This window comes from Cupressus sempervirens, chromosome 7 (genome assembly GCF_028749045.1).
Source record: "Cupressus sempervirens isolate cs-2001-9-10 chromosome 7, ASM2874904v1, whole genome shotgun sequence".
Lineage (NCBI taxonomy): Eukaryota > Viridiplantae > Streptophyta > Pinopsida > Cupressales > Cupressaceae > Cupressus > Cupressus sempervirens.
The window spans coordinates 135,687,859-135,968,488 of NC_143124.1; the positions used below are offsets into that span (position 1 = coordinate 135,687,859).

The 280,630-nt window shown below is 35.3% G+C and overlaps 2 protein-coding genes and 2 long non-coding RNA genes across 5 annotated transcripts; 2 read left to right on the forward strand and 2 right to left on the reverse strand.

The window, feature by feature from the left end:
- The first annotated feature begins 17,502 nt into the window (after positions 1–17,502).
- Positions 17,503–19,367, forward strand: LOC149545876 (GDSL esterase/lipase 6-like). Its single transcript, XM_089794502.1, has 5 exons — positions 17,503–17,746; positions 17,838–17,951; positions 18,343–18,563; positions 18,674–18,932; positions 19,021–19,367. Exons 1-5 carry the CDS (start codon positions 17,503–17,505, stop codon positions 19,290–19,292), a joined length of 1,110 nt encoding a protein of 369 aa, XP_089650628.1. The 3' UTR covers positions 19,293–19,367.
- An 87,311-nt stretch (positions 19,368–106,678) lies between these two features.
- LOC149545877 (uncharacterized) lies at positions 106,679–108,790 on the reverse strand. Its single transcript, XR_016353622.1, has 3 exons — positions 107,549–108,790; positions 107,240–107,395; positions 106,679–107,098 (listed from the first exon to the last, which is right to left on the reverse strand). It is a non-coding gene; the product is annotated as an uncharacterized LOC149545877 (long non-coding RNA).
- LOC149545878 (uncharacterized) lies at positions 106,910–232,285 on the forward strand. 2 transcript variants are annotated; one of them, XR_016353623.1, is made up of 3 exons: positions 106,910–107,038; positions 107,215–107,371; positions 232,092–232,285. It is a non-coding gene; the product is annotated as an uncharacterized LOC149545878 (long non-coding RNA). The 2 variants fall into 2 exon arrangements; XR_016353624.1 differs by lacking the exon at positions 232,092–232,285 and adding an exon at positions 203,604–204,052.
- LOC149545879 (putative helicase MAGATAMA 3) lies at positions 110,403–211,719 on the reverse strand. The gene is made up of 7 exons (XM_089790864.1): positions 210,899–211,719; positions 202,337–202,900; positions 201,027–202,199; positions 200,604–200,931; positions 169,676–169,923; positions 169,288–169,504; positions 110,403–110,542 (listed from the first exon to the last, which is right to left on the reverse strand). Exons 1-5 carry the CDS (start codon positions 211,025–211,027, stop codon positions 169,733–169,735), a joined length of 2,385 nt encoding a protein of 794 aa, XP_089646990.1. The 5' UTR covers positions 211,028–211,719; the 3' UTR covers positions 110,403–110,542; positions 169,288–169,504; positions 169,676–169,732.
- Positions 232,286–280,630: the final 48,345 nt, after the last annotated feature.

Consider the following 280,630-nt stretch of genomic DNA (forward strand, 5'->3'; position numbering starts at 1 on the left):
TTTTATCTTTCTTAAGAAAAGAAGTTACAAAGGAAATAATATGATCTTCTAGTTGTGAAAAAAACCTATGCATAGCCTATAATTTTCCTTGAAGGTACAGAGCTATGATAATTTCCATAGGGGAGGCATGGTAGAAATGGTATCATTTTTTTAGTGTCAAATTCAATCCCTTGATTAAAAAGAATCTAACCAAGGAGATTTATACTATCAAGCCTTAAAGAACACTTTTGTTGGTTTAAGTGAATTTTATACTTAGCATCATCTCAAAGATTTTCTTAGTGTAGGAACATGTTTATTTCATTACACAAAATTAGAAAGAATCTTGAATCAACATTATATTCATGAATATTGTGAATATTCATGAATAGCACCCACATTCCTCAAATCAAAATTCATAACTACCCAACAAAAGGCCCCCCCAGGTGTGATGTAAATGGTCTTGTAATGACAAGAAGGAACTAAAATATGATTATATTATGAAAGTCCTATTAGAGTGGGGTTGTCATTGCACCAAAACACTTATATGTTGTTGCATGATACAAACACCCAAGCTATAGTATATAGAAGGTGATTAATCCCTTGTCACAAATCCCAAGGGGATTGCTAACCAATTTTCTAACAATCTCCCCGTCAACATTACCCAAGGGTCTAAGGATATCGAACCTATGACCAAGCTCTGATACCACTTGTTAGAGTGGGGTTGATGTTGCACCAAAAGACCAATCTATTAATGCCCTATACAACCACTTAATTTATAGTACATAAGAGGTTGTTAAGCCCTTGTCATGAATCTCGAGGGGGGTATTGAATTTTTTTCTAACAAGTCCACCCATGAAAGATAACAATGTGTGTCCTACAATAGAGTCTACACTCATATCAATGTTAGGTAGGTAAAATATTCCTTCAAGGATACATTGTTTAAATCATGAAAATGAGTATACATTCTTGTTTTACTCTCACTTGTAGAAATAACTATTATATTAGAGATCTAAAGGGAATGATCAATAGGATGTATTAAATTGACATCCAAAAGATCGATCAATCTAATGGACCATTTTTTTGCTAAGGTGTCCCATAAACTATGTCCATTATGATGATTTTTTCAGGGATGGAGGCTCTCTTTGGCTTAACACAAAAGAAAATGAAGCCACCATTCTAGTCTTGAGTGATTAGTAGTGTGATTCTATTGCAAATCAATGACCAAACCCGTGTGGTGGGTATACTCTAATTGGTCTATTAGAGGAATGGTATCAAATATTGGATCTTAGTTAATTGTCTATTCTTTTCTTCCTTTTGTGTAAAGTGAGTTGATCTTGTTCATGAGGATGATAAGAGATCGCTTCTATTTTTTTAAGGTTTCTTTGTTGACACCTCTCATATAAAAAATTAGTGGAAGTACCATTCTTCTTTGAAATTTGATGTTTATTCAAATGATGGGTCTGTCTTTGCTTTCTAGGATATTGAGGATGAGTTTTAGCCAATTTTTAGGATGTCTATTTGGACTATTTTGGAGCTTTTCTATTCTTGTGTTTTCTGGTAGGATAATTTTTGGCATGTTGCTCCTTTGTTTACCTTTGTGATTCCTTCACAGCTAGAATCTTCTTATACTAAGTTAGAGAGGAGCATTTCTAAGGGGGGTCATTTTTGGTAATAAATTCTCACAATTCACAGTGGTTTGTATTTGATTTTATTTTACAAAGAAATGTGAGATTTGAGAGTTATATAGGTCTTCCCATACTTCATCCTTTAGAAAGAAAAAAAATTATTGTTGGAATTCAAAACTAAAAGGAAGGAGGGTTTTCAAATGTTTTATTAGACATTTGTGGCTTAAAAACTAAAAGGAACGAGGGTTTTCAAATATTTTATTAGAAATGAAAAAATAAAATATTAGGTAATACATTCATATGTTACTAAAGAAAGATAGACACATGAAATTTAATTATACATGGAACAAGTTCATGGATGAAGGGTGGACGACTTTGAAGCAACAAAGTATCAAATTATATATTTAAAAGTTAATGTAAAATGTTCATAATGATCAATTTCAATCAAACATTAAATAAAATAGAATAATCTATCAATGTGTTTAAATCTGTTTAGACAACTATATTGTATTCCACAATAATCTTGTATGGAATACTGAGACCATATTATACATATTAATGTTTTGGGGATAGCATCTATTTCAGTTGTTTTCAAGCTTTCTACCACCTCAAATCCTAGGGTTGAGACCTCGTTCTTGAGTTTCTCACTTGTTGGGAAGTTAACAAAAAGATGTCCAAAGCTGTTACACTTCTGGCAGAAGGGGGCATCATTCCCATAAGCTAGTAGTTGCATCCAGGTACCCCATTTAGATCTTAGACCCACCATGGTCAGAAGGGGTTTATTCATTCCCACATTAACATAGATCTTGGCAAAGCCAAGCTTAATCTTTGAGCAAGTCATCGAGTCTGGGTAAAGGTATAAAGTTGTGTGACCTTTCAGGTTAACTTATCAAAATGACTGAATTTGAGTATTTCTATCTAACATTTTATTTTTTCGTTTCTAATAAAACATTTGAAAACCCTCCCTCCTTTTAGTTTTCAAGCCACAAATGTATAAAGAAAGATAGCCCTTTATCTTAGAATTAATATTGTAATAAATCTTTTGGAAAAGTTTAAGACTTATCTTAGAAATCCTCTTATCTTGTAACATGTTTAACTAAATTAACATTTTTTCTTTACAAGTAAACTTCTATGAAGGTGTTGAGCGATATCTTAGTTTATTGTGATAAAAATGGTAAGGAATGTCCCTTGTATTACATTCACACATAATTTGCCTATGGAATATGATATACTATGACCAAATAACAATGTCTTTTTTTTGCTTCTATAAAACTTAGACATTATCACCTTAATGTAGAGGTTAATGTTTATGGATAGTTTGATCCTTTATGGAATCTCTTTTCAAAAGATAATCTATTAGGATATCTTTCTAATTGATCATGCTCCTAATATAGTTTGATTTGAAATTCATTTCACGAAAATCCATTAAGGTTCAAGTCTTAACTAGTTGTTTAGTAGAGGATTTTTCATCTTATTCCACATCAAATTCCATTGGTTTTCTTGATGATTTTTTCTTACCTATTAAGATTTATAATACTTAGGAATTATACTTTGATGGATGTAGGTGTCAAAATGGGTTGTGTGTGTGTGTGTGCGCGCGCGCGCGCCATTTTCATGCTCCCATTAAAGAAACCTAATCCTTAATTATACAAATTTTATTTTTCTTCAACTAATAATACAACTATGTATGATTCCTTAATTGATAGATTGAAAGAAGCTTCATTAGTGCAAATCAAGAACATCAAGATCTTTGGTGATTCACGATTGATTGTTTGAAAACCAATGGGACTTATGAAGCCATTAGTGAAAAATTGACCTAAGTGTTGTGATCTTAATATAAGCTTTCTAGGGAGGTTTCCTTCTTCTATTCAAACACTTTCTTACAAAGATCATTGTCATGCATGCTCATGTTATGGAAAATGAGGCATCTCTTATTTCAATGGGTGTTAATATGATTAACTTTCAAATTTTACAATTCTCATATTTTACTATTCAAAAATTATATAATCATGGTATCTCTAATGATACTGCATTAGACAATACTTGCATCAACATGAATCGTGACAAATGGTACTCACACATCTTTTACTATCTAAAGGATGGCTCTTTTCATGAATTAGCAACTACGAATTCTAGAAATGGAATCCAAAAGGTTGTGAGTCTTACATCATACTTTCTGACACCCACTACAAGCATTTTTTTGATGACCTTTACTTAGGTACTTGACTAAAATAAGCTCCTTGTAGCTTTATGAGAAGCTCATGTCAAATCCCTATACCGTTCATTGTCTTCTTGAACTATCTTATCTTTGAAAGTTGTGAGCATCGTTTATGTTTCTCCTTCATTTGGAGGCATCATAGTTTACGATCATTGTGAATCCTCGACTTGGTGTGACATTATGTTGTGACTAGTGTATAAAAGCACTTTTGTTTAAATTCTAGGCATTCAAAGTTATTGAATTAGGTAATTCTTATCTATCAATCAACATTGAGTTCATTTCCATCTGATTGAAGTTGTTGAACCTACAATAACTTTCATAATATGATGCCAATATATTTTTACAACATCCAAAGAATTCAATGACTCTACCTAGTTCTTTAGTGTGCCACATTCAATTATTTGCAAACCCATAAAACTTGTTTGGTGATATAAGTTTGCAATGTACTTAGTGCACATATTTCTAATAATCTAGGTGTGTGTTTCTTTAAGGCAACAATTGGTGACATAAATGTTTGTAGATATTCATAGATTTACACTCTAGCTTTGGCTTGCATATTCCTCCTATTGATTTGATGGCACAATAATACCTTCCCCTATCGTTTACTATTGTCAGTTCTTTTTACAACCAATGAGTTTACTCATCTCTTTTCAGAACTAATTATTTAATGCAGTTTAAATCTAATTACTATTTTGGGCCTTCTTCATTTGCACATGTAGGCCTCATTTGGTTGTAGGAATTGGATGGGAATAGAAAATTCCCAATTACTATATTCGCCAATATAACATTTGTTTTCAAAATAAAAAAGTAGAATTAGAATTGGACTCACCTCATTTGACTCAAAATGAGCTGAGCGGAATTCTTTAAAAACCTTGGAATAAGAATAAGCTATGCTTATTCCACTTTCTAATAAACACAATTTTATATCTGGTCGGGTCTGTGATTTTTGTTGCTCCATTGTTTTGTTGCTACAACATTTTGCTGCTCAAATTTTTTGTCACTCAAATGCAATTGGGAGTAGGGGAGAAGACCCAATACTTGAACACGTTCCAATAGTTGTGATAGGAGTTGTTCACTTAATACCTACACTTATTAACTTAATGTCCAATTTTTTTGACAATATTGATCTAATACTTGTGACTTTAAAGTTGTTAGTACAATGCTAACTACCCAAAATTGAATAAAATGTACCCTTAGTTGAAAAAATTAACCAATGATGTGATGCCACATCAACTGTTCGACTATGGGTACCCTTTATGCACGACCATTGGTCTCATTTTTTTTGGGCTGTTTAAAGCAGGCTGACGTGGCATCATAATGGGTGACATGGACTTGAAACCTTTGTTATAAATAGACGACTCAACAAGTAAGTTGCTGTAAAAAACTAAGAGCAATTTGAAATTTTTACGTAGGATTTTGATAAGTGTGAAGTTAGGGTCTTCAAGCACTGGGTCCTCTCCCCTATTTCGTTGGCTATTTCCTCCATCATTCACGGAGTTTTAGTCTAGTGTTTCCGATCAGAATTGAAGCAGCTTGTTTTGGCTGATTTGACATTAGAAGTTTCTTGGCATTTGAAATTTTTTTGGAGGTGTTTTTTTGCAACTGATAGATTTTGAGTTTTGTTTTTATGAGCAGGGTTTCTTGCATCCATCAAATAAGACGCCCTTGTACACCTTCCCAAAAATGCCCCTCCCAATTTCTTTCTTGAACCCTCCAGTCGCAGCGTTGATCTCTTGATAACGAAAAGTCCTCAACCCCACTGGATTAGCATCATAATACTTTTGCGTGGCTCTCAGCTTGGGTTGTAATGTATACAACCAAATAATTAACAATATCCCTGCAAAGACAAAGGAAGTCCGCCAGTCGCTTGGCAAGCTGAAGTTGTAAATAGAAAAGATGATTCCCATTGTTGGTATTTTTCTTGGGCTCGTTCTATACAATGATTCCAATCAATGTATTTGCTTGCCAAGACGCCAAAGCATAAGGGTGCTTGCCTGCTCCATCTGTACAATGATTCCAATCAACTGAAATTTGAGACGAGATGTATATCAATTCAAGGTCGATGAAATCCAAGCAATAAAGTCGTGGACTTAACAAGAGACCCCAAAATATGGAATCTAAGCAATAAAGTCGTCGACTGAACTATCCAGCTCCACTTATTCCAATTCTTATTTTAACTGTTGCAACCAAATACAAAATATGCATCTTCTTGACTTTTCTTCAGAATAATCAAACAGATTCAAATGATATTTTAGAAAAGAACTTATTCCAGCATAGATGAATGCTACATTCAACTATTCTTTCAACCAAACGGAGCCGTAAGGTTATTGTGAGTGCGTGTTCGTTTGAAGCCTGATGCTTTGCGAGATCTCCTCATTGGCTGTGGATATCTTCAATCATAGACGACTTAAGTACCAGTCAACCCCATTCATTAATTTGAGTGAGCATTAAGGCTTATTTGTGCTCTATCATGCCGGTAGATTTATACGATCTAGTGTACAACGTTGATTTTTCTGATTTGTTGTTGCAACAATTTATTGGAAACGTTATTTCTTTGAGCCCGTACATTCATTTTGGTCGACACGTATATTTCTTGGCACTTTTTAGGACTTTGGTTTAAGGTCACATGGAATTCAGTCTATATCCTTATTTAATCGTATTGAACTCTGTAGCCGCGTGCTCTTAGGGCCTGTTTGGTTGCAAGTGTAGGAATTGAGAATTAGAATAGAAATTTTGAATGAGAATGGAGAATGAAGAATAGGAATGGAAAAATGCAATCCAATCTTGTTTATCCCTTGTTTGGTTATGCAAGCTTAAATTGGAATAGGGTTAACTTGCAATCGGCCCCATTTGAAAATATTTCTGAAAATGCAATCGGCACCATTGGAAAATCGCTGAAATATTTGAAAATATTGAAAACAAATTTCCAGCGCTCACCCCAGGTCAAAGCGGATTTGAAAATTTAATCAAATTTGAGAAAGCTAAAATGAATGCAAGAATAGCAATTCCAATTACAGGGATTTTTTGGAATGGACAAAAGCTCATTTTGGGGCTAAAATGAGAATACGTATTTCTATTCCCTATTCCTATTCCACGCACCAAACAAAGAATACAAATCATATTCTAATTTCCTATTCCTATTCCGGTTGTATTCCAACAACCAAATGGGCCCTTATGGATTCTTCCTAACCACAATGTTGACGAAGTTACATACTAGCGCATGGCATACCATTAGAAAGTTCTCCCAAATTTGATTGTGGCGGAGGATCCTTTTTATTATTGTAATTTTTTCATTTCATTTAGTGCTATCTACTATTTTTGATGAATAGTCCTTTTCAATTAATAAAATTTACTAAGATTACAATTCACAAAAAAGGGGCCGGGGGATACAGGATCACCCCGCGAATGAGTTCAAACGGCCGAAGCCGGAATAAACAACATGGCCGCAGCCAAAAACTATAAACTATTCATTAAAAAAATATATTTTTTAAACAACTTCAAGCTGCCAAGGCAGTACTAGTAGAGGGAGGAGGATCATCTTTATCAGGAAATCCCCATGCAGCAGTGGGATTGTGAGGTGGACTGGGAACAGTCCAGCTGTCAACAGCATCTGCAGGATCTGGGGTAGTCGCAGTCTCTGCATCCTTCTTGTCTGGCCGCGGAGGAGAAATTGCCAAGGCCAGCCGAGGAAACTTGCCAAAGTGCACCCGTCCAGGGGGAGGAGTCGAAGACCGGCCAGAAGCCCGCCCAAGGGGGGAGTCAGGGACCAGCCAGAACCACCACGCGGTGGGGAAGTGGAGCGGTGCCTCCAACCATTGTGACCACCGCTGGGAGAGTGGTGGCGGGGACCTTAGGAGTGCGGCATGTGTGAATGGTGGCCAGAGGACTGGCATCGGGAATGGCGACTGCGAGAGGAGGAGGCATCGACCGAGGCATCCGGAGGCACTCTGGCAATGGTGCAAGGAGCATTGCCGCAATGATTTAACAATTCCTATAGGTGGGCAACCTCCAGGAAAACTTTATTAGCTTGCACCTGTATCTGCATAATGACATTGTTACAAATGCATGCCTTAGTGTACATTGCAATGTTAACATCCAAAAAACTGTGAGTGAATAAAATTGCATTCCTATCTTTCCATAGAGAAAACAAAATTTCCATCGTAAAAGTATGCCAAATCTGGGAGAACTTTTGAAGAAATCTAGGGGAATCACCCAGCAAGATCATGTGCCATGAAAAAGGTTCGGGCCTGAAAGGCTTGAAAAAATCATGAATCCAATGCCAATAATTCTGAGCACGCTTGCAAAACTAAAAAATATGCAAAAAGGACTCAGGTTGGCCACAGAAGGGGCATCTAGGATCAAGAACCCCAATGTGCTTGAGCCGAGGCCCGAGGGGAAGACCTTGGAAGGCAAGGTACCAAGCAAAGTGAGCAATCTTAGGTTTTGTAATGACACTCTAAATGGTGTCGAACCATTTTCTCCATTGAGAAAGTGAAGAATGCAAATGCCACCATTGATTAAGCATGTCCACCATCGAAAGGTGGGGCGAAAGCCATCTGTATCCCATATTGGGCTTATAATTAGTAAATGGAGTGGCAGGAAACCACTTCCAATCATACCACCAAGGACGAACAGACTGAATCCCCACTTTATGAAGTAAGTGCACAGGGATGGAAGACAACAGAAGGTCATAAGTCTGGCGATCGGCACGAACAAGGCAGTATTGAACTTGCATATCCTCCCATGACCTAAAATTCATGGTGACTCTTGAAAAAATGTCCTTGGTAGTGTGGATGCCATGTTTAAAGAAATGCAGAGCACTGGCACCTTGAGTCTTGGCAAGAGGAGTACCTTGGAAGGCAAACAGGGGAGACCACCAAATGTTCTGTTGATTTAAGGGCAGCCCATTGTGAAACTCATCACCAGCCCAACGAAGCCAAGGTTTAATAGCTTCCCAGGCTTTCCAAATGCTCTTTATAACAAAAGAGCCCTGTATGACCACTGGTTCACGCATAGTGAGAAGGGTCTGAAAACCAATCCCCTTCCATACCGGTCTATTAGCAAGGAAGCCTGAAGAGATGCAATGCCTAACAAGAATTTTCTAGGCTTCATCTCCAGAAATAGCTCTGATAATCCATTTAGCACAGAGGGCAAGGCCCTGCTTCCGAGTGGAAAGCAGGCCGAGACCCCTAGATTCCCTTGGGAGACAACAGAAATCCCAAGCAACTCTGTGAAAACCATAATGTTCAGAACCAGAGGCCCAAAGAAAATCTCTGAGCAAACATTCTAATTTGAGATAGGAAGCTTTGGAGGGAGCCCAACAAGAAGAATAATACACATGGGTGGCAGCCAAAATCTTAGAACAAATCTGGAATTTACCAGCAAGAGAAAGCGGCTTAGTGATCCAATAATCAAGCTTTTTGTTAATCTTTGTAAGCACAACATTCCAAAGTTTGACAGGGGAAGCCTGGAAAGCAAAGGGAATGCCAAGAAATCAGAAGATTTCTCCATGAGTAACCCATTTCCATTGGAATTAGTTGAGCCAAGGTGGAGCTGGCAAAAAAGACTGTCGGTAGCAGAGCGTTTTATGCCATTGAATGGCAGAGCCAGAGGCTTGACAAAAATTGTCCAGACAATTTAAAGCATTTTTGATGTTTTCTTCATCTTCAAGAAGAGTAAGAAAAGAATCATCAGCAAAATGACCATTGACTAACTGGGAGGAAGAATCAGGCAAGGAAATGCCACGGACCAGTCTTGAAGACACAAAGTGAGCAAGTAAATAACCAAAACCTTCAGCAGCAAGGACATAAAGTGCTAGAGCTAGCGGACAACCTTGTTTGATGGAACGAAAAAGTCCAAAAGCTTCAGATTGTGAATTATTGATGGTGATGCAAGCATTAGCATCACCAAAGAGCATCTCCATGGATTGAAGGAAATTGGGACCAAAACCCAGAGCCTGAAGCATAGCCAAAATGAAAGGCCATCTATCTACTATTTTAAAGTTTGTAAGTTTTTTGAGTTCTCTCTTGAAGAAATTGTTAATTGGGAATTTTAAAATTAATTTATATTTATTTTAGGGGTTCTTGTATATTAGTGTTTAGTGTACCTTTGAGTAATATATTTAATATTAAGATTGAATTTCTCACTTTATATAACTATCATATTTAATAGTTAAAATGTTACAATTATTGCAATCTCAAAGTTTCTGGTATCTCTTGGAAGTTGACCAAGCCAAGTTCACTAGATAATTTGATAATTTTGTACAAAGAAACAAACTCAATGAGCCAAAAGAAATCATCGGTCTTCATGTGTCAAATAATTTTTCATTTCATATTGTTCAATGTAGAACACCTAAATAAGTTTGGGATAAGTTTGTTGGAATTGTTTTCCCTCTACCTTCTATAATACTATGGATGCTATTTGAGAAGTGATAAGAAACCCTTATTTGAGGAATTTTGTGATTAATTAACCAGGCAAAAAGTCATTTCAATTAGAAAGGATGGTCTTCTGAAGAGTAGTGTATTTATTGATTCCTCATCTACCAGTTCTATTTGGATTCTTGACTTGAGGGCTTCTTATTAATATGACTCATATTATGGATCTTATTGATTCTCTTTCTGATAGTAGTACTTCACAAATTACTATTGGGAAATCATCACAAATTCTAGTTGTAGGGATAGACTCACTTTATATGCATGATGGTAGTATTTTTTATGTTCATCTTGTTCCTAATATTCCACAAAATTTCCTTTCGATCTAGCAAAATTGTGATTATGATGATGGACAAACATTTGATTTTTCCCTACCAATCTGACTATTATAGAGATGAGCAATCCTAAAATATTTATTTCTTTAGGCACGGTTGATCAAGCAACTCATTTGTGTAGGTTTGATGGATCTAATTCTTTACTAGGATCGTCCCTTTTCTGTATGTAGATTCTACAAGAAATATTTGGCACAAATGATTTGGGCATCTAAATTATAGATATCTTCAATAGATGAGCATGCAAGATTGGTTATTAGTCTAGCTTAGATCTATTGTTTGGATGGATTTTTTTAAGGGTGTTTTTCTAGTGAGAATCATCAAAAAATTTGTCCTAATGATATGAGAACACAAGAACTGGATCCCCTTGAGTTATTTTCTCTTGACCATATGTTTTTTATATTAAAAGAAGCCAAAATGAGGGTTGACCCAAAGAAAAAAAAGATCATATGAACATCAACTACAATTCATTACCATCACATTAACCTACCCCTTCCTTAATATCAAAAAACCCCAAACTAAAGTATTTCTACATCTAAAGCTACTGCAGTTTATAGTTATTTGAATACCATAAATACATATAAACCTAGACAACTTAATCCATCTGGGCATTAACCAATTCCACAAAGCATTAACATAATGATCCCCATAAGCCATACAATAAATTCTAATCATAAAAAAAAAAAAAACAAAAGGCAAGGAACCAAAAGCTAACTCTTCTTATCTTCATCTGGGATCTCCAACAAGAGTCACAACCAGTCATCCACCAGGAAGCAATTGAGTAGTTTCACTATCTTTAGCATCACTTATCTCCTCCTTCCTAGCCTAAAGAAGATGAAGGGTAGAGTCCACTAAATGCATGACACGAACAGAGAAATTCGTCACCCTATCAAACTTGTTCTTTGAATCCTTGTTCTTTTGATTAAGGAAGTGGTGGCTTCCTCTATCCTGGATCAAACAAGCTTCATCGATTGATGACTGTCAAAGGTTTTCTAATGTGGGGAACTATCCCCCTTTTGGTTATCTCCTCCCACATGTTTCTTGATAGTTGGGTCTCTCAATTATTTGCAGTCACTAGATTCTAAGTATTAATGTTTAGGTTTCTAATAGGGGAGGATCTCTTCACCTTATGTCATTTCTAACTACATTTACAATTATGAAGTATGTGCTTAATTTTATTCATGACTTATTTAACATTATATAGTTGTGTTTATTAAATTACAAGGCTTATATCCTTTATAATTTCATGACCTTTTTTTTCCTTTATGGGGGCTTAGTTAGGATATTTCCTCCAGACAATTTACACAGATAATGGGAGGGATTATGTCAATGAAGAATTTTACAATTTATTTCATACTCGAGGTATTATTCATTGGTATGCAATATCACACAATTCTCAAAAAAATATTGTGGTCGAGTGGAAGAACAAAAATATGCAAAAAAGTCCATTTATGTACTTTATCTAGAATCATGGATCTACCATTTCATTCATGGATTATAAATTGTTTAAACTATTTTTAGTATCATACTCCCTGCAAGGTAGTACTTAACATGAATCCTTGAGAGGATTGGTCCCATGTAAAGCCAAAAGGTGACTTTTTTTAATAATATTTGATAGTGATGTGTGGGTGTTATTCTTGATAATTGATACAATGAAATGGAGAAGAAAATCCAATGCTTCATTTTTTTTTCATATTGTGAGGATGTGAAGGATTATCTAATGTTTTATCTCATCACTCCAAAGTTATATTTTTTTGTAATATTCAATTTTATGTGTCCTTTACTCTAAAGGTTTATCCCTCTCTTAATCTTATTTATTTTTTAGATGATACTTTTTGTTCATAGGATGATGATGATAGTGATCTTGATACTACCATTCCTAAAGGTGGTATTGATCTACTTGTTAACATTTCTCCATCTTATCCTTATCCTCTACCTACACCTTGTAGACAATTATGGTCTCAACAAGTTGTTGAAATGTTAATTCTCTTTCATATGATCAACCCAACCATTTCCAAACATTATGTATCATCAGTTTGAGCCATGTAGTCTCTATGGATCCTCTAATATTTTAAGGTGCTTTAGGTATATAAAAATGGGATAACACTACATGGTTAAGGAATATCCTTATTTGGAGAGACATCATATTTGGGATTTCATTCCCCTTCACAAGAAAGGAAAGTTTGTTCAATGTAAATGATTGTATCATACTAGATGTTAAGTTCATGGTTATATCAATAAGTATAAGGCTTAACTAATGACTAACATGTTTTCTCTTGTTGAATCTAAGTTAACTATTCTAAGATCTTTGAAATAGTTCCTATGATAAATGCTATTTAGCCTATAATTTCTATTATTACATCAAAAGATTAGCCACTGTTCAATTGGATGCGAAGAGTGATTTCCCATGTGGTGATCTTCAAGAGGGGGCCTATATGAAGAAAATACTAGGCTTTGTTCATGATTTTTCACATGTTTGCAAGATTTGACATTTATTATGTGATCCCAAGAAAGCTTATAGAGCTTTGTATGAGGAGATGGATAGTTTTTCTCTCACTCTTATATTCTCTAGATCTCATTCTCATTCTAGATTATACATTCAACAACATGAAAATGATCTTTCCATTCTTTTCCTTAATTTGGATGGTGTGATTTTTACATGACTTTATTGTACCATGATTGAGAAAATTGAAAGAGATATAATGAATCTTTTTTATATGAATGACTTTTGCTTGTTATATTATTTTATTTTTCATACAAGTAATCAATATTTTCTTAGTATTTTGATTATTCTAGAGTATAATTATTCTCTTGATTTTTTTAAAAATATTTGGGATGGATAATTGCAAGATAACCCCTAATCCTTTTTTTTCAAATGTTTTATTTTCTTCTAATTATAATACTCCTTTAGTGGATGCTACCTTGTATAATAATTTTTTCATAGCCTTTCATACTTTATGAATAGCAATCTTGATGTTTCCTTTCAACTTAGTTGTGTCTCTCAATTATATCAATATCCTCAAAAGATTCATATGTGGGAAGCCAAAAACATTCTAATACCTTTAAGACCTTATCCTATTTTATAGTCATTACACATTAGGCTTTACAAATATTACAGAATTCAATGAATAATATTTGCATAGTAATTTTGATGAAAAAAAAATCTACCCCCAACTTTGGTTTTTGCCTTGGTTTTTGTCTAGTTTCTTGGTCTTGTAAAATTTATATTTCTATTGAATTATCACTAGCTAAATCTAAGTATCAATGATTTGTCTTGACTAGTGAGGAGATTATATATCTTTGATATTTGTTAGCTAATTTTTCCTCTTGGTTAATCAAACCTCTACTACTTTGTGTGATAAATAGATTTCTATGCATATTTCAATAGAATATCAATGCATCAAGTATATTGCAATCCACATGCACCTCATTAACTAGCTTATTGGGAATTCATTTCCTTTGGAGTATGTTTCTACATATGAGTAGGTTGTAGATATAGTCACCAGACCTTTAGCATGTCCTTTCTATCTTCATTTGAGGCCAATGTTAAGGGTGAATAAAGTAGTCCTTGGGAGGTCTTGAGGATTCCTCCTTCCTTTTCATTTCTTTTTTTCTTATGTTTTTTTCTCTTTTTTATTTTAGAGTTTTATCCTTATCATATTTCTCATATTTCTCTAATTATATAATAGGATTCTGCATTATACTTGTACATGGGTACCTAACATGGATTTTCTATTAGAGCCCATTTAATGCATATGCAATGTATTATTATATTCTCTAAGTTGCAATTAAGCGGGCATGTTGGATTATATGGCGGTTTAACTAAGGTACACTCGTTAATGAGGTTGATGGATATTTTGGGGTCCTATTTGGACTCTAAAATATCTTACAGGATATTTTTATTTTCTATTAGAACTCTACTTCCTCTAGGTTGAGACACTTGTCTTAACCTTATCCATTCTTGCTATTTTCTCTTTCCTATTTAAGTTAATATTTGTGTTTTTTTGCATCACCTCATTTCAGTGTAAGTCTTGTATTAATAATTGTCTCTTTGACTGGGTGTTTGGAGAGTGATTTTTGGGTATAGGATGACCTGTCCAAAAAGAACCCAAGTATTCTAGGAGAAAAGATAATTTTTTTGTTTCAATTCATTTTTATTATCTATGATCTAGTGAATTTGAGAGATATGGTGTGCCAAATAGGACTTCTTACATTTTAAACCCTTTTTATAGTTGCGTACAATGGTACTCACTTATTTTTTATTATCTACTCAATTTATTTGTTTATTAAAAAGGTACATACACTTTTTTCAAACCTCCAATGAACCCACAACCTATATTCAGCTCATAGCCATTTGTGCCTTGAAAAATAAAAGGAAGGAGGATTTTCAAATGTTCCATTAGATGCAATGTTAAAATAAAATGTTAGGAGAAATTTGGACACATGAAATTTAATCATACATGGAACAAGTTAAATGATGAAGACTAAAGAACTTTCAAGCAAAAACCTATCAAGTTATATATTTTTAAGTTATTGTAAAATGTTTACAATAGCCTATTTCAATCAAAAATTAGATAAAAATAGAATAATCAATCACAATGTGTAAATTATTTTTTTGGTCTATACTATATTCTACAATAATATTGTACAAAATAATTAGATTATGTTATACATATAGGCTAACAATCCTTTTCGATTACATTTTGATAAAATAATAGTAGTACGCTCTTTATAAGTTCCCTCAATGTTTTACATAGAATTCTAAGAGATCACTTCAACTCAATCTCTAGAAATGGTAAAAAATTAGTCTCATTATAATACTTCATTCGCATATGCTAATTTAAATTTCTAGTTAGTTTGGAATCTCATACTATGTACAACACTTATAGTTATGGGATTTAGTATCGAATGTGTACAAATATTCATGGTAAGATATACAGATTTAGATTATTCAATAAAATCTCACAATTCAAATTCCACTCTAGGGTGATTATTTTAAATTTTAATTAGTCAAATTTATTGGTCATATAAGAAGGAACATACACTTCTTTTATATATATATATATATATATATATATATATATATATATAGAGAGAGAGAGAGAGAGAGAGAGAGAGAGAGAGAGAGAGAGAGAGAGAGAGAGAGAGAGAGAGAGAGAGTTTTAAATAACTTGTACACTCCAATCCAAATTGTGTAATCATATTTTTTAATAACTAGACTGAAATACACATATATTAAACAATTTAATTTATCACCATCCACACATACCACATTAAAGGATTATTTCATTATCACATTTATAATCTTAAAACTACTTAGAATTAGAATATTTCATAGACAACATTTAAAAATAATTGACTAAAAATATGTCCCTTCATTTGTAAGCACTTTTTGGTTTTTGACAGCCTCCTCTTGTAATCAATTAATACTCATTCTTTCTTATTTTATTTTCTTTTGTTAAAGAAGGTATACCTTCAACTTTTCTAATATTACTCATCTATAGTAACAAAATCTTTGTGAATTCTAACCTAGAATAGCCTTATTGTTGAGATTCATCTTACATTTTTTTAATTTTATAACAATGATATAACTTAGAATCTAATCACAAAATTTATTACCATAGATTTTTTTCAACTCACTTATTTACATTTATTCAATATGAAATAGGTTATACGAGTAAAGTTTAACAACTTCTTAAAAACAAGATTTTACCTACCAATTAGAACTCACTTCATCCACCTTTGGCTAGCAATTGCACCAACAAGGTACAAGGTCTCTCTCCCCCCTTATTTGTAAGTATTTATTAATTATCATTTTATATATTATCTATAATTTGATTATGTTTATTATAATTTTTTTAAACTATCACACAATTCATGTTTCCTTATAAAAACTTATTATTAATACTTGTCGATAGGTTAAGTACTATTGTGACAATTTTTGCATTTTATGTCTTAACTCGTGATTAAAATTTATTACTTTTTTATTGTTTTTATGAGTTTAAATTTATTATTTTAAAATTTAATTATAAAATGAATAGTTAGATGCAAGTTTTTTAAGTACATATTTTTTATTAAATATTTTTTGATGATTTGATTGGGTGAATCATTTTGAGTCTTCTATGACAGGATTGAAATTAAATATTTTTATTTATGAGTAAGTTAGTTTAGATGTTTATACTTTCAATATTCTATTTTTAAGAATTATTATTTTTCATTCAACTAAAATATTTAAAAAATATTATCTATAATTATATTATATAATATTTTAAGAAACACTATTATATACTATTATTATTAAAATATTTTTATTTTCATATTATAATTTATTTATAATAGTATATATGGTATATATATGAATAGAATTTAAGTACATAAGATTTGTGTTGATTAAAATATTTTATATATTATGATAAATTTATTATTTTAACATTAGATTTATACTAAAAACTATTAAAACTAAGACAAGTACTAAGCCATTATATGACACTTGTCAATCATTGCACTTATGAGCACCACCTTTTCAATATAAAGGACGTTTTCCATGAATAATATGGTTTTTAAAAACGAAAAGCAAATATAAGGTGTAGCTGATAACTTGGGGACTTCGTCTACCTTTCCTATAAACAAAAGACGTACGTAGCTCCTGAGTCCCTGACTGACTTTACCAACTTTTTCCTTTCGTTGAATGCAAGCTACGATTTTCTTTTTGCGTTTGACTGAAAAGAGTTGGTTTTATGCGATTTATGATGGTTTAAGTATTGGAAGCTTCTATCCTCAACTACTATACATCTCTTCCATTAATCTTTATTATTAAAAATTTCACATTCTTTTCATTAAATATTTAGGATCTCGAATAGCGATGAAGTTATATATATATTTTATGTTGTTTGGTGGATAGCCACATCAAAACAAGTATGGAAAGCTCAGTGCTGGGTATTTTAGGTGGGCTGTGGCTCATCGCTACTTGTTTTGCAGCAGCTGAAAAAGAGCCTTTTGTGCCAGCCATATATGTGTTCGGAGATTCCCAAGCAGATGTGGGGAATAACAATTATATACCAGACTGTTCAGCCCGTGCAAACTTCCCACCATATGGCGTCTCGTTTTTCCCCAACCCAACTGGTCGTTTTACTAATGGCCGCACCATTTTTGACTTCGTTGGTAAAATTCCTTGTTATAGATTTCCATGAATCGTTTTAAATCTTGGTAGAAATAAATGAGACACTTTTAATAAAGTTTATTGTGGTCACAGCTACTTATCTGGGGCTTCCTTTCTCCCCTCCTTATCTCCAACCAGAGGCGGACTTTAGTAGTGGGGTGAATTTCGCTTCAGGAGCAAGCGGTCTGCTCGATTCAACAAATGCCGGTCAAGTCTCTACTCTTTCAACCCAGAAATTAATAAAAAAATGTTAAAGCTGAATAAAATTAGAAATATCTGGACTTCAACATTTAAGCTCACAATATTTTCTCGCATGGCTTAGTTTTTGGTTATAAGTCTTCGATTAGAGCTACATTTAGATAATTCTTTACTGACTGATGAAAAAATATGGACCCCGTATCATGTTTCTATGTATATCTTCCAGATTATTTTAATGGGTATTTTTTCCAATCCTTCTTTATACGTGGATAACGTCTTTAGCACTTGTTTAAAAATTGTCTGGGGTAATTAAATAAATAAATGTCATAGTTTTGGGGTTTTCTCTGATTATGTAGGTCTAATATGAACTGATTGGTTGTATTGGATTTTTACAAATCAGGATATAATATTCTAAGTATGAGAAAACAACTACTGTTATTCATGGAGTATACTGACACTCTAACTGGAGCTGCACAAGAGAAGTTAGGCAACTCTTTGTATGGAATAATAACTGGAGGCAACGACATTGATTCCTACATAACGAACAATACTCTCAGAAATACAACTACTCCAGTAGAGTTCATCACTCTGTTGCTTGCCAAATTTGATGAATACATAAAAGTAAGTATGACGATCCGTCAATGCATAGATATTTTGCCCAATGCTAACCTTAAAAAAAATGATAGTTCCATATAGAAGAGTTAAGTCATTATTACTGTTTAACTGGACAGATGCTTTACAATCGCGGAGCAAGGAAATTTCTTGTACTAAACATTGCACCTAGGGGATGTATTCCTTGGGAAAGACTTGTTGCAATTCGGATTTACCATGGCGATTGCTTCGACTACATGAATAAAGTCATTGAGATCTATAACATCGCTTTCAACTCATTTGTGACTCAGCTTAATGAAAACCTTACAGAAGGGACCATTATCAGATTTAATGCTTATGATCTTTTAACGGACATGAGCCAAAATGGTGAAGACTACGGTAGGTTTGTCTCTTTATGGAATCCCTTATTTCTATCAATAGTTTTTTATTTGTCATTGAAAATAATGTATGGAAAATTTGGGTGCAGGATTTTATGACACTAAGTCGGCATGCTGTGGAGCTGGAAAATTTGGCGCAGAAATTAAGCGTGGAAAGACTAATCCACCGAACTTGTTTTGCAATGATACAAGCTCATATTTGTACTGGGATAGGTATCATGGCACTGATAAGGTCTATAGCATTCTTTCGGAGCAGATTTGGAACGGAAACACTTCTCTTATGTATCCATTTAATCTCTCCACATTGGTTCTGGGAAAAATGAGCACTTCGAAACATTGGTTAAAGAGGAACTTGGTCTAGGCTCTCAGGTTTGGTTTTGCATGCTGGACTGGTGGGTAGAGGGAGATTTATGAGTTTGTTTAGTGGCTAATGAGTCTTTATTTGTCATATTCATAAGAATGGTAGGTAGGAAAAATAAATTTGAAGAATGGTCATATTTTTATCGTGCAGATTTGTTTAGTAAACCTTGGCTCGTTGGATTTGATCCATGAGATTTTATCTCAACTTTTGGGTTAAGTTTCTCTTCTTTGACTAACGATAGAATTTTAGAGGACTGGTTTTTTCATTAGATTGCAACTTTTCTTGTAAATCTTTTTGGGCATCAGTGTTGGGCTTCATATCCCAACAATATAACATATCAGTGTATTTCACATTGAGAGCAGAGCAAATAAATTATTCGGTCATTGCAGCTTGCAGCTTACATATCCAAGGTTTTGCCTTATATTTATACACTAGTCTTCAAGAAAAGATAAAGAGACAATTAAGAAGAATGTGAAATGAATAGCCATGACAATTGGACTTCACATCCAACAATCAGGACACTGGCAACAGAGATTAGTACATACCTATCTTTTAATTAGAAATCTATTTTAATGATCTGAATTCGAATAATAGATAATAAAATTCTTCCTTTCTATTATTCTATTTTCATGATAATGAATATTTCCAAAAGAATTGTTCAAAATGAATTTTTGAACCTCTGTCTTTTAAACAAGGTGTTTCCTTTCTAAAGTACTCAATATATAAAATAAGAAGTGGAAGGCCATGTTCAAGTAATACTCCTATCTACTAAATATATATTTTAATTCATTTACATTGATATCATTGTAAAAAAAGGTATTATAAAAGAATAATGCTAAAATTCGTTATTACACAATAGCGCATGTATGATATACTCTTGTACAAACTTAGACTTATTCCCTACATCATTACTTATCCTTTTTGACGCAGTATCCCACACTCAAATCAATCTTGATCTATAGAGAATCAAAATATCTAAAATCTAATTCATCAAATATGTAGTCCGAACTGTCAATGAATCAATATAGCTTGATTTAATGGATTGCCTTAAATTAAGCAGATGGCGACTTTGTTTTATTAAGTAGGGAGAAAGTTTATTTTCTCTCATAAATATAGGATATTTGTACAGCACTAAAACAATCTATCAAACTGAACAAAATTATTGTGAGGTAGTAATCCAAACCACAATACAAAGACTGCAATGAGAACAAACAATATCATTTTCTGCAAAACCGAGCATCATCAAAGCATCCTTGCTACTGAAGTAGCACATAAAACTGTTGAATAATACAATTCAGTCATAAATAATGCCAATTTTGTTTTTGAAGTTCGAATTGATCAAGGACTATTCCGTTGGATTTGATCCATTGAAAGAGATTTTAGAATTTTAGAGGATTGGTTTTTTAACTAGATTGCAACCTTTTTTCGTAAATCCTTTAGGGCATCAGCAATGGACACTGGACAGATATATTAGTACATGTCTTTTATTTAGAAATAGATTTCAATGATCCTGAAATAGAAATAGATGGATAATAAAACTCGTCCTTTCTATTATTCTATTTTTCATGATAATGAGCATTTCCAAAGGAATTGTTCAAAATGAGCTTTTGAAGCTCTGTCTTTTAAGCAAGGCCTTACCTTTCTAAAGTACCAAATATATAAGATGTTTTTTTGAACAAGGCTTTACCTTAAGTACTAAATATATAAGATGAGAAATGAAAGGTCATATTCAAGGAGTTTATTTTCAAGTGGTGTTGTAATAAAGAAACAACCATCCTTATGCATTTAATATATTCTAGAGAGTTTTGAAGATCCAATTCTTCTTAGACAAAAACAAATACCTAATTAATACTTGGGTCTTCTTGATATTTCCTAGTCCTCGCCATAAGAGAACCAAAATTGAATTGACAAAGTTCTTTCAAGAAATGCCACATCAACTAGTCTTCACATGAATGATATGATCCTATTTCAATTGTTAATGAGGTTGATGAATCTATTGATTATATTCTTATTTATATCAACTATTCATGATATTAGTTATAGATGGTGTAAGAAAAGAAAATATTTTCTATTGAGTGTGCAAGAAAATAATATTATAATTGGAAAGAAATAGGAAATCTCAAAAGGAAAAAACTTCAAACATACTATAATTATTAATGGGGTTAAACCCTTTGTCTTTTCTTCTAAATCTAGTCATAGGTCTAGGCATTAAAGCCATCTCTCTCTCCTTCACTGTCAAAACTTAGTCCTCAATAGTGGCTTTGTTCTTCTTCACCACACCATTATCTAGTGCTGGCATTTTTTTAGCCAATTTCATGTCGATACACAAAGAGACAATGTTATTTTTACGTGTAATCTTATTGGTTTCCTCCTTGTTATTTAACTTTTAACTCCCTCATTAGTAATGTCCATGTCAATATTGCTAACAACAATTTAGAACAGTTAATTTCTTGTGAATCGCCTTCATAGGATTCTCAAGATTTTGATTACGCTTCTCGTGATCTTCTTTAAGATCTTTAATGGCATTGGAAAGAGTTGGGTACTAGTCAGGGCTCTGACTAGATATAAGGCTCTAACTATAATGGATATACAAGCTCTTTCTTTTAAATTATTAATTGCTGCAACTTCCCACATGAATAGATTATTCTGAGTTCCTACCATATCCTTAAATTTTTCATTGATAATAGGGTTTTCTTAAAGTGACTTTTTCATCACCAACAGGGGTGTCCTCATGAATCCACATCATCCTTATTCGTAGAAACATCTAAAATAGAGGCTGAAACATTAAGATGGCTCAATTTGGATTTTTTTTAGATTGTCAAGATGTCTTCCAACCCAATTGATACAAACCTAGAGGGATTCTTCTCTTTCCTTTTACCATAAATTGAAAAAATAGATTTATTTTTCCCCTTAACATCTCTATTGGGTTCTAGAGAATCGAGAAACTAGAAAAGGAAAATCCTTATTGAAATGATTTTGGATGGAGTAGTCAATTGAAGAGAAACAAGCTCCTCACCTATTTGTATTCCCTATAACACTAAAATTTGAAATATCCTCTCCCGCTCAAATGGTCCAAATGATTAATCTATTCAATTTCTCATTAGCTATAATTCACCATCCAACAAAATGTTAATTGTTAGAATTGCTATGATAAATGAATATGTTATTTTTAGCATTAATTTTAATGTTATCAATTTATTACACAATGATTTTCAATGTAGATAATTAGTTGCATTAGATTTGAGTTTGTAGAAATTGGTTAAATTTAAATTTTATATAAAATCATATATTTTTAAAACTAAATTCTAATTTAATTTTATCATTTTATGTCTATGTATTTAATGATTAAATATTTATTTTAAAAGCATATTTATGATGTTATAAATTCCAATATATACTATTCAAAATACACATCAAAGTTGCTACAAAATACAATAGAAAATTTACACACCCATGTTACTTAGCATTTATATTTAGATGTACTAAATATTTTTTAAATTAATTTACATTGGTATCACTATAAAAAAAAAAGTATTATAAAAGAGTAATACTAAAATTCGTTATTACACAAGAAAATATATATGATATAGTCTTGCACAAATTTAGATGCATTCCCTATATCATTACTTATCCTTTTTGACTCATTATTCCATACTCAAATCCATCTTGATCTATACAAAATTAAAATATCTAAAATCTAATTCATCAATTATGTAGTCCAAACTATAAATAAATCAATATAGCTTGATTTCATGGATTGCCTTAAATTAATTAGAAGGTAACTTTGTTTTATTAAGAAGGGAGTAAGTTTATTTTCTCTCATAAATATTGGATATTTGTATAGCACTAAAACAATCTATCAAACTAAAAAAAAGTATTGTTAAGAGATAGTAATCCAAACCACAATACAAAGACTACAATGAGAACAAACAATATCCTTTTCTACAAAACTGAGCATCATCAAAGCATCCTTCATGTTGCAATAGTACATAAAACTGTTGAATAAGAGCTATTTAGTCGGAAATAATGTCATTTTTGCTTTTGATGTGTCTAAGAAATATTTTTTACTTATTGTCTATGATGTCTATTCAATCAATTTTTCAAAAGGAACAAGATCTATCGTAGAATCTACAATTTGAATGTCCTTTCCTTGGAACTTAACAATTGTTGAAGTTCTCTCAGCCATGACATTAATGTAGGACCTAGCTATTAAAATTAATGCTATTGCAGTCACTGATTATTAATCTCCTATCTTAAATGATTATTAAATTACTAGAAATAAATTCCCAACTAATATCACTAAATAATACAACTGCAACTTCACAAATAAAAATACGGAAAGAAATCACAACACAATGAACATAATATTTTCAGACAAATTGTCCCTAGAAAAAACCCCTAAGGGAAAACTAGTTCTATAGATGAGGAATTATATTAAACTTTAGCAAATCAAGAGATACAAAATTCCTTGCCTCTCACTGGCAAAACTCTGACAACATCCTAATTTCTTCTACTAATATTCCCCACTACTAACCCCACACTAACACTGTGCCCTTGCTAACACAGCAAGACAATTTTCTATCAATGCAAATGCTGAACTACAAAAACTTGTCTTTCCAAATGACCCAATGACCCCTTTTTATACTACTCTATTGGAAAACCAATGGTCGAGATTAAATCAAACCAATGGCTAAGATTAAGACAACTCAATAGCCAATAATAGAATTGGTTGCAAGTTATCCAAAAGGGAATCACAAAATTAGTAAATAATTATCTTTGCAACAACCATTTAATAATTCTTGGCAAGTGGACAAATAGTTGTCCAAACTACCCATAACTAATGCTGCTATATATAGATAAGGATGAACAGCTATCCAAGCTACTTATAAATACTACTACTATTTTTGGGTCAGAAATAACAGCTATCCAACTAACAATAATTAACACTCCCTCTTAGTAAGGAAGTCATTATGCATGACACCCATCTTATCTCTGAAGAAGATAAATTTGGCCTTTCCCAAAGCTTTCATCAGAATGTCTACTGCCTGCTCATTTGTATGTATGTATTGTAGCTAAACAATACCTCATTGTACACAATCCCTGATGAAGTGATACCTGATATCTATATGTTTAGACCTATCATGAAACACTAGATTCTCAGAAAACTTGATGCAACTCTGATTTTCACAACGTATCATAGTAGTCTCAACCTTTTGACCAAACAAGGCTACTAACAACTTTCAAATCCATATAGCTTCACATGTTGCCATGCTAGCTGCTATGTATTCTATTTCTGCTAAACTCAGAGCCACAGACTTCTACTTCCTACTGAACCAAGATACAACTCCTGATCCCATACTAAAATAACACCCTAAAGTGCTCATTTTGTTTTTTTTACTTCCTTCCCAATCTGCATCAGTACAGCCTATCAACCTTATACCTTCATCTCGGACATATCTAATCCCATACTCAATTGTACCATGTAAGTAACGCAATACATGCTTGGCCTCTATCTAATTCATTCTCTTTGGTTCAACCATGAACTAACCAAGAGAGTTTACTACAAATGCTATATCTGGCTTAGTGTTGACCAAATACATAAGTGAACCAATAAATTGTCTATATAAGGTGGGATCTACATCCTTCTCCTTAGTTGTATCTACCTTCCTCCAATTCATGATCATGGGTGTAGACATGGCTTTGCAACTCTCCATCCTGAATCTCTTCAAGATTTCAATGCAATATTTCCATTGTCAAAGGAAAATCTCTACATCAGTCTACCACACCTCCATGCCTAGAAAGTAGTGCATAAGTCCCAAATCCTTCATCTCAAACTCTTCAACAAGGTCCCTCTTGAAATCCTGTATGAGCCCTAGTGAACCTGTAAGAAACAAGTCATCCACATAAAGAACAAGAATGAGAATCTCACCCCTAACCACCAAGTAGTAGAGGTTAGCATCCACTTCACTCTTCACAAAGCACATTCCCTGAAAGTATGTATCAATGCACTCATACCACACTCTAGGAGCCTACTTGAGTCCATACAAGGCTTTTTTTAATTTGCACATGTGGATCTCTTTGTTGTGTGCTATAAAGCCTTATGGTTGCTCATATACCTCCTCCTTTAACTCACCATGAAGGAATATTGTCTTGACATCCATTTGATGGATCTACCATCCCATCTATGCTACAAATGAGATCATAGCTCTTATAGAATTATACTTGGCCACTAGAGAAAATGTCTCCTCGTAGTCTATTCCCTCCTTCTGAGAGAACCCCTTGGCCACAAACCTCGCCTTGTATTTCTTGATGCTACCATCTGCACCGTGCTTTATCTTATAGATCCAACATGATCCAACAATTGCTCTATTTGTTGGTCTAGGAACTACCTCCCACACATCATTTTGCATTTTTGAGGAATACTCCTCAACCATAGCATCTTGCCATACCTGATACTTTGCAACCTCCTGATAGCTAGAAGGATCACTATCTACCAACTGACTAACTAATGCCACATAGTCATTGAACTTGGCTAGTTGTCTTCGTTGTCTAATACTCTTCCTAGGAGCTCCTACAAACTCCTGAGTATCCCTTGTTGTATTTGGAACCTCATGGTTCTTGCTGCCACTGTAGAAGATGAAATGTCAACTTCTAAATCCTCTAGATGCATTTCCTATTGCACCTGTTGCTCCATACTCTATGAATCTTCACTACCTAAGCCTACACTTGTACTGGTAATTGTACTTGAGCTTTGTTTCCCTTGGCTTGGCCTTGGAGGTTTTGTTGGCTTCTCACTCTGATCATCTATAGGCAAATCTCTGGATCTCCTAAATGATTTGTCCTCCATGAACTTGACATCACATCTGAAAATAATTTTTTCAGCCCTTGGAATGAAATTCCTATATGCCTTTGAGGTCTCACTATACCCAACAAAGTACCCCCTCTCTGTAGTCTAATCTAACTTTGTGCATATATCTCCAGGAATATGACAATATGCCAAACTCTCAAATATCTTAAAGTCACCAACATCTAGCTTCTTCCCTGTGAAAGCCTCCTCTAGTGTCATATTCCCTAGTACCTTATGTGAAACTCTATTCTAAATGTAGACTGCTATACTACACACCTTTTCCCATAAATAATGAGGCATGTCCTAGTCATGTAGCATAGCCCTTGCTACCTCTAATATAGAATGGTTCTTCCTCTCGGCAACTCCATTTTGTTGTGGATTGTAAGGAATAATCCACTCTCTCTTGTTTCCTTCTCTGGTACATAACTCCTAGAAAACATTCCCTTTGTACTTGCCTCTATTATCTAACTGAAGAACCTTTATCTTCCTTCCTATCGAATTCTCCACAAGAGCCTTGAACTCTTGGAATTGATTGAAAACCTTATCCTTGATCTTCAAGAAGTATATCCAAGTCTTCCTGGAGAAATCATCAATAAAAGTAACATAGTACTCATATCCTCTGAGAGATTTTGTTGGCATCGGTCCACAAACATCTAAATGTACTAGATCAAGAACACCCTCAGATCTGATGTCATTCCTTGGAAAAGATGTTTTTGCAAACTTCCCCAACACACATCCCTTACATACATCATCATGCTCTATGCTCACCTTTGGCACATCTATCACCGTCTCATGAAGCAATTTAAGTGCTCCATGATGAATATGGCCCATCCTTCTATGCCATAGCTCTCCAAGATCTCTAGGATTACTGCTGCCCATGAGTGCCTTAGGAGTATCAAACTGTAATCTATAAAGGTGACCACTCCTAACTCCAGTAGTTATGGATGATTTCCAAGCCTTGTGCTTAATCAACACATTTGTCCCTCTAAAGAATACATTATACCCTCTATCCTGAAGAATAGATATAGAAATAAAATTCATACCTAAGCCTAGCACATGGAACACATCATGAAGTGGAATTATCTTTCCATTCTCCCTATAAAACTAAACAGTCCCTTTCACAACTGGGTTGAGTTTGGACAAGTTTCCTATAGATATCTAGATATCAGTGTCCTCCTCCTTGTAACTAGAGAAGTACTCTCTAACTCCTATCATATGAAATGATGCCCCACTATCAATATACAAAACACACTATGAGGTTGAGCTAACCATACAAGCTATGAGTGCAAACTCATCCTCCATTCTACAGGAGAGATCTTTTGCACTTTTTGAAGCTACCACCTACTTCTTAACCTTCTTCCTCTCTAGGAAATCACTGACATAGTGGCCAAACTTGTGACATCCAAAGCAATTGAACGTAGAAAGGTCATTCTTCTTCTCACTTTGTGAATTTGATCCTTTTCTAGATCCCTTCTTTACTTTCCCTTTACCTACTAGGGAAACATTTTCCTATTCCATCTCACTTTTTTGACTCTTGTTGGCCCCATTGACAAGACTTAGTCTAAACTCCTCCTAAGTGAAATTAGTTAATAGTCGATCCCAACTCGATAAAGTATCGTATCCACTGATAACTTGAACAAAGACACTTCATTATTTAGTAAACCCATTTAGAGCTATTCTCACTAGCTCATCGTCACTGGGACTATCTCTAACAACTACTAACTCGTCCTTGAAAAGTCTAAGCCTGGTGAGGTAACTTGTAACATCTTCTCCCTAGTTCATTCAAGTATTCTTTAGCTTCTCTTTGAGAATCATCTTCTTGTTGGTGGTAGTATTCTGGTATAGATTTAGAATGGTGTCCCACATTTTATTCACCATATCTAGCTCTACGATATGTGGAACAATATAATCCTTGACCCCATCAAGGATAATCCTCCTCGCCTTGGCATCATCCTTCTTATATGCTCCAAGATGTGTTGCATCTACTGGTATAGGTACAACACTGGTAGCATGATCCTTGATACCATTCTCTTCCAACAATAAAGAAATTCTAGCCTTCCAGACACCAAAATTCGAGACGCCATCCAATCTATCCTGATCTCTCAAACCAGCTGAAGCCATCTCAAGGTATTAAAGCAATAAATATCTAAAGAGATCAAAATTTCTTTCCTAGGGAAAAACTCTTCTACCCTCAACACTGCTTTGATACCATATGAAAATTAACACTATTGCAATCACAGATTATTAATCTCCTATCGTAAATGATTATTAAACTGATAGAAATAAATTCCCAACTAATATCAAAAAATAATACAACTGCAACTTCATAAATAAAAATATGGAAAGAAATCACAACACAATGAACACAATATTTTCGTACAAATTATCCTTGTAAAAAACCCCTAAGGGAAAACTAGTTCTACAGATGAGGAATTATATTAAACTTTAGCAGATCAAGAGATACAAAATTCCTTGCCTCTCACTAGTAAAACTCAGACAACCTCCTAATTTATCCTGCTGATATTCCCCACTGCTATCCCCATGCTAACATTATGCCCTTGCTAACACTGAAAGACAATTTTCTATCATTGCAAATGCTTCTACAAAAACTTGTCTTTCCAAATGACCTAATGACCCCTTTTTATACTACTCTGTTGGAAAACCAACAGTCAAGATTAAATCAAACCAATGGTTGAGATTAAGACAACTCAATAGCCAATAATAGAATTGATTGCAAGCTGTCCAAAAGAGAATCACTAAATTAGTAAATAAGTATCCTTGCAACAACTATTTACTGATTCTCGGCAAGTGGACAAACAGTTGTCCAAACTACCCATACCTAATGCTACTATATATAGATAAGGATGAACAGTTGTCCAAGATACCCATAAATACTACTTCTATTTCTAGGTCATAAATAATAGTTGTCCAACTAACAATAATTAATACTAGCATATATGTGTCATAAGAAATGGTGGAAATTTTTAAGAGTGGGTCTTTTTAACAAAGCATGTAAAGGACTATGTTTATGTCCTAGTCTTCGCAACTCATTCCAAAAATTTTCAAGTTGTACAGGACTCTTCTAGGATTTACTTAATTATAGGTGTACACTGGATTATGAGAAAGTGGAATTTATTAATTTTGTTTTTTTTTTCAGTATAATCCTTGATTTCCTATAGCAAAAGATTCAGATTGTAGCCGATTAGATAAAATTACATAATAATAGATGAAGCATTTTCTTTAGCTAATTTTATTCATCATAGATAAAGTATATTTCCTTTATGTGTCAATTTTTTATATCTTTTTTTTTAATTTTAAATTTAATATTTTAATAAAATGTAAGCTCTCATAAATCTGCATATATCCTCTAGAATTCATTCAGAATCATTAACCTTTACCAACTAATCAAAGATCCATTGACCACATTGTTCATGTAATAGACTTGTAATGTTTTGAATGCTATTAATTATTATTTTTGTGCAACAATTTCATTCTCACTCTCTTCTTTTTTAAGATAAAACTTGAATTAATTAGATTAAATGGTATATTTTTGTGACTTTGAAGTGATTATAGTCAAAAGAAACATTTTGATGTAAAATCTTTCTTGAATACAATAGAAAGAATGAAAACCTTAAGTTTATACATTTTAGAATTTATATTTGATTTGTGAATTCTTTATTGATTAAGATTGATTAGTTTAGTTAATTTCAAAATTTAGGAATCATTTTCTTTTTAACTAAAAGAGGGGTAAGAATTTAAATTAAGACATAAAGAGATACAAAAAGGAGAGATCAACAAGGAGCTCTATCTTGATCAATAATAAGGTCATCAAAATCATAAGACAAATCCGGGGGTAACTTCCCCCTATCCATAATATTTCAATCTTGTGTAGCCAAGAAATCAACAACTCCATTCCACTCCTGATGAATGTAGATAAAAGTAACAAACTCCAAAGTGCACAAAAGAGGAGAGTTTGATTAACAACTAAGGCTAGGTGCTAACTAACATCTACATGTGCCTGTGAAGTAAGCAAGTTCACAACCACTTGGGATTCGAACTCATAGATAATCCTACACCATCCCCTCAAACAATATTGTTCTACAGAATATAAAATGGCTAAAGGTTCCATAATTGTTTTAGTATGAAAAACCTTATGCACTGAGAAAAGATATTGGACTTTTCTAAAGCTACAATGAACCACTCCCCAAATGCCAATAGGACCAAGATTCTCCTAGGAAGAACCATCAATGTTGACTTTTAGAACTCCAAGTGGAGGAGGATTCCAATGCCCCTCTTGTCTTACATGTCACTTTAGCTGCCTCATAAGTTGTATAGGCAGAATATGAAACCATTTACTTGCAACCTTTGGGACCCCTCACTAAAGATGAAAATTGAGGTGATTTCATATAAAAAGGTCACCAGGAGTCATACCCCCATTTAACACACACTTAGTTTGAATTGTTTCATGAAGAGAGTGGGGAAATCTCCCACCAAAGTTGTTTGGCTCCAATCTAGAAATCTCAAAAGATCTTCTTGCTCCTCTCCAACCATTTATGCCAAAGAATAAATGAAGGACCAATAACCCATGTAGCCTAAAGAGGAGAGGCTTTAATGGGGGAACTTACCAAGTGATCCCACAATTCAAGCAAGAAGGAGGAATGACTATAAGTGCAACCTCAAGCACTCCACTAATGGTGCCATATCTAGGTAGAAAATGAACAATTAAAGGAAAGATGGGAGACAAACTCTACACCATTACCACACAATGCACAAAATGAGGGGCCCTAAAAATCATGTTTATAAATATTATCCCATGTAAGACGTGAATTTTGAGCCACCAACCACATGAAGAAACTACATTTGGACCAGCAAAATTTATTCTATCCTTGTTTCCACCAAGGAACCTCAGCATCCCCTAGCAATCATTTAGTAATTTTTTGATACATAGTGGAGACGAAATATTTACCACATGGGGTACCACCCCAAGCAAAAACATTTGGCTCTCATAATGAACAACACTCCCTAGATGCCACTATCCAAGAAAGCTTATGTATGTCCTCCTATAAGCCCCAAGGTGGTGAATCTTAAGAGGTCTTCCATCTATAGCCAACAACAAGGCCTAAGTGATAATGAGTCTTATAGTGAACCACCTTATCCCATCTAGTAGCTAGAAATAATTCAGAGTGTCTAACGATGGGGATACAAGATAGGAGGGTTTCCATCCCAAGCATCATACAAAAACATAGCCTCAAAACCTCCTTTACATGTCCAAATAGGCCCCTCTTAATTAAATGAGCACTATTCTTGAGAGTATGCCACACCATAGACCCATGACCTTCTAGAGGAAGCAAGGAAATAGAATTAGGATCAACGTCTTTGAAATACTTGTGAGAGATAATATGGGCCCAAAGTTCATTTTGTCTAGAGCGCCATCACCAATAGAGTTTAGCAGCCAAAGCTTTGTTAGGATAAAGGTGTCTCAATCTTTGAGTCCAAACATGTTATTTATTTCTTTATTGCCTATAGCTCATTTTAGAAGTCCCAAAGTCAAAGAGCTAGTGTCATAAGTTACCATGTTTAATCTATGTAATGATTATGGCAGTTACTAGTTTAGTGGAAGAGTCATCAAGAATTAATATTTGGCAGTTTATAATTATGGTGGAGTTCACAATTGATAAGTTGTGTAAGGTAGTTTTTTGCATATGAAATGGTGGTCATTATGGTCATGATATTATAAAAGCTTCTATGTGCAACTTTTTATTGATTTAGCAAGTTAAAACCACATACCTCTTTGGTACTAGAGATGGTTTTAGAAACCATGGTTTCTAGCCACCTATTTTGTGTTAGAATCTGATGAGGTACCCATGTACATAAGATTTCACAAAAGAGAGAGAAAAGAGACCCCCCCCCCACAAAAAAAAGTCAGGACTCCAAGTGAGAGGAAGAGGCCCCCCCAAAAGATGAAGCATCCCGCACCCCTAGCAAAGCTCGCAAATGAAGGAACTTGCTCTCAGTGAAGGGTTTGGTGAAGATATCAGCAACTTGCTCGAAAGTTGGACAATAGCGAAGGTCAATGACATGACCATGGATGAGCTCCCGAATGTAGTGCATGTGGACCTCTATGTGTTTGGTCCATTGATGATGAACTAGATTTCGTGAGATCTGAATGGAACTCTGGTTGTCACAAAATATGATTGATGGCTGTCTGATCTAGATACCAAACTCAGTGAGAAAATCTTGAAGCCAAATGGCCTCAGTGGCGGCATTTACAGCCCCCTGATACTCAGCCTCAGTAGAAGACATAGCAATAGCAGACTACTTTTTGCTCGACCAACAAACAGGACCTGACCCAAGTGAGAAGCTATACCCTAAAGTAGACTTGCAATCCTTAGAATCACCTACCCAATCTGAATCTATGTAGCCCACCAAATCAAGCTCAATACCTGTTGCGTAGTGAATCCCACAACTATGAGAATCCTAAATGTAGTGAAGGATCTTCTTGGCTACTTTCCAGTGTAACTCACGGGGCTCCTGCATGAATCGAGAGACCATGCCTACAGCATAGGAGATGTCAGGTCTCGTATGAGTCAGATAAATGAGATTCCCAACAAGTTGGCGATACAAAGTGCCATCAACAAGTGGAGAAGAACATTGAGCCTCAAGTTTGACTCCAGAAAGGAAGGGAGTCAGAGCAGGCTTACAGTCAGCCATATGAAACCTCAAGAGTAAATCTAGAGTGTACTTGGATTATGTGATGGTGATCCCAGAAGGAGATTGAAGGATCTCAATCCCAAGAAAGTAATGCAACAAGCCCAAGTCAGTCATCAAAAAACTGTCCTAAAGGGCCACTTTGACAGCCTTAATGGTGGGTGAAGAACTTCCTGTGATCAGCAAGTCATCAACATACAAAACCAAAAATAGAAGTGAATCACCCTGTTGTAAAATGTAGACATTAGGATCAGAAAGGCACCGAGTGAACCCAACTAATAGAAGGAAGGAGTCCATCTTGGCATACCAGGCCCAAGGAGCCTGTTTGAGGCCATAGAAAGACTTTCAAAAACGACACACAAGTGAAGAATCCTGAAGGAAGCCCTGTGGCTGCTCCATGTAGATCTCCTCATGAAGGTCACTATGAAGAAAAGCACTCTTCACATCCATCTGATGTACTTCCCAACGATTAGCTACAGCAATGGCAAGAACAATTCGAATGGAACTCATTTGGGCAACTGGCGCAAAAGTCTCAGAGTAGTCAATCCTAGGAACCTGGGAGAATCCTTTGGCAACCAAGCGAGCCTTGTGTTTGTCAACTAACCCATCTGCTGCAAATTTTGTCTGATAGATCCACTTACATCGAACAAGTTTTCTTCCTTTAGGAAGAGGGACAAGATCCCAAGTGTGGTTCCTCATCAAGGAACTATACTCTTCCTACATAGTTGTATCCCACTCAAAAATACCAGAAGCCTCATGAAAGGACTATGGATCTGAGGTAGTAGCAATGAAGACATGTGGAGCATCCTGGAATTGTGAACCAGTTCGCCTGGTGTCTGATGGATCCCCAACCCAATCACCTGCAGACTGCAAGGTCTGTCTAGCCCAAAGTGGACAAGAAGATGGAGAATCTGGAGGGGAATCATTAACCTTTGAATGATGACTAGGAGAGGAAGGAGGTGAGTTCTCTGAATCACTTTCTGCATCAGAAGTAGAGGTAGAAGATTGTTCAGGTGAATCTGACTCATCAGAAGATCTATCATGTATTCCAAGTGACTCTAATGTCAAGGTAGAAGGAGTTGGAGAAGTGATAGAAAGTGAGCTTGAAGATCCCTCCTCAAACTGAACACTTCTCTCAATGAATAACTCATGTGTAGTAGGGTGGAGCAACCGATAACCCTTCACACCATTGGGATAACCTACAAATATGCCAGGTCTGCTTTGCAGATCCAAGGCCTTACGTTTCTCTGTAGGAATGTGGGCCCATGCAGGGGAGCCAAAAACTTGAAAGTGCTTAACTGATGCTTTTTTACTGCTCCAAGCTTCAAAAGGAGTAACTCCCTTCAAAAAATCGGTGAGGAACACGGTTCTGGATATAACAAGCACAGTTAATGGCTTCTGCCCAATACTGTGGTGCAAGAGATCTAGAGTGAATCATACAGTTTGTCATTTCCTTCAAGGATCTATTCTTCCATTCTACAACACCATTTTGTTGAGGATTGTATGGAACTGAATGCTATAAATCAATCCCCTCTGAAATGCAAAATCTTTCAAATTGATGGTTGACATACTCACCACCATTGTCTGTGAGCAAAACCTTGATGGCTTTCCCAGATTGCTTTTCTACAAAATTTTTGAAGTCTTGAAAATGATCAAATACCTCTGACTTCTGTTTGAAAAAGTACACCCATGTATATCGAGAAAGTTCATCAATGAATGTGAGGACATATCGGGCCCTGCTGAAAGAAGGATGTTGAAATGGACCAACCAAATCACTATGAACTAACTTTAGTATCTGTGAAGCTCTCCATGTCTTACTTTTGTCAAACTTTTCCTTAGGATGCTTACCAAGAATGCAACCTTGGCAAACACCTCCTGAGAATTGAACTGAAGGAAACCCTGTGACCATGCTTTGCTGGTTGAGCTGATGCAAATAGCGAAAGTTAAGATGGCCAAACCGCTCATGCCATAATTTACTCACATCATTAGAGTGAGTGAGTAAAACAGATGAAGGAGGATCAGGAACAAAGTGAGAAAATAGATAAAGCCGTGACTGATGATCTGCTTTCCCAACTGCAACTACAGAATCACTATGCAACTCACATATCTCCATTGAATCAGGAGTGAACTCAACCCGCTTGCCTAAACTTGTGTGAGTGATTTGGTATATTGATAGGAGATTAGTTGATAATTAGGGTACACAAAGAACATCATGGAATGTGCCATCCCCCACATCAATAGACCCTCTCCCACACACCTCAATAGGAGTGTCATCACCCATCAAAATAGAAGGCATAGTACATGGCTCCAGGGATGCAAGTTCTTCCTTAGATGAAGCCATGTGGTGTGAAGCACCCGAATTAAGAACCCAAGTGGATGGTGAGAAAGCAACTGCAACAAGAGCCTTGCCCTTTCCTTTCCCCTTGTTGTTTTCTTTTGCCTTGTTAGACTCTTCATTAAAACTTTGTTTGATAGACTCAGGAACACTAATATTATTCTTCTCAAGAATGTATGTCAAGTGATCAATTTGTTTCTTCAAACATTTATTTTCATCATGACCAGGTCTTTTACAATAGGCACATTTAACCTTTTCTTTCTTAGGCTTATCGCCCTTAGAGGATGAGGTATCAATAGTTGCTTTTGAAGCAATTGGTATCTAATCCTTCTTTTCCTCACTATTATTTTGTTTCTCATCCTTACTATTGTTGTTACTACTTTGTCCTTTTTTTTCTTTTGTGCCTTGGTTGGTTGCTAAGGCATGTGACTTAGAGGACTTAAGAGTGCCCATCTGGATTAGCTTGTCCTGTTCTTGAGTGAGATTGACAGCAAAATCATCTAGAGATGGCATGGTGAATTGAGTACCAAGTGCACCCTTAGTAGCATAGAAGGTAGAGACAAACACAGAATATTCTGAACTTAGCTTAGAGAGAATACTGAGAATCAGTTGTTCATCTTTCTTTTCAATTCTACATTGTTTTAACTGCAGCCTTAGCGATTTCAACTTGGTGAAGAAATCTTGGATTGTGTTGAAATTGCCTGGACTCAAACTAATTAATTCATTTTCCAACATATGACCCCTCATTGAATCTTGTGTGCCAAATAGTGTTTCTAGCTTTGTCCATACTTCATTTGGTGTGTCCAAAGACTCAATGTGAAATAGCAAGTCCGGAGAAACAGACAAACACAATGTTCCATATGCCTCATCACATTTGTTAAACCACTTAGGCTTGTCTTCATCTTTAGCAGGTTCAGTTTCAAGTCCCATAGTTATCCTATTTAATCCAGCTTTCCTTAAGTGAATTATCATGCATGATATCCACTCAAAGTAATTGTATGGAGTTAGGATGGGCATATTTGTTTGATCCATGATGAAGAAATGTAAAGAAATGCTAAAAAGAAGAGAACCCAGCCACGACAATGCCCCCCCCTTTTTTACTCAATCAAAGAACACCACCCCCCCCCCCCCCCAACCCAAAAAAATATGATTTGGCACTTTATTTTAGTGCATTTACAACTACCACTAGAAAGAAATACTTAGTGGTCTTGATTTCAATGCATTACAAACCCTCATGAAGAGCATATGCTAAAAGTGAAACTTGGGCACAATAATCAAGGAAACAAATAGCATCATTGCAATCTACTCAAAAAATCATGCACTTTCAAAAAAAGAATCGCCTTGATACGAGGTCGTATGAGAAAGTTATGATCCTCTGAAGTTTCCAAAACGAGAACTGTGCATAGTCACAGATGAGAATCTGCAATTTCTGAAGAATTCATGCATGAAAATCAAAAAACAACTCCACTAGTGGATAGAGCACAAAAAAATACCCAAGTTCATAATGAGAATTATCAAAATCAGAGTCTGTATGAGTAAGAATGAGACATTTGAAAATTGCATTCAAATCTGCGACTGCCAATGGAGAGGGGTATGGCTGTAGCCTTTCATGCTCGATTTTGCAAAATATACATCTTGCATACAAAATCTAAAAGATACCCAAATGGTTTTTTGGGGCTGTGAACAAAACCCAAAAAGCATTTTTCTTGTTGATGTACAAAAGATGCTGCTATAGAGTAAATTAGACACCTTTAACAGTAAAAAACGGCTCCAAAAATCAAAAATCAACCCCAGCAACCAAAATATGACATGCAAATGCTAGATCAGCTTCCTAAGTCCATCAATGGCATGTTGGAACCTGCAATACTGATTGAAAACTCCAAATATGCAAGTTGGTTGTCAGATTTGAGATTGAAACCCCAGAGAAAAATTGTTTTTGTCAAAAAAATTCTGATTCTCAAGATCATCCAAAGATTCAAGAGAAGAGCATACTTCATTTTTTAAAAAACCACAATAAAATTTATTAGCCCCCCCCCCCCCCCCCCGAATCTCTCAAATAAGAAAACTAAAATCTACTCTTGAACATAGAAAAGCTCTGATACCATGTTAAAATTGGATAAGATTAATAACCCAGAAAAATAGTGCAAAGAATAAATATTTAAACTATGAATGCAAATGATACAAAATCAAAATAGCATCATAGAGTTAGTCTCCAAGAGAGTAATACAAATGCTGAAGCAAAATAGCATTAAGAGGATGCAAAAAACAAGAGATGCAAATACAAGCCAGGTAGCATGCTTATATAGGCTAGGAAGAGGGAAGAGGTGGCAACACCAACCAATGAGGAGCAACCATCTATCGGACTAAAGATAGCAAAGTATCTTCCCAAGATAGCTAATGGATGATCACATGTAGGAAGGTGACACCTCACAACCATTCACCTAATAAGACATGCTTTATTAACCTAAGCGAGATTATTAAAAGTGTAGGAAAAACTTAGCAAAATAGGAAAAATAAAAAACTACACTAACATTTTGAACTCTATAAATATGTATCCCTTTAGTGCATTTTGCATGGTTGTCTAGATATCTTTTAAGGAGCATTTATGTTTCAGATATTCTCAAGAATTATTTTTATTTTTAATATCTCTTGATGAGCATTGGCTCAAGGATTGTATTGTAACTATTTTCGTTGCTAATAATTCAATTGAGTCTAGCTTTTGGAGGTTGGGTTTTTTCTCGCAAGGATTTTTCTACATATATCTTGTGTTGTGAGTTGATTTGCTTAAATATGATTTCGCATGTGTTTATCTAGTTTTTCATAGTTTATCATCTCTCCTAATAGATTTAGCATTTGGAAGTGTTTCAACACTTTGGCTTCTTTTCAATTTGTATTAGAGCCTGACCACCTTTATTATTCTTGTTGGGTAGATGGGTTTTTTTGTGTTGATCTAGTTTTAATGAGAGTTTTACAGAGGAGTTTTCAATAATCTTATTGTGGGTTAGATATAGCAAGAACATCTAGTAGAGTAGAGATGGATAAATTTAATGGTAGAAATATTGAGTTGTGGAAACTCAAAATGGAGGACATGCTCATAGATAGAGATCTATGTGATGCAGTTTCTTGAATAAAATTGTAAAATACATCGCATGATGATTAGGATAAGATGGATAAAAAAAACAAGGGTTTCATAAGACTCTATTTGGCTAATTTAGTCCTCCTGGATGTCCATGTAGAGAATACTATAGCTAATATTTGGAAGAATCTTGGTGATATTTATAAGGGTAAATCCTCGTAAATAAGTTGTTCCTAAGGAAAAAGTTGTACTCTCTGAGGATGGAGGAAGGAGGCTTAGTTTTAGATTACTTGAATGTAATTAATATGCTATCTTTCTCGAGTTCTATTGATGATAAAATTAATGATCAAGATAAATTCATGCTTTTGTTATGTTCTTTTTCAGCCTCGTGGGATCATCTAGTTATGGCTATTGGAAGCACAAAAATTTTTGGTGTAAATACACATTTACTATTTATGCTTTACTTAAGTTTACTTAGGATAATGCATATTCATAATAGTTGTCATGTAGACACTTAGGAGTTTGCATATTCATATGAGTTGTCATGTTGACAACATAGTAGTTTGCACTCCAATTGAGCACATGTTATCTACTGTGTATCTTTATGAGATACACCTTTACATTCTTATCCTCTCATTGTTTCACATACATTCATGCACAATGGAGGATAATCCACTCTTGGTGGACATGTGCTTAGTTGTTATGCTTATCTCTTGTATGACTCCTAGTCATCTTGATTGCCTTTATATACAAGGTACTTCTATGATGTATTTATCCAATCATCTGATATCCATTCTCATTTGATCATAGCTTTTCTCTCTTGTGCTTCTAGATCTTTTCATTTCGTTCTTGCTTTAGGAAAATTCTTACATGGTATCAGAGCTATACCAAATTCTTACAAAAATCACTTTCAAATTGGAGGATCAAGGTGGTTCACTGTTATCTAAAGAGATGTGAAGAAAATATTATGAGATGGATAAGGCTGCCCTAGTTTCATCAGAGAACAATGGAGAAAGACAAGAATAAGGACAAGGGAAAATCCAAGTCTCCTGGAAGATCTAAATCTCTTGGTAAAAATTCCAAGGTAAAATGTTGGAATTGCCAAATCTGGTCATCTCCAAAAAGAGTGCAAGGAGGAAAATAAAAATAAAGGTAATAATGAGTTCTCTAATTCTAAGTCTAAAAATTCCTCTCATGATGTTGTAGATTATTTTTTTACGGTCTTGGAAACACATGCATCAAAAGATGTGTGGTTGATAGATTCATGTGCTTCTTTCCACAGTACATCTCATAGATATTGGTTTTTGAAGTATGAAGAGTTGGATTATGGGAAGGTATATCTGGATAATAACATTCACCTGAATATTATTGGTTGTGGTGGAGTCAAGATCATATTTTGTGATGATAGAGTAAAGATGATTGATAGTGTACTACATATCTTGGTTTGGCACAAAACCTACTTTCTTTCAATAAGCTTGGTGATGTGGGTGTACAAGTTGTTTTCTCGAGTGGTGGATGCAATATGAAAAGAAGCTCTATGGTTCTTGCTAAGGGCCTTAGGAATGGTACCCTATATAGGATGGATGCATGCATGATTTAGTGCAATAGAGCTTCTATTAAGTCCAAGAAAAGGGCTTTAGATTCTTCATCCTCACCATCAAATCAAGCAAAGACTTCAAGATTGTTGTTTCTACATCTGATGGTATTTCTTTCTAGGTCCCTAAGGGAGAAAATGCTATGGAGATGAAGCTCCCATTTGAGAAGATAATGTTATGGCACCAAAGGCTTGGTCACATTGGTGAGAAAGGCCTTGTAGCGCTGAAAAATTAGATCCTTTTTGAAGGCCTTGAAGATTGTAATCTAAATTTTGAGTTCTATGGTCATTGATTTTATGGTAAACAACAAAGTGTTCTTTTTATTACATATCTCATATGTCTTTTGGAATTTTTCATTATATTCATTTAGATTTGTTTGGTCCAATTAATAGTCTTTCAATATCTAGATATGTGTACTTTGTCTCATTCATAGATGGTCAAAGTAGGACATTTGTGTATTTCCTCATACGTAAATCTAGAGTTTTTATTTAGTTTAAGGAATTGAAGTCCTTGGTTGAAAATAAGGCTTGTAAAAACATTAAGTGTTTGCAAAGTGACAATGGTGGTGATTTTTGTTTAGTAGAATTTGATAGGTTCTATAAGGATCATGAAATTGAGAGACATAAGACAACTTTTGAATATAATGCAGAAAAAAATGAAGTTATAGAGAGGATGAATAGAACATTGATGGAGAGGGTTAGGAGTATGTTGAGTGGTATTGGGCTTGAAGAAAGGTTCTAGGCTGAAGCTATAGCCATTGCATGTTATTTAATTAAAAAATCTCCCACTTCAACACTTGTTGAGAAGACACCCATGGTGGCATGGTCTAGGAAAAGGCCTCATTGATAAATCTTGTATTCTTTGGTTGTGAGGCATATGCAATGTGCCTAGTGAGAAGAGATCAAAATTGGAGAACAAGGCAGTTAGTTATATCCTCATTGGCTATTGTGTTGGTGTGAAAGGTTATGGGCTTTGGAATCTAGTTACAAAGAAGGTTCTCTATAGTAGAAGTATGATATTTTGTGAGTTGAAACCTTCCACAATTGATTTGTAGCTAGAGAAGGTAGAGAAACATAAAAAGGAAGTACTTCATATTCCTTTTTCTCCTAAGGAGGAAGAACTACGAGCTCCTGATGGACCTAATAATGAGGAGAGTTTAAGTAGATCTAAAATTTCTAAAGAAGAGAAGGAACATGAACCTCAACCTTTGAGGAGGTCTACTTGTGATAGGAAGTGACCCATTAGATATGGTTATTCACCTAAAAGGTTTGGATATATTCGTAATTGGATTTGAGTTGTATATTTTCTTTGATTATAATTTAAATTAACAATACAACTAAATTTTCACGTGCATAAACAAAATATATTGTCAAATAAATCCTTGTGCCTCCTCCTGCAACAAGGTACAAGGTACATTGATCTATTTATTTATCTTCATTCTTTATTTATAATTCTAGTACTAGCCTACCCTATAAGAATGCTTCGAGATATAGATTCAACTTGGTAAATAAAAAAATTATTTGAAAAAAGGTTGCAAGCTTGACAAGTTGTTTATAATTGGCCAAAATTTCATTATTCCACCTATTTTCTAGTCTAGAGAAAATTTAGAAATAGTTTCAAACTATTCTTTCCTATGTCCTTAATTATCATTTTTACTCTTATGTTTTCCATGAAACCTACAAGATGAAGTTCACAATACTATCTCCTCCCACCTCCTTCATCATTGTTTTCTATTTTCCCATCTCGTTAACTACCACCTGGAACATGATAATCTAATCTCCCACCTCCTTTAGCACAATCACTCCTTTCTTTTATTCTTCTAGATCCCTTTGAAATGTGGCTCAAAAAATATTTGACCTGTTCACCTATCGATACATTAAAAATAAAAATAAAAGACAACAAAATGTCCCAATATTAGATTAATCCAAAAAAGGGGCTTCTAAAATAAAGATGATGAAATATCCCATATTAGGTTAAGCCAAAAAAATAGAGGCTTCTAAAAGAAGATAGGGAAAAGTTTAAAGTAGTGAAAAATGAAAAGAGCACTCATAAGAATGAGAGAATGCACTTGAAATATTGAAACATCAAAAGCATAAAGTGTGACATCTGGATTAGTCAATACTTCTCCTCTGATTTTTGAAAGAAACACAATCTCCTCTTCTACACTTTCACTCTATTTCCCTTGCTTTGTATGGAATCTTTCAATCTCCTCTTACATTCTTTCAATTTTTCACAATTACTTCTCACTCTCTACATGCAATGATGAATTACTTTTATCTTGGGCCACAGATAATTTGACCTAGTCGATTTTCCTTCTCTTCTCATAGATATTCACTAATTCCCAATTGTAATTGATTTTAATAGAAGCCAAAACAAGGGGGGTTGGCCCTCATTACATCACCATGGAATTACCATTAACAACGCCATAACAACCCAATCTTACCTATAACCTATTCTGCCATTCACATCAAAAATGAAATAACCTAAATAGTAACCCCAACCTATAAAATAACAACAAAAATAATTGGTAACATAGCTAAGGTCACCAATGAAACACATAAACCACCCATAAATGATATAGAAATTATCTAAATGTATGTTGTGAACCACATCAAAAAGATAGCAACATAACTACCAAAATTCCTACTACACTACTTAAACCTTAAAATTAAGTTATCACTAAGGTCCACTAGCCTAAAATTAAAAGTCAAAGTATAAGCTAGATGAGACCAATAAAATAGTTTCAAGAGCATACAATATAAAAAATACAGACCTAAACATTGGCCTTCCCTTTTCTTGTCTTAGCTAGAAATACCTTAGCCCAATCATCTTCCAAGAAGCCATAGAGCTTGGCAGAGTCCTTTGTTCCCAGGTTGTTCTCTTCATTCTCCTATTGTAGTAGCTACAAGGTGACAATGTCAACATGAGTGACCTTGAGTGAGAACTTGGAGAGGGTAGTGAAACTCTCATCAAGGGAATCAAATCAATCCTTAAGGGTCACTATCTCTTGCTTTTATATATTTCACATTTCCAATTAGCTCTTGGAAATCAACACAGTTTCATTTCTCCTCCTATAAAGCTTTAATCTACATAGACATGAGGTTAATAGAAACCATTTTCTAAATTTTCTTGTCCATACGAAGAGGGGAGGACATTTTTATTGGAGATTCATCTTTCTATTTTCCTAGGGAGTAGGCTCCTCTAGAGGTATAGTCTACTGTGTTCATGATAAACCTAGTCAAGACATGGATAGTTTCTTGATAGATTTTTTTTTCTCTAGCCTTAAGCTCCTTTAAGGCTAAGCTAGTTTCTTCATTCCTTGTATCTTCTAACTCTTCATCTTTCCCCATTTTATTCTTCAAACTTTTTTCTTACTTCTCACTAGTTTTAGACTTTATTTCCTCATTGTTTTCCCAGTTCCTAAAAAATTTGTGATTCATCCTAGCCCTTCTTTTGGAAAGTCTCTCAAGCTTCCTTCTTCCCCCTTCATTTTGTTCCTCAAAACCAACTAAATTAATTTCCTCTCTTTTCAACTTTTAGTTTTTTCTAGGTCTCATTCTTTTTAGGGTTCTCTGAGGGTGTGGATAATAGAGAGGGTTTTGTAGTGGGGCTATAGAGAAACCCCCATCATTTCTAGGTGGAAAAGGTGGGCCCTAGTTATTAAAAACATAATAGGGAGGAGAAAGGGAAAGCTAAAAATTGTATAGATGGAGAATTAGGCTTTGGTGCGAGATGGTGTAACTCTTTCCCTTCATTTTCCTATCCCTAACATCAAAAATAGTGGCCTCAAAATCATAAAAAGCAAAGGAAGGAATACAATTTTTTTGTGATGCCTAAAGTGATTAAGAAAAGGGAACTGATAAAAATAGAAAACTCCAAATCTACCCTCAAGAGTTAGGTATTTCATAAAACAAATCATACCTCATTCCATGGGGGAGGGGGCAAGGCTTTCTCTACTAAATCCACCATGGAATCTCACAGGGTTTTCTTTCTTCAAAAAGAATATTTCATACTCATCTCATCCTAGGTCATATTAGTTCTTCATTCATACTAATTTCCAATTGTTTCTCACCATGGCATGGCTTCTGTGCTGAAGGTTTTAAGGTGCCCTTTTGTATTTTTTTAGAATGAAACCTTGACATCATTAGATCTACTCATATGTGGATACCTTAATTTTTCATTCCACCTCTAGTGTTTGTCTATTGTGGTTAACAATACACTCCACACTAGGATGATTGTTTAAATATCAAGTTGTACAGTCAATACAATTTAGGGTCTATAGAAGGAGGATTAATTCATGTTGAGGTGAAGGCAAGTTTCATTATTTGTGCTCATACAATCAGATTTGAGAATTTAGTAAATTGAATATAAATTATTTTAAAGGTTCCATATTGGCTGAAAAGTGACAATTTTTTCTCGATAAGAGTCCAAAGTCTAAGATGGAGGGAGGATTCTAGCCATGGATTGAATTTTTTTTCCTATGGTGATAGTTATAAGCTTAAAAAGGAGGTATATTTACAACTAGTTGGAGCTAAATACAAATATTTATATGTGGCAAGATTAAGGGTATTATTTATATATATAACATATATGTGTCGATCATTTCTATAAAGATAATATTGTCATATTTGCACATATGTCAAATATTGCTTGTTTTGTTTAGGTTATCTTTGTCTCATAGAACACTGCATTCAAGGAATTACATTAATCATCATACAAATAAAGAGTAAGAGAAAAGATAGGAGGCTGGAGGAAATAGAGGTATTCAGGATTGTTCTCATCTTGATCTAGCTTCTCACTCAGAGATGATTATTACGTGAGATGTGTGTGTGTAAAATGTAACACACACTTCTCTAAGACATTCTATCCAAGGGAGCCAATGAATTAGGAACCTTGAATGGTGACTTAGAGCTTCCTATTTATGATAGTCAAGAATGAAATAGTGTAAATAGTGTCTCTCAAATGAACCCAATAGAGGCCCTTGCAAGGTGCACCATAGAATGAGAGCTTCAAATGAAAATGGAATGCAAGGCTAAACTAATATGAGAGTGCAAGGCTAAGCTATAATCAAAATGTAAGTAAAAGAAGCTAATATAAATGCAAGTAAAGCTAGAACTAAGCTAGTATGTAAGTGTGAGATTAGTGATCAAGTGTTCAAGTGGAAGTGCAGAAGAATAACAAGAACATGAGAGTCTAAGATTGAGAGAGTGAGGAGACAACCTCCTTTTAAAGAAAAAGGGATGGTGAGAGATTAAGAGGAAAATCTATGATGGAGAATAATCCTCACATTGAATGTTTTGTACAACAATCTCAAGAGGCAAAATCAACAGATGTGTTTAAGACAGAAAATATGTGTGGAGGAGAATAAGAGGTGAAAATGGATTCCATTGCCTTGGAAAGTATGCATTCAAAGTGTAGAGAAACATGTCTTTTTATTTTTATTTTCAAATAAGAAATTTATTTTTATGTCCACACATAAGATAAAGGAGATTTTATTCAATTAAAAGGGGCTAGGTTCTTTTAGTTAATAAAATTTTGGATAAGGTGGCCAAACCATGGGTTATAATAGAATAAATAATAAATTGATGATTTGATCAAAGATAAGAGATATATAGTATTGATCAAACAAAATCTAGATTAGAAGAAAAGGGGGCTTAAAGTTTAGATGACCAATTTTGAGTGATTATATTTGTCCCTCTTTGACCAATGTGTGAGTGATCTAGAAACAACTTAAATCAATGAATAATGAAATTAAAAAAGATCTAGCTCAAAATCTGATCAAACAAAGCATTGAGACATAACTAACCCTAAACCTAATTGAGCAAGGACTAGCAGAGATAGAAAAAGAAAAAATCAAAACCCATATTGATAAGATGAGCAACAATATGTCTAGATAATATAAAAAACCGTAATGATAAGACGAGAATTAACATGTCAAGATAGATAGATAGATCAAGATGAATCAGAAACCATAAAAATTAGATGAAAACTGACACATCAAAATAGATAGATAATATCAAGATCAAATAAATAGATTAAGCCAAGAATCTACCCCAAGAAAAATAACAAGATAAATAGATATAGCATAATCAATTTCCAAAAATATTATTCTTGCCTATGTAGGATTGAAATCAAAATGAGGTAGGGGAGATGCATATTTGAGATAGATATGATCAAATTGGGATAGATAAGGTCCATGATGATAGATAAGAGATTCAAATAGCAAAGATCCAAAGTTTGACCACCAAGAACTGGGAATGTGCCCCAATTTGACCAAAATGATGAAAAAATAGAATTAGGTCAAAGAAAGAACAAAGGTGATGAAATGGAAAGAGAAGAGAAGATAAAAAGATAGAAATAATGTTTGCCTCAAAAATCAAGAATATTATCCCTAGAAGAGTCAGTCAACTCAGAAAATGACATAAGAATTTAAAATCTAATTTTGACAATGAAAATGAATCCAAATTTTGATTTTGATCCTAAAAATAGATTGTAATGTCCCCATTTTAGCAGTTGACCAAGTGTGTGTTCATTAGCCTTGTTCTACATGGTCCCAAGGGCTAACGATGGGTTTAATGGGATCTTGGAGTGTTTTGGCCTAGTCATTTCCAGTTTGGGCCAAAACAAAGTTTATTTACTCAGTTTCAGGCATACTTACTATTTTTAGTAAGTCGACAAGACACAGTGCAGGTCAACTTTGGTGATTGGATTTGATACTCCTCAACGAGAGCTTTCCAATGAGCTATCACTCGCATTATTCGAAGTCTGATTGCTAATACATTTTAATGCCTGAAGTTTTACTAAAGTAACGTCTAATTTAATTGTAAAATATTAAAGTGTTACTTTAATATTTATTTTATGGGGATGTGTAACCAAGGGAGACATAAGGGGTATTTTAATATATGCTTTATATACTACACATCTTTTATCCCACATTGCCCATATGAGTTGAGCGAACCCTTGGAAATAGAATAAAAGGAAGCATTTGTGGCTTCATTAGCTAGGTTGAATATGAGAAGAAATTGGTGTGAGTTGCAGCTCTGTTCTTAGCATTTGAGGATGTTTATCCTCTCTTGTAATATTCTAGATGTCATTCCCTTGGGGTTTGGCCTTTGGAATTCTTTGTTATCAGCTTCATTATCAGGCAATTTAGTTGCATGCAGATTTGGTATTTTGCTCATATCTTCTTCACTACTTGTCTGATGCTTATGACGCTTTGAGGGAATGATATTACAAAGGTAGTGGACTGATTGAAGGACAAAGCACTATAGCAGCAAGTTCAAAAGCATGGGGCTGGAGTATTATGTCAATAATGCTGAAGTAATCAGTGAGTTGATAAATCTGTGATGTATTTGGTTTTATGAATTCTGAAAATAACATTTTATTGGCAGCAATTCATTTCCACTTTGCATATTATTGTAGTTTCTTTCTTGTTTATGTTGTATGATACCAATTCCATGCACAAAACACAACAAACAAATAAACATTTGATTTTTGGAGTTATAAGGGGTTTAAAACATTAATCGGAGAAATAAGAGGTTGAATGCAAATTGTTTGACATAATTCCTTTCAGCAATTTGGTTTAGTTTTTTGGGACATTCAGGGGTGCCCATTACAATGGTATCAGAGCTATAAGTCCTGCCATCCTGTGGAGGTCTTATAAGGAATTTGGAATAGCTGGATAGAGGGAAAAGTGTTTGACAAAATGTCAAAACACTAAGATCAGAAATAAATAAATAAACACAGGCTAAGCATTTATGTTTGAGCATGTGACAGGGGTCTTATAATTTCCATGATACCAGAGCAAGACAAAATAGGATTTCAAACTTGCAAAGAAAACAGTCTAGTACATCCATGCAGGGGGACATTGAATCTAGCCATACAAACACAGAGGAGATATTCTTTAGTCAGGACAACAATATGGGTGATCGAGATGATAGGAATACAAGATTAGGCAGAGGCAAGAATGTCGGTCCAGAACAGGGGGAGGTAATGTTCAGATAGTTACTGGATACATTAGAGCAGGGGCAGGGTATGCAGCAAGAGCAAAATAGGTGAATGGACATGATGTTGCAGCTCATGGCTAGACAGATGGGTGTCAATATTAATCCAGGTGATGCCAATAATAGAAACAATAACAATGAGGGAAACAATAACAATGGGGGAAACAATAACCATGGAGTCCAAGGCAACAACAATGGTCTTGAGAATAACATTAATGGTAATAATGGACACAACAACAATGGGAATGAGGCTGATAACTTTAGACACGTTGTACGCCTAGCGCAGACTGTGAGCTCGAGACCTCTTCTACCCACCTTCCCACCTAGAGATTTGGTTCAACCAGTAAATGAACCAAAGATTACTGAGTTACAGGATCAGTTCAGGAGGGATTGGGAGGCTAGTGGACTGGAGTTTCAGAAAGATATTTCCCTCAGAGATTATATGGACTTGAGGATGAGACGCATGCCTAGAGTACGAGGGAGGAATCAAAACTTTGAGCTGAGAAAGAAAGTTGGAAAACTTTCTTTACGTTATTATGATGCTTCAAGGAAGATGACTACACGAGCTTGGGTGCAGAAGGTAGATACATAGTTGCAGCTAAATACTATGCCTGAGGAGGAGGCTATCAAGTATGTGGCTATGCACTTGGATGGCATTGCACATGAATGGTGGCATCATGGCATGGTGACTTTGGGTCATAATCAGATTACATCCTATGAGGAATTCACCAAAACATTGATTGAGATATTTGACACTAGGGATCCTGAGTTACATTTTAAGGAGCTAGCACAGTTAAAACAGTCAAGTTTTGTGGATGCTTACATTGCCAAGTTTCAGTGCTTGTCTATACTTGTTATTGATATCTCTCCTAGGAGATTGGTGGTGTTATTTTGTGATGGTCTTGTTGATCCATTACGAGGTTGGGTGAAGGGACATGATCCACTCACCTTAGCTGAAGCAACTAAAAAGGCACGAGATTTAGCCCCTTCGGTATACAAAGGAAAAAACCATTCAACAGATTCTTCCTACCGCAAGGACAAAGACAAAAAACCGTTTCAGAAAGAGTATAGCAAACCCAAAGAAGGATCAAAAGGACTAGACAATGAAACCTTGAATGAACTTCAAAAGAAGAAGCTATGCTTCCATTGTAGAGAGCCTTGGGACTTATCTCATAAATGTTCTCTCAAGGCTAAGGAAAATCAAATGGAGTATTTTTCAGCAGAAGAGTCAGAGTCAGAGGGGGAGGATCAGCACTCTAATTCAGATGAGGGTAACACTATAGAGGAGAGCAGCATTCCTAAGGATGATAGATCATTGACACGCTTGACAGGGGCCTAAAAGACAATCATATTTAAGGTCAGGGGTACTATCCAGGGGCAGAAAGTGATATCTCTTATTGACACTAGGGCTACACATAACTTCATAGATGCACAGTTGGTAGCCAAGAGAGGGTTACAAACAGAGGAGCATGATGGTTTTAGAGTCATGGTGGCTAACGGTGATAAATTATTATGCACTCGAAAGATATCTAATCTTCGCATCAGGTTTGGAGATGGCTACAAGTTGGAGGATGAGTTCTATGTTGTGGACATGTGAGATTATGATGTCATCCTTGGAATGACATGGATGGCTTCACTAGTTGAGTTCACACTCAACCTAGCAAAATTGTAGATGAGATTCCAGCATGAGGGCAGAACTGTGGTACTTAGAGGACTTTCAGATGGAGGTTGTAGAGTAGTGTCCTTGAGGAGAATGCAGAGACTTTTTTGTCATGATGACATAGAGTGGGCGGTAGAGTGCTACATAATGCCAACTTCACCAGAGCCACAAGAAAAGAGTCATCCACCAGATATCCAAAAGATACTTGATAGACACGCTAAAGTATTTAGCGATATTCCTCATGGGGTTCCTTCTAACAGAGGGATGGAACATGTTATTGAGCTCGAGGAGGGAGCCAAACCAGTTATGATTACTCCCTATCGTCATCCTAAGAAACATAAGGATGAGATAGAGAAGGTGATTAAGGATTTGTTGGAGATGGGGCATATCAAGCCCAGTAAGAGCCCCTTTGCTTCAGCAGTAGTATTGGTAAAGAAGAAGGATGAGACGATGCACATGTACATCGATTACAGGGCACTGAATAAGAAAATAATTAAAAACAGGTATCCCATTCCTAGGATTGATGAGCTGATTGATGAGTTGCATGGGGCATGCTTCTTCACCAAAATTGATTTGCGATCCGAATACCATCAGATCATGATGAGAGCAGAGGACATTGAGAAAATAGCCTTCCGATGTTACTATGGCCCAGATTCATTGTCAACGACCGGGATAGTAAGTTTATGAGTGTTTTTTGGCAAGAGTTGTTTAGGCTGTGTGGTACAGATCTTACACCTAGCACTAATTATCATCCACAAAAAAATGGGCAAACAGAGATTGTGAATAAATGGGTGGAAGGATATTTGAGGAACTATGTAAGTGCACAACAAAAGGCTTGGATCAGATGGTTGCATATGGGAGAGTATTTTTATAACACCACTTATCATATGTCCATCAAGATGACTCCTTTCATGGAACTCTATGGTTATGAAGCACCTAGCTTCATGGATTTAGTTTTGGAGGACAGTAGAGTGCCCAAAGCCAAAAACTTATTGTAGGATAGTCAGGACATCCTAAAATTGCTCAAAGAGAATATACAACAGGCCCAGAATCAACAGAAATTGTATGCTGATCAGCACCAAATAGAGCATAGCTTCGAGGTAGGGGATATGGTTTACTTGAGGCTACAACCATATAGACAATCATCACTCAAGAAGAGCGGAGCTAAAAAGTTGAAACCTAGATTTTATGGTCCCTATAGGGTGATTCGCAAAGTGGGCAAAGTCGCCTATGAGCTTGAGCTTCCAGAGGGCAATCGAGTGCACAATGTGTTTCATGTGTCTAGGATTAAGAAATCCATTGGTCAGAGTGTAGTGCCTTTTGTAGATTTACCCCCTTTGGATGAGGAGGGGAAGCTTGTGTTAGTACCCAAGGCTATTCTGGACACCAGACAGAGGAAGCTTAGAAATAGGATAGTGAAGGAGTATTTGGTCAAATGGAGAGACCTACCGAAGGAAGATTCTACATGGGAGAGTGAGCAGGTTATTCAGCATGCTGGAGTGAGATTGCTTGAGGACAAGCAATTTCAAGGGGGGCGGACTGTAATGTCCCCATTTTAGTAGTTGACCAAGTGTGTGTGCATTAGCCTTGTTCTACATGGTCCTGAGGGCTAACGAAGGGTTTAATGGGATACTAGAGTGTTTTGGCCTAGTCATTTCTAGTTTGGGCCAAAACGAAGTTGATTTACTCAGTTTTAGACATACTTACTATTTTTAGTAAGTCGACAGGACACAATGCAAGTCAATTTTGGTGATTGGATTTGATACTCCTTGGTGAGAGCTTTTCGATGAGCTATCACTCGCATTATTCGGAGTCTGATTGCTAATACATTTTAATGCCTGAAGTTTTACTAAAGTAATGTCTAATTTAATTGTAAAATATTAAAGTGTTACTTTAATATTTATTTTATGGGGATGTGTAACCAAGGGAGACATAAGGGGTATTTTAATATATGTTTTATATACTACACATCTTTTATCCCGCATTTCCCATATGAGTTGAGTGGACCCTTGGAAATAGAATAAAAGGAAGCATTTGTGAGCTTTCCGATGAGCTATCACTCGTATTATTCCGAGTCTGATTGCTAATACATTTTAATGCCTGAAGTTTGACTAAAGTAATGTCTAATTTAATTGTAAAATATTAAAGTGTTACTTTAATATTTATTTTATGGGGATGTGTAACCAAGGGAGACATAAGGGGTATTTTAATATATGTATTATATACTACACATCTTTTATCCCACATTGCCCATATGAGTTGAGCGGACCCTTGGCATATGAGTTGCAGCTTCGTTCTTGGCATTTGAGGACGTTTATCCTCTCTTGTAAGATTTTAGACATCATTCCCTTGGGGTTTGGCCTTTGAAATTATTTGTTATCGGCTTCATTATCAGGTAGTTTAGTTGCATTTCCGGCTACAGGAAGATTTGGTATTTTGCTCATATCTTCTTCACTACTTGTCTGATGCTTATGCCGCTTTGAGGGAATGATATTACGATGGTAGTGGACTGATTGAAGGACAAAGCACTGTAGCAGCAAGTTCGAAAGCATGGGGCTGGAGTATTATGTCAATAATGCTGAAGTAATCAGTGAGTTGATAAATTTGTGATGTATTTGGTTTTATGAATTCTGAATATAACATTTTATTGGCAGCAGTTCATTTCCACTTTGCATATTATTGTAGTTTCTTTTTGTTTATGTTGTGTGATACCAATTCCATGCACAAAACACAACAAACAAATAAACATTTGATTTTCGGAGTTATAAGGGGTTTAAAACATTAAACGGAGAAATAAGAGGTTGAATGCAAATTGTTTGACATAATTCCTTTCAGTAATTTGGTTTAGTTTTTTGGGACATTCAGGGGTGCCCATTACATAGATCCAGGATCTTGAAATTAGGTTAGGGTGCAATTTTCACAAAAAAAAATGAGACTTCGAAAATTTAGGTCAAAAAGGCTAATCCCAAAGAGTCATTTTCAATTCATTTGTGCATTTTTCTTTTATGATTTTAGAGCAAGTAGAGACAATTTTGATGGAAGAGAGGCAAATTCCTATTCATGGAAATTGATTCAAGCCTAGCTGAGTACACAACTGGCCATGGCACTAGCCCATCATAGTAAGTGACTACAATTTTACCTGATTTTAGTGCTTTTTGTTAAATTTTTTCACTTTGTTAGAATTATTTTCCAAAATTTTGTATGATGCTTTAGACTATTGTTTCCCAATTCTATGAATAATTGTATGATCCTTCTTATAGTTTCAAAATGTCACCTAAGTCTTATAAGGTCCATCATATGTAAACTCTCCATGAGTCATATGATAATAGAAAAAATATCATTCAAACTGAAAGTATCACCTCCCTATAATAAGAAGTATCATATGATACAAGTTCAACAATTGAAATGCCATCACAACCAAATAGGTCTTCTAACTACATTTAGGTTTTTCTCAATCATACTTGTAGTTGTTTCTGATGATTCTTTGATGTTATTAATCACTTTCTAATATATCATTGGGTGATTCGATGTGTTTTCATGCTTTTATTTGTAAAGTGGAGATAGTTTCTAGAGATATCCATTAGAGCACCATATCATATTGCATTGAGCCTCATTCCACACGTAGATGCATAGAACATATAGACTTTGACCACTATGGGGTTTGGAGAGATATGTCCCATGTGTGGGTGTACCATGATTTATTGATAACACTGACAGAGAGATTTGAGTCTGAGTATAACAAGTTCCACCTACCAATGGGAGAGATTTCAATTACTCTAGAGGACGTGTATTGGATACTTCATATTCCTTTCCATGGTGATCTAGTGAGTATCATGGTAGTCTTATTCTTTCCATGTGATATTTATCCATATGATATGATACTGATATTTGAAATTTTGTAATGTAGGTATACTTTGATCAATCTCCCCAAAAGGGCATAGTGGTCATGTGCATAGTGTTCGAGGATGATACTCTCCTAGATTGAACCATCTTATGAGAGTGCATGATGGTAGATTATGTAGATGACAATTTAGTTTCATGTATTATGTGTTCAGTGATAGGACAGTGTAAAATGAAAAATGAGTGTTTATCTAAATTTAGAGGAATGAAAGGGATATAAGATCTACTACTAAATCCAAATTCCCAAAGGAGAGATCCAATTGATTAACCAAAAAGGCGAAGGCACAAAAGAATCAATCTATGGAGAATATGAATAGAGAAGAAAACCTTATATTTTATTATGAAAAGTATGTATTGAAATCTTAATTTAATTGAAAACAAATACTAACCTTGAAGTGAGGTAAATCTAGAAAATATTGTTTTATGATGTCTGTGTATAGTTTAGGGAAATTTTGCAACTGAATTTCGACTAGAAATGTAGAGGCTGAGAAAACCCAAAAATTATTTGTCTTTTTGAAGAAGGTTGACCTTGACCCAAAGTTGGGGTAAAATCTTACTACTTTATTTTTGACCCTTAGCTACACTGCTTTGACAAAAATTCTATTCATGAATCTCAAAATTTCATTGAAAAGGGTACTCAAATCTGTACTTATATTCATTACCTTCTCGTGCAAGAAAAAGGGTTTTGTTGTTGGATGAGGGATTTGCCTTGGTCAAACCCTAGTTTGGAATTAACCTTTAAAAATAGAATTGAAATTACATTATAGATAAAAAAAAAAAAATGGAACTATTCACCTTGCTTATGTTGAAATCTTTGTGGAGGGTTCAAATCCTTGAATCCACAAGTATGGATGCTCCAAATGAATGTATAATTGAATGCACTAGATGTTTAAAATCAATTGCATTAGATCTTCAACACCAATCTCGAATGGATCTTGGAATAGAAAGACACTTGAATGAATATGGATGTTAGAATCTTCAACAAGAGGGCTCCAAAGAGATTGAATCCTTCAATAGCTATCAATGGATCTCCTTGATGAATTGAATGCTTGAATGTTTGGATACTTGAATTATTTCCTTCTCCTTGATTGCTTGATCACTTAGTTGCATTTATGCTTAAATTCAATGGAAGACAGATACTTGGTCATGGAAAATATCTCCCTAGATTGTGAAAATAAGAGAGAAAGGCTTCCATTTATACTAATCTAGGACACAAACTTCTAGAGAGGCTAACATAGGAGAATTAAATTCCAATTAAGCCTTAACCCTACAAATGGACCTAAATTAAATATAATTTAAGAGTTTACTATTATGAAATCTATAACAACTGACCTGAAAGTGGGAAATGGAACTTTCTAAATTCCAATATCCTAAAACATTTGGAACTTGAAGTTTGGACCTAGTGTTAGGGTTGAGGTTGTCCTTGACCTAGGTCAAAGTCAAGGTTGACCTTGACCCAAAAGGTCAAAGATCTCAGATCTTCAAAAAAGGCTACTAGAAAAGGGTTGGAAACAGGGGAGAGAGAAGTAGAATAGGAGGGAAAAGCCAGATCTAGTCAAATACCCAATCAAGGTTCTTGACATGACCCTAAATGACATGCTTGGAGGGCTAAACCACTCCTAAATGGAAGTGCTTCTATTTCCCGATGATACATTTAGCCCCCACACTAGCAAGAGTATGCACTCTATGTAAACTCTTGGTAAAGGAGATCGTAATGAAAAGATAATCTTATTAAAATAAAAGGGACAAAAGAAACTCTCAAGCCCCCAAAGACTCAAGTCTTCATCAAATCCAAGATCAAAATAAGAGAGACATATCTAGAAAAGAAAGAAAAGAGAGAGTGGTTACTTTTCCCAATGAGAACTTATGTCCCATTGTGAACCACACAAGGAAACATCGCAACTAGAAAGATGGAATTGAACCACCTAGTGAATGTGGCTACTCAGTAGTCAACCCATCAAACATTCACCCTTAGGAATATTCTACTCCATAAGAGTTAAGACAAAAGAAAAAGAGATCTAGTCTTAAGGACACCTTTGACCTTAAGGGATAAAAAAGTATATATTTTGAAACTAGAGGGATCAAGAGATCCTATAAAAATAAAAGTCCATGCTCTAAGGATTAGTCACTGATCCATAAAGGGAGAGAAGTACCTTGAAAAATATATGTATATTGAAAGTGTGTGTGTCCAATAAGTGAGTAGAGTGTATTCCCCCACATCGAAGTCATTGCTAACACTTTAATAGGAGCAATGGCTTGAATGAAAACATAAACAAATCCATTGATTACATTTCCACTATGAGATGCCCTCAAGAAAAGATGAACCCAAGGGAAATACCACATAAATATATAGAGAACACAAAAGGGATCTACCTTCTATGGGGCCAATATGATGATAAGATTATATATATATATATATATATATATATATATATATATATATATATATATATATGATATTATTGAAAATGAATTGACATAATTCCCCAAAGAAAGTAGAACTACAATAACAATGGAGGAAAAAAAAAAAAGAGTTATGAAGAAGAATCTTTTCAAAGCATGAAATTGAGACCAAAAAGAACTAGTGCTACTAAGTCACACATTCAAGCAGATTACACAAGGAAACTTTTATGAACAAAAGCACATGTACAACATAACATGAAACAACATATAGAATATAAATAGGTACAGAGGAGTACCATAAAAATTTTGATTCCTTTATCACCTTGCACCAATAGAGCAACAAGGATCATAGAAAAGAATCTAACAAACATTTAGCAAACACATTACATGAGAAGCACAATACGAAAAACAAACACACAAAAGGCTACCATGAAGGACTAGCCAATCAAGCATGCTACCTATTCTTGCCATCTCATTCTATATTATTTAGGGAAGGTGGGTAACTTGCAAGAGGGACTATATCCAACATACTAGGGATGATAGCCAGTTCCAAACAAGGATCCTCTTGAGAATCATCATGTTCGATACTAGGTGTAATTGTTAATTGTGTTGAAAGAATTTTAGCTAAATCAATTTCAATTTCAATAGTTGCATATTCATCATTAACATCATTGATAGTATCTTCTTCATCCAGATTAGTCAAAATAGGATCTAAGATACGAATAGAATCATCATAATCTTGCATTGAACCTTATTGTTAGCATTAACTTCTTCTAACACATTATGCATAGAATGATCAAAAGCAAGTAAAGAACTTTGAATAAAAGAACTATGGGATTTAGCTTGAGAATGATGCTTCTTACAATGCTAATTAGCAGATCGATTACATTTTATCTTGTTTGTAACATTTTGAGAACTAGGAGGAACAACTACCAAATCCTTCACAGATTCTATAGGAGGATTAATATGATTCTCAGGAGACTGACAAGCAACAATAGGAGCTTGATTAATAGAACCAAAAGCCATAGATAAAGGAGGTACGAAAGGTGTAGGAAAAATATCATGATAAGGATCTATTAGAGGCATGGTTAACTGAAAAATATTGCAATGCTTATAGGCTTGATATGAGCGAAAAAAGATGAGTAGGTCGAGAAGGACATGAATTAGGTATTGAAGTCCAAAATAAGTCAAGTGTAGCACAATTCCTAGGCTTATAAGGTTGATATAAACTATGGTTAATCATCTTCACTTCTTCTTCATCAAAAAATTTAAGCCACTTATGAATAGGAGAAGAAACAACATGCATGACATTCAACCAAGGCAAACCAAGCTTACCTTGAAATTGATCGAAGGTAGGTACAACAATAAAGGTTGTGTTCACAATTTTACCACAAAGTTCAACTGACAAATAAATAGAACTAAATGATGGATAAAGAAAATCAATACAAGTTTGAATCCACACATCAGATGGATCATAAGAATCACATTGCAAGTGTTTCATAAAAAATATTTTCTTCAGTAATAATGCTGACTAAGGATGTAGGATCAACTAGACAACCGCATGTAGGTATCTTAGAAATCTTAGCATAAATCGAAATGGAACCATCAGGAGCTTTAATAATCTCATAATCATCAAAGGTAATAAAGAGTCCACAAGGTCTTTTATTCTTATATTGTTTTCAAGGCTTGGGTTGAGTTTTTAGTTTAAAGTGAGGTTGTTGTGTGACTTGAGGTTGAATTTTAGGGTGAGTTTGAGGTTGAGGTGGAGATATCGATTTTGATAAATCAACATGATCCACATGGTTGAAAATATGATTAAGATCGCCCATCTTTGAATCATAAGCAATATGCATAGAAAATGATTGAGCAATGGCATTAGTATTCATGTGTAGGTAAAGGATTCATATAGATTTGAAGGTTTTGATTGGGAGGAGAAACATACTTTTTCCCACTACCATGAAAATTATCAACAGATAAGGCATTATAATCAATCAAGTCTTGAACCTTATGTTTTAAGAATAACACTTCTTAGTATCATGGCCATTTTGACGATGGTACTGACAAAAAGCTTTAGGATCAAAATATTTAGACATAATCATAGTAGGTAAAAGAGGTCAAATAGGAGGTAAAGTAATCATATTAGTAGTTAACAACCTATTCATAATAGAATGTAAAGATTTAGAGAGAGGATTAAATGTGTGATTCAAACAAAAAGCAGTGGATGTAGAAGTAACATTGTGAGATGCAACAACAACTTGATTGACAATTGTATTTAGAATTTTGAATTTTTTTGGATTAGGAGCAGCATTACTCTTATCAACTAGAACATGAGCCATTTGAGTGTTTCTCTCAAATTGGCTCACTTGTAATTTATAATGATGAAGCACTGCACAAAGTTGTTGAAAAGAGGTAAATTCAATAAGAAGAATCTTATCTCTAATATCCTTTTGCAAATTTGAAATAATATATGTTGAATATCAATATCAGGAATAGGATAAGAAATTTGAGCATGTAAATGCTTAAATCTACCAATGAATTCAGTTAATTTTTCCTTAATGTTTTGTTTATAATGTATTAAACTGGTTAAAGACACTTCGAGACCAATGTTATTTTGAAAATTTTGAATAAATGAATTGGCAAGTTTTGGAAAAGAATCAATAGAATAAGGAGGCAAGGAAAAAAACCATTGTGAACCCTTATCACGAAAAGTTTGATCAAACGACATGGCTAAAATCCTAGCTCATGAGCGTAGTCACTACAAAGGATTTGAAATGTTTTAACATGAGTAAAAGTGTCTCCTTTTCCATTGTAGTTCTCAAGATGAGGAATATCAACTTGTTGAGGAATAGGAGTATGAATGATGTCTAAGGATAGAGGACTTCCCATGTCACACATAGGAATAATAAACTTGTTTTGAGTTAAAGCATCAAGTTGTTGTTGTAAAGATGGAACAATTTGAACCAAACTGATAATTGTTGAAACATTAGAAGAAATAGTAGGCACAACAACATTAGAAACACTAGGTAAAGTGTAAGAAATGATAGGAATGGAAGACACAACTAGAGGAACACTTGGAACCACAGTTGGAAGAGAATTGGAATAGGTAAAAGGAACATTATGTTAAGAAGGTTGTGATGTAGGAAGGGATATAGGAGGAAGACTAATGGAAAGAGAGGGAACCACTGTAGTCACCAAAGGAAGGGTATAAGTAGGAAGACTAGGTAAAGGAATTGAAAAAGGTTCGACACTAGTAACTAGAGGGATAAATCCTAAATCTTGAGCTTCTTGAGCTAAAGATTTAACATTTGAATGCATGAGATGAGTGATACCACGCAGGAGATTAACACCTTGATCATTATCATGAAGGACTTTCTTAAGAGCCCCTATAGCTTGAATAGAATCTTGATTATGGTGGCCAATTAAACATTTTATCAAGTTCAATTGAAAGTTTTTGGACTTGTTCAGGAGGAACTGTTAAAGCATCATCCTCATCATGAGATGAGTGAGAAGATTTTTTCTCCATAATAGGGTTGGAATCATGAATAATCAAATGGTCATCCAGGATCCTAAAGAAAGGAGAGGAAGACTCAGGATCAAAGGCACCCATAAGTCTATGACTTCTTCTAACTAAAATATTATAAGTAGAACTAAAGGTAGTAAATCTCATATAACAATGCAATGCAAATGAACTAAACTAAGAAAACACAAAGCATGAAGACATGAATATTTTCAAGTATTTTTACTTTATATGAGATGAAAACACATAAAAGAATTCTAATACATTCAAGATCTAACACCATAAAAGAAAGAGTTGTCTATCAGAAGTTCAGAAAAACATAAGATGAACAAAGAGTTTTCAACTAAATGTAGAGGAATGAAAGGGACATAAGATCTACCTCTAAATCCAAATTCCCAAAGGAGAGATCCAAATTAATTAATCAAAAAGGCTAATGCACAAAAGAATCAATCCATGGAGATTATGAATAGAGAAGAAAACCTTATATTTTATTATGAAAAGTATGTTTTGAAATCTTAATTGAATTGAAAATAAATACTAACCTTAAAGTAGGAAAAATTTGGAAAATGTTGTTTTCTGATGTCTATGTACAGTTTTGAGAAATTCTGCAAGCGGATCTGGACTAGAAATGTAGAGACAGAGAAAACCTAGAAACCTTTTATCTTTCTAAAGAATGTTGACCTTGACCCAAAGTTGAGGTAAGAATTTACCCCTTTATTTTTTACCTTGACGTACACTACTCCAATGAAAATTCTATTTGCCAATCATGAAAGTTCACTAAAAAGGGTACTCAAATCTACATTGATATTTACTGTCTTGTACCTACTCCTACAAGAAAAAGGATTTTTTTCTTGGATAAGGGGTTAGCTTTGGTAAAACCTCGATTTGAAATTAGCCTTTAAAAATGGAATTGAAATTAAAATATAGATAAACAAAGTAAATGGAACTATTCACCTTGCTTATGTTGAAATCCTTGTGGAGGATTTGAATCCTTGAATCCATAAGTATGGATGATCCAAATGAATGTAGAATTGAATGTAGGATGTCTCAAATCAATTGAATTAGATATTCAACACCAATCTTGAGTGGATATTGGAATAGAAAGAGGCTTTAATGAGTGTGGATGTTAGAATCTTCAATAAGAGGGCTCCAAAGAGATTGAATCCTTCAATTGCTATTGATGGATATCCTTGATGAATTGAATGCTTGAATGCTTTCCTTCTCCTTGCTTGCTTGATCACTTGATTTCACTTATTCTCAAATTCAATGGAAGGCAGATGATTGATCATGGAAAATATCTCCCTAGATTGTGAAAATGAGAGAGAAAGGCTTCCTTTTATACTAATCTAGGACACAAACTTCTAAAGAGGCTGACATAGGAGAATTAAGCTATAATTAAACCTTAACCCCTAGAAATGGACCTAAATTAAATACAATTTAAGAGTTTACCATTCCAAAATTTGAAATAGTTGACCAGAAAGTGAGAAATGAAGCTTTCTAAAGCCTAATATCCTAAAACTTATGGAACTTGAAATTTAGACCTAGGGTCAGGGTCAGGATCAACTCTGACCTAGGTTAAGTTCAAGGTCATCCTTGACCTAGGTCAAAGTTGATGTCTACCTTGACCCAGAAGGTCAAAGATCTCATATCTTCATAAAAGGCTTCCAAAAAAGGGCTAGACATAGGGGAGAGAAAAGCAAAATAGGGGGGAAAAGCCAGATTTGGTCAAATACCCACTCAAGGAACTTGACATGACCCTAAACCACCTATTTTGAGGGCTAAACTAGTTCTAAATGGAAGTGCTTCCATTTTTTGATGATACAAACAATTACTTGGTATAACCAAGAGTTAGAGAGGCTTTCAATATGGATGGGGATGCCTTCTGATTGAGCTACTATCTTTCCTTCAATGGATAGGATGGAGACCCTCTCTCCTGGAAAATATGTATCATGAGCTACATACTATTTAGCTACATAATATTTTCTATAATATTTTCCCAATAGGTCTAGGATCAGAGGGATATTAGTGGTTGTGCAGGAGGAAAATCCAAAGGAGAGATTCGTGTGGAGGGGCGAGTGGATAGGGACCCTGTATTAGGAAAGAGATCTAGGGCTAAACAACCACAACAACCATAGTGGAGAAAACATGGGGATGATGGAAGGATATCACAACTAGAGGTAGAGCTTAGAGTGACACAAGAAAAGCTTCAATAGGTAAGGACCACCATAACCGCAAGAGATCAGAAGATCATAGATGCTTAATCTGAGGTCAAACCTAGAGATTAGACACTTGGAGATGAGTGAGATGGGGTGTAGAAGGATGTAGAGTGACATAGAACTAGAGTGGCCTATTATCAGTAGTATCCCTAGAGTGATAAGTGACACATTATTCATAGAGACTAAGCATATCAAAGGGTGTATGGTGTAGGAGCATCCAGGTAGGCTAGTGGTAGACATAGGGCTTCTTAGATGTTTTGTCTTGTAGTAATGCTAGCCACATCACTAGATCAATAAGAGGACAACTTGGTCCTCAGGTTTGGATGGGTAGGTTTGTAGAACCCAAAATGGTGACTAATGTAGAACTAGCCAAGGAAGTTGATGAACAAAGGGAGAAGAATAGGCTCCTTGAGGTAGCCTTGGAAGAGGTGAAAAAAAAATTAGAGGAACTTATTGATGCAAAAAAGAGGAAGGAAGAAGAAGATAATGAAAAGGGAAAATAGGTAGTAAAAGAAGATGTGGTACATAAACTTGGCTCTATCTTGATTGAAGAGCCCTTTTGGAAGGTTATCAAAGCCCTAGGATGAAAATATTTGGAAGGTGTGCCACTTTTCAGTGGAAAGATGGACATAGATGCAGTCATGGACTGGATAGATGACATGGAGAACCATTTTGAGTGTGAAGGGGTATCAGAGGCACAAAAGGTTAAAGTAGCTAAGTCATGGCTTAGAGAATCAAGTCTAACATGGTGGAAATATGTATAAGATGAAAGGGTCAGCATGGGTAAGACACCTATAGCTAATTGGAATGTTATGGTCACTAAAGTGAAGGAGGACTTCATACTTGAAGACTTTGAGATCCAACTCCACAAAATAAGATAAGGAATAAAGAAAAAAGACTTAGATATAACCTCTTATACTAAGGAATTCTAGAGGCTATGTCTAAGATCTAAAAAAAAAAAAGAGGAGCCAGTCAATGTGGCTAGATATTTGAGTGGTTTAAAGTGGAATATATAAGAGGAGCTTGGTTTATGGACACCTACCAATATCTAAAGGTGCCATCAACTTGATCTAAAGGTGGAGGAAAATAAAAAAAGGAAAGGGGATTCCAACTTCAAGGATAGAGGCAAGGGCAAAAATTAGAGAGGACAAAGAGAAGGCCATCAAGGTAGAGGCAGTGAACAAAAGAATCAAGGTGAGAGCAAGCTCATTGAGAAAACTAGTGACAACTCCTCAAGAGGTGGTTATAATAGAAGAGGTAATCAAGGAAGATCCAATAGGGGAAGAGGATTAGGTAGATCCAACTCATACTTTGTAAGCATGAAATGTTATAATTGTGGTCAACTAGGTCACCCTACCTATAGGTATCTTGAAAAACCCTCTTCTTCTAACCAAGACAAAAGGATGGCATATGTGTAAGAGGACAACTGCAGAAAGGAATCTAATGTGGACCACATTGAATTTGAAAAAGGTGATAATTGCATGTTTAGGAGAGTTCTAATCAAACCACTAGCTCCTAATGAACCTAGACATAGAAGGGCCTTGTTTAGGATAAAATGCAAAATTCAAGGAAAAGTGTGCAAAGTGGTGGTGGATTCAAGGTCCACTGATAATGTGATATCAAAGGAGGTTTTTACTAAACTGAAATTTTAGAAGGTTCCTCATGACAACCCTTACATGGTTACTTATCTTAACAAGGGCCAACACATCTTGGTGAATGAGCAAGCTTGGGTGGATTTTTTCATAGCAAGATACAAGGACAAATTGTTGTGTGATGATTTTCCTATGGATGCTTGTCATATTTTTCTAGGTAGGCCTTGGAAATTTGATAGGGAGGTTGTGTATGATGGAAGATCTAATGCCATAACAAAAAGGGAGGTAAGACCTTTAAAATTCAGTCTGTATTAGAAGGGGAGGAAACTCAATCTAAAGTACCTAGTGTACTATTTTGTAGTGGAAAAGAATTTGTTGAAGATCTTAGAGATGAGGAATGTTAGAGTTATGTAGTAGTGTTGAAGTCTTAAGCAAAAGAGATTTCCATCAAGGAAGCCTTGCCATTTGAAGTCCAAAATTTTCTTGAAAAGTACAAGGACATAGTGAGTGATGGTACTCTAGCTACCCCACCTCCTAGGATGTTTATAAGTCATCAAATAAACTTTTCTCCATGTGCATCCTTGCCAAATAAAATAGCATACAAGATCACTCTAGATCAAAACTCAGAAGTGGAAAGACAAGTGCAAGAATTGATGGATCAAGGTCTAATACAAAGGAGCATAAGCCCATGTGTAGTCCCTATTGTGTTGGCATCTAAGAAAGGGGGAAAATGGAGATTATGTACAAATTCAAGAGCCATCAATAGGATTACAATCAGGTATAGGTTTCCCATACCTAGGATTGAAGACCTTATGGATTGTCTTGGAGGAGCTAAATACTTCACCAAGTTAGATTTGAAGAGTGGGTATCACCAGGTTATGATTAAGGAGGGAGATGATCAATGTAAAACAACATTTAAGACTACCGATGGTCTTTATGAATGCCTTGTGATTCCATTTGGTCTTTCCAATGCTCATAGCACATTCATGAGGCTCATGCATGAAGTACTCAAGGACCTCATACAAAGATTTGTGGTAGTGTACTTAGATGATATACTCATCTATAGCAAGACTAAGGAGGACCATATCAAGCATGTTGAGGCAGTTTTGAAAAGACTCCATGAAGAGAAGCTAGTCATCAACCTTGAGAAGTTTGATTTCTTCAAACAAGAACTTGTATACCTGCTCTTTGTGGTATCCCAAGGAAAATTGAAGATGGACAAAGAGAAGGTTGTTTCTATACTAGGTTGGCCAATACCTACCACATCTACTGAGGTAAGAAGTTTTCATGGATTATCCTAGTTCTATAGGAAATACATTAAGAATTTTAGTAGTATTTGTGCACCTTTTCTTGATACAATAAAGGGTGGAGTCAAGTCTAATTTTAAGTGGACTTGAGAAGCTGAGAAGTCATTTGACATGTTGAAGAAACAAGTAGTTACTCAACGCATCCTATTATTGCCTAGTTTTGAAAAACTATTCACCTTAGAATGCCATGCAAGTGACTTAGCAGTAGGTGGGGTTTTGAGTCAAGAAGGTAGGCCAATAGCCTTTTATAGTGACAAACTTAATGAGGCTAAGAAGAAGTATTCATCCTATGGCTTAGAGCTCTATGCCTTAGTTTAGTGTCTTATGAAGTGGAGACACTATTTGTTGCCCAAAGAGTTTATTGTGTTTACAGATAATTAAGCTCTTAGCTACATCAACACTCAAGAGAAGCTAAGCAATAGACACTTGAAGTGGATGGAGTACTTGTAGGCCTTCACCTTCACAATCAAGCATAAGAAAGGGCAATTGAACAAAGTGACAAATGCGCTAAGTAGAAGGGTCATGATAGTTCAATAGATTCAGCTCCAAACCATTGGGATAGAGAGTTTTAAGAACCTCTGTAAGGAAGATGAGGGCTTTATTGAAGCCTACGAGGTATGCAATAATTTTGAGAATAATTTTCATAGAAAATTTTCAAATTATACTTTGCAAAATGGGTTGCTATTCAAGGGTAACCAGTTGTGTGTACCATACCAAGGGGTTCAATGAGAGAGAACCTAATGCATGAGAAGCATAATGGAAGCCTAAGTGGACACTTTGGTGTGAGAAAAACCTTAGAATTGGTGCAAAGGTTCTATTATTGGCCCAAGCTAGTGAAGGATGTGACTAAATATGTGGAGTAGTGTATGGTATGCATGAAAGATGGAGGAATGAGAAATACAGGTCTTTATCAGCCTTTACCAATTCCAAATAGGTCATGGGATTGTGTAAGTATTGATTTTGTTTTAGGTTTTCCCAAGACCAAGCAAGGGTATGATAGCATTTATTTTGTTGTTGATAGATTTAGCAAAATGGGACATTTCATCCTATGTAGGAAAACTAATGATGCAAGTCATATTGTCCATCTATTTTTCAAAGGGGTTGTGAGGATTCATGGACTTCCACTAAGAATAGTGTTAGATAGGGATGTTAAATTTATGAGCCATTTTTGGAAAACTTTGTGGAGAAAGCTTGGCACAAATATGTCTTTCTATTCAACTTACCATCCCCAAATTGATGGTCAAACTAAAGTGGTACATATGATCTTAGGTAGCCTAGCTTAGGAGTATGGTCAAACTTGGGATGTTATCATCTCATAGGTAGAATATGCTTATAATGATAGCATGAATAGGACTACTAGAAAGAGTTCTTTTGAGACTGTTTATGGAATGCATCCAAGGGGTGTATGTGAATTGAGGCATCTTGTAGACATGGATCAAAGAAGTGGTCAAGCTAAAGACTTTTTTCAAACCATGAAAGAGATTCAGGAGCAAGTTAAGAAGACCATCCAAGATAACACTCAAAAACTCAAACTCGAAGTGGATGAAAAGTGACAAGATGTTAAGTTTGTTTTTGGTGGTTATGTTATGGTCCATATGAATAGAGCAAGGCTTTAAAAATGTGTGCCTACAAATCTACATATGAAGAGGGTGGGGCCTTGCAAAATATTGGCAAAGTACGAAGCAAATGCCTATAAGGTAGATTTACCATCCAATTTAGCCATATCCCCTATTTTAATTTACAAGACTTGGTGGCATTCAAAGGAACATTACATTAGATCAGTCTAGATGTTCAAGATGACATTGAACCTACTACAACACCTAGTGTAAGAAAGTTGGAGGCAAAGAAGGTGTTAGATTCCAAAGTGAAGAAGTCTACAAGGTACAAGGTATATATGAAGAACCTCATCCAATAGAAGGGTAAGTCAACTTTAGAGGCTACTTGGGTTATTGAAACAAAGTTAAATAAGTTTGGCATTCCCCTAGACATGTTACCATCAAGTATAACTTAGTTTTTCAATGGGGGGAGTATGGTGTGGGAGCACCTAAGTAGGCTAGTGGTAGACCTAGGGCTTCTTATATGTTTTGGCTTGTAGTGATTCTAGACACATCACTAGATAAAAAAGAGAACTAAATTGGTCCTAAGGTGTGGATGGGTAGGGTTGTATAGCCCAAAATGGTGAAGTTGCCCTTAGTTGCTCAAAAATTGTCCATTTGGCTTAATAGAGCATTTTTGAGTTTTGAAGGCTAAATAGGGAAAGTAAGTGTTTTAAGATCCTTATTGGTTGTTCAGTATCCATATAAGGCATTTTTCATAGGTTGGGATCAAATGAAGCAAGTTTGAGAAGTAGATTTGAAATTGCAAAAATTACTCAATCTAGCAAAAGTTGTCATTGACAACTTTTTGACAATTTTCTTGCAAATAGAGAAACTTATCAGTTAGAGCTCTTAACCTACTAAAATGAGTTTGGAATATTCATGTTAAGCCTTTATAATGTGATTTCCAATCATTTCAATTAGTTTGAGAAACTGGATTTGAAATTGTATAGACTCTGCAAAAACATTTTGAATAATAGTTAGTGTGTTTTTTGTGTTATTGGCATGTAAATGGATTAGCTCTACATATTTTTGTATTGGAATAGTTAGAGTGGATTGTTTCAAGATTCTTTATAGTTCAAGTTAGTTTTTTGGTCAACTTTTGAGTGCTTAGATTAATTAGTTTTCTTTACACTAGTCTATTGTCCTAAGATAGGTTGTTTGGACAAATGGGGCTCTAGGGTCATCTCCCACCATAGGCATTGTGTGGTTTCTTGGGATTTGGAACTAGAATTCATATACTCCATGTACAATAATGGAGGGCCCATGGAAAGCACATCATTTCTTTTTAGGGTGATGCCTTAGGCAAGCCATTCCAACTTGGTTAGGGATCACAAAGTAGAGAAAGAACTATGGAGAGTATTGAAATTACTAATACATCAATGCAATCATATAGAGTGTAAGAAGGTGTTGTAGGCTAACCTCAATCCTGAGGAGAAGTTTTGGTAAGAACCCTAAGTTTTCCAAATTAGACTTTTCCATTAGACAACATTGAAACCCTTAAAACCCTTAATATAAGGCTAAAATTGTGCTTGTACAGTACAAACAAGTTGAGGACTTAAGAATTCCAAAATCTTCAAGAAATTTGAAAAGGATATCTAGAATGATTTTTTTTTTTAACCATTGTTAAGGATTTTTTCAAAATATCTTGATTTTAGTACATTTGGAGGGCTTATCATTATGGCCTTTTTCCAAGCATTTGAGTGCAATTTCACTTGTGAATTGCAACTTGATTAGGGTTTTGACATTGCTTTGGGTTTGGGATTGTACAAAGAGACCTAAGGTATACCTAGGTGTCCATTTCATCATATGGGAAGATCAAATAAGCATTGGGGCTATAAGTGTGTTGATAGGATTTGATGAGTAAGCTTGTACTACCTAGTTGATGTGCACCAATTGAATGAGTAGGATCTATTGGATAGAATCCTCAAAGGCATAAGGTGTGTAGAGGCCCTAGTTGGTCAAGTGAATGACCTAAAGACCCTAAAGAGCTTGAAGTTTTGAGGGAAATATTGGTTGTCACATCAGTGTAGTTCAACCACTAGAGAGGACCTAATTTTCTCCACCTCCACCAACTACATAGGGGAAAGGAAGCCAATCTTAGATAGTATTAGGGCCTCCCATATTTTGACATCAATTTTTTGACACTTTTATCCATATTTTAGATCTCATGTTGTATTGGTACTTGATTGATCATTATATATATGAGAAACTAGATCCAATTTTTGATCATCATTGTGTGCTTGTCTCATTTACTTCATGTTCATGTCATGGATATCACGGATGTACCTTTACTTTCAGTAATTTACTATCTTTGTGATGTTGATATGCTCATATCTCTTTTCCTTTTTCTCTTAGTACAATGATATTTGATGCTCTCATGGATGTTTACTCACTAGCTCTAATATGTATGATATGCACTTATGATTTGCAAGTGAGCAACTTGGATAGATTAGATATTATGATATGATTAACCCCTTGTGATAACAAGATAGAAGAAAGAGAAAATGATGATGAAAGATCAAGAAAGGATGAGACAAAGATATGATCGAGAGATAGAAGAAAATGTGGCCAAGTGCAACTGATGACACGTCCAAAAGTGATGAAGGAGACCCTCTCCTAACTCTAAATGTAAACTAAAATGAAACCTAAAATGCAAGATAACATGAAAATGTAAAGTGCAACTACAAGGGTCAATTAAGTAGGTCCTTGTTTTGATGACCTTAGGCTATTTATTCTAATAAAGAGTAAAAATCTTCCTAAAGAACAAAAATGCCTTAGCTTTTCTTCCTACTACCATGATGAAAGTGACTTCTTATTTATATTACCCAATAGGCTATGTCCTAAAAGATATTTCTATTCCTAGCCACCTCTCCAATTCATATAAAATTTAGTAAGATAAACATATTTATTAACTACAATAAAAACTATTATATTTAATTAACTCCCATCAATATATTGATAATGTTAGTTATTCAATTTATTAATTATTATAGTATTTAGCACCATTGTTAACCATACATATATAAGATGTTGGCATATTTGCATATTATCCTTAAATTATATTATCATATGTATTATTGAACTTATATAGTATAGTTCATATTAATTGTCCATATCTGATTATTGTCATAATTATATATTTATATTATGATTTAATATATAATTTTATTATTAATATTACTTATTTCTATAATATTAATATTTTTTATTTACTATTTAAGTTTTGAGTTTAAAATTTGGACATGACAAGTCCTCCCCACTTGAATTTGCTTGTCCTCAAGCAATTGATGTGATTCTAATTGATTCATATCCCAAATTCATTCTCTTCCCTACATATGCAATAGAACACTAACAAAAATACACATGTTAGTAAATTATAACCTATGAAATAAGAAACAAAGACACAAAGAAAACACATTAATATATGAAGACATGATGTAAACATAGAGTATACATGTTAAAACTTTGTTTGATTACTTTTTTACACTTTGAAATAAGAAAAGGTTAAGAAAATATTTTACCAACTTTAATCGTATATATCAAGGTCTTTTTCTTCATTTGGAAATAAAAAATTCTTGAAAATGCCTAATTCTATAGTGGATGGTAGATTTAGATCTTCTCGAGTTTGGAGATGATCTAAGTGGGGTTCCTATATTGGGATCTCATTCTCCAACATGAGCGATTTACTCCTTCCCCTATGCACACTCCCTATCCAAGTGATATATGCTAGTTCTATAGTGGATGGTAGATTTAGAGTTGCTCAAGTTCAGACATGATCTACGTGGGGTTTCCATATTGGGATTGTCTTGCCCCATTGTGAGTGATTTAATCCTCCCCCTGTGAATACTCCCTACCCACACAATATAGGTTTAATTTGTAGTAGATGGTAGATTTACTATTGCTCGAGTTTGGACATGATCTACTTAGGATTCTCTTGCCCCAAGTGAGTGATTTACTCCTTCCCCTGTGCACACTCCCTATCCATTAGGAATTTAAGCACAAGATTTGAAAATGTCCCCATCTAAGAATTTTCTTTATAATTTTGAAATTGTTCCTTGAGGTCACAATTTATAACCTCCCTTTTCAATTTTTGTATTAGATATACTTGGGATCTTCCCTTTATTTGACCTTATATATATCTTCCCTCAAATCTAATCACATTTTGACTTGCACGATATAAATCTTTTCTTCACAAGTCTTGTGGTTTTCACATACCTTATGTGGACTATTTATTTATTTACAAATTTGATCACAATATTACAATGCCTAACAATAAAATTCATCTTTTAGAACCTTATTGAATCTTCATATGATGTTGGACAAGGAACTCTTTGTATTCCCCTATCTTATTTTCTTTGATTCATACTATATAATGAGTATGTTGCATTGACTTTCCTCTCTTGATATATGTGGTACCCTATGTATTCTATCATATTCTTTCGCTCATATATTTAGAATTATCCTTATCATTAAAAACTCTCCCTTGTTGTCAGCTAGATTTTTTCAATGCTCCTCTTGTCATTAAGTTGACCCCTAATGTTTGATGCCTTGATACTAATGTGACTCTTCTATAAACTCCTATACATAATAATAATAATAACAATATCATGTAGGGTGGCGACAACTAAGATTATATTCTCTGGATATTATTACTCCTTTTAACACCATAACCTGTGTGATAGAGGATACAGTGTTCTATCTGATGCATGCAATCCGATTATGCTATTTAGGTGAGTGCTGCATCCGAGTAGACTCTATTAAGACGAAATAATATTAGTTAGATTCTGAATGTGAAAACTTTCCACCATGATCAAGAGGAAGATTACCAATGGATAATCCTTATATGATGTACTTGTTTATTTACTTTTCCTGTGAGATTTAATAATTTGCAGACCACAACTTTCTTCTATCAATGCCTCATGTCCAGTTGTCAACAACAATGATTTATTGAATTTCACATGCGACTAAAGATAATATGCTTTATTTAATTACCAAAGAGAATAGTGATCAAATATATTATTGATATGATCTATTTTTATTGAGGATAAGTTTCCAAGAAGGATGTACGAATCAATTTAACCCTTTGGCCTAATAGTGTAGTTTGAAATGGATTGACGCTAAAGTGAATTTCTCTTCCTGCTTATGAAAGTCTTCACACTAACTTGGCAATTCAATTGTCTTATTCTGGTGTCTATGCGATCTCCCTTTGTGTTATTTGTCATTTCATATTCTCTGCATGTCCCTATACACTAATGTGTCTTATTTGCTAACTACAATCTTATTGTCTCTTTCTTCTTTGTTGAGTGATTAAATGAACTGACTTGTGAAATAATGGGTATGGTCTTATTATTATCTCCATATTGTTCTTGGACTACTGACTGAGATAACCTTTACTTCTAGATTATACTAATATCGTTAATGGTGTTTCAAAATTGATCCAAGACTTCGGCAGATGCTTCCTATTAATTTTCCTCTCTATTCCAAATCAATCTACCAATGGTAAAGTGGGGTTAAATTTTAAATTATCTCAGCCACGGTACTAGACATGCACAAATCATTGAGGCATTCATTACTTCAGCTCAAACTCCAGCATTCATACGAAAGATCACAACTTGAATATTCATTACTTCAGCTCAAACTCCAGCATTCATACGAAAGATCACAACTTGAATATAAGCATTTGTTGATCTCCAAGTCATGTTTCTTATTAGTGTCAAATACTTTGTCATTTTCTTGGTATAGTTAGTTGGTCATCACTACGATTGAGCCACCCAATGAAGGATGAATAATTATAGACATGTTTGCATTTCAGTTTGAGCTGAGCAATTCTTAGGTTGTCAAGCACCCCAATATGGACTGAGTGCAAGTTTATGTCAAATAAAGATCAAAAGTCAGCAAACATCAAGCTAAACAGAGTTAGTTCATGCCAAGTTATATAGTTATTGTTGAGTATACATGAATATTAGTTGTGATTAAGTGTCAGGTTATTCAAGTGCCGAGTAAACCAGTTTTGGCATATGTATTTGTGATGGCACAAACACTTATGTAAAACATTTTGGTCGATTTTTATATGGGATTTAATGATTGTAGAGACAACTAAGGATTTGTTTATGCATTTTGTCAGAGATCATTGATCCCTATGAAGGCAATGTAACCAATCCAAAAATTGGAGGAACTAACCAGAAAAAGGGAGAAATCTGGATTGTTGATTATGATCTAGAAACTTCTTTAAATGTTTATTTAAGGTCCAACCCTAAATCAAGTGTATGAGTGAAGGAAGGCTATGTTTGAAAGTCAAAAGAAAAGATCAGAAAAAGAAACCTAGTAGTGAATGACAAAACAAAGTTTATTAGATAAGGGGATCAAACTAGAATTGGAAAGAGGAGATTAGTAATCTAACATTAGAGTGCTAACCGAAGTATCAAGGACTGATACATTCTATAAAGTGAATCAGGGTAATTATCTTGATAGAGTGGTCCTAATAGGCCTATTAGAATATCCTAATAGAGTTCTTACTTAGTTGTGAGTTTAAATACTTTAATCAAGTTAGACTAAATAAGTCTTGTAAGCTTTTAGCAGGGTAGATCACCAGAAGTGATCAAACATTGTAGCCTTAACAAGCACACTTTATTCTTGTAGTACTGAAGATTTGTGGGTGTCATCCCCACCCTAGTTTTACCTTCACATTGGAGGATTTATGGGTAACCAAATCTTTTGTGTTATGTGATTATATTTACTTTCATGTTTATGCATGTGATAGATAGATAGATCTATTTCAATTTATGGTCATATGATTCATGATGCTTATATGACATGGGTTGATGGTGAATGCATTTGAATTGTTTCAAAGTTTCTTACTTTCCCAATAGACTTCCAACAATTGGTATCAAAGACTAGTTCTCTTAAAAGAAGTATAATAGCTTGAGAGTTGAGATCTTGGAGATGGAGGCTTACAAATTGAAAAAAAAAATATTGAGAATCAAAAGCTTGATATACAGATCATACTATAATAACTTTAAGAAACAAGAGTGGAGTTGAAGAAATCATTGAAGAAAAGAAAGGACTTGGTTATCCAACAGAATGACACCCTATATCAAGAAGAAGATACTTAAGGACTACTTGACAATGGAAATTCCAGTTAAAATGATGTTATAATAGAAGACCTATTAGACAAAAAAACACACTGGATGAAGAGGTAAGAGCACTAAAGAGAGAACATGAAATCCAATTGTTAAGATTGTGTGAAGAGACTGAATAGAAAAATAAGATTGAAGAGGATAAAGATCATATATCTACAAGACTTGATGACAAAAACATTGAACTGCAAAGGCTTAGTCAAAATCAGTTTGATATGGCCAATAGAATGCTCCTTACAACTCAAGAATTCAATAGAAAAGATGTCAAGAGTGCTAATCTAAAATATGAGAATGAGCATCTAAAGAATGAACTAAAACATGAAAAGGAATTCATTGAAAAGTTGAATTAACCTAAAGAAGTTGTAAAATATTATGAAGAGTTGACGAGATCACAAAGAAGACCTAATGACACATCTAGTCTAGACTATACCAAGAACCTATCTAAGGAAGGAGAATTGTCAAAAAGTAGAGATCAAATAAATGCAAAGTCAAAGAAAAAACCTACATGGTATCATTGTTGTAAGTTGGGACATACAAAACATATTTCCAGAAGCAAGAATCATAAGATTCTAAACCTAAGTTCATTGGACATTATTTTAACTACAATAAACAAGGATACCAAACACATGAATGTAGTTCAAAGACAAGAAATACACCTATTGCAACTAGATTTGAAGGTCATTGCTACAATTGTCAAAAATTTGGACATAGAGTGCAAGAATGCAGATCCAAGGCAAAATCTAACTAGACATCCAAGAAGCAAGGGTGTGCATCTAAGCAAGGTAATTCATATAACTAGGATTAGAACACATGGTATAACTATCATTATTGTTGAGAGCATGGTTATGGTGCAGTAAATTACACAAAGACACATTTCAAAGGAAAACCTAAGAGTTAGATAAATGGAGGCTTAATTTTCTATAGTAGTCACAATATTGGACATGTGAGCAAGAACTGAAAAACCTTGAGTACCAGCACCTAGAAATGAACAAAACAAGGGAAAAGGAAAAGTTGATCTAGAAAAGAAAAGGAATCAGATTGATCAAACCTGGAGAAAGACGAAATTAGAAAGTAGTAGTGGAACTAGTGAAGATGAGGTCACCCAATTCAATGGATCAGTTGATCACACTACTTCTAGCTAAGAAATGAGGGTATGTAAGGAACTATGCATTTGAATGCTACATTATATATCAATTCCTAACACAAGATATGTTAAAAGTCCATATCTACATGAATTAAGATGCACCAGGAAAAATTTGAGGCAAGAACTGAGCAAAGAGTTCATATGCACAACCAATGTCAAGTAGTAGTATTAGTGTCTATAGTAACCAAGTATTGCTATGAGAACTAGGCTCCCAACCAGACTGGGTTGATATGTTGACTGATCCAAGTGTGGAAATGATAATGGTGACCGATTGGTGGTCTTGATTGAGTGATGGAAGGAAGGTATTGTAAACTAATTTTAATGTTAAGGCCAAGACAACTGCATTGCACACAACATAGTATGAAGCATTTATTGAAGACCTAATTCTACCATTTGAAGCTATATAGAAAATTTTGAAGATAATTTTTACTCGCCAAGGGATTAGAGAACCTACAAAGTGATTCAAAGGTGATTGAAAAAGTGATCTATGCAAAATTTTGTATGATTCTACAACATGTCATCAAAAAAATTTGAAGAGAAGTAAGTAAATTTTGTGAGCCAAGTTTAGTTGTGAAGTTGTTATATTATTTTTGAAACCCTAGTTCAAAATGGCATCATCTACATCTACTAGTGGAAAGAAATCTTTGAAAGATAGTAATGCATAGATTGTGAGGAAGGATCAATGTCCCCCACCAAAATTCAAGGCATATTGGGAAGTTCTGATGACTAGAGATGCATCAAGCACATTGTCATCCATTCCTCCTAGATTTATCGTGGTACATGACGTGCGATCATTCTATATGTCCAAGATAGGGGAGATTGGAGATTTTGAACTCATAAGTGCTCATGAAAAACTGTGTGAGAATGGAGTAATGAAAGTGGAGAATAAAATTGTTGCCGAGAAAGGGCTTACTCATGCCCTATTTTTTCCCAAGGTTGAGTGGATAAAGGTTGTGTTAAGAAGGGTACATGACATGAGAATGTGGTTGGAGAATGGGCCAATAAAAATAAACAAGGCAATAATTCATCAAGTAATAGGGTACTCTACCCTAGATTGAGTATAAATTATGTGATGCTCAGTCAAGAACATTATCGAAGAACAAACAAAGGCCAAATTGAATGACTGAGGAATTTCTATAGATGAAATCACATATTTTATTATTGAATATGCAGTTCATGTGGTTCCACACATATTCCATTAGTTGAGTTGACTAAATGGTGTGTCATGCATTGCAGTAGTCTTGGGATATAAGATTGTGAAAAAGGATCACACTTATGACCTTGTCGAGCCACAACTAATCCAATTAGCTGAGATTATTGGATCCATCAAGAAGGCTATAAATAATTCATGTAAGTTTGGATCACTCCTAATTTGTATATTCTTCTATGTGCCAAGTGCATTCCCTACTATTGGACAAGTTGTGTAGGATAAGACCAAACCAATAATTGAGAAAATTAATGATTTCATTGAACAATTTGGAGGAAAAATTGAAACTATTTTGGATGGATACTCTAATGAGTTTAAAGGTAAAATTAAGAATAGAATGAGGATCCCTAAGTCAGTTGTTGATCACTATTATGATGATATTTACTTCATGGTGGACACTTGCTACACTTATGCACAAGTTGTATTACCAAGGGTTGCATGGCTAAGGCCTATGTTATATGGTGTGAACATTGATGAGATATCTGTAGCAGTGAAAACCTTTTTGTTAGAAGAGATTGACAAGAATTTTGAGCCATTTGGTACCTATGAAACAACAAGGATCAAAATGCTTATGCAAACTAAAGTGCCCAAGATGGACATGAAGAGAAAGAAAATGATTACAGATCTTGAAGGAAAACTTGGAGAAGGACCCTTGTAGATTATAGAACGAAAAGGGGAAGATGAGGAAATCGATAATGATGAAGAAGATGAAACAAAAGGTAAAGAGTTGGTGGTTACCAAGTCTAAGGAAACAAAACACAAGAAAATAGTGATTGTAGCTAGATCCTAAGGTAATGAGGAATCTAAAGATAGGTGTTACACATTTCCCACCTCTACACTTCATAGAAGATTAATAAGACTAGGATCTAACGAAACACCTCCTGCTGCTGTCGAGCCAAAGAAAGGGACAACAAAGATAACTAGGATAGTTAAGGGAAAGTCCCCACCAAAGAGGAAATAAGTAACTAGAGGGACATAACAGGAAGCCAAGCAGGAAACTCATAGTTATACCTGATGAAGAAGAGGATGAAGGAGAGAGAACTAAATCAAATGATATGAGAAATTAATTTTTCCCAAGCAACCTCCTCAAGATATTAATTAGGAATATGACAATATTATACATTTAGTAGGAATTTCAGGTTTTAAACAAGTTAAATATGATTCTTTAGGGAGGATTGATAAATAAAAGGTTGAGAAAGAAATGCTAGATATGATGATAAAATTTAAATACATGCCTATAGAGTTAGGCAAGGCAATCCCTAAATAATTATACAATAAAATGGACACAAGGTGGAAATGGGCATTGTCCACTAAAAGGAAAATGAGAAAAGCCACATTAGCTCCAACTATGCCAAATTTAGGGAAGACATGTGTGTCTATAGCCCTAAGGGATTTTGCGAAGAATTTTTCGTCCAAGACAAGGGCATATAAATTTTGAAAAATAAAATAGAAGATGTCATGAGAGAAATTGTATTAGTTTGGAAGAAGGTACTTGGGTGGTTAGTTCCAACAACAAAAGAAGAAAAGGAGGAAGAAGAAGTTGAAGTTGAATTGGTCAATAAAGAAGATTATGATGAGCCAGATAATCTTGAGGAACAAATAAGAAGAAAGGTAGAGGAGAGAAAACAACAAGATGTTATCATTATAGAAGAGATCCCTAAGGAAACAAAGACAAATATTAATGTCTTAGAGTGAGGAAGAACTCAAGAATAAAGCATTCATAAATGTGACCTCAAACACTCCTCTACCATGCATCAATCCTGTGTTGATACAAATTCATGATTATCCAAGGAGTGAGAATGCACCAACTATGGATTCAACACCTATTCATTCAAAAATCACAATTGAAGAGAAGGGTCAGCAAGATGTAAGTGTCGAGGAACAAGGCAAGGCAATTATTACACTTCTACATCCAATGCCCATGGACAATGTTGTCATTGCAAAGAAGAAGGACAAGAGAAAAAGAAAGTAAATAACTCTACAACTTATTGCTTAGGACCTCAAATTAACATAGCAAAGGAAGTTGAGCCACAAAAGACTGAGAAGTTTACCAGCCAAAGGAACAAGAGGCAATCCAAGCATTATTGCAATTTCCAAGTGTGTTGTGCCTGCATCAACAAAAACATCAACTATTAAACCTGAACAAAAGTTTATATCTACTCATAAGGAGATTGCAACAATAGGCCAAGAGATGTTGAGGCCGAGTGCTGAAGTGACACCATTGTAAATCACATTGTTGAATGCCAACACACCAAGGTCAAAGAAAATGAAGAATAAGGTCAAGTCACTTGGGAATCCAGTGACATTGGATAAGGTAATTGTAATTCCTAAGCATGACCATGAGACAATAACATTTAACCAAATAAAAATATTGCAAGAACTATTGAAGAGAAAGACAAAGCAAGAGGAACTAAGAAGAGAACATCACCTAAGGCAAGTATTGCATGAAATAAAAGACATTTTTGTTAATGCATTTGAGATTTATAATGTTAATTAGAAGACACCTATCATAGATCAATGAGTTCATATTGTTGAGAATGCCAACAATGATAATATTGAAGCAATTGAAAAGATGATGAGGTGGTCTAAAAACAATTTTGAGACCAAAGTTTTGGAGAAAGTTTCAATAGAAATTTCTATTAAATAGGTTGAACTCACCACCCTTGTACATAATTTAGAGGAAGTTATACAAAATATTAATTCTTTGTATAAGAAGCTCTTTACTATTTAGTTCTTCATCATAGAGAATCGAAAGTCTATTGATAAGCTTCAGCTAGATTTGAAGTCAACCCGACATTCTTTGAGCATAGATGCAAGTTCAAGCTCCATTCATTTCAACTGATTGAATTTTGCACAAGGGAGATTAGCCATGTTAATGGCTAAAGATTACAATGTTACAAAAAAATTGACCTTTATCCAATATATGTTCATACCTCATTTGGAGGTGATGCAAAAAGAACTTATAGCTGCAAAGGATTTAGTATAGAGATATATGCATCTCTCAATAGCAGATAGTATAGTGGATCAAGCTACAAGTTTTAGAATTTGTCAGATCCAATTGGGATCACACATTGGCTATGATTTTATAGATTCATAAACTACTTTTGGACAACTATAATTCAACCCCAACAAACCCCAAGCCATAAGTGCCAAAAAAATTGGGGAAATAGTAATCATGTCATATATTCAAGGCAGAAACAAGAATAAGGAAGGAAACAAGGACAAATGAAGCTAAAAGATTAAAGGTGTAATAATGTAATATACTAATTTTTGGAGACATGTGCATATGATGTATATAGTGAAGTCTTTATGAAGATCAAGTCATAGTCTAAGGGGGGGGGTTGCTATTTTGTAATTTTGAATGTAATTATAAGTCATGACAATGTGTTTTTTCTACTAATGTCAAAGGGGGTGATTGCTGATCTTCAATTCATGTTGCCTATTAGTGTCAAACAAAAGTAGTCATTTCCTACATGGAGTTGGTTGGTCATCACTGCGACCAAGCCACCCAATGAAGACCAAATGATTATACACTTGATCACATTTTAGTTTGAGTTGAGCAATTCTTAGGTTGTCGAGCACCCCAATATGGATTGAGTGTCAGTTTATGCCGAGTAAAGATCTAAAGTCAATAGATTCCAAGCTAAACAAATTTAGTTCATGCTGAGCAATGTTATTGTTGAGCATACATAAGCTAAGAAATAACATGAATATTAATTGTGATTGAGCGTCGGGTTATTCATGTCTCGAGTAAACCAATTTTGGCATATGTATTTGTCATGGCACAAATACTTATGTAAACCATTTTGGTCAAATTCTATACATGATTTAATTATTGTAGAGATAACTAAGGATATTTTTACGCATTTTGTCAAAGATTGTTGATCCCCATGAAGGTAGTGTAACCAATTAGAAAATTAGAGGAACTAAGCGGAAAAAGGGAGAAATTTGGATCATTTATTATCATCTAGAACTTCTCAAGATGTTTATTTAAGAAGGGTCCAAGCCCTAAATCAATAAATGTGCATAACTAGAGGTGAAGGAAATATTGAAGAGTTGAGTGTATGAGTGAAGGAAGGCTATGTTTGATACTCAGATGCAAAGATCAAAAAAAGAAACCTAGCAATGAAGGACATAATAGAGTTTATCAGATAAGGAGATCAAATTAGAATTGGAAAGAGGAAATCCATAATATATCATTTAGAGTGTTAACCAAAGGATTAGGTACGGATACATTATAGCAAGTAAATCAGGATAAATCTCTTAAACTGAATGGTCCCAACAGGCCTATTCAAATCTCCTAATAGAGTGATTTCTTAGTTGTGAGTTTAGATCCTTTAATCAAGGTAGACTAAATAAGTCTTGTAATCTCTTAGCAAGACAAAATTCTCATAGGATAGATCACCAGAAGTGATCAAACATTGTGGCCTTAACAAGCACACTTTACTGTTGCAGTAGTAAAGATTTGTGGGTGTCATCCCCACCCTAGTTCTACCTCCACCTTGGAGTTAAAAAGTTGTATAGATCTTGATTCACCTGCCCCCCCTCTCTCAATATCTTACTTTCCCAATATACTTCCAAAAAAATTCATTGTATTGCCTCCAAATGAAACCTGACAAAACTATGCACACACCCTTGTTTTCAAATATATTTTCTCGAGCTATAGTTTACCATTAGGATAAATCTAATTAAGGCCCACTTTGCAGGATGGAAAGATCATGCTCTCATGCCACTATGACAACCTTATGCTAGTTCTTCTAATAAAGAGTAAAAATCTTCCTAAAGAACAAAAATACCTCATCTTTTCTTCCTACTCCCATGATGAAAGTGACTTCTTATTTCGATTACCCAATAGGTTATGTCCTAAAAGACATTTCTATTCCTATCCACCTCTTCAAATTCATATGAAATATGGAAAGATAAATATATTTACCAACTAGAATAAACACTATTATATTTGATTAACGCCTATCATTATATTGATAATGTTAGTTATACATTTAATTAATTATTATAGTATTTAACACTATATTGTTAACAATATATATATATATATATATATATATATATATAAGTTATTTCTATATGTGCATATTATCCTTTAATTATATTATTATATTTACTATCATATTTATTATTGAACTTATATATAGTATAGTTCATATTAATTGCCTGTATTTGATTATAATCATAATTATGTAGTTGTATTATGATTTAATATCTAACTTTATTATTAATATTACTTATTTCTATAATATTAATATATTTTTTATTTATTATTAAAGTTCTACTTAAAATGGGGGCATGGCACTTGTTTTTCTCATTGATCCAAAATGTGGGAACCTAGGAAAGCATTAAAGACATAAAGGTCAAGATGACTTACTCATAGATTCCCTAAGTTTAATGTGTAAGATTATACCTATACCAAGGCATAAGTTCCATGATAACCATGAGTGTGATCTTGCATGAGAAAACATGATATAACAAAGAAGTAAGAGACACTTGTGATCATCAAAGCTACACCCACAAGCAAAAGATTAAAAAAACCATGCTCCATACCCCCATTCCTCTAGCCCAGTGATATCCTTGAGAGACTAAGGAGGGAACACTCATTGGAAATCAGCACAAACAACATACAAAGAAAAAGTTCAAGCATATCTCAGTTGTTTTTAGTTTAAGAACGATGTGAAAGAGAGAAAGAAAGAGAGAGTGTAGATTCTATAGGACTCATATCTACAAGTGATAAATATTGTGACCTAAGACTAACAACAAGGTGTAAGTTCAAGACACTAAGTGTCAAGAGAAGTGTTGAGAAACACTATTTGTATGGCATCCCCAAAGACTAGCACATCCAAGAGACCAAAGTTGACATTGTTCATGCCCCTAGACCTAGACAAAGATCTATTCCAAACTAGGAGACAAGTATGATTAAGTGAAATAGCTAAGTGTCAAAATTATGAGATAATCATAGGCCTCAACCAGTGCCTATTTCTAGATTTTCACCACTTAGATTATTTATTTTTCCCAAGCTTTTTATTATTTTATTTTTTTTGTATTTTTAAATTTTTTTTGGTGATACATCAAAGCACCTATTGCTAGGTTTTCACTAAGATGATCAATTTTTTAAGACAATTTACACTTTTTAGGAGTTTTTTAGGACTTTAAGATATGTACAAAGCTCTAAATAGCAAGAGCATTACAGGTAGAACTTCTTCAATTGAATGGTGTTGATAGGTTCAAGGTGTTGCTATCCCTCTAATGTTGAAAGTTGATATGCACCAGACCCAATGTAAAAGTAATGATATATGGGCCCAACTTGTTGGGTTCAAACTTTCCCTTTTGATCACTATTTTGTTGATTCTTGGGATTCTCTCTTAGGACCAAGTCTCCCAATTGAATGGTGTTGATAGGTTCAAGGTGTTTCTATCCTTCTAATGTTGAAAGTTGATATGCACCAAACCCAATGTAAAAGTAATGATATATGGGCCCAACTTATTGGGTTCAAACTTTCCCTTTTGATCCCTGTTTTGTTGATTCTTGGGATTCTCTCTTAGGACCAAGTCTCCAACCTAGATTTCTATAGGGTGAACCTTCTTGTTATATGTTTGAGACATTCATTTATGATAAACCCTCATATAGTCAAATGTATTTTTCTACATTCATCCAAAAGTTTTAGTTCTTATAGACACATGATTCTGTAATCCTCAACTATCACAAGACCTCTTAGAGTCACCCTAAGTGAGGGAATCTCAACCTCTAGGGGTGAAACAACCTCAAAACCATAGACAGGTGAAAAATGTGTGGCTCTTGTAGGTGTGTGTATACTGGTCCTATAAGCCTAGAGTACAAGATTAATTTGTAAGTGGGAATCTCTTCCCAATTTGTTGGCAATTCTATGTAAGATTTTCAAAAGAATCTTATTGGAAGCTTCTACCTAGCCATTACCTTGAGGGTACTAGATTAAGGACCAATATTTTTTTAATCTTCAATTTATTACAAATCTATTTAAGGTCCTTGTTCTTGAACTCTCCTCCATTATCAAAAACTATATAAGAAGGCACATCATATCAATAGATGATGTGATTCAAAGTGAGCAAAGAAGCTTGCTTCCCAATAGCAATAGAAAAAGGCACAACCTTAACCCATTTTTGAAAATATTTTGTTGTAGTGATGATGAACTTGTACCCACTTGATAAATTAGGATGAATCTAACCCACTAAGTCAAATGCCCACTACTAAAAAGGCTAATGTGTAATCAAAGGTATGAGCTCCTTTCCTAGAGAATGTATAAGGTTTCCATCTATCTAATACTTTTTACAAGAGTTGGCATATGTAATGACATCTACCTATATAGTAAGCCAATAGTAACTATACCTTAACAACTTCTGAGTTAATGCGAGACCATTAGAGTGAGACCCACAAATGTCCTCATGGACTTCAACTAATGCATGTTCAGATTAGTCTTCCTCTAAAAACCTAAGAATTTTTCTTTCTAAAACCTTCCTAAATAAGTCACTAGAGATGAGGGTATACTGAGAGGCATTACGAAGGAGGTGGTGTTTCTCATAACAAGTCAATCCATTGGGAACAATTTGATCTTGAAGGAAGGAGTAAATGTTGTCATAGTGGGAAGAATCTCAACTAATGATAGTGCAAATGACATGATTTTTAGGGTATTCATATGCAGGATAACATAGTTCTTCCACTAGGAACTCAAATCTTGACTCATGCTCTTGAAGTTGTCAAATAGAAGCCAAAGTTCCCATAGAATCAACCACTTTATTTTCTATTCTAAGAATCTATTGAAAGGTGACAAAAGTGAAATAATTGCTTAGGGAATCAACCAATTTCTTGTAAGGTATCAATTTTTCATCCTTAGTTTGATAATCATCATTTACCTTATTGATGATAAGTTGAGAATCCCCAAAGATGTGTAATTTTGTTATTCTCCATTCAATAGCTAACTTTATCCCATTTGTTAAGGCCTCATATTCAGTAATGTTATTGCTGCATGGAAAGAGCATCTTGTAAGACTCAGGAATAGTGTACCCATGAGGTGTGACAAACAAGATCCCAACATGTAATCCACTCTATGTGTAGAAACTATCAAAGAATATTTCCAACTGCACTCAATCATATACATAATGTGGGAATAAGGGAAGTTTATCTTCATAGGAGCATTGCCATGCAAAGGGAAATCTACTAGCTAATATTTACTAATACAAGTGTTTGGAAGTGATGTATTTTTTAAAATGTTGATCTCAATGTCAAAGCTGGCCAACAAGTGAAACACACTATTATGGTTCAGCCCTTTATCTTTAACTAGTTGTTTCTCCTTACTTGTATTAACTAGTTTCTCCCTTCTTCTTGGGTTACTCCATTATCTCCTCTTTACCTTTTCTTTTGCCTTCAATAGATACTAATAAGAATCCTTAATTATAGTCATCCTCAACATACTTAATTCATCTTGAATATTAAGTATCAAATCATCAATACAAATGTTCTTGGTTATTATTTAATGGGCATTTCAACTTCTATTTGGCAATGTAGTCTATTTATAAGCATGTTAAAGATTAAATTTTATATATTGCTAACTTTTATTTCATTTGCATATATTTTTGTGAGATATTATCTTGTATTTTTATTGACATGTTTGTGGTAAACACAACGAGATCTTGGAGTTAAATTAGGACATTTGCAATTGATGTTTGGAAGAGTTATCAAATTTGTTGAAATACTTGTTAAAAGTCTGGGAGCTTATGAATCAACTTTATAAGCCATTTTGAATGTTTAATCATATTAAAGAGTTTATTGTTAATTACGTTTCTCCAAATGGATTGTTCTCTTTTATATAGCTTTTCAATTCTATTAGATCTGCCTCCTTCAATTTTTTATCACTTTCTTTCATAAAAGACTAAGTTAATAGTAAGAATATAAACTCAAAAAAAATTGAATTGAGCAAGAGAAGAAAAGGTAATTTTTAACCTAATGTCATTATTATAAATCTATAGGTCATGTTGTTGCACCACTATTGCATATAAATAATATGACTTAGAAAAGTATTACAAAATAATTATAAGCATGCATTTTAATTGGGGCAACATCAAAAAAATTCTCGTGTAGAACCAACAACTATTAGTTAACTTATAAGGTTATTTACAAATATCCTTTGAATTACTCAAACCAACAACTATTATTTAACTTATAAGGTAATTTACAAATATCCTTTGAATTACTCATAATTGAACTTGCCAGCACAAAAAGTTAGAAGCTTGAACCACTTACAATAAACTTGGCTTCATAAAGAAAATGCATATAAATTTAACAAACACTTAGATCTAAAACTTACCAAGTACATTTTTCAAACTAGACATCTACAAAAATCTTTATATTTATATAATTGATAATGAAAATATCTTATTGCATAAAAGTCTAAATTTGTAAGAATAATTATGTCGAGAGGCATATAAAATGGGAGAAGCAAATCCTAGCACGAGAATATTCCAAGGAATAATCTGTGTAAGGAAAAACGATTTGATAGGAGTTACAAAACAAAGTTAACTTTAAAAATCAATTTAAAAAAGGAAATTTCATTTGGCATTCACAAAACAGTTTAAAAACAAATTAAGATGTGTTATGCCATTTGACACTCATAATAGTTAACAAATAGAAATAGAAAATAAATTTAATGGGATTTACAAATGCAATTTATTTTTAATAAAATGTGTAATGGCATTCAGCAATCACAATAATTAACATATAGAAATAGAAAAGAAATTTAACAGAAGTTACAAATGAAATTTGTTTTTCAAAATTATTATTATTATTTTTAAAGTCATTTGGCATTCACAAAAACTATAAAAACTATACTAAAATATGTAATGCCATTTGGCAATCATAACTATGAAGAAACAAAATAGAAAACAAATTTGATGGGAGTTACAATTATTTTTTAAAATCAATTTAAAATAGAAAATGCCTTTGGCATTCAACAATTTTTTATTTGTTTAAAAATAAATTTTCAAATATAAAATAGATAAAAATCAAAATTAAATATGTTAAGTGGCATTTTTCTTTTTCGAATTTGATTTTTCAATTTTTTTAATCATTTTTTCTCTAGATTTTCTATTCTAGAAGTTAGAAAAGTGTATATAGGTAGATTTAGTAAAAAAATAAAATAAGAAATTAGATATGTAAGAATTTGTCTTAGGGTAAAATCACCCAAAATCAAGAAGCTCAAGAACTAGCACAAAATAGACCAATAGAGTATGATCAGAATAACAATATGAAATTCAATTGATGTACAAGTACACTAGGAGTACCTAAATATAAAGGCCTCTAGAATGACTAGGAGTTAGCAATATGATAAGCCTCACAACTAAACACATGTCCACCAAGAGCATATTATCCTCCATTGAGCACAGAAGTTAGTACGATGATGAGAGGATAAGCTAACATGGGTGTGTCACATAAAATTATGTTGTAGACACCATGTGCTTAATTAAGAGTGTGAATAATTGTGTTGTCTAGGTGGAAGCACAAACCTGTGTCACCCTTTGTCATATCCATAGGGGTTTCGGCCGAAATGATTTTGGCCGAAACGGTTCCGGCCGGCACAGTTTCGCTCGTACAGATGTGACGCTTTCCTGCGTTGATGTGGTAGTGAGGTTTCCGGCTGAAACCCTTTTGGCCGGAAGGGTTTCAACTATAACCTGTGTGATTTTATAAATGGTCAAAAATTTCTCTCAGTGGTCATTTTCACTGTTGATTTCACTATAGCGGTCACCAGGCAGTTAGAGTGTTTTGACCATAACAGGTAGGTGAATTTTTTTTTTTTTTTTTTTTTTTTAAATTTTTTTTAGTTATTATATGATAATATTAATTAAATGAATTATTTTTAAGTGTTTTATTAATTAAATTAATTATATTTTAATTTTTTTTTAGTAATTGATAATAAACCATTAGTTACATTTTACAAAACATTGACATAGTAAACATTTTACAAAATATTAGTATAGAATTTAGTAGTTGATAATAAAATATTAGTTACATTTTACAAAACATTAACATAGTAAACATTAATGTTCAACAAACCTATTAGTTACATTTAAGAAAACATTAACATAGTAAACATTAATGTTTAACAAACCTATTAGTTACATATAAATACAAAACATTAGCATAGTAAATATTAATGTTCAACAAACCTATTAGTTACATTTTAGAAAACATTAACATAGTACAGATTAACAACAAACCTATTGGTTACATTTTACAAAATATTAACATAGTAAACATTAGTTCAACAAACCTATTAACTTTACATTTTACAAAATATTAACATAGTAAACCTATATGTCCTAAATAACATTACATTTTATAAACCTATTAGTTACATTTTAGAAAAATTTAACATAATAAAACTAGATGTACTAAATAACATACATGCATATTTTTTATTCACATAGATGAGCTAGATGTGCATATTTGAGTGTTAGTACCCGATATGGTCATAATTTTAAAACTTGTAATTTGTGTTTTTGAACCACTTTGAACCTTAGTTCAAAGTAGTTCAAAGTAGTTCAAATGACTCATCTTGCAAGTTCAACATAAGCAAGTTTCAGATTGGTCCTATGGGTTCAGAATGCAGCGATTCAAATGCTCTGCTCCAACTCATGATAATTCAATGAGCCTATAGGCTTGTTGGTTTGATGTGGCTTATTCTATGTTTAGAAATGTTCATGGGGTATGATAGGTTTGAAGCAGTTCAAATGGGTTCGAAAATGCAGATTTGTTAATTTAGAATGGTTCAAAAATTGTGTTCAACTTAATACCAGAATCTAGTCTTTGTTCATAATTCAGTTTCAATCAGCTCAATAGTTTCAAAAGATGCAAAAGTGCAGATCAAGACGAAGGTCTAGTTTGAAGGATTCAATTGCAAAACTTCAAGTGCAGAGTTTTGAACCACTTCGAACTGAAGTTCGAATTCGTTCAAAGTGTTTCAAAATAGTTCAAATTGCTCATACAGGTTTAGTTATCTATTCTGAGAGGTTCACATGTATGATTCAGTGGCTTGGTTCAGAAGTTCAAAATGGTTCAACAGGTTCGATGGCATGACAGTTCAAAATCACAATTTTGTATACTAATAAACAGTGACTTGTAACTTTTCACCTGGACATAATTTCACAAATTTCTCTAGTGAGAACATAAATGACTAGTTTGGCACCAGCATATCCAAAAATGAAGAAGATCCAATAGTGCAATCACAAGTTCAGAAGAGTTCATCCCACAAGTTCAAATGAGTTCGAATGGTTCAAATAGGTTCAACGGGTTTGATTATCCTAGCAGTTTTATATACCTTCACTCAGTCTTCAATAACTTTTGACTCAGACATAATTTTCTCAATCGCTCTAGTCAAGTTGTGCAGAATTAGGATCTGACTAACATATTCGAAAATGAAAGAAGTCCAACGGTGGAATAATTAGTTATGGCCCCCGCACCGAAACCCATTTGACTGTCAAAACAAATCCGCCCAACAACAAATTTTTATTATTATTATTGGACTGATTCATTCATTTGCCACTTGTCCAAATATGCTAAGATGACATTTGATTTAGTGAAAAACCTTTAAAAGCTAAATGTCATAAAAATAAAAATAAATCTATCAAGGAAGGTGAAGAGAAATGGTTTTAAGATTCAGTTATGGAAACTGAAAAGGTTTCATGGGAGATGAAAAGATAATAAATAAACTAGCAGTAGAAAGAGCAGGGGTTCCACTTCTTTTGGTGCTAGAGACTTTGATGCTGTAGAATAGAAGAGTTGAGCCAGGGGGTTAGATAGATTTTTCTCTCTGAGACTGTAGACTTTGTGCTACAGCCAAGAGGGAAATCTTCCAGATTGTTTCTAGCATTAGTCCATTTTCTTGAGCAGGTCATGAGAAGCAGAGACAGGGTTTTCTTTCTTTTCTTTCTGAACTATGTGTCAAGAGAGTTGTATTTTTTTAAAAATACAAAGAAACCTTCAAGATTCTATTAATGGTGATTGTAATAGTGATGCATTTTATGCTTTCAAAGGAGGGAGACTTGAGAGTTAATTGTTTGTCAAAACTTTGAGCTTGAGCAATCTACATTCCACTAATTGTGATCTTTGTGTCACTTTGGTTTTCTCCGAAATATGTTGTTATATCTCCATATCTTCATTTCTGCACTTTCTCAAGAATATGGATAATGTGTTTCTTGATTCCATCTTTTGTAGCATGTCAAGGTGAATGGACTTTGTGTCATTTACCATTTAATTTCTTGTAGTTGTTTAGTTTTTCTCGCATCTACGTTGTATTTATGGGTAGATGTTTGGTATCCTTTTATGCTTTCTAGTTAAAAGAATTCACAAATAATTCATTGAATATTTCATATGGGGAGCTGTACCCGATAAAATTCAGAGGAAGGTTATCAATCCCAGTGATAACCTATCCAACTGTTGGTGTTGATTTGCCCTTTCATTTGGGCATTCGGGGTCAGATTTTCACACGTTTTCTCAGAGGACAATTTGTTCACTAACATTGAGCTAGATGTTCACATACATGAGCTAGATGTACTAAATAACATGTGCATATCAACTTTATACATATTTATATACATAAAGATTTTAAATTAAATTTAACTTTCAATTTTATATGTACTTATGTATGTATATCTTAACTCTGCATTTATAGATATCTAGATGTTTGCATATATCATTATGGCATCCGATATTGGTGGAGCACCTACATCCTTAGAAGAGGCTAGTGTTCATGGAGTGGGTCCTAGTGTTGAGTCAGGCACAACACGTAGATGGACATCATCTACTTAGGGGAGACAACGTTTATTTATAAATACTATTGCTAGATTATCTCGTGCTCTCAAGTATCTTGATTCTACATTGTTAGCTTCTACCACTCTCCCTAATAGGGAGAAGGTTGTTTCTATTAGAGATGAGTTGTGCCACATGATTGAGATGATCTCTGGGTACAACCCATTTGATGATATTAGTATTGAGACATTTTACTCTTCCCTTTCTCACAGTGTCACTGGCACTGTGAAGTATTCCCAGATTGATGGTCAGGTCTCCACCACTATAGTGAAGACCATGTTTCCCTTTTATACAAATAGGGCTAGGGTTACAAGTTATTTAGCGATGAAGTGTACAGATTAGCTCATCACTCCATTTATATATCCTCGATGGTTAGCCGCGCATCACAGGTGGTCATAGAAGGATGAGTTTCCCCTTTATTTATGCAAGCAATTGTTTGCAAAATTTTATTTACATCAGGATGTTGACTATACAGATTTTCCAGGTCATGTTGGATAGGGCCGAGGCCAACTATCAGAGAGATTTAGACCTACGAACACCCTTGCGCCTGTTAATAAACGGGCAATGGTGGGTCCAAACTTTTTGGTCATGTCGAGAGGTCCACAGATGACTGTTGCGGATTCGAGTGTTCCTAATGATACAGTCAAGACTTAGATATATTCTAGCATTGCCACAATTGTCACATAGTTATAGGAGATATCTTTAGATAGATGCGGTAGACATGTTACGATCTCATGGTCCCATTTTGACAGGTGCATCCTCTAGCACAGGAGCTAATGATCTATATGCGATGGCAGATCTACCATCACCACTAGAGGCTTTGGCCATATCAGATATGAATGCATTGCATCGTATAACATCTTATTTAGTATATGATCTTCTTGGAGCATATCAGGCATTCTCGATGGTCATGGGGATTCCTCTTCGTGACATTGGTGGACACATCTGTCATATTTTGTCACACACAGGAGGACCACAACCCTCACAGGGATAGTAGGATATCCTTGTACATTCTAAAACACCTGCTCCTACAGAGGGCCATATAGCTCCTTTCCCCACACCTACTTGGGATCCTGTAGCACTTGCTCCTGCTCCTGCACAACCTGGCCTTAGAGCACCTAGATTTCATGATTGAGAGATCACTTTATCACTACATGACTCAAATATCAGTTAGATTGGCAGAGCATTACATGATGCTACGGTAAATATTGTAAATTTATATATGTTTATATTTATTTGTTACTATAATTTACACATACATATTCTTGAGTGATTCAATTTAACTTGTTTACATGTACATGTGTGTTCTATAGGGTCTTAGTGATAGTTTGTTGCATTTTGGAGATCTTTAGACCCTGAAAGATCCTCCACGACATGAGTCACAGGTATGATATATATTTTTTATTATATATTTGATGGATATATATTGTACACATATGATATTTAATACATGCACATATACACATGAATATGTATAATTTTATAATTTTACAAATTTCTTTCATTTGACATAGGGCACATATCCAGATCATAGAGCCTTTTGGGGTCAAGGATCAGGAGGGGGATGTGATTGTTGTTAGTTTACACGTGTCTATTTCATTGATGTTGCCAGGATATTTTATATATATGTACGTGTCATTTCAAATACTTCTATATCCAGAAATGTATGTTATCTCAGATACATTTGTTATTTTATAGATACTTTTATATGTATATATGTATGTTATTTCAAATACATGTCTTATTTCAGATACTTTTATATGGATGTACATGTTATTTCAGATACATTTGATGCATGTGGTATTTTAGAGATATTTGATGTCGTATTTTGGAGATATTTTATATGGTATTTTGGATACATTTTACATGGGTATGTATACATTATTTCATAGATGTGTTATTTTACATAGATGTACATATTATGTTCATGTTGAATATATGTATGTTTTCAGTATTTAATCAATAAATTTAATACATATTTAAGAATATAACTTGAGTATTAGAACTTAATGTCTTATGTACACACATGTTAAATTGATCTTTTAATGTCTTATTGTTTTATGTTTATGTATGTGTTATTCATGTTTATGTATATGTTATTCATCTTAATACCTTATTCATGTTTTCAATATTTACTCAATAAATTTAATACATAAAATCAATATATATTTCAATAAATTTAATACATAAATTCAATATATATTTCAATTAATTCAATATATAAATTTAATACATAAATTCACTATATATAATTTCAATAAATTTAATACATAAATTCAATATATATAATTTCAATAAATTTAATACATTAGTTCAATATATATAATTTCAATAAATTTAATACATTAATTCAATATATATTTCAATAAATTTAATACATAAATTCAATATATTCATGTATATTTTATTTAATAGATGTATGTAACTATGTTCATGTGTTAAATGTAGACATGTATGTTTTCAATATTTATGTAAATATGTATATGTTATTGTTTTTAATGCCTTGATCTAAGTATAATTACCTATATTTAATGACATGTTTTAAGGGCAACATATACATATACATGTAACATATAAAGAGTATATCATAGAATATAACATAAATACATAACAATGCATTAACAATCATGTGTAAGAAAACATAAACAATATATATAAATGCATACAAATACTAAAGGGGTTGTCTTAAGGAGAGGTCCTAAAAGGTGGTAATAAGGGGATGTCCTAATAGGTGGTCTTAAGGGGAGGTCCTAACAGGTTGTCTTAAGGTGAGGTCCTAATCTAGGTTATCTTAAATGAGATATCCATGTCTAATTTAAATATTAAAAAAAAACATGTTTAATTTTGCATATCCAAGATAAATGATCCAATGTATACAAATTTATAAAACAAATATCCTGTCAATGTTAAATGTGAAAGTATAAGAGCTATATAGACATAGTTGAACTAAAGCTCCACAATAAGTACATAGGTAAACTAGAGCTCCACAAACAATGTATTGTTAGGATCCTCTCTAGTTTTTATTATCTCTAGAAGTTTTTCATGTTCTTCAATAGATAGTTTCCACTTTTGATTTCCCTGACGTCCTCTTCTTTGTATTGCTTCAAATTGTAACTTGGTTGCTATAACATGGTTATTGTAATGTAAAACCTTTCCTCCAGACTTGTATTCAATAAATTCAATACCACTATCAGTTACTCTTGTTTGTTGATAATATGTTCCTTCAATAACAACTGATCCAATTGGATATGAGTATTGATCAGCATCTATAGTTCCTTCTAGCAACTTGTGTTTTTCTTTTGTGCATCTTAAAAGATAATAATCCACATTTTCTGCATTATTCGGTAAGGCTTGAACTACAAAAAACCTCCTACATGTACATATAAAAATATAGATAAATATAAATTAATTTTAAAATGAATATACATGTATATTAATTTATATATATGTATATATGCACACAAACCTGTCATAATCAGAAATGCGCTCATAATCAGCTGAATATACAAGATCATGAATGTCAATGTCAATGTTAGCATCTTCAAAAAGACGCTTTCTAACTATCTCCTTCAAATCTCAATGTGAAACATATCCATTCACAATATTTTCACATGCACTCACTGGATTGTCCTTAATGCAGTCATCACAAAAACATGTTTTCTCTCTTACTTTAATTACTAGAGGTTTATGGTCTCCTGTAGTCATCACTTGATGCAAACTTCTAATACTAGGGATCGTTTGATAATTGTAAGGATTAGATCGATCTATATCGGTTACAAATACATTAAAAATAATTGTCATATTTTAAAATATTTATATTTAATATAAAACTGAACAATTTGAAAAATACATTAAAAATAAATATAACTTAGTTCACCTTTCACTTTCCAAAAGTAATGCTTGTTGTATTCAATATCTCGAGTAGCAAAATGAACTTTGCACCATTCAACAATTTGTTTTGCACTCTCTATCCTATTCCCTGTATGTACATACAATATGCATATATATAAAATTTAAAAGTATATATGCTACTAGTATTAAACATGCACATTAAATGCATATATTTACCTGTAAGTTCATGTTGTCAAAGCACATGCTTTATACATGCTCCTGCTCCATCATGCTCCCCTTTTTTGTGTCCACTTTCAAAGAAATTCTATAAAAACCTAACATTGGTTCTCGCATGTTGCATTGCTAACCAATTAAATGCTTTTGCAGATTTGAATTGTCCTATGAACATGAAACATGATAAGTATCTACAATTATCTATGCACATGTATCAAATCGAAATAGGCATGTACAAATAAATATAAGTTAAAATAAAGTTAAATAAATGTGTAAGTTCATGTATACTAACCTACACATCCATCAAACCAAATCTAGTGCTCTAAAACATTTATTCCACGATTTCTGAGATCTTCAGAGAACATTGCAAAACAATGAGCCACATAACTCCTATCATGAACTCTATCATCACTAATATAGAAATGAACCTTTTTGATGATAATGCGTTCATTTTCATCGAACCTTTCTTTTCGATCCACCTCAAATTGTGCATGTCTATAGGTCACTTGCACAAATATTGCAACTTGTTCATAATGATAATATTGCCCTTGAAGCTTTGTTTGAGGTGCAAATGTATAATTCTCAGAGAAATCTACAACTGAAAGTATACAACCAGGTGGAAAACAATTTTTGGAATCACAAAATTGTTTAGCTTGCCATCGTGCACCATGACAATGTTGGATATGTGGATATATCAATGGACGAAACTTGGTCATAAACTCATCATAACACAATTCACTCTCCTTCAATACAATTTTTTGGATTCATCGCCTGTCTTATTTTGGTATGTCTCATATTCATATCTCATCCATGAAACTGTTGTGGATTCATTAATATTCTCAATTTACATTTTAGAAAATTTGCGTAAATCTCCACAATTTTCACACTGATTTTTTATGCATTGCACATTGAACTCATCTGAATCTTCTAATTTATCACATAATATGGACTTCACAAATTGTGTTGTACTGCTAGGGATGACCAAATTAGGATCAAGTACTACCATAACTTTTTTATATGATTGCAAGTGTAGACCAAATTCAACATGATTTTGACAACAAGTTTCACACATCTTATTTATGCATATAAAGAAAGGATGTATACTCTCAAACATTCTCTGACATATTTTGATATTTGAAAATTCTTGCTTGAATGTTTGAAATAATTCACTTTGAGTTATATCTATGAAATGTTTTGGATGTTCAATTTTGGCCCCTGTCTCTTGATCTTTAATTTGTATAGTATCATGCCTATTGGAAGAAACATGAGAATGTGTGGTCCAAAATTCAATAACTTGTCTTTTCACATCTTTAGAAATTTTGTCTTTTCGAGGAACTCTATAAATATTCACCTAGTTACTCTCAATGTTATCATCTAGCATATTCCTCCTCTTGATGTATCTCTAAATAGTTCTTCTGGATATATGTAGTACATCAAAAATTGCACGTACCTATTTTCTATGTGAATTTTCTACTAGATATAGTAGTCATCAATGCTCTACATGCATTACTCAAATCACCTCCTTGAGTTGTGTTGTCAATTTTGTTATAAGCATTTTGCAAGTTTTCAACTATTGTTTTATTAATATTATGCACATGGTTTTTCCTATTATCAACACCCAACAACTCTAAAATAGGTCTCATATCTTTTCTCCTAAATAACTTGACAAATAATTGTGCCTGTCCAAATATACTTTTATCTTTGAAATATTCATCCCACATGTTCTGACAATGTTTTCTAATAGTGTTATCTTTATCATATCTTTAGATGGAATTTGGTTAAAAAGTAGTTCCTCATCCAAATCCATCAAATTTGTTATGCCTTCTAATTTGTTTCTATCAGTGGAACTGTCAATTTCTTCCTCTTCATTACTTTCATTCTCTTCATGAATCTCATCCTATTCAGGAATTTCATTAAGTTGGTTTTGGTTACGTTTAGTATGACCTTTCATTTTGTCATCTCTTTTCCTATCATATTTCCTTGATCTTTTCCTTTTACTACCCATTGAATACTTTTATCTATAGGAAAAAAAAAAAATTTTGAACACTAAATACCGGCTAATGCTTCAATTTAGAATACATAAAAATAAAAAATAAGTAGATCGGAAAAAACACCTTACAAATATTCAATTCGTTGCGATTCTAAGGATTTTTGCGAAATAGTTGCTGAAAATGGCTTCAAAAATTGTTGTTTTCTGAAAATGCTCTTCTACTTTTCGTTGTTTTCTATATTTATTAAAATAAAGAAAACACAAATCTTATTTGTTACATGAAATAGCTTGGAAACTAACTTATTTATACATGAAACCACTAAACTAACCACTTGTGGTTAGTTGGGCTAAGAGGAGTTCCGACAGAAACCCTTTCGACTGCAATAGTTCTGGCTGGAACGGTCTCGACCGAAACTACGTATGTGGTAGCCACACAAGCAAAAATAAGAACTTATGCAAACTTTACAATTTGAAGGCCAATTTGACCTACTAAATTGAAGTTTTTTTAAAAACTAAAAATATAGTTTTGTAGGTCTTGGATTCGAGATTATGATCATATAATTTTTATTTTTATTTTATTATGGATAATATGTTATAATTTGAAAATATTACAAGTAGGTATTTTAAGATTTAGGAAGATGTCTATTCAAAAATAAGAAAAAAATAGTAAATCATATTCAAAATTTATTATTTTTTAATGATGCACTAGAGGAGAGTCTTCTTCAAGAATATGTAATTTGTTTTAAAAAATATGTAGATTTGATAAAAAAAGTTTGATGGGAGAAAAAAAACTGTCAATTTCTGATAACTTTGACTTTGACCAATTATAACTTGAAAAATATTAGCCGAATTTCAATTTTTCTTTTTTGGTGCACTAGGTATACATGTCGACTCTAACATATTCAAAAATCAGACCAAAATATGAACATTTGCATATATTTGTTTGACAAGAAAATAAACTCTATATTTTCAGCATTTTTAAAAAATTTAAAAATGGATAAAATTTTCACTAAATTTTTTTTTAAAAAAATCACAGACATAAACTTCATCTAATTTTACACATTTCATTAGTTTACATCATCTTCAAATTCTAAGCACAAATGCCACTTTTATGTCATTAAAGTTGAAGACTTTAAATTCTGATATCACTTTTTCTTTATAAAAGGTGACGCAAGTTTGTGATTTTACCCATCTACATGACAACTCAATTAATTATGCATCCTCTAGTGTTGTAGACACCATGTGCTAAATTAGAGTTGCTTAATCCTGTGTTGTCAATATGACAACTCATATGAGTATGCAAACTCCTAAGTGTTTAACCTAATAAGTGTTTAACCTAATAAATAATAAAATAATGCATTTATCCTAAGTAAAGTGTAATAAATAATTATTTACACTAACACCCCCCTCTTAAGTGCAACTTAGGGGAATGCACTTAAGCTCACAAAAGCTATGATGAAATGCATAATGGGTCCCGGCTACTAGGCCATGTCAGGCACCCAAGTACAAATGCAATGCAATCTCTCTGAAAACGGAGAAAGAGGGAAAACCTCATGGGAAAAACCCTCCCCCAAAAAGAGAGCTATGAAAAATATAGAAGAGAAGAGTCATGTGACTCCCCTATGGTGAAAAATCCATCACCCCTAAGAGATCTCACAAATGAAGATAATAGACCTCCATGAAGGGCTTGGTGAATATGTTGGCTATCTACTACTCTGTAGGACAATACTACAATGCAATGACCTGCTCATGAATCAGCTCTTTGATGTAGTGCATATGAACCTCAATATGTTTTGTCCGCTAATGTTGGACTAGATGTTTTGAGATTTCAATGGCACTCTAATTATCACAATGGATGATTGTGGGTCTAGGTAGATCAAAACCAAACTCCTTCAGAATCTGCTACAACCAAATAGCCTCAGTAGCCGCATTGACAGCTACTCGATACTCAGCCTCAGTCAATGAAAGAGAAATCATGTTCTATATTTTACTCTACCAAAAAATGGGGCTAGAACCAAAATGAAAGATATATCCTAAAGCAGACTTGCAAGAATGAAGGTCCCCTGCATAGTCTGAGTCTATATATCCCACTAATTGTAGTCTAGTACCAATTGCATAACATATCCCATGTGTATGTGTACCTTGGATATAGTGCAAGATTCATTTGGCTACCTTCCAATGAAGTTCATGCGGCTCTTGCATGAAGCAAGAAACCATGCCAACTACAAATGAGATGTCAGGGTGTGTATGTGTCAAGTAGATGAGGCTTCCAACCATTTGTCTATACAAAGTTGCATCAACAAGTGGAGTAGAACACTTTGCTTCTAAATTAACACCTAAAAGAAAGGGAGTAGGTGCAGCCTTGTAGTCACTCATGTGAAACCAAGAAAGTAGATCAAGAGCATACTTGGGTTGTGATAATGTGATCCTAGATGAATATTGATGTATCTCAATACCAAGGAAATAATGTAGTAGACCCAAGTTTGTCATCAAAAACCTATCTTATAAAGTAGTCTTGACATTATCAACAATGGATGTTGTGCTCCCTATAATGATCAAGTCATCAACATAAATCATAAGTAGAAAATGAGAATCATCCCTCTGAAGAATGTAGACATTCAGATCAGAATGATATCTGGTGAACCCTATTGAAAGAAGAAAAGAATCCATCTTAATATACCAAGCTCTTGGAGCTTGTTTAAGTCCATAGATAGATTTTGTCAACTTGCAAACCAAGATAGCATCCTGTATGAACCCCTGTGGCTGCTCCATATAAATCTCCTCATGAAGATCACCATTCAAGAATGCACTTTTCACATCCATCTGATGGAAAACCCATCTCTGAGTTGCTGCTATAGCAAGTGTCAATGAATGGAATTCATTTTTACAATTGGTGCAAAGGTCTCAGTGTAATCAATGCCAGGTACCTAAGAGAAACCTTTTGCAACAAGTTAAGCCTTATGTTTATCAACACTTCCAGCCACTACAAATTTGGTCTGATAAATCCACTTATACTGAACCGATTTTCTTCCCTTAGGAAGAGAGACTAAGTCCCATGTATCATTTCTCATAAGAGAATTATATTCTTCCTCCATTGCTTATCCCATTTTGGAATACCTGATGCTTCTTTGAATGATTGTGGATCTGAAGCAACTACAATATAAGCATGTGGGAGTGAGTTGTGTTGTGATCTTATCCTCCTAGTATCTGAAGCATTCCCTGCCAATCGTCCTACTGCATCCAATGTCTACTTAGCCCATCTAGGTCTAGTGGAAGAAGATGTAGAAAATATATCCTCAATCTCAACTGGCTAATGCCTCTATTTGGGTTGAGGACGAACATCTTCCAAGTCATTATTATTAATGTCACTCTCTTCGATGAAGGAGGAAAGGAGGAGTTGTAGAAGTAAAGTTGGGACAACTTTCTTCAAAGTGTACACTCCTTTCATAGAATATGTCATGTATCTTTGGATCCATGAAACTTGTAGGCTTTATATGACTCCATATATCCAACAAAGATGCAAGATTTTGTTTGAGATTCCAATGCCTTGTATTTCTGTGGAGGTATTCATGCCCATGCTCGACAACCAAAGACTCTGAAGTGCTTAACTGAAGGTTTCCTGGTAGTCCAAGCTTCAAAAGGAGTTACACCATCCAAAGCTTTATGAGGACTCCTATTTTGGATATAGTTAGCACAATTCATTGCTTCAACCCAAAAGACTTGATCAAGAGACTTGTTTAGTAGCATGCAAGTGGTCATCTACTTGAGGGTTCAGTTTTTCCTTTTAGCAACACCATTCTTCTGTGGCATGTATGGTATAGAATGTTGAAGGTAAATTTCCTCTTGAGTACAAAGTCTATTAGTCTTGAGTTCACATACTCCCCCCCATTATCTGTTCGAAGAACTTTGATGGCTTTTTCTGACTATTTTTCCACTTGAGCCTTGAAGCTGAGAAATTTTTCAAACACATCACTCTTATGAGCTATGAAGAAAACCCAGGTAAAGTGGGAGTAGTCATCTATGAAGGTGAGTGCATAGCAAGACTTGCCAAATGATGGCACTGGAAATGGGCCTGCCACATCACTATGAACCAATTCAAGAACACATTGTGCTCTCCAAAACTTCCCCTTGTCATACATTTTTTCTAGATGTTTCTCAAGTGAGCAACCTGAACAAACACCTTTTAAAAATTGGACTTGACGTAGACCTTGCACCATTTTATTACTGCTAAGTTGTTGAAGATATCTATAGTTGAGATGTCCAAATCTCTCATGCCATAGTTTGCTTTCTGTATTTGAATGTAATAACAAGGCTTGTGCATTTTATTTAGGCACAAAGGAAGAGAAAGTGTAAAGCCTTGAATCATGATTGGCTTCGCCTATTGCAATCATAGAGTCATCCTTGATACTTTTCATTATCATTGAATCTAGAAGAAATTCAACCTTATTTCCACCTCCATAGTGAGTCAGTTGGTAGACTGAAAGAAGGTTGGAGGTAAGATTAGGAACATATAGAACATCCTTGAATGCTCCATTGTCCATCTCAACTTCACCTTTACCTTCAACTTCCACATTAGTATCATCTCCTACAAAGATGTGTGGTACCTTTGAATGCGCCATGGAAGAAAAATCTCTTTTTGACACACCCATATGATGTGTGGCACCTGAGTCAATAATCCATTCTCCCTTACTAACAATGTTTGTGAGTAAAGCATGCCCTTTGCCCTTAGAATCTGAAGATGAAGATCCTTTCTCTTTATAAGCATTAGGTAGTGGAACATTGTATTTCTTCATGATGTTCTTCAACTCATCAATCTACTTGTGATAACACCAATGTTCATCATGAACCATCTTCTTACAATAGGCACACTTCTTCTTTTCCTAATTAGTGTCCCCCTTTTTGTTGGTATTTGAGGAAGACTTGCCTTGTTGATTTGATTGTGGTGTTGACTTTTATGTGTCCTCTTGTTTGTTATTCTTCCACTTTTTCTTTTTGCCCTTTCCTTTGTTTGAACTTTGACCAATTGAATTTTGAGAACCCTCATTATTAGCCACCAATGCCTTAGAATTTGAAGACTTGAGAATCCTCATTGTTGTCAACTTAGTTTGTTCATCCTCTAACAATTGAGCATAATCATCAAAAGTGATTTTCTTAATGGAAGCTCCTAAGGTAGTCTTTGTGGTGTTGAAAGGAGAGACAAATGTGGAGTACTCAGATGGTAGCTTATTATGAATGAGATAGATCAACTTGTCATCTTTAATAGGACTACCACAATCATCAAGTTTTGTTCTCAATTCATTCACCTTAATGATAAAATCCTATATTCAATCAAAGCTCTTAGGATCTAGGGCAACAAGCTCATCTTCAATCTTGTAGACATCCTCTTCAATAACTTTACCATATAGGTTTTTAAGAGCATCCCAAGTTTCCTTAGATGTGTCATACTTAATGATTTGATATAGGATCTTGTCTTCAACCCCTAACCTAAGAGTACATAGGGCTTTCCTATCTGCCTAATTCCAAGCATTGATATCACTTTTAGATACTTTATCACTTGTTGGTTTAGGAAAGGAACCATCTACATATTGAGAAACTTCATCATGCATCAATTCACACCATTTTTTAATAGACCATGTGGCATAGTTACATGGTGTTAATTTTGGAATTTTAAGATTTCTCATGATGCAAAGAAATGAAAGATAACAACAGGAAGAGAGGAACACAATACCAAGAGACACCCCCTTGTTCACTCAATCAAGAAACCCCCCCGCAAATGAAAGATTTTGGCATTTTATACTTAGTGCTATTACAATAGCCACTTGCCAATCTTTGCCTTAGTGGTCTTCTAATTTTGCTATTTACAACCTCCGCTTGAAGTTCAAAACTGATACTAAGCACTGTAGCTCAAATGTACAACAAATCTGAAGTTTTATCAAAGCATTACAATGTGAAAAAAGGAAATATATCTGAAAGTGATATTTTTGTCAACACAGACCTATAATATGATTGTAGATTTGGAAATTAGACAAAAAAAAAAATTCACTTTAAAAAAAAATGGAACCTAATTTGGAGTCCAGATGAGCCCGTACAGAGCGTTTGAAGTTGCAAAATGCAAAATTGGACCAGTATAATCACCAATAATTGAAATTTTTGACAAATCCGCACACCAAAACTAGAAAATAATAGCAACACTGAAACATTTAGGAAATTTTAGCCAGATTTAAAAAAATTGCACCTGATTTGGAGTCTGGATGACTAAGATATGGCGTCTTGAAGTCAGACTATCAAATCAAAATTGAATCTGGAGACGAGTTTGATTAGCAAACTATAAGGTTAAATTTGACATCCAAATGGCTATCACGGTAATACAATCTGGCCTACTGGTGTGGTCAAACAACTGTCAAATTTAATCATGTGACTAGCTGACATCAACAAAAAAAGGCCTCCCTAGGTGATGTGGCAGTGATGTTAGCGTACAGATCAAGTGATGTGGCAGTGCCACATGGCAGACACATGTTGTTTGTATTGTCTGCTAAGTCACCCTATGACATGGCGGCTGCTGTTGTGTGGGGGGCTATTGTGTCTTGCTAACTGGACTAGGTGTCAAATACCTTTATCAAACATGGAGGGGACATGGTAGCGCCAAGTTGGCACTGCGTGGAGGTCGACTAGGCGACTGTGAATGCCACGTAGTGGCCATAGTGGAGGTTGCGTGGAGGTCAACTAGGTGACTGTGAATGTCATGTGGTGGCCATAGTGGATGTCGCATGGACATGGCGAACAACACTAGAATTTGTTGTCGATGGTCAATGGGGTTAAGATCCGACAAGAGGGTGCAGCAATCACCAGATTGTTAGTTGTCAGCGATCGGTATTAAAACTCGATAGGGTGGTGTGGGATAATTATCCCACATTCACCAAAAAAAGGATTACATTGTAATTTAAAACACTGAATGCATAGTGTTGAAACTGGCAATGAAGATGCCACAAAATGAATCACTGAAGTCATTCGATGTTTAGGCTCGGCCGCTAGTTGTTGGCTTGGATTTGCTAGAATTTGTGTGGTCGCCAATCAGTCGAGGAATGTAAACGGTAGGATTTGTGTTGAATTTTGTCGAATATGTTGTGTTGTAGTACGATATGGAACATGCTAAATCTATGATGGAATATTCCTCGTGGGGGCAGTGATTTGACCACCCAGTTCCTGCAAAAAAATTTCTCTACAGGCCTGATAGGCTTAAAAAAACTTTCAAAAATATAATCCAAAAAATACAATAAATGCAAAGAAAATAAAATGATAGATCTGAAACAATAAAATCGTAGATTTAATAGATCATACCAAATTCTTCATGTCGGGCATTTGGGTGCCGATTTGTAAAAAAAAATTGCCTCAAATTTGATTATTGCCTAGGGTAGGAAAATTTAAAGTCAAATTTCACTAAATCGATACTTCAGACGCAATGGTTAGGTCTACTTTGGCTCTAGACGCTCTGAATGACTGTGGATTCACCGAATCTAAATCGATGGCCCTCCAAGAGGTGAAGCAAGAATGGTCTCCAATGGCTATGAAATGATGCTCCTATGGCTCTGGTACCATTTGAGAATTTTCCTTAGAGCAAAATCACCCAAAATCAAGAAGCTCAAAAACTAGCACAAAATAGACCAATAGAGTATAATCAAAATAACAATATGAAATTCAATTGATGTACAAGTACACTAGGAGTGCCTAAATATAAGAGCCTCTAGAATGACTAGGAGTTAGCAATATGACAAGCCTCACAACTAATCACATGTCCACCAAGAGTGGATTATCCTCCATTGAGCACATAAGTTAGTGCGATGAAGAGAGGATAAGCTAACATGGGTGTGTTGTGTAAAATTATGTTGTAGACACCATGTGCTTAATTAAGAGTCCAAATAATTGTGTTGTCTACATGATAACTTAGTTAATTATGCAAACTCCAATATTGTAGACATCATGTGCTAAATTAGAGTTGCTTCCTCCCGTGTTGTCAACATGAAAAATCATATGAGTACGCAAACTCCTAGGTGTCTAACCTAATAAATAATAAAATCATGCATTTATCCTAAGTAAACTTAAGTGTAATAAATAATTATTTACACTAACAAGATACATCTTATTTTTCTAAATTATAATTAGGATGTTTCTATATATTTTTATACTTTTCTATAAGAAATCTCATTATACTTAGTTAGAAAAGCAAATATAATAATATAGAAACAATTTAGTTTTCTAATGATAACAATTTCCTACTTTTTTTTTTTAATCATAGTTAATGAGTTCTTTGAAAGTAATAGGAATACCATGAATGATAAATCCTAGAGAAAAATAATTCTATATGGAATATACAAAGCGATCGTCAAAATTTTTAATTTAATATTAATCTATAATATAATGTATATGTATTTTTAATTCTTTTTCAAATATAATTGTGTTGTACTTTTTGACTTAATGTTTCAAATCACAACTTCGCCCTAAATTGAGACTTAAACTCTAACAATAAATATTCATTTTTCAAATCACAATATTACCTTAAATAAATTGAAAATTACCCAATAAAATTGAGACTTGCCACTAATACTAAATTAAGTTGAATTATAACTCCACTTGTAATCTTAAATAAAATATTAATCGTTATGTATCTAATATATTAAATATTATAATTCATGTTTAATTAACTTTGATAGAGAGAGAAGGAGAAGGTACATGAGAGAGAGAGAGAGAGGGAGAGGGAGAGAGCTTATGTTTTTAATCAAGAGTGAGGATAGAGGGAGAATTGGGTAGAGGAATACAGAGAAAAACTCCTATAATATTTCTATTTAGAACGACGAGTAGAAGGAAGTATGGGTGGAGGAGGGAGGGAGAGAGAGAGAGAGAAAGGAGGTGGGAAGGGGTAGGGTAGGGAGGGAGAGATTGAGAGGGAGAGAAAAGGAGATAGATATTAGAAAACACAGTGTGTGTGTGTGTGTGTGTGTGTGTGTGTGTGTGTGTGTGTGTGTGAGAGAGAGAGAGAGAGAGAGAGAGAAATAGTGAAATTATAGGGGAGAGTAAGAGGTTTATTAGAGGGCATTATGTGTGTGTGTGTGTGTGTGAGTGAGTGAGTGAGAGAGAGAGAGAGAGGGGGAGGGGGGGGGGGGGGGGGGGTGTGATTAGGGTTCATATATAGAGAGAGGCGAGGGAAGGGGAGGGAGAGATTGAGAGAGAGTTGGGAAGGGGTAAAAGAGAGGGAGAAAAAGGGAGATAGATATTAGACAACATATCTAGAGAGAGGGATAATAGTGAAATAATAGGGGAGAGAGAGGTTTATTAGAGGGAATATGGGAATATTGAGAGAGAGAGAGAGAGAGAGAGAGAGAGAGAGAGAGAGAGAGGCATATCTAGAGAGAGACAAGGGACCTTATTATGTTTTCAATAGTGAGAGCTTAGAGATATGGTTAGAGAGAGCGATACGATGGTGAAATAAGAGTGGAGAAAGAGAGAGTGTGGGGAAAGGGTAAAAAAGAGGGAAAGGGAGATAGATATTAGAAAACATATTTTGAGAGAGAGAGAGAGAGAGAGAGAGAGGGGGGGATAATAGTGAAATTATAAGGGAGACTCAGAGAGGTCAGATAGAGAGCCGAGGGAGGGAGGCAAGGGGGTGATTAGGGGTCATATATAGAGGGGCGAGGGAAGGGGTAGGGGAAGGAGGGAGAGATTGAGAGAGAGAGAGAGAGAGAGAGAGAGTTGAGGAGTAAAAGAGAGAGTGAGAAAAAGAGAGATAGATATTGGACAACATATCTAGAGGGAGGGATAATAGTGAAATAATTGGCGAGGGGGGGGGGAGAGGTTTATTAAAGGGTATATCTAGAGAGAGAGGCATATCTAGAGAGAGAAAGGGAGATAGATATTAGAAAACATACTTAGAGAGAGGGATAGTGAAATTATAGGGGACATTTAGAGAGGTCAGAGAGAGAGGAGGGGGTGAAAGAGGGGTCATATATAGAGGGGCGAGAGAAGGGGTAGGGGAGGAAGGGAGAGATTGATAGAGTTGGGAAGGGGTAAAAGAGAGAGGGAGAAAAAGGAGATAGATATTGGACAACATATCTAGAGAGAGAGGGATAATAGTGAAATAATGGGGGAGAGAGAGAGAGGTTTATTAGAGGGCATATCTAGAGAGAGAGAGAGAGAGAGAGAAGGGACCCTATTATATTTTCAATAGAAAGAGCTTATAAATAGGGTTAGAGAGAGCGATATGATGGTGAAATAAGGGAGGAGAGAGAGAAGGGGGGGAGGGAGAGATTGAGAGAGAGTGGGGAAGGTGTGTGTGTGTGTGTGTGTGTGTGTGTGTGTGTGTGTGTGTGTGGAGAGAGAGAGAGAGAGAGAGAGAGAGAGAGTTTCAATAATATTAGAGGTAGGGGTAGAGAGGGATATGATAGTGAAATGAGGGAGGATTGAAAGGGAGAGTAGGTGATTAGATCACATATCTAGAGAGAGTATGAAGGGGTGTGTGTGTGTGTGTGTGTGTGTGAGAGAGAGAGAGAGAGAGAGATTCATATTTTGTTTTTTTTAATAGAGAGACTAGCAACAGGGGATAGACAAATAGAGGGGGGAATATTTATATGGTATATTATAATTATAACCCTAACCTAAATAAAATTTAATTACAATTAGTAAATAAATAAAGTAATTGCCACTTTACTATTAATAATATAATAATTCATATAATGGATAGGCTAATATTAAAATAATATAAGTATATACTTAGATTGAAGTTTTTCAAAAATGTCTTCCATGGTGCACGACAACTACTACTAGCATATATATACTTATATATAATATGCCGAGAGTCATCATTCTTGACACACCTATTTTAATTCAAATCCTAACCCACACGAAAAAAAACATAAGATTTAAATTAAAATAAGTGCCTCGAGAAAGATGACTCTCAGCATATTATATATATAAGTATATATAAGCTAGTTTATAATTCATATGTATTTTCAATATTATTTTGTTTAAATTTTAACAAAGTAATTTTTAAGGTACTTAAAATAATAACAAATAATGTAATAATTTTATATTAAATAGAAATAATTCTAATCTTTTTTTTTAGCAAAATATTTTGAATCAAATTCATCTAAATTTTATATTTAAATAAAAATAAAATTAATTGTCATTTTATTTAAATTTAAATCAAAATTGAATCTAAAACTAAAAGAAAAATGAAACATTATACAAATTAAAAAATAAGAAAAATAAATAAACGAAGAAAAAGAGAACATATATGCAGAGGACAAGTTGTCAAAAAGTGGAACTCCCCAAGAAGTAGAATGATAAACCAATAGACTGGTGAATGCAGTTACGACTCCAGAGAGTCGATGGAGTAACACATACATTCATCATTCTATACAATAACAGATCTTTAAAAGTTTACTTCCTCCTTTTGCCACCCTTATTGTGTCCCTTCGGCTTGTTCTTTATCTTCTGCTTATTTTTAGATTGTACTGTTTGAGTGCACTGTGCTTCGGTCTGAGTTTTGTCTTCAGATACAGACTTAAGACCGTTCAATCTCTCCCTACTTTCCTGCAATCTGGTAGAGGTATGACTTATTAAATTATTCTCTAGCCATTCGACGTCACATTCTTTGTGCTTCTCATGCCTGCAAATAAAAAACAGAGGCATTTTTCAGGCTAGGACAACTGAAAAACCAAAATACACTTCTACAAACAAATTTCCTGCTTCTCTAATTAAAAATATTGTGATAATCTGGTGCAGATGGAGCACGTGGAAGATCTCTGACCGGCCTTGGATCGAGGCATTCAGATAAATGCAAAAATTCTCCACGGATGGAATGCATTTCCTCTGAGAGGTCACTTTCTTCGTCAGGACAATCTTTGCGTTGTTTCACCTTTGGTATTGCTGTCTCCATCAGGTCCAAGAATTCGTCAACCTCTGCCTACATTTATTGTACAAATTATCAGATTGTTATACAGAATAATTGAGCTTTTGCCCTATCTGGGATTAACTAGCAAAAAGAAAAAAGGAAAATTAGTAGAGCTTATCAAATTGATTATCATAAATGTCAAGTACCGCGCTATGATTCCTATACCTTGAGAGGACAAGCTTTTAAGATAAAAGTATCTATATAAGAAGCATCTTTGAACCTTTCAAAAACCATGTGGGCTTCCTGGATATATTTTTCTTTACTAGACAGTGTCTCTTCAAGATGATTCTGAGCAGAAGACGCTGGAGACTGTTCACCTCCTTCAAACTTGCTAGATATTTTGATGTCTTCGAGTAATGGAAACTGAGTATCCTTATTTCTAGAAGTAGAACCAACTTCTAAAGAATCGCCCCTTTCTGTTGATCACCGCTACTGGCACCCGATATGGATTTGCGGAGTGCATTCCCTTTCTCTTGTTTATCTCTGTCAGACTCAGCACTGTCAGGAGATCTCTCATCTTTCAAAGGTTCTGAAAGATGCTTTGTATTGGTTTCAAAACTATTACTCTTTGATGGCGGGGCGTTCACGTTACCCTGTACCACAAGCTCTTTACTTTTCATATCTCCACCCCTTTCATTTAAAGCAATCATATCACCTTTATCCTGAAAGATGGACTGAAGTAAAATTTCCTTGCATTTAATTCTCTCAGGTCCAAGAACAATGTAATCAACACTACTGTTCTGAACCTCTGGACTTGTGACTGCATCAATCATCACCAATGGGTTGCCAATATCTATCATTAATCGAGAGAAGTGAATGATAAATGCATCTCTGCTCGGTTTGTTTTTTTGTAAACATTGATGCAACTTTGCTTCAAATTGAGGAGGCAGATTCTTTCTAATTTGTTTATCTAGGAAGATAGTTGAAAGCATATGCATAGAATCCTGATAAAAATCTATGCTGTTGACACCTATCAAGCAAAGCATAATGATCATACGTGTTGCCATCTCTGGAAAATAAGTTCTGCTATCAATCTTGAAAGTTTTCATCCATGTAAATATGTCATTTTTCGAAGTTACTAATAGCTGACCAATTATATCATACATGGGATGATAAAACTTTTCAAGCCTTCCCTGACATCTAGGTAAAGACAGTGATTGAAGAAACCAGGCACAGGAGGAGTTTCCTTGTTCTCCAGTCATAAACTCTATGAAGTAAAACCTTGGCAAAAACAAGGCTCCTGATAAATATTCGCATGAAGTTGAAAAAAAGAACAGCTTTTCCATTAGATAGAGAAAAATATGTGGAGAAATGTAATCGCTTTGGTTCTGCCAATTCTTAAAAGTAGAATACAAAGCTGTTTCAAAGTTTTCTATCAGATTCAACCTTTTATCCTGCAAATTGCTTCCTGTTAGTGTTTCCATATGCAGCCAGAGGAGTACATGATTCCAGCAATCATCCTGTTGGAGTCTCTTAATAATTTCCTTCCCATACCCTGTCACCACATCCTTGGGAAGAAAGGGGAGCAATATTTGTAATCTTCCAATCTGACCAAGAGTTAAGCCATTATGCATTTTGCTCATTATATTGAGAGTCATATCTTTGAGAATCAAGCTGCTTGTTGGATTCTCACGCAAAGAGATAAATTTCTTCACATTTTCATACTGCGCCTTAAATGGGAAAAAAATCTCAAAGAAACGTTCTTTCAGGTTTTCAATCCCTCTCAAACTTGTTGCCTGTCCACACCCAGCCAGAGCTTATCTTCCAATGCTTTTGAAACTTGATAAATTTGAGTTATCAGGGTGCCTTCAAATGTAAGGCTGCAACGCTGATTTGTACTTGAAAGATAGATCTCTTGCATCTTTTTGAGAACCTGGAGTCCAACAGAGAACAGGCTGCAACACTGATTTGTACTTGAAAGATAGATCTCTTGAATCTTTTTGAGAACCTGGAGTCCAACAGAGAACAGTTCCTTCAAAAGAAACTCTTTTGCATGCATAGCAAAGTTCTGAATACTAATCTGTGCACAGTTGCCTCGTTTCTGCAACAGTTCAAGCCTCTTACCTTTAAGCCAGAAGGCTTCACTATTAAACACGGTGCAGAATCTATTATTTCTGTTGACTCTGGTGCCAAAATATTTGTAGGCAAATTCAATGTAGATTTTATCTTCTTTACTTTCCTGGTACTTTTCTAGGTTTGCAAGTGAATACGTAGAGGACAACAATATGTCCTTCCATGAATTCCAAATAAACATCATTGTTGTTGAAGAGACCCTATTCTCCAGCAGCATTTTCGAATTATCAACCCTCTTGAAAAAACTTTCCCCTTCGTCAAGCTGAAATGATTTTACATTAGATTGAAGGTGCACATCAAGAACCTTACGGAGAGAAACAACTTCAAAGTTGACATTTCTTATCTGCTGTGAGAGGATTATTTGTTCTGCTAACTCAGAAAGACTCTGTGACTGGCTTGAAAACACTGATGCTTCACAATCATGGGAAACAAGGACTGGAGGTGTATGGTGAATGTATTGAATACCTATTTGTTTTATTTTCTCTAAGAGTTTATTCTTTGCCGGAAAGTGCTGTAGGGGCCATCCTTTATTTCCCATTCCCCACAAAGAATTTAACCACACATGCAGTTGAATTGATTTAATTGCTTGGTCATATTTTCCTGCTTTTTCTAGCATTACTGCCTCGAGTAACAAATCCCCTTTCATCCCTGCCACCTCTGCAGCCTGAAAGAAGTTCCCAGTTGCTTCTTCAATTTCCAGAAGTTCATCAAAGTAATCTTTACTTGAAAGAAAAGATCTGATCAAGTCCATTGTAGGAAAGGCTTTGACAAATTTCATCATAGAAATGGAATCCTTTTTCTGATGAAAATGAGTTGCACACATTTTAAGATATTCAGTTTCAAGTTTTACACCTTCACAAATCTCACATTTCCCACAGTTCGATTTGCAATTTTCTTTTTTCATGACTTGGATAAATTCCAAACCGGTCTCAAATATTTTTCCCTTCATGCACGCATTTAGGCATTTTGAAATACAATTAGCTCTGGCATATGCACTTGCCGCATCATGGCAGCATTTTGCCTCCACAAAACAATCTCCAGCATCTTGAAACCGTGTTTCATCACATTTTTCCAGATATATTCTGCCTGTGTCACAAGCCAACGTAAAACAAATGATATCAGCACATAGAATAGTATTACCGCTGTGTTCTCAAAAAATGATATTACCAAGATAGATCTATAAGAGAATTTGATGAAGCATCTATGTAAGGAGAGCAAATGACTCTTGATACATGCATAAGAATAATTCAGACCCAAATAGGAATTTATCCACATCATGCACTTAAAATAAGTTATTTCCTAGTTTAGCAATACCAATACCTGTGACTACCATCCATGGCACTTTCTCCTCTTTGCCAGATAAAAAAAACTAAAACAAATAAAAATTTTCTTACACTCGTCTGACCATTGATTTATAAATCTTATGAATTACTGGGTGTTAAAACTTAGATCCTAAGTAATGCAGATGTTCTTGCAAATCAGTATTAATTTCTTAAAATAAGTTGCTTCCCAGTTTAGCAATACCAATACCTATGACTACCATCCATGGCACTTTCTCCTCTTTGCCAGATTAAAAAAAGTTAAATCAAATGAAAATATTCTTACACTCCTCTGACCATTGCTTTATAAATCTCATGAATTAGTGGATGTTAAAACTTAGATCCTAAGTAATGCAGATGTTCTTGCAAATCAATATTAATTTCATTGTTAAATAACAAGAACGGGCATTTCTTTAAAGGCTTTCAAAGTTTCCTATCATGTCTTATGCCATCTTGTTGAATACTAACCAGATATACAGTGGCTATAATTAGATCACCAACTACTTACATCATGCCATTTTGTAAGAAAAATAACAGATGCTATGATATCATACTTCAAACTAAGCTAGGTAAAACAATAATCTGGTCCCATTATTGCACTGATATGTCTTTGATGTTGGAATAGTTTGCAGACTTCTAACATGGCAAAAAGTTGGAAGACCCAAAATTCGAGTCAAGCAAAATGTGGAAAAAAAAACCTCTCCAACATAAAAAATTCCTTAAATTTATTTAAAACAATTTTTGTTGTTTGGAAATTCAAACGACAAAATGTATTCAAGTAGTATAAATTTGTTTTCTACTAAATTTGATTCATTTGAATTCAAATTGAATACAAAATCACACCATCCTGTGAAATCTCAATACAATAGTTTTCTGACAACTATTATGAATTCATAATGATTGCCTTTGGAATCATCGTCAAAATTAATAATTTGCATATTACAACATTTTCAATCTTCCTCTTCTCTAATCTAATGAAAACTTGCAGAGTTTCTAAACCTTGCACTCTGTTGCAACTGTTCGCTCTGTATAAAAGATGGTGTTTGCGGCTCCAGCTCAACCTTACTTGAGCTGGTAGATGGCAATGATTCCTCCATTTCAACAAATCATACAGTGAAAATCTAGTGGCTCCTGGCTCCTTCAAACAAAGCCACATCCTCCATGGGCTACCTCTCAAAATCAAGAATCTCATCTGTAGTAAAAAATGGGGTCTCCTAATCTAGCCCTATCCAATTACTATTAGGATCAATCTCAGTGAAATCAATAGACTTTGTTTGATTTGTCCTACAGCTATCCTATGCAAAGTCACAGGTTGATCAATAACTAATATATATAACTAGGGAGGATCTAAATTACCGATTCGGAAGCAGATGCGAGAATATATTTACTTTTTTGGATACGGAAGCATTTGGAAATCTCTCTCTCTCTCTCTCTCTCTCTCTCTCTCTCTCTCTCTCTCTCTATATATATATATATATATATATATATATATAAGAAACTTATAAATATAAGAACTTAGAAATATACAAACATATATCATTTGATATTATTATATGATACTTCAGCATTGCTCTAGAATCAAGATTCAAGATTCAAGATATGTCAATTAAATAGTTCAAACTTCAAATTAAAACTTCATGGGCACAAATGCTCACATTGAAATTTACTCAAATTCTAGACTCCAAACTACAAAACCAAAAACATAGTTCATGATTCAATGTTCACTAATCAGAATCATAATGATTCTCAAGAAAATTTGGGTTCTCCTCATCTCCAACTGCTGCGATATCATTTGAACCGAGAATGGTTCCACTTGTGCCACCATGTGTCATGGACCTATCATCACCATAATCTATCATCATAGTAAGATCATTTAGTGTTGGATCCAAGTTTGAACACTAAAAGGACTACATCCCAAAGTTTGGCTCCGCCATGCATGTATTCATCATCCTTACATGACAAAAGATGCAAGTTGGTATGAATGTAGACCAAGCCCTCAACTTTGACCCCAATTAGTTGTGCTTCACTGAATGGATATAGGAGAATGTACTCCAATTCCTTTCAGCAGCAGAAGAACTTGCAGCCTGGATTGTGTTCACAAAAAAAAAAGACAATATGATAGATGTTAAACACTAGATTGTAGAATACAAGTTGTAATCTAAAAACAAAAATCAAAATTAACTTGTAAGAGGATTTTGATTGCAAGAGGTTGTAGATGCTTCTATCACTGACCATACATATACCACCATGTTATTGCTCCCATTTTATTTTGCTCATTAATTACATATGGAGTAATATTTGTTTTGGAAGCAAATAAACCAAACTCTAGCCTAATCTTTTCATGCATGTCATCATGTTGCAACATTCTTGCAACAGATTTGGAGCACCCATTAGCAACCTCTTTATCAGCAGATAGTGCAATTCTTTCTGCCATAGAAAGTACTACCTTGCTCTAATATCTCGGAGATAAAGCATATGCAAGGAGGTGCAATAGGGCAGTCATCTTCTCCCAACGGTGAAGAACTATTGCTTCCACTTTACTACATAAGGCTGGACATTTTGTAGGGTCATTCTCATGGTGCTTGTATAGAATGTTTTAACTTATCCACCATGATGTCCATGCCATTGTAATGTCCCCTATTGGGAGCTATCTCATTTCCTCTCAAATTTCCAATCACTAGATTCTCCTTGTTCAACATGTTCAATCACTTCAACTTCCTCTTACTGTATTTCTGTTGTGACTCGGTATTGTTTACATTTGGTGTTCCTTCAGCTTGTTTCTCAAGTTCAAGAATGGTGTTAGGTTCTCCTTCATAGACATATACAAAATTTATGTAGTCCTTAGGTTCTTTCTTGCATTCCACCTCATTTTTCTTTGCAAATTCATCAACTCTAACATTTGCACTTTCTGCAACCTTGTTAGTGTTAGAATTCAAAAATTTCTATGCCTTACTCTTTGTGGAATAACCTAGGAATATACCTTCATCACTTTTAGCATCAAGCTTTCCATTCCTTGAATCTTTCAAAATATATCATTTGCTTCAAAAATCTTTGAAATAATTTACATTAGGTGCATGTCCATACAATAGCTCAAAAGGTGTTTTGCTTGTACCATTCTTAACTTGCACTCGGTTTAGTGTGTAGACTGCAGTGCTGACAACTTCTCTCCAATACTCTGATGAAACATTTTTCTCCATCGTCAATGTTCTTGCACAATTCATTATTGATCTATTCCTTTTTTAGCTATACCATTATGCGGTGGAGTTCTAGATGCAGACATATGCCTTTTGATTCCTCTATCATTACAGAATATGTTGAACTCTCCACTTCTATCAGATCTCAAACACTTCAGGCTTTTATCTGTTTCTTTCTTTGCTCTAGCCAAATACTACTTAAAACATTTGAAAAACATCAAATTTTTCTTTAAGAAACATTACAGTCATCATTCTAGAGAAGTCATCAACAAATAACATAAAGTACTTGTCTCCATAGTAGCTTTGCACTCTAATAGGACCACATAAATTAGTATGAAATAATTCCAGAATATCATCAGAAGAAAAAGTTTTGCTCTTGAAACTAGAGTTAATCATTTTTCCTAATTGGTATCGTTTGCACATCACCTTATTTAACTTACTCAATCTTGGCAATCCTCTTACTCTTCTTTTCTAGATAATTTCAACCAAATTGTCAAAATTTACATGACAACCTCTTATGCCATAGCCAAACATCTTCATATTGTGCAATTAAGCATGTATCTTCAGATAGGTCTACATAGAACAAATTACCTCTTGTTTGCTCTCCACTTCCAATGAGTTCATCAGTAGCATCATAGATCTTTGCCTTCTTGTTTATAAATTCAACCATACAACTAGAACTGATCAACTGTGCCACACTCAACAAATTATATTTCAGACCATCAACCCAATATGCATTATCACATATGATATTATCATTCAAAATAATTGATCCTTTACCTTTCACATAACATGGTGCATCATTTTCAAACTTAATATTGTTACCATTGCATTGAATCAACCTTTCAAACTTACTTGTATCACTAGTTATACGATGTGAACACCCACAATCAATTATCCATCAATCATTTCTGCTTACATGTGAAATTAGAGTAGTCTTTTCACATTTTTCATCTTCTTCAGAATAGTCTTTCATAGCAACATACACAACTTCATCATCATTTTCATCAATACCACTACCGAAACTTTCTTCAGCAATGTAACAAGATTTGTTACCTTTTCCTTTGTAGTCTCTATTATCTTTCCTATCTCGGTACCTGCTATCCTTTCTCTCATCCTTATCCTCTATGTGAGGACATTTTGCAGCAATATGACCAACTTTATTACACGTAAAGCAAATAGTAGGAAGTTTACATGTGTATTACCTCTTCCTCTGGGTTGCCTCTTAGCCAATAATGCCTCAAGTTCATCAAGATCTTCATCTGATTCATTGTCACTAATCACATTTTTGCCTTTTTTCTCCTTTCTATGACTATCAAGAGTCAATTTTGCTTTGAAAGCACTTTCAACATTAGTAAGGGAGTAATTATCAAAATTAGCCTACTCAAAAGCTGCAGGTGTACAAACTAGACCATCCAATGTCAGATCATTACCAAGTGTGCATCTAGGTACTTGTATTGCATCTCAGTTTTGTGTATGTTAGATCATTACCAAGTGTGCATCTGAGTTCTCAGTATCTTGCTAATTACTATCTCCTCAAATATTTCACCTCCAACACTTGTGATAGCATTGACCACTTCTTCAATTCTTGCACCATGTTATGCTATATTCTCACCTTCATTCATTCTTATGTTGTCAAACTTTCCTCTCATGCTTTCATCCTTAGCTCTCATCACATTTGTGTCTCCTCTATGGAGTAATGCCATCTTGTCCCATACTTGCTTTGCATTTACACAATCGTTTACTTCATCAAATTCAAAATATCTTAGGGAAGATGCAAGCCCAATCATCATTTGGTTATGCTCTTGCTTCTCTTTCATCTACTCAACAGTCATAGGTCTGAGAAATTCAATGTACTCATTTTCAAGAAAGTAAAGTGCAAAATCTCTAATACCTGACAGACGTAATGTCATCAACATTTTCCATGTTGAGAAGTTCTCCTTGCCTAGCTTGGGTTTCTCTCTCTTATACATCCTGATATTTAGCTTTAAGTCCTTCAAACTTTCACACAAGCACCAAGAGCTCTAATACCAATTGTTAGAATATTTGCAATAACTGAGAGGTGGGGTGAATTAGCTATCCCCAGGTTCAGATGTATAAATCAAACACTTGAAACTTCAACAAACTTAACCCAATAATTCAATAGTTAAAACTGTTCACAATAATCCAACTTATTCATTCCATTTTAGCTCTATGTCCTATATGTGCCAACTTGCCGAAACTTATCACAATTAACAATAAACATAAAACTTAAAAACAACAAGTAGCATAAACACAACAAATATCCACACAGTGTTCGACACCAATATTTAACGTGGAAACCCAATTTGGGAAAAACCACCAGTACGATGTGACCACTTTTCACTCTTCTAAAGTGAGCTCTATTAGAAGCCAACTCTGTTAAAGGTTACAAAACACACTATTAGGTGTGACCCTATTAAAGGATTTAATTACCATGTTCAGAGTGGCCTTGTTAGAGGACTTTAGAATATTCCATTAGAATGTCACCTTGATTAAAGAATTTACAAATGACTGTTAGGTCAACTTTATGAAAAGAATTTTTACTACTACCACAATGGTTAGAAAGTAACAACAAAGTTTTGATTTGATAACATACAACTCACTTTGCAAAATTCAATTCTCAATTCTGCTAAATTCTGGTTTATTGACTAGACTCTATCATTCTCATCATCTAAGATCTACTTGGCACCTCTTCAAACAATCCTTCACCTTGTAATGTTCCCGTCATAAAATAAATAATTAATCAAACCTTTGTTAATGGGCCGATTGATATAGTATATCTCAGACCCATTTTATTTAATTGTTTCCGTATGTAGGTATGGTTGTTGGCTATCTTTGTACATTCTCGAAAAGGTTTCCTCGACGGGTATTTAAGCAAGGCATGTAGGTAGTTGGTAAGTGATTTTAAATTATTCATTGTATTGCAAATTTTTGTTGGGGTTCTGGATTGTTCACCATTTCGGAAGTGAAAGATCTTCCCTACTTGGCTATTTCTGGTTTTGGTGGGATTCAACTCTCACCCTATTCCATTGCTTGTAATACTCTGCTCAGATCTGCCAAGTTGGAGCACCATCTTTTTTGCAAATATTAATTGAAGGTTATTCATGTTCAATCTCCATTCTTGTTTGGCTTTTATCTAATGAATTTTGAACTCTAATGTTATGATTGCATTGATGGAACCCATCTCCCATCCATACGCCTTCCACTACCGTATAGACCTTTGGTTTGATACAACTTTGACTGTACTACATCGTAACATTTTCGTACGACCTCAATATCTCTTAACTGTTCTCTATGACCCTCTAGCCCTACTATACGACCAGACCCACAACTGCTTCTCTTCCCGCATGACCTTAACTCCACTATACAACTCCCTAGAATCACTATACACAAGCTATACCGTACAGCCTATTCTAAGGCCTCACCATCGTACGACTTGACTCCAGTCAAGACCCTCCATCTCACACCCTGCATCTCCTATGGTATAGACATTTGTTGCTACTGTACGCCAACAGAGTCTCAAACAAAAGTGGAACATTACATTGCTATTAGAGCTAATTATCCTGCCAGCCTATGCACAGTGAATGAGAGTTTATAGCCGAAAGAGAAGAAGATCCCATTTGGTTGATAGAATGACAAAACAAGAACCCACTGTTGCTAAACTCTTGGCACTAATAAGAGATCTTTTGAGGAATCAAACACAAATCAATGAAACTCAGTGACTTATTGAAGAAACTCTCAAAAAATTGGCAGACAATAAAATATCTGGTGAACAAAATGGTCATAGCGTGGACTTGGCATCGGGTAAGGCAAATTCTCATCCAGTACACTCTCGACCTTCCATGCCGTCTTTCCCTCAACGAACGGAGGTACCACTATAGACAACCTTTGAGGAAGTTCAAGGGCAATTGAGAGAAGATTGGAAGAATGCAAATATGGAGGAGGATATACCCTACAAAGATTATATAGAACTGAGAATGAGATATTCCTAACGCAGAAAATGAGGATATTTTAACAACGATCGTAGAGTTGAGTATGGTAAATCTGTCACCATTTGACAGATCTAGATCCATATCTTCTCAAGTATAGATAATGAAGGTTGATACTTACTTCCAACCTAATCCAATGCTAGAAAAAGCAATCAAATTTGCAACACTACATTTGGAGGGAGTAGTGCATGAATGGTGGCATCATGACACCATCACACTAGGGCATGACAAAATAAGTACTTATGTGGAATTCACTGAGAAATTGATAGATCACTTTGATGATAAATTTCCAAAACTTAATTTCAAAGAATTGACAACTGAAGAAAACTGGTGTGGTTGACCAATACATCACAAAATTTCTGAAACTCTCTATTGTGGTTACAGACATTTTCGAAAGGAGACGGATAGCACTCTTCATGGACGAACTAACAAATCCACTGAAGGGTCAGGTAAAAGGGTTCAATCCTGCCACCCTTTCAGAGGCTATAAAGAAGGCATGGAGCATGGCAACATCAGCGACATCATCCTCTCAAGGATACTCACATTCTAAACCGTCGGGTATTTCCAAAAGACAGATAATAAACATCTGCCAAAGACACCATCGTTGGACGAAGCTCCCAGACAAGAGTTCTGAAGAAAGAAATTATGCTTCAATTGCAAGGGACCATGGGAGCCTAGGCACAGATGCCTTGGTAAAGGAAAAATACACTACATTGAAGTCGTATTCGATGATGAGGATGATCCGAAGGATCTACCTACCAAAAAAAACCATTCCCATGAGGACACCTAAATAGTTAGCTTGAATCGTATGGAGAGAATTGCAGTTTTGGTATGGTGCAGAGGAACCATCGCCTTAGTTGGAACCCCTAGGTGTATGGTGTTTCGTGCACAAGGAACTCTTCAAGGACATAGGGTCACCATGATGCTCAATAGTGTAGCCACTTTAAACTTCATAAACTTGTATTTGGTATAAAGAAGAGATCTGCCAATTAAGACGCATGTAGGATTTCATGTCAAGGTTCCCAGAGGGACACTTTTGCCTTGTACGCACCTTGTTCCCCAACTGAATATCATCATGGCTAACCACACTGTGACGGAAGGTTTCTTTATAGTGGACCTAGATGATATGAAGGTTATTCTGAACATACCGTGGATGTAGACACTTGATGAATACACTCAGAGCTTCAAATGGATGGACCTCACTTTTCTTGTCAACGGGAAAAAGGTTGTTCTCTATGGGATGGCCAATGAGGGACCAAAGGAAGTTTCCGTATAGTGGATTGAGGTAATCTTTTGACATGATGACATTGCATGGGCTGAACACTTTTTTGTTTTGGAAAAACCTGTAAAAGGACAATGAACACCTCACGAGGATGAGGATCTTCAGAATATCTTGACTGCTCATGCTAAAGTTTTTATAGACATTCCTCTTGGCATACCTCCCCATCATGGATTTGAGCATACCATCGAATTAGAAGTAAGTGCCAAACCAGTCATAACCACACCCTACCGCCATCCCAAAAAATTCAAAGATGAGATCGAAAAGACGATTCAAGAACTACTTGAGAAAGGATGGATCCCTCCCAATTCTAGCCCTTTTGGCAAAATCTGTAAAAGGACAACGAACACCTCACTAGGATGACGATCTTCAAAATATCTTGAGTGCTCATGATAAAGTTTTTATAGACATTTCTCCTGGCATACATCCCCATCGTGGGTTTGAGCATACCATTGAATTCGAAGCAGGCACCAAACCAGTCATAACCACACCCTACTGCCATCTCAAAAAATTCAAAGATGAGATCGAAAAGGCGATTCAGGAACTGCTTGAGAAATGATGGATCCGTCCCAGTTCTAGCCCTCAACAGCATTGGTTTAAAATGACGGAATGATGCGCATGTGTGTGGACTACCGTGTGTTGAACAAAAAGACAATAGAGAATAGATATCATATTCCCAGGATTGATGCACTGTTGGATGAATTACATGGTGTAGTTTATTTTCAAAAATAGATCTCCATTCTGAATACCATCTGATCCGCATGAGGGAAGAAGACACAGAGAAGACAACTTTTCGTTGGCACTACGGGCATTATGAGTTCCCAGTCATGCCATTTGGATTAACAAATGCCCCTGCTACGTTCCAGTCATGCGTGAATTGCATCTTCAACAAACAATTGCCTAGTATTTACTAGTATTCTTTGATGATATGCTTATTTATAGCAAGACGTGGAAGAACACTTGAAGCATTTGGGTGAAGTCCTAAGGATCATGAAAGCTCAGCCCTTGTTTGCAAAGCAATCCAAGTGTGAATTTGGGATGACAAAAATAGTGTACCCGGGGCACATTGTTAGTAAATATCGAGTACAGATTCATCAGGAGAAGATTCAAGCTATCCTTGATTGCCCCCCCCCCCCCCCCCCCTCGAAATTGCTCTTTGAGTTGCAAGGGTTTTTTTGGATTGTGCAATTATTATTGAAGGTTTGTAAAAGGATTCTCTTAGCTCAGCACACCATTAACAGATCTAACAAAAAAGGTGTCTTTCTAATGGAACGAAAAGGCGTAACTCACTTTTGATAAGTTGAAAGAAGTAATGAGCACTTGCCCAATACTTGTCTTACCTAACTTTAGTCAACCGTTCAGTCTAGAGTGTGACGCATCAGGAGAAGGCATTGGTGCGGTACTAATGCAACATAGACACCCCATAGCCTATGAGAGTTGAAAGCGTACACAGGAAAAGTGTCTACATTCCATTACGGCAAAGAGATGTTAGCCATCATACATGCACTGACCAAGTTCTGACAGTATCTGGTGGGTGCCAAGTTTGTCGTCTGTACTAATCATAATAGCTTGACATATTTACTGGAGCAACGAGACTTGAACGAGAGGCAACAAAAATGGGTAAGAAAGGTTCAGGCTTTTGATTTCGACATTGAATATGTAGAGGGAAAGAACAATGTGGTTGCAGATGCCTTGTCTAGGAACCGACCATCTGCTTACTGACTTAGATTTCAGCTAATTAGAAAGCACATTTATTGGTGGAATATTTGAAAAACACATTTTCCTGTGAGCTAATGGACGACGACACTCAGGATGATCGATACAAAGTGGTGGATGACATCATTTACTATAAGAATCGGATATACTTAGTGCCTGAACCCAAATTGAAGTAGAAAATCTTGAAGGAGATACATGCCTACCCTTGGCTAGACACCCAAAGTTCCTCAATACTTATAGACAACTCAGGGAGAGTTTTTCATGGAAAAGCCTTAAAGGAGACATATTGCAGTATGTAAGAGAGTGTGCAGTCTACTAGCAAAATGAATCTAAACATACTCTACCTATCGGGTTACTGCAACCTTCGCCTATACTGAAACAAAAGTGGGAAAGTATCTTGATGGACTTCATTACTGGACTTCCCAAGGTGAATGGAAAGGATTGTATCTTTTTGGTAGTTGACAAAATAATGAAGTATGCACACTTCTTTGCCATCTCTTCAAATTTCTAGGTTGCATGGGTAGCTGAATTATTTTTCAGAGAGGTCTTTTGTCTACATGGGTTACCATGAAACATTGTTAGAGACCAAGATGGTCGATTTATCTATATTTTCTAAACAAAATTGTTTGGGTTGGCAGGAACAAACTTGTTGCCAAGTATTAGCTATGACCCTCAGACATATGGATAAACAGAGATTGTAAACAAGTAGCTTGAAGGCTACCTTCAGAACTACATTTTGGCACAACAATGGGCATTGGTCAAATAGATGCATTTGGGGGAATACTATTACACCACCACTTACAACATGTCCATCAGAATGACACCCTTTGAAGCACTATATGGGTATGAACCCTTTTCATTTGTCAACATGGTGTTGGGTGACAATTGTGCACCAAGGGCTAGGAATTGGCTTCAGGAAAGGCAAGACATCTTGAGATGTTTGAAAGAGAACTTACAAAGGGAGCAGAATGTAATGGGCATCCAGGAATGCCCAAAAGCTGAACCAAAGTTGAAATTATATTAATGCTAAGAATGTTGCAATCAATTACAGAGAGATGTATTCCAAAGGCCAAACCCTAATGGAATGACGTCTAGAATGTTACAACAGAGAATGAACGTCCTCTATTGCCAAAAGAAGGGAGTGTGATTCACACATCCAAGCTCTTATCAAATGCAAGACATAATCATCCGATACAATAATCCCATGCTCAACAATGAGACTTTCAGCCCTATTTATCCTTTTTTTCATCCTTCTGGAAGGAACTAAAACATTAATTAATTGCAAGAGCTAGAAACTTCCTCCTTCCAATAATTAATGCATTCTCTAGAAATCCCTCCTTAGCAATAATTAATTAAATCACGAGAGGCTTCCGTCCTTCCAATAATTAATACCTACCCTAGAAGCTATTAATACAAAGTCCCCTTTTAATTTTTAATTGAATGACTTTATAAGAAATTAATTTAATTTCTTCTTATCCTCCACTTAGACTTTGGAGAACGTGAAGGCCAAAAGATGGGATCATTACAAATCCGCCCTCCTTAAAATTGCTTGTCCTCAAGCAATTAAGTAACATAATGAACTTCAACCTCCACCTGGATCCCAATTGAAGTAATATGTGATATCCATATGGACATTAAACAAACTGCAAATGAACATCATTAAGACCAACCACGTGTCCTGCAAGTTAGCTCCCAAAACTTGTTCTGATGAAGTATGTGTTTGGATGTCTCCATAAGGCGGCTCCATAGAAGATCTATGAAACCTCTTCCTCCCAACTACTGCAACACAAAATTGAATCTTTGTAGATGGTGAAAACTGAGCCCAACTCCACTCAAGTGAATGATCAACATCAGCCTCAAACATCAGATTGTCATAAGACAATGTTGCATCCATGTTGAACATAGTACTATCCTAAGAGTGAACATTAACACTTTGTTGATCGATAGTATAATATGACTGTGTCACTATATTGCTCACCTCATTAGCAATAACAAGTATACTATCATTAGAGCACTCATCTACAACCACATGCATACTGCCAAACTCCTCATTGGATGGTTCAACTGACATAGAAGTGGTTGCTGATATGAGAGTATCCTTGCATTCTTCTAATCCCACATCGATGGACTCCATATCACCAACATCATAGCTACATGGCTCTATATGTGTCTCGATCCCACCTGAGCAAACAACTTCTTTCTGCACTGGAGCAACATACAGATTGTCAATATTGATGCCCATCTGTCTAGCCATAAGCTGCAAGATCATATCCGTTCGCCTATTTTGCTCTTGTTGCATTCGTTGCCCCTCCTCTAATGTACCCAATAACCTGAATATTACATTTTCTTGGTCAAAACTGGTATTTCTATCATCTTGGTCACCCATGCTACTGTCTTGTTAAAAGAATGTCTCTTCTATGTCTATATGACAGGATTGTATGTCCCTCTGCACAAACAAACTATCCCGTTCGTTAAGCGAGTCTGAACTTCTACTTTGTCTTGCTCTGGTATTGCGAAAATTATAAAGCCCTTGTCACATGCTCAAACATAAATGTTGAAGATCTCCACAGGATGGCAAGACTTATAGCTCTGATACCACTGTAATGGGCACCCAGGAATGCCCAAAAGTTGAACCAAAGCTGAAATTATATTAATGCTGAAAATGTTGCAATCAATTACAAAGAGATGTATTCCAAAGGCCAAACCCTAATGGAATGACGTCTAGAATGTTACAATAGAGAATGAACGTCCTCTATTGCCAAAAGAAGGGAGTGTGATTCACACATCCAAACTCTTATCAAATGCAAGACATAATCATCCAATACAATAATCCCATGCTCAACAATGAGACTTTCAGCCCTATTTATCCTTTTCTTCATCCTTCTGGAAGGAACTAAAACATTAATTAATTGCAAGAGCTAGAAGCTTCCTCCTTCCAATAATTAATGCATTCTCTAGAAATCCCTCCCTAGCAATAATTAATTAAATCACAAGAGGCTTCCGTCCTTCCAATAATTAATACATACCCTAGAAGCTATTAATACAAAGTCCCCTTTTAATTTTTAATTGAATGACTTTATAAGAAATTAATTTAATTTCTTCTTATCCTCCATTTAGACTTTGGAGAACGTGAAGGCCAAAAGATGAGATCATTACACAGAATCAACAGAAGATGTATGCCGACAAACATTGAATTGAGAGAAGTTTTGAAGTGGGAGACTTGGTCTATCTCAGGCTCAAACCATATAGGCCATCCTCATTGAAGGCAAAGGGGAAAGAAAAAACTTAAGCCACGATTTTATGACCCTTATCGTGTAGCTTGCCGCATCGGTGAAATTGCCTATGAGCTGAAATTTTCAATGGGAAGCCGCATTGATAACGTTTTTCATGTTTCTTGCTTAAAAAAATTTGTGGGATTGAACATCACAGTAACTACAGATCTTCCGCCGCTCAATGAAGAAGGGAAGCTCATATTGGAACTGGCTGAGATCATTAATGTACGTGAGAAGACCTTGCAGAACCGTACCTTAAAGGAATACTTGGTATGCTGGAAATACTTACCAATAGATGACGCGACCTGGGAAGGTGAACACATTCTGTAGCAACCGGCATTGCATTTACATGAGGATAAGCAAAGTTTAGGACAGGAGAACTATAATGTTCCCATCATAAAATAAATAATTAAACCTTTGTTAATGGGCTGATTGATTTAATATATCTTGAACCCATTTTATTTAATTATTTCCCTAGGTAGTATGGTTGTCGGCTATATTTGTACACTCTCAGAAAGGTTTCCCTGACGAGTATTTAAGCAAGACATGTAGGTAGTAGTTGGTAGGTGATTTTAGATTATTTCTTTGTATTGCGAATTCCTGTTGGGGTTCTGGATTGTTCACCATTTCGAAAGTGAAAGATCTTCCCTACTTAGCTATTTTTGGTTTTGGTGGGATTCAATCCTCACCCTATTTCGTTGCCTACGATACTTTTCTCGGATCTAGCAAGTCGGAGCACCATCTTGTTTGCAAATATTAATTGAAGGTTATCCATGTTCAATCTCCATTCTTGTTTTGCTTTTATCTAATGAATATCCGTACACCTTTCACTACCATATGGACCTTTAGCTTGGCGCAACATGAATTATACTTGACCGTACTGCATTGTAACATTTCTGTATGGCCCCGATATCTCTCTCAACTGTACCATACGGCCCTTTGACCCTACTGTAAGGCCACACCCACGACTGTTAAGGCGGGCTTCCTAGTGGGCGGTATTATCATCATTTCCCTCCATCTAGCCACTCTTACCATGTCTCCCCAGATTAAAGGTCGACTTTTGATGATAGGGATTGTGAGGGCTCTTTACAATAGGTTGTATAAAAATTATACCTTTCCAAAGCCCAAAGACGATCCACCTTGTCCTCTTTTGGCCCCATGGGACTCCTTAGTCATCATTTCCCTCCATCTAGCCAACATTACCTGGTCTCCGTGGATTGAAGGTCTACTTCCCATGAAGGATTGTGAGTCTTCTTCACAACAGAGTATCCCAAAAGTCTACCCTTCCTAAGCCCAAAGTTAGTCCACCTTGCCCCCCTTTGGCACCATGGGACTCCTTAGTCATGACATGGTTCTTAGTCATTGCACGGAGTGGTGTCCTTAGAAAGTGACCTCATTGTAGATTCCCCGATTGCGAATGCTTACTTTCCCATCATGACTGAATATAGCATTAGAGATGAAAACAAATACGATATCTTATTCGAATGTGTTAGGATGAGGAAGTACCAAGATAGGGGGTGAATTGATGCAACGGTATTCTTTAACCTTCTTAAATAACCCACAATTTAGAATTGAATGTAAAAGAAGTTAAACAAAACAAGAACCAACAAAAGAACATTATAACACCATGACTTTTATCGAGGAAAACCCAACCAAGTGAGAAGCCTGATGGAGATGATGCCCACAAATATCTCACTACTATAGTAATAAGGTGCCCTATTAAAGGCTTCTTAGAAAAAAGCTTAAGTACAAAAAGGAAATGCACTTGAATTCAAGCCTACAGCCAAGAGCTCACTCCTCAATAACAAAATCAAAATACATTAAGGCATCAAGACAGTTACATAATAAAAAATGGACTTATATTCCTATATCAAAGTAATTGGTAGCATTACAAATGCTTGTACAGTGCCAATGAAACTCTAGTAGCAAATATTGTCTCTAAGCACTACATTTGAATCAATACATAATGTTCACCAATCATTTTTTTCATCCGATGCAATCGATTATCATCAAAACCAAAATTTGATCTTAAATATCAAGCCCATTCACAAAAATACTTTCGGCTTCCACAATAAAATGTGTACAATTCTTAGCTCCTCCATAACCAAATTACCAAAACATAGTGTGCTAACCAAGATAAATACTCTCTGATGTTTGCGCAATCAAAATGTGTCAATAATCTGAGAGTTAATAGTAATTAACCATGCATTTCAATAGATTAAAGCAAACTACTTTGTTCTTCTCAAAAACTACCAACTAGAAATTCAATGATGAATATCTCATGCAAATGTCAACACAAAAGTCTGTGAACATTGGACTAGACAATCCTATGTCAATTTGATTTTCCTACAATCACATCCACTGATCATTTCAAAAGTTGTTTGATCCTGTTTACCGTATGGGGTAAATAGATTAATGCTTATAGACAATAAACAAGAACATGTAACAACAATACTCCTTTTATTATTTGTATATATGCCGAAGAGGTTACATAGTGCTTAATGATGATTACAATGATAATCCAAAGTTGTACATATACCATTCCAAAGAACAATTGCCGAAGACATCAACACATCGGCTAGACAATATTTACCGACGACATCATCCCCCCCAAAAAGAATAGTCATCTCCGGACGACAACACAACAAAACTCAAAACAACTAATTACATCAATGTATAGATACTAAACTGGAGGATGTGTCTCTGACCGTGTAGACCGGCTTCGTCGTAACTGATACACTTGTTCCATCTGGACCTTTAGATCAACTTTGATTTGTGAATTCTCTTCCACTACCTTCTTCAGCATCATCGTGACCTCATGGCATTCAGCTTCTTTCTGATCATGTGCTTTCTTTGCTGTTTTCTTTTCTTGTAGCACCGCTGCAAGTTGTTGTTCTACCTCTTGCTTCCCTCATACAATTTCCCTGAGTTGTGTTAATACTGCTGTCCACTCCATTTCCCATGCAATCTGCTAGGTGGCAAGTCGGTCGGCCACCTCCTCCCGAGCCTTTTCTGCCACCTTCCGAGCTTCTTGCCCAGCCTCTGCCCGTCGTCTCTCTGTGAGCACCAACTCTGCTAGGAACTTGCTTCTCTTGGTAATGTCAGTAAGGCATGAATGGATATCCTTACCCTTTTCTTCCACTACTGTTATAGGACCCTTTGTCTGTACCATTCCTTCTACTATTTCTGGTGCTGCTGCACTCTGATCCCCTACTTCTGGTGATGCAGAGACCTCAACAATCTTGCTGTTCAACCAAATCGCCTCTAACTGCAGGTCCTCTCTCATGGGAGACTGGATGGAAGGACCTCTAGCAACATGGGAAAGTAGTCGTCGTTTTAGATACTCACTCACCTGGCTCGTTGAGCTGATCTGTGTGGCTATTGGCGCCTAATGTTTAGCTTCCGATATGCTCAAATCAGCACCCTGATCCACTACATCATCCAACAATGTGTTGGCTATTGTGATTACTGCATCCATCCCAATCACATCTAATTGGACCTGCTCTTGTGCCCTTCCCTGACTATCTCCTCCCTCCGTGGCTGTCAACTCTGCTACTGGATGTGGTTGAGGTAGACTCAATGCTACTAACTGAGGTGATCCGTGCTCTTGAGGTACGGAGGTCAATTCTCTCCCCACCTGAACCACTGGCTGAGGTTGCATTCTTGTAGGTGTGTCCGCTGGTGATGTTGTCCTCCGACTTCTTGAAGGTTGAGCAGCCGCTGAGTGTGAAATTGATCCTGCTACTCTTGCTGATGTTAGTGATCTAGGGTTTAGGGTGACTGGGGTCATCAGCATTGGTTGTCTAAACTACCCAAACCTTGGAATGTAAACATCTGCCATAGTGTGCACATGTGGTGCTGAAAAAGATGGTGTAGCTGTTACTGGTGCAGTCGTCAACTATCGTGGAAAGCGAAGTGGGGTTGTTGAAATCACCCTGACTTCCTCATCATCTTCCTCCTCATCTTGCTCTACCTCCATTTCTTCTAAGTCATCCTCCTCACAAGATGTATCCTGCCAACCACTATCCGTGTTTCCAGATTTCTCCATCTCTTGCCATATCTTCTTTTGGCCAATGCCTTTTTGCCCTCCAGGTGTGTCTAAATGCCTCCATTGCATTATTGGAGGCTCGTCGGGTACTATCGGACTTGGCTGGATTTCCAAGTTTTCTTTGGGTATCATCCTCAAAGTCGCCTCCAAAAAAAATCCGATGGCATAGTGCAGCATATAAAATGTCTTATGCTGCAATATCATGAACTCATCCATGCGTGTGGCCAATAGAGAAGCCTAGTCATAAACCCTTCCATTCATGAATCCATTCATCATACTGACCAACGGAAAGGAGATGTCTGACACCCTACTTGACCCTGTAAGTCAACTCTTTATCACATCCATGAGGCACCTCCAATGGCCTTCTCTAATATTTGATTTCTGCAACCCTCTTCCCCTCAAGGTGTTGGTAAGGGCATCTTTCTTCTGTTGTACCTAATCCTTGCACACTAATTCCACCAACTTCAGTTTTCTCTCCTTGTCCATCTTTCATGGCTTACTGTCAATTTTCTTTCCTCCTTGTGCCGTTCCTGGTATGCCAAATACCCTGGTAAAGTTAGTTGGCCAGAATGATATCACCACGTTGTATCCCAAGTATAGAATTGAACTTTTATAGGAGTGCCTATCATATGCCTCAATCATGATATGCAAGACACCTTCGAAATCTCAGATACAAAAAACTAGCATCCGGATTGCCCTCTCCACTTGTGCCTTCCGTATGCTTGTTTTGATGAGGTGGTCATCTGGATTTTCATTCCACCATTTCCTACATTCCAGCCCGTTCAACCCCTCGAATGCTACGTTTTGTGGCGTTATCTATACATTTGGCTGGTTTTGCACTTTGGCCCTTTGTTTCCCTTTGTCTTTTCTAACTGGCTACGCTCCTAAAGGGCATGTTTGCATATTTTGACTCATGGCTGAGTCTTGATTGAGTTTCCTTCTCCAAGCCCTTTTTCTGGCTGACTGCATCCCTATTACTCCTTTGTCAATTTGTTGAATAAATTACCGTTCGATGAATTGCTTTTTTCCGTACAACCCTGTTTGAAAAAATCCGCTCCTTTCGTATGGATACGTACGGTTTTTACACTTGTTTCCCTTCAACCATATGCCATACGCTCTGCTCCTTACTCACCTTTATGGGTACTATCTTCTCCTAAAATCCTTACTGCATCAACTCGTAATGTATATCTTCCAGTCTGGAGTGTTTTGTGTTTGATCCAAAAACATCTACTAGTGGGTGTGCTAAACTGGTGCCTTTCAAAATACCCTTATTCTAGAGCTTTTCTTGTACCCACTCAATAAGATCCTCCAGACCCTCTGCAAAAGACACTGCCAAGTTTCCTTCTACAACTACCGTACAGTTCACACTCTGCACTTCCCCTTCTTCCTTTCACCGTACATTGCCCTGCCTTGCCTTATAAGCTTGTTTTGCCTTTACAACCACATACACTCGACAGCTATGATGCATATGTCATACGGTGTCGGTATTCTATCTTTTATAAGCTCCTCGTACGGTACCCTTCATGTGATGTATATTGCCATCCATTGATCTCTTTACCTGCCTTTTATTCACCATATGTTACTGGCATTGGCAACATATAACATGATGCTATACAGTCACGGTGGGGTGCATAAAAGGCCATACGGTGGAGGACCATACAGTGTCGTTCCTTTTCCATACAGAAATATAGGGGTTACTTTTTTCTGTATTGTATTCCCTGCTTGCCGTGTAGTGTTATGTAAAGCCATACGGTGTATTGGGCTCTATTTTATTCCCTGCTCGCCCTATGGTGCTATGTAAAGCCGTAAGGTGTATTGGGTGCCATACGGTCACTGTACAGTGCCTCTCTTTTTTTTTCCTTTTTTTTTTTTTCCATTTTTTTCATTTTTTTCCCAATTTTTTTAAATTGAATTTTACTGCTCCTCGATATTTATCGATGACAAAACAGGTCGCGCATGATATACTTTCAACTTGGAACCATTCACCATTTTCGGAATTTCCTGTTCGTCCAATGTCCATAACTTTATTGCTCCATTATCACCTACTTCCCAGATCTGGTATGGCCTGACCAATTTGACTTTAAACTTGCCTAGTTTGATTACTTTCGTCCGTCATATTTCAACACCAACTGTCCTGGTTGGAACTTGTTCAGTTTTAGGTGTTTATCATGCCATGCTTTACACCTGTTCTGCGTCACCTCCATGGCCCATTGTGCCAAGAGCCCCTTCTCCTCAAGTTTGTTCAAATTATGCAACCTTTCCCTCAGGGTTTCCATGTCACCTAACTTGTTCTTTAGTGCAATCCTCAGATTCGGTATCATAAATTCTGCTGGTACCACTGCCTACTAGCCAACATCAACTGAAACGGTGTGTCCTATTGTCACCTTGTATGCGATGCGGTATGCCCAGAGGGCAGAGGCTAGTTTCTCCTCCCAGTCTTCACCTTCGACTGCACATGACTTGTAGATGATTGCTACTAGGATCTTGTTTGTAGCCTCAGCCTGTCCGTTTGCTCGTGGGTAGTACGGGCTTGATAGAGAATGATATATCTTGAATTCTGTCGTTAACAGTTTAATGACGTGATTGAAAAAATGCCCTCCACGATCACTCGTTATCTGAAGTAGAATCCCATACCGAGTGATTATTTGTTCATATATGAATTTCGGTATACTGACCGCTGAGTTAGCCGATAGGGCCTGTGCTTCCACCCACTTTGTTAAGTATTACGTAGCTACGACTATGAAATAACCCCTGTAGGTTATATCTTCTTCCAATACCAAAATCTTACTACTTCAAGGGTTAGACATTTTGTCAAGCAATTAGCAAACAAGCTCTGATACCACTGTAATGACCCTTACTATAAAGGTCACTAAAAAAAACCAATACTGTACTGTGGCAATTCGTCAAATAGTTTGCAAACAAGCTCTGATACCACTGTAGTAACCCCAACAGGATTATTGCTTTTTTAACACCGAAATCTTAATACTTCAGGGGTTTGTCGTTTTGCCAAACACTTTGAAAGCAAGGTCGCTAAGAACCAGTGATAAACTGAGACAAATTGTAGTCTGAGTTGTACTATGAAAGACAATGTACTATGAAATTTGTCATGCAGAGAGGAGTATCTCAAATAATTCACCAATTAGTATAGATGTAACAAAGCAGTAGATAATAATGCCAATGATGTTTAGGAAAGAATTCTTATTACAATCAATATTTCATAATTCAATAAGCAAACAATGAACCTAGACTATATAGGAATAAAAACCTGAGATTGCCGGCTCCGTTAATCATTACGAAGGGCTGTTGATTTTATACCAAATCTGCCTAATCCCGAATGGTAGAGGAATTGATACCGCTAACTTACTACCAAGCCTCTGTCCCGTCTGAGTGCAATTTTACTGGTCAATTCTGGAGCTCTGCAGTTCGTACCCCGCCAAGTCTCTGACTTGCACCCTTTTCTTTGTTTAGATCCGAACACAATTTCTTCAAATTCAGTGCTAATTCTGGCCGGTTCTGTAGTCGTTCTTCCCTAATATAAATCGGCGAATTAATACTTGGCCTGCTGGTCGCAAGGGAAGTTGTGGCTGATATGAGAAACCCCAAACACTTCCGTGATAAAACTAACCCTTGTGCGATTACTAATTCCGTTAGCTCCTTCAGACTGCCTTATGGAATAATGCGTGTACTGTCGAGTGATATGCGAGATCGAACTTGCGAGGATGAGTAATATGCACCGTGAGCAATGCCGACTTGCAACCAACCGTTGAATATTTGACTTGGACTGATGCTGCCAACAAGGTGTGAAACCCGTGTGAAGCCCGCAGTCGAAGACAATGGAATTTGTATCGCTGAGACAGTGGTCGATACTGTTGGATTCCCAAATACTGGAGTGGTGTCTTGAAGTCGCACAAGACTTTAGAGCCACTGCTGGAGGTTATTATACTCCCTTCAATACATACACCCGCAACTTCCCAATTCCTGCGATATTCACTGATCTTCAAACAATGACGGAAATGCATGAAAGAAAGACGCCTGGCTCGGGAGATGCAGATTTGCCATACACCACAGAATAAAAACACATGATGATCACATAGATAATGTCTGCCGAAAATCATGAGCAATCGAACACTATCTTCAAACCAGAATAAACCAGAATAATACGCCCGTTCCCTGATATAGTTATGCAGCGAATGTCCCTAGCTTAATCATTGCTCATAATTGCTTCACCATAAATGATCTTTGCAACAAATCCTCAATTCTGCCCCTGAACTGATGATCTGAATCGAATCCTTCAAAGAATAGTGATACAAGAACCACAAAATTGGCCTTAAGCCGCAGATAATCGCCCTGATGAAATGACTGAATGTCACCTCCAATCTGCAATAATTCAGATGATATTTCACACCCTCAAAATTGCGCACCAATTGAGAGTTATCGTTCTCAATGGCCAGTTGTGACAATTGCAGAAACCCTAGGTTCCACAATGCCCATGTGATTGAATCACAATCTGATACAAGAGAGAAATAAACAACTGCCTGATTAGAATGGAGCCCCGAGGTGCCTATTTATTCTTTTCTCTCCATTTTCTCCAGTAGTTTCTAGAACATTTTTGATTTTATCTATTAAGTGACTTTATAAAATATTTTTATAATCCAAGTCAAATTATTAAATTAATTAAATATAAAGTTACCTTTTAATATTTATTAATTTGATAACTTTATAAATAATTATCTTAATATCACTTATTTATTTAATTAAAATAATTAATTAGTCGTCCTCATAAAATATTCATTATTTTGGACAACCAAATTAATTAAATTAATTAAATCAAACTGCCACGAAAATGGGGACATGACAGACTATATATTGACATTGGTGCCTTCGGCTTACTCTCAAGGGTTCCACGAAATCCAATCTCCACGGTTCGAATAATTCTTGCGCATGTGAGGGATGAAGTGGCATAAAGTCTCTTTAGTGGCTTTCCAGCCCTTTAGCAAGTGTCACACTTGACAACCCATTCACGTGTGTCATTGTACATTGTTGGCCACCAAAGTCCTGCCAGCAATATTTTCCGCGCTGTGGTATCAAGTCCCATATGTCCTCCTGTTGGACCCTCATGTGCTTCCTTCAACACCCTCGGTATTTCCTCCTCTAACACACACCGTTGCAAGATGTGATTAAGCCCCATTTTGTACAGTAATCCATTAATCAATTGAAATGTACGGCTCCTTATTACTAATTTTCGCCTTTCATTTTGTGGCATATCCTTCGATGGCTGTCCCATGGAAAGTTACTCCCCAATACTCGTCTACCATTTTGGTAGTACTACAATTTGGAATAACTGTGTATTAGGGAAATCATCTTTCACTCTGTCTGAGGGCTCACTTGTTTTAATTCGTGACAGATGGTTTGCGTTAACATGATTCTTCCTAGGCCGTACAATGATCTTGAAAGTGAACTGCAACAAAAGTAGTCACCGACTGATTTTTTCTTGGATGATAGGTTTATTCACCATATACAACAGAGCCTGATGGTCGACGTAAAACATGAACGGTGTTGCCAGCAAGTAATGACGAAACTTTTGCACTGTGTAGACCATTCCTAAGGCTTCCCGTTCTATTGTATTGTAATTCTGTTTTGCTTTCGACAGTAGTCGACTGACAAAATATATTAGGTGATCTAACCTGTGGTTGCCTGTCTGCACCAAAGTTGCTCTGATTGCATAGTTAGATGCATCCACGTGAACATGAAATTCTTTGTTCCAATTTGGGTATTGCCAATATAGATGTTGTGGCCAATTGTACCTTCAACCCTTCAAGTGACTCATCCTATACTTTGTCCCACTTGCACGGTTCCCTTTTGCATGTCAATTTGTCCAGCGGATATGATACTTTGGCAAATTTTTTGATGAATCTTCTATAGTATCCTATGTGTCCCAAGAATGACTTTATCTTCGTTACATTTGTAGATGGTTGCATTTACATTATCACTCTGACTTTGTCTGGATCTGTTTTCAATCCCTTCTTACAGACTATATGTCTGAGTAATTTTCCCTGCGGGACCATGAATTTGCATTTCTTTGGATTTAAAGTGAGGCACGCCCTTCGACATCTTTCCATGCATTCGCCCAATGCCGCCAGATGTTTGTCTTCGGTGCTGAATACGAACCAATCATCTAGGAATGCTTTGAAATTTTTGATGGACATTTTGTCAAATATGTGCAGTATGATTCTTTGGAACTTCGCCAGCACATGCATGGGCCGAATGGCATTTGGTTGTATGCGTATATCTCGCCTTCTACCACAAATGTCATTTTAAGTTTGTCTTCTTCTATGCAAATTTGATTATATCCTGAGAACCCATCTATAAATGAAAAATCTCATGTCCAGCTACTTCCTCCAATATACTGTCTATGAAGGGTATCAGGAAGGGGTACTTGATTGTTACTACATTGAGACATCTGAAATCGACACATATCCTGATTTGGGTGGTATCCTTCTTGAGGGATATTACTATGGGTGACACTCATTCACTTGTTTGAAAATTAAAGATGATACATGCCTCTAGCATTCGGTTAATTTCTTCTATAACCCTCGCCACGTAATTTTTATTCATCCTGTAAGGTCACTTCCGTACGGGCACTACACCTTCGACCAGCGGGATGTGGTCAACACACAACTTCAATGGAACTCCTTTCAAATCCTTATATGTCCATCTTTGTATTCCAAGAATATTTTAAATGCCCCCGCTTTTAGTACTGGATTCAGTTATCCCCCACCTGTATGTTTTTTGGTTCGGCTTCATCTCCCAAATTCATGGTTTGCACTATGGCTTCGTTCTATTTGATCAGCTTCTCATCGAATACATGTGCGAGTGTTTCATCCAATGGTGCATCCCCTTCTATTATTTCCCTGAACTCTTTTGGAAATCTCTCTGCTGTGCCCTTCCTCTATCGTTAGTATGTTACAGCTCTGGAATAGCCCATAATCCTCCATCTGCCAGTGAAATAATCCATTCATAGAATCCAAATCATCGTCCATCAATCCACCTTCCAATCGTAGGACTCCCTCCTGATCTGGCTCCATTCACTACCTTCCTTCGTCCTCTTGTTCAGAATCAGATGATAGAGCTTCTTCGCCCACCATTAGTGTGTGTAAATCAATAATGAATTTTCCTCCTTTGCTTTCTAGTGATATTGTATTCTTCTTCCAGCCATGCTTAACCTTTTTGTACGAGCTATCCTCGGCCCAGAATGGCGTCATATCCTCTCCTCTTTAGTAGAATGACGACGAAATTGAGTAGGAATGACTGTGTTCCAATAGTCATTGGTTGTGCCATCAGGATGCCTAGAGGTTTAATGCCATATTGGTCCGTCGTTAGTAATTGGAATGTAGGTGGCCATAACGTCGACTGTCCCAACCTCTTCTAGGTATCTTCTGATAACACATTCACGCTTGACTCTCCATCCACAATTGTGTCTGTTAGAACAATTCCCAAAATTCCCATCTCGACAACTGCCAGATGTTGTCCGAATGTGAGGGCTAGCAACATTGAGTCCTCTGCACTTGCTCCACTTTCCTTCTCCCTTGTTCTCCTGGGAATTTAGCAGTCGGAGCGATGTTTGTGAGTGCCCATTGAAGTTGAGGCATTGTGAGTAGTAGATCATTTATTTTGACTGGTACTTCAGTTTGTAATATTTTCCGTATGATGTTCTGTTCCGTGCAGTTCCTCGTTGAGGTATCGATAATGTCCTTCAATTGTGATTTCTCTGCTTGCATTGCTTTCTCAATTTCTACCCGTGCTTCTTCCAATCTCTTCTTTTCTTCTCTCGAGTTGGGGTACAGTTTTGCTTGTTTCCATGTGGTCGCAAGAACCTCCTCTTCGTCTATCCCAATGGTGATCAAATTCACTCCTAATTCGGGCACTTGGCATTTTCACGATCTCTAGAACCGTACCATCTGCATAACAACTTTGGTACATTTGCCAATGTACAGTTTTGGGCAAAGTGGCCCCACAAATTGCATGCTCGACATTGAACCATCGGGCGGCCATTCGCATCGTACTGAATTCGGCTGTGGCTTCCATTATTATTGTTGGTATTGTTGCTTTGACCTCTTCTATTATTTCTGTACCCAACCGAAGTGGCACCATCATTGTTAGTGTTTTTGCTCCCTCCTGACACAGAAGCCTCTTGTGTCAAAAGCACTTTTTGAGGTCCTCTTGTTTTCATATTGAAGGGGCATTCTTTTGTGGAATGCCCTATAATTTAGCAGATCTCACAGAATTGGTTCTTCGGACAGGATCCCTTTGTGTGACATTCTGTGCACCATAGCTCATTTCCCTTCGACTCTTTTTGCATATTCTTAAATTCCTTCATCATTCAGAGCATATCCTTCTGGAGAGCTCGAACCTTCTTGCTACCTTTTTTGTCACCACTACTATCTTCTTCTGAAGACGCGTCATCTGAGTCAGATGAGCTACTTTTCTTCTTTTTTTTTGTTTTCTACTCACTTTCTTAGTTCATCGCCTGATTGTATGCTTCGGTCTATGATGATGGAGCCACAATCTTCATTTTCTTCCTTAACTCCGAGCATAGTCCTTCAATGAACCATCACTTTTTTAGCCCATCTGCCAGTTTACTTTCCATTTTATTTATTAATTCTTTTAATTTTTTGGCATATATACGGACTATTTCATTTTTTCCTTGTATTGTGTTGTATATTTTTGCTACAATTTCATTGTCCTCGCACAACAATTGAAACTCAGTGATAAACTCCTTTTTAACTTCTACCCATGTAGTTAATTTTTGGGGATCCCCATCGGCAAACCAATCAATTGCTACACCCCTTAGGGTTGCCAGAAATTGTTCGACCCATTCATCTGTGTCGGTTATGCCATTCACCATCCAAATTGTTTCGCATGTCTTACAGTGTCTAATTGGATTGGTCGTTCCATCACCATCAAACTTTGGCAACTTCTCCTTTGGAACTACCATTATTACTTGATTTTGTGTACGAACGTTGTTTAGTACTATGACATCGGCACTATTCGACACTACAACACCAGCGCTGTTTGGCACTTCAACCCGTGCTCTGTACTCTGACACCGACGCTCTACACTCCGACACTGGCACTCTGCACTTCGACATCGGCATTGTTTCGAGTAGTCATCTTATTTCCAACAGCTGCGTTCTTTGATGAAGAAGGGTCTTCATTGAGCGAAATTGTCCATTTTGGAAGTGTATCTTGGACGAAGAGTTCACTCCACACTTGTGCTCCCTCAGCACTTCGAGCCGTGCAAGTTAATTCCCTTCTGTCTGGATTCTCTTCCCTCAGCGTACACGGGTTAAAAAATTCCTCCCTTGCTTCTTCCAACAATTCCTCGATGCTTCGGTGTCCATCGACAATCTACTGAAACCTCTGTTTGTGTTTGACTTGTGTCAAAATTAAATTTCCTTGTACGGTGTGTATTTCATCTTTTTCCTTTAGCTTATTATTATTTTTGTTTAGTTGATTCAACATTACTCTTCATTCTTTTGCCTTCGTTCCAGGTCCATGGGGCAATGGCACCAAATATTTACACTATGGGGTAAATAGATTAATGCACACAGACAATAGACAAGAACAACATTACTCCTTTTATTATTCGCATATATGCTAAAGAGATTACATAGTGCTTACAATGATCTCGAATTGTGTACATGTACCTCCCAAAGGGCCTTCCAGAAGGTTCTCGAAAAGGCCCGTCGGCTACATGTTGGCTACATAACAATTACAAACTACATGCTAATCTACCCGTCGGCTGTTTTACAACTTTATCGACGACATCATCTCTCCCAAAAAGAAAGGTTGTCTTTGGACGACAATTACAAAATATTCGAGACGGCTTAACAAAACAGAATACATTAACTAATTAACTATAACAAGATAAATATGTTTCCGTCACACTCCTTTCACATTCGTTTCGTGCCTGCACCAAATTGATCTCCAAAACACACTATCTCCTTAGTCAAGCTAACCTTGATAGCCACTCGTGCCGATTTCTCTATTTCCAACTCTGGGTACACTGAGCCAAGTGTCGCTGTACTGCCTTTAATTGGATGATCAGCTCCTCCCAAGCTCTTTATGCATCCACCAAGATAGCCTCACATCCAACACCTACTCCGAGTGCCTCAAAGCGTATCACCCCTCTCAAAAGGCTTGCCCTGATGTTCTCTCCACCTCTGGTACACAGACACTCCATGCTTGTAGTAGCTCCAAGTCTCATCAATTGGTCATACTTCCCATAAATGATAACTGAAGTGATTGGGGCCCAAATTAGCACCCTCAAACTCACACAAAATTGCATGGAACACACTATTTTTATGATTTTCGTCTAATCCAACACTCTTTCAGCCAACCACTTACGTTTTACTACCTTTTATGTCTTTCCCTTCCCTTCCCTACCAGGAACTTGCTTCTCTTGATGATGTCAGTAAGTCATGAATGGATATCCTTATCCTTTTCTTCCGTTATTGGAAAAGGAATCAGCAAAGAAAGCACATGATCAGAAAGAAGCTGAATGCCATGAGGTCACGATGATGTTGAAGGAGGTAGTGGAAGAGAATTCACAAATCAGAGTTGATCTAAAGGTCTGGACGGAACAAGTGTATCATCTACGACGAAGCCGGTCTACACAGTCAAAGACACATCCTTTGGTTTAGTATCTATGGATTGATGTAATTAGTTGTTTTGAGTTTTGTTGTGTTGTCGTCCGTAGACGACTTTTCTTTTTTTGGGGGGGGCGATGATGTTGTCGGTAAATATTGTGTAGTTGACGGGTTGATGTCGTCGGTAATTGTTATGTAACTGACAAGGCACTTCGGGAAGGTTCTTCGAAATGGTATATGTACAACTTTGGATTATCATTGTAATCATCATTAAGCACTAAGTAACCTCTTCGGCATATATGCGAATAATAAAGAGTACTGCTGTTACATGTTCTTGTTTATTGTTTGTAAGCATTAATCTATTTACCCCATACGATAAACATTTATGAACTAGGACAGTGTACATATATCTTTTCGAAGAACCTTCCCGAAGAGGTCCGTCGGCAACATATCGGCCACACAATAATTACCAACGACATCAACCCATCGACTACACAATATTTACCAATGACATCATCCCCCTAAAAAGAAAAGTCATCTCCAGATGACAACACAACAAAACTCAAAAACAACTAATTACATCAATGCATAGATACTAAACCGAAGTATGTGTCTCTGACTATGTAGACCGGCTTAATCGTAGCTGATACACTTGTTCTATCTGGACCTTTAGATCAGCTCTGATTTCTGAAGTCTCTTCCACTACCTCCTTTAGCATCATCGTGACCTCATGGCATTCAGCTTATTTCTGATCATGTACTTTCTTTGCTGATTCCTTTTCCTATAGCGCTACTGCAAGTTACTGTTCTGCCTCCTACTTCCCTCGTATAATTTCCTCGAGTTGTGCTAATACTATTGATCGCTCTGTTTCCCATGCAATCTGTTTGGTGGCAAATTGGTCATCCATCTCTTCAGCCTTTTCTGCAAACTCCTGAGCTTCTTGCCCAGCCTCTGCCCGTCGTCTCTTTGTGAGCACCAACTCTACCAAGAACCTGCTTCTCTCGATGATGTCAATAAGGCATGAATGGATATCCTTATCCTTTTCTTCTACTACTGGTATAGGACCCTTCGTTTGTACCCTTATGTTGTTTTTGGTGCTACTGCACTCTGATACCCTACTTCTAGTGATGTAGGGACCTCGACAACCTCGTTGTTCGACCAAATCGCCTCTAGCTGCAGGTCCTCTCTCATGGGAGACTGGATGGAAGAACCTCTAGCAACAAGGAAAAGTAGTCGTCATCTCAGATACTCACTCGCCCGGCTCGCTGAGCTCATCTATGCGGTTACTGGCGCCTGGTGTTCAGCTTCTGGCATGCTCAAATCAGCACCCTGATCCACTGCATCATCCAACAGTGTGTCAGCTATCATGACTACTACATCCATCCCAATCACATCTAATCAGACCTGCTCTTGTGCCCTTCCCTGACTATCTCCTCCCTCCGTGGCTGTCGACTCTGCTATTGGATGTGGCTGAGACAGACTCAATGCTACTGACTAAGGTGATCCGTGCTCTTGAGGTACAAAGGGCAATTCTCTCCCCTCCTAAACAGTTGGCTGAGGTTACGTTCCCATAGGTGTGTCCACTAGTGATGCTGTCCTCTAGCTTCCTAAAGGTTGGGCAGCTGCTAAGTGTGAAACTGATCCTGCTGCTCCTGCTACTTTTAGTGATCTGGGGTTTAGGGTGATTGGGGTCATCAGTACTAGTTGTTTAAACTACCCAAACCCTAGAATGTGAACATCTGCCATAGTGTGCACATGCGGTGCTGAAAAAGATGGTGTAGCTGTTACTGGTGCAGTCATCAACTGCCGTAGAAAGTGAAGTGGGGTTGTTGAAATCACCTCGACTTCCTCATCATCTTCCTCCTCATCTTGCTCCACCTCCTCCATTGCTTTTGAGTCATCCTCCTCACAAGACGTATCCTACCGACCACTATCCGTGTTTCTGGATTCCTCCATCTCTTGCCGTATCCTCTTCTAGCCAACGCCTTTCTGCCCTCCAGGTGTGTCTAAATGCCTCCACTGCATTATTGGAGGCTTGTCAGGTACTGTCAGACGCGACTGGATTTCCAACTTTTCTTTGGATCCTCGCAGTCGCCTCCAAAAATAATCCGATGGCATAGTGCGGCATGTAAAATGTTTTGTGCTGCAATGTCATGAACTCATCCATGTGTGTGGCCAATAGAGAAGCTCATTCATAAGCCCTTCCACTCATGAGTCCGTTCATCATACTGACCAACGGAAAGGAGATGTCTAACGCCCTACTTGACCCTGTAAGTTGACTCTTTATCACGTCCATGAGGCACCTCCAATGGCCTTCTTTAATATCTGATTTCCAGAACCCTCTTCCCCTCAAGGTGTCGGTAAGGGCATCTTTTTTCTGCTGTACCTGATCCTTGCACACTAATTCTACCAGCTTCAATTTTCTCTCCTTGTCCATGTTTCTTTCCTCCTTGTGCCGTTCTTGGTATGCCGAATACCCTGGTAAAGTCAATTGGCCGGAATGATATCATCACGTTGTATCCCAAGTATGGAACTAAACTTTTATGAGAGTGCCTTTTGTATGCCTCAATTATGATACACAAGACACCTTCGAAATCCCGGATACAAAAAACTAGCATCCGGATTACCCACTCTACCTGTGCCTTCCATATGCTTGCTTTGACAAGGTGGTCATCCGGATTTTCATTCTACCATTTCCTGCATTCCAGTCCATTCAACCCTTCGAATGCTATGTTCTATGGTGTTATCTACACATCTAGCTGGTTCTCCACTTTGGCCCTTTGTTTTCCCTTGTCTTTTCCAGCTAGCCACGCTTCTGAAGGCCCTGTTTGCATATCTTGACTCATGGCTGAATCGTGATCGAGTTTCTTTCTGCAAGCCTTTTTTCCGGCTGATTGCATGCCTATTACTCCTTTGTCCTTTTGCTGGAAAGGTTATCGTTAGGTCAATTGGTTTTTTTGTACAACCTTGTTTGAAAAATTCCTCTCCTTCCGTACGGTCTTCCTTTAGTGCTCTACGAATTTGTGAATGGCTTCTCTTTTGGCTGGCTATTCAGAGGTACGGTTGGTTCGACTTCTCCTAGGTTCTAGTAATGTGATGTGTGCAATCTTAACAACTTGTTGTCTACTGCAAAATTTTGTAATTTATAACCCGACCTCTGATTGTACTAACCCTGGCCACCGTATGGAAACAAGCATATATAACCTTTTTTCTTTTGGTTCACTTTTCCTTGTACGCCGTACAGTTGTCCTTCCTTCTTTGCTGATGCGTGTACCGCACAAACAATATGCGCTTCCTTGTTTCTGAACGGGCTTACGTACGATCTCTTGTGGACTTACGTGCGGCCTCTTATGTGCTAGCGTTGTTAGTGCCGTACACCGTACAGCTGCTCCACTCACCTACATGGGTACTATCCTCTCTGACAATGGCGCCAAATGTTTACCGTATGGGGTAAATAGATTAATGCTTATAAACAATAAACAAGATCATGTAATAGCAGTACTCCTTTTATTATTCGCATTTATGCCGAAGAGGTTACATAGTGCTTAATGATGATTACAATGATAATCCAAAGTTGTACATATACCATTCCGAAAAACCTTCTCGAAGGACCCCGTTGGCTACATAACAATTACCAACGACATCAACCCGTTAGCTACACAATATTTACCGACGACAGATCCAAGCTTAGCACATTGACTATCTAGTAAACTACATCTGATACACACATAACATAAGCAACAAAATCTTCAAGTAGAATACTTAAAATTCAATCATGATGAAGAGTAACTAAGAGCAATTGCCATCAATGACAACATACTATGCATATCAGTTACTCTCGCAGAAAATCTCCCCATTTGGCATTGAGGAAAACACTATGTGAAAAATGGGAGAGTGTTCATCCCAACATATGCCAAACCAACTTCCCAAAAAACGAACTCCCCGAGTTGATCAGTCAGTCATTTTTGCATTAATTATATGATTCTTTCCTATTCACCTACGGCTGAACATTTGGCGCCATTGCTAGTTCGAATTCAAAGTAGTATGGAAGGATGAAGATAAATGGGAATAACAGTATAATGTTGCAATTGCCGAGGACGTGAGGTCAAAAGCCACATTCACCCTGTTACACGGGAAGCCCCATACAGTCTATGCATAGATGGCTAATAGCTCATTCCAAATGGCCGGTTCAAACCAATATTGATCTGCCAGCAATCTAGTGCAACACAAATCATCATCACTATCACATGGAGGATAAAATCCAGAACTCAAACGTTGAAGAGGAACAAAGAGATAAGAAGGAATTGTCCTTCATTTGGAATCATAAACAAGAATCAAGGCAAAGATATTTTATCTTGGAAGATCAATAAATTAAAAATGGTTGAATAGATATTTAGATGAAATGAACACACCCAAGGTACTTTATAAGGCTTAGGAGGAGAGTTATCTTCCCTAAGAAGGATGGATGTATTTGATTAATCATCCATAAGGCTTAACGAGGGTAATTATGAGGGGACGTCACTTAGTGGAGGAGCCGTTCCATTATTGGAGCCCTAGAAGGCCTCCCCCAGGAGCTAAGTGATCGATCATAACCTCTCCTTAAGAATAAAGTATTATGTAGGATATGAGTTTGAACTAATATAAATTTAATAACTTTGCTCTTGCTTTTAAATTGCTAAGTACTAACTCTTGTGTAGATTTAATACATAGGAAAGTGGAAGAATAATTTCAACCAGAACATTTCAGTGGTATCAGAGCCCTCGATCTTGCCATCCTGAGGGCAACATTCTATGCAAACCTATAAAAGAAGAACAAAGAAAATGACCATGAATGAAATGGCTAATGAATTAAGAACTTTTATGGAACAAACCAATCAAACTCTCATGAGTCAAACCGAAAGACTAGAACAATCCAACCAAGCCCTTCTTAAAGCTCTTCAGAATATGGGAAATTCTATCAATAACCTAAGGAATAATTCTTCCCACGAGAAAGATATGAGTTCAGATGAGCCAAAGGTTAATGAATCATCATCATCTAGAATTTTGAGACCTCCCTTCTTACCTAGAGAAGAAATTCAAACGGAAGAGAAGGGAATAAACCAACCCATTAATAACACAGTGGAGAATGCAAGAGCCTATACAAACCTCGAACCCGAAATTAGGGAACTCATAACTTTTGCAGAATTCTATAAGGGACAAAAACATGAGGGCCCAAAAAGAACCGGAAGACGAGTAAACAAAGAGCTTAAACATAAAGTGAACAAGGTAATCCTAACCAATTTTGAAGGATCAGGAAAAATAACAGCCCATGCATGACTCCATAAATTAATTCCATATTTTACTCTCAGCCCAATGACAGAGGAAGACGCACTACAATTTGCTATACTCCACTTAGAAGGAACGACACACAAATGGTGGCACAATGGGCTTCTCTCCTTGGGACATCAACACATAAACTCATATCAAGAATTCTCCCAAAAACTTATTGAATGATCCAACCAAGTTGAGCTGGAATGGTACTTCAAAGAACTGACCCATTTAAAGCAAAACGGAACAGTGGAAGAATTCTCTAATGAGTTCCAAAAACTTTCCGTCATGGTCCCAGACTTATCTCAAAAAACGCTTACATACTTATTTGTTGAAGGCCTTAAGGATTCAATTAAGAACATAGTTAACCCCTTAGAACCTCAAATGGTGGAAGAAACCATCCAGAAGGCTAGAAAAGTGGAATCTAATGTATCCAAGAAAGATCTTGAACCTACCCTCCTAAAAATCCACACAAATAAGAAGGATAAAGAAAGGAAAGTAAAACATGTTACTATTGCAAAGAATCATGGAATCTAGGACATCGATGCCGAGGTAAGGAAAGGGATGAGTTATCAAAGAAGGGATTGTGCTTCAAGTGAAAAGAACCATGGGGATGAGACCATCAATGCAAAAAAGGACAACTTTGTAGAATAGAAGAAATAAATATAGATGAGACACCAAACAAAAGAGTAAAGATAGATGGAAAAAAACTTGGAACCCTAGCCATAGTCACCCAAGAAAGTGGAAAGAGACCTTTTCTAGTAAAAGGAGTATTAAAGGGCCAAAAGGTGATTGCGTTAATAGATTTTGGAGCCTCACATAATTTCATCAGCAAGGATCTGGTAAGCAAAAGAAGGTTGAAAACACAAAAATTTGAGGGCTTCAAGGTAGTAATGGATAACGGTACCATTGATCAATGCATAGAGATCACTCCCTAATTGGAAATTTCTTTAAACAACTACACCATAAGAGCAGATTTTTTTGTTGTGAAGCTACAAAATGGCATCATCCTTGGAATGCCTTGGATTGACTCTTTAGGGCGTTTCACTATTGATAATCCTAATCTAGAAGTATGTTTTAAACATGAAGGGAAAAATTTAACTTTAAATGGACTACCTGATGGATCCCCCAAGGTAGTATCATGAGTAGAGTGCATTCTTAGACATGGTCAAAGAGAGTGGATAGCAAAGTGCATGATTCTTGATAAATCACCCATTAATGAACCAATAGTACATGTTGATATACATCCCATCCTGCAGCAACACAAGAGAGATTTTGAAAACATTCCCCCAGGAATACCCCCGAAAGAGGTTTTGAGCATTCCATAGAATTAGAGGAAGGAGCCAAACCTGTTATAACTACCACTTACAAGCATCATCATAAATACAAGGAGGAAATTGAGAAAATTATTAAAGAACTATTAGAAATGGGACACATTCAACCTATCAGTAGTCCATTTGCCTCCTCAGTAGTCCTCATTAAAAAAAGGACAGGACTATGAGGATGTGCATTGATTATAGGGCTTTGAATAAGAAAACCATTGAGAATAGGTATCCCATTCCCAGAATAGATGAATTAATGGATGAACTACATGGTGCCCGATATTTTTCAAGGATTGATCGAAGATCAGGATACCATCAAATCCGAATGAGGAAGGAAGACATTCAAAAGACAGCATTCAGATGTCATTATAGACATTTCGAATTTCTAGTACTTACTTTTGTCCTCATCAATGCTCCGGCCACTTTCTAGTCATGCATGAACCATATTTTTAGGCAGCAATTAAGGAAATTCCTCATATTTTTCGATGATATACTTATTTATAGCAAGACACAAGAAGAACATTTGTAACATATCAAGGAGGTTCTAAATATCCTAGAAATAGAGTCACTATATGCCAAGACTTCAAAATGTGAATTTGGCCTAAATGAGATTCTGTATTTAGGCCACAAAATTAATGCAGAAGGGGTGAGTGTTGATGAAGAAAAGATCAAGACTATTAGAGAATGGCCGAAACCAAAAACTTCAGCTCAACTCGGAGGCTTTGTGGGACTATGCATTTATTACAGGTGATTTTTTAAAGGGTTCTCCAAGATTGCAGCCCCCCTTATGGATTTGACTAAGAAAGGTGTTTTCTCTTGGAATGAGAAGGCTCGACAAGCATTTGAGCAATTGAAAGCAAAAATGAGTTCATGCCCTATTTTAGCCATTCCGGACTTTACAATGCCCTTTGAACTACAATATGATGCGTCAGGAGAAGGAATTGGGGCAGTTCTCATACAAAAGAAACACCCCATAGCATTTGAAAGTCGCAAAATCACAGAAGCAGAAAAGCACTATTTAGTATACTATAAAGAAATGCTGGCCATAATGCATGCCTTAGCCAAATTTTGGCAATATCTAGTCTACGAAAAGTTCATTGTTAAGACAGATCACAACAGCCTACGCTTCTTCTTGAGCCAAAAAGATCTTAATGATTGAAAGCAGAAGTGAGTAAGTAGAACTCAAGCATATGACTTTGATATAGAATATGTTAAAGGAGTGAATAATGGAGTTGCAGATGCTCTCTCTTGACTCCCCCACATCAATATGGTTACCACTATTGCAGGGAATTAGGAAAAAGATATCATTGTGGAGTATGCAAAAGATCCTAAAGCAAATGAAATATTAGAAGGGAAGAACCCAAACAAAGATTTCAAAACACGCAATGATGTTATATTATATAAAGGAAGAATATTTCTAACTCCGAAATCAAATGTCAAAAATACAATCTTACAAGAGTATCACGATAACCCCTTGTTCGGTCATCAAGGGTATTTTAAGACATACAAACAGATAAGAGAGAAATTATCATGGGAAGGTCTAAAGAAAGATGTTCAGAAATATGTAAAAGAATGCATGACTTGCCTACGGAATAAGGAAGAACACACATACTTTGCAGGACTATTACAACCATTACCCATCCCTAATCAAAAATGGGAAAGCATTTCAACAGATTTCATAACCAGTTTACTAAAAGTTCAGGGAAAGAATAGTATCTATGTAGTAGTGGATAGACTCACCAAATATGCTCATTTCTTTCCCATTAGTATTGAGTCGTCGGCACATCAAATAGCTGAACTATTTTTCAGAAAAGTTTTTAGACTCTATGGACTTCCACAAAACATAATCAGTGATCGTGACAGCAAGTTCATCAGCCAATTCTGGCAAGAACTATTCAGACTAGCAGGGACTAGTCTAACCCCGAGCACAAGCTACCACTTACAGAAAAATGGACAAACCAAAATAGTAAATAAATGGTTAGAAGGTTATTTGAGGAACTACATAACAAGACAACAGAAAGCATGCATCAGATGGCTACAGTTAGGTGAATTTTGTTATAATACAACCCATCACATGTCTAGTGGAATAACCCCGTTCAAAGCTTTATATGGCCATGAGGCACTCACCTTTGCGAACTTAACTCTACAAGGAAGTCGAGTACCAAGCACACAAGACTTTGTACAACAAAGCACAAATATCTTGAAAACTCTCAAAGAAAATCTACAACAGGCCCAAAATCAACAGAAGGTCTATGCTGATAAAAAGCGCATAGAAAGAACATTTGAAGCCAGGGATTTTGTTTTCCTAAGATTACAACCATACGAGCAAACATCAATTAGGAAAAATGGAGTAGATTAATTAAAACCGCAATTCTATGGACCATATCAAATAATAAGGAAGATTGGAAAGTTAGCATATGAACTACAACTTCCCGAAGGTAGTAAGATCCATAATATATTTCATGTTTCCAGGCTCAAAAAGGTACTAGGAAAATTAATAGAAACTTGTACAGAACTACCACCATTGGACGACGATGGCCATCTTGTTTTGGAACCTGAGGCTATTCTAGACACTAGGAAAAAGAAATTGAGGAATTGAACAATCACTGAATATTTGGTTCAATGGAAAAATTTACCTAAGGATGATGCCACCTGGGAAAGGGAAGAAAACATTAAGTTGCTTGAGGACAAGCAAAATTGAGCAGGAGGGACTGTAATGACCCCCAAATTGGGGTAAAACATTCGAAATAAAATTGAATACTATATCTATTTTATTCAGTGGTTTTAGCAATAAAAAAAATCTATCTTTGTGAATTTAATTCAAATAATCTTCAATAGTAAAATAAACAATAAATAATTTTTAAAATGTTATTGTAAATATTAGAGCAAATAACATAAATATTTATAATATATCATTATAATAAACAGTATAATTACTATTAAGATAATATTCTATTATAAATATTGTAACTTAATCAAACATTACTATAAAAAAAAATTTATAAAGATAATTTATAAATGATAGAAATATATGATGTATTACAAATGCAACAGAAGGGTTATCTCTAAACAAAGATTATTTAATGGAGTGATACGGGTCATGACTAGTCCCTAAGGTCGTGACCTCTACTGAACAGCAATATTAAAATCCGCCACCACAGAGGAATGAAGGAGGCAGACGGAGAAAACAAGGAAAGAATAGCAATCCAGTGGAAGTATATAAGATACCCATGGCGGAAGGAGTGAACCATAATCCATTGCCAAGAAGATACATTCCAAAAGAGATAAAAACGATAAGGAGCAAATATGACAGAAGCATATAAAGACCATGACTAACGACGACAAGGGTACAATGTTGCAATTGCCGAGGATGTGAGGTTGAAAGCCACATTCACCCTGTTACACGGGAAGCCCCATACAGTCTATGCATAGACAGCTGACAACTCATTCCAGATAGCCGATTCAAACCAATATTGATCCACCAGCAATCTAGTTCAACACAAATCATCATCGCTATCACATGGAGGATAAAAGCCAAAATTGAAAGGTTGAAGAGGAACATAGAGATAAGAAGGAATCGTCTTTTATTTGGAATCCTAAATAGGAATCAAGGCAGAGATATTTTATCTACAAAAATTAACAAAAAGGCATGAACAAAGGCAAAGGGCCAAAGGTAATGGATTTCAGTGCTATAGAGATAGATCTTATGGTGAAAGTAGCAGATCTCAGTGAGACAATACTGATCAAGACAAAGGAAAATCAAAATGAACGAGAGCTCATACAAAGGTAGAGTTAACTATTCAAGAGGTAATTATACAAGTTACTCTAGAAGTAATAAAAATAAAAGGGAAGATAAAACTTGGCTTAACGGCATTTGTTTTAAATATGGAGAAGAAGGTCATAGAGCATTTGAATGTTTAGATTTTAACAAGAAGGCAGGTAATAGTAGCATAAATACATTGGTACAAGAAGATGTATAAAATTCACCTAATGGGCCTAAAGGAGAGAATCTGATGGCTAGAAGCACATTAGAAATAAACAAATGGCTGAAGATCAAATATTGAGGAAAAGCCTTTTCAAGAACAAATGTAAGGTCACAGGTAAAGGTTGCAAATTAATCATTGACGATGGAAGTTCTGATAATTTGACATCAAAAGAATTGGTTACAAAGTTATTGTTGCCAAGATTGAAGGACCCTAAGCCTTATAACATTGCTTGGACCAAGGATGAACATAAGTTACTGGTAAGTGAACAATGTCTTCTTAAGTGATATTATGCCTATGTATTGTTGTCACATCTTGTTAGGTAGACCATGGTAGTATGATAGACAAGCTTTGTATGATGGTAGATTGAATCGTTATATTATTTGGGCTAATGGGGAAAGACAAGTTTAGTTGCCTTTGATAGAGGAACCTAAAGATGATCATTGTACTACTGTTAGAGTAGGTTTGGTTGAGGGAAATCAGTTCTTTAGGGATTTGACAAAGGAAACATGTCTTTTGCCTTGATTCCCAAAAAGTCAAGAAAGAGAATTGAGAATGAGCACGCACCTAAGATTGAAGCATTGTTATAAAATTCCCAAGATATTATCTCAAACAATGTACCTGATGGATTACCACCAATTAAGAGTATCAATCATTGTATGAACCTTATACCTGGAGCTAGTTTTCCTAACAATGCACCACATAGATTGACACCTGTAGAAAATGAGGAATTGAATAGATGAATCCAAGAATTGTTGCAGAAAGTTCTAATCAAATAAAGTTTGAGTCCTTGTGCAATACATGCAGTATTGGCACCTAAGAAGAAAGAAGAATGTAGAATGTGTATTGATTCTAGAGCTATAAACAGGAACACTGTGAAATATAGATTTCCATTGCCTAGGATTGATGATATTATGGATTGTTTGAGTGAACCAAAGTATTTTACCAAGATTGATCAGAAGAGTGATTATTATCATACTAGAATCAAAGGAGATAAGTGGAAGACTTCTTTCAAGAGTTATGAAGGTTTGTATGAATGGTTGGTTATGCCTTTTGGTTTGACTAATGCACATAGTAATTTCATGAGGCTAATGAATAAAGTTTTGAAGAAATGCTTGGGTAAGCTTTTGATTGTTTACCTTGATGATATTATGCTATTTAGTAGAACCAAAGAGGGTCATTTGATGCATAGAAGACAAGTGTTAGAGAAGCTATAAGAAGAGAAGTTGTTGATTAACTTGAAGAAATGTTCTTTTATGAAAAAGGAGATAGTAGACCTAGGTTTTGCTATTTCAGTTGATTGTTTGAAGATGTATCCTGAGAAGGTAAAGGTTATTTTGGATTGGCCTATACCTGAGAATGTCAGTGAAGTTAGATCTTTCCATGGATTGGCTAAGTTCATCAAAAATTTCAGTTCAGTTTGTAATGAAATGACACAAACAATGAGGGGTGATAAAAAGGAATTTAAGTGTACACATGGAGCAGATAAAAACTTTGAAACCTTGAAACAAAAGGTCATAAAATTACCACTGTAAAGCTGGCGAGGTCACCATAGAACAAGAACCTGTCGAATCTTTCTACAATATGATCAAACCCCAATCTCCTATTATTCCAGGTAAATATCCCGTTAGAAGTTATGATGTCCAAAAGGTTGCAGGAGGAGATCCAATTCTTGAAGTCTCTTGAGGCTTGATTTGGAATTCTAATGCCTCCTGACTTTTCCTTCAGATCAGCAATAGCATTGAAGTGTCCTAAAATTATATTGCTATTTTATGCCTCTACAGAAGGTCATATTATTCACCCCAAACTCTTGATTTCCTGTAAGTGGATATAAGTCCATATATTGATGAGGAGAAAAGAGAGGTTGGAGAATATACTTTTAAGCTTTAACCCAACTAGTCATCCAATATGGATGGCTCCAATCAAGTGAAAAGTGGACTGATTTTGGGTTCCAACTACAAACAAGTCCACTAGATGCAAGCATGACAAGGTAACCCCAAACTTTCCAAATCTCCAACTTTCTATCTAATATGGAGAGTTCTTCTGAATCCAGTTTAGTTTATTGAAGAAGGATAACATCCGACTCTAAGGTCTTGAGGGAGTACTTTAAGAGGCATTGCTTGGTAGGGGCATTGATGCCACTAATGTTCCAAGAAGCTATCTACATTAAGGGGGTAGAACCAATCTATCCAAGCTACCAATCGAATTGCAACACGCATTTCTGCATAGACAAACCTGATTGCAACCTTCAGCAGGCCCAATATTGTTGATATGTATGTTGCTCGATCACCCACCTATGAATTGTTCAGTCAAAGGCTCTTAATTCCCCTCATACAGCTAGCAACAAGTATACATGTTGACTGATTAACATGCAGTTCTGATATAGACAAATCACAGGTCACAACTAGACCCTTTCCTAGCAACTGTCACCCTTTATGATTGCCCACATTGCCCAAAAAATAAATGCAGCCCAGAATTTGGACCTAGGTCCCGAAAGGCAATTAGCAAGCCTTGTATCATGCACATTGTTCCTTGGAAAAGATATCAGCACCTCCAGGTGTAGACGCGGGTCTCATTTAATAAATGGCAGGCCTAGACAAATAAGTTGCAACCTTTACTTATGAGTTGCCAGCCCTCAGGAAAAAGTCACACAGCTTTCTTATGCTAAGCACAATCACAATGAATGCAAAAATGCTGCCAAAGAGTGGATGATAGTCCAGATTTGATTTCCCAAACCTCAACAGGATTTACAAATGCAATCTCAGAAAACTCTCAGAGCTCATTGATTTCTTCCAAGCACAGTAATACAGAAATGGAAGATTAAAATAATTTCCTTGGCATAAATCCACTTCTCATGCACAGAATAAATAGTGGAGAAGTGATAGCAAAATTACACAAACTCACAGCACCAATGATATTCTCCAAGGGAACAGTAGTATGAAAATGGAGATACAACTCAAATTCCAAGTATAATTAAATCACTATACCTCAGCAGTGATCCAATATGCTTCTCAGCTTAAAACCTTTTTACTTCAGCAAGGACATTAAAAATTAGAACCTCAAAAAAGCCACAAAGGCAACAAAAGTGAATGAATATTCAAGCATGCTTTTCTCAATAAAATGAGCTCATATTTATAATGCCTTTGTTGACAAAAGTTTCCAAAAAAACTCAATTTCTGAAATTGTGAAAGTTTCCCAAAAGAACTAACTCTTGAAACTTTCCAACTTAACTCTTTTGGCAACATTTAATACTTGGCTTAGGCATAATATTAATAAATAAATGGCCCCTTCCAATGATAACTCAACCTTCAATTTAAGTGACATTATAAAGTTAAATTATAACTTTATAAATAGCCATTTAATTATTTAATAATAATTTTGGCCACTAAAAATATAATAACTCCCCAAATACTCATCATTTAAATATGTCGTCTGAAATAGGAGTCATACCTATTATTTGTCCATGTCACCAAATAAAATTTCCAAAAATAGAAAAGGTTCATCTTGATCAACACCAACTTACCACAAATAGTAAGTGCACAAAACTAAGCCCAAAAGAAGTCCAATCTGAGCCAAACGAAAGCCCAACTTGTAACTTACTAAAATGTGGAGAAGATAAGACCCTCCCAAGTCAAACCACTATCACAGAAGACCCTTTATCCATAATAATTAGCCTATGAAGATCACAATAATAGGCTAATCCCTGAAACTCTGATGCTGACAAAATTGGAGACATTACATTCCTCCCTTCCCGAGATTGCTTGTCCTCAAACAATCTGGCAACACAATGAACTCCAACCTCCACTTGGATCCCAAATGAAGAAGTACATGGGATTCCTGTCAACACTGAACCAACTGTATGCCAATATCATCAAGACCATCAACATGTCCTGTAGCATAGCACCCAAAACTTGTGTTGATGATGTAGAAGTCAGAATGTCACCCGAAGGCAACTCCATAGAAGATCTATGTATCCTCTTCTTCCTTGTATCCACCCACATAATATATATAAGACTGGAATCCTGATCATCTCCAATAATACCTAAAAAAGATGCAACTACATGAGAACCATATGCACTCATGTCTATTATATCAACAATAGGTGTATCCACGTCCAAATATGTGGATGCCAGAACATCACCAACTATCGCAACAAAAAACTGGACCAAATCAAAAGATGGTGAAAACTCATAATCATCAACATTTGTGCTATCAACAGAGCACACCTCATTAACTACATACACATCACTAAACTCCTTCATCAATGGCTTAATTGGTGCAAAAGTAGCTGCTGATAGGATTGTATCATTACATTTCGCTCTTCAAAAAAGTGATATCACACTCTGCTAAAATCTCGGATTTGAAATCATTTGGGTCATTCGCTTGTGATCTTGATTCAACTCATTCACTAGGACATCCAACTGTTTTACAATACCCTGTGTCTCAGATTCTCCATCCCTAGGTGGAGAAGTATGCCCTCTATGGGTATAATGAATAACAAACCTCCTGTCACCATCCATAACACTGAAAACCGAATCACAAAATCAAGCACTAATCAAATTGAGCCCAATTCCTACAGGCTGGCAGGAAACCACTTTAATACCACTATAATAACCCTTTTTGGTTATAGCTAAATCAAATATCAATTTCTTTCACATTCGATGGTTTGACATTTTGACAAACACTTAGCAAGCAACTCTGATACCACTGTAATAACCCTAACCTAGTTATAACTTTAACAACATCAATATCTTTTATTAAACCAGTAGTTGTGTCATGTCCCCATTTTGGAGGCAATTTGATTTAATTAATTTAATTAATTAGGTTGTTCCAAAATAATGAATATTTTATGAGGATGACTAATTAATTATTTTAATTAAATAAATAAGTGGTATTAAGTTAATTATTTTTAAAGTTATCAAATACATAAATATTAAAAGGTAACTTTATATTTAATTAATTTAATAAAGCGACTTGAATTATAAAATATTTTATAAAGTCACTTTATAAAAAAAATCAAGAGTTCCCCTTTTGAGTACATATATGGACTTTGTAAAAGGAAAAAAAGAAGTAATATTAAAACTCATGTATTATCCCACATTGGCAAGATGGAAGCGTGGAGGAAGTGAGGAAGGGATTAAAAGAAAGAGGATAGCTCTCATTTATTCATGCTTGGAAATATCAAAGAAATTGAAATTTTTTTTGGAGATTGTCTCAATAGTTTGGAGGACGAAATCCCTTCAAGCTGGAAATCTTGACGCCATTGAAAGATATGGTCTTGAGATTCAACATAGTAGCAGTCCGAAAAAGCAGAACCGAAAAAGCAGTCCGAAAAAAGCGGAACCGAAAAAGTAGGCTGAAAAAGCGGGTATGAAAAAGCAGTCTGAAAAGGCAGAACCGAAAAAAGCAGTCCGAAAAAAGCAAAGCAGAAGGGGCAGCATAGAAGGAAATTATTACAGCCATCTACAACCAAGTTCTTTGATTTGAGGAGGGTTATTACAGTGGTATCAGAGCTTGCTTGCAAAGTGTTTGACGAAATGTCAAACAACTGAAGTATAAAGATTTTTGGTGTTTGAAGAAGTTATAACCTATTGGGGTTATCATAGTGGTATCAGAGCTATAAGTTCGGCCATCCTGTAGAGATCTTATAGGGAATTTGGAATAGCCAGATAGAGAGAAAAATGTTTGACAAAATGAATGCCGGTCCAGATCAGGGAAAGGAAAGATTCTTACAATTATTAGAGACCTTAGCACAGGGACAGCAATCAACAGAGCAAAGAGCACAGGAACAGAGTCAGAGATTTGAGCTTATGATGCAGATGATGGCTTGTCAAATGGGGTTGAATGCTAATGTGGGTGGAGGAAATAATCAGAATGGTAATAACCAAAGTGGTAATAATCAAGATGGGAGACATAATGGAGGGGAACAAGTTGGGAACAATTTCGGTCATGCACCCCAGCAAACTAGGACAGTGAGTTCGAGGCCCATTATTCCCACATTTCCTCCTAGAGCTCTAGAGCAGCCCATACCAGAGCCCCAAATCATTGATATACAGGACCAACTGAGGAGAGATTGGGAAGCCGGAGGTCCAAATTTTACTGTTGAAATTACCTTTAGGGAGTATATAGATGTGCAGATGAAGCATATGCCTCGTGGACATGACAAGAACCAGAGCTATGAGCTACGGAAGAAAGTAGGGAAACTTCAATTACCATATTATGATAGCTTGGGGAAGTCTACAGCAAGAGCTTGGGTTCAAAAACTTGATACATACTTTCAATTAAACCCTATGCCTGAGGAAGAAGCTATTAAGTATGCCGCAATTCATCTGGATGGGTTAGCACACGAGTGGTGGCATCATGGTATGGTCACTATGGGTCATGCACACATTACCTCATATGTGGAGTTTAAGGAGAGACTGATTGAGCATTTTGATAGGCCTAAGGATCGTACCTTCCCTATGACAGGCAAAAACTTGTATGAGGAGTTTAACAGACATGCTGATTCGATACAGGGAGACATTAGCATATCTTCAGGTAATGGTTTATTTGCATCATCTTCACAGGTAGGAGTTACAGACGTTGTGCAGGGTGAGCCAGAAGGTGATATCACAGGCACACCGGATTGTGCGATTGACACAGATAATGATTCCAGTACAGTTGGGCTGGATGAAGTTACAGCAGTTGAGGATACTGTCATGTTTGAGGATAGTACGATTGATCAAAAAGTGAGCATTCAGGACTTTGCAGAAAGTGAGTATGAGGCACAGTTGGATGCTTCTTCACATGAGATAGAGGCTAGTAGCTTTTTACTTGGTTTGGCAAGCAAGCTGAAGACAAGGGACAAGAATATTGTCATGGCTTTATCCAATCATGATAGGATACATGGATTGATTGAGAATCACATTTGGATGATTCAACTGCAAGAGAGACAGAGAGGAGTCACAACAGGTTCTTCTTGTGGCGACTTACAGCAAATCAAGGAAGGCATGGAGGCAATGAAGTTGGCTCTCTAGGATTCTGAGAGACATGTGGACGAGCATTGTCTTGAGGTGAGTTCAACTCAGGAGTTAGCACATATAGCAGGGACTCAGTTTCCTTTTACAGTCGGGTCACATGTTGATGATGATATGAGTACGTCTAGCATTCACACTCCGGATTCAGAGACTGTAGATAGGTTCGTGAATTCAGTTGGTATTGTTCACATTACTCAGGTGAGAAGTTTACTTGAATTGCCAGTTGGTTTCCGTTCATGGATTAGATGTTGGGATCCTTATCTTAGTACTTGGGATGGGCATTGTTCATGTATCCAGTCGACCATTCTTGTTGGAATGGGTTGATGATCTCTCAGATATGACAAAGTTTACAGAAGAGTCCCAGGATCTGATTATTACAAATGACACCCAGGGGGATGTTGTGGACAATTTTGAGGACTTAGTCTCCTCAACAGTTTCCTTTGATACGGAGGTTTATGTTGATGCTTCAGTCACTCCGTTTGATGATACAAGTTCAGCAGTTGGACTGCAGAATTTGGATGGCAGTATTACAGACGATAGCTATTATGAGGTTACTCCTTTGGACAGTGTACCAAGGGTAGAGTATAGAAGTTTGACCAACCAGCAAAATCATGTGTCTAGTCAACTAAGAGTTAGTGACCGAGACATTGCTATCGTTTGTGAGCATTTCGATGCTACTCGTCAGTTGTTAGCAGTTTATGGATGGGGTTCTCCTACTAGTAATGAGCAGGGAGGCAGTTATCTTTCCTTAACGGAGATCCACTCTTTATGGGAGGCTATTCGGATTCTGAGACAGAATTATATGCAGTTGGTAGCCGACAGAGATTATCTTATGGAGTGGGGAGTACAGCATACGAAGCATTATTGGCCAAGGAAGATGAGGTGAGTGAGCTTACTCGGCAGCTTGAGGTGACTTCTGAGATTCTTGAGAGTACACAGTTGGCTTTCGAGGAGTCACAATTTCATTTGGCTAAGGTGACCATGGAGTTAGAGCGACTACAGTCTTTACCAGATTCTGTACAGTCACAAGTTGTGGTGTCTGGTGATCCGAGGATGTCCATGGTCGAGATTGTTAGAGACAGTGGAGATGGGGATGCATCCATCCTTGATACTAACATTGGCATATCGGGTTCGTTCTCACTAGAGACAGGTTCAGTTGAGTTGGGTGTTGTAGTAGATTGTTGTGGTATGCCTGACATGGTGGTGGCCTCTAGTACTGATGGCACGAAGACTAGAGATGTTGTATCAAAGATCATGTGTGATGTTGGTGAGCCGGCAGTTGGCATGGTTCCTACTAGTGATACTACTGCCTTGGCGATGTCTTCGGAGGTAGTAGTCAATTCCAGCTTGGTTAGTGATCAATTGCAGTTAGTTTCATCTGGGTTGCAGTTTGAGCCACTGATTAAGATTGGCGCATTCTATCGGCATTACACTGTGAGGTATGCTCATCAATTTACCTTTGATGACCATGTTGATGAGATGATGATACAGAGATATACTTTGATTCCTAGTGCTTGTCATCAGTTATGGGATGGTTTGACGCCACAGGATGAGAGTTGTGATGGGCATGACATGGCGATAGGTTCTGCGATTGACAGCTTGATAATACATGACTTAGAGCAGGAGTTTGGGAGTGATGCTTCAGCGGTTGTTGTTATTGATTCTGCTCCTTTGGCTATGACATCTCCTGACTTAGCTGGTGATCAGTCACAGTGGGTTGTATCACTTGTTCAAGGTGAGCTGTTGACTGAGGTTGATTCTTTTTATCGGCATTATACTGCAGGGTATGTACATCAGTTAGCATTTGATCCTCGTGTTGAGGAGTTGATGGCAGGCAAATTTGGTTTGGGTTCCATTTCTTGTTGTTTATCTTGTGATGTCTCATCAGCGGTGCATGGGAGTTATGGTTATGAGACAGTGGCCGGTGATCTATAGAGTTGTGCTGATTGCAGGAGTTGTACAGTGTGTGGATTCTCCATACTTGGTACAGTTTCATTCGGGAGCGTTCACCATTGTTGCAGAGTTGGATTATACATTCCGTATAGGCCAGTGGGATGCGTTGATGGTATTTACTATGTTGGCAGCTTGATTTGCCCACTTTACTTGGGTTCTGATGTTCTAAGAGTTTGTGTCTCGTGGGTTTCTGAGTGTGGTAGTTGTGATTTTGGAGTTTGGTTGAGCTGTAATTGTCAGTTTGATTATGGATTCCTCTTGGTTATATTGCAGAGGATATTGCAGGAGCCTATGTTAATTAACAGTGGTATAGTTCATGACTACATTTGGGATCCAGGCGGATTGATTGGTTTATTGTTTAGCCATTGCTTGGGGACAAGCAATTTCAGGAAGGGCGGACTGTCATGTCCCCATTTTGGAGGCAATTTGATTTAATTAATTTAATTAATTAGGTTGTCCAAAATAATGAATATTTTATGAGGATGACTAATTAATCATTTTAATTAAATAAATAAGTGGTATTAAGTTAATTATTTATAAAGTTATCAAATAAATAAATATTAAAAGGTAACTTTATATTTAATTAATTTAATAAAGTGACTTGAATTATAAAATATTTTATAAAGTCACTTTATAAAAAAAATCAAGAGTTCCCTTTTTGAGTACATACATGGACTTTTTAAAAGGAAAAAAAGAAGTAATATTAAAACTCGTGTATTATCCCACATTGGCAAGACGAAAGCGTGGAGGAAGTGAGAAAGGGATTAAAAGAAAGAGGATAGCTCTCATTTATTCATGCTTGGAAATATCAAAGAAATTGGGAAATTTTCTGGAGATTATGTCTCAATAGTTTGGAGGACGAAATCCCTTCAAGCTAAAAATATTAATGCCATTGAAAGATATGGTTTTGAGATTCAACATAGTAGCAGTCCGAAAAAGCGGAACTAAAAAAGTAGGCTGAAAAAGCAGGTACGAAAAAGCAGTTCGAAAAAAGCAAAACCGAAAAAGCAAGCTGAAAAAGCGGGTACGAAAAAACAGTCCGAAAAAGAAGAACCGAAAAAAGCAGGCCGAAAAAGCAGTTCGAAAAAAGCAAAGCAGAAGGGGCAGCATAGAAGGAAATTATTACAGCCATCTACAACTAGGTTTTTTGATTTGAGGAGGGTTATTACAGTGGTATCAGAGCTTGCTTGCAAAGTGTTTGACGAAATGTCAAACAACTAAAGTATAAAGATTTTTTGTGTTTGAAGAAGTTATAACCTATTGGGGTTATCACAAGTTGGTATTTTGTCTAACACGCGATAAACAACTCACATCTTCTAAACTCCAAATTTTGATTAGTCTACAATAGAAATTAAGTCAATTCTTTCCTAGCTGTCCCATTCCATGCACAAAGTTTGAAATGAAAATTCAGGGATTTTGGAATCAATACAAGAAATTACCTCATTAGATATTAAGTGAATCACTAGCAGACCAATTCTGAAATTCAACGCAATTGCAATCTTTACTTAATAATTCTGGAAACGTCTACATGAAATTCCCAAGCAAGTTGGAACCTGTATATCCAAGCTACCAATCAAATTGGAGCAGGCATTTCTCCATAGGTAAACCTGATTGCAACCTTTAGCAGGCCCAATATTGCCGATATGTATGTTGCTTGATCACCCAGCTATGAATTGTTGGGTCAAAGGCTCTTAATTTCCCTCATACAGCTAGCAACAAGTATACATGTTGACTGACCAACATGCAGTTCTGATATGGATAAATCACAGGTCACAAATAGACCCTTTCCTTGCAACTGTAGCCCTCTATGATTGCCCACATCACCCAAAAAATAAATGTAGCCCAGAATTTGGACATAAGTCCTGAAAGGCAATTAGCAAGCCTTGTGTCATGCATGTTGGGCCTTGGAAAAGATATCAGCTCCTCTAGGTGTAGATGCAAGGCTCATTTAATAAATGGCAGGCCTGGACAAATAAGTTGCAACCTTTCATTATGAGCTGCCAGCACTCAGGAAAAAGTCACACAGCTTTCTTATGCTGAGCACAATCACAATGAATGCAAAAACGCTGCCAAAGAGTGGATGACAGTCCAGATTTGATTTCGTAAACCTCAACACGATTTACAAATGCAACCTCAGAAAACTTTCAGAGCTCATTGATTTCTTCCAAGCACAGTAATACAGAAATGGAAGATTAAAATAATTTCCTTAGCATAAATCCACTTCTCATGCACAGAATAAACAGTAGAGAAGTGATAGCAAAATTACACAAATTCACAGCACCAATGATATTCTCCAAAGGAGCAACAGTACAAAAATGAAGATCCAACTCAAATTCCAAGTATAATTAAATCACTATACCTCAGTAGTGATCCAATACGCTTCTCAGCTTAAAACCCATTTACCTCAGCAAGGGCATTAAAAATCAGAACCTCAGAAAAGCTACAAAGGCAACAAAAGCAAATGAATATTCAAACATGCTTTTCTCAATGAAATGAGCTCATATTTATAATGCCTTTGTTGACAAAAGTTTTCAAAAGAACTCAACTTCTGAAATTGTGAAAGTTTCCCAAAAGAACTTAACTCTTGAAACTTTCCAACTTAACTCTTTTGGCAACAATTAACACTTGGCTTAGGCATAATATTAATAAATAAATGGCCCCTTCCAATGATAACTCAACCTTCAACTTAGGTGACATTATAAAGTTAAATTATAACTTTATGTTGCCCCACTTTTCAGCATATACAAGTTTTGCAAAGTGGAAAGTAAACTAAAGTCACGTTTTGTCAAGTCGGGTCAATAAGTTTTTCTTCTTTAGGTGCTGAGTTTCTCCATCAGGTTTTCATCTTTTCCCTTCTCCCGTGTCACATATGGCCTGGATGGGTATTTTCTTCATTGTCATGAGTCTTAGGGGTAGTTTAGAGCCATCCTCGATGAAGATTCTCGATTTGTGCTACATCATTTGATTTTCCTACAGCCCAGTTAATCTGGAATTAAAAAAAATAGCATCGGCGAAAAATCAAGTTCCGGCTTCTCCTCGGCGGGTTTTCGCACCCCAAAGGCAAATTTCCACAAGACTGGTAAATGCTATTGGTAAGCTTCATCGAAGTAAAGTGAATCATGCTAAGAAAGGATCGTTCAAGTGATGTCATGATTTCACAGCGAGAGCCATTTTAAACTTGGAAAATGATCGGGATAAACATTGGTGGAAAACCAGAAAAGAACTTCTCCGTAGCGGACTTCTAAGTCAGTTCTCAGTTTTTCGAAGAGATATATGTAAAGGAATTGAGAAAGCCAATGGGCCCCACCCCTCACTTTCGAAGTCAGCTTTGTGTTTTCCAAAAGCTTAAAATAAAGTGAATAGAGCAAAGGAAGTAAAAAATGGGCTTTGGCGGTAAAACAAGTTTCCTCTTATTCATTGCGGGTTTTTCGTACCCAAAAGGTGAAACTCCGCAGTAATCTATAAATGCTATCCACAAGCTGAAACAGGGAAAGAATAAGCAGTGTCGGAAAACTCAGAAAGAACTTCTCTTCTAGCAGACTTCGCACCCCAAAGGCAAATTTCTGCAAAGGCCCAAATAGAGAAGTAAAGTTACTAAGCGGGCCCCATTTTTCTCGCGAAGCTTCTCTTATGTTTCTCGAAGATTTAAATGAAGTACTTAAGGCAGCAAGGTACAAGTGAAAGTTTAAAAGGAAAATTGGAAATCTGTTTCTCCGCTGCAGGTTTTCTACCCTCGAGGGCCATTTTCCGCATTTCAAAGAAAGTCATTGCTGCAAGCATGGTAAGTATGTGATTTGGTCGCAGATTATTTTGGGCAAGTAAATAGAAGCAGATCAGTGGATTGATTAGGTTTTTGCAAGCAGAATTGACCTAAACGGATTTTGCCCAAGGAAGTACTCCATTCTTGTTTTTTCGAAAAATGAATGAAACGGGAAGTAAATAGGTAATTAATGAGAGTTAACAGTGAAAAGACAAAGATAAATCTGTTAGAACCTCTGCATCCACCAATCCAACGGATTTACCCTTAATTTCGCTCGTGTGGCACGATTTATGAAATTCAACGGGCAAATCTAGGTTATTCTATAAAGAGGGAAGTAACAGATTTTCAAACTCTGTCTCACTGTTATACTGTTGTACTAAATAGTGCTTTCAAGTAATTGTCAAATTACAGAGCTGGCTCCTTGTATCAATTGCAATTGTTCGAGTTGTTGCTATCATACATCATAGAAAATGGCAACAAGATTCGCGGGTTTCGATAGTTTGGGTGGAATTAGGTCGGAGTGGTCGACTTTCACGAATACTTCACTCCACTTACTATGATATGCAGGTCTTTCAAAGGAGGTTAAGAGCAGAGCCAATTCATCCCATAACGGAAAAACTTCGAGGAAGCGGATTAGTTGAAGTAGTTGGGTTCCCTGTAGCAGTACAAGCCCCGGAATTGATTCTAGAATGTATCAATCGTTACAACCCGGATACGAGGCAAATTCTATTGCCTGATCAGACAATGTTAATTTCAATCAATCGACAATCAGTAGTGAATTGCTTGCGGATTCCAAAACGGGAGGAGTTCTCTGATTTGACGGTGAGTGGAGCCATGTCCGAGTACTCTTTGAAGAAGATGGTTTGGAGGAAGGAGATCATGCAGTCTTGGTTTCAGAAGCCAAGGGGAGCTAAGAGTAAAGTCCCTAAAACTCTTTTCGGCACGGACCTCAAACCAGAAATTGTTGACATTTTGGTTCTATTGCATCGACTCAAAGGTGAGGTAGAAGCTTTTAATTTCGTAGAACAGTACTTCTTTCTGGTGCAAGTTATTTGCTCAGACACACAGTATATTGACTGGGCGCATGAGGTCAGTGAACAGCTTTCTAGGGCTCTCAGTGCAGCTATGTTTTATAATTCTTTTTATATGTCCTCATTCTTGATATACATGTTGGCTTCTCTTCAATGGTGGCCGGGACTTCCTAGAATTGAGGATTTCCCTGACAAAGTAAAAAGTTATGAGTTTTATCCATGCTTGCAATTACAAAATAGGTATGCAAAATACATCCGGGTAAATGATGCATTCACCATGAGGATTTGCAGGGAACTACAGGGACGCCCAGAGCGGAGATTCAATCCAGAAGCGATGGCGATCATCAGCCAATTTGGCAGTTACTTCATCTAGTTCTCATCATTTTCTTATTTGCGTCTTGCAGCGTTCGACGGATTCCCACTAAAGCTACCCAGGTATCTAGATGATATGATCATGCTCGTGGAGATCGTGAGGCAAGCAGTACAAGTGAACGTGTTGAGCGCCAGTCTGAAGAAGAAAGGGTATGAATTCCCTATAAAAGTTGGAGCATACAGTTGCGAAACCAGATCAGATGCAAAGATTATACTCAAAGCATTTGAGAGTAAATACAAATTGGAAAAGTATGAAGTAGTAAGGCCCCTGTTTGACCCTAATGGATATGCCAGGGATGTGCTCTAGATTGGGAGCGTGATCAAACATGTAACAACCATGGAAGATTATTGGGTAGATTGTAAGGATGAGCTGGAGAGCCGAGACCGCGCCTTTGCCAGATTTACAATTGATCAAATAAAGACATATGGAATAAATTTAGATGTGGAAGGGCTGGAGGATGATGGTCAAAATATGTACAGTAATACATATTTGACAAAATTGAGGAATACTCCCATTAGTTCTGAACCATATGCTGACATAGAAGAAAATTTCGATGTCATGATGGCAAGAATTGTCAAAAGAACTGGGAAGTGGGTTAAATGGACAGCTAAGAAAGGCCAAAGCAAGAGCAAAGCTACTCAAGCTTCTCCAGCTGCAACTACTCCTACTTCGTCTCAAAGTGCCACTCCCAGTGCTACTGCCACGACTGCTCAAAGACCAGCCCCATCTGCGGGAGGAGGTGATCAGCCCCCAGAGAAGCATGTTCCAATAACCCCAACCTGTCAAGGTGGGTCGCTACTAGTCATTGGAGCTCAAGTTGAAGCTGAGAAGGGAACGGAAGAGCAGAAAGATGGATCCCCTGCCCCAATCTCACCTCCACATGCCGCTTTACCCCCATCTCCTCAAGCTTCTCCAACTCCATCCCCTCATGTCGCTCGTCTTATCCCCTCATCATAGCCCTACACCATCTGTAAGTGCTCCCCTTCTAAAGCCCACTGGTTCTCCTATTCAAATAGTAGAGGTCGGAGATGATAAAAGTAGTAGTAGCGAATCTACTGATTTCGATGAAGTTGCAAAGAAAGCCCAAAAAGAAGAAAAAGCTCCTGGTTCATCTCGGCTTCTTTCTCGAGATCCAAAGACCCCCTTTTCTGCAACTACAACAACAACGACTCCAGTGAAGAAGAAGATGTTCAGCATTGAGTCACTTGGAACAGCCTCCAAAGTGATTAGTATAGAATCTTGGCTCGAGGATACTTTGGAAAAGAAGAGAAAAAGGAAAGATGAAGGTGTTCCTTCGAGAGATGTTGTATCCCAAGCAGTTCGCTCAAGATCTGCCATGGTGAAAGCTAAGAAGCATAAGACTTTGTCAATTCTAGGACAAGATCCAGAAACAGGACACTTAACTCTAGAGGTAGCGAAACCAAACAAGGCAGGGCGAATTGAAGATATGACGCCAGAAGACTTCACTCTGCATTCAATTGATCTCAGAGAAGCTAGGCATGATACAAAAGTAGGCCTATGGAGATCGACTAACGAGGTGATAGAGGAACAATTGGAGGATCTGAAATTGTCAAAAATCAGAATGAAAGCAGAGATTGAGGAATTAAAAAGATTCATCAGGCAACTAGTTGTTCCACTGGCAACCATTACTGGTGTGCCTGCTACTGAGAACCCTACTGCAGAAGAAGTGCAAGCCTTCATCTCACAACTCCAAAAGGATAGACATTATGGCCAGATCGAAAAAGAATGGATTGAGAAGCTCAGTACAGATGGAGCTGTTCTGATTGATCAGATTGGGAATGTTATCCTTCGGTTAGAAATTGAGAAGGATAATATCACTTCTAATCATAACACTTTAGCTGCAGAAAAGGCAAGGTGTGAAGAATGTGTTTCTCTCCTAAATATGGTCATTCAAATGAAGGCAAAAGAGGCAGTCGAAGCAAATATTTTGAAAAAGGGGACTGAGCCTCTGTTCGAATGGCTTCAGAACATGCAATTCAAGCAAGAAATGATTCAAGAGGCAGAGGAAGGACTCAAAGAAACAAAGGAAAAGGTGAAGAAGATCCAAAACAGAGCATTTGAGCTCATGCAAGGGTTACACACCGATCCACAAAGTAGCGGGCAAAGAAAGGCTCTCATTGGGATAGAGGTAATGAAGGATAACTTCTCTACATACTTGAATAATCTATCTGGGATGACTTCAAGCAGTCAAAACAGAGTGGTAGAATTGCAAACACTCGGCGGATGCGTACATGTGGCAGCTGGAGAGTTGACAAGTCAGCTGGGTGCAGTAAAAGAATTGGCTCGGGAGCATTCAAAGTGGCTCTTAAGATTCACCAATGTACATGTGCCTAGTCACGAGGAGATGATCCCAATTATAGTAGCTGCCAGAACATATAGGGCAAAAACTAAAAAGGGAAAGAAGTCTAAATGACTTATTCAATACTCCTTTTCTGTTTTCTGATGTAAATGTTACAAATTTTTGTAAATTTTGAAATTTCACAAACTGGCATCTTGCCATTTGTCATCTGAGAAGATGAACCGATTGACATTCCTATTGTAACGGTCATCTCTCAAATCCTATATGTATGAAATTTAATGGTTAATCAAAGGTCGGCAAATTTTTGGTGTGAGATGCTTTTTGTTGCAGAGACAATTGAGAGTACTCAATATCAATTATTTTTTGTTCCGTCGAATTGTTGAAATTAGTGTTTTCCTCAGATGTTTGGAATTGGAACGAGGAATAAATAGAGTTTTACTTCTCTTGTTCATAATACAATGAGTGAATGCAATAAGCATTGTTATTGTTCATTCAAAGAGGAAACTTTAGTGTAATTAATTAATAGCAGTAGCTTAGCTTCAAGTTTTCGTAGTTAGATATTTGAAGGTTTTGTGAATTCATAAGATTGTGAATACACAAAAATAATTAGATGCTTAGAACTCAAACTCGCCTGAGTTAGGTCTTGTCTAAGTCTAACTTGGTTACACCTCTGTTGTTCTCGAGTCAAGAACATACCCCAAATTAGATAGGGAGAATAAACATAATTCATTGAAGATTATTCATATAGGGAGTTGTACCTACCAATTCAGAGAAAAGCCGGTAACCATAAGATGGCTTTTCAACTGTTGTGAATAGATATTGTTCATAATTTGGGCATTAAGAGTCATAATTTCACGAAAGGTAAAAGAACAAATCTGTTTACCAACACTTTATAAATAGTCATTTAATTATTTAATAATAATTTGACCACTAAAAATATAATAACTCTCAAAATACTCATCATTTAAATATGTCGTCTGAAATAGGAGACATACCTATTATTTCTCCATATGACCAAATGCACTTTCCAAAAATAGAAAGGGTCCATCTCGATCAACACCAACTTACCACAAATAGTAAGTACACAAAACTAAGCCCAAATGAAGTCCAATCTGAGCCAAACGACGACCAACCTGTAACTTACTAAAGTGTGGAGAAGATAAGACCCTCGCAAACCAAGCCACTGCCATGAGAGACCCTCTATCCACAATAATTAGCCTACGAGGATCACAATAATAGGCTAATCCCTGAAACTCTAATGCTGACAAAATTGAGGACATTACAATACTCTTGGGCGATGGGGCAAGGCAACTCCCACAGGTGATGAAATCCATAGAACCATCCAAAGGAATTTTGTTTCCTCCTAAAGCGAACTGGGGAATGGAAGATGATAATAGGATTGCCCAAATTTGATTTACTTTATGGGGAAGGCAAGGATTAAGTAGAATGCGTGGAGCCTGGTTGAAATTCATGTTTTCCCTAAAATTTATGTGTTGATCTCTTATGGTCATAATTGGGGCTTCTAGATTGATGTACAAAGTAGAGGGTTGTTTCTTCTGGATTTTTCTAGTAACTCGAAACCAATGGTTGTCTATTGAAGAATGAGAGGGATTGTAAAATGGAGGAGAAAAAATGGAGATCTTCATTCTCTATATAGGAATAAGCCCACATGAGGGGGTGGCAAATGAAACGGTTTGTGGGAAGAGAAAGTGCTGCAAATATAGCGAAATAGAGCAGATTTATTTTTTTTAAATAGATTTTTTTATTTAAATTATTTACTTATCATAACTATTCAGATATATTTCCCTCATAAATAAATTAAAATTAATCTAACAAAATATATGTTCTCTACAGTATCTGATTATAGTAAATGCATTGATTAATATAAAACAATGTTTTATTAATTTAGACTCATCAATCATCATGAATAAATTAATGCATCAATTAATCATAACCCAACATATGACTAATGTGTTGGTTCTCGAAACCAACATATCTCCTCGCTTGTACTATGTACATATAAGCAATTTCTTGTTTAAGATGGCATCAGGAGGACAAAGTAGAAGTTGTCAAGAAGGATTCCTCCCTAGCTAAGAGAGAGTGTAGATGTTATTGTAGCTATGGTTGGATTCCTTCAGGCTGACCTAGATGAAATAAATAATTATGATAGTATTATTATATTATTGTGATAATATGATTACTAAGATATGAAAAATTGTATTATATAGTAGTATAATTATTATATCATATTACATTATTATAAGCGATGATCCTTGTTGAAAAGGCACCACCAATAAATAGATAGGAGGAAACATTTCTTCCTCTTAACACAAAATAGATGAGAAAATATATATATATATACCTACTTATATTTATCATGGTATCAAAGCAAACCCTCCTTCAACCTATGAAACTCGCATCTAACTATATGATCTCAAGGTTCGCCACCCCTTGACCACATAAGTATTTTTATTGCTATTATATTATTATCGCAACTACGCAATCAAGCTCAATCCTAGATTATTTCCTCAAGATAATTTTTCTCTTACAAAAAATGTTTCATTTCATTTTCAGTGGTAAGTTTTATTTTTTATTGTACCATCAAGATACATTAGGGTGTTTGATCATTTGTGGATATTTTCTTTCTTTCTTTGTACTTGAAGTATGTGATCCAACATGGTGACCTAATCCTATTTACTTCTAAGTACTTTCAACTAAACCTAGCTCACCCTTAGAAAAGCCAAACTTTGCCAGCCATTTTACCACCATAATGGTGGCCCTTGTGGATGAGAAAAACATCTATTTATCAAACTCCAGCATCAATAAATTAATGTTCATCAATCTTATCATGGGGACCTTTTGAGAATATATCTTAAATAATAGCTTTTAAAATCATCTTAGAACAAATCATTGTAATTTAATTACCATGATATCAAGGGGAAGCACTATTAAGACTAATTTTGGGCATCATGATATCAAATGGTAGCATTACATTTAAAACACATAATTTAATTATCATGGACACATGTTATATTTATAACATGCAACTTTGGAAATCTAGCTACTCTGAATAAATTACTCAAGAAATATCCACCAAAGAACCAGGAAAACAGAAAATCACCTTATATTTAAACATAAATATTGAAAATGAGCTTGAACATAGGAGACTTGTTTGAATGATAAACTTCTAGTAAAGAATTTAGTTATTAATGCTAGAAGAAAATGGAATATACATATATCTTGATTGCAATGAATCTGAATGGCTTTAGTATCCAAATTACCTTCCAAACTGTGTTGTTGAACAAGACGGAATCCTTTTTTAATAGATCTTGAAGTTGGTTCATCTCAGCCTTTGCATTTCTTATCACTTTCACCATGCCACTATCAACATTTGGATCTAGAAAGCAGTTCCTTGCAATTGCGTCTTTTGCTATATTCTTCCATACAGATTTTCTTTTCACAAGCATGGATCCATTTCCAACAATCCAAAGACAAAATCTGTTCATCAACGCACCAATGGCATATTTTTTTATAAAAATACAGTTTCTGCTGATATTCTTGCATTAAAAATTTACCTCTTTGTGAGGATAATTCAAGAAAACAAAATGAAAGACTCCATGATATGATAAAATAACAATCTATGCAGAAACAAGAGATAAAAACAAGTACCGCGCACGTGTCAAAGCAACATTTGCACGTCTATGATCAGAAAAAAAGCCAATATTTTCAGTTCTGACTGGATATTATGATAATGTCATTTTCTCCACCTTGAAACCCATCAATGGATTTGACTTCCACATCAATGGCATTCTTCCATTCATCCTTTTTCATTAGCCTACTTTCCAAGTAACTAACTTGAGCATTATAGGGTGATATTACACCCACACTAATTTTCAAGCCTTCTCTGCTAGCACAAACTGATTAAAGTTTTAAAATCAGAAATACAAGTTTCAAATACCCCAAATGATAAAGATACTACAAAATTGTGCAACAAAAGGGCAAATAAAGACATCACTAATTCACATTTTAAACTTTACTCAAAACATTAAACATTGTTATGATTTGTTTACAGCGTAGTAAAGGAAAAAATCCACATCCTTCAACATAGGTTGCATAAACTGAGTACCTAGACAAATATGAAATATAGAATAAATTTTAAAAATATGAAAAAGGAGTAATCTGATTCTAATGCAATAGTTTACCAATGGTAGACCAGAGGATACTAATCATACCACAGAAATTGAGATCTATTCTACTAGGAAAGTGAGATTTTCAATTAGTCTTGATTAAGAATTAATAGATAGTTTCCATATTAAAGAAACCAGTTCTAAAACTAAAAAGAATTCATAAACATATGATACTAACTGCAAATCCCGGACTCCAATGCTAGAACTGACGTCCATGGTAAAGCTTGTTATGCTCATTTGCTCAGACAAAAACCATCCTTTAATTTCATATATTTTATAAATTAATCATAACGAAACTCTTAATATATTCATATCATAAACATGTATCTCAAACAGAATTTACGATTTCTTGTCAGGTCCAAATCATTTTACCAAGATAATAACAATGAATAGGAATGCACAAGAAAATATCTAATTGAAAAACATTGTTTTTTAAATTAATCAATAGTTTTAATTAAATATATTTTACATACATGATGAAAATAATATTATCCAAACTTAAAATAGCATAGAGCTGCATATTGTACTTTTACAATGTCACACGCACATAGGAACATAGCATTTTCACATAAAATGCTGAAAATGCTTTCTATGGCCACATTTTCTCCCAATTCCAAATTCACTTCATATATTATTCTTAAACTGGCCATTTCAATATTTATAACTGAAAAAAAAAATTATTGCCTATAGATTATTATCTCTCCATGTACACACTGATAACCCATTTATCATAAAACCAGAATGAATGCAACGAGATCAAAATATCAAATATTTAATGTCTGGGATGTTCACTGTACCAATTGATTGCTAGGCCAACCATCATTATGAACTGACATTGAAATTAGTCAAGGGAGAATGATTTGAATATATTGATAGGCGAGAGAGTTATAGAGAATCCTCTCAATTAAAATTTTTTCTAGTGAAGCATGATTTATCTACTATAAAAAAGCAGTGTGATAGTAGTCAAGAGTATCTAAGAGGTGAAAAAATACAAGGCTTCACTGTTCAAGTGTACATTCTTGTAATATCCGCTTCTGTGATTGCTCAGGGTTTGACCTCATTTCTAGAAATTGCAAGAGCCTTCTTTCTATTCAATCCTTTATTCACCACTAATGTATGTATTGAATACGACTTACAAATATGTATAATAACAGTGTCTTAAGGGAAAGGTATATTCATGCAAATGTTGACTATTTCAATGTTATATAAGAGCTGTAATAATTCTGATATGATTCTTGATGATGGTGTATTTGCCATATAATGAAAATTGTTTTTGATCAACAAAGCTGACTCTACAACCCAAATGCTTATGTAAGATTAATGCTGATAAAACAAAGATCAATCTTAATTCATAAATGAGATCGTATGCCTGATACTGGTTGAATATGACAAGAGACTAGTTCAATAATTGCTGATGTAAGTATCAATCTGATATTTTAAAGAGCGTACTGAACTGAGGATGAATAGTATTGCTATAATATGGTAATCAAGTATAGGATTTATATTGACCTGAAAGAAATGTACTGATCATTGTTCCTGAGATCTCTTCTTTATCCGTATGTGGTTTCTCTGCTGCTGATCGGATCTGAAAAGACCTTGCAGTATTGTCTGATCACTTATCCGACAAGTACCTTGTTAAGTGGTAATGATCCAGTGATGGCTGAGCTGAATTTTTTATCACTATTCCTCATATATATATTTATGTCTTCATTGCTATGTGATGCCTTGCTATATTGCTGTCTCTGGTGGAATCTATAAGCACATGCAAGTGGTGATTCCTGTCTAAGCTGGCATGACTCTGCTTGAGACTGTAAAGTATATAGAATAATCTGATTGAATGAATAATTGCTTTGGAATGATGTTGATGTTTCTTTAACATGCTACAAAGCAATTTGAATATGAAATACAGCAACTCTTCATAATCCTTAAATCACATTACTTGGTAATTGAATATTCGACCCGTGGTAATTGCTCCTTATGCAGATACCTAATCAGGACTCAGGATTAGTTAACAGGATTTGATGTACTTCCTTTTTGGGTGGAGTTAATGATGACATTAATATTTGTCTTGCTTGTTACTTCATTCTCATTATAACAAATTACTCATGGAGGCTTCAATATATGGGATTGTGTGATGTCCCCTTCTAGTTGGCATCTCTCAGAAATTGAGATTAGCCTATTATGTGACCCTCGTAGGCTAATATGGTGGTTAGAGGGTTTTATTGGGGATTGGCACTTTATGATGGGGTGCAATTTCATATTATAATAAAGTGCAAATATAAGAATATATTTTATCTCACACTGGGGAGAAAGTAAGTGAGCTCCCACAAGGAATGAATACACTAACATGAGAGGTTCTTTTCTTATCATCTGATTATTGTCATTTGCATTTGATGACTTTTGTGGAGCCAAGGGTTTTTGCATATTATCTACTTTATCTTTGCAAACGAGAACTCCCATAGAATTAGCATAACTGAGGTGGTGAGATATCCTCTACAAGGTTGCAAATTGGAAGGGAATCTTCACTCCTTTCAATCGTTTTTAAGTTGGAAAATACATTTATTGTTGGCTGCTACAATGACGTGAACAGTGGCTTCATTATGATTGCAATATCATCTCCTTCATTGGGCGATTTGTATATCAGGTTCTACATTCAATTTGCATCATTTAAATTGGTCATTTGGCATTGCATAAGTGGCTTTCATAAGGTAGCTGCAGATGCACATGTCAGATTTATAATGTCATTTGTACTCAAATTTTAGGGGTTGCAAAGCCAAGAGCCATGGAATATTATGTTAAGCATTGAATTAGAAAATATCTCACTAAAGGAGTGATGAGTTGTAGGTCCATATATTTGATGTAATGTGCATATTCATATCATTCATGATTGACATAATAGTATGCATACCAAGTGTTTAACAAAATAACAATTCGCTGTAAGTGCACATTTTTCATTTAGAATTCATATATATGCATTTGAAAAGCCAAAAGAGAATTGCATATGAATTTAGTTCTTTTCTTAGATATAACAGTAATCAATTACAGACTTTTAGATTCACTTTGATATTATTTCAAGCAAGCATAATCAGACTCAAACTCAAAAACAACAAGCATAGAGATTGACTTGGAAGTGTTTGACAATATTCTTTGAGCTATAAATCAGCAAGTTGAGGTCCAAATTGTCAAGGGATAGTATAGTGCTATTAGAGCTAAATCTTGCCATCCTGAGGGTTTAGCAATCACATGTAGCTGCCTGGGATTGGTTCTCACAGATTTTACATTTGCAAGCGAGCTTTGTTTGATAGGGAACAAGAATTCGACAGGCAATCAAGCACTATGGGTGACACAAAAGAGGGTATCCCACCCAGAGACAATAGGAATGAGGATCGAGAAACAAGAGAATTTTTCAAAGCAATGTTTACAGGATAGGAACAAATGGCTCAGGCTTTGCAAGCACTCACCACCATGGTTCAGTGCATAAACCCACAAAACAGATTGAATCAAGAGCAAGGGGATAACAATAGTGTAGTGGGGTCACCTAGAGCACATAGGATGCACTCCAGGGCAGCAGACAAGCCTACCCATCCTATTTTCATTAGAGACGAACTTGAGATAGCACCTACAAAAGAAGCAAGAGAGGAGACGTTGGCAGATATCCTCATGGCTATGAATGACGAATGGGATTTATTAGTTCCACAAGTGCAAGGGAGGATGACATTTTGTAATATCCCTTTTCGGATATTTACTAAAACCCTTGATAAAAAACTTACAAATTTTAAACTGAACAGTAAACCCGTATTCGATATAAATTCCAAAATTTAAATCGATTTTATAACCAGCAGATATACACACGAAAAAACCCACAAAAGTGTGTTTATTTCCTCCAACATTCAGAAGTACATATTTAAACCAACAATGAATACAAATAGTTACCAAATAATGTTACTGTATTATACATTAGCAATACAATAACACACAACCATCCAGAAAATCCAATCTTATAAACAAAAATAACAGTGAAATTGGCAATATAGATAAACTTGCAAGAAGGCTAGGTTTGCGTCCAACCTCCAAAGTTTCTTCAAGGGTTTGCATCCTCAAAGATATAACCAGTAATTGTTTCCAGCTTCCAGCTTAATATATGTTTTAATATTATAATTTTCATACCTTCCCATGTGGAGCTTGTTGTACCTTTATCACTTTTCCCAATGTGATGCACGTTCTTCTAAGCAATGTGGGATAAAGCACCTTTTTTGTCCTTTAGTCACTTAAGTGAACATAGTACTTTTTTTTAAATAAAGTGACAAGTTAAATGGACTTTAAAATTCAATTAGCCAGTAAACCATATAATCATCAGGCATTAAGATAACTAACCAAACGAACTTGGATAAGCACATGCAATAGATCGTTGAAAAGCTCTCGGCAAGACGCTTCCAAACCAACACTGAGATATCAAGAATACTAAGCTCTATTTACTTACTAAAAATAGTAAGCATCCGAAAAACGCAGTTTGCAACATATAATTTCTATCTCCAAACCCTTATGAATCAAAACAATTCACTCACAAATATCAGCTTCTCTTGCACAATTAATACACTTGAAAGGACAAAGCAAATTGTTATACTTAGCAGCAATTTGCACTACTAATTTCAGACAATCTTCCACTATACTTCAGCAGTGGATAACAAATCCTCAAAACAAACCCTTATACTTCAGCAAGGGCACAAACTTCAAAACCTCACAAAAAAGCCACAAAGGCATCAAAAGAAAATATAATATCTAAGCATGTTTTTCCCAATGAAATGAGCTCATATTTATAATGCCTTTGTTGACAAAAGTTTCTAAAAGAACTCAACTCCTAAAATTGAGAAAGTTTCCCAAAAGAACTCAACTCTTGAATTTTTCCAACATAACTCTTTTGGCAACATTTAATATTTGGGTTGGCATAATATTAATAAAAAAAATGGCCCCTTCCAATGATTACTTAACCCTCAAATTAAGTGATATTATAAAGTTAAATTATAAAGTCATTAATGATTTAATAATAATGTGGCCACTAAAAATATTATAACTCCCAAAATACTCATCATTAAAATATGTTGCCTGAAATAGGAGTCACACCTATTATTTCTCCATGTGACCAAATGCGTTTTCCAAAAATAGAAAGGGTCCATCTCAATCAACACCCAACTTACCACAAATAATAAGTACACAAAGCTAAGCCCAAATAAAATCTAACCTGAGCCAAACGAAGACCAACCTGTAACTTACTGAATTGTGGAGAGGACAAGACCCTTCCAAGCCAAAACACTGCCTGAGAAGACCCTCTATACACAATAATTAGCCTACGAAGATCACAATAATAGACTAATCTCTTAAACTCTGATATTAGTGAAAATGGAGACATTACACATTCTCTAAGAAAAGAGTTTTAAACATATATTTACAATATGTTTCTTAAATAATATACAATTTGCTGATTTTTTCTAGTAGTTTATAACTTTATAAAAATATCTTATTGCAGCAGCCTTCACGTTTTAAAAACATTAAGTTTTACCAATGCCTCCAAATGATTAAGCTTGTTAGGACATTTCTGGCAGACAAAAACAATCAAATAAAAAAATTCTTTGTAAAAAATTTAATCGTAGTGGAATCAATATATTTAAATACCATATTGTCGGCACACCTAGCCATGATTTTGAGATATGTAGACATCAAACTACAATGGTAAAACATTTCTGTTATGTCCAGTTAGAAACACGTGAAAAGGAAAAGGAGACTAGAAAGAGGCAATTAGAAGAGTTAAGGGCTATTGGCTCCCATTCATCCATAGGTTTTCTTGAAGAGGGTTTTGCCATGCCTCATTTTAGTCCTTGTATGTATGCTAATGCTAGTGCTTCTTCTTTTGCTCCTCCTAGTGGCAATGTTACCTTTGTCCCTAGAGTCTAGAGATCCAAGCTGGATAATTTTCTTGCCCTACACAATACTCCTAGCACACAACCCTTGCTTGAAAGCATGGTTGGAACAACGAGGTTCATGATGCAAGCAAACAAATTTGCAAGTTTTGTTACTTTTGCAACATTTGATTTATTGCAGCCAAGTTATTCTGTTTTATTTGATTTCTTTCGATTTAAAAGTAAAATTTATAAAAATTTATAGTTTGAAACTTTGAAGTTGAACTCTGCTTTGTCTAATCATAATCTATTTGGGACAAGTCTCCTTATTGGCAAGGCATGGTAGATGTCATAACCATCAGTGGCCTCTTGTTAGAAATGGTTGAGGATATGAAAGTTGAGCTAGAGGACCACCAACAGCCTTGAAGCCAAAAGGATTGCACCATCATAACAGATGGTTGGACGGATAGGAGTAGAACACTCCTAATATTTTTTGGTTCTTCTAGAGGTGATTGATCATTCGACTTCCCTAAATGCATTGAACAATTTGAATTTTGATTTGTTGATTGACCCTTGATAATTGCAATGTCCCTCAGTGTAACCATCGTTAATTTGCTTTAGAATTTCTAAATAGAGATTTGGGTTTGAATGTCCGCTTTGTGATTTCTTATGTTTTCTTCTCACTTTACCCTTAATATAGTATTGAATAGATCATTTTTTCTCTTGATTATGGTTTTCGGGCCCTTTTGAGATTCATACATTTGGGAGATTGATTTCTGTAAGACTCCTACTATCCTTTAGGGAGTGCCACTTCTCCTCTTTCCATTATCAAGTACTAATTTTATAATGTGGCATTACTGATGATATTTATTGACTTCACGTTGTGCCTATAATGATGGAGTTATACTCAGAGTTGGAATTCGCCAAATGAGTAGGAGCAATCCTTTGTAGTATATGTAATATATATTTATATAATTGGTATTCACTCCTTTCTTTACCATTGTGATCCTTCAAATTTAATTTATTTTATTACGTTGACCATAATATTCTTATCCAGCTTCTTAAGACACTCTCTTTAGATGCATGTAATGACTGACACATATCTGCATGTAGTCTTCATTCAAATCTACTGTAATTTCCCTCAAGTCGGCAATAGAGTTTACCTTCAACTTGTATTTGGACTTCTCTTACAATTTTGTTAGGATTTGTCTCTACTTCATCTTGCTACGTATGTCTAATATACCCTTTTTACTCCTAACGATTATAAGAATCTCTCATTTCTAACTCCTCATGACGCATAATAATCGATTGAACTAGATCAATGAATGTTCCAAATAGTATAGTTATGGATTGGATGGACCGAATTCTGTGTGTATCATTGGTTCCAAGGATGCTTGATCAATGGTATTTTGTTGGTCACTAGATGTGTAATTTTCTAATCCTCCTTTCCTCAAGCTTAGTGTTCGATTCCCCATATTCGAGCCTGATTGTATACACAGAAAATTCACAACAATGAAGAGTTTGTATTTATTTGTAATTTGTAATATCTTCCACCAATTATTTGAATTATATATCTCTTGAGATATCCTTTTTCCAAGTCTAGAGTGTTTACCGTACGGGTAAATAAAAACAATGCATACAGACAATGAACACGAACAGCAGAATTATATTCGCAATAGTAGATGAATTGATGATTTACAATGATCCCAGACGGGATATAAATACTACCGCCGAACTTTTCCGAAGGAGTCCGTCGGCCACAAATATTCTATCCGCTACAAACTATTTACCGACGATGTCGGCTACAGAATACAGAAACACCGTCGGACTGTCGGCTACAGAATACAGAAACACCGCCAGACCGTCGGCTACAGAATACAAAAACACCGCCGGACCGTCGACTAAAGAATACAAAATACCGCCAGACCGTCGGCTACAGGATACAGAAACACCGCCGGACAGTCGGCTACAGAATACAAAAACACCGCCGGACCGTCGGCTACAGAATACAAAATACCGCCGGACCGTCCAATCGGCTAACACCATCCCCCCCAAAAAGAAAAGTCGCCTCCTGACAACTGAAAAAATATCTGAGACAAATTAACAAACAAAATACATTAATAGAGTGACTACAACAAGAAAAATCTGTTTTTGTCACATCACTTACACATTCATCCCGTTACATCTGAAGCCTCTGCTAACACAATACTGTCTCCTCAAGCTGACCTTGATAGCCACTTGTGCTGCTTTCTCTGTTTTTCAATTCCTCAGTACCCTGAGCCAAGTGTCGCTGCACTGCCTCCAACTGGATGATCAGCTCCTCCCGAGCTCTCTACGCATCCACCAAGACAACCTTACAGCCAACACCTGCTCCCACTGCCTCTGGTACACAGAAAGTCCATGCCTACAACAGCTTCAACTCTTCTCAACTGGTCAGACTCCCACGACTGGGGGTCCAGGGGGCTGCGCCCCGGGTGCGCTCCCTATCGTAGTACAGGACGGGGTCGAGGGGCAGCACCCCTCGCCGCCAAGACCAAATTAGCACTTCGCAACCCACACAGAAATGTACGGAACACACCATTTATGTCATTATCTGCCGATTCTGCACTCTTTCTGGCAACCACTGATGCGTCCCCTTCCCTTTGGCACCATCCGTAATTCATTCTGAACAACTTGATTCTTTCGTCGTTTTTTTTTTTTTTTTTTACTGCTTCCTCTACAATCCACCACAAATCCCTCTGCACACAGAAATTCTTCTCCTTCTGGCAGAACAAGCACTCTTCTTTATGTCTCTGTTTCCTCGCGGAAGTCTGGCACTGGACCTTGAAAGTGCGCACAAGACAAAGAAGAAGAAAACTAGCTCCTCTGACTCTGATGCCGATGAATCTACTAGAGATGATAGCAGCGACGACGAAGGTAGTAGCAAAAAGGTTCGTGCCTTACAAAAGGATATGGTTCGAATGATGAAGGAGTTTAAAAATATGCAGAAGGAGCCAAAAGGTAGTGAACTGTGGTGCACGAAATGTAAGACCGACGATCATACTAAGGGATCGTGTCCGAAGAACCAATTCTGTGACATCTGTTAGATCATGTTCCATTCGACAAAGGACTGTCCCTTTAACATGAAGACAAGAGGATCTCCGCAGGTGTTTCTCACACAGGAGGCTTCCCCATCGAGTAGTAGCGGAAACACGAATACTGCCGGTGCTACATCCGGAGGGTATAGGAATAATAGCAGAGGGCAAAATAAAAACAAGGCATACAGACAATGAACACGAACAGCAGAATTATATTCACAATAGTAGATGAATTGATGATTTACAATGATCCCAGACGGGATATAAATACTACTGCCGAACTTTCCCGAAGGAGTCCGTCGGCCACAAATATTCTATCCGCTACAAACTATTTACCGACGACGTTGGCTACAGAATACAAAAACACCGTCGGACCGTCAGGTACAGAATACAAAAACACCATCGGACCGTCGGCTACAGAATACAGAAACACTGCCGGACCGTCGGCTAAAGAATACAAAATACTGCCGAACCGTCGGCTACAGGATACAGAAACACCGCTAGACTGTCGGCTACAGAATACAGAAACACCGCCGGACCGTCAGCTACAGAATACAAAATATCGCCGGACCATCGGCTATAGAATACAGAAACACCGCCAGACCATTGGCTACAGAATACAAAATACCGCCGGACCGTCCAGTCGGCTAACATAGAGTCGATTCTCTATATCAATTATTATTTCTAATCTTGTAATCTTGATTCTAATATTGACGACATGATACAATTACCATTTCTTATTATTTCTTTATGTCTCCCATTTGAATTTTGGACTGCTACAAGAGCAAACTATTATAGCCAATGCATAGAAATTGTATTTGAAAGGTTGCATGACGGTTGAATCACCCCTTTAGCAAGTATCATTGTAATTGGATTTGCATATTTGTTTATATGAAATAAGTCTCTATTCTATGTTACATTCTAATCTATTAAAGCGATAAGTATCTATTTGCCCTGTATGTTAAACATTTGGCGTCGTTGCCAGTCGAACCTAGTATACAAGAGGTGTTATGAAGATTAATGTCGAATGGGCTCAATAAAGGTAAGAATAAGATAAAGGACAAGGATGATATATGCATAACATAGGAAGCATTATTCCTAATGTAATGTTCCATTCCCTACAGTTTCTCTAGAAACGATCTCTCTCCGCTAGATACTAGAAATGTCACTTAGATGGTTCTCCTGTGGAGGTAGTACAAGGTACTGAAGCATCATGACTGGGTGGAGATGATGTACGGACACCAATTGAGGAGGAACAAACAAGGGAGAGGTCGTACGGTACAGGACATACCATGGAAGGATGAGTAGTAGGAATGTCGTACGATCATAAAGGGTAGATGGCCGTCTGAAAGGATATAGAGCAAGTCGTACGGTGGAACACAAAACAAGGTCATACGGTATTGTTTGGGAGTCTGTACTGACTGTACTGTGGACTGGGTTTGACCATACGATAACAGTTAAGGGTAAATGGGAAGGTTGTATGGTAAGGAAAAATGTCAAGGGGTGGGCGACAAGAATGTCTATGGGGGTCATACTGTAGATAAGTAGGTTGGCTGTACAGTAAGAAGAATGAAGCCAGAAGATGATATGATAACTGACAGATGGATAATGTTGTGTATCACTAAGATACGGATCGAAGGCAATTTTAGTTATGGATCGAAGGCGATTTTAGTCTTTCAAACATAAACTTATAATCCCAAATTCATCAAATGAAATCCAAACAATAATGGAGACCGAACATGAATAATCCTTCAATTAATATATGCCAATATGATAGTGCTCTGACTTGCCAGATCCAAGCGAAGTTTTAAATACAACAACGGAATAGGGTGAGGGTTGAATCCCACCAAAATCACACAAGCCAAATAGGGAAGATCTTTCACTTTCGAAATGGCAAACAATCCAGAACTCCAATAGGAATTCGCAATACATAGAAATAATAAAAAAAGCATACTGAAAGACTACCTACAAGCCGTGCTTAAATACCCGTCAGGAAAAACTTTTTGAGTGTACAAAGATAACTGATGGTGACACAAACTACGGAAACAAAACAAAAATGGGTCGGAGATATATGAAATCAATTGGCCCATTAACAATAGTTTGATTAATGATTTATTTTATAACAAAAACATTACAGTCCTCCTATCCCAAATTTTGCTTGTCCTCAAGCAAATGTAATGTCGGGTGCTAAAGAATATACTCACCCTCCCAAGTTGTGTTGGCAAGTGTTTCCAATGCACCAAATATTCCTTCACTGTGCGGTTCGGCGGAGCCTTCTCACGTATTTCGATGATCTTGACTGGTTCCAAGATGAGCTTTCTTTCTTCATTGAGGGTGGAAGGTCTTTGGCTACGATGACGTTCTACCCTACGGCCTTCTTCAAGCATGAAACATGAAAGACATTATGAATACGACTTTCCTGTGGAAGTTCCAACTCGTAGGTGACTTCACCAATGTGACGAAGTACACGATAGGAGTCATAAAATCATGGCTTCAATTTTTCTTTTCTCTTTTCCTTTAATGAGGATTGTCAATATGGCTAGAGCCTGAGATAAACCAGGTCTCCTACTTCGAAACTCCTCTCCATTCTGTCTCTCTCGACGTACATCTTATGTTGATTTTGTACCTATTGTAAGTTTTCTTTCAGACATTGGAGGATGTCCTGTACCTCCTAAAGCAAGTCCCTCGCCCTCGGTGCACAACTATCACCCAACATTGTTTCAATGAAGGAAAGGAGTTTGTACCCGTATAGAGCTTTGAATGGTGTAATTCTAATGGACATGTGGTATGTGGTATTGTAACAATATTCCCCTAGGTGTATACATTTGACCCATGCCCATTGTGCCAAAGCGTAGTTCTCAAGGTGGTAACTAGTACTGGATGACAATTTTGTCCCTGCCAACCAAAACAATTATGTCCAAAAGAAATTGATGAATCGCCCATCCCAATCACTGACAATGTTTCAAGGTAACTCGTGCAAACGAAAGACTTCTCTAAAAAACAAATCGGCAACTTGTGCATCTTGAAAATCTGACGGAATGGTGCAAAAATGTATGTACTTTGTCAATCTATCAACCACCATGAAGATACAATCTTTTCCGTTTACCTTGGGAATTCCAATTATGAAATCTATCGAGATACTCTCACTTATGTTCTAGAATTGGCAGAGGTTGCAATAACCTGGCTGGTAGAGTATGTTCGAATTTGTTTTGCTAGCAAACCACACTCTTTGACATATTGCAATATGTCTCCTTTAAGTCCTTTCCATGAGAACCTCTCCCTAAGACTTCTGTAAGTTTTGAGGAAGCTCAGGTGTCCTGCCAAGGGTGAGTTGTGTACCTCCTTCAAGATTTTTTGCTTCAATTTGGATTCCGACACTAAAAATATCCGACTCTTATAGTAAATGATGTCATCCACCACTTTGTACCGATCATCCTAGGTGTTGCTATCCATTAGCTCACAAGCAAATGTGTTTTTGGAATATTCAACCAACAAATGTGCCTTCCAGTCAGCTAAAATTTGGTTTAGTGAGCAGATGGCAGGTTTCCTCGACAAGGCATCTGCAACCATATTGTTCTTTCTTTTCACATATTCAATGTCGAAATCAAAAGTCTGAACCTTGCTTACTCATTTTTGTTGTCTTCCGTTCAAGTCTCGTTGCTCCAGAAAATATTTCAAACTATTGTGATCCGTACAAACAACAAACTTAGCACACACCAGATGTTACATCCCAAATTTTGACCCAATTTAAAATATAGTCATTGAAGTTCGCATGAAATCAGTTGACAGTTTAATTTGTTATAATCTTGCGAAATGGTAAGATGGTTAGTCATTATAATTTCATATGAAAATAACATGCTAGTTGATTATTTATCATGAATCCATAGAATTGGAAAGGCGGTTAGTCGTTATGATTATTTATGATTAAATAGCTTGTTATGATAATATGATTTAGTTGTGGAGAGTTTCCTTGTAGGAAGCATGTCGAAGGGGTGGAAGCATTGTTAGAAAAGGATTGGACATAAGAGCATCATCATCATTGGGCAAATGGGTATGAATTGTGAATCACCATGGTTGAGGACCTAGCGATTTGAACATCAGGATACAATTGATAAAACCGCATGAGCTATTAAATAAATAATTTAAAACATAAAATATTTTGTTAAAATAAATTAATTAAAATATAATACATACCTTAAAGGTTTGATTGATCTTTCTCTATAATATTTTAATTTATACCTATGTACGTAAACATAGATATAAAAATAAAGTGACACCATCATATTAGTTTCTCATAATAAAATGATGCCACCTCACTAATATATTTACATGCACGTATATAAATATAAATAATAATTATTTTTGAATTATAACCTTCCAACTCTTTTCCATTTTTTATTCTTTTCCTTGTTTGAAAACGAATTAAACACTTGGCATTTTTAATTGGCGTTCAAAGAGCCAAGATATATTTTAAGTTACGGAAGCCAAAGAGTCCCTCTTAATCTTTTTTTATTCCATGGGTCAGGTAAGACGAAGGAGGGAGAACACATTTCCGACTTTTCATTTTTATTATCGCACTTTTCCTTGCTTATCCTAGCTTCCTCCACTACCAAAACTTTGTGCTATAAACCAAATTAATTTCTGCAAGTTCATTTGAATTCTCTTTCATTTCATAGCAGCGCCATCCTATTCCAATCTGTCGTACAAGTTATTTCCTTGCTAAGGATTTATGTAGTATTTATGCACTGTGGATTCGCCTGCAAGCAAACCGAAGAAGAGCTGATACAAATCGTTTAGCAAGACTCCAATCAGTTCCAGATTTATATTAGGTTATGTGGTAACCATTTCCAGATATTGTTATATTCCATAGTTATTACAAATCAATTTCCATAGTTGCTGCTGTAGATTATCTTCTTTTATAACTAAATAACTCTAGAGAGTTGCTTACCAATAAGCATAGTAAAGTATTCATGTCATGGAATCATGAGTTTTTGTTGCTACTAGACATCAAAATCGGGATGGTATTTATTTTTGCAAGTTTTAAAGAATATAATCTCTCAAATCATAGATTGTGAAAAAGTTGGAAGTATATAATCAATCATATTCCAAGCATAGCTGTAGACTTCTTATCAATTCCTATTGGTTTTTTGAATTCCATAACAGCTAAACTGTAGTTATAATCATCGGATAGAACCTCTTGAGAAAGAGTTATTGAAGATGCAATAAATCATGATTTAAATATATAATTTGGAAATCAGAATTAATGATATTTCTGCTAGTTTTAAGGAACATATTCTTTCAAGTCACAATTTGTGATAAGCTGGAAACATACAATATTCTTTTATCAGTTAAGGAACAACAGAAAGAGCGGATTGCTTTGAGCATCAAAAATTTGGTATTCACGCAACTATACAGCCATGGAAAGGTGAAGAAGTGAGATGGAATCTACAAAAACATGAAACAGAATCAGATGTGACTTAGCAATGTTTTATCATTTTTAAAAGGAATCATTTAATAACTCATGCATGATCATGTTTATTGCATTCTCCTAATGTCATTAGATACTAGGACGCCCAGTGGATGACAAGATGTTTCATGTCTATTCCAAGTAGAGAGGGTCTTTCTCATTAGAGATTGTGTGAAGATAAGTTATGGTCCGAAGTCGGGTGGTTAAGCCCCTGACAATGTTCCTCTCTCCACAAAATGTCAGAAGCGCACCAGATAAAGATAAGTTATGCATTTAAACATTTGTCAGAAACAGGTATTTTTACTTCTATTATGTATGTTCAAGTAGAAGGTAAGATTAATTGAGTGTGTCATTGCTACAGTTATTTCTTTAAATGAAAGCAACTCTTATTGTCAATATAATTGGCAACCGGTTAGATCGGTTGATCTTCTAACTGAATGTGGAATATATTTTTTTGCAAGAGATAGATTTATTTGAAATTTTTTTATTTCAGTCTGTCATTTATAAGAATAATGATTATGAGCATGTTTTTTAATCTTAAGTTATTGCCACAATTAAGCAATTGGAAGGAAAGGAATGATACAGTGGCATTTGATGCCCGAAATGATCCAATGGTAATTGATGTCCTAATTGATACAGTGGTATCTAAAGCCCTAAATGATACAGTGGAATCTGATGCCCTAATTGATCCAATGGTAATTGAAGCCCTAAATAATACAGTGGGATCTGATGCCCTAAATGATCCAATGGTAATCGATGCCCTAAATGATATAGTGGTATTTAATGGTAATCGTTATTTGACTTTGATATAGTGGTATTTGATGGTAATCATCAATTTATCCTAAGCGATATTTGTGGACTAAACTGGGTGATTGTAGAAGCATCCCTCCAATGATTTCTCGGTTCAAATTCCATGGTATGTGGATTTTAATTTCCATAGTAAATTTATTGATGGTGTTTTCAAATGTTAGTTATGAATTTTTCGTTTAAGTAATTGTAACTGTTAATCTCATTCACATGAACATAATTGGTATAACTATCTTCCTATGAAAATGAAGTCATAACTGTATTTCTTTCAGTACATTAGTTGTTAATTAAGACCCGGATAAAGTGGTTGTTACACCATATACTGCCAAAACTTGGTTAGTGCATGTACGATAGCTAACATCTTTTTGTCATAGACGAAATATAAGCGTTCTATTTACGTAAGCTTCCTGCTCTCATAAGCTATGGGGTGTCTATCTTGCATCAGTACCACGCCAATGCCTTCTTTGGATGCATCACACTCCAATATGAATGGTTGAGTAAAATCAAGTAATGCAAGTACAAGACAAGTGCTCATTGCTTGTTTCAACTTATCAAAAGTGAGTTGTGCCTTTTCATTCCACTAGAAAGACTTCTTCCTTGTCAGATCCGTTAAGGGTGCACTGAGCTGAGAGAACCCTTTAACGAACCTCCAGTAATAACTGCACAGTCTGGAAAACCCTTACAAATTCATGAGTGATTTTGGGGGAGGCCAATCGAGGATAGCCTAAATCTTCTCCTAATGAACTTGAACTCCATATTTATTAACAACATGCCCTAGGTATAATATTTCTATCATACAAAATTCACACTTGGATTGCTTGGCGAACAAAGACTACTCCTTCATGATCCTTAGGACTTCATCTAGATGCTTCAGGTGCTCCTCCCATGTTCTACTATAAATAAGAAGATTATCAATAAGTACTTACATAATTGTTTGCTGAAGATGTGATCCATGAATGATTGGAATGTAGCAAATGCGTTTGTGAATCTGAACGACATGACCAAGAACTCATAATGCCCGTAATGACAACAATAGGTCATCTTTTCCATGTCTTCCTCCCTCATGCGGATCTGATGGTATCCGGAATGGAGATCTATTTTAGAAAAGTAGACTGTGCCATGCAATTCATCTAGCAACTCATCTATCCTTGGAATGGGATATCTATTCTTTATTGTTTTTTTGTTCAACGCACGGTAGTCCACACACATGCACATCGTTTCGTCTTTTTTGACCAATACCACTAATGAGACAAAAGGGCTAGAACTGGGACGGATCCATCCTTTCTCTAGCAAGTCCTGAATCGTCTTTTCGATCTCATCTTTGAATTTCTTGGGATGGCGATATGGTGTGGTTATGACCAGCTTGGCTCCTGCTTCCAACTCGATAGTATGTTCACACCCTAGATGAAGTGGTATGTCAAGAAGAATGTCTATAAAAACTTCATCATGTTTACTCAAAATATTCTAGAGATCATTATCCTGGGGAGGTGTCCATTGCCCTTTTATAGGTTCTGCCTAGGCAAAACAATGTGCAACCCAAGCAATGTCATTACATCAAAAAATTGCCTCCATTTGATGCGCAGAAACTTCCTTCGAACCCTCATTTTCCATTCTACGGAGAACAACCTTCTTTCCATTGACAACAAAAGTGAAATCCATCCGTTTGAAGCTTTGAGTGTCTTCATCCACTATATGCCCAAAATAACCTCCATGTCATCAAGGCCCACTATGAAGAAATCCTCAGTCATTGTGTGATTTGCCATTGTGATACTTAGCTGATGAATAAGGTGTGTACAAGGCAGAAGAGTCCCTCTAGCAACCTTGACCTGAAATCCTGCATGCATCTCCGTAAGTAGACCTCTTCGTTTCATCAGAGATGAGCTTATAGAGTTCAAAGTCGCTCTGCTATCATCACCATAACCCTTTGTCTTTGAAGGATTCCCCATACACAAAACATCATGCACCTCAGGCTATTAGCCAGGGTGATAGTTCCTCCACACCATACCAATGTTGCAATTCTTTCCATACGGTTCAAACTAGCCATGTTGGTGTCGACATGATGTTGGTTGTCTTCGGAGGGTGTTTCTTCCTATTCATCTTCATCATTGGACACGACCTCAATGTAGTGGATCTTTCCTTTTCCAAGGCATCTATGCCCAAGTTCCCATGGTCCTTTGTAGTTGAAACCTAGTTTCTTCCTTCGAAGCTCCTGTTTGATAGCTTTGATCAACAACAACTTCTTGGGCGAAGGTTTATTATCTTTGTCCCTTGGAAACACCGGCAATTCGGAATGTGAGTAACTTCGGGAGGATGATGCTGATGATGTTGCCATACTCTGTGCTTTCTTAATGGCCTCTGACAAGGTAGCAAGATTGAACCCCATTACCCAACCTTTGAGTCGTTCTGTCAATCCGTCCCTGAAGAACACTATTAGCGTGACCGAAACAAAGAGTTTCTGAAATTCTGCAATGTATTAATCAACCAATCTAGTTTGCCTCAGCTGTGCCAAATCTTTGAAATTGAGTTCCAGATCTTTACAATCAAATCGATCTATCAATCCCTCGGTGAGTTTCGCATTAGTATTTATTTGATCATGCCCTAGTGTAATGGTGCCATAATGTCACCATTCGTGTGCTACTCCCTCCAAGTGCAATGCCGCAAATTTAATTGCTTCTTCTTCTTGCATGGGATTAAGCTGGAAGTAACTATCGGCCTTCGTTACCCACGCTTGCGCAAATATGGATCCAAATCCGTCTAATGGAGACAAACTTAATTTACTCAACTTCCTCCTGAGATCATCATTAAAATATCCTCTGTTTCTGCCTCCTAAATATCTCATTCTCAGATCTGCGTAATTTATGTAGGATATATCTTCCTCAAAATTCGCATTCTTCCAATCTTCCTTCAACTATTCTTGCATTTCTTCAAAAGTTGGTTGTTTCCCTTCGTGTGGTGGAAAAGATGGCATGGAAGGTCGAGAGTGTGCTGGATGAGGGTTTGCTATACCTGATACCAAGTCCGCGCTGTGTCCATTTTGTTCCCCAAATATTTTATTGTTTGCAAGCTTCTTGAGAGTTTCTTCCATGAGTCATTAAGTATCATTGATCTGTGTTTGATTCCTTGCAAGCTCCCTTAGTAGTGCCATGAGTTCGGCGGCTATGGGTTCCGATTTGACAACCATTCTATCAACAGAATTTGTTCTTCTCTTCCAGCTATAAACTCTCATTCACTGTCCATAGGCTAGCAAGATCGAAGCTCTGATACCACTGTAATGTTCCGTTTCCTACGGTTTCTCTAGAAACGATCTCTCCCTGTTAGATACTGGAAATGTCACTCGGATGGTTCTACTGTGGAGGCAGTACGGGGTACTAGAGCAGCACGACTGAGTGGAGATGATGTACAGACATCAATTGAGGAGGAAAAGGCAAAGGAGAGGCCGTACATTAGAAGAATGAGCAGCAAGAATGTCGTACAGTCACAAAGGGCAAATGGTCGTATGAAAGGATATGGAGCAAGCTGTATAGTGCAACACAACATAGCATCAAACGGTATTGTTTGGGAGTCCGTACAGATTGTATGGTAACGACTGAGGGTAAATGGGAAGGCCGTACAGTAAGGAAACAATGTCAATGTGTGGGGGATAGGAATGTCTATGGGGGTTGTACGATAGATAAGTAGGTTGGTTGTACGTTAAGAAGAATGAAGCTAGAAGATGATTTGATAGCTAACAGATGGATAATGTTGTGTATCACTAAGGTACGGTTCGAAGGTGATTTGTCTTTCAAACATAAACTTCTAATCCCAAATTCATCAGATGAAATCCAAACAATAATGGAGACCGAATATGAATAATCCTTCAATTAATATATGCCAATATGATAGTGCTCTGACTTGCAGATTCGAGTGAAGTATTACATGCAACAATGGAATAGGGTGAGGGTTGAATCCCACCGAGACCGCACAAGACAAATAGGGAAGATCTTTCACTTCCAAAATGGCGAACAATCCAAAACTCCAACAAGAATTCGCAGTACATAGAAATAATCCAAAAAGCATACCTAAAGACTACCTATAAGTTGTGTTTAAATACCCATTGGGTTAAATTTTCTAAAGGTATACAAAGATAGCCGACTGCGACACAAACTACAGAAACAAAACAAAATGGGTCTGAGATATATTAAATCAATTGGCCCATTAACAATAGCTTGATCAATGATTTATTTTATTATGAAAACATTACACCTAACACAACAGGCGAAGCAAAAGCAGAAGTTTGAACGACTTACCAATGGGCACGAAGAGGGTGAAGGAGCACTAACAAGGGAGTGCATTCACCTAGCAGACCGAGTGCCGAGGACTTGCTTGTGGGAACGCAACAGAGATTAAATTTGGTAGAAGAAACAAAGGAAGATTTCGTAAACTTGTATATGCCAAGGGTAGAGAATCTGAATGGAAGAGAAGGAACTCGCATGGCTCGAGATGTTGAAGGAGCAAGAGTGTGGGGTGAACTCTTCATTCCCAATACAGCTGACCAACAGATACATGTAGAGAATTGAACAACTCCACTTAAAGATCTCTTCACATTGAGTACCGTGATTGTGCATAACAACGTGGGTACTCAGAACAACGCGGGTGCGCAACAAGTACTATAGATTCAGAAGAAATTAACAATGGCAAGACCTAAGGAAATATTGCCGAAGTTTAATGGCGATGGGACGACCGATCCAATCAGACACTATAAAACATGTGAAACAATCTGGACAGCAAATGGTGTAATTGACTAGGATGACTAGGTCCAACAATTTCTGATGACCCTATAGGGTGTAGCAATTGATTGATTTTTGGATGCCGATCTGCAAAACTTAACTTCATGACCGGACGTCAAGAAAGAATTCATGGTAGAGTTCCAACTCTTGAGGGATGATAGCGAGATATTAGCGAAAATCTATAGTACTAAACAGGGAAAGAATGAAACAATTCGCGTATGTGCAAGGAGGCTGAAAGAGCTAGTAGAAAAAATGGAAAGCCAACTAGCTGACGGGTTGAAAAGGTTCGTGAACATAAAATAAGCAAAAAGAAGAAATACAGATCGTCAGACTCAGAAGATTCATTCTCTGCAAGCAACAGTGACATGGAATCAAATAAAAAGATCTGGGCACTACAGAAGGACATGTTACGTATGATGGAGTTGAAAAATATGAAAAAGAATCCTGGCCCAGCGAGAGAAGGGGAACTGTGGTGTACGGATTGTGAGGAGAAGGGCCACACAAAGGGTTGCTGCCCTAAGAAACAATTTTGTAACATCTTCCAAATTGTGGGACATTCCACCAAGGAATGCCCGTTCAATATGAAAATGAAGGGACACCAACAAGTATTGCAAATACAAGAAGTGTCCACATTAGAAGCAAGAACGAATACAAACAATGATGCAACCTCAGAAGGGTACCGAAACAACTAATGCAGGTGGGGCAACAACAGCAATAACAACAACAACAATGGTGGTCGAAGCCGAATATAGTATGATCCGAGTGGACAACTAATGATACAATGTCGTGCGTGCAACCTCTAGACACTTTGCTAAAGACTGTACCACAAAACAAACATTACAGCTGTTGTGTAGATGGTGTGGCCTTGGAGACCATGAGGATTCGAAATGCCCTAAGCAAGGGGTGAATCTATAAAGTATAGGAACATGTGATGATGAGACGTTATTTGTACTCGCGCACAAGTGAAAACGTATCCAAATCCGGAAGAAGAAAAGAAAAGGTTGCAACAAGCGTGAGTAGAATTGAAAAAAGAAATGGAAACTGAAAAATCGCAAGCAAAGGACATTGTCAGCACCTTAAGGAGGAATCTAGTAGAACTAAATATCATACGGCAGGTTATGCAAACTGAGGTTCCTATGAAGTTGAATGACCTTCTTACAATGCCTCAGCTACGGACTACAATCCTGAACATGACACCACTTCCAAAGGCAATGGAAGAGCCAGTAAAAGACACACAAGGTGGAACGGAATGACTGCGATAGATCCAATGCTACTTGCACTCACTACAGGAAGACATCCTGCAATAGTAGAAATGGGTATTCTCGAAACCATCCTCACGGACCCAATCATAGATGAAGGATCAAAAGTGAGTGTACTACCAGAAGACATATGGAAGAAGTTGGAGCAACCTACGTTATGGCCACCTACATTTCAACTGCTCACCACCGATCAGCATGGGATCAAGCCTTTGGGGACCCTAATGGCGCAACCTATAACCATCAAGACAACCATTCTTACTAGATTTCGTGGTTATACCATTAAAAAGAAAAGGGTATGATGCCATCCTCGAACAAGGTTGCCTAGTATAGGCGAAAGTAAAACATAACTAGAAATGGAATACTCTGTCCATAGAAGGCGGAGGTCGTACATTTGTAACTAACCTACATACACAGATGGTAGGAGAGGAAGCAACATCGTCAAATTCTGAAAGCGAAGGGGACAATGAAGGGAAAAAACGAATGGAACCTAGAGAAGAAAGTATCCTCAAACTGGAAGGAGGGTCCAACGATGACGACCTAGATTTGGTAAACGGCCTACTCCATTGGCAAATGGAGGACTATGAGCTCTTTCTGAGTTGCCAAATGTTAGGGGTCGAGGAAGGAAGTAAATGAGAGGAAAATGAATTCCCGAAGGAATATAGAGAAGTGAAGGAGGGAGAGCCGCAAATAGACAAAACACCAGCACATACATTTAGTGAAGACAAGCCTATACAATATGAAGAACACACAGTAAAGACAATGAACTTAGGGGATGAGGCTAACCCTAAAAATATATTTATGGGAGATGACTGGAATCCAGTTCTGAAAGCGGCAGCATTCAAAATAATTATGGAATGTAAGGATGTTTTTGTGTGGACGTATAAGGACCTGAAAGGGGTACCGTCGAAATTATGTGTCCACTGTATACCACCGATAGAAGGAGCAATACTCGTATGGAAGTGGTCATACCAGATGAACAAAAACTATGTCGTATGGGTCACTGATGAGATCAACCGAAGGCTTGAAGCAAGCATTATTTTTAGGGTACAGAGGAGTGAGTGGGTATCATTGATTGTGATATCTCTGAAGAAAGGTAGCACTCATATCAAGATATGTGTGGACTTTCGATGCTTGAATGCAGTAACAATTAAGGATCCATTTCTGATATGATTCACTGATAGTTTTTTGGAAGAAGTTGCATGGCATGAAATTTATTCATTCATGGATGGATTTTCTAGATATAACCAGTTATTCATCACAGAAGAAGATAGGCTCAAAACAACATAATTTCATTCGGTTTGTGCAATGCTCCGGCAACATTTCAAAGAATTATCTTGCACGTCTCCGATAAGATGTTAGACGGAAACTTCAAGGCATTTTTGGACGATTGGTCAATTTTTAGTACAGAGGACAAACATCTGATCGCACTCAGAGAATGCATGGAAAGATGCAGACAAGCAAGACTGGCACTAAACCTGAAGAAGTACAACTTCATGGTACCACAAGGGAAGCTATGGGGACACATCCTATACAAAGCAGGATTACAGAAGGATCCTAATAAAATTCGGATAATTTTGGAAATGGCACCTTTGACAGATGTGATGGAGGTAAAATCATTCCTGGGACCCATAGGATACTATCGAAGGTTCATTAAGAATTTTGCGAAAACATCTTACCTACTCGACAAACTAACCTACAAGGGCGAACCCTACAAATGGGAAGCAAAGCAAAATGAAGCCTTCGAGGGATTAAAAACACGATTAGCCACTACACCTATCCTGGCTTATCCTAACTGGGACAACGAGTTCCATGTCCATGTCGATGCATCAAATTATGCAATTGGAGCAACGTTGGCAAAAACAGGTGATCACAGATTGCATCTTCCGGTGTACTTTGCAAGTAGACTACTATCTAAATTAGAAAAGAATTATAGTACAACAGAGCAAGGCTCTCGGAATGGTATACGTCGTAAAAAAGTATAGACATTATCTACTGGTGACTCAATTCATATTATATGTAGATCATCAAGCGCTATTATATCTCGTGAACAAACCAATCATCCAAGGACAGATAAGCAGATGGCTATTACTCTTATAGGGTTTTACATTTAAAATTGTGGTACAACTTGGGAAAATCCATGTAAGCGCAGATCATTTATCAAGGATCAAATCAGGAGAACCACTGGAGGGAGTCAACACCAATTTTCCTGATGCACAACTATTCTAGATTGTCGTACTACCATCCTGGTATGTGAGTTTTGAGCAATATCTTTCGATAGGACAATTTCCTAAGGAAATGTTGCCAAATGAGATGAGGAAACTGGTGTTAAGAAGTCCAACATTTCAATTGATCAACGGGTTGCTATATAAGATGGGACTCGACTAGATTTCATGACGGTGTGTTCTAGAAGAAGAAATACCAAAGGTGTTGAAAGAAGCACATGAAGGACCCGCAGGAGGACATATGGGGTTAGATACAACTACGCGGAAAATACTACTTCTCGCATAGTTATGGTGGCCAACCGTGCATAACAACGCTAGGGAGTGGGTCATTGTGTGCAATACATGTCAGAAGGCTAGGAAACTACTGAAGAGGGATTTCATGCCTCTGAAGCCTTCACATGCACATGAATTATTTGAACATTGGGGTTGGACTTTGTCAAACCCCTCAAAGTGAGTAAAACCTAGAGATGCAAGTATATTGTTGTAGCAATGAAGTACCTTACCAAGTGGGTAGAAACGCGGACCCTACCAGACAACTCTGCAATAAGCATGGCGAGATTCATCTACAAGCAGATCATCACACGGTACCAAATCTCGCTACAGTTGACAAGCGACCATGGGGGACATTTCGTCAATCACGTCATCCGAGTACTGACCACAAAGTTCAAAATATACCATTCTCTATTGAGCCCATACTATCCTAGAGCAAACAGACAAGCGAAAGCCACAAACAAAATCTTGGTTGCATTAATCTACAAGTCCTACATAATTGAAAGTGAGGATTGGGAGGAAAAGTTGTCGCATACCATACCTTATACAAAGTCACCACAGGACATACTTTGTTCCTTTTGATGTATGGTTAGGAAGCCGTAGTACCAACAGAGCATGGTACTAAGTCTACAAATAGCAATCAAAAACAAGTTAGGAGATATGGATAGTCTTAGAGAAAGATTGCACAACCTGAATAAACTTGACGAACGGTGATTACAAGCACAATGGGGTACTGAAGTTTCACAGTGTAGACGCAAGGTATGGCATGACAAGCACTTAAAACTCAACAAGTTCCAACCGGACCAACTAGTATTTAAGTACAATGAGCGTAATGAAATCAAACCAAGCAAATTCAAAGTGAAAAGGGTCAGGCCATATCAAATTCGTGAAGTGAGTGATAACGGAGCAATAAAGCTATGGAAGTTGGACGGAAAGGAGCTGAGGGATGCAATAAATGGGTCAAAATTAAAAATATATCATGAAATGAATAAAGACCCACGAGAGAATGAGACTTGGATGAACAACTAAGAAGCAATATAAAAATATAATAATAAATAATAGATAATAGTAATATATATAGATAATTATAATAAAAATGTGCAAAATAGACGGAGTACTGATATAATAAATATACATAAAGATTACTGTAGTGGAGTAATAGGAATATTATCGTACGAACGGAGGAAAACATGTGTGCATCGAAGGACAATAGGCATCACCGTACAGCTTGAACAAATAAAGGTACGTACCATACGGCCAATGAAAAGCAGAGTAAACAAAAACAAAGTTGTATTCACCGTACAACCAGCCAGCATCAGAGAGAAAGAGCACATGTATGTACTGTATGGTTTAGGGGAAAAGGATCGTTGTTGACTGCTGCTACGTACGGCTAAACCAAAAGGTCACGAGAACACAAACTTACAGTATGACTATAGGGAGGAACACTGAGCAGATTGGGGAGACTGTACCATCGTACAACAATAATGAAAGTGTAGATGTGAAGCAAGTTTCAGCATCGAACGGCCAAGAGGACTACCGTATGACCAAGGTATTGTCATATCCTCATTTTAAGATAGAATTTTAATAATAGTTAAATAATAAAATGTTATTAAATAAATAATGATAATAAAGTTATATTTATGAAACTAGAAAATAATTATTATTTAATCTATATTATTAATGAAATAAAATTTAGTATGATATTTTAAATAATTAAAAATAATAAATTTTCAAAAAAGTAAATAAAGAAATAAAATTAAATACAAGAGACAATATTGTAGAAAGTATGTTAACTTTCTAAATAGAATTTATAATAATAAACACGAATAAGTAAGTAAATAAACAATATAACATAAAATAATACAAATTAACTAAATCTAATGAAAAGTCAAGAGAGATTTAACAAATAGACATGACTCCTTACCATTAAGATATAAAAGGGAGGAGAGTTTATTTTAAAGAGGGGAAAAAACAAAAGGAAGAGAAGGAGAAGGGAGTTCAAAAAGGAAAAATGTAAGAGGAAAGTAATATCATGAAGAAAATAAGGAAGTGACTTTTTGAAAAGGTATGAGTGATATTGAAGGATGTGAACCTTCCAAAGGATCATAATTATGAATAGTTATGACTCTTCAAAAATATTGTGATTATACAGTATTGTGATTATACAGTATTGTGATTTTTCCCAAGGATTTTAGTTATGAAGTGTTGTGACTTTTCGAAAGAATCATAACTATGAAGTGTTGTGACTTTTCAAAAGATTTGTATTATGAAAGGTTGTGACTATTGGAAAAGAAGAAGATAAGAAAGGTATGTTCAGGGATTATATTTGTTTAATTATGTTTATATGTTTATTTATATTAATGAATCATAATTGTGGATAATATTGTGTTAACCTATGAGGTTAATACCATGGATTATAATGAAACTCGAAGCATGGAGCATGCGAGATATTCAAGATCTCCATTGTCTGCCATGGCCGAGAGTCAATATCGAAGCATGGAGCATGTGAGATATTTAAGATCTCCATTGTCCGCCATGGCCGATAATCAACATACTTGAATATTCTAATATTGTCAAACATATGCATATGTCGTTGGCCTTGGATAGAGGATGCCCATCCAAGAAGAATCTTAAGGGGTGTGCTTCCAGGATGACGGCGACGTAGCTATGAGCTATGAAGCCCAAATTGGAGACGTCCTTAAGATTGGGGTTAATTTAGAGGGTAGAATAATATAGTTAGTTTTATTATTATTGTAATTCTAACATTTTTTTTTTGCAGGTATTGCTTGTCCTTGACTAACCCTATTAGTGGGGACATTACAGTAATCACAAACTAGTTAAAGAGTACCGTACAATGTACGGACTTGCAAGTTCCAGGATTCCACAAGGAATAGAGTTTTACTGTATGATGTGCGGACCTTGTAGCGAAGGGGTATACAACATATTGTCCTAACATAGCAAAAAGAGCACTCTGTACCATATGGACTTAGCAAGAAGAGTACTCTATACGGTATGGACTTAGCCAAATATGAATACCGTACGACTTTGAAGACTCAATTAGAAGTAGAATACAAGTTGTTCAGCTAAACCAATACAATGTAGAGCATACCATACGGCCTAAACCGATGCAGTGTAGAGGATACCATAAAACCTAAGCCGATGCAGGGCCACGAAGCAAGGGAACATTAAGAGTGTCGTACAATATGAAAGCATGTGTGAATAAATTACAAGGTCTACGGTACGACTTAGAGAGGAAAACATTGAGGTTGGAAGAAATCACTGTATGGCCTGGCAGGGTTCACGAGAGGGAAAGGTATTATAAATAGGCATGAACACAGTAGTTAATAATCACCTTGAGAAGACATAGTGTGGATGCAAGTGTAGATACAAAATGATTTAAGGAATAAAGGGATTAAGGATACTGCAAGATCTCAACGTACAAATTAAGGAGAAGTGAGTGAGGAGTTGGTACCTATACGACACTAAGGAAAATGACTTGCAGTACATAAAGTTAACACATAAAGACGTACAACAGTCATACCTAGCACATTAGTGGGGGCATGTGAGCAATAAACTTAAGAAGGGCTATCTCTCAGGAGCCGTATGGACTTTGAAAAAGGGAAGAGATCGAGGTAAGTTGTACGGAGGAGTGTGAGCAACTGACCTAACCATTTTCGTTTTTTTGTCCTCACACAAAAAGACAAAAGAGGTGACAGTTATGCATTCAGCCAGGAAGAGAGCGTCGAAAAAGAAATTAGAAGAAGATTTAGCAAGCAACACAATGAACAAGAACGTACAGGCTTTACCATCGAGTGTGCATATTGCAAGAAGTACAGGCAAAAAGAAGGCAAGGGCACAATCCGTTGCAACTATGCACCTCACACCTTAGAATCTGACGTTCAAGGGTTTGAATGGGTTGGAGTGTAGAAAATGGTGACAGGATATCTCGAATGACCATTTTGTGTAGGAGGGCATATGGAGGGCATAGGTGGAATGGACACTGCAAATGCCAGTATTCTGAATTCGCCACTTCTAGGGTTTTCTCCACACCATGCTAGAAACCTATGACCTATTCTCATGAACAAGCTCATTTTTGTACCTAGGACAAAACCTCATGATATCTTTTAGAGCCACAGACTTCACCAAGGTGTTCGGCATACTTGGTCATGCGTAGGAAGGAAAAAAAATAACAAGCCAAAGAAACTAGATTAGGAAGTCAAGGCACAACTGGTAGAACTAGTATGTGGGAAAAGGCCTCAGGCAGAAAGCGAAGCTTTAATGGACACTTTGAAGGGAAGGGGATTGAAGAAATCCGATGTGTAGAAAGGACACTAGCGTTGTCTGATGGACATAGTAAAAAGTAGACTCACCAAATCAAGTAGGGCATCAGACATCTCATTTCTACAAGTGACCATGATGAACAACATCATGAATGGCAAAGTGTATGACTGAGCATCTATACTGGTTGAGCATATGAATGAATTTGTGACATTACAACACAAAACATTTTATATGCCACACTACACCATCGGTCTATTTCTCAACACTACAGCACGGATTATACCCAATGAGAAACTAGAGATCAAGTCGGGTCCGATAGAACTAGGGGAGCCTCTGATCATGCAATGGAAGCTCCTTGATACTCTCGGAGAGCAGAAGACCATCAGATAGAAGAGGATGCGACAAGAGGTAGAAAGCTCTGAGCACGGAAAAACGGATAGTGGGAGACAGGACACATCCTGCAAAGACAATGACGACTCAAAGGAGGAAGTGGAAGTTATCATAGCACTGCCACTATTATTTCTGAGTTCCCTTGCAGCTACATTCCACTCTCACTTAGTTCCAGCAGGCGTGCACATTCCTAGATTTGGGCAGTTTAGGCAACCTGTGGTTATGACTCTAGCCACCATAGCAATCAGACCAGCAGCAAGGCCAGTACCTCAGCCGTCAATCTAACCATCATTAGCACCTTGTGCCTTCAGTCGATCGGGAGGCTTTGCTAGCTACAATCATGGTTCTACCAGAGATAGGGGTTGAGACACATATAGCCACAGTTATACCTGATGATGAGGTAGAGACAAAGCAGGGAGTGATGGAGATATCGATACAAGCAGAAACAGGTGAAGGTTTGAGGATACACAATGTTCACTTAGATGTAGTGGGCTCAAATGTAGTGGTCGCAATAGACGCAGCATTGTTAGCAATCCAGTAGTAGAGGAGCCAAGCAAGGCAAGGTAATATCATAAATTGAGCGCATACTTGATTACGAGGTTTAACCACACCAGCACCATGGGTGTCAAGCATTCTTTCACTTGAGCGAGCAGTAGCCCCAGAAGGAGATCTTGTAGGCACATAGACACAAAGGGAGGAGAGTCACCCGACATCAACCGATGAGATACCACACTCCTCGATAGATAGTACTGCTGAGCGAATGATAGAAGTAATGAAGACAACTATGGGTACCCAGCAGCCTACAATGGGGCCAAAGACATCGATGGGAGAGGATGTGGAGATATTTCTTGCTGATGTAGTGACTCAGGCTCTCCAAGTGGTGATCTCTGTAGAGACACATGCTTTGGATTTAGTGGTGCAGGAGCTAGAGTACGTCATATCCTTCATGAGAGTAGGGTACTCAATTGCCTTTTCAGTCTATTTTGAGGAGTGCGGATAGCCTACAATAGAGACTTCGGAGATGCGCTAGGGTTGGGCCACTACCAGAGAACCGATTGTGGAGAGCCGCATAGAGACTCTGACTCATGAGGTAGTCCAAATATATCGTGATGCTTATTATGCTCTTCGGAGGAGCCAGGCAAACCAAGTAGCGGTAGAGAGGGCTTAAGAGGAGTTAGCTACTAGGTTAGCAATAGTGAAGGCAGATCTAGCTGCAAAGAAGGCAGCTTAGGAGTTAGAAAGAGCAGCTTGGGAGTCCGAGAGGATAGCATTTATGGCTCAGCTAGATGAGGCTAGGCAAGAGAAGAGTCATCTACAATAAGAGTGCAAAAAAGGAGGCAGATCTTGGAGAGATTGCGAAGATGATGCAAACAACTTTGGAGATTCAGATGCAGGCTGAAGCAGATCTAGAGATACAGACCAAGCAAGTGCGTGAGCTACGAGCACAACTGAACGAGCTTAGAGCACAAGGGCGTCTACTACACTAGGGATGCATCCCTCTTCTTCTTAGTTGTTTAAATCTCGATGTAATTAGTGGTTGAATTATAATTTGAGTTTTGATGTATAAGTTGTCTCTATTTTGTCGTTCGGATACGACTTTACTTTTGGGGGGGATGATATTGTCAGTAAAAACTATTAGAGCCGACGGGTAGAATTGGTATCTGAAAAGTTGTGTGACAGTTGTGTCACCCCTTCGGGAAGTATACGTACATCGTCCGAATGGATTTATGGATCATCATTGTAATTGGAATTGTATATTTGCTTATATGAAATAAGTCTCTGTTTTGTGTTACATTCTAATCTATTAATGCGATAAGTAACCATTTACCCTATATGGTAAACATGTCCCACTCAAATTATGGATCAATTAGAGACAAAATATAGTAGCCACCAAAATGTACACATTTAAAAAATGATTAAATCAATATTTCTATTTATATATTGATAGGTTATTGGTCAGGCGTGAGAAAGCATTACCTTTGTAAAGTTTTAAGAGTATGTACAAGACGACAGAGGCCACAACAATATTCTGCTTGCTCTTATTAGATTCGTCTTCCTCTTCTTTTCCATCTTCTATATTAATAAATGCATATGTTCCATACATTTCAGATTTAATATATGCAATGCCATTTGGTTCCTTTTTAACATTGGGACCATTTATGATACAGTTACCATAAAACTCCATATTTGGGAATTGACATATCAATGGATGCATGCGATATTGTGTATTTAGAAGATGGACAGGGTGTTTAAGATGCTGTAATCTTTCAAAGAGACTTCTACCATATCCTGCTTCCTGTGATATCTGACAAGTCAAACACAAGATACCTTTAAAATAAAAAATTGAGCTTATAACAAACAGAAACAAAGACACAACAAATTAACCTAATAAAAACAAACCTTGCTAATAACTGTTTCAGCCAATTGTTTTGGATCTCCTATAAGTATTGCATGTCTCAAACCTCTGATTTGCAATGCAATAGTTGACTCAGCTTCTGTAAGCTGTGCTGCCTCATCAATAATCAAGCAGTCAAATGATGTAGCATTCTTGCACCTTTTAGCAGAAGATGAGACTGTTGAAAATACCAATTTTGCATGCAACATGCACATCTTCTCTATTCCCTCAGTGGAGATGAATGTTTGGGCCATGCAGGCAATATCAGTTCCACTGGATAAATGCTTTCTCAGCAATTGGATACACTCACATCTCTTCATATAAAGATTAACCTTTAAGTCTTTCTTATCATGATGAATATTCTCGTTAAATTTACCTGTTAACCCTTCTGCCTCTCCCAGGCCTTCACTATTACTGCAAAAACATTCTCTAAGGACCCTTTCTTTGATTTTATTATCTTCAACAAGATTCACAAAAGATTGAACAATGTTGATCAATTCATGCTTTCCTGATAAGCCCCCTGGTAAATCATTTATTAATGTTCTTGCACCTTCATAAAATTCTGAGGTTAACGTTTTCAATGTCTGCTTGAGGTACCCTGAAAAATCAATCAAGCCTGCTTCTTTTGGTGTTTGTTGAAAAACTTCATACTGGGAAACAGCTAATTCAAGAAATTCAATAAGTGATATCACCCTATGCCTCCATCCAGTCATTGGCAGGAAACATTTTGACAAACGATCAACTCGATATGTAAGGAAAATGTCTCCAAAAATACCTTCAGGATAAAATCTCTCCTCATTTCCTATGAGTAGGAGATCACTCAAACTCAAGACACAAGGAAAATTCTCTGTATCAGGACAACATCCAGATGGACTATTAACAATATTGATGAATCTCATTGCCACTTCTGATACTGCTGCATTTGTGGGCGCACACACAACTACTTTGAGCTTCTTATGGACTAAGATGGAAAGAAGTGAGATCAGTGTCGAGGTCTTCCCTGTTCCCGGGGGACCCTGGATCAACTGTATATCTGAAGAAAAATTAGATTCAATAGTATTAACTGCTTGGAATACAGCAGAAACTTGAGAATCATTGAAATTATGGGACATGAAGTGCTTGATCTTGAATTTCTCAAAATTTTGTTCTTCCACTTCTCCACATGCCTTGTGATAATCCTAAAAATCCCATCAAATTCAGATTAGTGCAAATTTTCTAGCTTGTCTGCAAGAAAATGTAGTTCTGTTTTTCATAAACAATGACCAAACAAAACAATTACAATATTCATAAAACTCAAGACAATCCAAGTACATACCACTGTATTCAGATTTATTGCCTTACAGAGCATGGCCGTACTTTGTTCCTTAACTCTCAAATGAGTATGTAAAGCATTCCAAATTCTCAAACACGATATGATACTACTGAGATTGAAAGCAAAGTATTTAGTCTTCATATTGTCATTTGTTGATGTAAAGGGATGTCCGTAGCACACATATGCCTTCACTGTCACTGTCAATTTATCCGAAGTTGCATCATCATAGTCAGTGCTATGGACTAAAGCTAACAAGTACTCATCATATAAGAAATCCAGATTCTCAGGTAATTTTTTGGATAGCAAGAGAATATCCATTGGTTTCAACTTCAAACTTTCTTTCTCCTTGTTCTCTCCTGTATTGGGCTTCCTCTCAATAAGCATGTCATATGTCTCTATCACACCTTCTGATAGCTGTGTTTTGACCTGAAATTTCATTGTTGCACATGCTTGACAAATAGATTCCAAGCTCTGTTGAAGTTTTGCTCGCATTTCTTCAACTAGTGGCCAAACAAATGAACCAAGGTATTCTCCTACAGACATAAATGTCTCTGGAATATCATTAACCTGAAAACCCAACATATAAATTACTAAACTTATAGAGTCCATCTGTATGAGAAAAAGCTATTGTTCTGATGGATTGGCTACCATTTGCATCTATATGAAAGAAGTAATTTTTAAAAAATAGATAAATTTGGTCCAACTCAACTAGAAATTATCACCCCACGTCAATACATAAACTCATACACACTATTCAGTTGTCATGAAACAAATAGAATTTCGAAGAAAGAAAACTTTACTTGTACTGTCAGCATAACTTATTCCTTCTGTTTGGTCATCTTCAAACATTTTAAATTTTGGGAAAAAAGAACTGTAAACGAACTGTCAATACAAATGAAATATGATGGAAATATTGATGTTATAGGAAAATAATACAAAGATTACAGGTAAACAAGTATTTTTGTATGCTGAATAATCTTTGAAGTCAAGAATGATATTTCACGTGCACTAAATATATATGCTAAATGAAATTTTAAGGCCAAAAATAAGTATTGCTTAAAGAGCATGAAATTCATAGAAAAGAACATTTAAATAGTCAGTTCACTTATAATTGTTGATTATCATTAGGTTAAGTGGTCAATTAACCCACCAAACTTTTGTTTGTATTAGATAACTCCGTTTGGGGAATTCCCTGAAATGCACTTAGATCTCTAACCTTGTGTTATTCATCATGCGGTATTGGACCCATCTGTAATTAATGGCTGTGCAGTGATGGAAGATAAGTTGCAGACGGAGAGAGCATATAAAGATTAAGTTCTGCCACTTAATCTGAGAAATGATATTCTTGGATACATCAGCAATTCATCATCCCAATGAGCCAGTGTTCCTAACCAAAAGTAACAAAAATCTTATTTTCTCCTTGGCTATTTGCAGGCTCCAAGAATTTGCTAAGTGACAAAGGAATTCTGGACTTCGCATTATTTCTCTTGATTGATAATTGTTATTTAACAATGGCCAAAATTTATTGATGTACTAATAACTCATAAGCAACCCTCTCATCATGTACACAACTGTTTGAAAAGCATCTATATGAGCAGCAGTGCAACCACTGCATCTAGAAGAGGTCACCATTGTATATTGGGGTCCTATGGAGAAGATGTATAGCAACAGATTGAAGTTAAAATGATGTAGAGCGTATATTAGCAAAGGTGGAAGATATATAGAGCGTATATTCATATCCATGCTGTTTTTTCTGATATTTTTAAATTTTTTACCCATGGTGAGAAGTTATTTTTATGCATTAACCAGTTTTACATGTAAGTTGACAAATCGATTTACTGCAATTTGTTTCCCTTTCACACATTCCAAGAGTCTAGGCTTGCCTACCAAATCTACCCTTTTCAGCCTTGGATCAGATCCACAATTGTGGAATTGAGTCATGCCATTTCCGTGACTATGATTATTAACCTACAAGCTCTAAATACAAATTTTACATTTTTTACTTCTGTCATTTTCCTATTAACCATCGATATAGGAGCATCTTGGGGAATTGAGTAATCGATATCAACAAAAAGCATAATTTTTTTCCCTTTTATTTTGATTCAAATCAAATCCCAATCAATTTCTCTCACAAAGGCAACAGAGATATGTGGTGCAGTGTTACAAGATTCGCCATGACTTAGCAAACACCAATGCAAGAAGGTCAAAACAAGGCCCAATAACACGTCACCTGGGTACACAGTGAGGCCCAAAATGTTGACTTGTCCAACAGTTGTCAAAACATTCTCATATTTGGTTGACCTTGTCACAAGAGGATTATTAAAGCCGAGATCAAATAATATGTATAAAACCAATATCAATGAATAAGATGCATGTCATAAGCAAAATCGATGAATAATTATGTTGCCTTCTAGACGTCCTGAATCAAGCAATCCATTGGATACATATGTTGATAATGGAATGTAAATTTTCAGATTTAAGAATGAAAGAAAGAGGGTCTATCTTTCTCAACCACTGTTATCGAACTGGTACCGTACATAGGGAGTAGACTAAGGTGCTTGAAGAAGACAACATACATGCCTATTGAAAATGGCGCATATGGATGGCTTTTATTTCTTACCTAGAATAAGCTGTTCAATATCTTATTCCACAGCTTTACTTTTGACAATGCACGGGATAGCGAAAGGATACTCTGAGATGATTATTTGTGAAATCTTCTCATGGAAAAGCATTCAACGTCGACCATCTATGTGAAATGCAGTCAAGGAATGTAAATGAATTGGGTGAAAAGGTTTTAGAAAAAAATTATCGGGCATATATGGTCACATTTCATAAACTTCAACGATATTCTACTTCAAAGAGGTAAATTTGCATCCAATGATACGTGATGTTTTGGAAGGCCTTCATAAAAGGTTGGAGCAAGGAAACCTAGATCGCAATGGACTTGAGACTGCAAAAGAGAGGCTGCTAGAAAAACTTACAAATGATATTACAGAGTGTAGGACAGGTGCTGTTCGTTTTGACTATCATGCGTTGTGTTGGTCATGAGCAAATGGGAAGTCGGGAAGGGAAGTTGTTTGGTTCCTGTCATTAAAGAAAGACTGGGTGATCTTCATTGTTCCCTTTAGTGTCTAGTTACGCATTTTGTGTTCGAGACCAATAGTAAGTGTTTTCCGGGACGACCCTAAAATGTGCTACTTGAAATATATTTTCCATCTTCATCGAGAGCATAGAAACATCGATTAGTGAACCTCCATAGATAAGCTTTAATGAACGCTTAAATTAAGGGAATGTGAAGCATCGACCAGATATATGAGTTACTTAGCATCATGATTCAGAGTGATAGAAAAGAAAGATTGAAGTGCAGGAAGTTGTCTTTTATGCGAATCCGAGCTATTTTCGAAAAGGAGAATTGAAAAGAAACTTCAGGATTTAAAGAGTCAAAATAACTACTCGTATGCTTGAAATATCTTTAGAAAAATTGATGTTTTACCTTTTGAAGTTTCTCTTAAATACTGATGTAATTGTTGACGCAGAGGGTCTTTTCCGTTCCTAAAAGGAGAGCGCTATGTACACGGGAAAAGGGGAGTCTCTGAGATTCTTTTAGATTCAAACAAAGATTTGTTTTTTTGATGTTAAACATTTCTTTTCGAAAAAAATTGTTCTGATGTTTAATTAGTTTCTTCTTATGCATATTTTTTCACCTTCCGCTTTTGATTTGCAGATGATATGAGAGTTTCTGTGCTCTAGTTGAAGATGTAATTTATAATCACGTTTTATGTTCTCATGTTCGCAGCAGAAATTTTTTTCTAAGAACTATTAATCCCAGAACGATTTTTCCATTCGTTGGTTCAATTCATCACTGCTAGTGATCATTAAACAAACCTTGGAATCTTTCGCAACGATTAACCTGTTTACCAACGTTGTTCAACACCAAATTGAATCCTTAGAATTAGGATTCCTGAACACAAATCCTCACATGGACTCTATTGACTAAGCATCCTGATTTAGATTATAGCGTCAGACTTCCAAAATCTTGAAAAACGAAATGGACCAAGGAGAACTGATGTGGAATGAAAGCCTATTATAAGAATATGTCATTGTAGTGAACGGCCTGCATCATAATAAATCCACGCTAGAGCATAAATAAAAGTCATGACACGTAAACTGCAATGTTAAAACTTAATATTATAGGAGAAATGAAAATTGTTCATGAACGCCTTCAGTCGAAGAGGCGAGGTTACACAAGACTATTAGGGTGGTCTTGTGGGCATTATTAAAATATTTCCTTTCATTTCATTTGAAAATCCATTTACACAATTTACTGTGTAAAATTGTAAAATTGGTAAACACAATGTCAATTAGTAAAGAGTGGGAAATGTTTACTTTTCACACTGGCAGCTGGATCAATTATAGACAACAGAAGATTGGCATTCTATTTTAGGAATGAAGGAATTAATGATATTGATGACCTTGGCTAATTTTAAAGATCTAAGAATAAGAATCTTAAATTATCTTTATGTAGAATTTTTCTTGCTTGAGAAGCTTCCAATCTAATTGAATTTATCTTCATCAAATAAGTGGTTCAAATTTTTAAATTGATTTAATCTTAAAACTCTTTTCATACTGAATACTGTTATCTTCTTAAACTGCATATTCCCTAATAAAGTGTCATTCATTTTCACCACACCTTATTGCAAAATGCATTCCAAACAATAAATTTGTATTGTAATTCAAACCCAAAAAAACTAAGCCTAAAAAGAAAATGGCCTTTGTCTTCAACAGATACTTACTACTTATAATGTACTGCTTATAATGTGTTGAAGAAGTGCACATTTTATGTTGATTAGTTGAACATTGTTTTCTTATGTTTTATTACTACTTTTATATTATGACATCGATGAGGAAAGAAATAGAGAGCATTGGGTCTTAGTAGATATTTATTATGCCTGATGTATTGTGATGTGTTAGATAGTGGATTTTTTATATTAAATATTTGAATAATTTTTTCTATAGTTTCAGTAGTATTTTTATTTTATTTTCTGAAGCTGTATATAAGATTTTTATGTTCATCCTTTTAAAGAATTTCTATGAAATTATAAGATCATTTAGATGTGCTTATTGATATATGTAAGTGTATGAGGGTTGAGTTTTTGTTTATATTGTGAATGGTTGTGTGCTTAAGCAAGAGCGCAATAGATTAATCTATTGGATTTTTTTAATTAAAAGATTATTTTGAGTATTTTATTGCAAATTATATGTTTCGTTGGTTTCATACTATATCTATTGTTTCTATTCTATAAAATTATGGGGTTATAAAAATCCTCATATTTTAATATTTGTTATTTCATGAAGATTCTTACACTTTTTTTTAATTCTCTTAGGGTTTGCATATAGGTTTTTGTCTCTTTTCTTATTCCTCTTTGGATCAATTCTCTCTGTGGTGCATTACATCAATCATGGTTTTTCCTCTTCAGATGTGATAGGCATTTCACTTGCAAATGATTTAATAGGAGTTATGGGGTTAACTCTCAACTCCAACATGATAGCAAGTGGTCAATGTCTACTTTTTCCTGATATTATTTTAGACTTACAAGACTTGTATCTTGCAAGCTTGACATGTATTTTGATAGTGAACCTACCAAAGCACTATTAATAATCCCCATAAGAAGTGCCACCCCAACGTCATTAAAAGGATAACTGAAATTTGAGATTAATCATTTGAGAATTGATATAGAATTAGTAGCTATATATTATATTCTCAATTTTGTATTTAATTTAGTAACAACTAAAACAAATTCTATTATCTTATAAGTAAAATCCAATGAAAATTTGATAGTGAACCAACCAAAGCACTATTAATAATCCCCATAAGAAGTGCCACCCCAACCCCATTAAAACAATAACTTAAATTTGAGATTAATCATTTGAGAATTGACATAGAATTAGTAGCTATATATTATATTCTCAATTTTGTATTTAATGTAATAACAACTAAAAAACAAATTCTATTATCTTATAAGTAAAATCCAATGACAATTAAAAATAAATTGCTATCTTTAGCTAATATAGAAGAGATGCGTAAATAAATAAAGGACAAGATATTATTATTTGTTATGTCAAATGTCCTTATATATGTATTCAACATATTTCTTATTTTTCATTTGTGTTTTCAAGTGTTACCCTTCTATATCTAAATCCAAACATATAACGTTCATTATAATACAAGAACCTTTATCATCACCCATGCTCAAGTTATATCTTTTTTCAATATATGTGTACTCGCATAGATGTATATACAAATATTTGCATGTCTATATATGTATAGATGTAAAAAATTTGAAAAAAAAAATGTATGTATATACAAATATATAAATAATACTCATATTATTTAACTTTCACAAATTTGAAATGCATGCCTTTATTTTGAGAACGAGGAATACAAAAATTATATGTTCACAAAATTATGTATTTTTCTCAACACCAAGTATCACATTAATTAATTATCTTCAACTAATCCATTTTCTAAGTGAAAATGAAAATATAATTCGTTTTCAAATATGTAGTACAATAATTAAGTGTAAAAACTATTCTATATTTATAAGCTAAGATAATAATTAGTAATTAATCAAGTACTTTTCAAAATGTCAAACGGGTTAGGGCTACTTACTTCTAAGTGTGGCTTAATGGATTTACTCTCTGATCTAATTGTTGCTATGATATCAAATTTGACTTCATAATGTAAAAACGAATAACTACTTTTTGTAGCTATGCGATGAATTCATGATCCACAATTGATTTGATTTGATTTCACAACAGAAAAATCTGTTCTCCTCATAATCAACCTATATAGTGCAAAATCAAGCTAAGAAGTCATCAAACTAATATTGGTTCACCTCACTTTTGAATATCTAGAATTGCATTGCAAGACTAACAAATATTTATCAACATCTTATAACGAGTCTAAGCCCCTTCAAGTAAGATCAACGGTCTCCTTAATCAAACCCTTAGGCAAATCAATTCCATGATCTTAATCAAACCCTTAGGCAAATCAATTCCATGATCTTGAAAAATGACTATTTGTCACTCCAAATGTGGAAGATGATAATGGTTTCTTTGAACTAATGTGATAAGATATTTCCTATTGTCTAGCTGATCATAATGAATAAAGGTTTGACCTTTTATACAACAAACCACAAACCAATCTTGAATTCCAAATTGAAAAGGGTTAATGTTCTATCAAGAAACTGATCTAGATTGAGTTTTACACCAAGATTCCAAATTGAAGTGAGAAGAAGATATTATAAATGTTATTGAAAATTAATCAAAAGTTGTATGGTTTACAATTACACATTTACTTTAGGAGTATGCAATCAAAAATTGATCTCGACATTTCTAAAATTAAAGAGAAAAATTGAACTAGTTTAGTTTTAGTAACTATCCCTTCCAAAATCAAACCTTTAGAAGTTCATGTGTAACACTTGTATCTATAAGCTCCTCTACTATTTTAATACTTTCAAGACTCTGATTTCCTCTTTGAGACTTTTCCATACATACATTTTTACTATTTTAATCCATAATTTTAAAGACACATTTATATGAAATTTCTTTATACAAACATTTATGTTATACTATCTTTGGTTAATGAGCACCGTAATGATCAAGTCTTACTTAACGCTCTAAACGTAATGAAAACATAAGAGATGAGTTTGATATACTCTTCAGTCCATAGCCTTTAGTGTAAAAGATTCAGCCTAAAAGTGATGTGTTCCTATATAAAATAACTATTTATCAACCCTTAAAAAAATTGAGTAACTATCATACAACTCATCCCCTCTAAAACTAAATTTATGTCTTTCTCTATTCTTTTAAGGTATACATTTTATCCTCTCTCAGTTGAAACTTTCCCAATAAAAACAGGGAAGAAATTCCTCAGTCTAGAAGATTCAGCCTAAAGCTGATGTGCTTCTATATAAAATAACTATTCATCAACCCTTTAAAAATTTGAATAACTATCATATAACTCATCCCCTCTAAAACTGAATTTCTGTCTTTCACTATTGTTTTAAGGTGTACATTTTATCCTCTCTTAGTCAAATTTTTCTAACAAGAATAGGGAAGAGATTCTTTAATCTAAAAGATTCGGCCTAAAACTGATGTGCTCTTATAAAAAATAACTATTCATCAACCCTTTAAAATATTTAATAACTATCATACAATTCATCCCCTCTAAAACTTCTGTTGTTCTCTATTATTTTAAGATGTACATTTTATCTTCTGTTAGTCGAAATTTTCCCAACAAAAACAAGAAAGAAATTCCTCAGTTATATAAAGTAACTATTCATCAACCCTGTGAAAAATTGAATTTTCTAAAACCAAATTTAGATAAATTTTATCTTCTCTTAGTTGAAAAACAGGGAAGAGATTCATATATTGTGCTCTCAATCCTAACCCACTGTATGTGAAACCTGACGACTGTAAATCACCTTTAACTAAACCCTTCTCAAAAGCATTTACATGCAGTTACAAAAATAACTACATTTCTGTAAATTATAAATATCTGACCTTATGATGGTAGAGATTCTCATTCGTAATGTCCTGGACGGTCCATTTGAGCACCAATTCCTCAAACTGTTCTTTCACGTTGTTCTTCTGCCAACCCTCACTCCTACCGAACTCCTCCATAAACTCCATGGCTGCTTTCGAGCTTCAAAACCTTTCTTAAAACAAAGAAATTTACATACCCTGCTGCTCCACTACATACCCTGCGCTCCACTGCATATCAGTCGAGCTCCGCCAGAAACTCCATGGCCGATTTCGAGCTTCAAATCCTTTCTTAAAACAAACTTATTCACCCTGCCGCTCCAATGCATACCAATTGGACTCCTCCGGAAATTTAAAGGCCGCTTTCAAGCTTCAAATCCTTTCTTAAAACAGACTTATTTATCCTCCCGCTCCAATGCATATCCATTGAACTCCTCCGGGAATTCAGTGTCTTCTGTCGAGCTTCAAATTCTTGCTTAAAACAAACTTTACAGACCCTGTCGCTTCGCTGGATGTCACCTGAATTTGAAAAGAGGAACACCCATCGCCTTTCGTGGCTGCGAAGGTTAAATGGAGTCAAGTCTTGCTCGTTAAGCAAAGAAAAGTAAAGAATATATTAATGGCAGCACAGACGAGTGATTTGATCGATTGATATTGGCCAATTGTACATGCAAACATCGTACTTGATGTTCCCCCGGGAAATCTCCAACAAAACTGTTCTACTAATGTTTCTTAGTACTTGATGTTCCCCCGGGAAATCTCCAACAAAATTGTTCTACTAATGTTTCTTTTTAATTGTTCTCGGCTTAGACCAACTTTCGTTTTAGCCACTCAACTTTTGTGCACTCCTGCACCTCTTTTGAATGTATTTCATTTGTATATAAAAGATCTTTAAGACTATTTAATGCTAGTCCGAGTGCATATAAATTACACCTAAGCCACTACCTTGTTCTCCACATGTTTCTACGCTGAACTCTTTTCCTTGTGATCCAAAAGACTAACCTTATTTTTGTAGTGAGAAATAATATTAATTTTTAAGGTTTAAAAGTAGAGAAATGAGGTTTGGCATTTAACAATGAACTATATATCCCACTGAGTTGAGTGTGTAATTTTTTTAATTATAAATGTTTTGGATATGTATTTATAATAATTGTGACGATTAGAATGTTTTATATCATAATTAATGATCTCTTATTATTATTAGAGAATTCTAGATGGTATTGCTCTAATTCTTTATGATCATATTATCATGAACATTGCATATCATACTTCATGATCTATTATTAAAATTAAAATGTTTTATCATACTTCTCATTTCATAATAGATATAAGCTTAGGACAGAGATGAAGCGCGGAGAGATGGAGGTGCCCTAGCTTGGTTGCAGGTTTGCATACGTGGGTTTTGTGGAAGCATTTCAGCTTACAGTCGGTGTTGTTTTTGTTTGGCATTGTTTTCCTGGTTTCACTCTTTGCATGGCAGAGATCTCTATGACATCAATTGTGGATCTTTTTCACATGGACAAGGCTCATAATGGGTCCTCTTCAAACATGTATGCTCAACAAGTAGATACATTTTATACGAGTATTGGCCCTAATATGAAGAAGATTAATGGGTGTCTTCCTAGAGCCCAGGATCGCCCAGTTTTGGTCATTCCTCTCGATTTGGTCGAAGAAGATGTCTCATATTAGAGTAGGCATGCCCTAATCTATAAGTTTCTTGGTATTCGTATTCCTTTGTCCAGTCTTGAGGCTTGGATCTGGCGTTCCTGGCAAATTGAAGGAGATATGGACATTATGCTTGTGGAAAATAGCTATTTTATGGTTATTTTCTCGAATATTGCAGATCGCAATAGAGTTTTTGAAGGTGGCCCATGTTTTTATAATCAGGTTGGATCATTTATTAAGCCATCGCATGCAGGTTTTAATTCAGCTGAAGAGCTACCTTCTCAAGTTCTTGTTTGGGTCTGTCTACCTCGCCTCCCCCTGGAGTTTTGGCAAAAAGATATTTTACATAAAATTGCTAGTCTCTTGGGAAACCCTAACACAGTTGCTACACTAACCCTTGATAAAAGAATGATTTCTTTTGCCCAGATTTGTGTTGAGATAGATCTCAATAATCCCCTGCCAGATTCAATGGAAATTTGTTTGGGATCTTCATCATGGATTCAGCGATTAGATTATGAATCTTTATCTTTTCAATGTTAGTTTTGTCATGAGTATGGCCATCTCCTATGACATTGCCCTAAAGTTCGTAAGAATGCTAATTTCCCTTCTTCAAAACCTCCTCCTTTAGGTAAAGAGGACAAAGGGAAAGCTCCCATGATGGTTGAACCTCAGGGAAAGGACAAGGAAGGATTTGTACCTATTAAAACTAAGGCTAAAGGATGTAGTCAAAAGAGGCCATTCAAGGATAGATAGACAAATCGAAGCTTTAATAGGTTTGAGGTGCTAGAGAATTTAGCTTTGGAAGAAGGGGTCCCACCTGTGGTCACTTCTAATTGTGTTGGGGTCAGTATGGAGGTTGTTCCAGCTATTGAACTAAAACCAGTTCAAGCTATTCAAAACCAACAAGTGGCTCAAGTGACTTTAAATAATTCCATAGAGGATGACATTGTATTGGCTAATTTAGCTAGAGAAGTTCTAGTTTCATCTCAAAATAATAAGGGTTCATCTCATAGATTGGGAGTGCAACAATGATCCCTTAAGAAAAGTCCCATTGATAGCTCCTCAAAAGGGCAAAAGATAGACCTTGAAAAAATAAAAATGACTAGAGATCTGTTGGTGGAATCTAGGTTCGTTAAACCTATTGGTGCTCACTTTTCTCAAGCCCCTCAATGATCATTCTCTCTTGGAATGTGAGAGGTTTGAATAGCACCTATTGTCAAAAGGCTATTCATGATTTGATTGCAATTCATTCTCCAGATATTTTTTGTGTTCAACAGACTAAGGTTTCTGTTGAGGTTATGCATCAGCTTGCTCTATGCATTTGGTACGTTGGTCACTATCAAAGTATTGGTTCACAAGAGAATTTTTGAGGTTTGGCTCTATTCTGGGACCCTCGTAAGATTTCTCCCTTTTTTTGGATTTCTAGTCATTACTCAATCTCTATGGTGGCTACTTCCTTCGACTCTGGTGAGACTATTCTTGTGACAAATGTTTATGCTCCTATTGACATTCATGGGAAGATTCATCTCTGGGATCACATTAGGTATGTGTGTTCTTGTGCTCCTTATTTTCCTTGGATTTTAGGAGGCGATTTTAATTCTATTTTAAGTCTTGAGGAGAAAAGAGGAGGTTGGGCTAGGCTTGGCCCTACTTCTAATCTTTTTCAAGCCTAGGTGGATGTTCTTTTTGTTATTGATGTTAAGCCTTCAAATGGGGTTTTTACTTGGAATAATAGAAGGAATGGTCAAGAAGCTATTTTAGAATGTTTGGATAGGTTTCTTGTTTCCAGTTATTGGGTTAGCAGTGGCCTAATTATGAGTTCTAAAATTCTTGATTGGAGAGGTTCTGTTCATTGGCCGATTAAGTTCTCTTCTTCTCCTATTGCACTCCCTAGGAACCCTTCTTTTAGATTCCAGCTTATGTGGCTTCGAGACTCATCCCTTTATGATCTGGTGGCTATGTGGTGGAGAGAGGGTGGCCTAGCTTATGGCATGGCTATGTTTGTCTTTGAAACGAAACTTAAATATATCAAATATCATCTTAAGAGATGGAATACTTCTTGCTTTGGAAACCTTCAATCTATAAAGAGGAATGCTCTAGATCATCTTGCAGTGATTACTCACCAAATTAGGGACTCAAGGCTTATAGAGGCTTGTGGCAGGGCAGAATCTAAGGCTATGCAAGATGTGGAAGAATGGGAACTTCGAGAAGAGATTTAGTGGAAGCAAAAGGCTCGCATTAATTAGCTGCAGGAAGGGGATAAAAATACTACTTTTTTCATCATTTTGTTTAGGCTCGTCATAATAAAGGGAACATTTCTTCTCTTGTTACTACTGAAGGGCTTAATATTTCTTCTCAATCTGCTATGACCAAGGAAGCCCTTCGCTTTTATTCTAAACTTTTTTACTAAGGATTCTCAACCTACAACTAAGGAGGAGAATTTAATTATTTCATGCATTCCTTCTCTTATCACCAATGCTATGAATGATTCTCTTCTTCGTCCAATTTTGATATCTAAACTTGAAGAGGTTGTGTTTGGGATGAATAAAGGTAAAGCTCTAGGCCCAGATGGCTTCCCTATGGAATTCTTTCAAGAATTTTGGGAAATTATTAATATGGATCTTTTGGAAGTGGTTAATGAATCCCTTCAGAATAAGCAAATGCTTTGTGCATTGAACTATAATTTATTGACTCTTATCCCTAAGAAAGAAGGTGTTGACAATCTTGACTCCTTTTGTCCCATTGCTCTTTGTAATTTTGTGTACAAAATTATCTCCAAATTGATTGCTGATAGACTCAAGATATGCCTTCCAGTTGTGATTTCAGAGGAACAAGGCAGTTTTGTGGCTGGTAAGGAAATTCTTGATGGAATTGTTATTGTTCTGAAGTTATTCACTCTATGCATTTATCAAACAAGAGAGCTATGTTCATTAAGTTGGATATGGCTAAGGCTTATGATAGAGTCAAATGGAGTTTTCTCCAAAAGATCCTCTTGGCCTTTGGTTTCTATTAACAGTGGGTGGATTGGATTATGTTTTGTGTTACTTCAGCTTCTTTTTTCTATTCTAGTGAATGGTGTTCATTCAGAGCCCTTTGCTGCCTCTAGAGGACTTCGTCAAGGGGATCCTATTTCACCTTATCTCTTTATCATTCTAGCTAAGGGTTTGGACTGCTTTCTTAAGCTTCGTGTTCACCAATGTTTGATTCATGGGTGGAAATGGGGTGCTGGCTTGCCTCCTATTTCACATCTTCAGTTTAAGGATGATACTTCATTTATGGGACAAGCCCGTCTTCAGGAAGCTACTTCTTTTAGGTATGCTTTGAATGTGTATCTTGTAGCTTCGAGATAGAAAGTTAATGAGAAAAAATCCTCCATTTTTTCCTTCAATACTCCCCAAGCTATTTAGAAGCATATTGATGTTATTCTAAGGTTTCAAATTGGGTCTCTTCCCTTTGTTCATTTAGGTATTCCTCTTACTATTGGTAGACATCCTAGATCTTCTTGGCAAGTTTTTCTTGATAAACTATGGCAAAAGGTTAATCATTGGACTCATTGATGACTATCAACTGTTGCTCACCTGAATCTATTAAAATCACTTATTCAAGCTCTTCCTATTTACAAGTGTTTTTTTCAGGCGGCCCCAATGTATTTTCTTCAGGAATTTGATGCTTTCTCCCGTCAATTCCTTTGGACTAGGAACCTTCAACTTCAAAATGGAGTTTGGTTAAATGGGAAATAGTGTGTAGACCTTAGAAGGAGGGTGGTCTTGGCTTATGATTAGCTATTTTAAATGGACAAGTTCTCGCTGCAAAACTTTATTGGTGTTGGTGTACTAACTAACATCAACTTTGGGCTCATATTCTCACCCATAAGTATTTTCCAAATATTGATGTAGTTGAAGTTCACGGCTTTCCTTTGGAAGGGAGAGGATCCATGATTTGGAATATGCTAAAGTTTGGAGATCAGTTGGTTAAGGATGGTCTCTTTTGGATTTGTCATTCCGAATCCCAAGCTTTAGTATGGTTTGACTCTTGGGATGGGCACCCTGTTATTCTTATCACTCATCCTCAACTACATTCCCTCTATCAAAATTTTAGTGTTGCTGGTTGGGACACAATTATTTTTTATAAGATAGGGTATGTTAGAGGTTTGGCTCCTTCCTTTTGTTGGAAACACCCTTATAAATGGCCTCTAGGAGGATCTACGGAGGATATGAAAGAGTTGTTTCAGATTTTGCAGTCTCGTGAGTGTACTACTTTGGTTGGTAATGATGTTCTTGCTTGGGACAGCGATGATTTGTCTAGAAAATTTTCAATTTCTGCAGGATATGTTGAGCTTCTTCGGTAGACATTGGGGGACATTCAGATGCCTTGGTGGAAGCAAGTTTCATATAAGTATTCTTGGCCCAAATGTAATTTTTTTATGTGGTTGGTGGTCCATAGCCAATGTCTTACATGGGATAACTTATGCAAGCATGGCTTCCAAGGACTCTCCATGTGTGTTATATGCTAGAATAGTGAAGAAAATATCTCTCATCTCCTTTTCCACTACTCTTTTAGTAGACATATTTGGCACTCTTGGTGGAATGTGTGGAACTAGTCCTATTGGCATGTTTCCTCACTGGCAGAATTCTTTGCTCGCTAGGGTAAGGCTCTTGTCAAGACTTCCTTTCTTCAAGTTGCCTGGGCTCTTGTACCCTCCTTTATTATTTGGCATATATGGTTGGAAAGAGACCATCATATCTTTAACGATGAGTTTTTAGAGGTTTTTCACTTATGGTGGAAAATTCTCCATTCTTTGTAGGCAACTATTTTTGCAAAATGTGATACTTATGACGCCATGGAACCAGGGGAGGATATTTTCAAAAGTTGTCTAAATATTCCCCCCCTCACATGGAAATCTACAAAGAAAGATGTGTAGACATCCCTTGCAAAAGATAAATCAGGTGGGGAAGTGGAGTGCCCCCGTAGGGTATTCTTAAAATAAACATAGATGGGTCTTCCAAGGTAAATCCAGGCTCTACTGGTATTGGTGATGTTGGTAGAGATAGTAAGGGGGATGTCTAGTTTGTGTTTTCTATTTATAAAGGTCTTCAGACTAACAACCTAATGGAGGCCATAGCTATTTTGTATGCTATGAAGAATGCTTGTGACCTTTGTTGGAGAAGGCTTATCTGTGAATTCGATTCACAAGTGGTGATACGTCTATTGAATTGGCAACATTCTGAAGTTGTTAGTTGGAACTTACCTTTGATTGTGGACCAAATTCATCATTTGTCTACTTCTTTAGAGTCTGTTACTTTCACTCATATTTCTAGGGAATGGAATAGTGTTGCTGATTGTTTGGCGAAGTAGGCTTTTGATCGTATGTGCAATTGGCACATTGTTGAAAAGACTTAACTTCCGATGGGCTTGTCCCATCACCTTGATCACTTGGTTGATCTTGACAGGGCTGTCTGATGCCCTTTCTCTGTTTGTATTTGTTTCTCTTTCAGCTTGAATAAATTTTCACCCCTCCTTTATTTGAAATGATTTTTCATTAAGATTAGACTATTTTTATTATACTTCATGGTCTATCATCGTGTTTAGAGAACTAAAGATCATAAAATATGATTTTAAATGTTCATGGTAAATAATTGACACAATCAAATTTTAGAAATTTATGCACCTTAAAAATATGAATAGTGGAAATGTTATGTGATTAATTTAATTTTTCTATTAAACAAAATTTCAGTAGATTTTTTTTTTTAAATTGTTATCAAAAAATAAATAGAATGGTAATTGAGTTTTAGGTTCATGTTGATGATTTAATGTTTATATTGGTGTTGATAAATAAATAAAATAGGCAAGGGTTGAGATATGTGAAGGCACAATAGGAGAGGGGAAACAAACCCTAGCTTTGTGCTTCTCAAAATTCCTTGTGGATATTACAAATTACTCTCAACTTTTTGCAATAGTTTACTTGTCAAGTCTCCTACATAAAATAAATCTCAAGTCGCTATGGTCAAATATGAGGCCACATCAACATGTTTTTTTGGTGAAGGTTATATATATCCAAAGTGGTCACCGAAAGTGATAAGACTATAGTGATGCACTAAGTCATGTTTAGTGATGCATTGATGTGGCATCACATGAGTGGTTGTTTTTTTATAGAGTAACCTTTTAGGGGATAAGCATTGACATGACATGGTTAGTGTAGTGATACTTTAGGGTCTATTTTTTTCACCTACTATAACATGTATTGGTACCCCTAACATCCATTGGTCTCTCTCCCCTAGGCGGTTGTATAGGATGATAGTGCGATCATAGGAGATAGAATGACATCAAAGGTGTGATGAGAAAAGGAGACATGGCCAGCAAAGGAAAATGCTTAGATCTATTTAATTCATTTAATATGTTCAATGCATTTACCAATTGATATCATAATCAAGTTCCTATTTGGATCAATTCTCTCTCAAGGTCGTGTAGTATCAATCATGATTTTCTTTATAGATGTGATAGGTGTTCTAGTTGCAAATGAATTCTAGGAGCTATAAGGTTAGCTATCAACTCCAACATAATATCAAAGCTCAACATCTACTCTTTCACATTGTCAAATTGAGCTTAGTGACAATGGTTTTGTCTTTAACCTTGACACATATCTTGATAGTGGATATACCCAAAGTGCTATCATTTTAATTTCCTCTATTGTGTTAGACATAATTATTATGTATGTAATTCAAATTCTTACATTTTATGTCCTAAAATACAATCATTTCAATCTAAGGTATTCATAAACAATACTAGTTGAATTAGGAAAAAATATCTGTTAATTCTCACATATCCAATCATATTACTATTCAAATTAATGATGGAAGGTGTACATGTGTTATCCAGGTTGCCTAGATACCATCTAGCAATGGATTCCCTCAAAGTTTATAGGTCCAATTTTTTATCCCATCTTGGGTCTTGCTCGTAAGGCTTCCTGAACACTAACCCCTACCCTATCTTTGGACAAAGATCCATCGCTTGGATTAATACAAGCCCCTCCTTGGTAGAATCACAACTTTCCCTTCTTAAACTAAAATAGTAATATGTCTTTAATAAATATATATTTGTATAAAAATTATGATATTCTTCTTCTTTTTTCTTTTAATAAATATTAGTTTGAGTCTTCTAGATAATTTTTATTAATCAATTCTTTTAATGTTACAATGAAACCTCATTCAAGTGTAGGCACTAGGGAAAAATAATGGGGAAGAAAAACTTAGTATTTATTAAATATATGATTAAATCAATATTTGTTATGTTTATATTTATTTTTTGGATCGGTAAATGGCCAAATGCCCAAATGCCTAGATTAATTATTGTTATTTATTGTAATTAAAATTTTTTATGTGTTAAGTGAATTCAAACCCAAGACCTCCCACATGAGAGGCTGATAAGTTACCATTGTGTTGTAGGCTCTTGCCTTAAGTTATGATTATATTTTTATTAATTAATATTTATTTATTTTAATGACCAATATAATATAAATAATTATTTATTTATCTAATTTAAATTTTATTTATTTTATAAAACATTTCTTTTTCTATTTATTAAAATTACTTATTAAAAAAACTCTAAGATGGGGACATCAAAGTCCTATTTTCCTCAAAATTGTTTGTCCTCAAGCAATGTTAACTTTTACAAGTCTTTCGTTGCGAGTAGTGCAAATTTGATATTAATCTAAAAAATCATATCTTTGAGTCTTACTATTCTAGATTTATTTTTATTAGAATGGCTCTGTGTTTTATCCTTTTACCCTACAAGATGGCCTAAACGTACTCCAAGACCAATTGCAATGTCCCCTTTACGTTAGACGTAATTATTACATATATATAATTCAAATTATTACATTATATTCATAAAAACCATACAATAGGTTGAATCTTATGTATTCATAAAAACCATTAGTTTAATCAAGACAAATTATCCATTAATTCACACATATCCAGTCACATTCTTATTCATCTTAATGATGGAAGGTTTGTGTTTTTATCCAAGTTGCCCTGATACCAACTTGCAATGGATTCCCTCAAGTTTTCAGGTCCAAGTTTGTATCTCATCTTGGGTCTTGCCCTCAAGGCTTTCAAAATGCTAAGCAATGCCCTATCTTGGGATAAAGATCCATTACTTGGATTTATACAAGCCCCTTCTTGGTAATATCATAAACTTCCCTTGAAGATCATTTTTTTTTTATTAAAAAAAAAAAGGGTCTTAAATAAATATTCATCGGTATAATAGTTATGATATTATTCATATTAATAGATTTATATGATGTGTATATTAGACCATATATGAATTCTTTATTCCCAAGGGTTCGTTCGGATCGTAGATTTGAGCAGGAATTGAAATTCGAAATTCTCAAAAATTCCTAATCCACTATTTGGGTCTGCAAAATGAGAGTTGGAATTTGGGAAAATGTGGATGTGGTATCCCCATTTGACTCCCAAAACAAGAATTTTGTCTCCCCTCAAAATACTTGTTATTTGGAATTCTCGTTTTAATTCCCCTTTTTTTTTAAAAAAAATGAGGATTTCAACTAAAATGGAATTTAGTTTGGTTTGACATCTGGATACCCATTTGGGAGCACCTATTTTTGCACAATTTTTTGAAATTTAATTGAGTTGTAACTGAGAGAGTGAGGCGTTTCAATAAATGATACCCTTTGCATCTACTTCGGACACCCTTTGAGCACCATTTTGTAAAAATTAGCAAGTGTTGCTTGAAGAAATTAGAAAGCTTATTGCAAAAATCCGTAAGAGTATGATTTTTAATATAGCGGGGGGAGGGGGGCGGGTTGGTGGGGGAATTTGACTATTTTTGCACCTGCTCATATGTTTTGATTAAATAAAATAACTAGTACTACACATATCTAATTTATTTTGTCTTTCTTTTAACTTTTTCTTGAATTTTTATTTTACAATGAACATCAACATATTCAATGTGTGTGGAATTCAAAGCACCATGATCACGTCCTTAAACAAATTGAAATAACAAATTTTGAATATCAAATATTTTTGGGTTTGAACCAAACCATCCCTAAATAAATTCTAGAAACCGTAATATGGATTTCAAATTTTAGTATTTCAAATGAAAGATTTTAGATTCCAATTCCTAAATCATATTCCAACAACTAGGCCTTAAGGGCCCGTTTGGTTGCTAGAATAGGAAAAATAGAATTAGAACTGGTAATTTGAATAGGAATTGAAAATGGAGTGGGTATTGAAATTACTATTCCAAACTCGTTTGGTTCGACAAAATTAAAATCAGAATTCAAACCACAAACTTGCAGACAATGTGAATCTCCACTGTGTTCACCTAGTTTGCTTACAAGTATTTGTTTGGGAAGCATTCTTACGCCAAGTTTAAAGTCTGGTGAGTTTCAACAAGATGCTTGGAATTTGTTTGCAAGGGGACAACAAGATATCCGTGTGAGGAAATCTGAGAGGCTCCAAATAACCCTCTTTGGCGTTTGGTTCGAATAATGAATCTTGCCAAGCTTGTGAGATTGTTTTATTGACTATTTTAGGGAATTTCCATGTGTTTTGTGTTTATCCAGACATGCAAAACTTACAACAAATTGAAGATGGTGTTAACTGTAGCATTTGAAGGGGTTTCATTGTCTCCATTGTAATTTGAGCACTGAGATCTGTTCTGAAATCCCACAGCCATTGGTGTCTCCTCCAGTGAAATCTACTTCTCCATATAGAAAATTAAAAACTTTTTTCCCAAATAGGCAGCGTCCTCTGATGCTGCAAATGTCTAGACCCGACCGATTATAAATTTTGGATTAATCAAATTGGAAATGGAAATGGCCCATTCCAATTACAAGTATTTTTTGGAATGGACAAAAGCTCATTTTGGGGCTAAAATAGGAATACGAAATCCTATTCTCCATTCCTATTCCATGCACCAAACAAAGAATACAAATTATATTCTAATTTCCTATTCCTATTCCGGTTGTATTCCAGCGACCAAACGGGCCCTAATAGAATATAGACATAATATTTTGTGATTCAATATTCGACTCTCAATGCGGTACAACATCATTTAGTGTCACACTATGCTTGTCAATTTATTTATTTTATTTGTATTTTTTAATACAATAACATTCATTTGCACATTTTAAATTAATTTAAGAAAGTGCATTTTAGCCCTCCATAAGCAGTGCCATCATTTGGTATCTCACTATGCTTGTCAATTTATTTATTTTTCTATCTCTTCCTTTATATGATGATAGAGATTCTCATATATCGATGTATATATATGATATTATGATGATAGAGATTCTCATTCGTAATGTCGTGGACGGTCCGGTCGAGCACCAATTCCTCGAATTGTTGTTTCACATTTTTGTGCTGCCAAGCCCCACTCCTACCGAACTCCTCCATAAATTCCATGGCTGCTTTCAAGCTATAAGCTTACATACCCTGCCGCTTCAGTGCATCAGTTGAACCCCCCCCCCCCCCCCCAACAGCCACTCACCCCCTCACCACCCAAATTTCATGGCTGCTTTCGAGCTTAAAATTCTTTCTTAATGCAAACTTACATGCCTTGCTGCTTCGCGGGATATCAATTGAAATTGAAAAAGGAATACACCGTCTCTCCTGTCTGTGAAGGTTAAATGGATTGAAGTCTTGCTCGTTAAGCAAAGAAAAGTAAAGAATTGATGGCGACACAGACGAGTGATTGGATTGATTTGGATGGCCAGTTGTATCTATTCATATCGCATTTGATGTTTCAGTGGGAATTCTCTAACAAAGATATTCTCCTGATGATGTTTCTTTTTCAATTTTTCTCGGCTTGTTCACTTGCTTAGGAATCTTTCTGTGCGGGAGATTTTTTCTCATGAACCAAAGTGGCTTTTTGATTTTCGAGTCAGAGTATTTACTTTAATTTAGCCAGTTTCATCTGTCCATATGTGGTATTTATGACACAGAACATTGAAGTAATTACATATTTAAGGGATTTTAAGGTTTAAAAGTAGAAAAAAGGAGGTTTGCTATCTAAATTTTACCAATGGACTGCATACACATACATATTGAGTGTATTTTGTTTTTATCATTTAACTTATATTTTGTGTATTATCTGAATTAGAGTGCTACACATCATACTTTAAGATCTATTATCTGTTATTCTATTTTATGATCTATTATCTTGATTATAATAATGATCTCTACCTCTTTATAATGAATGTTTGGATCATACTTCATGATCATTTGTCAACATTAGAACATTTGTTACTGTACTTAATGATATATCATCTTGAGTACAGAGTTAGAGCAAGTCAAATTGTGATATTTATATCATGATTCAACTATGTATCTTTTTAAATCAAACTCATTGGCCCATGTTTTATGAAAAGCAGTTCAGGCATATCATGATAGCAATATCACAATTTGACTTGTTGGGCAAAATATCTCCTCTTTATCAATTGATGAGCTTAAGGGGCTTTCTAATGAATGGAAGACACAACCCTTATTGAAGACTTGCAGATTGGGTTGCAAATAGAGTGAGTTTAACCATGGAGGAGACTTCAAAGTTAAATACCCTGGAACTAGAGTAGCATTGGGATGGGTGACCTTTTGAGGAGCCGTGGTGCTTCACTTTTATGAGCATCACCTAGATTCAATGAGTGTTGAGCGTTCCATTTGTTCTCATGATAGATGGGTTTGTGTGAACCACTACTATGAATATGAAACATAGGTCAATGAGTTTGACTAAAAAACTTGACTATTGAATCTTGATAGCAATTTCAATAGAGAACTAAAGTTCATGGAATAACATTCAAAACATTCATAAAAAATTACACAACCAAAACTTAAGGATTTATGCACTAGTATCAAGATAGTGGACACTTTGAATTGTTAATATAATTTTTCTATTAAATAAAATATAATAGAAAATTATTTATTTTAATTTTAGGTTGACTTTGACGGTTAAATATTTAGGTTGATATTGATAAATAAATAAAATTGTATTTAATACATATTAATTCAATTATGAAAACAATGAAGTATGAATAAATAAAATATGATATGATATATATGTGCCAATGTATGATAGTTGGTTGCATTTAGGAATAATGCGAGGGTGGGAGGTAAACAATACTGGAGGTGTGAAGGGAAACACATGTAGGACATACAAAGGAAAAGAATCAAATGTAAAGGAAGAAGGTAATGGTTCTTTCAATTTTAGATGCATTTATGAAGCCAATGAAGAACTTGGGGTTGGAAAAGGGAAATATATCCTTTGCTTGAACTCCAAAAAAACTTTGTTGGGTCTACAAGGATAATGATTAGGTTTTCATTGCTTCAACACTCTTGGTGTCACCTATGTTGCTCTACCAATGGGGTGTCATTTAGTTTCTTCTCCCACTTCATATTTGGCTACAACTCCTCTATTTGATTCTTAGGCACTTTTGGCTTATAAGAACACATTAAATCTCTTTCATCTTTACGATAATTTCTTGTTTGAAGTAACCCACATGTGTAAATCCTAACCTTTCTTCTCTAGCATCACCATCATTCTCATCTTTGGCTTCAATCGAGGTACCATCTTCAAATCCCACCTCTACACCTCTTTCCATTTAGCCTCTTTTCTAGTTCAAGATACAAAATTAGATTTCACAGATGAACCCGCACATCTCCATATCTTTGATGCATGTGCTAATGACAATTCTTCAAATGTGGGGAGTCACTCTTTCATTATCATATTTGTAAGGAAAAGGTACCCTCCTTATTAGGTCCTAGAGTGGGTTAAATCAACATGAAGCAACTTGATACTCCCTTTAATTGAATCTCTAGATGTTGGTTTATATCTTATTTGTTTCAATTTTTATTTAGATCAAAACTATGCATTCTAATTTTGGGTTCTTTGTTAATCTTGCATCAACCAAAAATATTTCTTGTTATTTATTCCAATGTTTTTTTTGTGGAATGACCCTCTTTGTTCATGTTATTTCTTTCTACTTAGTTGTTTAGGGTATGTGTAGGATCAAGGTCAACCAAACTATGGCCTTAAGTGGCAGTGAAAAATCAAAAAATCAGGGTTATGTTAACTTGACTTATACTTTTAAAGTAGTTATGGGCTTTATATCAAAAAGTTGTAAGAAAAATAATCTGTAGAAAATAAAATTTAGTTTCTAAACTATTAGGCCTTATCTAGAGAAAAAAATTATTTGATTTGTCAAAATTTTGGATTTTAATGCAATACTACAAAAATTTCAAGGCAAAAATAAAAAGTAGGATGTTTGACCACCTTAATCAAAATCAAATGAAAATATTTTTAAATATAATCATTGATATAAAAAGTAGACTCATATTTGGATGTGACAATAATTTTGGGTATTTTTATTCCAAATAAATAATTAAATATAAATGTTCTACTATAACTTTTTTAGAATTAAAAAAACTCCTATGTCTGACCACCTTAACTAATTGAAAACATTACAAAAATAGTTTTTTTCTTTTTTTCTTATACTAGGCAAAGCATAGAATGTGATGCAACTTTTGGATTTCAAAAATGTTACACCGTTTTGAAAGTTATAGCTATTTTTCATTCAACATGTCAATCAATAGTTTACAAACATCTTCGTTAAAAATTAACTAATAAATACTTATCAAACTTAGAATTTGATAGTAATTATATCAATGGAATCTTGAGAGTTTAATAAAATTAAAAAAAAAAACCTTTTCATTTCATTCAATTTCGATGAGAAAAATATTGTCAAATGACTACTCAAAGTTTGAATGTCACTGAAACATGTCTCAAACATATTTTTTGGGTTGACCAAAGAGGTTTGGTAAATACCGACCTAATTGGGTACTTGGAACTTAGTGGCAAAAAAAATTCAAAAATTGAGTGCCCAAATTTTGGAGGGAAATCAATTTGGCAAGTGTGGGAAATCAACAACTATTGTATATTGTTATATATTAGTATATTATTATATATTATTATAGTTATTAAATATAATATAGTAAAATATAAATATTATTATTAAATATAATATAGTAATATATATGATTATTATTATAATAATAATAATAATTATAATTATAATAATTATAATATAGTAATGGGATCGTAGGCTAGGGTAATTGATGCAATGGGTTTGATGAGGTCATGGGCTAGCCTACGACACTATTCAACCCATAACATCGATTACTTTATGTCCTTGGGGGTCCTAGGACCCTTAGGGACACATGTCATGATGCAATGGATCCAATGGGGTCGTGTCCATGACCCCATTCAACCCATTGCATTGATTACCTTATGTCCCTAGGGGTCCTAGGACCCACTTTCGACTCATTTGAACAAATGAGATAGGTCCCTAGTGGTCCTAGGACCCCTAAGGACATATGTTGTCATAAAATATATCAAAAGGGGTCATAGGTTATCTTGTGACCTCTTTCGATCCCTTCAAACAAGTGAAATAGGTCCCTAGGGGTCCTAAGACTCCCAGGGACATATGTTTTCATGAAATGCATTGAAAGCAATCATAGGTTGTTCTATGACTCCTTTCAACCTATTCAAATAAATGAAATAGGTCCCTAGGGGTTATAGGTTCCCTAGGGACATATGTTTTCATGAAATGCGTCCCTTTCGACCCATTCAAACAAATGAAATAGGTCCCTAGGACCCCTAGGGTAATCGATGCAATGGGTCCAATGGGGTCATGGGCTAGCCTACGACCCCATTACTATATAATAATAATATAAAATAATATTAAAAAAGTACATTACTATATTATATTATAATAATAATATATAACTATATATTATATATAATAATAATATTTTACTAGATTATATAATATTAATAATCATATGTATTACCATATTATATTCAATAATAATAGTCATATTCTAGTATATTATATTTAATTATAATAATACATTACTATATTATATAATAATAATATGACTATATGTTAAATCTCTCCCCATCACAAGAGACTGCAATTGCAAAGGGGTAGTATAAAATATGGAAAGCCACATAAAAACACACTCAAACATATAGAACTTCATGATTGTTGCCTTCCTTCCATGATTGGATACAACCAAGTCTATTGATGTTTGTTGCAACATTTGTTTAGTTATTTTCATGGTAATAGTCATTTTATAAGGATTCTCTGAAGTTCATATGTTAATCTATTATATGCATCTCATGTCAACCCTCGAAAGGTTTTTTCATCATAACCATTGCCTTATACTTTTCTCATATATCACTATATCTATAGCGAGAAAGCTTCATGAATTGATATACACTATAGTGATGATGTCATGGTCATAAGAAAACTTAGGTGTTATATCGCTGTGACATGTAGCAATCTCTTTTATCACTATGCAGAGAAAGCATAAAATTGACATAGCGATAAGTGATAAGGAAGATATATCGCTATAACACCTAGCGATTATCAACAAGCAGAAATCAAATATAGTCATCTTGGGGATGAGCAATAAAGATATTAAATCACTACATCTCAATGATAAGTGTTTTCAGTGATCAAAAAGGGGAGGATTGTGTTGTGGCGATCAGTGATACAAAATACATGATATCCATAACTTATGGTGATGGTAGTATGATCTCTCAAAAGGTCACTACATAATATAGCAATGGGTCAAAAGGATCATGTGTTGCATATGGAGTAAACATGACATAGCGATAAGCGATGAAGACACATGTATCGCTATGTGTTATAACTGCTAACAACAATGTCGCAATGTTGTGTAGTTTTGTGCGTCGAAGGAGATACATCAAATGAGTCAAAAATTGAATGAATGTCTTTCTACTCATTCAACATTCATAGCTAGGTTAATATCATAGACTTGATGGAGTATCATTATATCATATAGCGGTTTGGGTTCATCACTAAGTGGACTAGAAGTTATGGAGTCTTGGCGATCAGCGATAGGATTAGATTATCGCCATACACTATAACGATAGATCTTACTGACAAGAAAAGGAGATGTGATTTTACTACAATGATGAATGCCAAGTCTTCATACATCACTATATGTTACAACAACCTGGGTCTATCATTGGGTCTCCATAACATATAGTGGCAAGAATGATGATAAAAAATTAAGTTGGCATAACTATATGATACAATGATCATCGCTAATTGAAATGACAATTTTTTAGCTTTGGAAATTAGTGATGAGATGGAGGTTATTGCTATGATATGTAGCGATTATTGGTGATTGAAGAATGATAGCTTGTGCTTTGGTGATGATGCTTTGAAGATTGAATTGAAGTAGTTGTAGGAAGAAAATTCAAAATTGAAAGATGTTTCCAAAATTTATGCGATCATTTCATGTACCTGATATCATATCAAGTATTTGATCTTGAATAAGATACCTGATAAAATTGAAAACCTGATATGGATCAAGTACCCGAATGGTTTTACTGGCAAGCTTTTTCCAAAATATTCTTTGTCGCTGCATACTTGACAATCACATTCTTTTGGAGCCATTTTCAACGGTTTGGAGAATTTTTTTTTTTGGGGCCTATATGATTGAAAAGGTTGCTACAAGATTTAATTAGGTGTCTGGTATTGTTGTTTGAATGGGGAGTAGTAGTCGTTGAAAGGTTAAACAGAAAAGGAAGGTATCAAATGAAGACATTGCAACATATAAGGATAGGGACAAGGTAAATCATCGAAGGTAGAGATCAGGTATATTAAATGTGAATCAAGTTGACGATGTATAGATTGAAGATGAAACCATAGAGTCAAAAAATGAATATGTTCAGTTGGGGAATGAAAATCTATCAATTGATAATTATAATGTTGGGATTGAAAATTTGGAGATTGAATATTTACTAGTTCATAATGTAAATGTCATGATTGGCCATGTTGAAAATGAAAATGCATAGGATCATTAGATATCTTCTAATTATAATCGACATGGAGGTCCTAGAGCACCAAAATGGATAATTGAAATTGTTGAAACAATTATTACCAATTTGGAAGGGAAAAAAATCAAAAAGAACCATTTGGTTATGGGCTTTAAAACTATATAAGATATTTTTTGGCAACAAGATAGTGATGGAGCAATGTCAACTTTTTATGCACTTATTAAAGATGCAAAAGATGAGACCTTTTCTTTCTAAATTGAAAATTTGTGTCAATAAAAAAATGGAAAGAAATGCCATTATTGTGAAAAATCTTTTCAATGCTCTCAATAGCATTGAGAAAAATAGTAGGGAGAAGGATAAGAGAGTTGCTCAAAGGGTTATTACAACCTCTTTGGTAAGTCATCATTTGAGAAAGGCTAGATATATGAAACAAACTTGTATTGACTTGAACCTAAATCGCACTACTTTGAGAAGAGCACTCACTAGATGAGAGAGAATTGACGATCCTCTTCAAAATGAAACATGAGCTTTTGGTGGGAGACTTTCACATTTTTATAAAAATATATTTGATGATGTGAAGCAAGAAATTACATAGTTTTGGCACTCCAGCTCAAGAGTATCACCCAATGCTAAAGACGTGTTGAAGTTGAGAATTGGCATTAGAGACTATACACCACATCCTAAACATTATTTAGAGGTACGTCAAACTATGGTGTTTCAAGAATTTAGAAAGAGTCATCCAAGATTGCATATATTACAAAGGGCTTTTGAATCCTTGAAGGCATTTTATTGTGTGCCACTTAAAATTTGAAATACACGTTGTTACAAATATCATGTGGAGTTTTCTATGCACCATGAACTATTATGCTCCAACTATTCTACTTTGCATAGTAAATAAATGTTGGAGAATTGTGGTACTACTAGGCTTCCAAAATCATCAAGAGACTTGCCAAATCAATTTTTATGTCCTAGAGTTGATTGTTGTTTCTTTTATAGAAATGCTTGCTTAAATGAGAAGTGTTCATAATGTGGTAGCTTATCCAAGTTTGACACATGTTTCCATGAGGGTTGCGAACAAGATCTTGGGAGGACAATAGTAAAAAAATGGTATATGAAATAGTTAAATGCACATTGAAAAGTGGAGATAAGGGCTCTAGATGTGAATTGATTGCAAAATAAATCAGTGTGGCTAGTTTTATTTCAAATTTCAAGACAAATATTTTCTACAAGTATGCAAGAAATAGTCACAAGTCTTAGTGGTTGGATCAACAATTTAGAACGTGTAAGGAGACTTTTCCCATTGGTGTTATTATATCATTTGTTGACTTTGCAGAGAACTACACATTGTAGCCCCAAAATGAGACACAATCTCAGTATTACAACTTCATTTAGATTATTATTTTTGTCCACATAACATATAGACATGCCCCTTATAGTGCAAAAGATAATCAAAATATTAGTAGAGAGTACCATTTTTAGATGAGTGATGATAGATCTCACTCTCATGAATTTTTGCAACATTGTGTCGGCATGACATTGATATGGATAAGCATATCGTTTGGTAGATAATTGCATAGGTTAGTTCAAGAATGCTCACATGTTTTATTGGTTGTTTAGGATGCACGTAGAGAGGTGGGTGCCTCATATTTGGACATTTTTGAGTCCAGCCATGGGAAAGGGAAACATGATGGAGTAGGGGTATGTGCGAAGAGAGCTCTAGTCAAGGAGAAATTAAATATTTCAAGAACAAAGCTTCTTGATTCTCATAGCATTTTTTATTGGTGTAGTTCAACATTATCATAAGGAGGACTCTTGATTCAATAGTACACAGGTTCTTTTGGTTGGTTGAGAAAGGGTTCATATGCAATGGATTAGATTGTGCTACTATTAGAGACTCATAAAAAATGCATCAATTTCAGATCTTTGATACTAGTACATTGACCATTTGGACATGACAACTAGCTTTCCTTTGTCCTAGTTGTTTTTAGTGTGATTGGGATCACTATGAGTCAAGTGAGTGGGTGGACACATGGGCTTCACATTGTCTATCATACCCTCTATCAGAAATGATGACATGGAAATTTCACTTGAGCATAACCATCTATCATATCTTCTAGTTAGGACATGTCTTTGCATTGGTTACACTACAAGGGAGTGATGAGATTGGTTAGCATGTTGTGTAAGTGATAAAGAAAATCTTGCACAACCAATCATAGATGATGATGGAATCACATATCCTACTATTTTAGTTGTTGTTGTTGGAATATGGTTGTGAACGTACATGCTTAGAAGGAATTGAATTCCTATATTCAGTTTTGGTTGTTGGAATATGGTTGTGAACGTACATGCTTAGAAGGAATGAAATTCTTGTATTCAAAGACTATTAGAAGCACATAAAAATTCTCATATATTCACATCATATTATAGCAACAAATGTGAAGTTTTTGAAGCATCAAGAAAGATCAAATGTAAAAGAAATTTTTATTATTACTAATGCTGATCATGAAGCCCTATTGGATACCCTAAAATAGAGAGAGGTCCCTACATGAACACTCGATTAGGTATATTTACTTCTTATGTTCTTTTGTTCATAATTATTTGGTGAAATGATGATTATCTTTTTTAATACGATTATTTACTAATTTTTTATGATATTGGAATGTAGGTACATCATGAAGAGTAGCCATGCATGAAGATAAAAACTAAATAAGGAGCATAATGAAGAAAAACCTATTCTATTTTTGACACTACGAATTTTGGTAGTTGTGTATTAATGTAATAATGATGAAAGACTTGAGATATTGTAAATGTAAATATGTTGATTTAATGTAAGAAACAAAGATGTTTTTACTTAAGTAATTTATGTGGAGGGACCTAAAAAATGATGATTTTAATTAATACTGACACCAAATTTGCACTATGCCCAATGACAAAAACTTGAGGGAGCTAAAAAATACTGTTTTTACTTAATACTAACCCCTTGTTCTAGCCGTTGAGAACCTCCAACATTTGTGACCACCTCATATCAAAGAGTCTTCGAGATGACCTAATTGTGTTTGAAGGTCAATATTCTGAGGGTCGTAACTCAGAGCTAGTGGGGGCTATCAGTGAAATATTGAATGCTACAAGACAATCATACCGAGGCCTACAATAACCTATCTCATTTTGGAGAGATCACATTCCATTTGGATTTGGCACAACAATCTCACTCGATGCCAAAACTTATAGTGTGCTTCAGTTCATTGGTGCATCATTATACAACTTTGAAACCGATGATCTTGGCATCAAATTGTCAATGCCATTAGCTCCAGATGGGTAGGTGAACCCTAGTAACACCCTTTTTTGGCTATGGAGAGCCTCTAATGTTTGTGGCCAACTCATACAAAAGAGTCTCCAAGGTGCTCTAAGTGCATTTGGAGGTTGATCTTCTGAGGATCATAACTCAGACCTTAAGTGGTCTATCGGTGAAACACAAAATGCTATAGGATGGTCATGTTGAGGCCTACAATAACCTATCTCATTTCAAAGAGACCATATTCCATTTGGATTCGACACAATGATCTCGTTCAATGCCAAAACTTGCAGTGTGCCTTAGTTCATTGGTGCATCATTGCACAACTTTGAAACCATTGATCTTGGCATCAAATCATCATTATCATTAACTTCGAATGAGTAGGTGAACCATAGTGACACTGTTGTTTTAGTTGTGAAGAGCCTCCAACATTCGCGACCACTCCAAATCAAAGAGTCTCCAAGGTTCTCTAAGTGCATTTAGAGGTCGATCTTCCGAGGGTCATAACTCAGAGCTTGTGGGAGCTATCAATGAAATGTTGAATGTTAGAACATGGTCATGCTGAGGTATAAAATAACCTAGTGATACCTAGTGACACCCTTATTTTGACCATAGAACCCCAATAACATTTGCAACTAGTACATACTAAAATGTTTCAACACCAAAGATGGGCTCCCAAGACCAAATTGGCCATGGATTTGGATAATTTTAGACATTTTAAGGGATTGTAGAGATCATTTCAAATTAAACTTATATGATATAATTTCAAATTAAACATTGCATCAAAATTTAATAATAAAGGTTGTTAAAATGTTCTTTACAAATTATTGCATTTGAATTGAATATAACAAACATGATCAGAATGAATGGTATTCCATAAACATGAACAATACACATGATCCACGATAAATTAAACAATACTATACAAAATTAATATGTATATCATTATGCACATAAATGACAAAAATATATACCAAATTACATATATCCATAGAAAAATTACACAAATATATATTAAAGTTCATGTATCCATAAACAAATTACGTAAATATATATCAAAATACATAGATCCATCTACAAAATGTGATTGATCATGCCATCGAAATATGTATAATATCAATGTTTCTGTATACAATGTGGTGTATTCCATCTCAAAATATCTCATGATGCATCCTATGAAAACTATACTATCTTATGTTGCTAGTGGATCATCAAAATGCAACCTCTTCACTGAACAAGGTGGATCAGATGCCTCCTACATAAACAAAAAAAGAAAACCCAAAGTTAGACTACTACATTTATACGATTCTATGAATCGAACATTGAATTACTCAAATGCATAATGATCCTTTTTTTAATGAAGATTTATAGTGTTAAAATTTCATCATAAATACTTCTCTCATTGACCTCCTACGCTGGTCAGGACTCCTCTCATATGTCAAGATGTTCGGGACCTAGTTGGTTGTGGCTTGTATATGCTCAAGTATGTTTTTCAGATGGATCTACAACTTAAACTATGACATTACAATTCATAACATACTAAATTTATAGCATATAATCAAGAATTCAAACTACAACTTACTATGTCAACTCGAACTCTGAATGTATTGGTTGCATGAGAAAATATACAGAGCTCTAATGTCTGACCTCATATGCACTAGGTGTTTCCTATGAGATACAAAAGCCTAGTTGTTAATATCATGGAAATCCATTTTGAATTTGTTTATGAAATTAATGAAAATAAAAAATAAATGATAGTTATACATATGATGGGGCTCTCGCTACAAATGGAAATGCTAGAGGGTTTGCAATGCCAAATCTTCCTAGACTCATCACCAATAGCCATGTCCTAAACAATAAATAATGTAATTAAATTTAATTAGCACAAATATTTTATAAGAATGCATCAATATTTGATCACTTTAAAAGCACTTAATTACCTTTCCCTTGTCGATTTGCTCTGCCTCGTCCCCCACATTCTACCCCCCACTAAGAGGTGATACCTGCAAGAGAAAAGAAAGATTAGAAACCATATATGCTACAATATCAAATAGAAAAATAATGGGAAAAAAAAAAAATACAATAGATGTCTCAAGACTAAATGAAATAGCCAAGAGCGTGCCATTATCAACCTGTCTAAGCTCCTCCTTAGTCATCAACTAAACATGAAAGAAGATCACATACATGTATAAGTCGATATGGGTTAAAATTACTCTATTATAAATATTAACTTTAAATCACATATGTCATAACAAAAAAATGTATACACATACCAACACAAAAGGATTTCATGCCCCTTCTCTCTCACGTCAGGGTGTGTAGCCTTTGTACATGTGTCTAGTGTATCATCTTCCTCAAATACAAACTGATACTTAGAAGGATCACCTATGGGACTTAAACAAATATTCTTGCATGTTATGCAAGTATATGGTACGCAGACATGTGATGAGATCGCTGATGATGAACTCGTGCAAGAATCATCAACATGGGGAGGTAACACTAACCTACCCTGGGATATCAATAGGCTAATCAATCTATGAATGGCTTTAACAGTCTGAGAGCTAGCCTTTGCAATGATATTGGGATGTTGCACTGGAGGAGGGGGGAGACATTAGTAGGGGGGGCAAAAGTGTCAGCTTTGTTTTTGTGGCCAAAGGGTCTATCATGAGGAGCTCCTCCTCCTACACTCGTGTTGAGCCTCATGCTCTAGTAGTTCACCTGGAGGTGCAATACAAATTCAACATACAATTTTTAATGAAATAGAATGACACCTCTCAATTATTGTGTGCATGTTTGCCAAAAACCATCCACCAATGATCCCAAAAGTTTGCATGCATAGCCTCATATGTGCATCATTTAATTGATAATTTGGGCTTTGTGCATTCTTCTATTTTACCAGTTTTTGGGTCCACAAAAAGGTTAACTATATGAATATGCAAAAAGATTAACTATATCATCTTTAGTTATGTTTAGGGTCACAACCTCATGATAGTCCAACCCATCATCAAACATAGCATCCATTTTCTCACGCTAGTGAAGAGCAACACTTTTTTCATTGGTAAGTGTTTGAATATTATCCACTATGGTGTTTAACATGGATAATATGGAGCCAATGAAGTTATATTATTATATGTGGTTTGCAAAACTCTTAGTTCAATGAGATTTTCATATATAAAATCTTTAATTTGAGAAGAGTTTTGAGGGGGTAGGGGATTAATTGGTAGATGGTTTTGAGAGGGTATTAGATCGTTTGGTGGAAGTTTACGAGGAACATTATTTCTGAGCTCAATGTCATCATTTGGGTAAGTTGTACCTATTAAATTAAAAAACATAATTTATATTTAAAAAAACCTAATGTTCAACAATTTCTATTTAAAATAACTAATTTATATTAAAATTCAATCAAAATCATAAAAAAAATACAACGAAAATGTTACCTATATCTAATACATATTCCTATATCTGATACCTGAAATGGAGCAAGACATACCAAATTCAAAACACAAATGCCTAAAATGCTCTCAATTTTTTTAAAATTTTAAATTCCTAGTTGCAGGTTTCGGGTATCCAATCTCATATAGGATACATGATATGATATCGAGTACCCAATAATGGATCAAATACCCAATAAAGTTTAGACCAACCATTTTGCCTTAATATTAGGATGGGTGGAAAAAAGTCAGAGCAGATTTTGAAATGCTTTTAGACATTTTCAAACTCCACTTTTTTCACATCGCCACTTTTTGGCATACCATGATCTTAAATATACCCTTTACTTGATGAGGACATTTTATGGATCACTCTCCTACATTCATGGAACTTTTTTTGATCTCACTAAAAATTTATCCTTCTCTTTGCTCGAGACATGCTCATTTGCTGGCATATTGAGTAACATGTGGTTATTCACTTCTATGAGGTTTTCTTGACATAAAAGATTTTTGCAGCTTTGTGGATCTCCTTGGATCATGTGTGGACCTATCTTTATCCTCGTGGATGTTATTTTTCTTATATTATTTAGTCTCTAATTTCTCCTTTGGGACAAGACCTATGTTTTGTAGTAAATGCACCTATCAAGCTAACTTGTGGTCTTGGTGGCTATATATTGAGATTTAGGATTATAGTAGGAAATGATCTTGAGGGTAGAAGAAAAGGTAACATAAGTTAGCTCTGCAAGCCCAAGCTTTTTAAGCTTGCAGATTGTATTTTAGTTGTATATGGATGCAACTAGGTAGGCCTTATTCTTGACATGTTATAAGAAGTTTATCTCTTCATATATGCATTTGGAACCAATATATATCTTGTGTTTGCTTCCATATTTGTGTTGTATACTATACCATGGTGGTTGGTGAATGTTTTTTGATTCATTTCTCCATCCGACCTTGTGTCATGTGGTATATGAATTCCTTTTTATCACTTGTCATTGTGTCTATCATGGCATTGCATACTAAACTATTTTTTTGATAAAATTCCTATAGAAGCTTGCCAAGCCATGAAATGATCTAACTTCTCCAATATTTTTAGGTGTAGACCAATAAAGTATAGCTTTTACTTTTTAAGGATCCATCTCCAATCCATTAGTAGAGATCACAAAACCAAGGTACACAATCTCCTCTTTCATAAAAGAACATTTCTTCAACTTTATCAACAACTTTTCCTCCTTTAGCCTCTGCAACACTTGTCTAATATGTATTAGGATTTCCTCTTTAGTATTGCTGTAGATTAGTATGTCACCAAGATATAAAATTACAAACTTACCCACAATATTCTTTAAAATCTCATTCATCAATCTGATGAAAGTACTAGGCACATTAGTTAAACCAAAAGGCATAAACAACCACTCATACAAACCCTCATTAGTTGTAAAAGAGAAAGAGCTCTTCTACTCATTCTCTTCTCTAATTCTAATATGATGATATCAAATTTTCAAATGAATTTTGGTAAAATACTTCGGTCCACTCAAATGATCCATAATGTCATCCATCTTAGGAAAAGGAAACCTATACTTCACTTTTATTCTGTTTATAGCTCTAGAATTAGTACACATTCTCCATTCTCCATTATTTGTAAGTGTCATTATAGATGGTACAATACAAAGACTCAAAATTTCTATGATCATACCTTTCTCAAGCAATTCTTGCACCTGTCTATTTAATTCTTCATTTTCTGCAGGTGTTAATCTATGTGATGCTTTATTAGACAAAATAGCTCAAGGCATCAAACCCATATAATGACTAATATTTGTTACATGACATAAGAAGTGTTAGTCACAAGGCATGGTTCAATTACCAATAATTTGTGTTCATCCTTGATCAAAGCAATATGATAAATATTAGGATGTTTTAGTATTTTCAATCACAACTTAGATACCAATTCCTTAGATGCCAAATTATTAGAACTACCATTGCTAATTATCACTTTTTAATATTTTCCTTCAATCTTGCATCTAGTCTTAAAATGACTTTTTCTCATAATAGGTTCTTCATTCAATTTCTCATTCCACAAGGTTCTTCTAATCATCAACTTTATTAGCAGGGTCAATACATTCTTCTTGAATAAAAGCATTTCCGCCACTACTTCTTATCTTCTTGCGAGAAAAAGGTAGATGCAAAGGACTTATGTTATTCTTCTCCACTTTTGAAAGAGTGCCCTTAAACCAATATACATCTTCCCTTTTACCAATACTATTATTCCTAGAGTAACCAAAATAATTACCCATATAGTAATTACCTCTCCTTCTATTGGCATTATTTTCTTTCCATTCTGATTTTCCCTCGTCATGAGATGTATTATCAGATCTACTACTTTCTCCATAAGATCTGCCACCTCTTGTCCTTTGTCAATGTTCTTTCTTCTATTCCAATATTTCTTCATCTCTCAAGGCATACAAGTGTACTTCTTCAACATTTTTCATTTTCACAAAACTAATTTTGTCTTGAATTGAATTTCTTAGTCCATTCATATATATAGCAACCTTTTCAAGCTTGTCATCAAAATGTCTAGATATAATGTCCAACTTATGGACTACCTTTGTATAATCTTTCAAATTCATGTCTTTTCTATCTCAAATTTTGCATTCTTCTCAATAGGTTATCTTGACAATCAACATGGAGGAATTTCTTTTTCAACTTACCAATCATTTTCACTCAAGTCTTGATCTTTTCTTTTACTCTTCTTTATCTATCGGTTTGCAAGTGTTCCCACAAATGAGAAGCATGTCCCTTCAACTTAGTAGTTGTTATCCTCATTGTGACGCCTTGCTATGGAACCAAAAAGAAATTAACCAAAAGTTTCACTAAGTTTGCCAAACATTTTTTTAAAGATTAAACAACAAGAGATAACATAACAGAAGAAATAACTCACAAACATACAACCATCCATAAAAATATTACATCTCTTAAGGGTTCCATGAAGTTGAATCACATGTATAAGTTTATTAATATTAAATCTAGCACATAACCAAAATCCACATCATGAAATAACCACAGGTATGAATCCAATAAAATAATATACAATTACATAAGATGCCACTTGGCATAACCAAAATGCATAATCATCTGATGTACAAGTCACAGGGTGTGAAAAGCTCAAAGAGTATACATCATGAATAAACTAGATCATCTCATAAGATCTTTGATAATCAAGTATAGTATACCAGAATATAACTATCCAATAAAAATACAAGATCAGAACGAAGGGAACAACTACAAATGTACATGGCAATGTCTTTTAGTTGTCAGATCTCAATGGTATAAGAAACACTACCACTCAACCTCGTGGAACCTAAATGGCCCACTCCCATTGTGTTGAGGAGATAGTCTCAAGTCCTAAAGGAATATCAATCCCAAAAGTCATAACCAACATCTGGGTCCAAGAAAAACTTGATAGCAATCTATCTCAAAGGTAGCAAGATGCAAGTAACATCTAAACCCAGAGGCCACAAAGACACGTAGGAAATCTACTATGCAAGTGGGAAAGTGTCATCACATGAGCCAACTCTAAGGTTACCTCAGATGCATCTTTAGACTCTAGCACCCTAGTATCTCTATGTGACATCAATATCCTTTCATATAGACATAACATATCAACGAGGTAAGGTTGCAACCAAGCATCCTCTATACTCCCATCCTAGCCTATACTAGTACTCGAGGCATGGGCAAGAAAAAAACTGACTCTTATTAATTCATTTTAAATCCATTTAACAAAATTTTATCACTTATTAAAATAACTTACAATGGGTTGCCCAAACAACCTCTTTAGGGCTCTGACCTCTATTACAAGCCACTTCTGAACATACACATAAATTACCTACCCTAGGCTCATAAAAGTACAACTCATAAAATCATAATTTTCACCTCAATCCTTTACAAGCAATTGGAAAGCACCTAAAGACACACAATATTCATCCTAGTCCTTTATAAGCAACTGGAAAACACCTAAAGATATATCACAATAAACACCTCAATCCTAAATAAGAAACTAAAAATCAGCAAAAGATAACCGATCAAAAACTCAAAGGGTAGAAAAAGAAAGTCACAATAATCACCTTAGTTCTATAAAAGTAACTGGAAAGTATCAAAGGACAACTGATAAAAAACTTAAAGGTTACACCAGAAAAATCATACCATTCACCTCAGTTCTATATAAGCAACTAGATAGGACTATCAACCATTTGATCAAAACTCATCATAGAAACACATGAATACATCACCATGGTTGGGTATAAAAGATCATGACCAAAAAATAATAATAACACCATATGAATATTGATCCATAACTCAAAGATCACATCACAAAACTATGACATCACATGACATCATAAAATAATAACTCTTAGGCATCTAGTAAACATCCTGACTGGTCAACTTACTAAGTCAAACCCAAACCCCCACCTAGTTAAAATGTGCATCACAATAAGTGTAGTTTCCTAGTTCATCCATTTTTTGAAGAAATTACAAAGGTTCAATTTTCACAATTGGGTTTCAAATTTTCATACTTGACTAAAAAACATATCTCATTAAAGTCCATTTACATATGTTTAAAAGTTTTCCCCTTTACAGATAAATGATCATTTATTAATTTGATCATAGATTTGAAATTAATAATTCAAATATACTTTATTGAATTAAAAACAAAATTCAATTTCCAAACCTTTTAATTAATTAAGCTAAGTATATTTTTAATAAATATTATTAAAATTAAATCACCATTGTTAATTATTAAAATAATAACTAAAAATTATTAATAAAATAATGTTACTTTATTAATAACTATAATTACTACTTTGTAGATGTGGGTTTTATTTTCTTTCTCTCTCTTCTTCTCATGGAATTATTTTGATTAAAATAACCTAATGTAAATTAAATGAGATGATGTAAAACTGGGGTATGCCCCTTTTATTTTTTTATAATATAAGACTTAGGTTCTAGGCTAGACTGAAGGTTTTATTTCTCTGTTGTTTCCTACTAGTGCTTGTTTGAATGGAAAACATATGTAATTTTTTCATTTATTAATCTATAATACAAGGCTTCAGTTGTTTATTGATTAAAAAAAACTATAATTACTATTCAATAATGTAATACTAACTATTTAATATTATTAATGAAATTTAATACTATTTAAATTTATTAATAATAAATAAAATATATAAAAAATTTTGATTAATAATAAAGTGCTAAAAAAAACCTTACAATATATGTTTATGGTTCGTCGGCCTTGCTACAGTAGCAGCTCTAGCTACCACATTAGCTACAACTATTGTTGACATCTTTGGCTGCCTTTGTAGCCAAGTTGTGGTTGCAGCATGGGAGGGGGATGGGAAGGTTATGTCATCGATCTCCCTCTTTCAACATATATATATATATATGTATGTATGTATAAGAACTCCCCGTACAAAATGAAAATTTTGATTTACAGATTTTGATATATGATAAAAATCATCACAATAATTATTTACTGTGGTAATTTTTATTAATATATTTATTATTTTTTTACAACCTTTTCAACATAGATCTAATAAGAAAATGAATACAAAACTTTCAAATTTGTAAATCTAGTTTCTAATATTCATTTCTGAATCCCATCCCGAATCCATAGTTATCCAAACAATCTAAATATAAATCACAAGATTCTCAAACAAAGGTTCCAAATTTTAAAATCATTCATAGATGTTTTCAAGAATTAAAAATTTCAACACAATGGTTTAAACCCAAATTAAGTTATGGAAACAAATCTATTCAAACACAGAGAAGACAAAAAGATTTCAAAGAGGAAATTATTGCAAAAAACTCAATAAGATCCTAGCTTGATCTGATGTGAACCGATTGAATGCTCAGAGCTCGCAAGAAAATTCTCTTCCTTTTGAAAACTCTCTTTCTCATAAATTGGTTCCTCCAAATCTGTGTGTGGAGAAATGAGCTTTGATTTCTTAATTAAGAGCCTTGTCCCTTCAGGGTTTCGATTTTGCAATCACATGAACCTTTTTTCTTTATTATTTTATTTAATTTTAATTTCATGTGGATTTTTTTTGCATTTTAATTAAAATAAACTTTATCAAAAAAAATTTCTCTTTTATAAAATCACAAGACGTCTTTAATTAAATATTTATTAATTTAACTAATAATAATATTTGGAGTTTATTATAAAAAATGAAACTCCTAAATAACTTATTATTAAATTAAATAATTTTTTTTTTGATAGGTAAGAGGCCGAAGCCAAGATTAATTATCATTATTTGTTAAGCGTGAGTGGATTTGAACCCAATACCTCTTCAATAAGAGGCTCACAATTCACCATTGTGTTGTAGGCTCTTGTCTAAATTAAATAAATATAATTACACCAAAATTAGTACTTTAATTAAATATTTTAAATTTAATTCTTTTGTTTAATTAATTTCTTAATTAATTAAATATAATTAAATATTTACTTTTTCTTTATAAAATTTTCATTAAATTTAATCATTTAATATTCTCTTAATTTGATTTAATTATAACTGAAAATCACAACAAACCCTCATAGCTAAATAAGAAAATCAATTATATAGGACAGAGTACTAAGTGAAACTTAAGAGTCAAAATCACGAATTCACATCACTTGACAAATCTGGAAGGGTACATAACTAAGATACTTGTCCTATTTTCTAGGACAATTGGCTTAGGGTGAGGATTTGGACTCAAGAAGTATCTCCCCTCTTTTACCATTGAGATACTGTGATAAGACACACTCATCCTAGAAACTTAGGGAAGTCAACATCCGATACCTGTAATCTGTATAAAATCTGAACATGTACATATACATATAATCTAAACTAAATAGGCAATGGTGAGGAGTGGTGCATCATGTAGATCTTGACTAGCAAGTGACTACAAATTCCTCCCTCAACCACATTAGAAATGTCAAACATAAAGTAAAACATACAAGTACATCATATGCATGCAAGTATGGGGTAAGTATCCATAGAAACAATGCATAAATCATCCATCTTACTATAATAATGAAATAACTAAAATCACTATATGAACATACATATATCATCATCTAATCATGAACACATGAAATAAATAAGTATCAAGTAGCTTATCACATATATAAACTACGTCTAAAATAACATCTAATCAAATTCGGTAACCAAGTATTGCTAACCATAAAACATAATCATAAAACTGGCCTAAAAGAGTTTGAAAATACAACATGAAAAGAAAACTAGTGGTAGGCATTACATCCACCCTCTTAGACTTAGGCTTACTCCTGAAAGCCTATGATAAAGATAAAACTCTAGTACTCATTGTGCGGGCCCCATTGTACCCTTCCCCCCTATAGGAGGATAAGACTCCATTGAAAACACCTGCTAAGATCTACCCATATCTCCAACCATGGGTTCTGAAGCTATAGGTCTCTGATTCGAGAACTGTGATTTCCATTGAGGACAATGGGCTTATGCCTGTGTTGTATGCATAAAAAACATTCTCAATCAAAACTCCTCTACACAGTAGGCATGATGGACTACTAAAAAAGAATGAGTACTCTGTGATGGTTGGTCATAGTGGTTATGCTTATTACACTAAGGATACTATGAATCCCTAGAGTGTGAATCACTACCACCACCCCATGCTAGAGGATAAGATCCTCCCTGATGTTGGTGTTGATTGCCTCCAGAAGAAGGAGGCTTCCTACTACTATGCACTCCCTAATTACTTTTAGACCATGATGTTGCAGATGCTCCCACAAAACCACCATGTCCCAAGGTGACATTTTTCTCTACAAGGATAACTTGATGTACTGCATCCTTGAGGGTTTTAGATTGGAAAACCTTTACACCCCCAATGAGACAGTTGTTTAGACCCCTAATGAAGTGCTAAACTAGCAGTGGTGAACTATCATTGGTTCCTGCATAAGGCATGAGCTCATAGAATTTATGCTTATACTCTACCATGGTCATAGTCCACTACCTTAGATTGTGGAACTCATATTCTCTTTGTTGATGTCATTCCTTTGGTAGGAAATTCTCACAGAAGTTCTCTAGAAATAACTCCCATGTGATGGTGTTTATGTTCACACCTAGTTTCTTCTCTTCAATGTTCCACTATGTAGCCACAAAGAGCTCTAGGTGGGTGATGGAATACCTTTCTTTGACATTAGAGTCAAAGTCCCACACCAAAAAACATCTATCTAATGCAATTAACTATTTCTCTGCTACATATCTTGTACCAACCCCATTGAAAGGTTTGATCCTGGACCTCTGTAGGTCCTTCATTTGAGTAGCCTTATCCGAACCTTTTCTATCACCATGGAGGTCTTTTTGAGGACTCATGGATCTCCACATGTCCTCATTCTCACCAAGACATGATTCCTCCCTATTCAGAACCCCTTGGAGGAGATATGCTCTCTAAGATCATCCTCATCATCTATCTCAAATTAACCTCCTTTGAGTCAACATGCTATTGTTGGCATTAAGTCATGTTTTTAATTAGTGACAACACTTATTCAGATTTTGTATGGTTACCGAGCTCTTCGATCAATCTTCAGTATTTTTTGAACAATTCAGTGGTTACCAAGTTTTATAGTTCATACTGAGCATTCCAATGGTTACCAAGTGAATTCAAGCAGTGCAAAGTCCAACAGTTTAGAACGAGCAGATTAGTTCTTACTAAGCAATCAGTAGTTACTAAGCTTTGTAGTGTCTACCCAGTCATCAGTTCTTTTGATGTGAAGCTAGTGTTAACCGAGTAATGAGATGATTAGTGTTTATTGAGCGCAGGCATGGTAAATGTGGAATTCAATTTATATTGAGTGACATTGTATCTACCGAGTCTCTAGTGTATACTAAGTTCAAAACTATGTTGAGTGATTAGTATGGACCAAGCCTCTACTTCTATCAAGTGCATGATGATGTCGAGTAATGCAGTGGATGCCATGTATCAGAAATTCACCAAGTCACCTTTCAGAACCCAATTTTCTACATTTGGACCGACTTAGTAATATTGGTGTTAACTTGTGTTTTGGCTGACATTGTAATTATGAGAATTGGGTTGGTATATATGTAATGTATTGTATCATACCCAAGTAAGATGTAGTAGAAGTAATTTTTTGATGCATGAGAATGTGAATGTGAATAAAAAATAGAGCAAAGTGTATAGCAATGTCAAGTCAAGAGCAGTCAAGTTACATCTATCATAAAGAGGTGATCAGTACTTCAAGGATCTTAATTAGCAATTTAGTTGTAAGTCAGATATACTATTTCATCCTAATATGTGAATCAACTTCAAATATTTTAACAGGCTAGACGTAACAATCTTTTCTTTAAATCTCTTTACTGAGTGCATACTTCATTGAATGTTTGTAAAACCTCGAACAAGGTGGACCTAGCTGTCCTAATAGCTCCTAACAGGGTAGATCATTAGAAGTGATCATTGTAAGCTTTAACAGGCTAATTTTATACTACAACATTGAAGTTTTGTGGGAATCATCCCCACCCCAATTTTACTTTCTTATTGGAAGGCTTTTGGGCTACCAAATATTCTATTCAAAGTGTTTTGTGCTTTCTATTTCTTATGCATACAGTAGATTAGATCTATTGATGATAAATGGATTATGTTTTTAAGTGTTGAATTTGTTCAAAAGTTTTGAGGTTACTAATTCACCCTTCCCCTCTCAATAACCTACTAGTCTTGATTATTTCCAACAATTGGTATCAGAGCATTGTAGTTCTTAGGATAATGTTTGACAACTTGAGCAAAGATCAAGGATAGTGTAGATATTCAGACCTGACAAAGCAATTGAAAATGAAAAGATAGATCTAGAGATGGCCATAGCTCAACTCAAGGAAGAAAAAGATCATCTCTCTCAATCCTTGAAAAGAAGGAAGGAAGTTGCATTTTAGATGAATGATCACCTGTACATTGAAGAAAAGACTAAGAACAAGAAATTTAGTTAATAAGATTGTGTGAAATTTTGGAACAGAGAAACAAGGCCAAAGAAGACTTCAATGGAAGGAACAATGAAATTCAAAATCAATCCCTTTAGGATGAATACTTTATTGATCAAATCTCCAATGCAAATGAAGAAATCATGACTCTCAGAACAGAAAATGAAGAATAAGAAATGATCTGAATTTTGAAAGAAAAATCAATGAAAGAAAAGAAATGAGTTAAAATCTAAAAAGAAAATCAGTGAAAGATTGAAAAATGACCTAAACACTGAAAAACAAGTCAATAAGAGAATGATAAAATCCTAAGTAGACATGAATCAGTTGAATCAAGAAAATGAGCAAAATCTTTATAGGCAAAAAGGTAAAACAAGACTTGGATACAAAAATGAAGGTTAATCCTCCAACAAGGTGCTCAAAAGAATCAGAAACCCACTTGCAATCACTATGACAAGATAGGTCATACATCAAACAAATGTTGGAGCAATGTAAAGGCAAAATTTACTGGAAAATGCTATAATTGTAGTCAACATGGTCATAAAGCTAATGAATGCAAGGAGAAACCAAAATTTGAAGGAAAATGTCACAAATGCAAGAAACAAGGTCACAAGGCATCTAAATGCAGATCTAAACCATTCAATCCAGTTGAACAATTTTTAAAGGCAATATTTGGTTGGGACTAAAATACTTCATACAGATGTCACTATTGTGGAGAATATGGACACATTGGCATAAACTGTGCAAGGCATCACTTGAGAAGAAAGGATACTACCATAAGATGTTACACATGTACTGAACTTGGTCATATAGCTAATAATTGCATGAATATAGGTAAAGTTGAAGATGAAAAGAAAGAAAAAGCAGATAATATCATGAAGCAGATGAGGCAATAGTGGATTCCTAAATCTACTGAGAAAACTAGTTCAAGTGATGGTAGTCAAGTCACTCAAGAAGTGGGTGACTCCATCATTTCCAATTAAGTTCTTAAGAAAGAACTAGAACTGTATTTTCAAGGACAAATCTTAAATAGTTCAAATTGAATGGAAGAAAATATCCAAATTAGTATTCCAGATACAGAGGGATCACAAAAGTTTAGCATCAGTAATCACCAAGTAAAGTAAGGCCATACCAAGTGAAGTTGAGAGTAATAAAGTTTTGTTTGGTTGCTAAGTTACAAGTTCCTACCAAGCAATCTGTGCAGATAGTGGATGACAATCTATCATGCATTATGTCATTATGGCTTGCATCATATAGAGCATTAATGGGAAATTTTTATCAAAAAGAAGGAATTTGATTTCATTTTCACCGTGAATTTAACATATTGAGAATAGAGCATTTTGCAGAGCATTCTAGTGATCTTCAACGATATTTGTAGCCAAAGTTTTTTGAAAAATTCCTTAGTTTACTAAGTGATCATTGCATCCAGTAGTAGTAGCAACAAGGTGAAGAAAGGATCTAAAATGTTGGGGCGAGGTGTTGAGTGGAAAGCTTCAAATTTCAAATTGGTACCTGCGATTACCCAAATGGAGCTCAATCGCAAATTCCACCAAAGGTACTTCTTATTAATGATATTTGAACTCATTTCAAATGTGTAGTTCAAGAGATAGGAACTCTAGAAATGGATAGTGCCCTAGGTGAACTCTATGTGGATGGAACTCTTAAGCCCAAGCATAAACACCTAGAGGAGAAAGGCTTAACCCATATTCCTCACCTGCCATGAAACTTTTAGATTAAATGGATTAGATATATCTTAAGATGAGTCCATAATGGTCAATTATGGTTAGAGCAGCCAATTTTGATTACAAAGAAAATGATTCATCACATTACTAGTCTCCCTATGCTTACCAAGGCTAAAGTCACAAAGACCCTAGGTCAAGATGAGCTATAGAAGAAAACCCTAGTTGAGTGGGATGGTAGAAGAATGAAAATTAGCAATGTATCTGATGTAGAAATCAAATTTGACATTAATATCATAGCTCATAAGATTTACAGCTCAAGTCGACTCAACAGTGTGCCACGTGAGGCAATTGACCTAGTTTATAAGGTTGTGAAGAAGAATTTGGAATATGATCTAGTAGATTTAATGTTGAAATAGATGAACAAGAATATCGAAAGCATTAGAACCTCGAAGAATAATCCATGCAAATTTGGTTCTCTGTTGACATGTTTGTACTTTTATTTTCAAAAGTTTTTCCCTTCTAAAGGAACAATGGTATGGAGAAAAGACACATCAGTCTTGTATTAGATAAATGAGTTCATAGCTGAAATGGGTGAAAATTTTGACATCATGGACAATTATTTTGAAGTTTTCAAAGAAAAGATGAATAACAAGGTCTGAATTTCACAAAAATTGATTGAAGACTATAAGGATGATTTTTTTTTATGGTTGATAGTGACAAGGTATACATCCAGGCAGTAAGGCCTAGAATAGTGTAGGTAAAACCTCTTCCTTATGAGGTTAATATTGATGAGGCAAAGGAAATAATTGAAGCACTGGTAAATGAGCCTGTAAATCCAAAGACACCTATCTTTGGAACCTATGATGAAGCCAAAGCTAGGATAGAACTTGAGATTAAGCTTCCATAGGCAGTGAATAAAGCTAAGAGGAGGATATCAAAACTAAAAATAGAAAATGCCCTTCTTATGATTATTGAGGGAAAAGGTGAAGATGAAGAAGAATTTGAGGAAGAAGAAGAATCTAAGATGGAGGAAGAACCTTTAAGAAAGAAAGGCAAGGTGATTATTACCAAGCCACCCAAGCCCTCCACAACTGTATTCTCTAGAAGATCCAAGCAGAAAGGAGGCAATGAAGTTGTGTTTAGTAAACCCCCTCTCACCTTTCAGGAAATATTGAAGCAATTTGAAGAAGGTGCTAATATTGTAAATTTCAAAGCATTAAAGTATGAAACCAGGACAGATGCTGAAAAAATGTAGATTGAGAAGTTGGTACTGACAAAGATGGGAAAATGGAAATATTCCCATGATCAAATTGCACCTCAAATTTCTAATGAGCTATTAATAAGGTTAAATCCAAGATGGGAATCAACCATGCAAACAATAAAGGACATATATGAACAATCTCGAAGACAGTTATTATCGAGCATTACCAATACTGAGGTAAAGGAAGCCATGAAGGAAAATGAAGACAAAATGACTATCAAATTTCATACTTGTTTAATTTTGATAAATGAAATAGAGTAGGTAGTCAAGGATGCTACAAATATGTGGAAGAATATCTATCATCTGTACAAACCCAATGAAAATCCAATTGAGATCAATGATGATGGTGATGATAGTGACAAGGATGAAGATAATGAAGAAGACAATACTCCTTGTGTTACCATTGATGCTAAAGAATATCAAGATTTGATGAAGGATGATGAAGAAGGGAAAGAGGATGAAGTTGAAGAGGAAACCAAGGAAGAAGAAGAAGAAAGTGATATAGTTAGGATAGCTACAAAATTCATAGCCTCCCTTCCTCACTCTCTAATAAAAATTGCAATATCATCAAGCATGGAGACAACTTCAATGAGTTTGATTGTGACTACAATAGATGCATCAACTATCCAATCACTCTTCACTCCCTCTTAGCTCCAAGTGTCTCTAATGGAAGTGTCTACCACTTCATTTACCGAGCTGCAACCTTCTACTTCTTTAGTGCTTGAGTCTAGTTCATCAGTAGTAAGTGCAGCTTCTAGTTATACAGTTTTGGATTCCATTGTTTTGTCTACTTTAGGTGTACATATTCCAATAAGTTCTTCAATTGTGCATACTTCTATTAGTATTCCACTTGTAAATACTTCAATTTTAGGAAGTTTTGCAAGTACATCAGTTTTGGATTCTTTTAGTGCTCCAGTAAGTATTCCATTAGTAGGCACTATACAAGTTTTTACTGCAAGCTCTATTGTTTCCACTATTGTTTCTATTTCAAAATATAAAGCATTAATGTTAGAAGAAAAACCAAAGACAAAACTAAAACTTCTGATTATTGGAAAAGAAATTTAGGAAGACATAGATCTGGATAAGGAGATTGAAATTCCCAAGTTGGATTTTGACAATGCTACTGTAGAACAGATGAGATTAGTTAGTCAGCTTCTTGAATAGAAAGCCAAGTAGAATAAACTAAGAGAAGAAAGAGATAGAGAATTCAGAATTATAGAGAGTGCTAAGAGTATTTTGATAGAGGCTATAAGTGTTGATGTTGATTCTTCTCAACACATTTTGTTGCAATTAGAAGAGGTAGTTAATAAATTCAATGAGGATTCCATTGGCCAGGATAAGTCAATGGAGAAAGCAAAGAAGAAGTTTGACAATAAAGTGCTTGAGCACATTGCTCAGCAAATAGCTATCCATCAAGTAGAACTCTCTTCAATTTTGTCAAATCTTAAATCCTCCTACACAAATGTAACATCTCTTTTTGCTAAGTTATGTGATGTTATCAAGTATACAAAGGAAATTAAGGGTAAATTGGATAAGATTGATGAGGATCTGAAGGCTAGTGCACATAAATTGCAACTTGACCCCAGTTTAAGCTCTGCACATCATATAAAGATTAGATTCCTGTCAGATATGCAGATAGAGTTATTAAGAAAGGAAGTAAGGATTGGGTGTACACTTATAGACATCTATAACATGATCCTTCCTATCATGGATACAATGTAGAATCACATTTCTTATTCAAAAACATTAATCCATGTCAATAATCTTTCAATTGCATGATCATATGATTGAACTATCTGCATAAGTCCAAGTTGCACTTCAAACCTACAAATTTTGCAAGAAAATTGGGACAAGACCTTAACTCTTATTCTTAAGGTACATTTTGAGTTTCTCTCACATTTTGTTGTCTCTATATAAGTAGATTGTGTATAAATCTTTGGCATTATTGTCTAAAAAGGGGAGATATATGTGCATAATATAAAAAGGGGGAGAGATTAAGGAGCAAAGATATTTATATATACACTCAGTATGTTATTATGCCTGATATGATATTACATTGTATGGGGGAGATATATGCAAAATGTATATACAACAGAGTTACAAAGACAAATTTTGAAAAATCAAAAATCAAAAATCAAAATCAACATGACATTATACATAAGTTTTGGGTAATAAGTGTCTTTGTCAGTAATGCCAAAGGGGGAGACTATTGGAATTAAGTCATGTTTGTTATTAGTGACAACACTTATTTAGATTTTGTATGGTTACTAAGCTCTTCGATCAATCTTCAATATTTTTTGAACAATTTAGTGGTTACCAAGTTTCACAATTGATACCGAGCATTCAGTGGTTACCAAGTGAATTCAGGCAGTGCAAAGTCTAGCAATTCAGACCGAACAGATTAGTTCTTACCAAGTAGGTAGTGGTTACTGAGCTTCGCAGTATCTACTGAGTCATCAATTCTTATGATGTGAAGCTAGTGTTAACCGAGTGATGAGATGATTAGTGTTTATCAAGTGCAAGCATGGTAAATGTGGAATTTAGTTTCTATTGAGTGACACTATATCTACCAAATCTCCAGTGTATATGAGTTCAAAACAACATTGAGTGATTAGTATCGACCTAGCCTCTACTTCTACTGAGTGCATGACAATGTCGAGTAATATAGTGGACATCGTGCATCAAAAAGTCATCAAGTTAGCTTTCAGAACCCAAGTTTCTACATTTGGGTCAACTCTGTAATATTGGAATTAACTTGTGTTTTAGATGACCTTGTAATTATGAGAATTGAGTTGGTATATATGTAATGTTATGTATCATACCCAAGTAAGATATAGTAGAAGTAATGTTTTGATGCATGAGAATGCTAATGTGAATCAGCAACAAAGAAGAGTGTATATCAAGGTCAAATCAAGAGCAATCAAGTTACATCTATCACAAAGAGGTGATCAATACTTCAAGGATCTTAATCAACAATTTAGTTGTAAGTCAGATCTACTGTTTCATCCTAATAGGTGAATCAACTTCAAATCCTTTAATAGGGTAGACTTAATAGTCTTTTCTTTAAATCTCTTTATGGAGTGCATACTTCATTATATGTTTGTAAAACCTCTAACAAGGTGGACCTAGCAATCATAGTTGCTCCTAACAAGGTAGATCATTAGAAGTGATCATTGTAAACTTTAACAGACCAACTTTATACTACAATATTGAAGTTTTGTGGATATCATCCCCACCCTAGTTTTACTTTCTTATTGGAAGGTTTCTATGTTACCAAATATTGTGTTCAAAGTGTTTTGTGCTTTTAGTTTCTTATGCATACATCAGATTAGCTCTATTGATGATAAATGGATTATGTTATTAAGTGTAGAATTTGTTCAAAATTTTTGAGGTTATTAATTCACCCCTCCCCTCTCAGTAACCTAGCTAGTGTTGATCATTTCCAATAGCTCTTCTCTATGGCTCTCTTCCCTTTTATCCTCCTAAATAGGACCCACTCTATGAATAAGAGAATGACTATCATGTCCACCTCTACCACAATCTCTACCTCTACCTACATTAAAACCCCTAACAATGGATCTAGTCTTAGACACCATCCTCCTACAAAACCCAAGAGAGAACAACAAAAAAGCTCACAAAGTCAACAAAGGTATAACACCTTAAAGAAAAATCATAAGGAAATATTTTTGAAATACGAATCAAGAGTTAATTGACTTTTTCCTTTTTCTATGTATTTAAGAAATCGAGTCTGAGGTTCAAAGTGTTCAAGTTGTAATAGATACATAATTTTTTTAAAGTTTTGTTTAAGTTTGACTAGTTGTCATCTAGTGGTGTTCCAATATACCCAGAGCTCCCAATGTAGAAACTCGGGCTCTCATACAAAATGTAACACCTTAGTAGGGAACCCAAAATAAATTAACCTAAAGTTCAACTAAGTTTTCCAAACATTCTTTTATAGAAAAATGATTAAAAAATGAGAGATAACATAGTGGAAGCAATAACTCACAAATATACAACCATCTATAAATGGGTTGCATCTCTTAAGGATTCCATGACATTGAATCACATGTATACATTTATTAATATCAAATCTAACACATAACCAAAATCCACATTATGGAATAACCACAAGTGTGAATCCAATGCAACAATACACAATTACATAAAATGCCACTTGACATTACCAGAATGCATAATTATTCGTTACACAAGTCGCAGGGTATGAAAAGCTCAAAGAATATACATCATGAATAAAATACATCATCTCATAAAATATTTGATAATTAATTATAGTATAATAGAATATAAGTATCCCACAAAAATGCAATATCAGAATGAAGGGAACAAGTGCACATGCACATCTAATAAAAACATCCAACTATTAGATCTCAATAATATAAGAAACCCTACCAACTGACCTCATGGAACCTAAATGGCTCACTCCCATTATGCTAAGGAGGTAGTCTCAAGGCCCAAATGGATATCAATCTCAAAAGTCATAACCAACATCTAGGTCCAGGAAAAACCTAATAGCAATCTATCTCAAAGGTACTAAGACACAAGTATCATCTAAATCTAGAGGCAACAAAGACATGTAGGAAGTCTACTATGAAAGTGGGAAATAATCATCACATGATTAAAATCTAAGGTTACCCTAGAAACCTCTCTGGCTCCATCCCCCAATGTCTCTATGCAACATCAATATCATTTCGTACAACAAAGGTTGTAATGAAATAACTTGCACAATGGAAGAAATGATATGAAATATTATATAAATACTTGATAATAATTGAGATTAATAGGCCACTTCAATGGGGCAACCTCCAAATATTTCCAATGAGAAAAAACTTCACAATATGATGATGAAATAAGAATCACAACCTCCTATATATACCTAATTATGCTTAGGTTGAATAGACACAACCCTAAATAACACCTAGGTCAACCTACCTACCTAAATAATAATATAATAATGATAACATTACTTAATTAGGGATTGAAATAGCCACAAGTTGACTATTTATAACCTTATATACACCATATTAAGGGCAGATCATTCCCCTTCTCTTGAAAGAAGCATTGTCCTCAATGCTAACCAAGTGTGGATTCTTTTGAACGAACTCCTCATCCTCCCATGTAGCCTCTTCAACTAGTAAATTCTTCCATTGGATGAGATATTGAGTCAGGGTTCTATTCCTCATCTTCTTCTATTCCTTAGTTATCTTCTACAAATAAGAAACATGAAAAATTGGATGTATCTTTGTTGTTGGTGGAAACTCAAGCTTGTAGGCAATACTACCAATCTTTTTCATGATTTGGTATGGTCCATAATATCTTGGGGACAACTTATTATTCTTTTTTTGTTGCTTCATTGAGATTTTTTTATTAGGCTACAATCTTAAGAAGATCCACTCCCCAACTTCAAAATTTATTTCACTATGATGTTGGTCTACTTGTTGTTTCATTTGATTTTGTGTCATAGCTAAATTATCCTTGAGTCCTAAAAGTACCTATTGTTGATGAAGCAAGTGGTCCTCTACTACCTAAAATCTTGGTGAAACCTTTAATGATGATGTGATGGAAGGAGGATGACATCCATAAAGTGCCAAAAATGGAGACATTTTTGATGAACTATGAAAGGAAGTATTGTACCATCATTTTGCAAGAGGTAACCAATCTACCCATTGAGATTGTTTTTTTCTAAAGTGAAACAATGTAGATATCATTCCAAACATTTATTAACCACTTCATTTTACCCATCTAATTGAGGATGGTATGAAGAACTATGAGCCAAGTGAGTACCCAAACATGAGAATAAATCTTTCAAAAAGTGACTAGTAAAGATAGGATCACGATCACTAACAATAACCTTAGGTGTACCATGTGGCTTTTGGATATTCTCCAAGAAAACTTTGGCCAACATACTTACTATAAAATGATGTGATATTACAATGAAATGTGCATATTTAGTAAGGCAATCAACTACTACCATGATGACATTATGACCTTTATAATTGGGAAGCCTTGTGATGAAGTCCATGGATACCTCTTCCCAACATTGGCTAGGAATAGATAAAGGCTACAAGAGACCTAGTGTCTTAATTATTTCCCCCTTATTTCTTTGACAAACCAAACATTCAGCTACAAATTTTTGAACATCACCTTTTAGCCCTTCCCAAAAAAGATCTTTCTATTCCCAATGATATGTCTTCAAAAATCTTGAATGATAACCAATTGGAGACTTATGTAGTTCTTTGAGAATCTTGTGTTTAAGAGTGGAATTCTTGCAGAGATACAAGCACTCTTTATACCAAAGAATATCCCCCTTTAAAAAAAACTTATCTGAACTTGTATGGTTACTTTTTATTTTCTAGATGAGATTACTTGTTGCAACATCATTTTTCTACCCTTTTTTGGGCTTCCATCACCCAATTTTCTTGTAATATTGAAAGGGCACACAATAAGACTTCATCTTTTTCATCCTTCTAGGAATGTGCATTGGCCACAACACTTTCCTTCCCTTTCTTGTATACAATTTCAAAGTCATATCCTGACATCCTAGTGACCCATTTTTGTTTCTCTTCTAATGATAGTCTTTTTTCGAAAAAATATTTTAGGCTATCATGATCTATCTTAACCTTGAAGTGTCGACCCATTAAATAAGGCCTCCATTTTTTAACTACATGAAGGATTGCCAACATTTCCTTCTCATAAATAGGTTTGAGTTGATTTTTACCTTTTAATTGACAAATCTCAAAAGCAATTGGTTGACCTTCTTGCATGAGAACTCCTCCTATCCCATTTCTAGAAGCATCACATTCCACAATGAATTTCTTGGTAAATTTTGGAGTGGCAAGCACTGGAGTTGTACACATAGCCTTCTTTATTTTCTCGAATACTAAATTAGCAGATTTATTCCAATGAAAAGAATCCTTCTTCAATAGAGTTGTAAGGGGTGCTACTATATGACCATAATTCTTGACAAATCTTCTATAGTATCCTATCAATCCCAAGAAACCCCTCAAATTCTTATTAGTTTTTGGAATAGGCCATTCCATGATAGCATTAATTTTGTTAAGGTCCACTTTTATTCCTTCATGTCCAAAATACTCCACCTCATTAAGACCAAAAACACACTTGGATGGCTTAGCATAGAGTTGATTATCTTCTAGTAATTGTAATGATTGATCTACGTGCTACAAATGTTCTTCCCAAGTCTTGCTATAAATTAATATATCATCAAAAAACACTAACACAAACTTTCTCAAGAATTTAAAAATGGAATTCATCAAACTTTGGAATGTAGGTGGTGCATTGGTAAGACCAAATGACATCGCCAAAAATTCATAATGACCCTAATGAGTTCAAATTTTTTCTTACAAATATCTTCCTACTTAATCCAAATTTGGTGATAACCCAATCTAAGATCTAACTTGGTAAAATGCATAGCTCCATTCAATTCATCTAGAATATTGTCAATGACTAGAATATGAAAGTTATCTTTAATGGTGTACTTTTTGAACACTCTATAATCTAGACACATGCACCAAGTTTCATCCTTCTTACACACTACCACAATAGGTGAGGAGTAAGCACTTTGGCTGTGCCTAATAATTCCTACCTCTAGCATTTCCTCAACTATTTTTTCTATCTCACTTTTTTGTATGTGTGGGTACCTATAAGGCCTAATGTTTGGTGGCTGGCTCCTTGGAACTAGTTGTATAGCATGGTCATGATCCCTCTTAGGAGGAAGTCCTTTAGGCATATCTCCAAGAATCATTGAGTGAAAATCAATAATTGCTTGTAAATCTGGATGAGTAGGAGCATTAGATTGAGAGACTTCTAATGAGCATAGTTGGGCCACAAATCCATCCACACATTTCTTAAGAAGCTTTTGCATTTGATGAGAGCTTATCATCTATGGGGATTTTCCCTTTAATCCTTTTAGCTCCACTACTGTTCCTTTTGATTGAAATTGCATGAATAGTTCTTGGAAATTCATCTCAATTTTTCCTAATGTAGTAAGCCATTGTACTCCCATAAAAATATCCACTGCACCCATGGATATCACATACATTGGGGTATCAAGTTGATAGTCTCCCATGGATAATTTGATGCTATGACACTTCCCTAAACAACTAACTGTGCCCCCATCTGCAATAAAAACTTGAAACTCTAGGGATGGATATATAAAACAATTTAGAAGACTTGCCAACTTTTTGTTGATGATATTATGAGTACTACTTTAGTTGATCAATACTATTACTTTATGCTTCCTTAAGTAACTCACTACCTTGAGAGTTTGTGGTGCACTGGACCTAAAAGTACATAACAAGAAATGATTGGTTGAGAATCATTTGATTCCTCACCTAATTTCCTATCCTCCTTTGATATGGGCTATCCTCTCCTTCCTCACTTGGACCTTCAATATAGAACAATTTCTTTTCACTACATTTATGTCCTCGATTATATTTGGTATCACAATTGAAACACAACCATTTTTCTCTTTTCTCCTCAATTTGTTGTGGAGTCAACCTAGTACGTTGAGGAAGAGAAGGTGTTGAATATCATTTTTCTCTTATTACATTCGCCCCCTTCTTTCTAGGAATCAATAACTTCTCCTCTACCCTGTGTGCCAATATAAAAGACTCATTTATTGAGCTAGGACAAAACATGTGTACCTCATGTTGAATGTGACCCTTGAGATCACCCAAGAATAAATCATTCAAGTTCTCCTCTATAATTGTATCCACTCTTAAGGATAGATTTTGGAATTTTGGAATATAATCCTTAATTGATCCTATTTGTTGAAGCTTAGTAAGTTGGCTAAAGAAGTTTTTTGTCACACTATTGCTATATTGTGCTTGGAGTTCTTTTGAAAAAATTGACCATGATACGATGAGACCCTTTTTCCTCCTATGAGAACAAAGCCAATGATACCAAATGAATTGATTGAGTTCTAGATATAAGGAAGCCATCATAACCTTTTGTCCATATGGGATTTGATGTACTTCAAAAAAATTATCCATTTGATTTATCCATGTTAGAGAATCCTTGCCATAAAATTTGTGCATATCCACCTTTGGAAAAATATACCTAGATCCTGTAGGATTAATAATTTTTTTGTCATTATTAGTTGGCTTGAAGGTTTCATCTTGATTACTTGAGAGCTCCTTCCTTGTTTCATTCATATAGGTGCTTAACATGCTTCGTATATCTGATATATCTCCTTGTAGGTCACACATATCCCTCTTAACCTCTTCCTTGAACTTACTAATTTCCTCATTGGGATTACTATCCTCTATTGCTTCCCAATCTTGATCAGAAGATTTCCCTGGTGTGGTAGCATTCTTTTTGCCTCTTGTCGAAGGCCCCATCATGATGGAAACCAATGTTTTTGAAATATATCACACAAATGAAATGTAAATTCTCTGATTTATTTATTTTAACTGTAACTTACTAGGGCCAAGATACCCTTTCTCGGAAAAATCCCCATTTTTTATTTTTTTAAATTTTTTTTATAGCAAGCTTGTTGCCTTAAGAATGAATTTTCCTAATTTTCCAATATCTTATTAATTTTTGCTTTTCAATTTCTCCAAGGTTTGAGTTTAGGCTCGTCTACTATGTATTGAAAAACCCAATACAAGTTATACTCCAATTTGGCAAGATGTGAGTAAAATGAAGATCTCAATAAATTGTGTAGAAATAGTAATTCTGCAATAATTTTCTCAAATTTGCTCCAATTCCTCTAAATTTTAGACTATATCTTCTTTAATATGGCCTTCAAAAATCCTTTAAAGATATTTTGAAAGATTCACTCAAATTTGAAAGTTATATGCACTTTCCAAAATTGTCCCAATGTTGAGAAAAAAATCTCACCTCTATGGTGCCAAGATCATGCTTTGATACCACTTGTAATGAAATAACTTGAAAATAGAAGAAATGATATGAAATATTATATAAATACTTGATAATAACTGAGATTAATAGGTCACTTCGAGGGGGAAACCTCCAAATATCTCCAATGAGAAAACACTTCGCAATATGATGATGAAATAAGAATCCCAACCTCCTATATATACCTAATTATGCTTAAGTTGAATAGACACAATCCTACATAACACCTAGGTTGAACTACCTACCTAGATAATAATATAATAATGATAACATGACTTAATTAAGGATTAAGATAGACACAAGTGACTATTCATAACCCTATATATACCAATATTAAGGGCATAGCAAAGGCATACCAATGAGGAATAATCACAACCAAGCATCCTCTCTACTCCCATCCTAGCTTGTACTAGAAATTAAGGCATGGACAAGGAAAACACCAACTCTTAATAATTCATTATAAACCCATTTAGCTGATGTAACCCAATCTCATCAAAGAATAATTCAGAAATTGACACAAGATAGATGTTTTAGAATACCATAACTCTTCATTAAAACTTTCACAAATCTACTCTACCTCTACAATGAAAACAAACACATACTTATTACAATTAAAAAAATTACCATATTTGGCAAATTTTTGAGAAAAATAGATTTTTTCATTTTTGGTAATTTTTAAAAATCATCCTATGAATCCCAATTCTTCCCAAGAAAAGCCCCCAACTAAGGCAAGATGAAATTCCAACTAATCAATGAAAAAAATATAATTTTAGATTTATTACAAAAATAACTTTGTAAAAAATTGGAAAAAACAAAAAAAATCAAAATTTGGAGGTCAAGACAAGATTTCAAGCTCACTGAAAAATGTTGAAATGGCCACCTATTGAGCAAAGCTCAATTGGCAATCCAAATAATTCCTAATGCAACTGCCTATCAAATTTTAGCCAAAATCCATATCTGAGTCAAAAGTTGTCTCTTGGAAGTAAGTCTCGATTGGACCCACATCTAAGTCAACAACCTTAACCTCAGATGCCCTTACATCATTCTTCCTTGCTTGAAAAGAATGTAGCTCCTGTAACTTTTGGTCCTCAAAATGCTTCCATTTAGGCTTATCTAGCTTTTGCAAATCCCATTCCATAATCCAGGTGCTATCTTTCGGTGCCAACCCTTCCCACTACATGAGATATCTAGTGTAGTTACCCTGGTGAGTTTGAACTGTCTTCTTGTTTAGAATCTATGCAACCTTTTTTCTTTTTTTGATGGGTATGGTGTGTGTCCAGTCTACCACATCCTCCTTTTCAATGGAGGTATCATCATTATGGAAAGTATACAAATCATAAATGTTAAACATAGGAGATATATTAGGACCATTGGGGAGATCTATCTCATAAGCATTATCATTAATCTTCTTCAAAATCTTGTAGGGACCAATTTTCTTATATTTCAATGTATGATAAGTCTTAGTAGGAAACCTCTCATTTTTGTGATAAACCATCACTTGATCCCTTGCCCTAAAAACATGATACCTTTAAGTAGCATCTATAGAAGCTTTGTATCACTCATTTTTGTCCTGAAAATTTTGTCTTGCATCTTCCTACAACTGGTAGAGCTTCTCTACAAAGGCTTCTCCATCATCACTAACTTTGTCATCGAAGGAACACTACACCAAATTGAGAACATCCTAAGGGTTACGTTCATAAACAAATTTAAATGGTGACTTACCAGTTGACCTATTCACTTAGCTATTATAAGCAAGTTCTACCTGAGATAATTCCAAATCCCACTGTTTGGGCTTCTCTCCAACAATATATTGCAACAGATTACCCAAACTATGATTGACAACTTCTATTTGTCCATCAGTTTGTGGATGGTAAACACTATTGAACAATAATTTTGTTCCCATTTTCTTCCATAAGGTCCTCCAAAAATGACCCAAAAATTTAGTATCTTGATCAAAGGTGATCATTTTTGGAACCCCATGCAATCTAACTATTTCAGAAAAGAATAACTTGACCACCCTAGTAGGATCACTACTTTTCTTACAAGCAATGAAATGAACCATCTCTTAGAATTTGTCCACAACTACAAAGATAGAGTCATTAAGTCACAGTGAATGTGGCAATCCCAATAGAAAATCCATACTCAAGTCTGTCCACGGTCCTACTAGTACTGATAATGGCATGTACAATCTAATTTTATAGGAGTGCCCTTTGGATACTTGACAAATTTGACACCTCTATACAAACCTGGTGATATCTTGCTTCATCTTTGGCCAATAGTACTTATTTGTCACCGAAGCTATCATTTTATCCTTCCCAAAATGCCTAACCATACCACTATTATGAAATTTTCAAATAATATTTTTCTGCATTAGATATTCACCTTGAATAGTGTGTGTGCCTAGGTACTAGATTCTTCAACTGATCAACAACTTCCCAAAAGTCACTATCAGACGCATACAAGCCTTTGATTGCATTGAATCTAGCCACCATTGTTTCCATGATGGTTAGAAGAACAACTTGCCCTTTCAAGGCATCTACAAGTTGATTCTATTTCCCTAGTTTATGCTTCAAAACAAAGGTTAACCCCTATAGGAAAGAGACCCACTTTACATATATAGCGTTCAATTTCTTTTCTGTTTTCAATTATTTTAGAGAAATATGGTCTATAAAAAACACAAATTCTTTGGCTACTAGATAATGCTTCCAGTGCCTCAAAGTTTGCATAATTGCATGTAATTCTATATCATATGTAGAATATTTATTTCACACATCATTCAAGTATTCACTTAAAAAGGAAATGGGCTTACCTTCTTGGCTGAGTACAACACCAATGCCCACATGTGAGGCATCATAGTCCACTTTAAACATTTTGTCAAATTCTGGTGGTGCTAGTATTGGAGCTTCAATGACCTTGTTCTTTAGGTATTGGAAACTCTCTTCAGCCTCTTTGGTCCATGAAAACTCCTGAACCTTAGTGAAATCTATCACAGGTGCTGCAATTTTGTTGAGATTATTTTTTATAGAAAGTAGCCAAGCCATTAACAATTCTCACCTTGGTGATACTACTTGGAATATTTCATTCAAGAATGGCTCGAACTTTCTCTAGATCCATCTTGAGACCATCTACAGAAATGACAATTCCTAGAAAACCAAGCTTGCTTGCATGAAACTACACTTCTTAAAATTAGCATAGAGCTTTTGTCTTCTCAACACCCCCAATATGATCCTCAAGTGTTTCATATGCTCTTATCTTCCCTTACTAAAAATTAGTATATCATCAAAACAAACTACTCTAAACTTACCAATGTAGGGACATAACATAGTGTTCATGAGTCTCATAAAAGTACTAGATGCATTGGATAAACCAAAAGGTACAAACTTCCATTCATACAAACCATCCCTAGCTTTGAAAGTTTTTTTCCACTCATCCCCCCCTTGGATGTGGATCTGATGGTACCTACTTCATAGATCAATCTTAGAGATATACATTGCTCTAGCGAGAAAATCCACCATGTCATCCAAATTGGGATAGGAAAATGATACCTGATGGTTATCCTATTGATGGCCCTACTATCTATGCACATCCTCCACATTCCATCTTTCTTTGGAGTTAATAATGTTGGGACAACATATGGATTCATACTTTCCTATACTAAGCCCTTTAGTATGAGCTGAGACACTTGTTTGTCCAGTTTTGCATGTTGTGTCAGACTCATTCTATATGCCACTTGATTGGGGAGACTTGCTGTTGGAATAAGATCAATATTTTTTTGGATATCTTATTTTGGGGGAAGTCCATTAGGTAGCTCTTCTGGAATAACATCTGAATATTATTCCAACATTGTAGCTACCTTTGTGGTATAGTCAAGTATTCCTCTTTCCCTTTTTGTATTACCAATGCATAACAACACCCTGCTACTTTCATCTCCTCGACAAGTTCCTTTTCGTACATCATACTTTTAGTTTTTCCATCACTCTTGAGAGGTAATAAGACTACCTTTTTTCTATCCTTCTAGAAGGTGTAAGTATCTTCTCCACATTATGAATAACCTTTGTGTCATATTTCCAGAGATGACCCAAGAGGACATGGCATGCATCCATTAGAATCGCATCATACCATAGCTCATCCTTGTAGACCTTCCCTATGGAAAATTTAACAGGGCACCTCTTACCTACTATGACTTTTCTTTAAGGATGATGGTGCTTTTCACACTGGAGATTTAGTTTATCCACCATTTCTTTAGAAACTATATTCTCACAAATTCCTCCATCAACAATTACTTGACATATCTTTCCCCCTAAGGTACACCTTGTCCAAAAATGTTGGTCCTAAGCCATGAATCATCAATAACTTTCTCCTCTACATCCTCCTTGGATGGAATAATCATTGTCCTTCTCATCATGAGACTTTCTTCCATATCCAAAGATGCTTCTTATTCAGATTCATTGTCAATCTGGGCTAGGTTCACTCTGGATGGTTCTCCTTGATTTCTATCTTGTATGTTGAAATTGGAACACTCAAAAGCCATGTGGCCTTCTTCTCCACACCTAAAACAAGTCAGAGGCCTTCTCTGTTTTTCCCAGTCTCTTCTACTTGCATAGCCTCGACCTTGCTGAAACCCTCTTCTTCTTTCTTGATTTGGAGGATCTTTACTAATGTATTTTTTTTTAGAACCTTGAAAACCCTCTCCCAGACCATTATTATAACCTCCCTAAAATGGATTTGAGGTACCCCTTCGACCACCTCTATTCCTTTGGTTATATTGCCTATTCTAGTTTTTTTCCAGCCTTCATAGCTAATTGGTAGTCTTCCTCCATACTGTTAACACAATGCATGCTTAGTTCATCTTGAATAGAGAATTTTAGGTCATTGACATATCTAGCACCCATCTCCTCATTATTTTTATGCACATGTATAGCTTGTAGAATTCATTTGTATAGTCTTGCACTGAAGACAAGTTTTGCTTCAAATTCTAGAATATACAAAAGAGGGTTTGTGAATAATCCACGGGTAAGAATTTTTCTCTTATCTTTTTCTCCATCTTGATCCATGTCTTATTCTTCTCCTTGTCATTTCTAACTCGTTCCTTTTGGAGGTGATCCCACCATATCATTACATGTCCTTTTAGTTTTGTGCATGCAAACTTCATCTTCTTTTCTTCTGTTATAGGCTTCCATTCAAAAAATTTCCCCATCTCATTTAGCTAGTCTATTAGTTCTTCTGAATTAGGACTACCAGCATAGTTTGAAATGTCAATCTTTATTGCTTCACTCCTTCCTTCTAAAGCCCTGAGAGACTCTATCTTCATAGCTCATTTCTCCCAGTCTTTTGTCTACATTTTATCCCTCTTCATCATATTCATTTCCTCTTTGTATTCCTTGATTATCTAGTTGCACATTGAGTCTTTCAATATCCCTCTTCATATCTAGTACCAATCTTTGCAATAGTGTGACGTCTCCTCTTCCTCTTCGTCTTCCTCTTTCTCTTCCTCTTCCTTTCTCAACCATCATGATGCTCTAATACCAGATGATGTAACCAATCTTGTCAAAGAATAATTAAAAAATTGACACAAGATAGATGTTTTAGAATACCATAACTCTTCATTAAAAATTTCACAACTCTACTCTACCTCTACAATGAAAACAAATAGCTACTTATTACAATTTCGAAAATCACCATATTTGGTAGATCTTTAGGGAAGTAATTTTTAAAACTCATCCTAAGAATCCCAAATTTTTCCAAGAAAAGCCTCCAACTAAGGCAAGATGAATTTCCAACTAATAAATGAAATCAAAAATTCAATTTTGGATTTATTACAAAAATAAATTTCTAAAAAAATTGGAAAAAACACAAAATGTCGAATTTGGAGGTCAAAATGAGATTTTAGGCTCATTGAAAAATGTTGAAATGACCACCTATTGAGCTAAGTTCAATTGGAAATCCAAATAACTCCTTTTAATGCAACTACATATAAATTTTTAAACAAAACACACATCTAAGTCAAAAGTTATGACCCCTGAAAGTAAATCTCGATCAAAACCCACATCTGAGTCAACAACCTTAACCCTTGAATGCCTCTGCATCATTAGAAAAATGTTATCACTTATTAAAAATACTTACAATGGGTTACCCAGGTAGCTTGTTTAGGGCTTTGACCTCCATTGCAAGCCACTTCCCAACATACACTTAGATTATCTACCCTAGGCTCATAAAAAGTATAGCTCATAAAATCACAATTTTCACCTCAGTACTTAACAAGCAATTGGAAACCACCTAAAGATATAACATAGTATTCACCTCAGTCCATTACAAGAAACTATAAAGTACCTAAAGATAAATCAAAATAAACGCCTCAGTCCTATACAAGCAACTAGAAAGCACCAAAAGATAATTGATTGAAAAATCAAAGGGTACAACAAGAAAGTCACAATCATTAGCTTAGTTCTATACAAATTTCTAGAAAACATCAAAGGATAACTAATCAAAAACTTAAAGGTTACACTAGAAAAATCATACTATTCACCTCAATTCTATATAAGAAATTGGAAAGCACTAACAAGCATATGATCAAAACTCATCATAAAAACACGTCAATACATCACCATGGTTGAGTATAAAAGATCATGACCAAAAAATAACCATAACACTGTATAAATACTAATCCATAACTCAAAGATCACATCACAAAACCATGACATCACATGACATCATAAAATAATAACTCCTAGGCCTCTGGTAAACATCCTGACTGGTCAACGCACTAAGTCAAACTTGAACCCAGATCTAGGTAAAACGTACATCACAACAAGTGTAGTTTCCTAGTTCATCCATTTTTTGAAGAAAATATGAAGGTTCAATTTTCACAATTGGGTTTCAGATTTTCATACTTCATTTAAAATTATACTAATAAAATTCCATTTACAAATATTAAAAGTTTTCCTGAAATTGATCATAGATTTAAAATTAATAACTCAAATATACCTTATTTAATTTTAAAAAAAAATAAAAATTTCCAAACCTAGTAATTAATTAAACTAAGTATATTTTTAATAAATATTATTAAAATTAAATTACCATTATTAATTATTAAAATAATAAGTATTAATTATTAATAAAATAATATTACTTTATTAACAACAATAATTATTTTATGATAATGTAATACTAATTATTTAATTTTATTAAGAAAAATCAATGCTAATAAAATTTATTAATAATACAAAAATAATAATTTAATTAATAATAAAATTACTAAAAACAAATATACCATACACGTTTATGGCCCATTGACCTTGCTGCAGTAGCAACTCTGACTGCTTATGCAGCCTTGGCTGTCGTAGTAGCTATGACTACTGTTGACAACCTTGGTTTCCTTTGTAGTCGAGCTGCGATTGTAGCACGGGAGGGGGACAAAGAGATTATGGCTCTAATTCCCCCCCCCCCTCTCTCTCTATATATATATTGATTTTGGTATATGATAAAAATTATCACTGTAATTATTTACTATGGTAATTTTTATTAATATATTTCTTATTTTTTACAACATTTTCAGCATAGATCTAATTAAAGATGAATAAAAAATTTCAAATTTGTAAATCTAGTTTCTTAAATTCATTTCCAAATCCCATCTTGAATCCATAGTTATCTAAATAATCTAATTAAGAATCACAAGAGTCTCAAACAAGGGTTTCAAATCTTAAAATTGTTCACAAATGTATTTAAGAATGGTAAGTTTCAACACAAGGGTCTAAACCCAAATTAAGTTCTGAAAACAAATCTATTCAAATACAGAGAAAACATAAAGATTTCAAAGAAGAATTTATTGCACAAAAATCTACAAGATCCTACCTTGATCTGATGCTAACTGATCAAATGCTCAGAGCTTGCAAGAAAGTTCCCTTCCTTTCAAAAACCCTCTTTCTCAAAAATTTGCACCTACAAATCTATTTGTGGAGAAATGAGCTCTATTTTCTTAATAAAGATCCTTCTCCTGATAGGGTTTCAGTTTTGCAATCGAACCCTTTTTCTTTATTATTTTATTTTCATGTGCAAACTTTTTGCATTTTAATTAAAATAAAATTTATTAAATTTATTCTCTCTCTCTCTCTCTCTCTCACACACACACACACACACACATTAAATCACAAGATGTCTTTAATAAAATATTTATTAATTTAACTAATAATAATATTTAGATTTTATTATAAACATGAAACTCTTAAAAAAAATATTATTAAATTAAATAAATATAATCATGCCAAAATTAGTACTTTAATTAAATCCTTTAAATTTAATTCTTTTATTTAATTAAATATAATTAAATATTGATTTTTTTTAATTATAATTTTTTCATGGGCTCTTGTTCAGCTGAAGGTGTATGGTTCTATAGAACCACTGCGTTGGCATGGTGTGTGTCTAGTGTCACTTTTTTTCCTTGACATGTGTCTTTGTTTGTTAACTAAGGTATGGTTGCATGGGATCTTTTTTGCCTTGCCTTCTTTATTTTTTTCCTAGTTAGGGTTGGAACTATTAGACCCCTTCAATGGCTCACACATGTGAGCTTGAGACAGAACATGCTTTAAACGCCATTTCAGATAACACGCTCAGAGCAGTAAAGGTTAATGATGCTATCCATGAGGGCAATTCCACTTTGGTTGATGATAGCTTTGAGGAGTCAAGAAATTATGAGAAGAATGATAAGAAGGAATGTGTTGATAAAGTTACTAATGACAGTTTGACCATTGATAAGAATGCGGACAAGCCATCTTACAAGGTTGTGCTTGTTGAAGATTAGTTTCCTAAGTGCCCTAAATCTACTAGATTTGAAGGTAAATTTGAAATTTTTTTTCTTCATAGAGTTCCCTAATGGAGTGGATGGAGCTACAACCGATGGAGCTAGATGAGCTTCTGGTATTATAAGTGGAACCCTAGAGCAAGAAAATTTGGGTAGGGCCTCATTTGATGGTTTGAAAACCCTAACCTTGTCTCCCAATGATGATATGGTTAAGGCGGAGTAGAGCAATCTGCATTAAAGAATATTGCTATTTTTTGTGTGTTTAGATTTGAATACATTGCCATCTCACAAATTCCTTGATGATTGATTAAATGTTGTTTGCGGTAAGAAGTTTGGTCTGCCTGGTTTTTGTTATTTTCTTAAAAAGTCATAATATGCAAGAAATAAGTCTAAAAAGAGGTTTTTGGAATGTGGATCATTCTTTGTTTAGAGCATATGCATGGTCTTCGAATGAAAATTTTGATAAAATTATTGAAAGGTCCACACCAAATTGGGTGGAGATTAAAAATTTATAGGCCAAATTTTGGCCTTTTATTTCCCATATCTTAAGTCCTCTTGGAGATGTTTTGCAAATTGAGGAGTCGAGGATTACTTTGCTCGATTTGAATGCTCATTTTCTTGTTGCACTTTCTCATGATGTTTTTTTCCATGATATTATTTTTTTAGACCTAGAAGGTGAGAATTTTTGATGAGATGTCTCTTTGCTGGGTAATCTGCATGCCTGTTTTCACTATAAGCTTAACGATCATATGAAAAAACATTTCCTGACCATTAAATTTCATGTTGATAAGGCTAATGTTAATGTTAAGGTTGGAAATAATCCTACACCATTGAGAAAGGAAGTTATGGTTGAGAATGTGGATGGAATGACACACTGTTCTAATGATATTGATAATGGGGACAAAATTGGCCCTACGCAGTCTTAGCCCTCAAAGGTTTCTTCTGAGGTTGAGACAACAGATTGTGTTTAGTTTTTTACATTGGATAATCCTCTCTATGAAAGATATTTTGTGGTTATTCCAGCTGAAGGTACTTCTCATACTTCTTGTGAGAGTCATCCCAGGGACTTGGCTTAGTTATAGCATGAGATAAGAAACTAGAAAATCTAATGGGATCCATGCTTGGTTGAATGCATATCAACTTGCTATTAAAACTATTAAGGAGAGATCTAGTTATCTTAAAGAACCTGGTGGTAATTCTAAGGAGGTTGGTGCTTCCACACTTGGGACTTAGGGTGATGTGAATACAGATTCAGGTTGACAATTCACTAAAGAGGTTAGAAAAAAAAGGAAGACATATGAAAAATGGATTGGATCTGTTAGAAGTGGGCACAAAAATGCCATCCTGAATTGTTTTAATAGACTATATAAGGCTTAGAAGCCTCCTTCCAAATAAACTCAAGTATTATGATGATTAACCTTCATAGCTAGAATGTTAGAAGTCTAGAAATGTCTGAGAGAAAGTATTTGCTTAGAAAATGGTGTAATAAAATTAAAGAAAAAGATAGCATTTTCCTTCAAGAAATAAAAGTGGTTGGATTTCAAGTTTCTTTCATGGTTAAATTTTTGTGGGATAAAGCCATTGGATTCCACTCTAAGCATGAGAAGGGTAAAGGTGGTGTTACTATTCTAGTAGGACCTAAGTCGATTGATGTTATTGAGCAAGATGGTTGTTCACCTTGTCAAAGGGCAATTTGGGTGACCTATACTATTAAGGATAGTTATATTGGAGTCTACAACATTTATGCTTCAAATGATTATATAGAGAGAGAGAGAGCTAAGCTATGGGAATGGTGTACTATTGAACTAGCTAAAGCAAAATGGATTTTTACAAGGGATTTTCACATGGTCAAACATAGCTTGTTGCAAATATAAGAAAAATAACTAAGAGGGGAGGGATGAATAACTTACTACAAAAATAAATCTTAGATCCTTTAGATGACAGTACAATATAATTCTGTCAAAACTTGATTTTGCTAATACTCGACAAACAAAGAAATGTTGTAACTCGATAAACACTATAATTGCTTGATAATTACTTAGCATGAAAATCATAAGATATTATTTGTGATTACCATTACTTTAACTTTGTTGCAAAAATAGAAAATAAATAGGATGAACACATTAGACACCAAGATTTAACATGTAAACCCAATTTGGGGAAAAACCACCAATTGCAACTAGTTACTGTTTTCACTCTTCTAAAGTGAGCGTTGTTAGGAGCCAACCCTATTAAAGGTTACAAAATACACTGTTAGGTGTGACCTTGTTAGAGGATTTAATCACCCTATTAATAGTGGCCTTGTTAGAAGTCTTTAAAGAATTTAATAGAACTACTACCTTGTTAGAAGATTTACAAATAGATGTCAAGCCAACTTTGTTAAGAGATTTAGATCACTACCACAATGGTTAGAGAGTAACAATGACATGAACTGATTTGGATGCAATTGAATTTTTTGATTACAAATCTTAATTCTAGCTTGATCCTTCTTGATCAAATATATCTTTTCAGCTCCACAAGGATATTTTTCTTATCCTTATGATTTGCTTCCTCTTTTAATCATCAAATCTTCAATACATTCACATATCCATCTTCTTACTTCTAATCCTCAACTTGATCTTTTATTAATATCTTTCATATTGTCAACTTGGCTCAAGTACAACTTGTAATAACTAATATTCATCTTCTCAGTTGGCTAGAACTAACAATCAAATCAATTGAACTCAATATGCCAAAACAAGAAAATCCTTTGTTAGTCGACCCTACTCGGTAGACACTACCTCAAAAATGATTTTCCTGTGTTAACCAAGTGAGCTTTGTTAACACTTCATACTTGCATAGATCCTTTGGTAACTGAGTGAACTTGATTTTTCACTAGTTTCATCTAATATTTTCTTCATTAACTGAGTGAGCTTGGTTAACACTCATCTTCTATAGACTTTCCTTAGATGCCCAAGTGAACTCGGTAGACACTACCTTCTAAACTAGACAAACTTTGGAATGCTTGGTAGCCACAGAAAACTGTCTTCACTACCTGAATGAGCTCATCATACAATGACTAATAATGATATGAATTTTTTTGTAACATCAAGATAATACACAATTAATCAATTGTATTCAACAATCTCCCTCTTTGGCATTGATGGAAATACAACATGTCATATTACAATGAAATTTTGGAGCAAGAATAAAGTAAGAAACATATCGTTAGTTTCATTTTACTTCTCATCCATGAGAACTCCCTTTGTCAGTGTGAACTCTTTTTGCCATTAGTTTCTCTCTCTTTTAGAAAACTTTTGTCTGCATAGAACTTCTACTAAGTTCATTCTCCCTTTTTGATAATTATTCTCTTCCAATCTCCCTCTATTACATCATAGTTCTCCATCTTTTCAACAAAATTTCTATGAGATATGATAGTATACTTCTCCCTCTTTGAAAACACATGCCAAAGAAAATGCTTATTGAAAATTAATGTACCTTAAGTACTGATTCATTTTCAATATCCCTTGTCAATACTATACCAACTGATTAATCTTCAACATGCTCTGGTTGATGCATCATTAAGCTTCAATTGTGAGCTTTAGATAGGGGAATGACACCTAGCTTACCTCTTAGATACATAAATGCATCCTTAGGTAATGACTTGGTGAATATGTTCACAATTTGTTCTTTTGTGTTCACATATTCTAATCTGACTTCTTTATCTTGCAACAATTCTATTAAGAAGTGATATTTTATAGCAATGTGTTATTTTTTGGTATGCATCACTAGATTCTTTGATATATTGATTGCATTGGTGCTATCACAATATATGACTACCTGATCCTTAATCTCTACCTTTATACCTGTCATCAGTTGTTTGAACCAAATAATGTTAGAACAATTAACCACTACTTCCACATATTTTGCCTCTACTGTGGACTGGGAGATATAATTTTGTTTCTTTCTTGTCCAAGACACTAGTATTTTACCAATAAAGAATGCTCTTGCACTAGTACATTTTCTATCATCAACACTTCTTGCCTAATCAACATATATTAGTGAATACCTTGAAGTCCAAATTGCCTACTATTTTGTACCATAAGCTATAGTCTTCAATACCTTTTAGATATCTCATGATTCTTTTGAGTGCTATCAAATGATTTTCTTTGGAATTTGCTGAAAATATTGCCACCATATTAACTGCTAATGCAATATCAGGCCTTGTATGCACTACATACTACAATTTTTCAATCATTGATTTGTAAGTGGTATGATCTTTCTCTTTGGAATTATCATTTTTAGAAAGATTATGTCCAATAGACATAGGGGTTCCAATTGGTCTTGAATCTTCCATTCCAAATTTCTTTAGTATTTCCTTGATATATTTAGATTGAGTAATGTAGATACCAACTTTCTTCTTTTGAATATGTAATCCAACAAAGAATTTTATTTCTCCAAACATAGAAATCTCAAATTGTTTACTCATTTCTTTTTAAAATGCTTTGCACAACTCATCATTTCTTGTGAATAAGGTATCATCAACAAATATTTCTGCCAACACAATCCTTTTATCTAGTCCACCTTTGATATATAGACTATTATTATCATTTTTTCTTTGAAAACCAATCTATATCAAGTAATTATGAAGTCTTTTATACCAAGCTCTAGGAGTTTGTTTGAGTCCATATAATTCCTTGTGTAATTTGCAAGCCATGTCCCTTTTTCTAGGATCTACAAAACCTTTTGGTTGGTCAATGTAGACTTCCTCATCAAAAATTCCATTTAAAAATGCAAACTTTACATCCATTTGATATAATTTAAATTCTCTATGAGCGACATATGCAAGTAGAGTTCTAACACCTTCTAATCTTGCAATAGGAGCACATTTTTTTTCAGAATCAATTGCTTCTTCTTGAGAATAGCCTTTACACACCAACCTTGCTTTGTTTCTAGATTTTTTCCATCTTCATTCAACTTATTTTTGAACACCCACTTTGTGCCAATTACATTTTTATCCTTAGGTCTAGGAACAAGAATCCAAGTTTTTCTCTTCTCTATTTGTTCTATTTCTTCATTTATTGCTTCAATCTAACTTTCATTTTCCAAAGAATCTTTAACACTTCTAAGTTCAAATTCAGCAAGTAAACATGTACCTTTGAATTTTCTTCTTGTCATTGTTCCATTAGATTTGTCTCCAATGATCTGATTTGATGCATGATTGCTTCTGACATATCTTCCTAAAACAAGTTCTTTGTATTTGGAATGAGTTTCATTGATTTCATCATGAATTTTAGTATCAAGCTCAGGTCCCACTATTTGTGACTGGGGTCCTTCAAATTGTGATTCAGGTTGCATTGTCTGCAACTCAGTAACTATTGGAGATTTTTGGGGCTCAGGAGGTGAAGATTCTTCACTCTTTTATGCAAATTCATCAATTCTCACATGTGCACTTTCTATGATTTTATGAGTAGATAAATTATAACATTTGTATGCATCACTTCTATAGGAGTATCCTAGAAATATGACTTCATCACCTTTGACATAAAATTTTCCTTTTCTAGATTCTTTCAAGATATAATATTTTTTGCCGAATACTTTCTAGTAACTTACATTGGATTTTTAGCCATGCCATAGTTCATAAGGATTTTGATTTGAGTCTTTCTTTAGCTGTACTCTGTTCAAGGTATGAACTATAATGCTAATAGCTTCCTTCTAGTATTTGATTGCAACATTCTTTTCTATCATCATTGTTCTTGCACAAGCCATGATGGATCTATTTCTTCTTTCAGCTATGTCATTCTGTTGAGGTGTACTAGGGGTTGATACTTGTCATTTAATTCCTTTTTCATTGAAGAATTCATTGAATTCATTGAAAATGAATTGACCACCTCTATCTGACCTCAAACATTTCAATTTCTTTCTAGTTTCTTTCTCTACTCTTACAAAGTACCACTTGAATTTTTGAAAAGCTTCAAATTTTTCTTTCAGATACATTATAGTCATCATTTTAGAATAATCATCAACAAAAAGAATGATTTTTTTTCTCCACTATAGCTCTCTATTCCAATATGTCCACATAACTCTGTGTACAAAAGCCCTAATACTTCTTCTAAATGATAGTTCTTTCTTTTGAAACTAGTCTTTCCCATTTTATCAATTTGGCAATTTTTGCATAGACCCATATTAGGTTTCTTAAAACTAGGAATACCTCTTACTCTTTTATGTATGCTTATCTTTATCAAATTATCAAATTTTACATGACATAATCTTTTGTTCCATAACCAACTTTCTTCTACTTGAGCAATAAAACATGAACTTTCACTAAGATCAAGATAAAATAGGTTACCTTTTGTTTGCTTGCCAGATCCAACCAGATTTCCTTTTCAATCCAATAGTTTGGTCTTTCCATCCATGAAATCTACCTTAAATTCAATGTTATAAAATTGTGCCATAGTCAATAGATTATTCTTTAATCCTTCAATGCAATAAGCATTATCACGTACAAGTTCTTTAGTTAGAGAAATATATCCTTTTCCTTTTATGTTACAAGGTTTATTGTTTCTAAATCTCACACTACCACCATCATAATATTCCATATGCTCAAATTTTGTTTTATCTCTAGTCATATGATGTGAAAAACCACTATCAATAATCCATGTATCATTTTTTCTAACATGAGAGACAAGTGCCATTTTATCTCCTTCATCATCAAACTCATCTTTTATAACAATATATACCATTTCATCTTCACTGTTATCAGAATCTTTAGCTATAAAACAAGATTTTCTTACCTTTATCCTTGTAGTTCTTGTAGTTCTTGAAATCCTTCTTTCCTTTATGCTTATTTCTTTTCTTTTCATCCTTGTTTTCTTTGTTTGGACACCTTGCAACAATGTGACCAACTTCATCACAAAAAAAATAGATTAGAGGAAACTTGCCTTTGTACTTTCTTCTACCTTTGGAATACTTTCTTACAAGTAGGGCTTCAACAACTTCAAGATCACAATTTGAACTTTCTTTCATTTCTTCTTCTTTGCTTTCTGATTGACTAGCATTTGATTTCTTACTCTTTTTCTTAAGTGAGAGTTTAGCTTCAAATGCACACTCAATACCTTTGGAATTAGGAATATAGTTATCATAGTTATCTAACTCAAAAGCTACTAATCTTCCAACTAGAGCATCCAATGTTGTTTTGTTATTTGGATCACATCTCATCTCTTAAATAGTTGATACTCAAATTGCATAAATAGGAAGAAGAGTTCTAAGTACCTTGCTTACAACTATTTTGTCATCAATGTCTCCTCTAGATGCTTTGGTTGCACTCACACTTGCTTTGATTCTTTCCACATATTTTGCAATGTTTTCATCTTCTTTCATTTTTCATCTGATCAAAATGACCTCTGAGGCTTTTTTCTTTAGCTCTTATTACATTTTCATCTCCTCCATAGATGTCTTTTATTTTGATTCATATTTCATGCACTATTTTGTATGCTTTTACTTCATCAAATTCAACATAAGTGAGAGCAGATGCAATATCAATCACCATGATGTTATGATTCTTCTTTTTAGCAATATCTTCTACTAATAATTTTCCAGTTGGACTTTTGTATTCATTATTAAGATATTTATAACCCAATTTAGTGATAGTAGCCAAATTTAACCTCATAAGTCCTTCCATGCTATAAAATTGTCTCTATTCAATTTGGGAATCTCTCTTCTGTAAGACATTCTAATCTTTAGTTTAGATCCTCAAAAAATTTTCTACAAGGACCAAAATCTCTGATACCAATTGTTGGAAATATAAGAGGAGTAACTGAGAGGGGAGGGGTGAATCAGTTGCTACAAAAATAAATCTTAGGTCCCTTAGATGTCGGTACAAAATATTTCTGTCAAAACTTGATTTTGCGATGCTTGAAAAACAAAGAAATATTGTAACTCGACAAACACTATAATTGCTCAATAATTACTTAGCATGAAAATATTAAGATGTTATCTATAATTACCATTACTTTAATTTATTTGCAAACAAAAAAAAGAAATAGCATGAACACATTAGACACCAAGATTTAATGTGGAAACCCAATTTCAAAAAAACCACCAATTGTAACTAGTTACTATTTTCACTCTTTTGAAGTGAGTCTTGTTAGGAGCTAACCATATTAAAGGTTAAAAAAACACTTTTAGTTGTGAAATTGTTAGAGGATTTAATCACCTTGTTAGGAGTGGCCTTATTAGAGGCCTTTAGATAATTCAATAGAACTGCCACCTTGTTAAAGGATTTACAAATAACTTTCAAGCCAACTCTGTTAAGAGAAGGATATTCTAATTATCCTTCTAATTTTCTTCCTCTTTTCATCATCAATTCTTCAATACATTCACATATCCATCTTCTTATTTCCAATCCTCAACTTGAGCTTTTATTTATATCTTTCATATTATCAATTTAGCTCAAGTACAACTTGCAATAACTAATATTCATCTTCTCAATCAACTAGAACCAACAATCAAATCAATTGAACTCAATATGCTAAAATAAGAAAATCCTTCATTAGCCAAACCTGTTGAATAGACACTAACTCAAAAATAATTTTCCTATGTTAATCAAGTGAACTCAGTTAATAGTGCATACTTGCATAGATCCTTTGGTAACAAAATGAGATCAGTTAGCACTAGTTCCATCCAACATTTTCTTCATTAATCGAGTGAGCTTGGTTAACACTCATCTTCCACAAACTTTCCTTGGATGCTCGAGTGAACTCAGTAGATACTGCCTTCTGAAATAGACAAACTCTGGAATGCTCAGTAGACACAAAAAACCATCTTCACTTGTTGAGTGAGCTTGGCATACACTAATTGATAATGATATGAAATTTTGTGTAACATCAAAGACAAGACAATACATAATTAATAAATTGTATTGAACATAGCTATGATAAATAGGGTGTGTTGAAACACTCATGGAAGGCAATGAGCAATATTTTTGGATGAAATTCAAAAGGTGTTTCAATCTTATTGACCCCATTGAAAGTAGGAAAGGTGAATTTAAAGATATATGGTTTACTTGGAATAACAACCAAGATTCCTACAATCGAGAATTTTGCAGATTAGATAGGGTGTACACTAAAGGTACATTTTTTTCCTATCTTAATGAGAAAGGACACTCTCCAATTGTGGTGAGTCCTATTGTAATTTCTGATCACTCTCGTATTCGAGAAAAAAATGCTATTACTCAAGATGGAATTAATAGTAATGACATAGAGAGGATAATTGTTTTTAAATTAAACATCTTGCTGCTAAAAGACATTGACAACAAAGAAGCTATTAGAATAGTTACATTCTTATAAAAAATGTGTAACAAGTCCCTAAGGCCCGTTAAACAATAGAAATATTTATTTGAAAGTTGGAGAAAAATGTTTCAAATTATTGGGAAAAAAACTATTAGCAATGGAAATGGTGAGGAGAATTTTATCCAAAGGGAGTTAAATAAAACAAAATATTCTATCCAAAATGAGTAGGAGGATCCCGCTTTTCTTCATAAATTATCTTCAATTAAACATTAGTTGAGAATATTGCAATGGCATAAGATCCAAGGGTTAAAGATCAGGGATAAGATGAACTAGTTGAGAGATGGGCGTTCTGGTTTGAAATATTTTTTTAATATTATTAGGGAAAACCAAAATACTAAGAGAATTGAAGAGATTCAAACAGACAATACAAGGTTGAATGACCCTATGGCTACCAACAATGCTTTTTTTAGTTTTTACTTTGATCTGTTTACATCAGAGTATGAACCTCTACAAAAATAAGCTCTAAAGGATTGTATGAAAATGATTCCCAGAAAGGTTTCATATATTGAGAGGGAACTTTGAAGATTGAAGATTCGATCAGAGCAATGGCTAATGATAAATCACCTAGGGCTTGATGGTCTTCTAGTTGAATTCTACAAAGAGAATTTGAATTGGATTAGTGAAGAATTGTTGAGGTTTTATAATGATGCCTTTGATTTTGGCTCTCTTGGAAGTAGTGTGAATAAAGGAGTTATCAAACTACTTCTGAAGGCTAGGGACAAAACTTTGGTTAAAAATTGGAGGCCTATTACACTTCTTAACTTTTCCTATAAAATTATTGCAAAAGTATTGGCTATAAGAATTGTGGATGCCACCAAAAATATTGTGTTAGTTTCTCAAACTAGTTTTATATAGGAGAGATACATTCTAGAGAACCTTATCATTAGTTGGGAGGCTATGAATTGGGAAAAAGTAGGTGGGCATAATGTGGCTATGGTTTTGCTAGATTTTGAAAAAGCATATGATAGAGTTGGGTGGCCATTTATATGTGAAATAATTGATGCATTCAAGTTTCCTCCCTACTTCTACAATTGGATAAAAATGTTGTTTCAAGACTCCTCCATTGTTATTGATGTTAATGGAAAGCTATCAAAACCTATTGTATTACACAGATCTATTAGGTAGGGGTTCCCTATTACACCACCCCTTTTTGTGGTTGCAGTTGATGCTCTCTTCTATATTCTTGGGGATGCATCTTTGGGTCCTCCTATGAAGGAAATTACTATCCCCAATTCCAAAGAGTTTATTAATGCTTAGTTTGTTGATGACACTGCTCTCTTTCTAGAAGTTTTTGAGCAGCTTTGAATAGGCTCAATTTTTTTGTCTCTCTTTCATGGCCAAAGTGGCTCTACACAAATCTATTATTTTAGAGTAGAAGGATGTGCCTCCTAATTGGTTGAATAATGTGGGATGAAATTGGGCTGTACCAAAAATTATTACTAGATACTTGGGTATTCCCTTTTCTTTGGAACCATCCTTCTTTGACATGTGGAATTGGTTTTTTAGTAAAATGAATAGGAAACAAATGAGATGGAAAACTCATTCCCTATCCTTGCTATAAAAAGTACAAGTTGTTCAGAAAGTTCTTTCTTTCCAACACCTTTTTTTTGCCTCTATCTGGTTGTTTGCTAAGTTGTAATTCAATCTTCTTGAGAGAATTCTCAGGGATTTTCTATGGTCAAATGGTATGGGCTCCAAGAAAAGACACTTTGTTAAATGGAAATGGTATATTAGAGATCAAGTGATGGCCCTTGTGGCTAAATGGATCTACAAAGAATTCTGGGGGAATGAGCCTTGGAAAGTTCTAGGGAGAAATAATATTGAGCAGTCTATTATTAAAAAAATTAAGCAGTGGGGAAAAATTTATTTTTGGGAAATCACTTTGGGGGACTTCAAGATGAAAATTTTTGGTACTAAAGTGTTTAATTCTGTTTGGTTTTCTTGTAGAAATTTTGCTGGGAGCCCTCCTAAATATGTGGTTGTTGACAAGTCAATCTGGTGGGGTTTATACTTGAACAATAACCCTCTTTCTCTTTCTCAAGGTTTCTTGGCCAAGAAATGTATAACGCCCTGCCAAGGGATCCAAAAGAATTAACCTAAAGTTTTACTAAGTTTGCCAAACATTTTTTTTAAAAAAACAAGAAAGATTAATCATACCCATCAAAACACATAGTGGTGGAAGCAATAGCATACATTCAACTAAAGCATACATAAGCATACATAACAGGTTACATTCCTTAAGGATTCCAAGACATTGAGTCACATTTAATTTAATTAATACTAAGTCTAACAACTACCACATCCACATGAAAGAATAATTAAAGGTCCAAAGTCCATAATATATATTTGTTTCAAATGCCTCTTGGAAAATGAAATTTAGAATGCTCAATCATCTACTATACATGTCATAGGGTATGAAAGGCTTAAAACAATATACATATGTAAAAATAAAGATACATCATCCTCATCAAATCCATGATACAAGTGCAATAAAGTAAATGAAACTATTAACATACATGATGCATCCATCCATCATAAAACACAAGTATCCATCATAAAACACACTAACTAAGTGCGTGGTACCTCCTAACTGTCAATAGCGTCATTAGACCATTGTGGACCCTAGCCATCCCCCATGCATAACATCCCAAGCCACTGATCAAATCATCGGTACTATCATAATAGGGATGTCACTCCTAAAACATCCTACAACATATGCATAAAGAAATCTAACATGCTAGAATAAAGCATAAGGTGATCCTACAAAGTAGATAACATCATCTATCACATGCTAATCAACAATATAAGTATCAGTAAATAACATCCATCATAATGATCCATGAACAGAATGAAGGTAAATTCCTACCAAGAATGCTCCAACCATGATGTCTGTGGATGGATCTCAAAGGTAAGAGTGAAAAAACACTACCACCTGACCGTGTGGAACCTAAATGGCCTACTCCCACTGCACTAAGGAGATAATCTCAAGTCCCAAACAAGATAACAAATCACATACACAAATACTCTCTAAGTCTATGAAATCCTAAAAGTATTCTAACTCAAAGGTTTCGAACATAAATCAATATCTAGACCAAGAGGCACACAAAGACACGTAGGAATCTACTATGGAAGTGGGCAAGTGTCATCGCACGAATTACATTCAAAGTTACTCGAGCAGTCCCTTATGACTCCTGGGTCCCTAGTGATCTACTACGACCACTAGTATCCTCTCGTACTAACAAGGCATACTACGGAATGCAAGGTCATAACCAAACATTCTCTCTACTCCCATCCTAGTCTGTACTAGCACTCAAGGCATGGGCGAGAACATAAAAGACTCTTATTAGGTTCATTTTACTCTCATTTAGTGTAAATATTTTTACTTATTAAACAACTTACAATGAGTTACCTTGGTAGCAACTTAGGGCCCCGACCCCCATTGCAAGCCACTTCCTGGCACTACATATAGATTACCTACCCTAAGCTCATGAAATCACAAATCAAGAATCATAGTAAAATCACTTCATTC

What these genes read in the sequence shown, in the direction of transcription:
- LOC149545876 (XM_089794502.1), top strand. Translation starts at nt 17,503, where the DNA reads ATGGAAAGCTCAGTGCTGGGTATTTTAGGTGGGCTGTGGCTCATCGCT. An exon ending in CACCATTTTTGACTTCGTTG is followed by an intron (nt 17,747 to 17,837) that starts GTAAAATTCCTT and finishes TTGTGGTCACAG; the next exon opens with CTACTTATCTGGGGCTTCCT. An exon ending in AATTTGATGAATACATAAAA is followed by an intron (nt 18,564 to 18,673) that starts GTAAGTATGACG and finishes TTAACTGGACAG; the next exon opens with ATGCTTTACAATCGCGGAGC.
- LOC149545879 (XM_089790864.1), bottom strand. Translation starts at nt 211,027, where the DNA reads ATGGAGTTTATGGAGGAGTTCGGTAGGAGTGAGGGTTGGCAGAAGAAC. An exon ending in AGAATCTCTACCATCATAAG is followed by an intron (nt 202,901 to 210,898) that starts GTCAGATATTTA and finishes TTGGGTTTTCAG; the next exon opens with GTTAATGATATTCCAGAGAC. An exon ending in ACTCTTAAAACTTTACAAAG is followed by an intron (nt 169,924 to 200,603) that starts GTAATGCTTTCT and finishes AACTTTAATCAG; the next exon opens with TTTGTGCTAGCAGAGAAGGC.